This window comes from Hypanus sabinus, chromosome 12, assembly GCF_030144855.1.
Source record: "Hypanus sabinus isolate sHypSab1 chromosome 12, sHypSab1.hap1, whole genome shotgun sequence".
In the NCBI taxonomy this organism is placed as follows: domain Eukaryota; kingdom Metazoa; phylum Chordata; class Chondrichthyes; order Myliobatiformes; family Dasyatidae; genus Hypanus; species Hypanus sabinus.
In genome coordinates, this window is record NC_082717.1 from 33,988,607 (window position 1) to 34,239,819 (window position 251,213).

Below are 251,213 nucleotides of genomic sequence, written 5' to 3' on the forward strand. Positions count from 1 at the left end.
TGTGCAGTTTTGGTCACCGAATTACAAGAAGGATATTAATAAGGTTGAAAGAGTGCAGAGAAGGTTTACAAGGATGTTGCCGGGACTTGAGAAACTGAGTTACAGAGAAAGGTTGAATAGGTTAGGACTTTATTCCCTGGAGCGTAGAAGAATGAGGGGAGATTTGATAGAGGTATATAAAATTATGATGGGTATAGATAGAGTGAATGCAAGCAGGCTTTTTCCACTGAGGCTAGGGGAGAAAAAAAAACAGAGGACATGGGTTAAGGGTGAAGGGGGAAAAGTTTAAAGGGAACATTGGGTGGGGCTACTTCACACAGAGAGTGGTGGGAGTGTGGAATGAGCTGCCAGATGAAGTGGTAAATGTGGACTTACTTTTAACATTTAAGAAAAACTTGGACAGGTACCTGGATGAGAGGTGTATGGAGGGATATGGTCCAGGTGTAGGTCAGTGGGACTGGGCAGAAAAATGGTTTGGCACAGCCAAGAAGGGCCAAAAGGCCTGTTTCTGTGCTGTAATGTTCTATGGTTCTAACACACACCAGTCCTCATTGAGGGGTGAATGCTGGAAAGGGTGTACATCTTTAGGTTCCTGGGCAAAATCGTCTCAGAAGTTCTATCCTAGGCTCAACACTGATGCAATTGTGAAGAAGGCATGCCAGCAACTCTACTTCATTAGGAGTTTCGGGAGATTTAGTAGGTCACCACAAACTCCAGCAAATTTCTACAGAAGTACAGTGGTGGCAATTCTGCCTGGTTGCATCACAAGCTGGTATGGAGGCTCCAATGCCTAGAATCACAAGAGGCTTCAGAGGGTTGTAGACTTAGCCAGTTACATTACACGCACAATCCTCCTGCTGCTGAGAACATCTTCAAGAAACAATGCCTCAAGAAGGCAGCATCCATCATTAACGACCCTCGCAATGTCCACTTTGAGTTACCATCATCAGGGAGGAGGTGCAGAAGCTGAAGAACAGCTTCTTCCCCTCTACATTTTATGAGCATTCCATGAGATCATTAACATTGTATTAAGTGACCTTTGCACTATTTATTCTTGCAGCTTCTAAGAATTATGTACTGGTGCTGCAAAACAAGATTCATGAAGTACTTTACATATGTCAACAATAATAACCTGATTCTGATTCACTTTTCCTCAGTGTTCATGTTCACCCTACAATTCATGCTTTTATTTTAACTGTAAAATTCTTCTGTTTGGGCTCTCTGGTCAATTTCAACATTTTATTGTGATATGCACTATACATGGATCTGAAGAGTTCAGGGATTGTAAATGCTTTTCCCTGTCACTGATTGTACAGATTCTAGGAATGTCAGGAGGATGTTTAAATGACACCCTTTTGATCCCTTAAATGAAGTAACAACTCTCTGCTCAATATACAAGGGTCTATTTTTCAGACCTAATATCTCATGCCAGTCCTTCAATATATTGTTCTGACATATGGCCTAACTATATAAATCTCTTAGGTTTCTGGCAATCTTCTAATTCTTACTGCATTGTGTCGTGCAATCCAAGACTTAGGAATTTAGGTCCCACCTTGACATTTTTATTATGCGAAAATAGTTCTCAAGATATCTCATGTGCCCCTATAAGTGCAGCTATAATTTTGTGGTGCTAAGAGTTAATGTGTCGCCTATTAGAATTTACAATATTATACCCCGGATTGGACTTGACGGATATCGCAGATGAGTATGAATGTCTGGCCTGGGATAAATCCCATACCATTTCCAATATTTGTGCATTTGCAAGGTCCCGTTTCTATACATTTTTTAATGTTTGTATTTACTGATGAACTTCGATGGATCTAGGGTTGCGCGGATTTGCCGCCTAGTGAAGCAAGTGTCCTGCGTACCTTGCATTCGGAAAATATTGCGGTAAACGGACGTACTGTCGCGAGGGATTGCAGAATAAATGAAGATGCCTTACTGAAACAGATATTGAGCATCGAGAGTACCTCAAACCCAACTTTTTTTTACCTGAGTACTTGCCCCCATCTCTATCGAAGTTGTTTTAATTCATCTAAATAGAAGTCTTTAATTATTTTATTTTTTCATATTTCATAACTTTTGTTGCCGTTGCCACTTTCAGGTGTATGTTACAAACAACATTTTGACTTTGCTTGTTTTCTTTTAAAATGTGCCAAATTTGGATGTCCGCGGAGCTAATTCCAATGTTCGCTGGAATTGGGATATTGGCTGTTCTGCAGTTTCTTCCCCCGACTTTTTTGGCTTTCTCGAGTTATCGCCGTCTGAACTACCAGGGAGTGAGTAGAGGGACTTAACTGACACGGTAAGTGTTATGTAACTAGACCTAATGGAGTTAGTTGGCAGGAGCGAGCAAAGGTGGAGAGAGAGAGAGTTAAACACAGTTCGGAGGGGCGGAGCCGCGCCGCGATCGACCTATCAGAAGGCGGGGAGCGATTCACGACCTGTCATCTGGCCCAAGAAGGACAAGCCGGGGAGGGGGGGGTGGGGGGAGAAAAAAAAACGCCACAGCCTCCGAAGCAAAAGCCTCCCGCCGGGTGGACGTTCAAAAAGCAAGGTTTTCCTCTTTGGCTGCTCTCTTTATAATTAGTCTTCGCCTCGGAGTGGCTGTACAATCCTCAGCAGTGTCCTGAGACTGTACGGTCGGCTCCATATCCCGTCTCCCCAGCACCCTCAACCACTTGACTCAACTATAGACGCAGTATTACTTTCACACTCGCGCGCCAAGAGGCTGACAAGGAAAGAAGAAGAAAAAAAAGCAAAAGTCCCACAAATAAAAACAACGACCAACTTCGGCTCTGCGTGTGTGAAGGAGGGGGAGAGAAAGTGAAAGAAAGTCGCTGAGGAAACAGAAGTATGAATTCTGCCTTCTTTAGGGCATTGCGAGTTTGAACTTCGATTATCACCAGCACTTCGTCCTCTGCTTCTCTATAAACGCGAATCGCCAAAACCATGACAGCCGAGAAGGAAAAGAAAAGGTAAGATATTAGGTCGCTAATGATCAATAATGATTAATTCATTTCTGACAAGTTCCAGAGCATGATTTGCTGGCGAGTGTCTGCGGAACTGGACATAAAATCACAGTGGAGAGAATACAACGATACTGCGACCAGAATTTTTGCGATTGTGCTGGGTCGAATAGTTTTGTCGAGGTGAACAGGTCGCGGGCAGCTGACTGCCTCTCACTTGTCAGCTGCTACCTGTCTCTCAATATTGCCAGCTCGTCCCTCAACCCCTTTGCCAAGGGCAAAAGATAGTCCGCTCCAACCAAGATCCACACGCAGTTGCAAAAGTGACCGAATTATTTGAATAGTTTGTTTCTCTCTCTCTATCTCCCCCCACCCCCTTCGCATGTTTGATTTGCGTGCGCTGTTTGCGTTATCTTTTATTCGGTGTGTTTTCCACACGGTGGCAACAGGCGCTCGGGGCCTCAACTGCGGGATTGACCTCTGCCAAGCCGAGGACAACTTCCACTGGGCACCAGTTGAAAGAGGGCATGAAGTCTAAGCCTATGTTGCAATCAGAGACTCTCGTGTGGCTATTATCTATTCCATTTTGGAGATATTTGCGGACTCCCTTTGCAGATCTATAATGTACCCACTTACTATTTGCAAGAAGAAAAAGTGTTTTCCTTCAAAGCAAGTTAACTTCACTCAATTTCACTCGCCCCATCACTGAACTGTTCCCACAACCCATGGACTCGCTTTTAAAGACTTATCTCACGTTATCAATATGTATTGTTTGTTTATTATTATTATTTTCTTTGTATTTGCAGTTTGTTGCCTTTTGCACATTGGTTGTTTGTCGGTCAAGTTGGGTGCGGTCTTTCATTGATCCTATTGGATTTTCTGAGTATGCCCGCAATAAAACGAATCCGTGACATCGATGTAATTCAATAATATATTTACTTTGAACTTTGAACCCTGAACTTCGAAGACGGGTTGTCACTTGCTGCGATCGCATCCTTTGCTCTGCCCGGTATTGGATTTGACAGCCAGTCACATGGACACGGGCGTTAGTCGGCTCTACTTTTAGAGTCAACTTTGATGAAAGTTGGATATTAATTAGGAAGAAAAAATACAGACATCGCCCGTAAAAATAGATGTCATTGCTTACCTGTTTTTACGGTGTGAGGATGGAAACATGGTGATGGTATTCCATTTCGGGTAGTGATTCCCCTCCCCTTAGCCGTAATGCATTGGTGGATGCTGCTGGAAGTTCTGTTGCTTTGCTGAGAGCTATTTCATCCAGCAATTAGGAAAGACTGACATTGAGAAAATGGCAAACTGCTCTTGAGAGTATTGAACTTTTCAACGGTAACATTGCCTCCAGCTTATGATTTGCAGTGACCACCGACCCCCCCCCCCCCCACCACCCCGTCTCCGCGATAGGATATCTGCGCTGCTTTAGAGTTTGACTGAGCCCGTTTGTTCTCAGTTAATTTTTGAGCAGAAAAGATTTCTTTAACTTTAAACCAGAAGAGACATTCTGATTTTGAGACAGAGTGGTCAGTCTAATACATCTAAAAGCTGATTACAAGTTTACCTTTGAGAAATACAGTCATAGATTAGAGTTGGGTCCAGGAACAAGATTGGGAGGATATATTTGGTTCTCATTAAAAGTCACAACTATATCATAACTAACTAGTGTTTATGACAGTATAAACTAGACATTCTTAATTCAAAAACAGCACCATATATGTTACATATAAGGACTTTATGGAACGTTATTCGCAGAAAACAACTAATTTTAAACTTTGAATGTGTGAAGAAAACTGCCTTCAAGTTACCGCTGTTTCTTCTTACTTTCCAGCTAGTTCAAAATAAATCTTTGTTAATTAATATGTGGGGAAATTACCAGCTGAGATTTCTAAACGTTTTGATAGTAAGAAACAGCTTGGTCTTTTATGCAATTGTGTCCTTGCATACATGCCAATCCCCAACGCTTTCAGAGCCCCGACAGCAGTTGATTAATATTGTATTCGTATTATGCGAAATGGACCGAACTCAGCAATTGCTCCTGAATGCTGCTCTTCAGCGCAAGTTGAAACAAGTTGCAACGCGTATAGCGTCATGAATGATGAGGCAATTGTATTATAACAGCGGAATACTTGACCATCCACTATTGGCGTTAAAATGAGATTCGGCGATGCTATTCTCAAACAATTTAACCCCGATTAAGATTTACTTTCTCTTTGGACAGTTCCTAAACTTCAAACGGTTGCACTTTGGAATTGAATTTTTACAGATAAAGAAATAAACGGCTCTTTGAGAATTAAGGGATCTCTGATAATTGACATGAAAAGCTAACTGATCTTCGTCTTAAAGATCAGTGCATTAGAAGTGAATATCTGTACTTGCATTCTTGTTTAACTGCAGCCAATTTGTTTCCTTTGTTAAACGCGCAGCTCTTTGGTACCAAAATAGATTATTATGCCCCATAATATTGAAGAAGTAGGATAAAATTGACCACGACATAAATGACAGTAGACTCCATTGCGGTTTTATTAACTGCCTGCAGTTCCGTATGAAGAATTTGGGGGTGGGGGGGGGGGGGAGGACACATCTACGTAATTTTAATACGCCGGTGCACAATTGTTTAAAAATAGTTTGCAACATTTTCATACAAGAGCTGCCCCGTGCGAATAACTTCGGAAGTTTGGTCCAGAATCGCGCTCCTCTTTTTGCGCTAATGCACTAGTTGGTTACACAAAGTATACTGCAGATGCTGTGTTACAGTTTGAAGGACGCGATTTCTAATAGGTTCGCGTTCTGAACATCCTTACTTCAAATAATGGCCCCAAAGAGCAGACAGATCAGCCTACGATGAGGAAAAACACTGCCGCGATGCAGAGGTAAATGCCTAGAAATAAAACAAAGTCCAGGAAAACTTTGGAAAGATAGCGTTTTTTGCCTAAATTGTTGCTTTTTCGTTTCTTTTTACACGTGTTAATGGGATATGGCATTATTGTGTCTAAACTAACCGAAGGTTCAGGTTAAATATTTTCGATGAAACGTGTTTAGAAATTAGTTCTTTTTAGTTTTGTTTGGGATGTGAGTGACATCTGCTAAATCAGCATATAGTACACATTTCGAGTACAGTAGATCTATGCATCGATGTGTCACTAGACAGGGATAAGCTCGTTCCGTTGCCTGAAGAAATTCCCTAAAGGATGGGGAGGATGTGTTGTGGGGAGCAACATAAATACTGCAAACAGTATTTCATACAAACTTTCTGAGTGATACTACAGTTCATGTAACATAAATTGGAAGTGTGGAACATTTCTTCGTTTAACAATTCACAATCGTGACACCCGAACAAGTTAAAATGCACCCGTTTCATTGCTAATATAAATTCGTTACACACAGCTACTCGCTAATTCACAATTAAATCGTTGAACCTGCTCTTCGGACGAGAAACACGAGCGAGCAAGTCCAGGTGAACGAAATTCGTGCAGATGTGCTGCAGGTGCGGTGGTAACCTGTGTGATTTGTTACAGCACGGTTTTCTATCGGGACATGAAATGGCTGAACTTAAATTTATAATACCCTAATTTTATATCATTTTTACTTGTAGTGTTTGTATTTAATCAAGTAAATTCTCTAAAATCACAAACAGAAAAGAATTCGGGAGTTCGATCAAATATAGGTGTGCGAGAGATCCGAGAGCGGGGGTTTGTGGAGCATTTTAAAACAAATAGTGAAGATGACAAGACTTTTCTCAACTTTTGCTGTATGAGCGTACTGCTTTTCCATTATGAGGGCACCGAGCTGTAGCTAATTTAAAGCCCCGGCTTAATCGACCCGTGTGATTAATTATCTTGACCCCTTAGCTCCTTGCGTTAATAGTTTTAATTTTTCTTTTAGAGTATGTAGTGATATTTTTCATTGTTTCCATGTCTAAATATGAATGAAGGGTAAAGGACTAGGACAAAACTATTTTGTTTTGGTAGTTCCTGTTGCACATTTCTGTCTTTGCTGGAGCACTTGTGACATCAGTGATCCAGTCCATATTTTTTTAGTAAGGACTTAATAATTTGTCCTGTATTAGTATGGTCCAGCCTGTCTGATAGATATCTGAGACCATGTCTACTGTCCTTTGTCTCCTGGTCAATTTTATCTTGTGCTTACTTGGCACATACAGAATAGTTGAAAAAGTTCATTTGTAAAGAGTAATGTGCTTGTGCTTCCCTGTTAGGAGACATGGATTTAAGAATGTGTTATTATGGATCTTTGCTTTTTATTATTATGAGGCAGCTGAAATTGCAAATTTGTTCACAGTTGTAAGCCCGTGAATGTGGGACATATAATGTGATGATGGGAGTGCTGGCAGTTGTTATATATTGTGCATCTTTGAAGAACAATGTTATGAAACTCTCTTAAGTTACATTATTGTGTTGCCTGCTCAATTTGGACCTGTTCAGGATGTAGAATTTTGCTAAAAATAGTACAATTTATGATTGAGTTGTCTCTACTCCAAGACAACAACACTCATAGATTTTCCTACACTGTGGCTTATGGGTAACTATGACCAAAATTTGGACTTCTACCTTGCAAATATTTGCCAGTAAATCAATAATGCCATATTCCTCTTTACCACTTGAAGTTACTTTACAGTTTCTGTGATAATGACCATAAGTGATTGTATTTCTGTGATAGATTTTACTAATAAGCACACTTGCGTGTTCCATTAATGAAATTAATAATTGAAACATATTAACAATAAAGATTAAAAATATCTGGAAATACTAGGCTTAATAGAGGCTACTGGTCATGATAGTGTGATATTTATTTCACGAATTAAACCATTTAATAGTTCAATTTATGTTTTAAAAATTACTTTAAGGTTAGGGGGAGAATTTGCTTTTTTTTTAAGTGCCTGGAACACACTGCTGGGGGGGGGTGTGGTAGAAGCGGATATGATAACAACATTTAAGAGCCATTTAAAACTGATTGTGAATAGAGAAATATTGATCATGAGCAGGCAGATGGGATTAATTAGATTAGCATCATGGTTGATGAAGACACGTTGGGGTGAAAGGCTTCTTCCTGTGCTATACTCTTCTACCTCAATGTAATGATTTGATTTGTATGAACAGTATGCAAGACAAGCTTCTCACATGTGACAATTCCAATATTCTGAAACATCCCACAGAAAAAGAAGGGAGTTGGAAATGAGAGGCAAATAGTTGTAGTTTCCAAGTTTAGAGTATAATAACAAAACTTAATTTGAAACTGAAAGCATAATAACAATGCAAATATTAGCTTTATCTATTATAGTATTATTGATGCAGCAATCAAAAAGTTTCTTTACTTAATACCTCAAATTAACAATGGGCTGAAATATAAATTAGAGTACGAGAGAGTGAATAAACAACAAAATTCTCTGCAAATTAAGCACTTAAAATCTGTTGCATTAAAATCCTGAAGGAACAGAACACTACATTAGCAGTTGTACATTTTTAGCACCTGAGATTGTAAATAAAAATGTTTAGTTAATATCCCTAACTGACTCATGAGAGTCTCCTGCCTGATTGCATTCAACTTATGGTGAAGCATGCAAGGAGAGACTAGAGCAGATTGAGCCTCTCTGAGAGCACTTGGAGGCTGAAAGCAAAAAAAAATAACAAACTGCAGCCTTTCTTTAATGTCAAACATCACCTTCCCCACAGCCACCAAACCCACCAAGCCATCTCCCACCTGTTGCAGAATCTGCTCAGCACTCATTGGTCACCTCAGAACCCACAGCATCATTGTGGAAGCAAGCTTTGCTTGACATTGAGGAACTGTCAAAGAACAGAAAGTGCAATTTGAAGTGACTTTTAGATATTTGAACTTGACTGTAGATCTGAGGTTGCTGTAACGTTTGTGCATAAATATCAGTCAGCACCATTTCCCTTGGCTGTTTTAAATGTAAAATTGTGATTTGTTTTAAGTAAAAGGAAAATAGAAAATAACTTATGAATTGAAGCTTATTTGCATTTTTATAGTGGCTTGCATCTGACGTGGGAAACCTTGTGCATTATGACTGTAAAAACTATTCTGATGTTTTGATAGACATGTTTTGATAATTGAATTTTTACGTAGGATCTTTTGATACGAGTAGTGAGTGTCCTGACTGTAACCTCTGGTAATTAAATATGTGAAGTCAGCATTTTACTTTGATTTGCAGAATGTTTAGGGTGTTTCCTTCCAAGGATCTAGACAACAATATTCAGGAGCCTACCATGTTTAATTATTCAAGCTTCTGGGTAGAAAAGATTGGTATCTGATTCCTGCAGCTTTTTGCATTGAATTTCATTGTGTAGAGCTAGATAGAAGCAAAGAATTGGGCAGGTCTTGTTCAATTTCCCCAAACGTCATTATTTTTTCCCCTGTTGATTACTGTCACTTTGAGTCTTGGTGTGTTATAAACATTAGGTTTGGTATGTTATTTTTCAAAAGGAAATTATTTTTAACCATTGATTGAATGGGACACTTCCTGCACTTAAAGGAACCACTTTGCAGTTTTAAAACTAATCTATGTTTCATCATTTAGCTAATATATTTTTGAAGTAAGCATTTTTTGTTCCTTGAGCTTGGTTAAATGCTTAACACCATTAAGCAAAGCAAGCCCTGCCCAAACACAACACTTGCCGAATTATTTGTAGAAATGCTGTATGAATCAGATATTCAAATTAATTCACAATAATGTAATGTAGACCTTGCAACATAGTTTGATTGACCCTGAGAAGGGACGCTGGACCTGTGACAAATATTTTACAGCTCATGCTGCCCATTTATTTAAACAGTTTCTGCATTGTGAAACTATATATTGCAGAACAACAATGTTAGTATTCACTCCACTTAACAATAGTTTGAGCCTTTAAAAAGCTGAACTGCCAGAGGTCGGAGCTAGTGATATTGGTCATATAGAAAGTGAATCTGACCTGTGAAGCATTTAAAGAGTTTAGGGTGAACCTTGGAATCCAGGATGTTCCCACATTGCACTGAAGGAAAGCTGTCCATGAAGCCCTCCTGATGGCATGCTTCTAGGCAATGAGAACAAATGCTTCGGAATGTCAATACTAGAAGTTGGTCGCCAAGAACCTGGGTACGTTGTTGTAAATTCATCCCTTTTAACTGTATTACTAGGATAGGCCTTTGGATTACATCTTGCAACAAGATCTCCCTGTTCTACAGCTTTGTATATTTTCCCTTTCAAATCCCTAAGATTTGACACCTAGCCAGACCGCTAGGTGTCAAAACAAGAGAATGACAATGGGCTGTCTCTGATCTCAAATTTGCAGCCAGGTGATCTGCATGTAGTGAGACACAGGACAACTGTGACTATGAAGCATTAGGGTCAACCTGGTTTATTAGCACTGACATATGTCATGAAATTTGTACACTGAATTTCAGTTAATTGGGATACATCAGGACCACTACATTTTGGCTCAATTAGCCAAGGTTCATGGAAATAGTTTTTAAAAATAGGTATTAAAGCTACATTATAATTGAGTAACAAATTATGTATTTAAATTAAATACATAACAAATTAGAATATTAACAGTACTACTATGGTACTAAAAAACTGTAGTTCCAAAAAGTTATCAACTCAGGAATTCATGCAGTGTTTGCTGCAATGTTCTCGTGATCGCCTGTAAATCAGCACAGACACCTAGTACAGATAATGGGCTGCTTTCATATGATACTTTCGACGACTGCATCCTCCAAATCTTGCATCCTGCCAATTTCTTGCCAACTATCTGTGACAAAAAAACACTGATTTTTGAACGCAATCATGCAACGGATGGTATTTAAAAACTGTTCGCTCTTATCAAGGTGTAGTGTTTAACGGCCACAAGAGTGCATGTGCCTGATGCTGGTTAGAAACTTCCTGTCCCAATCGAGTAGCATAGTGTCCCGAATAAACAAAGGGAACTCACCTAATTTCACAATTAACTTTTGTTTTTAAACAGATGTCCCAAATAAGTGGCTGCTCCAATTAATTGATGGCCCAATTAGCCGGAGTCCGCTGTAGTTCTGTTGGAGCAGTGCAGTGCAAAATATAAAAAATAAGTAAATAAGACAAAAATAACTAGTGAACAAGGCAAATAACAAGGTAGCATTAGTGGACATAGACTGTTCAGGAACCTGGTGGTGGAGGAGAAGAAGCCTTGAGTGCGGATCTTCAGACTCCTGAACCTCCTCCCCAATGGCATTAGTAACAAGAGGGTATGGATGGTGAGGGTCTTTAATGATGGATGCTTCCTTCTTGAGGCACTGCCTCTTGAAGAGGTCCTCGGTGGCAGCTGAGTTGTGCTGGTGATTGAACTGGCTGAATCTACAACCCTCTGCGGCCTCCTGCGATCCTGTACATTGGTGGTTCTATACCATGCTATGATGCAACCTGTCAGAATGTTCTCCATCGTATTTCTTTAGAGATTTGCTAGATCTCTTCAAACAGCTCGTTACTCCAGAGGAACAGCTGACATTATTGTGTTGGGCTAAGGGTAGACCCTTTGAGATGTTAATCCCCAGGAACATAAAGCTACTCGCCCTTTCCACCGCTGACCACTCACTGACGACTGGTGTGCATTTCCTGACTGTTATGTTTTGTAATCCCAAAACATAGAATTAATTCCAAGAAGATGTTGCGAGGCAAGAAGAATGGGTGTTAGTTTTGTTTTTACTTTCAGCGAGGTGCGCGTGTATCACATACTGTTGTGACGTATGCAGTACATGTATTTTTACATGTAACCCATAATGAATTAATTAAACAAATGAAGTATGCTTACTCAAAGCTTTAGTCTTCGCCTCTTGCAAAGAAAGTGAGCTGCATTTTTAAAAAAAAATTTGAACGTCTCACTGTGCTTCAGCATGTAGGTAGTCACCGCAGGTTCATTTAAAACTTTCTCAGTACTTCTGAAATGTTAAATACACAACACTGACTTTCCCTTCCTGATGTTCACAATTAGTTTCTGAGTCTTGCTGATGCTGAATGGGATGTCAGTGTGACACCACTCAACCAGCTGACCAGTGTCACTCCTGAATGCCTCCTCTTCAGCATCTGAGATGCTGCCAACAATGATGGCGTCAGTGGTATTTTTTGTAGGTGGTGTTTGAGCTGTGGTTTGCCGTATACTTGAGTGGTGAGAAACAAGCAATCATTTCGGGGAAATGGCTCATGTATAATTTGTAGAGGGTTAGATAAGGTCACGAAATGTGGCCATGTTGTGTGTTCTGTTGCTTTGGGTTTGGTTCAGGACTGCGAGATGGATGGCAAATATAAATACACGACTGTTGCATTGGGGAACCTGCCAGATATACTGAATTTAGTCTTGAGTTTGGAGAAACACAACAACATCCTGACACAAGGCTTTGCATAAAACTTAACCTAACTATTGCAACATGAAAATCATTCCCAATTGGATTTGTGAACTTGTCCTTTACACTACTAGCAGGAGGCAACAAGTGTCTGAAAATTCCAGCAGCTGCTCACTATGGTACCAGACCCTTGCTGTAGAATCCCAGATTGCTGATTTGAAGCAGTAGGGCCAGAAAAGGTAAAAGAAGTCCTCAGTGTATCCATGCTGTGCAGAGCCATAGGTAACACGTTTTCACCTGAATATCCAGATAGCTACCCTTTGATTTACTGTAGTCATCCTTGCATTTAAACTCAAATGCATTGGGTCTTGCATGTTTGGGAGCCTTATTATTGACTTGTTCTTTTCCTTACATGATGTACTTTTTACAATATCATGCCTTAAGGCAGTGTAATTTGCAGACTGTTCAAAATAAAGAGATTATTGCATTCACTGAAAACAGTCAATCAATAGTTTTCTGAAGTTTCTTCCTGTAAATAACAGTTTCAGATTTAAACAAACTCTCTTCTACCAACAAAGATAGTAAAATAATCATATGTAACATTTGCTTGAAAATGTGTACATTCAGTTTTGGAATCTTTGTTTAGTATTCTCTACTTGCAAGACAAAGGCTTTGTGGTTTTTGGAATCTGAAGTGCAGAAAATTTTTGGTCTAATTTTTAAGTACTATACTATATTGCTGAGAAAAATCACAAGGGGCACTGATGTTTCTGGATGCAGGTGTGTGGGGTTTTAAATGCATTATTATTTGTATACCTTATGTATTTTCACCAAAAACAAAAATTGGGTTTTGTAAGTGTGAAACATAAGGCTGGACTAAATTCATGAACAGGAATTTTCCCCATGTGTGAATTTTGCTGGAATACTTTCACATTTTCCAGCAGTGTGTTTTAATAGCATTAGGACATGTAAATAACATCTTGTAAAGTAGCAAGGCTTGTTTGCATCCATGTTTGCCTCTTGCAATAAAGGCCAATGTTCTAATTACTTGCTGTACTTGCTTGCTAATCTCCTGTCATTATGTATGAGGAGTTCCAGATCTTTGCATGCATGTTCTACCATCTCGCTCAATTTAACTTGTATTCTTCTACTTCTGTTTTTCCTACATTCTTTACATCCCATCTGCAACTTAACCTCTCATTACGTTATCTATGTCGCATTGTAGACTTCTATTGTCGTAGCTTGATTTCCCTTGTATCTTTCTCATCAGTTAACTAATTCATCTAGTTCTTTCATGTTAATAACTTTAAATAGTTGAAAACACAAGTGAATGAATTTTGTGGCACTGCTGGATGCAACTTGCCATCTGGAAATGGACCATTGACCCTGAATGTTTTCGATTTTTAGTGCGTCCTCTCTATCCTGTAATGGCCAGTGCTATGAACTCTTCTTTTGAACTCCTTTTCACGTGGCACCTCATCAAAAACTTTCTGGAAATTGCAATTGGTTACAATTTTATTTACATCCTACATTCTGATCATCTATTCTCACTGGTTGCTGTTAACCCTTTTGTTCTCAGTTTAATTTTTCCCTATGACATAAAAAGCCTCTCAAATCCATTTTGAGAGATGGATTGGCTCTCAAAACAATCGATCCCTACCATTCTACTGATTTCCTTTTGCAACTTCTTACATGTGCCCATTAATTGCCCCCAATTCACCACTATCCAGCCTCATTAGAAGTCATTGCAGGGCTAATTAACCATCACCTTCAGAAACTGAATCACAGTCACTGGGAGAATGTGTAAATTCACACAGTGCTGGATGTTAGGATGGAACTTTGGGTCAGCAGAGATGTGAAACAGCACCGATTGAAGTGTGCTATCTTGAACCTTGTATACATTGCGACTACTGCAGCAAAGGTACAAGTGCCTCAGGACTCGCACCACCAGGTTCAAGAACAGTTACTACCCCTCAGCAATCAGGGGATAACAACACTCATTTATGGACTCTTTTATCTTGTTATCTCATGCTCATTATTTATTGCTGTTCATTTATTATCTGCATTTGCACAGATTGTTTACAGTTCCTAATGTTTACATGTTACAGATCCTATTTACAGTTACTGTTCTATAGATTTGCTAAGTATGTCCACAGAAAAATGAGTCTCAGGTTGTATGTGGTGACATATATGTACTCTGGTAATAAATTTTATTTTGAACTTTGACCATTGAATGTAAGAACTTACCTAATGAGAGAGTTGTGCAAGGCAGACCAGACCAAAACTTCTGAAGTTTACTGTTCTTGATTCCTTTTGGCAAAAAATATAGTTTTGAAGAAGAACCTGAATTTGATTTGTAAGAGTTATTTTAATGGCTTAATTTCAGTCTTTTCTTTTACTCGCTATGCAACGTCTATGTCTAATTTTATTTGGTTAACATGACAATCATGATTGTTACTATGATCATTTGACTGGCAGGACTAAAGGTATAAGAGTACAGTTTTTCCTGTTGAGGAAGTGACACATTGTTTAAAAATATTTTATTGTGGTGCATTTTAAAAATAATCTTCCTTACGCAGGCAGATCACAATAAGTTATGATAATATCAAGTCATCATGTGTTGTGACAATGAGATCTTTTGTAGTTTAGCTAGTTTCCTGTTTTTAAAATTTGATGAGTAAATATGCTGTGCCTTTACACGTTTACCTACGTAAAAGGCCCGTGTGAATGAGTTGGACTCAGTATTATCAAGGGTCTCCTTGTCCTTGGCTCAGAAGGAAGTGGATCAGCCATCTCCTTTGAATTCTTTTGTAATTTAAAAAAAGTTCTCAGTGATGTTAGGAATTTTACTGTTCTCACTATTTCTGTGTTAGGTCAGTGCACATTTTAGGGAAATTCACAAATTTTGCTACTAATTTATTTCTCCAGACCAGTTACTCATATGAGAGAGGGTGTGAATGTAAGTAATCTTTGACCGTCTGGATTGTCCTGCACCTCAAGACAGAATAGAAAGAAAATCCTCATTTTTTTAGGAGTTGTTTGGAATAGGAGGCAACTTCAATCAGCAGAGATTTTTTTTAAAATGAAGAATACAATGTTCTCAAAATAGTTTCAATATAATATTTGTAGTTGTATTTTACTTCCAAATGGTAATACGTAATGGTAACATCTCCAAGCAGACTGTCAAACATAGCAGCTTAGAGGTCCATTCTGGTCAAGGTTCTTATAGGAAGTTATTTTGTTTCACTTTCTGGATAGCTAATTCCAGAGAAAGATTTCACTTTATTGGTGATGATGGAATAGTTCTCCAGAATTTTCTAAGGAGGTTTGATACAACTTTTCTATTTGTCAGCTGATCCAATATATTCAAGCATTTCATCATGACCAAGATTGTATTAATTTTAAAAGAATAATTACATTTTGATTGCAAGCTTTGCAAAATGAGTATGTTGTACAAAAGTAATTTTAATCTTGGTTTCTGTCTGACACACTATTTAAAAATCTGACATTGGACTCTTGTGAAATAAATGACAAAGATCAATCTTACCAACAATATCTCCAAAAGCATTGTTTTGATTTTTCATTCCAGTTCTGACAGCTTGGAAGCTATTTACCCACAGTGAGCCATTCTCTAAAATACAGGATTCTATGCCCAATTATGACGCAAAGCTTAAATCAATAATGTTGCTTTGGAATTTCAGATCAATGATAAGAGTCTCAAGCAGGAAATGATAGCAATTTTCTTTTTGATACAACAAATCATATTAATGAGAACATGTTACAAACATGAATATTTGGAGCAGGCCATTTGAAGCTTGTTCTGTATTTTTCACAACATTGTAATTAATCTGATTGTGAACTTAATGCCTGCTTTGCTGTCTGCTTGCTTCAATCACACCCACCCCTTGTTTATAATGTATCTATCAGCCTGTGCATTTGAAATATTCAAGGACTTGGATTCCACTGCCCATTGAGGAAGAAAATTCCAAAGCATTGTAATTTTGAGTCTTTGAAAATAATGGATTACTTATTTAAGAGTAATTCCCTAGTTTTAGGTTCAATTAACAGAGAAGCATTCTCTCCACATCCACTATATGAAGATGCCTCAGTCTTGAATATTCCAATGAGGTCACCTCTTGATCATTTAAAATCTCCATGGATGCCAGCCAGATTCTCCAACCTGTTAACCTAGTATAACTCATCATTGGAGGCATTAGTTGAGTAAGCCTTGCCTTAAGTACTTCCATTGCATTTGCAGTCTTACTTAAACAAGGAAAACACCTGTATACACAGTGCTCCAGAAGTGATTTTGCCATTGCCCAATAGAACTAAAGCATATGTTACCTTTTTTATTCAATTACACAAATACTAAATAATTCCACTCTGCAAGCTTTAATTAAAAGCTCATCTTGAGGAGTTGTAGAAAATTACAACACAGAAACAGGCCCTTTGGTCCATCTAGTCTATGCTGAACCATTTACCCTGCTTACTCCCATTGATCTGCACTGAAGTTTGTAAAACAAGTAATACCTGTATCTCTATTTCAGAGCACTGTAATCCTTCATGTTTTAGACAATAGGTTTTCATATATCTCCTGCTCAAGTGAACAATTTTGTTTTCCCACATCGTAGTCCATGTGTTATTCATTTAACCTATCCATTTCCCTTTTATTCTCTCCACAATTTGCTTTTTTACACTTTTTTTTGACAGTTGTATCTTCAGTGCATTAACTCAAGTCATTTGCATTAAAACTTAAGGCCTTGGTACTGTTTCATTGCATGTGGCTTGTAGATTTCCGAATATTTGGGCTGTGTTTCATGTGGAAAAATTGTTTTCAAAAAAGGAACAAAGCATTTAAAATTCCGTTGAAAATGCCTTGTATTTACATAGGAATTTTTTTTTCTTCGTCTGTTTCAAATATGTAAGAAAACATCGGTTCCATTTAAACAAAAATGGATTCTTTAAGAATGCAGCTGCTATTATTGCCAAAATTAGGAAATATGTTAAAGAACATCATGTGCGTGTTTCTGTTATTTAATCTTGTTCGAGGTTAGAAGTTCAGTTGAGAAACATAACGGAACAGATGCTGCTCTGTGACAATGTACCCACGGTCACTTAAGTAGTTAATCAGTTGTAGTAATGAGCACATTAGAACTTAAGAGCAGAGAAGCTGCATGCCTGTTGATCAAGCACAGAAAGTTCTGGATAAATGACTACTTAGAGTGTATGGAGTAAATCCCCTTCCCGCAGTGGGAATGACTGCCACTGATTTGGCCCTTGTGGTTGAACTTTTGCCCGTCAGCTGAATTTCACACAGACTATTCACCAGGCCTGCCCAGAAAACTGTCTCCTCTAACTTCCTGTGGACTTGCATAATATTTCCTTACTTCTTGAATAACTATGATATTAGGCTGGATCTCTGCCCGTAACAAGTTTGTGAATTACAAAAGCTGTTGTGAAAGGGTAGGCATCAGTAAACAATGAAACATATCACATTACTATTTGATGCATCAAGTTAGAAGAACTTTTCTGAAATTCTGGGCTGTCCCAGTGGTACCTATTCAACAAACTTGAACTTAAATTTATCTTTTTGGAGCTTTAAATTTGACAAGGACCATATTGTTCATGATTGAAACAATGTTTCAAAGCTGGAAAGTAGAGTACCAGTGGTTGTGACACTTTTATCTTTTGCAAAAATAATTTGCTGCTTACAAATGTGAACTTGTGTTAAACTTACAGTGATGTACTTTTCAAATTTTTTGTCTTCTAGTTTGTTTACACGATTCAAGTAAAAATATAGTTGGAGGAGCCACAATTCCACACTTGAAACTCCAAGTCAAATTCCAATGTATATCTTTCATCAGCTCTTGTGAAGCTAGGTGGTAAAGATGGTATAAGAACGTGTGAGTAGTTCAGGATGCTGAAAGCTTAACAGGGAAAGAGATCAAAATATTTTGATAACAGTTTTGTTGACTGGGTAGAAGGTTTTGGTCACAGTACTGGCACTGAGTTCTTTTGGCAAATCTGGAGTTCACTTTGACAGACTGTGGCAACTTTGAAGGAATATGGACCTCCAGTGCACAAGGCTACAGTTTATACTTTAGAACTTGAGAGGACCAAGATGAATGGGAAGAGCACTGGATAGCTTCAGCTAGCTACAGCCCTACGTGAGAGCAGGTCAACGGAGGTGAGCTGGTAGGAAATGATACCCAACTCAACACACCCTCTGTCTGAGGGCAAACGTTTAAACCTGCTATCAAATAGTGACTGATAGTCTCTTGCTCTCATTGTCTGCACTACACTATCTCTGTAACACTGTGTTCTTTATTCTAGTATTGCCTTTCTTTTGTACTACTTCCAGGTACTGATGTGAAGAAATGATTTGAATGACCTTAAGTCATTGGAGCAGGTTTAGGCCATTTGGCCCATCTGCATCATGGCTGATTTATTATCCCTTTCAACCCCATTCTCCTGTGTTTCCCAGCCTTTGACACCCTTGCTGATCATGAACCTAAAATATACCCAGTAACTTGACCTCCACAGTTATCTATGGCAATGAATTCCACAGATTCACCACCCACTGGATAAAGAAATACTTCCTCATCTCTGTTCTGAAGGGCCTCCCTCTAGTCTGAAGCAGAGCCCACTGGTTCTAGACACCCCAACTCTCGGAAATACCCTCTCCACGTCCACTCTATCTAGGCCTTTCAATATTTGATAGGCTTCAATGAGTTCCCCACTTATTTTTCTAAACTCAAGCAAATGCAGGCCCACAGCCATCAAAAGATCCTCATACACTAATCCTTTTGTTCCCCGGATCATTCTCATGTGGATGGCTTGCAAAGCAGTTTTTTGCTGTTCTTTGCTGCTATTGACAATAATAAAGCAATTATCAAATAATCATTTACTATAAAAGTGATTTTACTTATTTGCCTGAGACAATCTTACAGTACCTTCCAGACTCATAACCTCTATCATCTCCATCAAAGCCAATTGGTACATAGGAATACCACAATATGTAAGTTCCACTCCGATTCACACACTATCCTGAGACACATCATATTTTTGTTCCTTTATTATGGAGTCTGTTTCATCCCTAACAACTATTTTATGTGGAATAGTTTCACTAAAACTTGGCATTACAAGAAAGTGCCTCCCACCACCACAAAGACAGGTGGTAATGGGCAATGAATGCTTCCATGTTTGTCATACCTACATTTCATAAATGATTTTTCATAGATGTGTATATGGTTACTACACTATCAATTCCTCTTGCCATCAGTTGTGGTGAAAGCATTTTACAGAGTTGTTTCTAGGTTGCCACACTTGGATAAGGCAAGTGTCAAATGCCAGGTAGTGTTTGGAATTGTTTCTCCAGTGATCTCTTTGGCAATCAGCCGATGTTCAGAATTCTGGCCACGGCTCTCTTGCCTTGGGAAAGTGCATTATTGGCTACTTGCACGTAGCAATGAGTTTGCCCAGCCCCAAATTCTCAAGTGAAGTTATCATTCTCTGCATTGATTTGTGGCTGGTGCATAACCACCGTATGGTATGCATGCAGGATTCCTGGGCAGCTGCCACGAGGACATTGCCCTGCAGCGTTCTATCTTCCCTGATCTAATCACATCTTCAACCAGACTTGCTGGCTCAATGAAGATGCAGCACCTCACACCATTGAATAATGTGGTGCAATGTAAAGCATTTTAATATATGTGGCCCATTGTGTCTGTGTTGGTCATCAAATACCTATCTAATCTCATTTTCCATTACTTGACCTGTGGCAGCCTATGCCATCGGCATTTCAAGTGCTCTCCTAAACACTCCTCACCTAAATGTATCTGTCTCCACCACCCCCTCAGGCTAGTCTGTTCCAGATTTCAATCGGTCTCTGGCTTTTCAAAAAAAATCTTAAAGGATCCTGTAAATTTAAATTCTTCTTCTTTAGTTCTAGACAGCCTTGGGGAAAGTTTTTCACTATTTACCCCACCCTATGCCTCTCTTAATTTTGTACACCCCAGTCAAGTCCTTTCTTTTAAGTCTTTTGACTCCCGGAATGCCAAATTCAGCCTCTCCCCAAAGCTAAAGCACTATATCTCAGTCAGTTCCCTTATGAAATTCCTTTGTACCTTCTCTAGTGCAATCATGTCCTTCATATAGTGTGGTGACAGGAGTTGCATACATGCCTCCAACATGATTTATATGGTAGTACACTACCCTTCCTGCTCTTGTGTTCTGTGCACTATTTAAAAAGGGAGTAACATGCATGTAGTCTTAACCAGTAATGTGTTTGTAGCAAGACTCCGCTGTTCTTTCATTCTCTGCATCTCAGCTTTATTGGTTCTTCCAGAGTGTATTGCCTCACATTTCAAAGATTAAATGTCATCTGCTTGTCTTACCAACTTAGCAACATCATTCTGTAAAAACAGTGGTCTAATCAAAAATAATGCCTCTGGTTCTCCTGTATTTTGTGAAATACCAATCCTACCTCCTACTTTCACTTCCACCTTGTTGTAATGAGCAAACTGCAAAGTTGCTAGCAATGATCCCTTTCGTCCAGCATTGAACTCAGACCTCTGATCACAAAGGCTACAATCAATCATTGTACTCTGCCTCCTAACCTTAAGCAGTTTATCAAATTGCCCTGCATCCTATGGATCAGGCCACATGTGGATGTTCGCAAGGGCCTTATTGAACATAGATAAAGTAACTATATAAATCTCACTGCCCACATTTGATTACCTCCATCGATTGTTTGATCAGTCGGACAGTATCTTCTTTTTAAAACAATGACAGCTGTTATTAATTAATCTGTGCCTCTTTGAACAAGCTACCAGAAAGAAAAAAGATGCTTTTGGGATTTGAAGGCATCCTTGGGTAGCACCCAAGATTTCCAGAATATCCATGGTGTGTGACAGTCTGTGCATCATTATATAATAGCTGCTTGGAGCTACAAGAGGAACACAGTGCTCATCCAGGAGGTGCTGGTGAAATGTGATCCAACTAATATTCTAGCAGCAGTGCAAATTGCTGCTCAGAATGACACCCTAATAAGTAAATAACTCCATTTTATCAGTCGTCTCAGACCAAATGTAAAAGGAGGTACCTTTTCTGTTACTGACCATCTTTTCCCCTACTGACCATCTTTTCCCCAACTGAATGTTGCCCAATACAAACCTCCAAGTACCCTCACAAGCCCCACAATGCTTGGTTAAAATGTTTCACTGGCACTAAAATGCAAAACCTTTGCCTATTTTTGACTCCCTGCACTAAAGCTTTGTCACTCTCCAGCGACTCCAGCTGCACTAATGGGGTATCGTGATAAATCAGTTCACGTCTGCCATCCTCTTGTTCACTGATATTATTTGGTCAGGAAACCTAAAGATGTGGTAATGCAGTGGCTGTGTTTAAAAAGTCATGAACAGATATTTTCCACTTACTTCAAGCTTCCTCTGTGTTACTGGACAACTGTCCATCCTCACTAAGCCGGCAACTCTAGAAATGAAAATCCAGCCCATGCATCAACACTGGAGTAGTTCACAGGTTTTTACAGAAGAAGATAGTGCTGCTACCATTGGAGCCTGCGATCTACATTTCAGTGGTGTTTTCTCGGGCTGATTGAGTGATCTGGCGCTTTGCTGTCTCTGCGGGTGTTCCGTGAGGTTTGAGCAAAGTATGTAGCCTCAAGACCCAAGAAATCTGGAGGCAGGGCATGAGCCTATAATTAATTCAATGATCAAAGTGCTGAGGAAGATTGTAATAATCGAGGCAAGTGGGTGAACTAGCCTCTTGTTCACTGCTGCCAGAGGAAGGTGTCTATGAGTGACACTCTCCCTCCTCCTTGCTCACGGCTCCTGAAGGAAGGTCCCTGCATCCGAATGGTCTCTCTCTCACCCTCGATGCTGTCGGAATTCGGGATCTTGGGCAAGGTTTAATCAACACGGCTTGTGGATTGGCCTTGGTAGTTAATATTATCTGTTTCTGGTCTCTCACTCCTCTTTTTGTGGCTATCTTGGGCGATTTTGAGTTGGGGTGGCCTACAGATAATGAACATTGACCTGAACTAAATATGCCTGGACTCTGGTCAAAAATGGTGTACATAGAGTAAAAAAAATCAGTGTAAGGATTCAAACAGAGATGAGGAACTATGATTTCACCCAGCTGGTGGTTGGAATCAGGAATCCTGCTTGGAAAAGGAGTAAAGCCCACAACAGACAAAATGTACTGGGTTGTGTCCTTAAAGAGCTGTAACCTGCAGGGCTTGAGGCATAGTAGTGGAAACTGGGATTAGGTTGAGCTGATTTTTCTTCCAACTGACAAATAAGGGTCAAATGGCTACACCCTGTAAAATTAAAGTGATTATATTTTAGTGAAATCTATTATGTATCACAAATTAAATGGAATGTTTTACTCATGATACCTTAGAAATATTAATTAGTGCAATACAGTTTACCAGATATAATGAATAGACTGTTTTGTCTCTAACCCGAGATAAGTACTTTCCTTCTCATTTACATTCTATGTAGTAGATATTATTTAAATAGTGAGCTAATTCTATTAGGTGCTGTTAATCTAGAATAAATTGGCTTGGTATTGTTTCATTTAATTATTTAAAAATTGTATTAATACTTTGCGATGATAAATGAAATTCAAAAAATGAACATTGCATATGATCTTTTATTAAAACTGATCAAATGTGCTACTAACTTGATGTTGCAGTGTTTGCCGAGCTTGGCAATGACCTCGCAGAGGTTTCATGACCAATCAAAGTGACATCCTCAGTGCGCAGCTGTTTCTGCTTCTCTCTGGGAGTGCTCATATTTACATAGGCCAATCATTTGCTTGTGTTGGTCTTGAGTGGCTACCCTTTCCATTGACCTTTGAATTACATTGGCTCATGTATTTTTGGCAATTAGGGATTCGCAGATTGCATCTATTTCAATACATTTCCTGACAGTTATCAGAAGAGAACCACGATTCTAAAAATTCTTGTGCCTGCTTCATGTTTGCCTGCTCCAGAACCTCCGTGGTGTCCTTCTCTGTTTCGTGTACCAAGATCAGTAACAGTGGATCATGTCTCCGTACCGCCAGCTTTGTGTTCCCATAAATGAGCTGTTGCTACTGTGACGATCTTCAAGAAAATTAGCCAATTCAGCAAAAGAGGGCCTCTCTATTGTCTCTAACGAGGAAAATCATTGCCATGAGACTCCTCATTCATATCTTCTTGGTAGCCAAAGAGCTACTCCTTGAATCACACTATGGGTTATCTCCATCTGGAAGTATTGATATGATCTTCAATGTGCACTTACCTCAGGAGAAATGCAGGGAGCAGCACCTCCCACCCATGTGGCTTTTTGACAAAGTCAGAGTGTTTTCCAAAGTCAGTGAGCAGGGTCCTCCTCAAGTTTAGGTGCATTTGGGACTTTGGGAAGATGGTGCCAGCGAACAATGCGACCAAACGGGATGTCCTTCAGAAACTTCACAAAACTACTTTTTCACTTCTTTCAAATGTGATCTGCTACTGTTACAGCCTGTGATCTACATTTTGATGGTGTTTTTTTCAGCCAATTAAGCGAACTGGTGCTTCCCTCTCTCTGGGGGTGTTTGGTGAAGATTTGAGCAAAATTTGTGGCCTGGAAGCAGAGAAGCCTGGAGACGATCCCACAATTGACTCCATTTGGAAGACTGAAAATCAGCAAGTACAAGAATGGAAATGGGTGTTCAGTGCGTTCTGCCTGGGTTTGATCTCGATCTCTCTCCCTCTGCCTCTGCCACTCTCTCACCTTGGCCGGAGGAAGGTCATGTCATGTAACCAGTCTTTCTCTCGCTCTCGCTCACTGCTCCTGGAGGGAGGTGCCTGTTGGACTCCCTCTCGCTTGATGCTGCCAGAGTATGGTGCCCGACTCTTGCATCTTGGGCAAGGTTTAATTGACCTGGTTTGTGTATTAGACTCTGCAGTTCATGTGATGATGTGTTTCTGATCACTTCTTTTACGTCGGCTATACCAAGCAGTATTGTTCAGGGTGTGCTATCTCTGTGGTAAACAACGCAGCGCTATATGGAACTGAACTGTGTTGAACTGAATGTTCCTGGACTGTTTTGATGATTTTGTGGTTTGATGTTTTATATTCTGTTTTTCCCTCTTTTTTGCCGTTTGTATGATTTATTCTTTGCATATTGGGTGTTTGATTTTTTATCTTTGAACAGGTTACTTGTTTCCTGGCTGTCTGTGGGAAGATGAATCTCAGGATTGTATACTGCAAACATTCTTTGATCATAAATGCACTTTGAATCTTGAATTTTTGACTTCATGGTTGTACAGAAACTATGATTCTAACAAAGGTTTTCAATAGGTTACATCTTCTGGGAGGTAGTAACCTAAGTTTAGGTGGATGTTTCCCAAGCTGGAAAATTCTGGTTCTGATGAGACAGTGATTAGGCCAGGGCCTTTTTTTGCTTATAGCAGAGAAAGTTGGCAAGGTATTCAAAGAGTCGATGAAATTACAAGGGTATTTTTAGAGTAAACAAAAAGGCTTCATCTCTCTGAGAAGATAAGTTGGTAGTTTAAGGCAAAAAACTTGTTTTCAGTTCTCTCAAGATCATCTATGATCCTTACTCCCTATGGCTAACACTGTTAGGAGAACAAAGGAAGGCCATTGAGCTTTCAGTGTCTGCCGAAACAAAATTTTTAAAGAACTCCTCAAATGCGTCCTTGATTTCTTATTACATCTTCATACAGGCCAGCCTTGTCATCACACCAGACTAACCAAAGTTGAAAAGGCCATTATCAACTGGAAAAACAAGGCCTGGAAGCAGATGGTAGCTTCAATTCATCCTGAGAGATTTCCTTAATGGTAGAAGACCTTTCCAAGCATTGCTGTTGTTCCCACGGCTATCTTTACTATTCCTTGTCTCAGTTCCCTCGCCTGTGTCGCAGCTATTCCCAGGATGAGGCTTTCTTTTCCAGGACATCAGAGATGTTCTCCTTCACAGAATGGGGTTTCCCTTACTTCGTTAATGCTGCCTCACCCACCTCTCCTCCATTTCATGGACATTGGATGCTGAAAGCTGTTCATAGAGCTTCAATGGATTGGTTTCTGGTTATTGTTTCCAAATTTTATCCAGAAGAATGTGGATGACCATCATATAACTTTTAAATTATATTGGGAATTGATACAATTAATTCTTAATTTTAATTAAACTCAATTCACTTAAATTAAACTGTGTTTATTGAATTTCTTCCATTCGAATATGGGTTTTATATTGGTTTTGAGTTTGTGCAGGGAGAGAAACTACATGCATATACTTTCATTTCATAGTCATTGCACAATAATTATTGTATTCAGCCCTGTCCACCTTACAGTCTTGGGTGAAAAAAGGTAGAATTATGTACAAGGCTCCCCTGTCCCAGATAGCTTTCCCTGCTTCTGTTGCTGGGATGATATCTTTGTCTGTTTTATACTTGCCATTGATGGAAAGGATTGATACCCTTTTATAGAGGTATGAGCAAAAATTTTACACCATTTTTTCAGCCACCCCAAATCGTCACTATCTTGTTGATTCCTGTTTTTAAATTAAAATCCAGTTGAATAATGTGGTCTGGAGGACACTTGTATCAAGAAGCTTGTCAGCAATGTTCTGGCCCAATGGTTGTCTCTTGCCCTCGGTTAGAATCTGGGCTATGCTGCTTATCAGCTAACATTTTTTTTTAAAAAAGGAATATGGATGTGAATTGCATAAATTGATGACCTGTAAACACACATCAGAGGCTGAGCTGTTTCTGGGAGTCTAAATGCTTCTTGTTTACCAAATTCAGAGCAGTAATCTTAACTTGGAATCATGCATGTCAACCCGAAACAACTACAAGCAGGCCTCTTCAAAATCAGATAAGTTCTTTTTAATGCACTTGTTTATAAACCAATGGGACAATTATTCCTCTCTTATCTGACATTGATTGGAATCACTGTAGAACATCTGAGTTGGACACCTCCCTTACATGGGAGGCCCTGTGTAACTAAAACCTGGAGTGATGCTCTGCCTGATGTAACTGTGACTGAGGTAGCAGATGGGAGTTAATGTCAATAGTCAAAACATTCTTCCTAGAGTCTATGGAGAAAAAAAAAAGGATTTTTTTAACTGGTCTAATTCAATGCTTTGCTTTCCTGTCTCCTGTAAATTGACCTTTATGTCCAACTGAGGCTTTGGTGTGCTGATAAACTGTATAGCAGACACAGTGCTTGTGTTATTTTTTCTTTCCATGGAAATTGAGGATCTAATCATCACGGATGGTAGATTACAGGAACCATGATGGATTTTAAATACAACCATCTCAAGTTTTGCCTGTACAAAACAGTTTTGCTGTATTCACATCTACTAAGAGAGTCTCATTTTGCCCTAATAAAGCATCTGGGAAATAAGATAACTATAGATAAGGCAGCTTACAATAATTATAGAATGTCAGCATTTCAGCAGAAAGCACTCCGGCATGCAAAAGGTCTCTGTATGCGCCGTTGTGGAATCTACTTTTTAGTGCAATACTGAGAGAGTGTCATGTTTTCAGAGACTGTTATCATTTCAATGAAACATTTAGCCAAGGCATCAACTGCTCACACAGGAGATTACTGGAGACATTTGAAGATGAACAGGAGTTATTCCATTATTTAGCTGATCTGTACAAATAAAACTAGTTGAATTTGGTACATGATCTAGCTGTGCACAAATTTGTACCCTCGCGCTTCTTGGTTAAATAATTAAAACAATACTTCAGAATTAATATAAATCACTTCAAGATATCCTAACTTCATAATAAGGCAAGGCCAATGGGAAACAATCAGTAAAACTACACTAAAGAAAATGGATATAAACTTGGAAACTGAGAATATGGGGGAAGAGTGGGATGAAGGTATTAATTGGAGACGTGTTTCAGAGAATGAGCTCTGCATTATATAGCGCCTTTTGTGCTGTAAGAGTCTGATAACTATTAAAGCTCTTTCCTTAAAAATTATTAATGTATCTAAAGGTGAATCTTTTTTGTTGAATACTGCACAAAATTATTACTTATTCAATTTAGTGAAATGCATTTAAAAAAAGTCACCAAAACAGCAGAAGCTTTCTGAACCATGTGTTTAATTTTTAGCTAATACAAGCAGATTCAATTTGTACATGCTTCATGAATTTTGAAAGGCAAAGAGTGTGATGGAAAAGCTTGTACAGGGATTTTCTCAGAATTGTGAGGCAGCCAGACACTCTGTAGTCAGTGCCCTGATGGGTAGGAAGTGAAGCACACTTCATTGTCTCTGTGCTCGCAGATGGACTGCCTGTTTTGTTGGGTAAAAAATCCAGTGGGTTTCATAATGGATGAATGATCAACTGACAGAATATTGTCTAACTGGGATAAAAGTGACTCTTGATAACTTTGGCTTTCATGATACTGAGCTCGAGTAATTGTGGCATATTCTGGAAAGGCAATGTTAGTCATGTAGACTCATGTCATCACAGAGATTTGATGAAGCTGTGCCTGTGACTGCAATCGTTTTCTTTCCAAGTATTTACCCAGATCTTTCTTTTAATAGTCACTATTTTTCATTTTCTCCTTCTTGACTTTAAAGACCTTCCAGAATTTGTGACTTATGTTGCTCTAGATGGGATAATTATACTTATCTCCACAAAACTTGTTATAACTGCCTCCTTCCTTAAGTCTCATCCAGCATGCTTGGTTTTGTATTCAGTCCTGACAGTATGCAAAACAGTTACTCTAAGCCTTTTGCTGTCAATGATTCTGCTTTAATTTTGGGTGAAACAATGTGACGTTTAAGAGATACATTAGAACATTTAAGAGTCTCCGATGGACAGATGGGTAATTGAAAAATGGAGAGCTATGTGGGAGGGAAGGGTTAGATTGATCTTGGAGTAGTTGAAGGGCTGGAGCTGTCTCTTCTATCTTGGATATTCTTTGCATTCCATTGAAGACCCATACAGTGACTTTGGCTGTTGTCATCAGGAGCATCTTAAATAGGGCAAGGGCAGCAAAACAAAGCATTTCTTGGAGATGGACTGACTTTAGACAAATAGGAATGGGAACATCCAGATGCAGTACCATAAAGCCTGGATGACGCAGATGCATGTGGAGAACAGAAAAAGGTAGTCATTTGCTCCAAAGGGAACTGGACTAGGCATAAACATAGAGCTTCAATGTGATATATTCTGTGGCACCTGGATTATTGTTATTTCCAGTTTGGTAACATTAGAGATGCTGTTGTGTCATAAATTGCCCATGAAATAGCCTGAATATTTGAACAAAGAACAATACAGCACAGTACAGGCCATTTAGCCCACTTTGTTCTCTAAGTATGCCTAAATAACCCATCATTAACTTAAAATCAATAAATCGGATTACAGCAGGGCAGTCAGGACCAGATTGAAAGTTGTTAATGGTTAAATGAAATTCATTATCAGTGAGATTATAAAGTCACACCTGAAATAGATAATTTAACCTTGAGATCTTATTTTCATCGTGCGTGATATGCTGATAAAACTCCGCGATTAGGTTTTGGATGTAGTTATTGTTTGAGATGTTAGTGTAATAGTAAAAAATACAATATTTTAAAAAAAGATTTACCTGCTTGCTTAGTAAGCCACAATGCCAAGATGAAGATTAATTGCATGTCAAGAAATGCAGTGTGGTTTAATCTGGCAACAGTTATTACACATTATATACGCATTCCACAAAGTATGCATCTTTGTGATTTCCTGTAAATCTCTATAAAAAGATGCAAGAGGACATTGGGATATTTGAAGAAAACCACATAATTGAATTTCTCAATGGATAATCTGAATTTCATTAGATTGCCTCCACATTTCTTTGAAAGAAAGATAAATTGTACATAGTAATGAAATGTATTTTTTAAAGGGAAAATGATTTTGGTATTCTGCCCAGCTGGAATTCTCAATGACAAATCTCAGGGGACTAACAAAATGTCCAAGACTTAACCATCTGTTTAGCTTTTTGAGCTGACCATTTACCCTGTGGCAAATTATCCCTGAGAAAACTGCTAGCAAACTCCATACAGCAAAGGTCAACCTCAAAGAGCCCTGCAACGCATTCCCTAAGGATTGTCTCCCTGCCAAGTTTTCGTATTTATTTATAAACAATGCACTTAAAAAAAACTTGCTGTAAACTTGTGCTGTTTTGGTGAGGGGTGGAGGATCATGGAAATATTGACTAATTAATGTAATTGTTGCAACAAACTGTTTCAAGCTGTGGATTGCTGAGAACTTCCTTCCTGCAATTCTTGATTTGATACATTCAGGTTTTGTAACTCAAAAGATGCTCAGAATGCACAAGTTTTTGATTGGAGCCAACCCACAATTAACTTTATTAAGCAAAGGTTGATTAATATATTATAAAGAATGTCAGTTTTGGATTTAGGTGTTTCTTTTTAAGTTCTACAGTCGATCAATTCTCAGTGTCATCAGCACCAGAAATTCATTCTAGTGTTAAAAACAGAAAATCTTTTGTATTATATTGCTTTGCACTTTATAGTAATAAAAGGATATAGCTAAGAGATCTTTCAGTGTAAGTAAGATGTCCATCTTCAAAAATGTATATAAGATTCAATTATGGAATTAATGAGATTTTTAGATTTAATTTGGATTTAGTTTGGATAAGAAAGCTCACCAATGCCTGTACTTCTGCAAGAGGCTGAAGAATTTTGGTGTGTCCACATTGACCCTTAAAGATTTTTACTCATGCACCATAGGAAGCATTCTATCATGAGGTATCATGGCCTGGCCTGACAATTACTCTGCACGTGACTGCAAGGAACTGCAGAGTTGTGGACACAACACAGCATATCATGGATCGTGATATCCATGATAAGCATTGATCATGTGGATAGTAACGGGCTTTTTCCCAGGGCTGAAGTGGATAATATGAGAGGGCACAGTTTTAAGGTGCTTGGAAGTAGGTATAGAGGAGATGTCAGGGGTAAGTTTTTGTTATGCAGAGAGTAGCGAGTGAGTGGAATGGACTGCTGGTGACGGTGGTGGAGGCGGATACGATGGGGTCTTTAAGGAGACTGCTGGAAAGGTACATGGAGCTTAGAGAAATAGAGGGCTATGGGTAACCTTAGGTGATTTCTAAAGTAACTACATGTTTGGCACAGCATTGTGGGCTGAAGAGCCTGTGTTGTGCTGTAGGTTTTGTATTCTAAACCAGCCTGCTGTGAATGAACTGTGTCTATAATTCTCACTGTCTCAGTAAAGCAGGCAGTGTAATCAGAGACCCCAACCACCCTATACCTTTCTTTCTATCTCTTCCAGAAGATACCAAAGCTTAAAGACACATACTACTTTCTACCCCACTGTCATAAGACAATTTAGTGGTTCTCTAGTACAACGAGATGGAGACAGCCTTGCAATCTGCCTCGTCATGATCTTGCACCTTATTGTTCACCTGTACAGCACAGTATCTCTTGCTGTTGCACTTTATTCTGTGCTGCTACTGTTTTTAGCTTGTTCAATCTCAATGCTCTGTGCAATGATTTAACCTATATGAACAGGCTTTTCACTGTATCTTAGTACATGTAACAATAATAAACAAACACCAATAATTCTGGACTGCAAACTCAAATTATCTGTAAAGAGACAAACAAGGAAGCTTTATAGAGACCTTAGTAATAACTCTGGTAATGTATTTTGTCATTGGTATGATCAGTCTGGAATGGACAAGGTATTTTCTGGTTTTTTTCATTATTAACATTTGTTAGTTTAATTGTAAACTTCGTGGTCAGATTATTTGTGTGTTATTTTCAAAGCCTATTTGCTAGTATCAATCTAATGATCAAAAGCATTTGTATTGTTTTAGTATGCTACTCCAATATAGAAAAAAATCATTGACCTAAAAATTAGTTCTGTTCTTCTCTTCACAAATACTGCTTGATCTGCAATTTTCTTTTAGTTACCTAAATACTGACTTCTTTAAACAGATTTAAAACAGTTTACTTGCAATGGAAATTTTAGGGAATTGATTTGAAGTGGGTTTTTGATTAGGAATGAAGTAAATGTGGGTTTAGTGCAACAGAGCCTTGTTAAATAAGAGAGAAATATATCCACTTAGCAATATTGCACTGGCAGCTTATTTGTTGGTGCTTAATGATTGATGTAATGAAAGACAACTCCTCAAATGGCAAATGTAAATTTAACTGGTCAAGATGGTAGATCTTAGAGCTGTGATATAGAATGTTTATTTTTCTAGTTTAATAACACATGATTTGACATGAAGGTCTCCAAGACATGTACTGTTCTCATATTGTACAGTCAGTTTATGTATACTAGGCACCAAGACCTTGCTTTTTCCATAGCTTTAGAAACATTTCCTATTCTCACATCAGCTATCCTATTCAGAGGTTCCTCTTAAACTTTTATTGTTCCATATTTCTAAGCAAGCGTTACAACAAATTGGTTAGAGAGCAGTTAAAAAATCATGCAATTTTGGTCACTCTCAGTACAGGAAGAGAGTAGCAACAATAAAGAGAGTGCAGATGAGATCCACAAGGATGTTGCTCGGAACGGAGGGCTACAGTTATTTGTAAGATGAGATTGGATGGTCAGAATCTTTTTTCCTGCAGCAGGAGGGCTTCGAACTAAAGGGAATAGGTTCAAGGTGAATAAGGGACATTTCTCACGACAAGGGAGTGAATATCTGGGCAGAGCAGCTAGAAGAGGTGATGGATTTAAAACATTTATAAGGCATTTGGACAGGTACTCAGGAGAAGCACAGAGGGATACAGCCAAATGGCATTAGTATAGACTGACATCATACTTAGTATGGATGAATTAGGCTGAAAGGGCCGGTTCTACGGTTCTGTGTTTCCGTGAAAGGGCACACTGCATGTTTCTGCTGCCTGCCGAATCATTGGGTGTGTTCTTACCCATGATAGATCATCTCATGCCAGCTTTCTTGCTGAAACTGACTGTGATCACATTGGTGCGTCATTGTTTACTGAACATGAATGACTTTGAATGGTGGGGCCAGAACAAGCCCTGCAACAAATGTCAAGAATAATTTGATTCAGACATGTCTTAGCTTTGACAACTGACAAAACTATAACAAAAAATATTCTTTATTTTTACACTTCATAAATGTACACTTATGAAGTTATGTAATTTTAACACTGAAAAATATTAAATTAACTTACAAAGTATTCAATTAACCAAGAAACTAGGCCACACACACAAAGCTGGAGGAACTCCGGCTGCCAGGCCGTGTCAATGGAAAAAAGTACGGTCAACGTTTTGGCCTGAAATTTTGACTGTACTTTTTTCTATGGTTGCTGCCTGGGCTGCTGGGTTCCTCCAGCATTTTGTGTGTGTTGCTCGGGTTTCCAGCATCAGCAGATTTTCTTTTGTTTGTGTCAAGAAACTAAGCTGATTGTCATGATTTTAAGGTGTTGAAAGGAATGTATAGGGGATGTCACAGGCAGGTTTTTACACAGGGAGTGGTAGGTGTGTGGAACAAGCTGCCAGAGCTGGTGATAGAGGCAGATACATTAGGGGCACATAAGAGACTCTTAGTAGGCAAATGGATGAAAGATGGAGGGCCATGTGGGAAGGAAGGGTTATATCGATCTTTGAATCAGTTAAAAGGTCAGCACAACATCTTGGGCTGAAAGGCCTGTACTGTGCTGTAGTGACTATGATATAAATTACTTACAACTTAAGATAGGTAAGTTTAGATAATTTAATAGGTAATATATATTTATAGTAGATAATTTATTCTAGTATTGATTAAATAATAAAAGGGAGATTTATAACACTGAATAGTCTATAGATTAAAGATTTAGGAAATTCATCTTATCTGATCAACAATATAGTATACTGTAAATTTTATATATTTATGCTCATTCTTTGAGGGTGAAGTGAACAAAGCCAATTAAACGATTATTAAAGCAAAAAGTGGAAATGGAATATTTAAAACAAAGAATGAAATAGAAATAATAGAAATAATAAAAAATGAAATGAAATAATAGAAAGGGGCTACAGTAATGGACAACTGCATAAAAAGGTGCTGTCTGACATTAGCAACAGTAAAAATGCAATAGGAATTGTGCAAGGATAAAAATATTAGTGACAAAGAATAGGGCTTTCATTTTCTTCAAATACAATGTACAACAATGGTTCCAAAATTAAACTTAATTATTGATTCTGACTATACTGTATCAGTATTAATCAGTTTACAATTAATTCATCAATTTCCTATTGCATTCTGGTGCACTGTATTATTTCCTGCAGATAATTACATGTAGATTACAGTAGTGTGTATATTATATAGCTAGGTTGCCCAAGACTTTTGCACAGTACAATGTTTGTCAACATGGAGCGGAGAGAGAGTTTGTAAATCCGGCAGGAGCAAAGGATGTTGGGAATGCCAAGAGTGGAGTGCCATGGGGGGGGGGGGGGTGGGGGTGGGACAGGTGGCAGAGAAAGAGTGCCAGGGCATGAATGGTGTGGCTGCAGGCACACCCAGCCCTGAGACACCTGAGCTCATGTGATACCAAACGGCCAGTTTATTGTTCAGTACAGAATGCCTCTCTGGTGCTTCCCACTCACTCCCCTCTCCCCAACCACGATTATACTCTTCTGCCCTCCCCCTACTCTCAGACCACTCGGTCCGCAGTAGAGACACATATCAGGATTAGGTTTATCATCACCCTCATCTGTCAGGAAATTTGTTTTTGTTTTGTGGCAGCTGTACAGTGTAATACATAAAATTACTACAGTACTGTGCAGAAGTCTTAAGCACCCCAGCTATATATACTGTATATACGCGTAAGACTTTTGCACAGTTCTGTCTGTAATGGGATTTAGAGAACAAAATTAGATATCCCACATTTTCTGGAAAAGGAAGTATTTGGCCATGTGATGCACACTTAACCTGCAACCATTGACTGCAATATGAGCAGCTTGGCAGCTTTTTGCTGACCAGTACCCAGCCTGCACCTAGCTCACTCGTGAGGGTACTGTGAAAGATTCTGTGAAGTTACTGTGAAGTTTCATATTAGCTTACTGTTTTGTTTATGTGTGACTCAGTTTACTTTGCTCTGACAGTAGTACTCAAAACATTTTATGCTATTTCATTCTACTATCTTACTAACATTGAAGTAATTGAATAAGACCTGGAAAACAACAGTGGAAGCACACTAGTGGAAGAAGTGTCTTAGTATGGAAGAAGTGGCATCACATGTCTGAATGGCCAGGAGGTCTCCAAGTTGGGACAGAGAGCTGTGATATTCAATGTGAATAGCTAAGTAGAGTTCAATCACCTCGTGCTAAGAATGAATATTGTAATCCTGCCTCCAGAAGCAGGATTTATCATTTTCCACTTTACTTCAAAAAGTTTGCTTTGATTTGATTTGTCCTTTGCTCATTCTGCCCATGATGACTACAAGATGAAGTTGACTAGCAGCAGACGGTTTGTGTGGCAAGCAGCTTGTGCAGAACTCTCCAAGATTGCGGCAACAAATCCATCAGCACTATCATGCTGCACACCCTATGCACTGCTGCAACATGTAGCAGCAATGGAAATCCACAAAGCCAAAACAACTCATCAGCAAAGAACTAGTAACATTTCCATTCAATCACAGTAACTGGCAGCCATCCTGTAGGTGAATACGTGTTCAGCCGCGTGAGAAAATGGCTTTGAAATGTCAAATCTGTACTGCATGTCAGCTGATAAACTGATCCACCTGGATGGAACACTTCTGTCTGGAGTGCTGTGACTAATACTGCCTCTGCAAAATCCTTTACATCTCCCTGTAGGATTAGCAGACCAATGTCCTCTTCCTGGCCAACATCCCCAGCCTCATGTTCCGTGGACTCACATGGGCAGGCAACCTCATTCATGTCCCCAGCTTGTCAAAATGGTTAACTCAATTCTGAACACCCAGTGTGCCAAGAGATTACAAAGTGAGTAGAAAAAACACTTATTGCATGTTCTCAACCAAAACCCATTGATTTTTCAGAGTTCCTAGGCCACAAGTACAGAATGGAGAAGTAGTACTTAAAGTGTCATTGAGAACTTAAGATCCCATGTAGGTGTGCATGGAAGTCCACGTAAATGATAGAGATCTAATTACCAACTTGTCAAACATATCTCACATCATTAAGGCAGACTGTGTGGGTTTCTACACTTAGAGAAATTACTGTATCAGTTATCATAGAAATGGCATGGAATCAAGTTGTCCTTAACTCTCTGCCAGAGAGAGGACAGCAGAAGTTAGTACAGAATCATTGAATTCTATTTTGATCACCAAACGAGCCCTTTGTCCGAATCTCCCCGTACTGACCACGGAGTCTTCCTGAGCTACTCCTGTGTTCCTGCATTTGGCACATTTCCCTCTTAAAACTTTCCTATTCGTGAAGCTGTCTAAATGGTCATTTGAACGTCTTGAGCACTTCCATTTACCCACCAACCTCTGTGAAAATCCTGCCCCTTTAAATCTTGCCCCTCTTGCCTTAAACTTGTGTCTTCAGTTTAGAATCCCTTACACTGGGAAAAGTCTGTGACCACTCACTTTGTCCAGGGAGGCCACTAATGATTTTACAAACCTCTTCACTCCAGGGAAAAGAGACCCAGTCTCCAGAGCACAAGCCCATCAGTTCCAGCAACAGCCTTGTAAATGTTTTCTATACCATCTCTAGCTTAAAACATTCTTTGGTGTGACAACCAGAACTGCACAGAGATACCTCACCAACATCTTGCACAGTGGTAATGTGATATCCCAACTGTTGTGTTCAGTGTTGCATCCAATAAAGGCAAGTTTTGCTTGTGTGTTCTTCACCCTGTCTATCTGTGCCACTACTTTCAGAAAACCATGCACTTGTACCCCTAGGTTTCTGTTCAACAGCACTCGCCAGGGTTCAATAATTTATGATGCATGCCCTGTTTCAACTTTCCAAAAAGCATCATTTTGCACTTAACTGCCATAAGTTCCATGTTGACATTTTAGGCAATGACCACAGTATATAAAGATGCAAAGGAAATGTCATTAGAAATGTTAAGTTGATAATGTTGGAGTGGTAGTTGTTCTCCATCATGACTTAATTTAATTTCTGTACATTTCACTCCTGGTCTGCTGATTATAGGTGGAAAAAAAAACATATTATTTAATCTAACGTGCCTTTTAGTGGTGACCTGGTAAAAAGCTTGTGCAGACCTAATGCAAACAAGCATTACTTTTTCCTGTGAAGGACAATAATCCTTCATCAGTCACAAGGTAAAGGACTAAATCAGGGTGCAACTTCAGTATAAACAAACACCTCCTTCCTGCAGGTCTTCAGCAGACAACAATTACCTCAGTCCAGATACTGTTTCCATTGGGAAAATATTCTTTTGTTTTAAATCCCTTGAAGAAAATGCAAACATTAACTTCAAAGCAAATCAGTACCTGACTCAGTGGAATATTTTCCATTTTATGGCAGAATTATACTTTATACTGGGCAAGTGTACTCTGGTAGGAAATATAATTTATTAATGAAGTCTTAAATGGCATCTGCATTAAAACTCAGGAGAGTTCTCATAGGGTACTGGCCAATAATAACCCCCAACTAATACCACAGTAGCTAATAATGTAGTTTTATATTGCGCTGCATTTTGTAGGGCATTATTTTGTGTAAATTGTCTTCTGTATTTTCTGGACTTTTGCAATTAATATTATTCAGAAGTATCATGATCTAGAACAATTGCTGAGATTGTAAAAGGTGAGATATGAATATGTTTCTTTCCATTTGAGTCAGCAGTTTTCAATTTTATTGCTGTTCCGAAGCAGGCAATGTAACAAGAATTCTTGCATCTCTTTTTTTAAAAAAAAAAGTAGATGCAGTATATATATTAATTTGGTGCACAAAGTGCCTGTTCGCTTTACCTACATTTTCTGTGTATTCACAAGAGATGCAGAGGTAATTTCGCCCAGTAGATCCACTGGCGTCTGTACTCTATCTGACTACACTTTTCAACTAATGGTATTAACATATTATTCTATTCTATTCTCCCCACGAATTTGCTGTTTCCTTGGAAAATTATCTATTTCCATCTCCTTGTTCTCTACTGGTAACAGGTCCCACATTCTAAAGCATCTCTCCCAAGTCCCATTTTAGATTCATTAGTAATCATTGTGTATTATGGTGCATGTGATACATATTTATGACAGCACCATGATATCCAATGAGAATATTATGGTAGCAAACAGTCTTCTGGAGTACTTCAGTGAGATTGAGCAGGATCGGGAATGGGGGTGGAAAAGGGGGAGGAAATGTCAACGCTTCAGGTTGAAACCCGGCATCAGGTCTGACAGTGGAGAAGGGAGTTTGTTGCTCTAGATTCCAGCATCTGCAATCTGTCATGTCTCCAGAATCTTATCTAATTTTTCATCTTTCTGGAGAAGCAAGTCCCTGCCTGTTGAGTCTTTCCAAAGAACTGCTACCTCATGGATCTGCTGTCAACTTTAGCCTATTCAGTAAAGTTTTAGGTTATCTGGGCCATTCATAATAGGTGCAGCCATAGTGATATTCATATTAGTATTGTTATCTTTAATAGTTAATAAAGGTTCATAAATACAGTGCTCTTTGGAGTTATAAATCTATCACAAGTGTTGCTTGTGTACTTTTATAGAGGGTATAGAATTTTATAATTATCAAATGATTTGGTATGTTTATGAGGATTCACTAAAGGATATGAGCTTAATTTTTTTGTCACATGGATATGGAAGCAAACATTGAAAAGCATTGTTCATGTCATTGTTTCCATTGCGATATGCTAGGAGCAGCCCACAAGTGTCACCAAGCTTTGGGGGCCAACATATACCATGCCCACAACTTACTAGCCATAATCGATAGGACCTTTAGAATGTGGGATGAAACCAATGGATCCAGAAGAGACCCATGTTGTCACAGGATCTGAGCCCTGATCTTCTGATTAGTGGCACTGATGAGCGTTACGCTACCTGCTACACTACGATGCCTCCTCTTCTCAGTAACAAGGTGCAACTTAGACTGGACTTTGCAACCACCTAGTGTTTATAATTTGATAATGACACTAAAGCCAATAAATTGCCTGTAACATATTGAGAGATACTGGTTTACTTTAGACTTGCACGTGTTAACTGTGCAAATAGATAGACAAAAGCTATTAGCTTTTCTGTATCCTGTGGTGTTTTAGCACAGCTTTATGCCTTAGCTCAAAGTCCAAAACAGATCGTTGTAGCATTTCTGATTATCAGAATAGTTAATCAAATGGTTAATGCACAGTTTTAGAAATAGCTAGAATATGAAATGAGCAATGAAAAGTGTTAAGCAATTTAATATTTAACTAATTAAATTGAAAGTAATTCATGGAATGTCTATTAATTAACAGATTTATAGTATGCGAAGAACAAGCTGATTTAGAATGGCCTAAATTAAGGAGATTGTGGAGTAAAAGCCTATTTAACAATTGCTTGACTGATTTCATAGAAATATTGGTGGACAAAGTATTTGGGAGTGAACATTTATAGTATGTGGATTTACACTATCGACTAAGCATATTGGACACCCGCAGTCCATTCTAATCACAATTTGTCTAACTTTGTGTTTCTCTGACATCTGTTATGTACACTTGAGAACATGATTCAGAGTATGGTGGTTGTACAACTTTGTTTCCTAGGACGGTAATCCAGAGGCCTAAAGAAACAAATTTCATGCTGCTACTGGATTGCAATTCCAATCAATAATCTGGAATTTATGGTAGAGAAAATGATGGCCACAAAGCAGGTGGATTGTCATTTCAGAAGTCCCCTGATTCACCATTGTTCTTCAAGGAAAGAAATCTACCACCTTTACCAATCTGTGCCCACTAGCAGTTCAAAGGCAATTAAGGATGAACAAGAATGCTGACTTTGCCAGTGACGTCCAGTTACTGAAATATGATCTTAAAATAAAGACCGCTATAGAACCAAACACTGCTGAAAGTATTCTGTAGAATAATGTGATTAGAGAGCATCACTGAAGGCACCTACTTTATGAAATCTGAATATCAGTAACTCTGATAAAGAAAGAAGAGATACGGCAGAATTTTTCACATCAGAGTATCATCTTGACCTCAAGTTAACATTGAATCCATTGAAAGAGGAATACTCCTATTGGGGCAGGACAATGTGGATTCTGGTTAACGGCTCATGTAGTATCCCATAAAAGAAAAGGTGCTACAAGATGTGCAGCAAGACTGGATAGTAACATTGTACACTTTTTAATTTGACAATATGAGGATCCCAGATGGTGAGAACCTCCAAAAGTACTAAGGATGTGCAGTACAATCCAAACCATAATAATTTGCATCTGTTAAGCATTTCTTTAAATATAGAATAGGTATTGGAAAACAGAAGAGATGACCAAGACTTTGGTCAAAGATACAGATTTTAATGAGTCACTTAAATAAGTTGTGAGGCAGACGAGGGTCAACTCTGATTACTTTGTATGTTTGAGAGTCTTCCCAAATTATCTATATCTGTTCAATGAACACTGATGTCACAAAAGTAGGTGTCTAATCCAGTTTGGTAGCACACACTTGTATTTGCATGAATTTGAGAAACAGGACCTTGGAGAAGAGCGAATATAGTTTAATGCTTGACATTTTCTTGTCTCAGTGAAATCCAGTTGATGATTACCTTAAAGTCAGTGCTGCATTGGATTTAAACAGCTTTGCAAACTCTGAGCTTTCTTAAACTTCCTCCGCATCTAGAACTATGTGTTAGTTGCCATCTGGAGGAAGGTCAGAGCTAACAGTTATCTGCCTGAGACAAGTGATTGTTACAACTTTAGGTGGCTATAATTAGATAGCTCAGGTTAAGTAGTATTTGAAAAGCAGGGCTATTTTAAAAAATTTTACTGGTGGCATTTAAAAGAAAATGAGAGGATTAGTTTACATAAATCCTTATTTTTATTTTTGTCCATTATATTATTACTCTAGTTATGTTCTTTTCTGTTTTATTCTGGGAATTCTTTGAAATCCATTTCACTTATTTGTAGCAGATTTTTAATAACTACTGTATGGTGGTTATTTTAGACAATAGACAATAGGTGCAAAAGTAGACCATTCGGCCCCTCGAGTCTGCACCGCCATTCTGAGATCATGGCTGATCATTCACTATCAATACCCAGTCCCTGCCTTGTCCCCATATCCCTTGATTCCCCTATCCATAGGGTATCTATCTAGCTCCTTCTTGAAAGCTTCTTTAATTTTATCAAAAAAAAATTGTCAGCTAAAAGAATAACCTTGCAAGCTCACTTATTTCAAATGCTTTTAATTAGTTTGATGGTAAAAGAGATGGCTTGTGCAGAGATGGCATAGATTGATGGATGGTAAGAGAATGTGGGGTTAAAGAGAATTGTTTAAATTGAATGAATGTTCAGTCTTTTAAAATGATGTGAAGGAAGGCACAATCAAATGCAGATGTATTTTAGAACTTCTATTAGTTTTGAGAGTACTTAAAGATGTCATTCCAATCACCAAACTAACACAAAACAGGGTACATTAGGGTACATGATTTAATTATATTTCTCCAAGGCAGTGGGTAAACTACTGTTATTGTAAGATGTATAGGTTTGAACACTTCACATTGGGAAGGGCATTACCATGGCTGATAGGTTTATTGATTGACTCGTGTTATCTTGTGGAAAGTGCGAAGTGGGCACATGAGGGACAAGCTGAAATTTAACATTTACATTCAATATACCAGCAGAAGGATAGGTGTTGCTGCATCAGTGGAGGGTCTTGAAAAGATTTGAAAATTAAGATGAACACTGAGTTGCAGAGTGAGCCCAGTAGTGCAGGGTCTGAAAATAATTGTGCAAATATGTGAAATACATCAATATGTGTTCATCAAGATAACAGAAGGCTTGCTAGAATCATGTCAGGTCTTAGAAAGATGAACTATTGTGGGATTCTAGTTTTTGTATGAGAATGGGAAAAGTTGGGAGAAGGTTTAGCAAAGTGTACACTTAAAAAAACAACAGGACCCCTAAGAATTGTATAATATTTAAATGAAAGTTCAGATTCTGTTTGCAAGGCTATTTCTTCTATTTCCGCTAGAAAATCTATAGCAAAATTTTGTGGTCCTTGTCACTGTCAACAGACAATGATAGCTTAGTATGAGTAGATAGCCATCTCTTAAGCAAAAAGCGCAGATTCTGAAATAAAAGCAAATGCAAGGAGCAGTGATAACATTTCATATCAATGAGCTGAAGTGGTAACTGATTTTTCACTCCAAATATTCTCCTTGACCTGCTGAGCATTTTCACCGTGTTCAGTTTTTAAAATAAGACTTTGGTTCTATTCAGGTTAAGATTTCCTGTGATGCTGAAAACAGAGTGGGATGATTTCCTATGTTGGCTATTTCTAGTAAAAAATGTGTGTCCTTAGAGATTATGATTCCACTAGAAGTCACATGAAGAGGAAATCTTCCCATTCTGTTTACAGTTTGTTAACATGTAGTCACAGCAGGAAGCCTTTCCTTGTGCTGAGGGCAAGAATGGTGCTTCTTTGTAGGAAAACAAAATCAGAGGGTCTCAGTTGGAGCATTCGAACAAGGATCCCATGCTCACGGCTGGGTAGTTACATATTTTGTGCTGCAGTCGAGGTGGTATAGGATTCATAAAGGGTAGAGAAAATAGATTCAAAATGAGTGTGTGCAAATACAAGTCGTACTTAAATACCCCATTTATGTCAGTTTGGTTTTGTTCTTTTATTACATTGTCTGGTTTATAGACCTTTCAATTAGGCCACATTCAAACAAACTAGATACAAGTGATACGTCGGAGATTTTGCATTAACAATTTATATTAACGATGCACAGTTGACTTGTTTGGGTTTATTCTTGATCAGATTCCCTGTGTGCAGCTCGCCAGCAAAATGTTTTAAAGTTTTGTCATAATTGCATGTGCTGTCGGCTCTAAACTACCTAGCCAAGACTGCGCTCTCCTTCAGATATTTATGTGATTATGAAGATGGTGCTTATTTAATAATGTGATTCTCCAGAAGTTCATTGTTTTCCAAGTTCATTATATTTAGCATTTTTATGTGCTTACTTTATGAGCAGCATTTTCTGGTATGAGTTACAAATAATCCAGTGCTTGGAAACTTTATTTGCATCATCTGGAGATTAATTCACTTCCTGTTTGCCATGGATTCGCAGTAACAAAGTGTTTCTGGAGGGTGTTTAATAAGATTAAAAAGATGCATGTTATTTTATCTTGACGTAAGAAACACAAACAATATCTGCCGTGATGATTGCAAAAATCTACACCAATCCTCTGCATGTAACTTCATTAAAATATTTAATAATTGTCTGACCTAATAGGTGAATTGAGGCAAATCTCTGAGCTGTAAGGAAAGAGAGGCCAGTCTTTCCTTAGGATGTGGTAAATCATTTTTACTTTGTGCAAAAATTCCTAAAACAAACTGTGCACAACTCTATCGTTCCCTTTCTATTGACTAAATTTAGTATAAAATTTAGTCTTAATGCTACTGCAGTTGCTTTAAGTATTTACAGATGGTAAACAGGCATATTTTTTCTTGATTTGTCATCTGTAAAGTTCCCTACATGATTATGAATGAAAGAGCATTTGCCTTGTGGATGAACCTATCATGAGCCCCTCTCATATATCTGCTCATTTTCTCATGATGCTCTGTTGGTACAGCTCAGTTATTTTCTCCTTTTCAATTATACTCCGGGCATTTTTTTTCTTTGCTGGAAAAGTTAGCATGTACTATTGTCCCAAATGTTGTAAAGATTTCTCCATGTCATTTTCTTTCCAGATTTTTTTCTAATAGCAGCATCATGCTTGACTACTTTGATGGGAAGCTGGTAGAGTAACTTGTTACCTTCACAAAAAATGATGAATAATATGTGAACAGGATGGTCAATATATTTATTTATTTAATATCGCCAATGTTGGAACCCTAAAATATAAATGAAAAGTAAGATTGTCTTCTAGGTGAACAGAACGTACATTTTTGTTAAACTGGAAGGAGTGAATAGGAAGCTGCAGTTTCCTTCAACGTTTTATGATGTGGGTTGATTTTTACTGCCAATTACTCAAAAAAGGAAATTAGTTGTATCTGACTGTTGGTTCAGCTCTTGTGCACCCAGCTGTTGAGTCACCTGACCCTGCTGTCTCCTGAAAAATAACATTGACTGCTTTAGTAACTGACTGAAGTATGATTAGATTTAGCAGAGGTAAGAAAACAACAATAACATGAAATAAAAGCTCTTGAGAAAGTGAGTGAATGACTTTTAAATGTTGATGCAGGTTGGCTTAGTGATGTAGCTCAGGATAGAGCTAACAGAGCTGCAGTAACCCAATCCTGACCTTGGGTGATATCTGTCAGGGGCTTGCATGTTCTCCCTGGGATTGCATGATTTACTCCCGTCCTTCAGTCTGCTCTGGCATCTCAGAGATGCACAGGTCAATAGGTTAATTGGTCACTGTAATTTTGCCCTTGTGTAGATGAGTGGAAGGCTCTGGGAGGGGAGTTGACTGGAGTAAAGGGGTAGAAATTAAGAGAAAATTAAGTGGTGAAGGGCATTTCTCTGCAAGTCAACATGTATCATAAACACAAGAGATGCTATGTGCCGGAATAGTGAAGCAGTTGGTGTGATGCTATTACAGCTCAGGGCGTTGGAGTTCAGAATTCAATTCCAGCATCCCTCTGTAAGGAGCTTCTGTGAATCCTCCCTGTTGAGTGCATGGCTTTCCCCCAGTTTCCCCCATAGACCAAAGACTTACTGGGTAGGTTAATTGTAAATTGTCGTGTGATTAGGTTAGGGTTATTTCGGGGTTGTCGTGGGTTGCTGGGTGGTGGGGCTCGAAGGGCCAGTAGGGCCTGCTCCATGCAGATGCTGAAAATCGTAAGTCTCTCTCTCTCTCTCTCTCTCTCTCTCGTGCACACGCACACGCACACACACACACACACAGTGCTGGAGGCACCCAGCAAGTCAGCTGGCGTTTATGGGGTGGGGGGGAATAAACAGTTGACGTTTTGTGCTGAGACCCTTCATCACGACTGGAAAGGAAGAGGCCAGAATAAGAAAGGTTGGTGGTGGGGGGCGGGGGGAGAGAGGTGAGGTGCGGTGGTATGTAGGCTGGCAGATAATAGGTAGCTGGAGTGAGGGCAATGTAGAAGAGATAAGAGGCTGAAGAAGAAGAAATCTGGTAGGAGAGGGCAGTGGACCACGGAAGAAAGGGAAGGGGAAGGGCACCAGAGGAAAGAGAGGAGTAGGGGTGAGAAATTACCAGAAGTAACAGAAATCAGTGCTCACACCATCAATTGGAGGCTACCTGGACAGAATATGAGGCATTGCTCCTCCAGCTTGAGCATGGTCTCATCACTGCAGAATTCACGCTCAGTTTTCCACTTTAGATCTGTTTAGTATCTTAAAGTCCATTAGTCTGCCAGGGAACATTTTGTAAAATATGCTTTTGGCACAATCTATTCTTGAAATGTATGTTCCCTATCTTTAAACAAAAGATCATTCAGCAGTTGGGTCAGTTGACTTCAATGGATTTGAATGTCAGGTGTGAAGTGCAGGAGGCAGCCTTAAGGCCATTTTAGTGCTAGCTACAAAAGATTAATTTCTACTTGTTTAACCAAACAATAACTGTTCCCCTGACATGGTGATTTTAAACAAAATATTGTTGAACAGCCAGGGACAACTGAGGGAAATAAAAATATCCAAGCATCTACACCAAATTTTTGATCGTCATTGCATGATTACTTCTTGAAGTGCATATGAATTTGTTTTCTGTTTCTCATGAATGACTCCCTTTTGTCATTGTGCCTTGGTAACATGGGTCACTACAGGACAATTTTCCATTGCTCTCACATTTACATACATGCACATTTTTACTGTGTGTGTATATTCTTCCCTGCTTTCCCAAAAGCAGGGGTGTGTGAAGAGATTTTACTTAACTATAAGAACATTTTATGTTGGAAATAAATGATAGCTCCCTGTTTTCTTTTATGACAGTATTAAAAATGGAGATCATTCTGAAAATCTAAAGATGCCCAGCACATAAAATAAAGCGTTTTGTTGACCAGTCAATTAGAGCCTGCTGAGATGTTAGGGATGAATTAGATTTAATTGGTTCCATTAATCTGTCTGAACACTGTGTGACATTCAACAACAATTATCAATGCAGGCCTTTTCAAGCATGCTGCAGTGGTTACTCAGCCACATGAAAGTAATGTAGTAGGAGAAATGCCTAATCCACTCAGAGTTTGGGTGATGTGGCAAGTGTCTTGGGCAGATTGCAATGCCATGCTCTTACCACAATCCACAGCTTAAGTTGGCGTTTCCTGCACTGAGTTGAATCACTTGTGGTTAAATGTTTGTGGTTGTCTCTCAGTTATTTCATGTCAAGTATTATCCCATACTTGCATCAATAATTTAAAACGTATCTAAACACTCAAGCTTTAGTTTTGTAAATGTAAGTGAACAACCTTGAGATAGAAACATAACAAACTCCAGATGCTAGACATTTGTGACAAATGCACAAATTTTTTTTGAGGAAATATATCATAGGTCAGACAGAAAAGGAATTAGGATGGATTCATTTATGCAGCTTATAGGGCAAAGGGGAGGGGACACGCACACACACCCCCTCCCCACCCACCCACTCATTGTTGAGCAACTGATATAAGCTGTAAAATGATGAACAAAATGAAAATAATTGAAGTCTTTGGGCATTTTTTCAGGAAATGTTCAATTACCTGATGCATTGGGGATTGAGGTATGGACAACAAGCATTAGACGTTAAGTAATTATATTCATGTGTTTCTATAGGCAATTGGCAACCTGATTGTAAAGTACAATTAGCCTTCTGTTAGAAGGCTTCTGACTTAGCCTTCTGTCCTTCTGTGTGGAATGAGCTTACTGTAGAAGTAGTAGAGGCCAGTTCAATTGTGTCATTTAAGGTAAAATTGGATAGGTATATGGACAGGAAAGGAGTGGAGGGTTATGGGCTGAGTGCGGGTAGGTGGGACTAGGTGAGATTAAGAGTTCGGCACGGACTAGGAGGGCCGAGATGGCCTGTTAACGTGCTGTGATTGTTATATGGTTATATGGTTAGGAGTTCTATAGACTGATATTTTTAACTTGCCTTCAATTTCTGAGTTGAGTATGATAGTGTTCTAGTTATGACCATGCATGTTGAGACAGTAAAGCATAATAGTGCAACGACCAGTTAGTAAGTCTTGAAATTTCTGCTTTTCAGTGTCATTTAATTCAGTAAAACGGTGCAACATGATGCTGATGACAGTATTAACACCTACATTATCAGACACTCATGTTATAAGTAAAATTGATATTTACCTGCCAGCAAGAGTTCAGGCATTGTGATTTTGTGAACTGACCTGTATTTTTCAGAAGCCAGCTGTCTGCCTCCGAGCGCATACCCGCATACCTTCCTCAAACCAGAATGCCAATTCCAAACATTAGGTCATTATCTCCCGCACTTTCACTGACTTCAATTTGTTGAGAGATCTTCCTTCTACCTAGGTGTTCCTATCCTGGCCTAACAAGCTGCCATTACCAGCCTAGGATTTGTAAGTGGGACTATGCGAACAATTTCAGCCTGCCCTTGCTCCACCAAACTTATTTTTTGCTACTTGACTCCTGTCACTTCAGCAATCCCTTCCCACCTGCATCTATGACATCTTTGTTATCTTCTGCCATTTTAGCAAATTCCAGGTCATTGGTCCAACTTTACCCATCATTCCATGAATGCACAGTCCCCCTACACCTCTGTTCATTACCAGGAAGATCTGAGGGTCCTGGCTAGACTAACTTTCACTTTAAACATTGTTCCAAAGATGTAACTATGAGAATCCACAGAAGGCCGGGCTACATGTCTGTTGAGGGATGTGTGGAATAGTCTCTGTTTCAGTCGAAATATGGATCAATCCTGCAGTTCTCTTTTATTATCTATATTGTCTTATCCTGAACTTGTACAAGAATTATATTTCATTATCATTGTGGAAATTTGCCCACTGTTCTCATTTTTAAAGTGTTTCTGACTCTTCCCTTTCTGGATCTTTACATCTCCATTTCAGGCTTTCGATTATAAGCCTATCACCTACCTCAGCTATGCTTCTATTGTTGAAGGAGCAACACTTCATATTCCATCTGGGTTGCCTCTAACCTGAGGGCATGAACATTGATTTCTCTTACTTTTGATAATTTCTTCCCTCCTCCCCATTCTCTCCTTTTGCATTCCCATTCTGGCCCCCCTCTCAACATTTCTCTTCTCGCCTGCCCAGTTACCTCCCCCTGTTCCCATCTTCCTTCACTTTATTCCATGGTCCATTGTCCTCTCCTATCAGATTCATCATTCTTCAGCCCTTTATCTCTTCTACCTTTCCCCATCCCTACCCACATTCCCTTCCCCTCAGCTGGCCTCATCTGCCAGCTTTACCTTACACTGTCTTATTCTGGCTTCTGCCCCATTTCTTTCTAGTTCTGATGAAGGTTCTTGGCCCGAAGCTGTTTATTTCTCTCCATAGATGCTGCCTGACCTGCAGAGTTCCTCCAGCATTTTGTGTGTGTTGCCACATTTCCATTCTGCTTTGATTGAGGAGTGACCCTAAGCTTCCTGTGCTTATCACTTTAATTCTCTGTTCATTTCCCATTCTGACCTAACTGAGCTCCTGCATTGTTATGTTGAGGCTTAACATAAGTCTGAGAAATAGTATTGTTAAGTCTGGGTACAGTACAACTATCCAGACTCAACCTTGTATTCTACAGCTTCAGGTAAGTCATTGGCTCCTTTTGTATCAGGGCTGACTCTTTCTGCCGTAAACGAAAGAGATTGTGCAGATGCTGGAAATCCAGAGCAACCAACACAAAATGCTGGAGGAACTCAACAGGTTTGGCAGCACCTTTGGGGAGGGATAAACAATCAATACTTAAGATCAACAACCTGACAAACCGGCTCAGTTTTCTCTCTGATGCAATCACTTTAGTTGCCGGGGATTGTCCTGAACCATGCAATGTACCATTTTTAAATATTTACCTGTATCTGCAGATGCTGGAGTCTAATATGAAAACAGAAAATGGTGGAGACACTCATCAGGCCAGGTCACATCAATGTACTGAGAAATACATTGTAATTTTTTGGAAGTTAAAATTGAAAGATAGCACAACGAGAAGTTTATTCTCTCGATTACTAGCTATATTACAACATCAATATACGTGTGACCTTTCCCCAATCCAGTGCTCCTCCTCACATACAATATTGCTTTTTGGAAAATTGACGTGAAGACTGTTTCTATTTTCTATAAAAGCAATTTATATTTGCAGAAATAAACATATGAAATGATGGATTGAGCAACAGAAAGCAATGTGTATCAATTTTGTGTAAGCTAATGGTAGCCAAATTTAAAATAGCAACAAAGCATAAAATATTTTTGTTTGAACCATGATAGAACTCCTGTTTGTTTGAGCCATAATAATTCAATTTGGGTGTTAATCATTACCCATTTCTCCTGTGCTAAATGGATATTATGAGATTTTTAAAAAATTACCAAGGTGAGAGGTCCTAAAGAAATCACTAATCTTGTTTTCTCCCACTAAAAGAAATGAGTTGTCCATGTTATTCTCAGTTGGCTGCAGCTACTGCTACCCAAATCCATGATCACCGCTCAGCCAGCAGTGACTCAGTGCTGTTGAAGTAACTTCCCCATGTCAGCCTCAAAGTTTTAACATGGAGATGGGGGAACATTCAGTGTAGTAAAGAAGACAGAAAATTGAGTACTGTGCTGGGTGGGGGAGGAGGGTAGTAAATTGGATTGGTGTTGCTATAGGTAATAAACCTGGTGGTGCTCTGTGACTTGGTTTATTTAACAATCGAATCACGGACACTGCAGAATACAGCATCCAGAGCAGAGGATGCTCCAATGTTTACCAGTATCAAGCTTGATCAAAGGAAATTGCTTGTAAATCAATGTCTTGCATTCTTAGGCTGCTGACAGCAACATGCCAGAAGTCCTATATCCTGGGCCGGTCTTTCAAGTTGTCCCCAAGTGTAGCCCATCTTTTGAGATCATTCCTCTCCCAGGGATGAGGTCTTTGGAGCTTCTCTGAGCATCTGTCCAGCTCTGGATTTCTATGGAATGGGGTTGCTAGCCTCCGACCCAACCCCCCTCCTCTCACAACCAGGCTTGTGACTGACCATGGCAGAGTTAAATCAATGTCACTGGACACCTCGTATAAAAGGTTTCCCAGTAGCGGGATAATCTTTAAGTTTGTGCGTGTTGCAGAATTTCTGGTATGTTCATCTTGTTTTACTGTGAACAGAAAACATTTGTAGTATGCTTTTTTTTTGATTTAGCTTCTATGGATATGTTAGGTAAGAATATTGATAATCAAATCAATTGCATAAACTGATAGGGCAATGGCACCTCCATTGTGGTGAAACCTAATATGAATTGTCTGTTTCAGTTTCCAGTTGGGTGACACTTATGCTGCAAATGGATGCAAGCTCTCCAGAAATGCTGAAAGTGAATTGGGGAACTGCAAAATTTAGTGTTTACCATTTCTACTCTAATTTATAGACCTGCATGAGTATAAATTTATGATTTAGTGCACATTTGTCAACATATGAAATTCAGTGTATTTGGATAATTGGGTCATCTGTTAATCAGGACAGCCACTTATTTGGGACAACTCTTAAAAAAATAATTGAGAAATTAGCTGGTATTCCCTTTGTTTATTTTGGAGACTATGCCACGTAACTGTAGTAGGAGATTGGTGCCAAATAGTTTCTAACTAGCGTCAGTTGCGTGTGCTTGGTTGACGGTTAGATACATCACTGCTTTGAGTGAACAGTTTCAAAATTGCATCAGTTGCGTATATTTGTGTGCAAAAAGCAGTGATTTTTTGTCACTGCTAATTGGCGAGATATAAGCTGAGAGACTATTTGGAATTGATTGGCTTACTGCAGTTTCAAACATTCAGTCTTGGCGATGCCAGAAACAACCATGAATGAAAATGAAATGATTTCACTACTTCAGTAGGTTAGAATCTATGACGTATTTGAAGGTTTTGACAATCATCTTGAATGTTACAATCTAAATGAAGATTTGAAGGATGCAATTGTCAATAGCTGTGTATGAAGGTGTCTACGCTGATTTTGTTTGCTTACAGACAAAAGGCAAAGCATATGAATTCCTCCGTTGATAAATGTTTGAAACTAATACACAATTTTGTACTACTTTGGTATATTTGCATTCTAATTTGTTCTGTATTTCATTTAAATATATGATTTTTTACTCAGTTTTGTCTCTTTAATACCTTTTAAACTTTTTCTGTTAAACTTCAGCTAATTAGAGCAGCTGCTTAATTGAGCCAAAATATACCGGTCCCAATTAGCTGGAACCCACTGGTCTTTCTTGTCACTGTCAGAAATTGAGAGTAGAAGTGTGTTATGGTTTTGTTACAAATAATGAAGAAAGTAAATAGTTTTTCTATTTTAAAATCAAAGGTATTCTATTAAATGGTTAGTTCCTGTCACTTAGTGTTGAGTTATAACTTAATTTTCCCACTTCACAATATGTAACCAACTTATTTTTGAAAAGCAGGAAATTTCACACAAGTTACTGCTGTCAATTACATCCATGGTGACAAAATGCAAGCAGCTAATTAAAACTGATTGAAATTCAAGCCTTGGTTGGAATTAACAGAGATGTTTAAAACTTGTACAGGACCTGCTCAGATTAGTCAGTGTTATCGTGTTATAAGCAGTAGCATTTGTAATTGACTGCTGCCACAGTAATGAATTTCCAGTGCCAATTACCAATGTGACAGTGAAAGTGGCAGGAACTGAACTGCAAACCTGACACCCTGTAGTGAATTATATGACTGGAGCTCTCTTCAACTCCACATGAGAAATAATAGCTATGTCTATGAATTGAAGCTCCATGTCATGTCATCCTATATCAGGTTGTATTTTGAACTTTTTCTGTTTAAAAAAAAATAATCTATGTTTTCATCTTCATTAATTGTGAGTCTTGACCAATTTGGCAAACTTCTAAATAAAAGGCTGGGAATGCAGAACAAGCTCATCAAGTATGTTAAAAATAGGAACCTGAGCTTAGCAGGAACTGGAGGAGTTAAACCGAACAGAAGTAATGGATGAGGAAAAAATTGATTGGGGTAAATGTGTACAATATAGAATGAAGGCTGGAATAAGCAGTACACTAATATACTGACTTTATCTTGCTACACTCAGTAAAAACGAACATGACACTGAGAACTTGTTGTCCTATTCCAGCTCTGATATCATCCACTGCACAATCATTATCACTTATTTGAATCAGACAAGGTTCCCATGACTATGTTCAGACAGAATTATTACAGCACAGAAGGCCATTTGATCCATTAGGACTTCTTTATTGTAGCAGTACATCCAGTTCCTCACCTGGATTTTCTTGTAAAATTCTTGTTTAGATGTTGTACATTCTGCAACTTCTGTTTTGTTTAACTCCACATGCCAGTGTTTGTAGTTGCAGTTTCTCATTTTGAGCCACCACACTTTGTTAAATAATGACATATTTTTGCCTTGAGAGAAAATGCATTGCACCTCCTACAGTATCAAAAATATTGAAGATCAGCAGGGGTTTCCTGCTGGGAAGGTTTTGGGTACTGAAGTTCATTCATCTGTTAACCTCTGAGCTTTTGTCATACATGGCAATTGCTTTATGCTCTAACTGATGAATTGGACTCTCTTCATTTGAATCCAGAGTACAACTGCCATCTTTGTAGCAGAAAAATACCCTTTATATTCTGGCAAACACGAGGAAATCTGCAGATGCTGGATATTCAAGCAACACACACAAAATGCTGGTGGAACGCAGCAGGTCAGGCAGCATCGATAGGGAGAAGCGCTGTCGAAGTTTTGGGCCCGAAACGTCGACAGCACTTCTCCCTATCGATGCTGCCTGACCTGCTGTGTTCCACCAGCATTTTGTGTGTGTTGTTTTATATTCTGGCATAGTGATTATGTAATTGTACTGCATCATTCAATAAAACATAGGTCATATAATTTGCCTATAATTTTAATATTCTAACTTTTATTTTTGGGGGGGTGGTAGTGCATAAGATGTAGGCAGTTAGTGGAAGGAAAGAAACTCCTTTCTGATACCTGGATCAGAACTAACTGCCTGTGCCACACTGAACTGATACAGTACTATGACCTACAGACTTACTTTCAAGAACTCTTTACAATTCATATTCTCAGTTTTATTTTGTATTTGCATAGTTTGTCTTTTACACATTTGTTGTTTGCTGATCTTTGTTTATGTATACTTTTTCATAATTTCTACTGTTTCTTTGTATTGACTGTGAATGCCCATGAGAAAATACATCTCACATATGACCTTGATAATAAATTCATATTGAGCTTTGAAATGATCTGACCTATGGCACATTACAGTTATCACTGCCCTTCCCAATAATAAACATCAAACCACACAACAAACATGTTCCACACACAAAACGCTGGTGGAATGCAGCAGGCCCGGCAGCATCTATAGGGAGAAGCACAGTCGACGTTTCGGGCCAAGACCCTTCGTCATCGTCTATCCTATGGTCCCTTCAAAAAGCCTTGCAATGTTTAAATTTCCAGCTTAAAATGTGCATTTACAGATAACTGGACAGTATGACATAAATGTTATTTCATATTGGTGCTTTTAACCTTCTACCTCCCCACTAAAAACACAGGCCCAAGATTAAAATTGTAATTTGGCTTCTAAAGCAAATACTAATGACGACATGCCATGGTGCTAATCCTTTGCATTACCTATTTAGTTTTTTGTGTGTTTATATTCTTGGAAGAGTGTGTTTTCGTGGTTAACTTTTAAACAGTTGCAATATTGTTGGGTGTGCCTGAATGTGGTTCACAGATTATCAAGAATATGACTCCTGTAATGCGAAGATTAGCAATTACAGAACTGTGCTTTCGTAGGCGATGTCATGAATAAGTTCGTCATTATTGTTGCAACAGAAAGAAGACATTCCAATGAGTAAACTTTGGCTCTTTTGATATGATTTTAATAATTTTCAAACATATTTGACTCCAATGAAAATATAGAATTAGTGAGAGTGTGAAGCTATAAATTTTATTTTAATTTGTGGAAATGAATATCAATTCCCTAATGTACTGTCAAATAATTGTTTGCATTACAAATAATGCCAAAAATGCAAGGATCTCTCAGGATTACCTCATACCATTACAGTGCAAAATATTGTTAGAAATCTGAAATTATTTTAAAAAAATGTCAGGCAGCAGCTGTGAAAGTGAGTGAGAGAAACTGTTTTGACCATAGAACATAACACAGTACAAGCCCTTTGGCTCACAATGTTCTGCCATCCTTTTAATCTACTCTCATCAATTGAACCTTTCCTACTCCATAGCCCTTAATTCTTCTGTTATCCATGTGCCTAAAAGGCTTGTAAATGTCCTTGATGCATCTGCCTTTACCACCACCCCTGACAATTGTTAATCAAACTGAGCACTTCCTGTGTTTTTTAAAAAAAAACTTAGACATCCTCCCCTCGCCCCCAATACTTTCTTTCAATTAGCTTGAAAATATCACCCTCTTATTAGCCATTTCCACTCTGGGAAAGGCTCTGAACATCTACTTGATCTATGCTGCTTATCATCTTGTGCACCTCTGTCAAGTCACCTCTTATCAATCTTCATTCTGAAGAGAAATGCCATAGCTCACTCATTCTTTCCTTATGATGCTCTCTAATCCAGACAGCATTCTGGTAAATCTCTTCTGCCCCTCTTTAAAGCATCCACGTCCTTTCTACAGGAACTGGCTAGCGTTTGGGTTGGTGGTATTGATCGGAAGGGTCATTGACCTGAAGTGTAACTGCTACTTTTCTGTCTATATTTTGTACCTGAGCTACTGAGTGTTGTACTATTTTCTTACTTTAAATTCCTATAATCCATGTTGATGCAGAGGAAGCAACATCACGAAAGGAATATAGAGTGGCACCTTGCCTCTTCCTCTGAGAGTACGTGCACCCTGTAATTTAGGAATAGCAACGCCAATGTTCCTTGATGCAGCATGACAGTCTTCAGTGAGTATTATCTCCTCTTGTCTACTTGTAACTCCACAACAGCTACACATTACAAACAAGTTCCACAGATAGGATCTCTAAGGGCATTCTACTTTGGAAGGAGTTGTTTCAGGACATCAACATATTGTTATTTAATTTTTCTCTCTGCATTGATCTGGAACAGCAACAGGGAGAGGTCTGTTTGAGGTCCACCACATCGACAATCTTAATGACTTCCTCTCTTCCTCCTATTAATACTTCCCAAGTCCTGGTATTGCTAAGTACAAAACAAGCCCAGAGCAATAAATGAGGAATGAGAGCATTGTGTTTATTATCCAGTTTTACCTTCACTAGTCAACGGGATTACTAGTTAAATTCTGAAGCCCCTGTTGCAACTAAACAGGAAAGGGTGAGCCCATTGATCACTATAGATTTCTCTGATTCCTGCATTGTTAGACGAAGGATCAAGAGAACCAGATGGAAATTATCAATACACACGTGTACAATGAAGACTGCTTGCCAACCAGTTAACTGTTCTGACTGAAAGTCAGTTTTATTGGTGTCTAAAAACATTTCTCTGTGGTATTGGTACCAGTAGGGGAAATGATCAGGAGTGGGGGCTACTGAATGTGAGGTGGTTCTCAAGGACTGTTGACACAGCAGCTGGTTCAACTGGGGCCTTGTTTATCCCAATCATTTTCTTACCTTATCTTTCTTTTATCACCTTTCATTTTCTGTTCAGCAGGTGAACTTTCAAACTGCAAAAAAAATCCAAGAAAAAAAAGTGCTGGAAATTAGGTTGAAGGGAGGAGAAACATATTGTTACCAATCACCCATATCTTACTGGCAATAAATTTCTATGCTCCATGGCAATACAATTGAAATAATTTCTTATCTCTGTCCCAAATGACTCTTATTCCCTCCCAACACACCACCCTTTGTTCTAAGACTACAATCCTGAATTTCAGGCTATCTAGAAGAAAGGAAAACCTGTCACAGTATGTGGTAGAATGTCATTGAGGGCTGCATGATTTCCTAATATTTGTGTACATCTATCTTATCAGTTTTGTTATGCAGGTTTTAAAGTAATTTTCTTTTGATTTTGAGTGGCAAAATACAAACCAACATGGTGGATCATAAATACTTTCTAAATACTTATATATTCATGACTTTGAATATTGCTAGGTATCTTTGTTAGATATTGTTCTATGTGGTACCAACAGAATTTTTGTTGGTTTCAGTAATTCCACCATATATATATCATTAAAAAAGGATTTTTTTCTCTCATCCTGTAAGTTAAATAAAACCTTTTGAATATTAAAAGGAAATTAGCAGGTTTAATGTAAAGGCACTGAATTACACCAACTACATTTTCATGATTAGTCACATCTTTTGCCAGTTCTTTATTTTTGAGTATAAATGAACAGGAAAAAAAAGCATATGCTGCCTGACTTGCTGAGTTTCTCCAGTATTGTGTGTGCGCTGCTTTGATTTTCAGCATCTGCAGACTTCCTTAAGTTTATGAAAAGCCACCTTAAGCTGAAAGGAAATGATCTACAATGTTCTGAGGACTGGTAATAGGCTTAAGGATTTCACTCACAAGGTCATTAAAACTCTTACTGGGATAATCACTGAAAGATTACACAAAAGATTACACAATTATATTAATGACAGAAGAGGTTTACAAAGTATTTTCCATCTCTGCCTGGTAAATAAACCCTGGGTGGAATTATCTATCAGATAGTCTGTGCTATAGGGAAGAAAGTATTTTTAAAACAGACAGAACACTCAGCAAGGCTAATCCAATTCCTAATTATGATTCAAGTTTGTCTCATTAATTGACATTTTCTCAAGAAAACAAACATCATAATTTTTAATTTGATATGCTGGTAGTGGCTTGGATTCCCTTCTCTCTTTGGCAAAGTTACTTTCAAAATTTCAAGGGGTAATTTTCGAGATTGGGAATGTATTCAGAAGGTTGAAGATTTTGATTCATTCTGACACAGGAAATAAGGAACGATTACTGTTTCTGGCTTTCAGGAATACATGAAAACAGTTGTAGGCAAGGGATAGCACAGGTAATTTCAAGAATGGAGAAACAAGGCTTGATTTTGTAACAAGTGATCACATTGACCGCTGAACTTGACGAACCTACTCATGATAATTGTGCCATTGAGTTCTTCTTTCCCAAAACGATTTCAGTCATTTGCCTTATCCGTAGATCTAGTATTGCCTTACAAAATTGATGATACACTAAGGTGGTTGAACAGCCAATCAGCAGAGTTTATCACAGTTTGCAAAGTAGAAAATAAAATTAATTTCACTTTAAATGTTTTATGGAAAGCATAGATTACGGTATACAGAGGACTTGGTTTAGAAATACCATAAACTGCTTTTCTTTATTATTTTTAAGACCATGGCATTTACAAATGATCTGAAAATTAACTCCCTGCCTCTCCACTTTGTCTTGGTCCACCTGGATGACAGCAATACCTATGCCAGGCTGTTGTTTATTGATTACAGCTCAGCATTCAATACCTTTGCACCCTTGGTACTAACCAACAAGATTCAAAAGATGGGCCTTTGTACCCCCCCTGCAATTGTATCCTTGACTTCCTCACCAGAGACCACGGATTGGAAGCAACATCTCTTCAATGACTTCTGCTGCTCTGCCCAGCTTGACCATGTGTACTAGCCTTCGCAGTATTGAAGACATCTTCAAAAGGGCGGCATCCATCATTAAGGACCCCATCACCTAGGACATACCCTCTTCTCATTACTGCCATCGGCAACGAGCTATAGGAGCCTAAAGAAACACTGAATGCTTTAGGGGCAGCTTCTCCCCCTCTCCCCACACAGGTTCCAGATTTCTGAACAGACAATGAACCAACCCATGAAAACTGCCTCACTAATTTTGCTCTCTTCTTGTACTTATTTAATTTACGGATATACAATTTATTGTAATTTATAGCTTTTTTAAGTATTGCACTGTACTGCTGCTGCAAAACAACAGATTTCATGACATGTATCAGTGATATTAAACCTGGTTCTGATAATAAATTATCTGAAAGCATATGTAAGCCATGTGAACAATATTAATTTTTAGGGTGGGAGAGGTGATTTCAAATTACGTTTTCAATGTGCTGTTAAAATGTCAGTAATGGCCCACCCACCAAATGGACTAATTTCTATGTCTTCTGAAGAAATAATTTTTTAAAAAGTTCTTGTCGATTTAATGATCAGTTATCTAATATGAACTTCATGGAAGAATACATCGATCACAACTGGATTTCTGCTTTTAACAGCATCATGTGCAAATGCAAGGTGGCAGTTTTGCAGATGAAAGGCAGTGAATACTGACTTTATTTGCTGTTGTTCCGAGCCAATAACTGAAGGCAAGATTTGACTGAACAAGGAGTTCTGTCATTGTCCTTTTAAGTTCTTTGACCTGAGTCTAAATGTGGTTAAGAATGATGTAATAATGTTCATTTTATCTGGGTATTCACATTAAATGTTTAGTTAGCTTCATTCTTCTGAAGACCCATGGCATAAATGTTATTCAACACTAATTAGCACCTAATTGAGAAACTTGCTTGGCAATAAAGATGGCAGGTGTGGAGAATGCTCCAATTAAGTGTAGTAAGTGTTGTTTTTCTGAAGTTAAAACATGTTTTACGTAGTATATGTGTGTCTCTTGTGAGTTCTTGGAACTCTTGAAAAGGGTAAACCTACTAATTCTTTAACAGTAATTTTATATGTGATATTAGCTTATCACTGAACCACACCTATTATCAGTAGAAACCAAAAGCTCTTTCCCCACATACATGTCATGTGATGTGACAAGAAAATATATTAATATAAACTTAGATTTTGTGAACTTTTCTTCTGTGTGCAAGTTACAGATGTAGATTTTTGTCTTTGCTTCCCAAGGGACAATTAAACCAGGTAGCTCTTCAGTTTTGCATAGCCCAACTATTTTTTTTTGAATTAACACCAGGCAAGGTGTATAAGTGATCCACCTACATGGAAGGGCTATGTTCTGAACAGCACAGATAAAAATGGTCAATATGTCATTCATTTTCCAATCTTGCCAGATTTAATGAAAAAAATGTCACGTAGCTACATTAATCTGATTATTGTAAATTTTCCAGCCTCCTTTTCGAGTTGTGTGCATCTCAAGTACAAATTGGACCATGTGCTCAAATGCATAAAGGAAATTCTTAACAAGTGAATGAGTACTTGAGTGAGGGGTGCACTGACTGGTGACGACAATTCAACCACTGTGAACGTTAATTTGAGAAGTCCAGCAAACTTAAATCTCCAACTTAAGATGTGATTTATGCTACAATGAATGACATTGTGTAAAATTTCTTGAATTAGAATCTTGATTTTAAACTCTACGTTTTAACTTTCAGAAGTAACTCGGAGAGGAGGAAGGAAAAATCGAGAGATGCAGCAAGATACAGAAGGAGTAAAGAGACTGAGGTGTTCTATGAACTGGCTCACCAGCTGCCGCTGCCCCATAATGTCAGCACACACCTGGACAAAGCTTCTATCATGCGCCTGACCATCAGTTTCCTACGAACCCGCAAACTTTTGGACTCGGGTAAGAGTATCATAAAATGCCTGGCAGTAACACAATGTACAAATAATTACATGCACTCGTGATACACAGCAAGTTCTCTCCTATAGAAATTAAAACTCTAAGTCACTTAATTTTGCATCAATTTACAGGAGACTTGGAACTGTCAAAGTTCCCATGGAAAAATGTGGTCATTATAAGCCAGCTGTGGATAATGTGCCACTTTGTAGAACTGTACTGAGAATTTCATGCTATTACATGTCACTGAGGATTCCACTGCAGCCCTCCACATAGGAAAAACTACTGAAGTGAACGTAGAAGTTTGTGAGAATTCTCTGAGACATGCTCTGGAAAGTTGCCAGAATCTGATGCTACTCCACCTGGGAAACAAAGATCCTAAAAAGGCCCAGATGTGGAAGTGCAGATTATTTTTGTGGGGATAGCACATCAATCATATATGAACGTAGATGCAAAGGTCAGGTACAGAAAAATAAAGAGGAAGCTTTCTAATTTTATTGGTGATTGGTATGCTGGAAGCTTGCTCACTTTGGAGGCTCATAGAAATATACCTGCAGCAGGTTTCTGCCCTTTGAGTTCCCTAGACAGAATTCCACAAGTGCTTGACCAGCTCCTTTCCTGATTACATGTGGCTTGAATTCAGAGTCCCTCTTTGTTATTGCTTTTGTTGAAAATTGTAAAATTACCCCCTAAAAGCAAAAACAAAGATTAAAAGTTTGCCCTCAGTACAAAGTGCACCAACAGCTTATACTAAAGAAATACAGTCCAGGTCTAAAGTTCCAAAATATTGCTGGTGTTATTACAACTTTCTCCTTCAATCTCAGTTTTCCATCTTCAGGCTGCTTCTGTATGCCTTTTATTAAAAAAATATTGCCACAAATATGAAATACATTTGATAATGGAATAAGAACATGATTGATTTTGTTTTTATTTTACATTTTTGCTTTCAATGATAGGACAGTGGATCATTGGAGAATATTTGGCCCCATGGTGCAAGGGAAAGGAGAGTTAAGCCTCATTAGAGGTAGTTAAGCAGACAATCTTTGATCCAACTGGCAAAAGCCCGTGAGCCCTTCAGGCTGTTTTTAAGAGTTCATATTGACTGTTAGCTTGGAGTACTGAAATGTGTAACCACAATCCTCTTAAATAATAATTTATTGATTGCAGCTACACCCAGGTCTGCAGGTGCAAATAGAGCACGGGTTAGTGTGATTACCAGTCTGCAGGTGATTTTTCCACTAATATTTCATTCCTCCCTGGAGGCCTCTATTTGCACCTGCAGACCTGGGTGTAGCTGCAATCAATAAATAGATAGTGGATCATGGGAGAAAGGGAAGGAGGAAGGGAACCAGAGAGAGCTGATGGGCAGGTGAGGAGAAGAGAAAGGGTGAGAGAGGAGCCAGTCTGGGGAATGGTAAAAGAAAGAAAGGGGAGGGGGAGAAATTACCTGAAGTTAGAGTAATCAGTTGTTAATGCCATCAGGTTGGAGGCTAACCAGATGTCATGTGAGGTGTTGCTCCTCCAACCTGAGTGTGGCCTCATCATAGGAGTAGAGGAGGGCATGGACCAACATGTCGGAATAGGAGTGGAAAGTTGCATTGAATTGGGTGGCATCGGGAAATCTTTCCTTTGTTTCAGACAATAGCGTTCAGTGTAGCAGTCATTCAATCTATGTTGGTTCTCACCAGTGTAGAGGAGACCACACTTGGAGCACCGGGTACAGTAGAGGACGCCATGTATTTTTTCTTCCTGTGGTAGTTTTTTTTTAACCAGTGATTGGGCTAAATGACTTAGAGCCATATTTCTAATAGTTAAGAAAATGTCTAATGTTTTATATGCTGACTGAGGTATTCCATGCTTATTTGATCTGAGAAATATCAATGATGTAGTTGAATAAATTGAGGTGACTCATTTCCTAATATCCAAAGTGAAAGGCTTCTCTATCCCGACTGTTCCGTTTGATGCATGTAAAGGCTCCTTCCTTTGTGACCCCACCAGCACACCTGTTTCTTGTCTACCTGTTGTTATTGATCACGTCATCAGAAAATATGTCTGTTTTCACATATAGACTGAAACCCAACTCTTCCACTTTACCATCTTTTTGACCCATATCAAAAGGTATTAGGCCATAAGACATAGGAGCAGAATGCGGTAGTGACAGAATTAAAAGAAAGGGTACAGTGTTTCGGGATGTATATTGTGTACAACTCGCAGACATTAAATGTACCTTTGAACCAAAGCCAGAAAATGCTGGCAACATTTAGCCAAGTCCGATAGAAACAGTGGAAAGAGAAGCTGACTTAATGGTTCGGGGCAAGGACCCTTTGTCAGAACTGGGAAAAAAGAGTGAAAGAAGTTTAATTTGCAAAGAAAGATGTTGAGGACAAAGGAATGTGTCCATCAGGGCAAGGTCAGGATTGCCATGGAGATATCTTGTTGATAAAATGATAAAGCACAAACAGTGAAATATGTTGAAGTGCTAGTAAAGGGGTGAAAATTGAGCTGAAATACACCTGCTCAGAGAAAATAAATTACTTGATCTCATTAACTCTCATGGTCATATTTGGGGACATATATCTACTTTGATAATAAATTTTCTTTGAATTCTGAATTTACTTTGAAATTAGTCACTGAATCCAGATGGAAATGAGGCTGTTCCTCAAGCTTTAGCTGCCAGAAAATAACACATTTCACGACCTACATCGGTGATAGTAAACCTGATTCTGGTTCTGTGCTGTATCTCAATACAATTGCGCAGGTGGGCAGAGATAAATATTTGAGCGGAAGTTGGATGGAGAATTTAAATAGCAGCAACCTGAAGTTCAGGTTTGCCCATGTAGACTAAATGCAGGTGTTCCACAAGGAGATTGCGTGACCTGCATTTGTTTTCCCCAGTGCAGATGAGATCATAATATGAGCATTGAATTCAGTGCACAAGACTGGTAGTGAATTTGCTTTTTCACTTGGATGGTGAGATCTTTGAGGATAGTTCCTTTTTAAAAAAAGAAGTATTTCCAATCTCATCTGCGGGAAAAAACCAATCAGAAGACACACAGAAGGGCAGGCATCAACCGAGTGTAATGGTGATGCAATAACTTATCACTCCCTCCTTAATTCCCCCACCCACCACTCCCTCATCCCACCGGAGAAGAGGGGGATACTTTTTCTTCAAAATACACTGACTGGGCCAATCAAATTTTCAAAATCCTGCACATTTCACTGCAGCTAAGAATCTAGGTGTTGAATAAATCTTTCTTGGGGGGAAAAAACCAGCAGTTTTCATGGTTGATTATAAATGAACATTGGCCATTAGTGTGGAATCTTAAAATGGACTCCATTGGTTAAACATTAGGGTAGCTGTGATAAGAATCAATTACTATTTAAAATAATAGATCCTTTTGAAATCTTCAGCCACTAATTTCCCTGAATCAAAAACATTTGCTTGTTTTTAAAATAAGTGCCATTATTAGAGAAGATTTACTGCAGAAGAGTAGTTATTTAACCCCAAAATTATAGCTAATTAGTTTTAAATCATTAATAGCAACTTAATTGAAAGGAACTTAGAAATTAAAGTTTCAAGACTTCAGGCATTCATTCATTTCAACTTGGGAGAAAATTTTAAATGCATTAGTTAAATAGTATAGCTAATATCTCTATGATGTATGTGGGGATAAATGATTGCCAAATTATTGTTCCTCACAGCCTGACAGCAGTGTACTCAGTAAGACTGTCTCCAGTATTATGAACACAAGAGATTCTGCAGATGCTGGAAATCTAGAGCAACGCACATAAAATGCTGGAGGAACTCAGCAAGTCAGGCAGTATCTATGAAGGGAAATAATGGTCAACCTTTTGGGCTGAGACCTTCAGTCCTGATGAAGGGTTTCAATTCGCAAAGTCGACTGTTTATTCCCATCCATAAGTGCTGCCTGACCTGCTGAGTTCCTCCAGCATTTTATGTGAGCTGCTCCAACATTTATGAAGGTCAATTTTGAATGTTGAACTTCAGAAAGAATGTGGTCTGTTACTTAAGACATATAAAGTACAGGTCTGCAAGTCTCAAACATGTAGTCTTTCTTTGAACACAAACATGCATAAATGGTGGCAGACTCTTCATGTGGTGGAGGAAGGGGGCCTCTGATCACTGCTTAGTACAGTTCTTGTCTTTGGACATTGTGAAGTTGCAATTCATAACACAGGACTTAAGACTGCAATAGTATAAAGCAAGACTGCTTATTTACTACTGACACCAAACATTAATAGATTGGGATTATCCTATCAGTTTAAAGAAATAAGTATTAGTTTGTAGAATTTATATCTATTTTTATAAGGTTTGATTCAACACCTAAGAATAATTGTTTCAGAAATCAGAAAATGTCCTAGTTGCTCGAAACATATCTGTGCTAGTTGGTTTGGCCCGATGTAGAAATGACTTGAGAATGTGGGGAGGGAAGAAATTCAATGGAAGGAACTGTGGCTCCTGAATTAGTGACTGGATTGAGATTAATATCACAGGAAATCAACTGGAACAATGGTTTTCAAATACGGCCATGTCCCGCACAAAAGGTACATGGTGTAATTGGAAAATGAAGAATTGGTTTAACATGCCTACATCATAGAGTTCTTACAAGAAATGTTTGTTTCTATTTCGATTTCCGTTCTCTCCTAAATTTTATTCTTATCCTATCTGGACTAAAAATAGTGTTTCCTTTTCATTCTGATGAGCTCCATTTTGTCTTTGATAAGTGAAGGTAAAGGAGAACAATGACAGTTCGAATTCACTTAAATTAATAATGATCCAAAGATTAGAATTGTTAGTCATAAGCAACCATTTCCTGAAGCTTCAAAATCACAACAGCTATAAATCAGTGACAGTATTTATCAAATTCCTAAACGTATAAAACCCATCAACAAGGACACCGTTTCTATTCACTCTGAAGGCAGTGATACAGTAAAGATGTAACCCAATCCAATTCTATTATTGACCAAATACAGACATCAAGTATGTCAAATCTAAAAGAAGAAAGTAAAACAAAAATGCAAAGAATTTTTCTTGCTCATCCTATTTTTGTCAACATTTGTTATCATGGCAATGTCATTGACTGAAGCAGGTAAAACTAAAAATCACTGCCAACAATCGTATTACATTAACTGCAGAGTAATGCTTGAGCATGTTGATGAAATGGAAACAAAAATAATTTTATAATTCTAATTAAATGCCTTCAACTAATTGGATACTCTTTGAATTATAAGAAAACTCTGAGATTTCCGTTGGTCAGGGTCGACCATAGATGTTGCCTGCTAGATATGCAAGCCAGGGCAATACAATATGGAGATCAGCTGTTGTCCATGTAGCAATCTCCCCTTCTCCATGCATCTGACAAACCAAAAGGAACAGCAGAAGCCCATGCTGTTTGGCACCAGCAGAGCTGCTGGAGATGCCGGTCAGCATTGAACTGACTTAGGGACTCCAGCTCCGTATTTTCCTTCAGGGTTTACTCTCAAAGTCTTCCTCGTGAGTGGGTGTAGCCGCAAGGCAGCGAAAGTTTGAGATCAGAGTTTTCCTTATCCTAGATGAGCTGCAAGCTGCTGCTGATGAGCACATCTGCCTGAAGCAACTGGTTTTAAAGCACCAATAATCAACCTTTGCCCTTTCTCCTGTCAGTAGAAATAGTTTCACAAGACTTGGTAGCTACACCACATGTGAAGGCCAGGAGCTGGACTTGGTTGTCAGAGGCTGTTAGAGGTGCACGCCATTGGGAGCATTTAATAGGTAGTGGGAGCTTATCCTCAGTACTTCTCCTGGCTATAACCACCTTAAAGAACCAGAACAAAGTAGGCCCAAACCACTGAATTTTGTTTTGTTTATTCCACTCCCACAAGACTGTTACTTAGGGGAAACATCTGCCTTTTGGCCTTTTGGAATAATTGCTATAAATTTGGGGAATATCTCTACATGCAAACCCTTTAAATTCTTTTAATGCAATTGTCCCTAAACATGAAAACTGTGGCAGTAAATCATAGGTATTTGCAAGGATAAGTTCCATACCTGATGGGGTTGGGGAGAGGGAATGTTAGCAAACCTTAATGGGTTTAATAAATTAAAAAATATATATAAAAAAGATAATTATTTAAAACAAGCTCTTTTCTGAAATGGTTCTCCTAATGTGCCTGGAAAGATATTTCACTGAATGCGATGGATTTCATTAACGCCTTAATCACTCAGCCTATTTTAAACTCTAACTTGGTGTATCAGAGTTAAAAATAAAGGCATACTGATCTGTTCTGTAAAAGTAAAGACTTTGTGCTAATCTGTGTCATATAGAAACATCACACAAAATCATATGCAGCTGACATCAAGAAGAATGACACTTATATTTAAAACTTTTGATAGTCAAAATTTCAAAAAAAATTTTCATGTGATATAGAGTGCAGAATAAAATTTCATACATATTTCATGTTTCTTCTGTTTATCCTTTATTTCCTGTCTGTCACCTTATTGACAAGCAATCAGTCTATATATATATAAGCTATCTCATGTATTTATATTTATTCTGTTCTATATCTTTCTTTGTGCTGCATCAGATCTGGAGTAACAAATATTTCATTCTTATTTACACCTATGTGCAGAGAATGACATTAAGCAATGAATGTTGAATCTTTATGTGCATTCACTTGATTTTCTTATCCAGTACAATTCTTAATGTTAAAGTGATAATGACAATACAATAACAGCAATATAATACAATACAATGACACTTTAATAATGTTAAAGTGATAATGACAATAACTAAATTAAACCAACTTTTAAATACATAAAATATTTCTAGTTTTTGTACTTTTCAATTTCCCTTCACTTTTTCTTCCTCTTTGTTTATTTAAATTAGGGTTGGCCAGTAAATATTCACCTTGCCAGTCATGTCCAAGTTTCATAAGTTAATATATAAAACACCCATAGCAATAGCTTAATCAACGTGAAGAAGCAGAATACACTCTTAATTTGTCAGATAATGAAGATAATACAGTTGCCTAATATCATAAAAGAACAAGACCTGAATAACATTCTAGCTGGACAGAGATGTAATCTTACCACACGCTGGTTAAACATTGACCTTCTCCAAATAATCTCTAACTATAAAATCTGCAGAATCAATATTCTTCATTCTTACGTTTTCAAGAATGACGTAACGTAAAGATTTTTTCTCTCATCTGTACGAAGGATGGAAATGATTCATGTCATTTCAATTCAATTCATGTAGAGAGAGCAAAAATGCAATTCCATGTTATGTTCTTTAAGTCTAAAATATTAAAAAAATTGAAAGGAAAAACGGAGCCAGGAATAGTGTCTTGGTTTCATTTTATTTTAAGCAAGGTGTGCACGTATGATGCAGTGGAGTGATGACATATGCCATTCACATACTTCATATAGATAACCATAATAAATTATTTGAACAAAGAATGCTTAATCAAATAATATACTTACAATATTACTCAAATATTACTGAAATATTAAATACACAACACTCCTCCCTGCTTGGCTATTAACTCTAACTCAGTATCTCAAATTATGTATATATGTTCTGGGGCCCCCTCTGTGGTGGTTGTAGGAGTTGACTTTGGAACTTGGAGGAAGGATCTTATTGAAACTGTTTGAATGTTTAAAGGCCTTAGATGGAGTAGATGTGTAAAAAACTTGTTAAGTTCTTGGTTAGGCACAGCATCAAAGATTATGGGGAGAAGGCCGGGGAGTGGGGTCGAGGAGGGGGAAAGAAAATCAGCCATGATCAAATGGCGGAGCAGACTCATCAGGCCAAATGCCCTAATTCTACTCTTATGTCCTATGATCTTATATCAACAAAGCTTATTTCAGCTGGTTTAGTTGGAGCAGTCAAACTTTGAAGCAAACAGTATGCCTTTAAATCCAATACACTCAGCAAAATTGGAACTTGCTTCTCATCTACCTTTCTGGTTGCTTTAAAATACTGCTCAATCCTCTAAATATACAATATCCTGTTATCTGTTGTGTAATCTAATGTGTCAATCTTTCAGATGTAGCCAGCCATTTCTGTTCTTTTTTTATGATTATTATCACCCAGTACTTGCTGTTTATGAATTGATGGATTCTCCCGTTTTCTGGCTTTTATTTTTAAAACTTGAACGTCTCTGTATGTTCCCAAAGAAGCACATGCTGTGTTGATTTTTTTCTCTGACCATCTCCCGAAGCACTTTTTTAGAAACTCGAACGTATTGCGGCGCTTCAACAGGTCGGTAGTCGTTTCAGGTTCATTTCAAAAAATACCTTGTTGCCACTGTTACGATTTGTAACTCCAAAACAGAAAAACTAATTCAAAGCAAACACAGAGCTGGGAATTACATCTCTGTTTTCTTTTCACTTTAAGCAAGGTGTGCACCTTGATGATATGGTATCGTGATGTGGCATCATGATGACGTAAGCCATTCACATACTTTGGATGTATAACCATAATGAATTATTTAAACAAAGAAAGAATACTAAACCAAACAATGTACTTATACTACTCAAATATTTGTGGTAGTAGAGAACTTTACAGGAAAGATGTGGAGGCTTTGGAGAGGGTAGGGAAGTGGTTTTTCAGGATACTGCCTGGATTAGAGGCTATGAACTACAAGGAGAGGTTCAGCAGACATTCACAAAATGCTTGAAGAACTCAGCAGGCCAGAGACCATCTGTGGAAAAGAGTAAATTTGACATCTTGGCCCGATACGTCGACTGTACTCTTTTCAATGGATGCTGCCTGGCCTGCTGAGTTCCTCCACCATTTTGTGTGTGTTGCTTGGATTTCCAGCGTCTGCAGAGTTTCTCTTGTTTGTGGTTGGACAAACATTGGTTATTTTTGTTGGACCACTGGAGGCTTCTATTTCTGATAGAAGATTACAAAATTTTGAGAGGTATCGATAGAGTGGGCAATCAAAAATTACATTGCCAGGGTGGAAATGGTGTGAACTAGACATGCATCTAAGATGACTGGGAAAGTTTTTAGGTGATGTGAGGTAAGTTTTTTTTTAAAGAATGGTAGGTGCCTAGAATATCTTCCAGAATTGTGGTGGAAGTGGATACAATTGTGGTGTTTAAGTTGCTGTTAAATAGGCACATGAATGTGCAGGGAATAGAGCGATATGGATCATATACAGGAAGAAGAGATTTGGTCAAATTTGACACAGACATTGTGGGCTGAAAGACCCATTCATGTGCTGTACTGTTCTATGATGGGACATTGTAGAAGTTTGATTGGTAATAGGCCTAAAATTAATATAAAGAAATATTTTAAATAAGCAAGTGGGTAGAGTCCGGAATGCACTGACTGATTCAACTCGAAAACTTGAAATGGAATTGGTTAATTATCTCAAAAAGGAAAAATTGGCAGACTTTTATGAAGATGATAGGGAATTGGGGTGAGCTGGTTTCGCAGGGAGCTGGTATGGACGAGATGAGCAGAATAGTCTGTAACTGCTTTGATCATTTGTGATTTGAAAACATTTTACTGCAAAATTTCAACATGTTTGGAAGAGCACGGGCCCCATAAAAGGAAGTATTAACAATAAGTAATTATTGTACGAGATTGTGTCTTGGACCTTGTCACTTTAAGGAAACTGCTGGGGGTGGGGGGGGGGGGAGGTAGGGGACATCTATGGAAAAGTGCTCCAAACCAAAGTACCATGCACATCCTGTGCAGACAATTAGTCTGTTTGTTTATAGCTCTATTTTTAAAAATGGTTATTATTCATAAATAAATGAAAGTTTCAATGCTACCTTGAAGTCACATTTATTTCCTCTGGCAGGCAAATGATAATTGTCTGCTCAATGAAACACTACCTCATTTACTTGATAGAAAGGGGTATTAAATTGCTAAAAGTGACCTTAAATTATTTTATAAAAGGAAAGCATATATCAAAGTATTTGTAGAGTGCGAAGCGCTAAAACTGAAATAATTTTGGAAGTGATCCAGTGCAAATATGGCGTTGAATATAAAATACAAACTCTTTAAGTTTTCAGTGCATTCAAGGGATTGTTAGTTCAATAAATAATGTCTGACAAATACAGTTTTGAAATGAAGTTGGAAGTATTATGCTCTTTGTATTCCCAGCCAGTAATAATTCCCTAAGGGCTATCAGCTCCAGCCTGGGTTAATGCAACAAAGTTATTCCAGGATGCACAAGGAAATAGCCTGTTTGAGGTCTGAGGATATTCACTTTGTAGAGTGGAACTGAGAAGATTCAGCTTGTGGAATAAGAGATTTGAGATAAACAACTTGTGCATAAAATAGAGGAGTATTGTCCTTTGTAAATTTTATACGCACTTTAAGTGAATTATTGAAAAGTCACTTGAAACATTTTTGTCTCTTTTAATGTTAGCCTACTTCAGTAGCCGCTCAGATTTTAATTTTCTTCTCAGAGCACTGTCTAATTATCCCGAGTTCACATTCTAGTGACATGGGATTGCATAGAGGGAGAGGGAGTTTTAAAGAAGCAAGCGAGGCACACTTTTAGTGTGCCATAATCCCTGAGAAGACATGGGATTCCATAGAGGGTGAAAGAGTTTAAAGGAAATGAGCAGGGGCAATTGGTACATTTTGGCTACCACAGTTCCTGAGGATACATTGGATTGTGCAGGGGAAGATAGAGTATAAAAGAAGCAAGCGGGGCAGTCACCACATTTTGCTCAACAGTTTTCAAGGAGAAACTGCAGGGGTTCTAGCAAAGGTATTAAGCACTTGGCAAGATCCAATAAAAATAAGTTAGGTTTATGCAGAGTGGCCACAATGAGTGGACCAATGTTAGAATAGGGCTTGATGGGAAAAGTTTGTCAAATGTATTCAGGGAAGTTTCCTTAATCAGTTCATGTAAGTCTCAACTAGAGAGAGTGTGATACTAGATTGCCTATGAGGGAATGAGACAGGGCAGGTGATAGAAGTATGTGTAGGCGAGCTCTTTGCATCCAGTAATTATAATTTCATTAGTAATTATGGAAAAGGATGGGTCTGGTCCTTGGGTTGAGATTCTAAGTTGGAGAAAGGCCAATTTTGATGGTATCAGGAAGGATCTAGCAAGTGCGGATTGGGGCAGGTTGTTTTCTGGCAAAGGTGTACTTGGTAAGTGGGAGGTCTTCAAGAGTGAAATTGTGAGAGCAACACAGTTAGTATGTTCCTCTCAGAATAACAGGTTTAAAAAACCTTAGTTTTTAAAATATACTGAGGCCCTAGTTAAGAAAAAGAAGGAAGTACATAGCAGGTATAGGCAGGTAGGAACGAAGGTACTTGAAGAGTATAAGAAATGAAAGAGAACACTGAGGAAGGAAATCAGGAGGACTCAAAGAAGGCATGAGGTTGCTCTAGCAGTAAGAGTAAAGGAGAATCCAACGCGCTTCTACAGATATATATAGTAAAAGGTTAGCAAGGAATAAAATTGGTCCTCTAGAAGATCAGAGTGGTATACTATGTGTGGGGCCAAAAGAAATGGGGGGAGATCTTAAATGGATTTTTAACATCTGAATGTACTCAGGAGATGGACACAGGGTCTGCAGAAGTATGGCAAAACAACAGTGAGGTCATGGGCCTTATACAGATTGCAGGGGAGGAGGTGTTTGCTGTCTTGAGACAAATTAGGGTGGATAAATTCCTAGGGCCTGACGAGCTGTTCCCTGGGACCCTGTGGGAGGTTAGTGCAGAAATTGCAGGGAACCTGGGAAATATATTTAGAACATCCTTAGCCACTGTTAAGGTGCCTGAGGATTGGAGGATAGTTAATATTATCCCATTGTTTAAGAAAGGCCCTAAGAATAAACCTGGAAATTATAGGCTGGCGAGCCTGACCTCAGTCGTGGGAAAGTCAATAGGAAATACTCCAAGGAACCAGGTACACAAGTATTTAGATGGACAAGGACTGATTAGGCATAGTCAGCATGGCTTTCTGCATGGTAGGTCATGTCTAACCAATCATATATAAACTTTTGAGGAAATTGCCAGGAAAGCTGATGAAGGCAAGGCAGTGGATGTTCTCTACATGGGCCTTAGCAAGGTTTTTGATAAGGTCTTGCATGGCATGTTGGTGAAGAAGGTTCAGTTGCTTGGCATTCAAGATGACGTAGTAAATTAGAATAGACTTTGGCTTTTTGGGAAAATCCAGAGAGTGGTAGTAGATGGTTGAGTAGAGAACTGTGACTAGTGGTGTTCTGCAGGAATCAGTGCCGGGTCCATTACTTCTGGTCTTTCACATTAGCGATCTGCATCAGCAAATTTGTGGATGACACCAAAATTGGTGGTGTATTAGACAGTGAGGAAGACTGTCAAAACTTGCAATGGGATCTGGACCAGCTGGAAAAATAGGCTGAAAAATGGCAAATGGAATTTAATGTAGACAAGTGTGAGGTGCTTCTGTTCAGGAGGACCAGCCAGGGTAGGACTTGCACAGTGAGCAGCAGAGCAACAAGGAGTGTGGTGGAACAGAGGGACCTGAGAATACAGACCCATAATTACTTGAAAGTGGCATCATAGGTAGATAGGGTCGTAAAGAAGGCTTTTGGCACATTGGCCTTTATAAATCAATGTATTGAGTGCAGGAATTGGGATGTTACAGTGAAATTGTATAAGGTGCTGCTGAGGCCTAATTTGGAGTATTGTGTGCAGTTCTGGTCACCAACCTACAGGGGAGATGTCAATAAGTTAGTAAAAGTGCAGCGAAAATTTACAAGGCTGTTGCTGGGACAGGTTAGGACTGTTTTCCCGAGAACACAGAAGACTGAGGGAAGATTGGACAAAAGATGTACAAAATTTTGAGTGGTATAAATAGGGTAAATGCAAATAGGCTTTTTCCACAGGGGCTGGGTGAGACTACAACTGGAGTTATGGGTGAAGGGTGAAAGGTGAAATGTTTAAAGGCAACATGAGTGGGAAACTTCTTCACTCAGTGGGTGATGGGAGTGTGGAATGAGCTGCCAGCACAAGTTGTCATGCGAGTTCAATTTCAACATTAAAGAAACATTTAGATAGGTACATAAATGGGAGAGGTATGGTAGACTATGTTCTGTGCAGGTCAATGGGACAAGGCAGATTAATGATTTGGCATGGGTGGAAATGCATATTTCTGTGCTGTCATGTTAGTCGGAATTAAAAATAATTCATATTTTAAAACACACAATGCTTAATTTTTGGTGTTTTTATGAAAAGGAAGAATAAGGAAATCAAATTGTCTTTGACTATTATGATTATGACTAGATTGGGGAGCATTACCAGGAAGGGTTAAACTAGACCGAAGAACCCTACTGGATACAGTCTGGAGTAAGATTAAGAAATTAACTTTTTATTCTTGTAAATAACTTTAAAATGATAAATATTGTTTTAATTTCTTTCCAAGGTATCGAGTCTTATTAATGTGAAAAATGTTGTCTTGCAGGAGTTGCTCACTAGTAAGTTTTAAAACTAGATCTTCAAGGATTTGAATAGAATATCTTTTTGTAAACCAAATTGCTGTTATTGACATCTTAGCTAGATTTTAAAATCCAACTGTTTAAATAGAAATTTTGATTCCTGTCGATCATATGAAGGCTGAATCAAATGATTGAGTTGCAATTATTTTTTTAATCCAAACTATAACTGATTAAGCTTGCAAAGTGTGTTTGCTAAATTCATTCAGTTTGATTTCTTTCCTGAATGGTCTCGCCAGCTTGTACCCCTAGAAACTTGAGTGCATTCAAAACCCAGCTGCCTTTATCCAAATTTGGTCACTTACTAACCTTGTGCAGCGGTATATTTCTATACCTCCCTTTTGAAATTGGTTCTTGGGACCTAGTTTAACACCCACTGCTAATGCTGCCCAACTCTTTCTGTGATACATTGACAACTGCATTGGTGCTGCTTCATGCACCCATGCTGATCTCGCCAATTTCATCAAACTGTTTGCTGATGACACCGCTGTCTGAGGCCGAATCAAAGGTAGTGCTGCATCAGCATATAGGAGAGAGATTGAAAATCTGGCTGAGTGGTGCCATAACAACAACCTGTTACTCAGTCAGCAACATCAAAAAGCTGATTATGAACCTCAAGAAGAGAAGTCCATGATCCAGTCCTCATCAGAGGATCAGAGGTGGAGGTGGTCATCAATTTTAAGTTCCTCAGTGTTAGCATTTCAGAGGATCTGTCCTGGGCCCAGCTCAAAAGGCAATTACAAAGAAAGCACAGCGGTACTTCTACTTCCTTAGCAGTTTGTGAAGATTCAGCATAACACCTAAAACTTTGATATACAGTTGGCCCTCCTTATCTGCGGGGGATTGGTTCCAAGACCCCCCCCCCCCCCCCCACGGATACCGGAAAATGCGGATGCTTGTCCCTTTTTTAACCTGGTTCGGTGCGGTGGTCTTTAGGACCCAGCGGAACCCTGGACTTCATTTAACATGCTCAGTGCGGTGGACATTAGGACCTGGTAGTGCAGTTCTGAATCCATGGTGTTTCTGTTCACGAAAACAATCACGATCACGTTGAAAGTAAGGTGGAAGTAATAATGTGATCGGAAAAAGGTGAAATGCCGTCGGTCATTTTAATGGAGCATGTGAAAGGCCCTGCCCTGATGAAAGCTACAATTATTACTAAGCAATGCAGTGGTTTAATTATTGGAATACAAGTGTTTCTTAAGTGTATTATATGCCTAGAAGGGTAAAATATGTACTATATACTAAGAAAAACATTTGACTAACTGATGCTAAATAATACTGGATGTACCTATTCCGACTTCAAATCCAACTAAAAGGCGGACTCAGGAATGGAACTTGTTCATAACCCAGGAACTTCATGTACTTTTAAGTGATTTCTAGATTACTTACAATACCTAATACAACGTAAATGCTATGTAAATAGTTGTTATACTGTATTGTTTAGGAAATAATGACAAGACAAAATAGTTTGTACATGCTCAAATAATGAGTGCTGGAGAGATCCGGGTTTTCCCGATCCACAGTAGTTTGAATCCATGCATGTGGAATCCATGGATAAGGAAGGCCGACTGTACTCCTATAGATATGTGGTGGAGAGTACATTGGCACCTGCATCTCAGCCTGGTATGGGAACACCAATGCCTTTGAATGGAAAATCTTACAAAAAGTAGTGGATATATGACCCAGTCCATCACAGGTAAAGCCCTCAACTCCATTAGCACATCTACACTACGTGTTATTGCAGGAAAGCAGCATCCATCATCAAGGAGACCCACCATCCAGGCTATACTCTCCTCTCACTGATGCCATCAAGAAGAATGTACAGGAGCCTCAGGACTCACACTACCAGGTTTATTACCCCTCGACCATCAGGGTCTTAATGCAATAATGAGTGAAGGCAATAACTTCACTCAACCTCACTTCCCCATCTGTTCCCCATTGTTCCCACTTTCAAGGACTCATCATTTTATGTTTTTCATACTTGTTGCTTATTAATTTATTATAATTATTTCATTCTTTCTGTATTTGCACAGCGTGATGTCTTTTGCACTCTGGTGGAATGCCCAAGTTGGTGCTTTCTTTCATTGATTCTGTCATAATTCTTATTCTATGGATTTATTGAAAAGGCCCATAAGAAAATTAATCTCAGGGTTGTATATGATGACATATATGTAATTTGACAATAAATTTACTTTGAACTTTGAACCATGTCTCCAGCTTTCACCTGCTCTTAAATTCTCTCCCCTTTCTTCATCTCTCTGCCTCCATCTCCAGAGACAAACTGTCTACCAACATGTTTTTTATAAGCCTACCGATTCCCATGGCTATCTTGACTATACTACTTCTTACCCTGTCTCATGTAAAAGCATTATTCCCTTTTCTCAGTTCCTTTGTCTCCAATACATCTGTTCCCAGAATGGGGCTGTTCTTTCCAGGACATCAGAGATGTCCTCCTCCTTCAAAGAATGGTGTTTCCCTTCCTCCACCATTGATGCTGCCCTCCTGCATCTTCTCCATTTCCCAGACAGCTGTGTTCTCCCCAAAATATCAACTGCTTATTCACTTCTATAGATGCTGCCTAACCTGCTGAGTCCCTCCAGCATTTTGTGTGTGGCCTTGATGAATGCAAGTTGTGTTGTTGGTCCAGTACAAATACTTGAAGTATTGGTGCTTAATTTTTTGAGTACTCTGATGGTATTAAAGATCAGAAACTTCATACCTCTCAAATTAAACCTTGACAAATTTGTTCTGGTTTCATCACATGAAATTATATTTATTCCATTGTTAATGTGGGAGAAACTCTCAAAGATTCCACTTTGCTTGATTAGTTCATCTACTTGATGGTTTTACTTCATTCTGATGTGGTATAAAGTATCTTTCAGGGTAAAACTAATTTAAGTGAAGGAAGCAGGCCTTCTGTATAACATCTGATTCCATGTGACCATCTTTCTCAAGTAGGGGTGAATAAAAATATCTGCAGCTGTTACCCTATGAGCAAGGCCAGCATTGTTGTCTGAAGATAAAATAAATCCAGACGTACTTTAACACTTGAGTGACTGAGTTGGGTAACTGCATTAGATACAATAACATTAAACAAACCAGTTATAATTCGCTTGTACAAGTCTAGTGTATGTCTATGCCAGTGTATAATAGTTATTTGGAAAGGAGAAATATTGGTTTTTACAGTCACCTTGGATCCTGTGACTGAGTGTTTAAAAAGAGAGGCTGAAAATCAACCATTTGACACAGAGGTACTGAAATCAAGTTGGTGATGGGGAAACTATATTAAGTGACAATTACATTTATATAAAGAGAAATTTTGTGTCTTTGACTTCAGATGGCTACTGAAGAAAGAAATGTTCTTATTATAAAATTGACAGTAGTTTGAAGGCTAAGGATGAAATGGGAAGTCAATATTTTTACTGTTTCTGTATCAATGTTTGCACCGTGAGATCCCCATTTTTGTTTTTGTTTGCAGGAAGATATCTGCCCCATCAATATTTATGTAATTATTGCTATTTTTAATATTCCTGTGCAAAAGTAGCATTGGGTGGGAAAGTATACTCTTTTTAAAAACAATGCAGATTTGTAGTTTTTCATTCTTATGATGGTTCTTTCCAACTTTCAAAGGCATTCTTTAAACTGCATTGTGCTGATTCTTTACATCTCACTTTTAGAATTCAAAACAAATACACTCATTCAAAATCAAAAGGTCAGGGAGATTTGGACTGCTGAGAAGCAGGATATCTACAGGTTTTTGTTTGGGAGTCGACCAGTGACCCAATGATTATCAACAGATTATCTTCTATCAGTAGCGCTTGAGGGAATTTAGATTAAACAATGCAATTCTGGGTTAAATTTTATTGATCTTTCAAAAAATTCCTTTCATTGTTTTCATTAGCCATGTTTATTATTTTCACATGTACGGGAAACCTTGTACTACTATCCACAGGGATCAAATCATTAAAACAGCATGTTAAAGTAATGCTAAGCCATGACAGAATGCAGAATAAACTGTTGCAGTACAGAGAAAGTGCAATGCAAATTGACAACTAAGTGGAAGGCTGTAATGTGGTTGATTGTGATCTCAAGAATTCACATTATTGTACCGGAGGACAGTTTATTTGTGTTAGAGATAGAAGTTGTCCTTGTGCTTGGTGGAATGTGCTTTCAGGCTTTTATCTGTTCTGCTGGATAGGAGGGGGAGAAGAAAGAATGTCCAGGGTAGGTGGGGACTCTTATAATGTTAGTTAAGGTTGCTATAGACTGGGATGGTAATGGGGATCTGTTGAATGTTTCCAATGGCATGCACCTCGAACAGCCTCTGACAGACAAGTCCAGCTCATGGCCTTCCCGTGTGGCTTAGCTACAAAACCCAGCAGAATTGCTTCTACTGACAGGAGAAGGAGCAAAGGTGAGTTACTGGTGCCTTAAAAACAGGCAGATGGGCTCATCAGCCATGGCTGGCAGCTCATCTAGGAGAAGGAAAATGCTGATCTCAAACCTCCACTGCCTTGCAGCTATATCCACTCATAGGGAAAGCGTCAGGAGGGTAAAATCCAGCGCCAGAGTCCCTAAGTCAGTCCTTCATTGAGCTTAATGCTGAAATGGCAACTCCTATGATGCTGCGAGCACCAAACTGTATCAGTCTCCGTTATTCCTTTGGGTTCATCAGATTTGTAGAGGGGGAGCTTGCTACATGGGCAACAGCTTGCTCTTCAAATCATACTGCCCAGGCATGTGTAACTGGACAGCTAGAATGCAATATCCATGCCCAGCTTTTACTGATGGAGTCCTCTATTTTGCTGAGGCAGTGAGAAAAGTTAATTGGATATATTATTTTATCCTGATGGTTTGAAGATGATATCCTGAGAATATCCAATTCATGGGAACAGTGGAAAAATAAAGCTATCCACAGAAAGCAATCTAATGCATGCCCTATTCATTTATGAAAGATTTCCTTCAATGCAATGGATAGCAGTATAGCCTATAGAACATTTGGCTCACCTATCAGGGAAGCTTTACCCAACTTGGTATCAAGCAAAAGAAAAGGTTTCCTGAAGCTGGCATTCTTTGTAAATATTTTTAAACTGTTTTGAATATGATCAATACATCAGTTTACCGAATGCAGTTTGGTCTTGATGCCATTTCTCTAGTCTTTTGGGTACTACAAACTACAAGTTGTGGAAAAATGCTTCTCTTTCCAATGTTGTAAGCATAAGGTGCAGAACGTACTCTCCCATATGTTATATACTGACTTCTTTCTTGCAGGAACACCGGAAAATGAAACTGAAATTGAAAAGCAAATGGATTCCTTGTACCTTAAAGCCCTGGAGGGATTTATCATGATGGTCACACAGGATGGAGACATAATTTTCCTATCAGAAAATATAAGCAAGTACATGGGACTAACACAGGTGATTTCAAACCTATTTAGAATAAAAATGAGAGCTTAAGTCTTGCACAATTGTTGTGAATATTTATGTGTTCTTAAAAGGAGTTGGATGAATTTTCAATACTCCTGTGTTTTCAAACTATATGTACACATTAGAACGCTCTTGCATTTATAGTCAAGTCATTGATGGCATAAACCTGTGGTTCATGGACACCTTGCTTAAAGGTATTGGTCCACGGCATAAAAATGGTTGGGAGCCACTGAAACTGAAATGGTCAGTAAAAGGCAGATTTTCGTTCCACTCACAATAAAACTGCAAGAAAATGAGATTTGTTAAAGCAGTTTATTAAAGCAGTGGAACTATGGCATCATAGGATCCCCATAACTGTTCTGAAATTACAAAGAATAACTAGGAATTAATTTTACTGGTCAACCATTCTCCTCCATACCACCAGGTTTCATCCAATGATCTTTGGAGACTTTTAATAGTAAATATTTTGGTGCCCGTGTTACCTCAGTCAGGTTGCAGTTTTGTTATTTTATTACCTTTATGCCAATGTCCACAGAATTTCCACAAGAAAACAATAAAACATTAATTTTATCTATCTACCAAATCAGGAGGATCAGAGTCGGCACATCAAAATGTTAGGACATGATGATACACATTGGATAATGACAAGTTATCATAAATTCACTAGTAGACCATTATTCTGGATTGCACTTGTTAGAGGCAGTGAAGATGCATTAAAAATCCTTCCAAGTGAAAGAGGAGATTTTTTGTTGCAATTATGAATGACAACTGTATCTCAAATTATTTTGTTTTATACCCATAACTCTGTTAGAAGTGCAGTAGAAACCCACTTCCATGCTGATCTAACAGAGAGAACCAGAGGTACACCAGGAAGTTACTCAAACTACAGGAATGAGGATAATTTAGAACATGTACAGTTGGACACAAAATGTCCTAAGAGAAATGAATGCGTTTTTTAATATTCCCAGTCAAAAGCTGGACAGAACATAACTGTGTACTCATGCAGCAATTTCTTTTAGATTAATGGCAGTCATGAACTGGTCAGTGGAAACACTCCGCAAAGTTAATGAATACAAAAGATCATTCTATATAAACACTGTACAGAACAAACTTTTACAACTTGTACAGAAAGTGAGAGAGAGAAACAAATTCTTCAGTTTGACCATAATTCATATGAAGTGAAAGACTTGTTTTGCCTGGGTAATTTACTAGTTTACAGGTGTCATTTAATTTAAAGTTTGTTCTGCTTAACTTATTTTAATATTTGTTTGCAATAGGTGGAGTTGACAGGACACAGCATTTTTGATTTCACCCATCCATGTGATCATGAGGAGATAAGAGAAAACCTGGCCGTAAAAAATGGTAAAAACATTGGTTTTGCAACATGCTTATTTCTTTCTCTTAACTGACCACAGTTTTCCTCCGCCTCGGAAGCAATGAATTGCACAATTGAGTGAACAATTGCATCTCATGCTACTGCTACTGTTGCGTGCGGCACTTGTACATCTCAACAAGACTCCAAGACTAATCCTGACATTTAGCCTCTCCTTTAGGGAATGCACCATATTTCATTAAAAGCCACAGAAGGAAACAAACAGGAATTTACACCGAGTCCAGGTGTCTTCCCACTGTCTACTGTGCTTTCAGTGATTTGATTCCATGTTTTAGTTCTGTAGTACTTTTTAAAAATTTCTAGACATATCTTGAATATCAAAACTACATACCACAAAGGAAGTGTTTATGATTCTCATAGGAGTCTGTGCTCATTTTATTTTACACTTTTATCAGGCCCCTGTACTTCACGAAAGGTAGCTAAGTGCCAAGACAACAGAATTTGATGGAGGCGATCACAAAATTTTGTTCTTGAAATAGACCTGGAAAATATTCCTAGTACATGGAGGGAGCTTTAGGGTAGCTAATAGTTGTAATGAATTTCTGTAAATAAGGATAATTTCAAGCAATCACTGCTCTATTTCCTGAATTTTCAATTCAGTTTGGGTTTATTGCATCAGAGCTGACTATCTGTATTCCTTCAGAATGCAAACCAAGAACATGAACGACTTCTCCAGGATTTTCTAGTTTTCAAATTGGGTTTCCCTTAATGGGCCATTCATTGACAAAAACTTAAAAAGGAGAATAATGTATTCTTGTGTGAGCAACAGACTACTCCATCTGTAATGTTGCTGAATATTATGCTTTTCTCTCTCATATATATTTGGTGCGTAAGACAGTATTGTATTTGTCAATATGGGATGGAGAGTGTGTTTTATATCCGGTGGGATCAAAGGATGTTGGGAATGGTGAGGGTGGATTTCCACAGGAGGGGTGTGGACAAGTGGCAGAGAAATAGTGCCATGGGTGGGGTGTAGAGTGGGTGCAGACACACCCAGCCCTGAGACGCCAGGCAAGGTAATTACATTCCAAACAATTGGGTTATTGATTACTGTTTTTTCCATTCCCTCTCCTGTCCTTGCAGCTTTTCCCAACCGTGATTCCTCTGTCCCTGCCCCCCTTCCTACTTCCAGTCCACAACAGAGACCCATTTCATAATCAGGTTCATCATCACTCAGACTAATCGTGAAATAATCCCTATGCGACTCCCTTGTCCATTCATCCCCCCATCCCTTCCCACCGATCTCCCTCCTGGCACTTATCCTTGCAAGTAGAACAGGTGCTACACCTGCCCTTACACTTCCTCCCTCACCACCATTCAGGGCTCCAGACAGTCCTTCCAGGTGAGGCGACACTTCACCTGTGAGTCGGCTGGTGTGGTATACTGCATCCGGTGCTCCCAGTGTGGCCTTTTATATATCGATGAGACCCAACGCAGACTGGAAGACGGTTTCGCTGAACACCTACGCTCGGTCTGCCAAAGAAAGCAGGATCTCCCAGTGGCCACACATTTTAATTCCACATCCCATTCCCATTCTGATACGTCTATCCATGGCCTCCTCTACTGTCAAGATGAAGGTTGGAGGAACAACACCTTATATGCCGTCTGGGTAGCCTCCAACCTGATGGCATGAACATTGACTTCTCTAACTTCAGTTAATACCCCTCCTGCCCTTCTTACCCCATCCCTGATATATTTAGTTTTTTCCCCCACCCCTATTTTTTCTTTCTCTCTCTGCCCATCGCTCTGCCTGGTCTCCATCTCCCTCTGGTGCTCCCCTCCCCCTTTCCTTCTCCCTAGGCCTCCCGTCCCATGATCCTTTCCCTTCTCTAGCTCTGTATCCCTTTTGCCAATCACCTTTCTGGCTCTCAGCTTCACCTCACCCCCTCCGGTCTTCTCCTATCATTTTGCATTTTCTCCTACCCCTCCAACTTTCAAATCTCTTACTATCTTTCCTTTCAGTTAGTCCTGACGAAGGGTCTCGGCCCGAAACGTCGACAGTGCTTCTCCCTATAGATGCTACCTGGCCTGCTGTGTTCCACCAGCATTTTGTGTGTGCTGCTTAATCCTGAAATTAGTTTTTTGTGTGGCAGCAGTACAGTGCAATACATAAAATTACTCCAGTACTGTGAAGAAATCTTAGGCATTCTGGCTATATATGGAACTAAGACTTTTGTACAACACTATAGGTGGAATTAAAGAAAAGCTGCCCAAACACAGAATATGAGGAAAAGAAAGTATAGATCACGCAGAGAGAGAAACACACAGCATAATTCATTTGAGACAACATTAAGAAAAACATGACCAGATATACTTTGACCTTATGACAAATTCTTGCTTATCTGTTTCTTTGTTCAGTATACAAGTGAGATAGTCTTAAATTTCAATGCTCTGACACAGGGCTTCACCCAGAAACATTACTCCTTTCACAAACGAGAAAATCTGCAGATGCGGGAAATCCAAGAAACACACACAAAATGCTGGAGGAACTCAGCTGGCCAGGCAGCATCTATTGAAAAGAGTACAGTCAACATTTTGGGCTGAAACCCTTTGGCAGGACTGGAGAAAAAAAAAGCTGAGGAGTAGATTTAAAAGGTGGGGAGAGGGGAGAGAGAAACACAGGGTAATAGGTGAAACCTGGAGAGGGAGGGATGAAGTAGAGAGCTGGTAAGTTAATGGTGAAAGAGATACAGGGCTGGAGAAGGGGGAGTCTGATAGAAGACAGAAGGCTGTGGAAGGAAGTAAAAGGGGGAGGAAAAAGGGGATGGGGAATGGTGAAGGAGAGGGTGGAGAGGCATTACCAGAAGTTCGAGAAATCAATGTTCAAACCATCAGATTGGAGGCTACTAGGATGGAATATAAGGTGTTGTTTCTTCATCCTGAGTGTGGCCTCATTGTGACAGTAGAGGAGACATGTTGGAATGGGAAGTGGAATTAAAATGGGTGGCCACTGGGAGATCCCACTTTTTCTGGCAGACGGAGTATAGGTGCTTGGTGAAATAGTCTCCCAATCTACGTTGGTTCTCACCGATATACAGGAGGCCACTATGGGAGCACCGAACACAGTATATGACCCTAAAAGACTCACAAGAGAAGTGTCGCCTGACCTGGAAGGACTGTTTGGGGCTCTGAATGGTAGAGGGAGGAGGTGTAGGGGAGGTATAGCACTTGTTCTGCTGGAAAAGGCAAGTGCCAGGTGGGAGATAAGTGGGGAGGGATGAATGGACAAGGGAGTCGTGTAGGGAACGATCCCTGTGGAAAACAGAAAGTGGGTGGGGTGGGGGGCAGGGAAAGATGTGCTTAGTGGTGGGGTCCAGTTGGAAATGGTGGAAGTTTCAGAGAATTATGTGCTGGATGTGGAGGCTGGTGGGTTGGTAGGCGAGGACAAGAGGAACCCTTTCCCTGATAGGGTGATTTTTTTTTAGCAACACACACAAAATGCTGGTGGAACACAGCAGGCCAGGCAGTCTCTATAGGAAGAAGGACAGTTGATGTTTCGGACTGAAACCCTTCGTCAGGACTAACTGAAAGAAAAGATAGTAAGGGATTTGAAAGTAGGAGGGGGAGGGGGAAATCCAAAAAGTTGAAGGGCCAAAGAAATTATAGATGGGGAGCAGTGAGAGAGGGTCTTTTTGTCTCTTCACACAGAACTGCCTGACCTGTTGACTATTTTCGGCATTTAAGCTTTTCTTTTCTCAGTGAATTCCATTTCACTCTGCTATGACGTGACAGTACAGCAGCCTTACAATGTTAGTTCTTTACTTTACAGCTCTCGATGGGCCATGTGGTAATGTTCTGTGTCAGAATAGTTCTTTGATTCTGTGAAATGCTGTTGCTCTGATTCTGTGAGTAGCCTCCCAGGTTTTGTTTTGAAAATTCTTGCTTCTTCATCCACTAATCTCGTCCACAGCTGGTGTCCCTGGATCATAATAATAAACATTTAAATGGTTAATCTGATTGATCATTTTCAGTAGAGTTTAGAAACAATTACTTTCTCAAGTGTTGAGGATGGTTTGTATTAGCTACTTCATTGTTTAAGAATCACAGCTATCTGACAGGATACCTGAAATCACAGATGAGGTTTAAAATAAGAAAAAGCCACAACTTGTATATTCTAATTAAACTTTACTTAAACTCTGTTTAAAACCTGTAATCATTTATTTCCAACATTGGAGGTAAGAAGTAAACAAAGACAGTTTTGAAGGGAAGTTTTCAAAAAATATTAGAAATAAATATATTGATGGCTTTTTTTTATTTGTTAACTCATAGCTCCAGGCTTTGCAAGGAAACATAGAGATATGAACACAGAGCGTGACTTTTTCATGCGAATGAAATGCACAGTGACAAACCGCGGACGAACTGTCAACCTCAAGTCTGCCACCTGGAAGGTGAGAAAACAGAAGTAGAAATGTAGTGAATTGGATTTGGTGGTTTTCTTGGTGTTTTGCAGTCAAAAGTTCAATGTTTGAGAAATAGTTTCTGTAGTCATTGAGATTGACAAAACACCATTTTAGAAAAACAAACAGAGTGAAGGTAATGAATATGGGATTTGAGTGGAACTTTTGATGAATCAAAAGTTCCATTATAAAGATGAGTAGAAAAATATCTATTGGCCAAAGGTAAAAATAGGTGATTTAATCCCTGCACAAAACAGATAGACCTAACTTTGGGATTTCTGTACTCATTTAAAGGAGTGATAAAATATGGATACCTGCTGGGGTGCTCTGAGGATGATAGGAGGGTGCTATGAATTCAGGTCACTAGATTCTTATCAATATCTCTCAACTTCCATATGTTGGCGAATGGATTGTGAGAGAAGATGAATGGCTGAGGAGGAGAGGTTTGAGCAGAAACTCCATAATTTGTCATTTCTTACCAAATTAAGTAGCTGGTTATAGTTAGCAAGGATTAATTAAAGGATCTTTGGATAGTTTCTCAAGATTGAGGATGACCTTTTCCCACACCTGGTGTGTACATTCTGATGTGACTAACTTGAGACCTATTGACTCAGCCTCATGTAAGGGAGGAAGTGCTTGATGGTCTGAGCAGATACGTAGTTTGGGTGGTCCAGCTGAGCCGAGGAGTTCTTGTCTATTTTTCAGAATGCTTTCAGAAACTGAATGCACTCAGTACAGGTAAATCTCCTGGAAGGAATTGCTCTCCATGCTCTTTAATTACTTTTTTGCTTTGATGCTTTTCATTGTGTTGTTAAATAAAATGTGCTCAAAATTCAGAGTGATTGCTTTTGGCTATTTTTCATTTGAAATGGTGTGGCCTCTTCACTAGGACTGTCAACTATCCAATGCCAAGATTGTGACTGGGTTCCTCAATGGGCTATTTACAGGGCCATTGATACTCCTTGTCAAAACTGTTAAACGATAAAACACCAGAATGATCTGAACGCCAGAGAAACCATACTCCTAATGTCATTCTATTATACAGGTAGTAAGTTTTAAGTGTTCTGTTTTACTTCATTCAGGTGCTGCACTGCACAGGCCACATCAAAATATACACCGCCTGCCAATCCCACACACTTTGTGGATATAAAGAGCCACCTCTGAATTGTCTGATCATGATGTGTGAGCCAATTCAACATCCGTCCAACATTGAGGTTCCACTGGACTGCAAAACATTCCTGAGTCGCCACAGCATGGATATGAAATTTACCTACTGCGATGAGAGGTACAGTAACACTTCAAATGTCAAAAGTCAAATTTGAAATGCCCTCAATTCTTCATATTATTCAGAACTTTTAGTGTTAAGTTCACAGATACGTACTAATAAATCATTCATGATAAACTGAAAAAGTGATCTTTCTTCCTCGCCAATGGTGAGCATAGCAATGGATCCAATGTCCACTTCAGGCTAACGCGCAGGACCTTCAGCTCTATACAGGTCTGCTGTTGCAAAAGCACGGACAAACCATATTTAGATCAACTGTGCCCCCTCCCACCAGATTTTCAATGTTTGTCCCAAGGTCTAACATGAGACCTATTGACTCAGCCTCACGTAAGGGAGGAAGTACATTTGGTGGTTTTCTTGTTGTTTTGCAGTCAAAAGTTCACTGCTCAAGAAGGTTGTTTTATTATCATTGAGGTTGTTTTTATTTTCTAAAATGGTGTTTTGTCAAAGTGAAAGTAATGAATTTGCGCTTTGAGTGGAACTTTTGAATAATGAAAAGTTCCATTATAAAGACAAGTAGAAAGCCAAGAGGAAAAATAAGTGATTTAATCCATGTACAAAACAGATAGAGTTGGGATGCACCTAACTTTGAGCTCTTGGAATACACTTAAAAGACAGATACCTGCTGGAGATCTCAGATGATGGGAGGGTTCTATGTATTTCGGGCCACTAGATTGTTATCGATATCTCTGAACCCAAATGCCTTGAGCTCTCACTGTTTGGCACCTATGAAATCAAAATAAATTTAATTTATATGACTTTAATTTGTGCTGTCACAGACCTATTTTTCAGCTCCAAATCTACACTTAATCATTAGTATCACATAATGGTTTGTGTGGCAAATGAATAACATGTCAAATGGAAACATTCAGTCTCGGGGCACATTATTGATCACAGTCTAGCAACTGCAGCAGGGTAACAAGGCCTCCCAACCATCTATTTACACTAATCCTACATAAATCCCATTTTTTAAAAAAACCACTTACATTAACTTCCCGGATAATAACCTTAATTCTATCACTACCTGTAGGCTAGGGGCAATTTACTATAGCTAATTACCAACTAACCTTCGGAGAGGAAAGGAAACCGGAGCACCCCACACTTGTATGGCTTACCGGAGGATTGTGCAGACATCACCCAGGGGCAGGACTGAACCTGGGTCTTTGAGACTGTGAAGCACCACTATGCTGCTTGTTAGGCAGCACTGCAAGGCACCCAACCACAGTGAACCTGGTTGGGAGATTTGAAGGCTTTTTAAATGTAGCAGTTCTGAAGTATTTAGAAGGAACTGAATGAAATGCAGGCAAATGGAACTTGTTCTGAAAGATACCTTGATCAGATGGATGAGTCAGGCTGAAGAGCCTGTTTCCAGGCTGTATAAATAACTCTTGAACTCTACTCTGCAATGCCTGTTTTAAAGGAAACAAAGCAATCTTTATATTAGAGACCTGCATATTATGAAAAGTTAATAAGTGGGCTAAATCAGTGAGCCATGCAGAGAAATAACTTGAATTAACTAAACATGCTATATTTATGCTTAATCAAATTTAAGCAGGACGGTACAAAACTTTGCCTCACCATTTACAAATCTATAGCTTCCATTTTCCTTGACTACTTCTTATATCTGATTACCCATGAAAACTAGGATTAAAAATAGTCATTGTCTATGTATTGATGGTTTTAAATAATTTCCCTTGAAAATGAAGTTTCTGCAGAATTAATTGGTTTTAGCTGATCTAAAAACCCTGTACAAGAATATAATGTTGTAAAGGTAAATTTGCATGAACAGCTATGGTCACAAATATTATCAATCAATTACATAATTTTTTTCCCATTAGATTAATGGTGAGGTGGATCCTTTCTCAAAACAATGGGAAATTTAGACAAGAACAGATACATGTTTGTTTCTTGAGAAACTTGTGGAATAGGTCCTTCCTGCCATTCGAGTCACGCCACCCAACAATTCCCCCCCAACTCCGATTTAATCCTAGCCTAATTCTGGGACAATTTACAATGATCAATTAACCTACCAACCGGTACGTCATTGGAATGTGGGAAGAAACCGGAACACAGGTGAAGCCCATGCGGTCATGGGGAGAACGTACAAACTCCTTACAGGCAACGGTGGGAATTGAACCAAAACTTTTTAACAGTGTGATGCATCCAACTGGCCTTGTTCACCCTGAAAACTACTTAACGTACAGAATCTTATAGCTTCCTAAATATAATAGATCTAAATCTTATATATTATATTGACCTTACAGTTAAAAAATTCTAAACCATATAGGTTCCTAAACAGACATTGAACCTATGAACACTACCTCACTTTATTATATCATTTCTATTTTGCACTATTTTTAATCTATTTGCTGTACATATATATTCACTGTAATTGATTTATTTTTCCCTTCTATAGCATCATGTATTGAACTGCTGCTGTTAAATTAACAAATTTCACAATACATGCCGATGATAATCAACCTGATTCCGATGCTGATAATTCAAGTTTTAGTTATAAAATCACTGAAGAAATGAACTGAGTTTCTTTTTGTCTTCTAACATTTTTTTATTTGATCTTCCTTCTTTCCCTTTCATTATGTGCTTTGAATTTGAATTTACGTGTTTTCTTTGCCCTTACATTGTTAGCTTGTCAATCTCTCAAACCAATATTTTTAAGGAGAGGCAGTTACTTATCATTTTCACTGAGATTCCAGTCAACTCTTCAACATCAGAACTGAAAAACTGGCAAAACAAGCTTATTAGGCTGCAGCAATGTTGAATGTTTCTAATAAGACATAATTAGGGTCACCATGGGGATAAGCTGCAAACAAGATCACCTGGTCAGCGAGTGAATCGGAACAGTTCGAGAGTGGGTGAATTAACAAGAGAACATAGACATGGGAATTGCAAAATATAGAGCAGGAGGATATTCCTGACAGAGAGAGCAAAAAACAGTTGATCCAGCATCACAGATTTCTGACTGATACAGTCAGGAGAATCAAATTAATTGTAAAGTTGTACAGTTCGATATTGAGTCCTGTTAGTTCGCAGATGAAGTGTACAGATAGTCAAACTTGCAATGGGCTTCACGGTAACAGTATAGAAGTCCACAAACTGATGGGCCACAGTGGAAGTGAGATGAGGAATTAAAAAGACAGGCCACATTGCTCCTGTAAACTGAACAAATGTGCTCGGCCAAGCAATCACCCAATCTGTGCTAGGTTTCTCCAATATAGAAGATCACCTCCTTCATTTTACTGTTACTGTTAACTCACATTTTTAATAACATGCCACACAAATTATTTTAAAACCTAAATGGGCAATTCGAACAAATGACAGATATCAATAGATGTCTCATTGCAGTAAATTAGAGTTCAATGGCCCCTTGTTAGAAAAACTTCATCAGACAAATTCCAGATCCACGTCAATGATCCAAATCACATTAACTATATCAGCTTAGGGCCAGATTACTCCCAGTAAACAGTACAATCTGAAGTGTAAAATATTCAGCCCAATATTAAGCATTCATTGTTTAGGTAAGAGGCTTGTGACCTGGATCAAAACATCTTATGATCTTAGATCACACTGTTTCAGTGTCCGTATGAAAGCACCATAACATAACAGTTTGATCCACAGAATTGTTCTGGTAGCCTTCAAATTGAAAGACATAAGAAATAAAGCTTCACTGTTTCCAAATGGCATATCACTGCTTTTATCTTGATTATTTTACCTTGTTTTATTTTGTTTCATCCTAATTTTATTTCCAAAAGAAGATTCTTCTGAGAATAATGATTATTACACTGAGCTGCTTTAACCTTTTCCTCTCCTCCAGTCGTTGTTTTGTAACAACCTGCTTTTTCCTCTGTCAGGTCAGAGATTCACGGAAAGCTTGCAAATGAAGTTAGACGTCTGAACTGAATTTGGGACTCTCACTTAATGTCTTACTGAAGAGGAGAATGTTTATTTTTTTTTATCACTGTAACCATTGTTATTGCTGCCTCAGTCATTCTGTTGCTGAAAGCCTCCCTCGTGCCTTTGTTTCCTCTAGTTCACTATCACAACACAACTGCATACCTTTTTCTACTCACTAATGGCCTAAACTGTCCCTAAATTGCACCCATCACTTCATTCATCACCTCAGTGCTTCCTGACTTAATCATCACCAGCTCCTCAGCAACAACTATTGTTAGGTCTGAATTGCAAAATGAAAAGAACACTTCAGTAATCAGTAATGGTTCAACTTTCGCTGTTGATCCTTGCCCACAATTATTGGCAGTATATAGTTTTCATTAAGAAAGTTGATATCAGTGTTCAAAGGAAAATTATGGAACAATTTTGTGGGAACACACTCCAGGTTTTGGTCAGTCAAAAGTGGAAGCTTTAAACTACATTTGCTGTTGTTCGAACATTGGGCACATCTCATCTCTTGGAAACTTGTGGGGTTATAATTTAAACTTCATGGTGTTAATTTTTCTGCCAAGTACACAGTTACAAATTAAGTCTCTTTCATTTCAAGAGCATGGGTTAAGTACCTATTAAATCTTTGGTCCCATTTTACAATATTTTTCAATCTCTCCTTCATCTTTAAGATTCATTTCAATGGTTGACGTTTTCTGTTGTTTTTACTTCTGGTAAGATGGCATCACACTCAGACACAGCGGCCTCTATGGGGTCAACCAAAGGTGTTATTATCTTTTTTAAGCGTTTTTTACGATAGCAAGACCCTACTGGAATTTAAGAACTTATTAGTACTGAGGGTGTGCCCTGTCAACGAGTTGCTCGTAGTGGGGAAACTAACGGAGCTGGATTTAATTCGGACTGTGCAGCTACCTTCAATGAGGTGTTGGTGCATGGAGGTATGCAGTCTAACAGCGAGTGATCGTCTCAGTCGCTTCTCTTGTGATTGCAAGACCCTGTTGGACATTGGTCGTGTGGATTGGTGCAAATCCAATTCATTGGTTTATTGGTGTGGCCTCAGTCATTGCAAGGGCTAAGCCTCAGCTGCAGAGTCACCCTTGGAGGGGCCCAGAGGGAGGACGCTCCACCGGAGTGCTGGAGGTGGTGTGGCGTCCATGATGGATTCCCTTTGGCAGTGTATGACTGTTGGCACTGTATTTTGCAACTTGGCCCCAGAGTAATGCTGTTTCATTTGGCTGTATTCATGGATATTCATGTATGGTCGAATGACAATTAAACTTGAACTTAAACATACATCATTTTATTTTCACATTTGGAAATTTGGGGTATCGGTGAAAAGATAATTGTCCGCTTTCTCTTCACCAGAATTGCAGCACTGATGGGATACTGTCCTGATGAACTGCTTGGCCGCTCGGTTTACGAGTTCTACCATGCACTGGATTCAGATCACATGATTAAAAGTCACCAGAACTGTAAGTAGCTCATCAAAATATCTTGCCTTTTAATGTGGTAGCACCATTTGCCAGTTACTTTGGAGAAAAAGGTTAACTTTTGATTTTAAAAATGCTTAGGTTGTGTTACGTGTAATCATGCCAGGTGTTCACAGATGAAGTGATTTGTGATTCTTTAAAAAATGTATATATAGTGTACAAAGCATTCTGGTAATCCATTAGGATGCTTAAGTACTTGAAAAATACACTTGCTTCCTTGAATACTGCAACTTTCATTTCTCCATGCAATATATGAAGTGTTGCTTGTAAAAATGCTCTGACATTTCCAGCATACAAGGATCTCCATCTACTCTATAAAAATAGTACCAACCTATAAGGATGGACCCTTTACTACTTGGCTTAGGCTGAGTGACCACAAGACAGCGTTTTTTTTTTCCACTGAACCTATGCTTTAACTAAAAATCCCAGTAAATCACTGGACGGTGGGAGCTATGGTGATGAGTGGCCATCTCATCCGGTAGGGTTAACACTAATAGATAACTTCACAACGATATAAGGGTATGGCAGATAAGGGATTAGTTTGGCTGGTTTAGATATGGAGGTTCTTGTGGGATTAAATTGTGTGGGAGCCAGTCCAGGTTGGGTGTCTCGGGCAGAAACGTCAATGGTTTACTTTTTTCCATAGATGCTGCCTGGCCTGCTGAGTTCCTCCAGCATTTTGTATGTGTTGCTTTGGATTTCCAGCACCTGCAGATTTTCTTGTGTTTGCAAACCGTGCAAGATTTTGGTTTCAAATTTTCAGACTGACCAGCTGAGAGGAATTTTATAATCAACCTTCTCAGGTTTTTTTTATTATATTTTTGCAAAGAGTGGCAGTTAAGGAAATCTTACATTTGCATAGGATGCCAGCTAATGTTGGAAAGTTAATACCCATATAGCAATGGGTACCCCCTTCTGGAGGGGCAAAGCAGGAGAATATAGTGTTCAACATGAGCTGCTTCATCAAGAACAAGCAAGTTTGCCATCTGCAGAGGTAGCAATCATCTTTTGACCCTTTCACTCAACTAACACAGAACTGACACACCATGGTGACTTCTACACAGGTTTTGAAAGAACCCTTGTCTGCAGCCCAGAAGGAGGCAGATTCATCCTCTAGGAAATTTTACTCCAAGAATGGGAAAAGTTTCAACCCTCTGCAGTGTGACTGGCAAGGAGGAAGTAGGGTAAACTAGATTGTGCTATAGTCCACCTGACAAAATGCTTGTTACAATCAGAGAAGCAAGCAATATGCCTGTTCTAAGCTGATGGCTATTCCACCATCTGAACAAGGGATGGTAAATATTCAATGGTCACTTTATGCTATCAAAGGTACCGATGATCGCTGAACTGTCATTCAGTACCTTCATCCGTCTGGCTTCAAAATATCAGCCTCAACAGAAATGTTAAGAACAAATCTCAAGCTGACCAGGAACCTAGAAAGAGTGTGCTTGTCTGAAAAGCTGTCAACTCTCAGCCAATAAGAACATAAGAAATAGGTTCAGGAGTAGGCCATCTGGCCCATCCAGCCTGCCCTGCCATTCAATAAGATCATGGCTGATCTGTCTGTAATCTCAGCTCCATCTACATGCTTTTCCCCCATAACCCTTAATTCCCTTACTATGCAAAAACCTATCTAAACTGTTTCTTAAATATATTTAATAAGGAAGCCTCTACTGCTTCCCTGGGCAGAGAATTCCACAGATTCATCACTCTCTGGGAAAAATAGTTTCTCCTCATCTCCGTCCAAAATCTTCTCCCCTGAATCTTGAGGCAATGTCCCCTAGTTCTAGTCTCACCTACCAATGGAAACAACTTTCCTACTTCTATCTTATCTATCCCTTTCAAAATTTTGTATATTTCTATAAGATCCCCTCTCATTCTTCTGAACTCCAGAGAGTGTAGTCCCAGGCGACTCGATCTCTCCTCATAGGTTAACCCCTTCATCCCTGGAATCAACCTGGTGAACCTCCTCTGCACTGCATTCAAAGCCAGTATATCCTTCCTCAAGTATGGGGACCAGAACTGCACACAGTACTCCAGGTGCTGCCTCACCAGTACCCTGTATAGTTGCAGCATGACCTCCCTGCTCTTGAATTCAATCCCTCTGGCAATGAGGGCCAACATTCCATTTGCCTTAATAACCTATTGTAGCTGCAAGCCAAATTTTTGGGATTCATGCACAAGCACTCCCAAGTCCCTCTGCACAACAGCATGCTTACAATAAGACTTGCAGTGTCCAGTGTATGAGCTGTCCTGAAGTCCACCAAAACTGAAACCTGTACAGAAACACAAGATACACTGCAAATGCTGGAAATCCAGAGTAAATTAGGTAGAGGGCCTCTTTGTTATTCTTCCAAACACTACCATAACTTGTTTGTTGAAAATTACATGAAGATCAAAGAGCTAATTAATTCCAAGTTAAGATGTTCCTGCATTGAAAGCTGCACCATTCCTCAAAGGAAAATCAGCAGTTCTACGGATGGCTGAAGGCAGAGGTCCAGCAGAAGGTGTGTGACTTAAAGAACAGATGACAGATGTGAACAATAGAGAAGCCTCGGTGATTTGCTGTAGGCCATGACATGCATGTGTTTTTCAACACTGTCAAGGTAGTCTTCAGTGGGTAGAGCTGTTTGTTTTCCTTCAGCCAAAATGTTCAAGGCCCCACCTATTCGAGTGTCACAAGGTCTCCAGCCCACACAGGTATCAATCTCAAGGAACTGCAGAAGAAGTTGTAATAGTAAGAATTCATCCATGGAACAGAAGCTGCACAACAAGTTAGAACCTGACAACACTCCTCAAGATGGATTCCGTAGAGATAAACCATGAAGAGATTTATTGATAAATAATAGGAAATGCACAAAATATGTAATGCTAGTCCATGTAATTAATAATGTTTTGTCACAACTATCCCTTGTGTTATTGAACCAGCACTCAAAAATACCGAATTTAGCAATCCTACAATTTTCACATCCGGTTCTCCTTTATTGGAATCCTAACTTTAACCATCCTGACAACACTGGGCAGTTCAGTAAAATAAAATGGCTTACTAGAGGAAAGAACAAGAAATAACCTGAACAAAGCAACCATCACAAATCAAACTGCTGTGTAATGCTATCGACAAAGGTCAAAGAGGAGGAATAGAACTAGCTCTGCTGGCTCTTTAGATGAATAGTCTAATCTGTGATAGGTGTAATGGAGATGGGTTATTTGAGTGTGGTACTGCAGGAAGTTAAGCTATAAAGAAGAAACATGAAAAAGCATTATATGAAATTATTATCAAACAGTTTGGAATCTTGTTTAATGTCTTTGTGATGAATATAAATCATTTTTGAAATCTTAATAAGGACAATAATTGAATTAAAGATCCATATTCTTCAACCTATTCTCAAATGGCCATAATCTCAAACTCACTTAATTTCATAATAGCCTTTATAGTATTGAAAATGAAATCAGATAGCAAAGCTTTATCTTTAGTTGTAAACAGGCTAAATTTTTTATGTTTCGCTTTTGACCACAGCAACAATTTCTGTTCTCTGAAGTTCATGTTTGTATTGCATGCAACCTGAATAATTTAATATAAGGTGTCCATCAGTAGTTTTTTTTTGTAGGTCAGTAGAAGGTGAATAGGGTGATCAGCAGTGTAGTTTAGCTTCTACATTGCAGCATTTGTGTTATCATTGGCCTATCAGATTGGCAGCTGTTCTTCTGGTGACATTGTGTGCTGTTGAAAACAAGATTACAGCACTAACAAGGCCTTCTGGTAAACAAGTAACTGGAGCATAGCACACATTGAGATTTTATTGATTGTGACCAATGTCATTATCCTTTCAAAACACAAATGATAACCACCAGATTCAGACAGGCTCCCAAAGCCAATACTGAATCAAGGTGTAGTTTAAACTTCTAAATGACAGGCTCAAAATACATAAGTACTTCATGGATGTACATTAAAGAAACATTGCGGAAAGTAGCATTCTAATACATCGAGTGCCAATTTTCCAATGTTTTCAATATTTCAAATTGTAATAAACAGAATATTAAAGGTGCTTAAAATTTAAACAGTGAATCAAGTAACTCAGAACAAAATAATACATTTCATTGTATTGTACAATGATACTGCACAATGTCAATGTTACACGATCAAATGGTGTTCGATACATAATGAAATGGTTTGTTTATAAAATACTTCTGGATGATCACTGAAGTTTAAATACATGAAGAGAGGTCTTCCTTTTTTATTTTTGTTTTTAAAGTATGCACAAAAGGTCAGTCAGTTACTGGCCAGTACCGGATGCTTGCTAAACGAGGTGGATATGTGTGGGTTGAGACCCAGGGGACAGTCATCTACAACAGCCGTAACTCTCAGCCACAGTGCATTGTCTGCATCAACTATGTTCTGAGGTATGTCTGCTTTATTGCACAATTGATCTCACAGCCAGGAAATTCAGGACAGAAATCCTGTGATTCAGTGATCTTATTTTGGAGTCTGAGTCTTCTATTGTTTTCTGTACATGGATAATTGGTAAAGACTCAGCACAGCCTTAGGCACATGACAAACTTGTTTGGAAACTTCGGTAGTCCTAGTGGTAAAGTATAAAACATTTAAAATACAGAAGGGCTCCTGCTAAAAGCTGTATATGATTAAATTGTTTCTCTTCACTGATTACAGCTAAATTTAATCATCACTTAAGTTTTAGGCAGGGTTGCAGTTAACAGATGTTGAACATTCAGTAGTGTTGTTATTTGCAGGTAATTTGATGTTGCAAGAAACTTAACTTTTAAAATTGGTATTAAGGATTCTGTTGGGCAGATTTGGTTTTCAATTAAGTCTAATTTGTGTGCAAGTTAAATCAGGTTATTTAGTCTATTGTTGTTTAGATGAAAAAGTATCAAGGTGATGAATATGATTCTCACTTGGATGTTTCAAGTGAATAACTTCAACAAGCCTAATTAAAAAGTAGCTTTTAATTTGTTTGAACTTAAAGTGTAAAAGGCTATGATTCAACAAACTAATTCTCAGTCATTTCTAAAACAAAAAGGTAAATTGTTTGTAACAGAGTACAAGTTAAAGCAGTACATGGCATCATTTACTCTTGCCGTGTGGTTCTTTACTAGATCCAGAATAATCAGTGACTGGCAAGAATAACAAAGATTAAAATGCAATGATCAGCAGTTAATATTTGGTAAAGGGAAAGTCCATTAAGTGCAATTAAAATGATCACTATATGCAGAAATCATAGGTAGTTAGACCACATTTCATTTACATGTTTACTATTTAGAGCCTGACCACAGCCATAATGCTACATCAACTGATAACTTTTAGCCAATAAATTATAATATTTGAATAAAATAAACTCAAAGCACTTAGATTGCCCATTTTTCCAGAAGTTACGTCTCATAACTGTGGAATAATTGTGAACAAAAGTGTCAATTAAAGTAATAGTCATAGAGTATTGCAGTGGAGATATGGGCCTTCGGTTCAACAACTCTGCTGACCACAGTGCCCAGCATGTTAGTTCCAATTGCCTGCTTTTGGCCTATTTGCCTCTCAGCCCTGCCCCACCATGTACCTAAGCAAGTATCTCTTAAATGTACTCGCCATAAATACTTCTGGTATCTTGTTCTATCTATTCATCACCCTCTGTGTGGAGAAAGGTGCCCCCGCAGACCCCTCTCATCCTCAATCTATGCCCCCTCCCCCCCCAGTTTTAGACTTCCCTATCCTGGGTCTGTAAGGTCATTCCTGATTCTTCTATGCTCCAAGGAAGAATGACCTAGCCTGAACAACTGCTCCCTATAACTCAGGCCTTGTAGTCCTGGCAACATCTGTGTACATTTTCTCTGCCCTCTTTCAGTTTAATCATGTACTCCCTATTATAGGGTGACCAAAACTGTGCACAAGACTCTGTGTGACCTTACCAATGACTTATACAATTGCATCATAATGTCCTTGCTCCTAACCTCAGTACCCTGACTGATGAAAGCTGTTTTCACCACTCTGACTACCTGTGATGCCATTTTCAACGATGCAGTTGGTTTGGCTGTGCCTATATGCTCCCTTGTGCTCTACAGCATGGTGGGGTGGAGATATGTCTCCGTCAAAGGAGGTAAAAGAAACTTCTTCTCTCCATTAGCCTGCAGATCACCTTTGGGCAAAGTGTAGCACCAGCGTAGACCCTCCCCCACCCCGATCAGGAGCGTATGAAGCCATGGGAGCAGTTGGTGTATGGTTGTATGGGCAGCTGGCACACATCACAAGCCTTGGTTATGCGACCACTGATGCCAGGCAGACGATCTCTGAAGAGATTGATAACAATTGGGGTCACCTGTCTTATAAAGACATTGCTATGCCTGCCTTCTAGGCAAACTAGTTCTGTTGAAAAATTTGCCAAGAGCAATCATGGCCATTGAGCACAATCACCTATGTAATGGGGCATCACATAATGATGTGGATGAACACAGCACCATTCATCGCATGTCCAATGCTGGTTTGACTTTCCAAAATGCACCATCTTGCACTTCCCTATATTTAAATCCATTTGCTGATCCTTAGCTTAATTCGCTAACTGGTGAAGGTTGCCTGTCATCTATGATAAACCTTTTTCATCTTCACCACCTCCATCTAGTTTTGTGTCATCTGCAAATGTACTAATCAAGCCTTGTGTATTTATGCCCAAGTCACTTAGCTAACTAATGAACAACAAAGATCCAAACACACCCTTAGTCATTGGCCATGATTCTGAGAAGCAACCTTTCATCAAAGTGACTATAAAGTTATCACAGCAGATGATTTGTAAAGTACTAATTGGAGAAAATATCATAAATAATATGTGGGCAGAAGTGGCTTAATGCAATGTCTTTAGGCTTAACTCATTTGGTATTGATCTGATGGGTTTTCCGAATTGAACACAATGTTGGATAAGTGCAGTATTGTCTGTTGGAAAAATATGAAATTAAAGCACAGCTTTCTTAAGTGCTGAGGGCAAGTCATAAAGATCTGAAGGCAACTTGAATAAGAACAAGGAAAACTCTTATAAGGTCAAAATATAATCCATAACCAAAGACAGAGCACGATTTCACCAAAATTGTTAGAATGAGCGTCAACATTATACTAACTACACAAACATCTATTTATCATAAAGAATAGCTATCTTGAGGATGTGACAAGATATGAAATGGAATGCAAGTTGCTTTCTTTCATTCTACAGCACAACCAAAGTTAAAATCAATTGTTGTGTATTCACAGTGAAATTGAGGAGAACAATGTTGTATTCTCAATGGACCAGACAGAGTCTCTCTTCAAACCATGCCAGACTGTGAGAAATATGAATGGGAGACACATCAATGGTGTTCCAGTGCCAGATGATGGTCAACTGCTGTTTAGTAAATTGAAGGAAGAACCTGATGAACTAGCTCAACTTGCTCCAACACCTGGAGATTCCATCATCTTACTTGACTTCGGTAACAAAGCTATGTTACAGATTGTTACAATTTAAAACAATAACGCTGTGATTTTTTAAAAGCATGATTAGGGGTCATCAAAGAGGTACGAAGTTAATCAAGAAAATTTGGGATGTAGTAGTGGAGTAGCTACAAGAAAATGAGGCAGTTCCCAGTGGAGAAATGAAAATCTGTGTCCTGCAGTTTTTGACAAGCTTGAACTTTTTGGTAGACTTGAACATACTCTTGGAATATTGCACTGGCAGAGAAATTAACAGAATCCTGGATTGTGTATTGAGCAAAAGACAGCAGTTGATATTCCAGACCATTATTCTTGTATGCAGTAGAAGTAACCATACTTGCTGCTAAGATATTCATACCCTTTCAAACTGACAAGATAGTTTACATTTTACGTTTAACATTGCATAACTGAATTAAAATATGAACCAATAATTTCAATACATATCCACTTCTTTATTTTCCTCACTAGGAAACCAACAGTATGAGGAGGCCCCTCTTTACAATAAAGCTATTATGCCACCAAGCAAGCAGTGGCCTACTGAAGTCACAAAATCAAATTTGAAATGTCCTTCTGAACTAAACAAGCAATCGTCTCTGGATCTACGCGCCTTTACAGTGCCCCAGGTCCCATCTGGCAGTTCCAGTCCACATACCTGCAGCAGCACCTCAAGTTCTTCAGTAAGTAATAAGATAAAATTACAAACTACAATTTCTGAACAGCAGCTGTAATCTATATATTAAGAGATCATGTCAAGCACTTAATTCCCTTCCACTTCCCTTTATAACAAAAGTAAAGAATGCTACACACCAGAGTAGTAGGACCAAGTAATGTGGGAATGTTTGCTTCCACCTCTACCTAACCTGCATCACCCTGTTTCACACACACCATTGATGTGTCTGCATATGGTTTGTGTTAAACAGTTTTGATCTCCACCTTCTATAAAATTAAGTGATCCCAAACTCATTTGATTCACTAAATCCAATTTGCTTATCACCATTCCTAATCTTGTCTGGTTTATATCCCTAAATGATTGAATTTATGTCCTAGCCTTCATTTCTAATTAACTCCATAATCTTTACCTACTGTTCAGCTCCAAATCCACCCCCACCATCCTGTGCACCTTCTTTTCCCTCCTTTGTTTAAAAGATTTTTTCAAAATACATAATTGCTATATCTTTTAAATATAAGGCTCAGAATATATCTTTAAATAAACTCCCCAATATTTAAAATTCCTCACTTTTTAAAAAATGCTCTGCTTCTCTAAATTAAAGATAGGTATTACATATTACAGGAGCAGTAAGAGTTCATTTCATTATTGAAAAATTGTCTGACATCATTGCAAATAATAATTTTTTCTTTAATATAATATCTGAAGTTAAATTGTTGCTACTCCAAAAATTACATCAAATACTTAAAATATCCAGCTCTTGACATTTTGCCCAGCTATAGCCAGATGATGAGCTACAACAGCTTTTCTTCCCACTCACCACTGTCTGTGGTATTTCTTCTTATCTGTTGCTTATGATCTAGCAGCTATTGATTGGCCAAATGTTGAATTACCCACAACTGACATGCTGGGAAATCATCATTAATTGGAATTGCCATATTGTGCAGTTATAACAGCAGGTTAGAACATGACTATAATGCAGCAATTTGCCTCCCAATTCAATGAAACATTTCCATGCAATGCAAATTTTTTTAATGCATCATCGAGGTAATGTTATAAGCCTGGCTCATTGTTGAAGACACCTGTCCATCAGTAATCAAATGAAGATTTAGACACACTTTGACTATGATTTACCGTGTACTCTCAGATCAAACTGTCTGATACCCAGTGTATAGTCCTAAATTTGTATTCAAAAACACTGCAAGGGATCATGCACAATAGAGGTTTATTTAACAATTTAAATACTGTAAATAGCTATTGCAGATTAGACCATGTATTATCTTTGCAGAATATTTTTTGGTGTTCATTGCTGCATCAATTAAGACCTTTTGATATTAAAGCTTTTTTATAGCATAGTTATTTTCTGACTGTATTTTAATTTACTGATGGCTTTAAATTCAGCTAGCATTTTGTAATGAATTCATAGCAGATTTTTGGTTAGTTAGAATTACATTATTCAGACAGCTTTTTTCTACCATATCATGTACATCTGAACTGTTTCAAAAATAAACAATACTTTCATTCACTGCATGCAGGTTAGATTCAGACCTGTGATAACATTGTAGGCAAAGCTTAATACCATTTAATAATGTACTATGGTAATAGGATGAATCATATTTCTGTCACAGGATAACATGTCTGAAAATGTTTCTTTACTTTGCAATTATAGCCAAGCAGCCCTGGAGATTACTACAGTTCCTTGGACAATGATCTTAAGATAGAACTGATTGAGAAGCTTTTTGCTATGGACACTGAAGCAAAAAAACACTGCAACACTCAGGTCAGTTCAATAAATTCATACAAAATAAACATTAAGACAATATCTATTCAATCAGAGATTCCTAATAAATGGAAGGATGTATCTTATTCAAATAGATAAATAGAAACAAAAGTATTATCAGAATTTATTGAATATGATGATCAACCATGCAGCACAGGAAGTCAGGCAATTAAAGTCATACCTAACTTCCTGCAAAATAATGTAATGCACAAGTTGAATATAAAGCAACACACAAAAAATTGCTGGAGGAACTCAGCAGGTCAGGCAGCATCTATGGAAATGAATAAACAGTCGACATTTTGGGCTGAGACCCTTATTCAGGACTTGAGATGAGTATAAAGCCTACACAAAGAAAAATCATAGCCTACCCATAGTAAATGATCATTATGCTCTGAGCATGCAGCAGTTCTGTGGAAGTCCCCAGGGCAATGAAACACTCAAGCATTAAGCTGCAGATTGCAGAACAGACTTTGCACAAGTGAACTGAACAATGGTGTTCTTTCTCCTGGCCCCAGGGAGGACTGCAGAAGGGAACACTGTGCCTGCAGTTGAAATTAAGGTAAATGGGGAATCAGCATAAGTTGGTATCTTCTGATGGCTTGATTTGAGCTGATTGAATCAGGGCCCCTAAACATCAGCAGCCAATAAGATATGGTGGGTCTTGCCTACAGTGAAGCCTCATCTTTCCACAGAGATAAACCAGTTAAATTTGGACTCCTTTACATTGCGTCAAAATGGTATCACCTTGCCTGGTAAAGCTTGCTTGGGCTGCCTGGCTCACACTTTCAAAGCCTGTGTTACTCCACCTACAGCCCTGCAAGTTGTCCAATCACCTCACTTGATAAATGCATTAATAGCAATTTTTGACAGCCCTCAGTTTTGAGGTATATGGATTAAAATAGTGTTCATTAAAATGGCACCAGTTTTAAAATCAAGACATATTTGAATAAATTGGCAGATAATGTCAGGCAAACCTTGTTTTCAGTCCTATTTGCTGAACTGTTGTAACCTTGTCATTTAATAAGTGGACTATACTGTATGTCCATTCAGTAGTTTTTCCAACACCAACTGCAAAGTCCACATGAGACAGGAAAAGGGTAAATTACAGGAAAAAAATCTCAGGCCTTAATAGGAAAGCACTACTGCAAGATTTTTTTTAAAAAGGTGGCTTGTTCTTAATCAATTAAATCCTCAAAGTGATATGCAAATTTAAGCTGCATGGCTACTTTTATACGAAATAAGTTATTTGAGATTTAAAAAAAAGAAAAGAAAGTGTACCATTATCACTCCACTAATTACATTTAGAAACTAACTATTTACTTAAGTGCCACAGTTCTGTTAGAGAAACTTTGCAAGTTCTAAGTAATTTGGTGCTGTTTGTATGAACATATTAATAGTTAAATAACCTGGCTAGGTTTATACCTGTGTGGAATGGCACCTGTACACAAACAGACATACTGTGCACGTGTTTGTGTGTTCTTCATCATTATTACATAATTTCTGATTCCAGACGGAATTGAGTGATCTGGACCTTGAAACACTGGCTCCATACATTCCGATGGATGGGGAAGACTTCCAGCTAAGCCCGATATGTCGTGATGAGCAAGCTGCTTCAGAAAACCCATCAAGGACTCAAGATTATTCAGTCAATGTGAACAGTATGCTCCAGTCATTTGCTCCAAATTTTGTGACCTTGCACAGACAGCTGCCTCCAGAAAAGTACTGTACCCAGATGTCAACATTAAAGAAGAATGATCTCAACCAAATTCATCCACTGGGTTACAACACCAGAAATGGTATTCCTCTGCCACATTACCATTCACCTCTAAGTACTCCAGTATCCTCAGTGGGTTGCAAAACAAGTAGTCAGTGGCCACCGGATCCACCTTTCAACTGTATGGCGAGGAAGTGTAAACTGATGGATCAGAGGACTGGATCATTGCCCGGTATCCCGCCTGGTGTCCCACCTTGCCGGTTGGTGCACACGTCACTCTATAAAGAAAGGTAAAAGGAAAAAAAAATTATGAAAACCTGTTTCAGCATTTACCTGATCTAGCTAAGATCAAATAGATTCAATCAAGGGAAAGCAGGAAAAACTGTAACGGAATATCGAGTGATCTGTAGAGGAGACAATTCTGCCACAACCTAAGTAGATCCCCATGGAATAAAAGCCACTGTTTCTTGGATGGTGAGGGAGATGGAGAATAGGATAAGGCAAAAAGAAAGGTGCATGCTTGGTGATTTTATCAAGTGAGGACCATGTGAAACAATATATTAAGAGGAGAGTGAAGAGGAAGAGACTTCCAAACAGTGTACATGACAATCAAATGGCAGTTAATAACCTAAAATTCTTTGATATCCATGTGACCCGTTCCCCTTAGGAGCCTTCTTGAGTTAGTCACATTTACTTGTATTTGGCCCAAATTCTTCGAAACCTTTCCTATTCCTTATCCTGTCCTGATGTTTTTCAAAAGTTGTAAGTACCCTTCTCTACTACTACATGCTGCTTATTCCATGTGGGGTAAAATCCTGCCTCTCAGGTCTTTCAATCATTTCCCTCTCACCCTGCCCCTTAGTTATAGACTCCCCCTACATCAGAAACATACTGTGACCATCCACCTTATCTAACCCTTTTATGATTTTATAAACCTCTTTTAGGTGACACTCCCTCCCCAATCTTTTACAATTGCAGGACAAACAGCCATCTCTCCTTATAATTCAAGCCCTCCAGTCCTGACAAAACTTCTCTGCACCCTCTCTAGTTTAATCACATTCTTCCTTTAGTATGTTGACCAGAATTACACACAGTATTCCAGGTGTGATGTCACCAATGTCTTTTATGGCTGTAATGGGCTGACCCAATTCTTGTAGTCATTCCCCTGTTTCATTATGGTAAATGATGACATATAGCAACACAGAAGATGGCAAATATTTGGAGGTAAAAGGCAAGGCTAGAATAATCAGAATTTTCTATTAGTATTTACAAAGAACATGTTGACAGAATATCAGGTAAATAATTGTTTTGATAATGATATGTACTGGAAAAATTTACTGAGTGAATGAGTCCTGATCTGGACAGCTTAATTTCCCAAGTTGCTGAGTGAGACAGGGAATGTAGGTAGTATAAGGATATGTCATAATGATACAAACTTTCCTAAAGGGGAAAGTGCCATGGGATTAGAAGCTGGTAAATATGATACCATGATCAAAATAAGATATTAGGACATGCCTCATAACCACAGGACCAGTATGATTGACATCATTCATCAGTATGATTTGGAATCAATATTCAGGTAAAACAAACTTAAAAGACAATTTCTGACTTTTGAGTTCAATAACAATTGCCAGCATTGATTTATAAATTGGGGATGGCATTTAACTAGAGGAAAAGAATATTAACAAAGACAAAAGTCTTGCTCTCAGAACTGGAATTTGATTGTAAATAAAATGGGACATCGGAAATCTGATTGTTTGAGGACCAACTAATCAAGAGGGATGGATGACGGGGGTATAGGTACTTTTGGACTAGACACGCCCAGGCATCATCCCTGATGAAGATGGCAGAGTAGGTCATTGAGTGGTTAAAAAAAAAAATCGATGCTGTACCTGTCTGGAAGCCGGAGAACACTTTATTTATCTAAGCTGGGAAAGCACTATATTCATTTTTTAAAACTGCATGAAGGGAACAGTAGACTTGTTTACATGGATTTTAAGAAAGCAGTGACAAAGTAACAAATAAAGATGGTTAACAAATAGTGGTTCCAGTAATAGGGAGATCAATATGAACTTAGATAAAAACATAGTAAATGGCTGATCTTTCAGATGGTAGTGTTCCTCAAGAATTGCAACAAGGTTCATTGCACATTTATCTATGTCATGGATATTGGAACAGAGACAAATCCAAAAATATTTTCCCATGATACCAAACCTCAATACATGATATCAAACAAATACATCAAGACACAGCCAGGGAAGACAAGTGACAGGGAATTTAAAAGAGTTTGAGGTGACTTATTTTGACAGAAAGCATGGCAAGCTTGATGGCACTGTTCTCAAAATATTGCAGAAAAAGATATGGGTGTTTGTCTTTGAAAGTGGCATAATACATTAAGTAGTTGGAAAAGCTAAAGGAGCTTAGCTTTGTAAATATGAGTACTAAAGAAGAGGTTTTGCTTAACCTTTAGCTCTGATTAAACAACAATGCTACCTTAGTCTGGTCGCATTTTAGTAAGAAAATGAAGGATGCGGGGAGAACTTACCAGAACGATTCCAAGAAGAAGAGGTATATGTTATTAGATCGGGCTGGAGAAGCTGGATTTGTTCTGATGGAGCCAAGCAGGAGAAAAAAAAACAGTACTCTAAAACAGTGCACAGTTTTAGATAGCTAAGTTGATAGCTGATGGCACAAGAGCAAAGAAAACAAATGTAGACCTTTAGCAAGACACAAGAACAATTCAATGAGGTATGTTTATGTTAATACCTGGAACTCACTTCTATTCAGCGTGTGGGAATAGAAAGATACAAAGTGAACTCAAGGGGATAGACATTAGTAAAGAAAGTGAGTAAGATAATGGCAGATTGTATGTAGTATGTGTCTGATGTGAGATTACTCAGGAACAATGGACATTTGAAAGGATTGGGTATCCTTGTAGACAGGTCACTGAAATTTAACAGGTATAGCAGGCAATAGGACGATAAATGTTATGTTGGGCTCATTAAGAGATTTTGGTCCAAGAGCAAAACACTCCTAATACAATTATCAAGCCTGTGTGAAACTGCATCTTGATATAGTGTACAATTTTGGTCTCTGTTCCTAAACAGAGATACAGCTGCTGAAAAGGGAGTATGACAAAAATAGTTCCTAGGAATGGGCAGAAAATAAATAAACCAATGTCTCTTTCTTTAGAGTTTTTAAGAATAACTTAAATTCTTACAAGATGTGACAAAATAGAGGAATTGTATTTCCTCTGGTTGAGGAGTCCAGAAGAAGTCACCGTCTCAGAATGAAGGGTGGGCCATTTAGAATGGAAATGAAGAGACAATTCAATTTGACATTAATCTACATTCTCTACCCTGGAGGCCCTGTCTTTGAGTTTATTTGAAACCGAGATTGATGGGTTTCAGGATATAAAGCAAATCAAGGGATATACAGGAAATTTAAGTTGAGGAGAATATTAGCAATGATCTTTATGAATGGTAGAGTAGGCTTTGCCTATTCCATCTCCTTGTATTCTTTAGTCATCAATGATTTCTGAAGGAAATTACATAAGTACTTGAGGGGGATTTTTTTTAAAAGTCTGACATAGTTATGCAGGTGGAGTAAGGGATGATACTGGCTTGATTGCGCACAGAGAACTGGTATGAGATCAGTGTGTGAATCCTGCCATTTTAAGGAGTCGTTTAATAATCTTTAATAGAGATAAAACATTAAAACAGAAAGATCTGCAAATAAATATAGACCATGAGACCACACTTGGAGCATTGTGTGCAGTTTTGGGCTCCTTATTTTAGAAAGGATATACTGACATTGGAGAGGGTTCAGAGAAGATTCACAAAAATGATTCCAGGTATGAAAGGGTTACCGTGTGAGAAACTTCTGGCAGCTCTTGGGCTATATTCCCTGGAGTTCAGGAGAATGAGGCGGGATTTCATAGAAACATTACAAATTTTAAAAGGCCTGAACAGATTAGACATGGCAAAGTTATATCCAATGGTAGGGGATTCTAGGACAAGAAGGCATGACTTCAGAATTGAAGGACATCCATTTGGAACAGATATGTGGAGAAATTACCTTAGTCAGAGGGTGGTAAACCTGTGGAATTTGTTGCCACCTGTAGCTGTGGAGGCCAAGTCATTGGGTGTATTTAAGACAGAGATAGATAGGTTCTTGATTAGTCAGGGCATCAAAGGGTATGGGTGAAGGAAGGGGATGACTGGAATAATTGGATCAGCCCATGATCAAGTGGCAGAGCAGACTCAGTGGGCCAAATAGCCTACGGCTGGTCCTATATCTTATGGTTTTAAATAATATATTTCATAATCTCAGCTCACTAAAATGTTTCATGATTAAGGTTCAAAAATATTTTCTTTGTTAATTCTGTGGAGTCGGTAAATAAACTGTTAGGTTGCACACTGCAGAGAATTTTGTGAAATTTCACTTTTCCAATAATTCCCCTCCCAGAATATACATTTTATTACAGACAAGCCAATGAAAAAGTGAACTAATTATTTGCACATGGCTAAGCATAATTATAGAAATGGCTGATAAAATGGCGAATTTGGAAAAGAAGACAAATTGGTTTACCCCTACTGGGATGCATGCAATACCAATACCACTCACAGCTCACACATTTTCAGGATGTGGAACAGCTCCTGGAATGGCAGTGGACTTGCTTCAGGATCACATATGATATGTGGCATCAAAACAAACCATTTTCACCCCCTCCCCACCCTGCTACCATTCACTGCCTTCCCATCTTTTGCCTACCCCCCTCAGTTCATCCACACCAAGCAATAACTCACCAGATACTGAAAGATTTCTCAGCAGTTTAAATAATAGTGACAGATACAGAAATAAACTATTCAAACAGATTTGAATTAATTATTTTTTTAAAAACTTGAGTTCTCAATTATTTTTAAGTAACTGTCATGGAATTACTTTTTTCTATTTAAATGACAGGGTTTCTATTCATACATCAAACCCCTCCCCACCCTAATACAAAGTTGAAGATACAAATGCAAAGCGTTCCAAGGCACCTGCCATAGCCCAACACCGAACCACCATTGGTCTTAATAACACGTTTGATGGTGAAATAGATATTCACTCATACCACTTATCTCTGAGTTCCATGTTTAATAGTACACATTCAGTGGGTTGAAACATGAGCAACAATCAACCGATAGCAAGTGCCTCACTCCTCCATCAGCTTGATTCCACCAATTAACAGAATTCTGTTCTTCTCAACAGCTAGAAACTGATATTTCAAAATTTTAAAGTCTGACCAACATGACCATTTAATATTTTAATATTGATCCACAAGCTCTAGACATATTCAAATACCTTTGGCTTAATTGAACTCCAAATTCCTTTACCTGAATACCATAAAGACTCTCTCTACCCCCTCCCAAATTTGATTTTCAACTGTACTCCTAAGGCAAACTGAAGCTGCACGAGTTAAATACAAAATGCACCGTTCAAAATGATGCCAATTGTGTCTCAATCATCAGGCCTCCTTTCAACTATTTTATCCTGGTGAATGGTTATTCTTAAAAGTGTAAAAGTGTAAAAAAGCTGTGATGGTATGATTGAAGTTGTATTCTAAATTAACACAATACAAACTGAACTTATTAAAATCATCCCATGTAGGTAGCTCTGTCCTGTTGCACAGTATGATGCATTCTGGTCTGGGTGTATTCATTATTTTTTGGATGAAGAGGAATAACCCCTAACAGGCATGGAACTAAAAGTAGAGGAGAATCTATCATTAAGTCTTATTTCTCAAAGTTAATTTTGCATTGGGTAGGGATTGTAAGAGAATGATCTGGGAGCTAACTATCCTTTGACCAAAAATGTAAATTTTCAGAGATTTAGAAGGTAAGCTAAGCTAGTTGCTGGTTGAACTATACCAGATGGCAAAGTTGGATGTTGGACATATTGGTCACTGCTTCAAAAAACTCTAATGGACAATTTCTTTCTCTGGTCTGTGCATTAATTCCATTTCCAGAAAACTTGTCAGTTCTCCCTATCGGAAGCATACGAAGAAATTTGGGAAGGTTTAGTATAACACAGGCCATAAACAAAGTGTATTTTGGCCACTTTGACAATATGAAATCATAATCTAAACAGGATTATGATTAGTCTTCAGCATACATCCATGAAGTGTAATTCAGGTGCAGTATAAAACAAGCTCCCATATCTCTGTAAACCCATTTTCATTACAGAAATTTAAAGTCTTATGCTTTTAGTTAAGAAGGGTTTTAATAACAAAATATTAATTTTTTCACACCACACTACTGCTTTGTATTAGATCCCTGGATAACTTTGGACAACATGGGAAAGACACCATCAGTGAACTGAATTTCAGAAACAACTTGAAACGGAAACTACAGCTGGATTTTGGAGAGCAGATATTTCAACAATCAACAGTAGGTTTATTTTTTTTTAAATCTGCTATTGGTATCTTGGTATCTTTTTTAAGTGGTTGAAGGTGGAATCTAATAAGCAGATGTTATCTATCTGTATTATTCTTTGATAAGGCATGTTGATATAATTTGTTTCAACCCCTAGCAAAACTCTCAAGTTTTCATTTAGTTATTGTATAATTAGCCCATTAATTTTACATAAAGGAAAAATATGCTGAAACACTGTTTTAAACCAAAGAAAAAAATTAACAATTTATACTTTTTTAATACTGTACCTTGACAACTGAAATTGTTTGGTTTGGATCTGTAATGAATTTTTAAGAAGTATAATGCGAAAACTGAGGGATTTGTCCAACTCTAATTTGTAATTTTTTTTCAATAATCCTTGAGATTGCAAATATAACTCTAGTATCATTTATCTTTTTAAAAAATCAGAAATATCAGCTTTTGCTGATATCAGCTACAAAGCCAACAACTTTTACAACTCGCTGAACCTTTTGAAAGACAGGAAAAGAGCTCTTGAACTTGAGTTTATTTGTTGTATGCACAGATGCAGTAGCATCACAGGCACATGCAGAATTCACAAGAAAAAAATGAAACATAATTTGAACATAAAAAGCCAAGACCATTTTAACACAATAGTTTTTGTTCAATACATTGTCCAGGTAACTCACCAGGCCTCGCTGTAGTTACCAAACATGCAGCTATGCTTACATTTAAATTTCATCACTGGCCATATAGAACTTCAATAATTTTTCAACTGACTTGCCTGTGTAGCTTTAATCAGCCTAGCTAACAGGCTGTGGGAAAATTTCAGCACTGGAATTCCCTTGAATATGGAGTTATCCATCGCAGAGTGGAAAATCTTCTACTGCTTCAGAATATAACATTAACAGCAAGTTCAAACAGAATCTGATGGTCTGCTAAAACCTCCATCTACCAATGTGTTAATTAAGAATGAAGCAATTTTAAATTTGCTAAAAATTAAAAACCAAAATTGTAAGGCTGAAAAAGTATTCATCCCCTTTGTAATGACTACACTAAGTTTCCTCAGATGCAATATACCACTTTACCAACACACCCAATTTATTGATGTAGAAAATTAGAAGATTGCCTTTTTTGAATGAACTCAGAAATATAAATATCTCAGTCAGGTCCAATAGTATGGGTTGAAGTTCAACAGCCCAAACCAAAATGAAGACAAAAGAGCATTCAAGACAAGTCAGGGAAATGATAACAGAGAAACACAAATCTGGAGAAGGGTACAAACCCATCTCAAAGGCACTAAACATACTTACCTCCAAGCTCAGTGTAGTCCATTATGGTATAAATGGAAAAAAAATATGAAACCACAGCCACTGCCTTGTCCAGCCTACCCCTTTAAACTTAAGTCACTAGAGAAGAATGGCACTTGTCAAAAAGGCTATTATGACGCCAGCAGTTACTCTGAGTGAGCTGCAGAAGTCATCTGCAGCAACTGGAGATGAAGCTTGTGGCAACGCAATCTCTACAGCCTTGCACAAAAAAGATATTTATGGAAGCATGGCAAGAAAGAAACCCTAGCTGAAAAAAAATCCTTGCTCAAAAAGACTTTGCAAAGTGTCACGAAGAAGATACTCTTAAAAAGGTGTGGAAGAAGATCTAGTGGTTGGATGAGACTAAAGTGGAATCTTTTGGCCTCAGCACTATGCAGTATTTGTGGGGTAAATCTAATACTGCACATCTGCCAGGTAACACCATCCCTACTATAATGTATGGTGGGAGCAACCCTCCCGCATTCCCTTTAGCAGCAGGGAATGGAAGACTGGTCAGGATTGATGAGAAGGTAACTGCTGCTAAATACAGAGAGATCCTGGATAAAAACCTGCTAGACTCTGCCAGAAAACTTAAACCAAGGAGGAAATTCATCTTCTAACAGCGCAAAACTAGAGTAACCATAGAATGGCTTTGAATTTAGAAAATTGATGTTGTTGAGTGGCCCTGTCAGAGTCCTGACCTTAATCTAATTGAACATCTCTGATAAGACGACAAGATTGCTGTCCATCTCCATTCCCCAACTAACTGAGCACAGATCGTGCAATTTTGGAAGTAGGAATAGGCAAATCTTGCTCCATCATGTTGTGCAAAGCTAATAGATACTTATCCACCAAGACTCCTAGCTGTAATAGCTATGAGATGTGGTTCAACTAAAAGTACTGAGCAAAGGGGGGTGAATACTTCTGAACTGTTGACATTTCAGTTTTTGTATTTTTAGTTTTTCATGCTTAATAATTTTCCCAGTTGCTTTTTCTGGGGGGGGGGGGGGACTCAACTGTGAAAAAAAGATGCATGTGATTCACAAATAAAAATTCGCAGTTAAATTGATCAAAATTCCTGGTTGTAATACTTTATGTGAACAAAGAGTTCGGGGATGAATTCTTTTACAAGGTACTATAGTGCAATGCTGTAAATTCTCTAAAAAGTATTTGAACACTTGTAATTGTTTTATACAAACAACATCTTAATATCTACCATTGATAGCATGGACTGGCATCTTGTTTCTGTTTAAGGAATTTCCATATGAAGACCCACCAAGAAGTAATACTTCTACACAAATGTTGTGGAAAAGAATGAAAAGCATTAAATCTGAACATAATCCTCCTCTAATGGAGAGAAAATCATTGAGTTCAGGTTCACTTACAGGTAAGAATGTGCATTCTGTACTTGCCACAATCTATTCATATATTCAGTTTGATTTCAGGGGTGTGTACAATGACTTTTGAACTTTTAAATGGCAAACCTTTACTCTATGTGCTGATTCCATTCAGATTACACTGGAAACCCAATCTCAGGATATGTTCTGGGTTGCAGTTTTCTCTGTACATTTAAATAAAAGTGACGATTCTGCAGAGGAGACTGCAGCAGATACAGAGACTGCAAGATTCTTGAGGGCACAGGGTTTCCCCATGTTGTCATCTGTTCCTATTGGATATCAGTTCTCAGGATCGCAGCAATAGTGCTATCATCTTGCTAGTCAAGTTTCAAATGGCACTGAAGAATTCTCAGACTACGAACTGGGAAAAGGGGTGGGAGATGGGGGCGGGGGGGGGGAGTGGAAAATCACCATTTCTAGATATTATTTCAAGGATTTTACAGATCCCTAAATAAAAAAATCAACTATTTCCATATAATAGAACAAAATCCAAAATATTGGGAATTATTAAGTTGAAAATCCATTATCTGATCAACTAAACATGCAACTTTGCATTGTAAGGCCAGAGGTTTACCGGCCTCATTTCAAATGCAACCTCATTTTGCACCTTAACTGAACCTCACACGACAGAGTGTATATACCTGAAAATTTTCACCATTGCATCTTTGTGTTTGATAAGGTTCAAAAACAAGTAGCCTGTAAAAGGGAAGCTGAATACTGATTTTTGGCTGAAATCCTGGTGGTGTTTTCAGTACTGCAGCACTGTGGATGGAATTCTGCATAATGAATTTCACACCTATTGTAATGTTCATTCATCTAGTTAAAGATTTAAAGTGACCTTTTTGAGAAATGATTATGCAAGTATGGTTTTCTTTTTTTTTATTCTGTCTGCAGGAATGGCAACCCGCCTTTTGGGTTCCTCATTTCTGGCCTACTCTTTGCCAGAGCTGACAAGGTATGACTGTGAAGTAAATGCACCTGTGATGGGAAGCTCAACACTTTTGCATGGACGTGAACTGCTCCGAGCTCTTGACCAAGCAACCTAAGAGTCGAGCCATTATTGCTAGCCTGGATTGTGAGAATAGCTTCAAGTTTATAAATGTTACTTTTTTTTTTGCGAGTAGTCCATTATTGATGTAGTTTTAAAAAAAATCACTCGCTTGTTCAATGAGTCCACAATTTTATGTAATAAATCTTCTCAGATTAATATGTACTATTATTCTTGCCATTACAACATCTTGTTTCTTTAATGTACTGTCTCTGTTTTCAGTAAACAGTTCTCAGCAACAATCTGGTAGCATTATATGTTATTTCCTAATTTTCAACTTACCCTTTCAATTAAAAAAGCAGCTATTTTCTTGTGTTGGAAAAAATGCACTTAATTTTTTTTGAAAGACAATTAAAATGTTCCACTATTTTTCCTACAAAAGATCAGTGAATTAAAATACTAACTGCTAAAAAGCTATTTTGGTAGTAGATACAGTGTATTGTACGTGGACATTTTGCTCAGTTGCACACTGTAGCTTCAATAAGCTTCATCTTCTTGGTGACTCATTTACTAAATATTAAGCTTATAAAGATTTATAGATCTTTGGTGTTAATCTTGTACTGGTACTTTGAGTAGCAGAAAATTTCTACTTGTATTCACATAACCAATTTTTTTTTAAGTGTTGGTTTTGCATTCAATTGGTGTTCTGGTCAGTGAAAACTGGGGATGTCTTGAAAAGAAGGCAAGAAGCCAACAATTTAATATTAATGTTTATTAAAAATCTGGAATATTTTAGATATGTAATGCACTGTAAGAGAATACATCAAAACAATGTAAAAGATTTAAAGTATATTTAGTTGTATTTTTCTTTGGTCAGATATAACAGTTCTTTTATCCTGCTGAAATGCTGTGAAGCTTAATGGGACCCTATCAATTTAAGGTCAACCCTTTATGCTCTATAAGTGAGGCTGTTGCAAGAAACAAAATATATCAAAATAAATTGTACTAAAAAGATTCCTTAGGTGACTCAGAATCGAAGGGTGGAATGGTCAAATTGCACTGTCATAGTGAAATAAATGAGACCCAAACTGTTTGTTTATTCCTTGAGCTCAAGTTTTCCCTTTACAAAGGCACTTTTACAGAGTGTAACATTTTATCCTGACACTTCATTCCAATAGTAAATGTGCCCAGCAGAATACAAAATATGGAGAAGGTTTGACCTCAATCAGATAAATTTGTTTCTTTTGTTGGGAACCTTCAAGTATCATGTTTTCAATGTTTTCTTCCAAAATAATGCATATACCAGCCTAATTCCTTAAGAATCAAAGGGCCATGGTATAATGAATTTGAAGCATCCATTTGATATTTTGGCTCAAAATTAGCATGCCAGTGTTTTAGTTCTAATATTAACAGCTATAGATTTTTATTACAAGTATTTAATATCTGTATGGCTTGCCTCTTAACATCTTTTCTGTATGGGAAATTTTAATCTAATGAGGTAACGTATTTTTTGACATCAATATCTTATTAAAGCATAAAACATTTCATGTCACATATCTGCATCCTTTTTTTAAGTTTATTTTAGCACTTTCTCTGTATCTATTAATCAAAACTGTGGTGGAGAGGATTGATAAAAAAAATTGGATTTCTTTAGCTTTGCAACTTGATCTAAAAGCACAGCGTACTGAACTTACGGTATCAACTTTCAGAATAATTAGCATTGCCGCAGAGTTTCTTTCCAGTGTACAGAAATTAAATTAATAAAGTTAATAACTGTAGACAGTAGATCATATCAAAAATGCTGTGGCTACCTCAAGAGACTACAAGTACATTTGTTTCAATTTACAGTTGCTTTTTCAAAAAGGGTAGCCTTTGTGAAGGTGGACGGAGCAGAATGATTACTGTTACAAGTTGTGTAACAGCATCTATTTCCTTCTTTAATGTTAAAAATACCTTTAAATGCACCAATACATAACCAGACTGAGTCCCATTTCCACATTCTTTTTGTTGACTGGGCCATTAATGCCTTATTCTTGACTGTTAGAAACTTGCTTGAATTGAGGCACAGGACAACAACCTAGCTCAAGGGTAGAGAACAAAATTAAATAAATACACCATGTAATAATTATATTGGCAGGACATGTATGGTTTTTAAATGCAGGGCTGACCATGACTAGTACCAGCAAGTATCTAGGGCTAATTATAATAAATACCTGCATTGCTTTGGACTCATTACTAACTACTTTGCCTTATAACACCACTGTTTTTACATTGCTGGAAGCAATTTCTATGGACTCTCGGTGAGTGATGAAATCACATAAATGTTGACTCCCACCATCAAATGTAACATCAATCTAGAAAAGAGCAGGCACAAAGTTGTAGTACAGATGGTTTACTACCTTCTTCAGGACTTAATTGTTACTATCCCATGATATAAATGGAATTCAATCATGTAGTTCATGATTGAAGCATTACAGAAAATCTATTGCTAATTGTGAAAGGAATGTCTCAAGCATGCTGAGAAATTAGGTCACACTGAGGCATGCCAGTCCCAATGTGCTGATTTTTGTCAGTAGTCACACAACACACTGGATAACTGACTTGTTAAACTGGCTCACAGTTACGCAACTAACACAGTACATTGAATTCTGGTCAATTGGACTATTTGGTTAAATCAGATTAGCTGCTTATTTGGGACAACACTTAAACAAAAAAACTAATCAAGAAAATAGCTGGGATTCCCTTCATTTATTTGGGATGCTCTCCCACTCAGGCAGGAGATTGTTGCCAGACAGTTTCTAACCAGATGCGTGCGCTTGTTCTAAAAGCAGTAAATTTAGTTACTGATAATTTGTGAGAAATAAACAGTAAAACAATTCAGAACTGTCTTGTTCACTCCAGTTTCAAGCATTCAGAAGTGGCTGGGAGTGAAAATCAAATGATTTAACTACTTCAACAAGTTAGGACCTACAATGAATTTGAAAGTAGCAGCAATTATTTTAAATGTTACAAAGAAAATGAAGATTTAGAGCATTGTATGAAGGCAATCTATTATCTATACAAAGCATCTGTGCAGATTTTATTTATTTACAGTCAATCAAATGAATGTGTACACTAGATAAATTCCTCTGATAAGTATTAGGAGTTAATACAGTTTTATAGTTCTGTAATAGTATTGATACTGTTCTAATTTCCATATTTCACTTAAATACATAATATATTTCTCAGTAACATTAGATTGTCTTTTTTATCCTTTGAACTATTTGCATGAAACTTCAGCTAATTTGGGCAACTGCTTAATTGGGCCAAGATGTACTGGTGCCAATGTGTCCCAAATTATCAGAATTCACTGTATTTTTTTATACCATAGTTAGCTTAGGGTCATCAGCTCAAAACAACCACCAACAGCACCTGGAGCAGAAGTAGTCCGGTACATCAGTGGTCCCCAACCACCGGGCCACGAGGAAACAATATGATTAGGTGGTATGAAGTGATACGAGTCAGCTACAGCAGCTGACTCATATTGCTTCATACCGCCAAATCATATCGTTTCCTCATGGCCCAGTAGCACAATCCTTGTGGCCCGGTGGTTGGGGACCACTACAGTACATGATGATACAGTACATAGCCATAATGAATTATGTTCATCTTTCACATTTTCAATGCTCATATCTTTCTGGCACTCTTCTACTTCCTCATCCAGTTTAGAATGTTAGAAAGTCCAATCTGACAAGGTGGGAAAAGACAAATTACCTGAACTCAACTTTCATGATTGTAACAAACTGGACACCAAAAAATCTGTTGTTTAAGTACCCGAATGTGCTGTCACCATGCCCAACAGGAAAAGTAGTATCAATGGTTTCATCTAATCTTGACATAGTGAAGTCTTTTGCCTATATCAAATAAGGTGGCAATCAAATAACCATATAACAATTACAGCACGGAAACAGGCCATTTTGGCCCTTCTAGTCCGTGCCGAACACTTTCTCACCTAGTCCCACCAACCTGCACTCAGCCCATAACCCTCCATTCCTTTCCTGTCCATATACCTATACAATTTTACTTTAAATGGCAATACCAAACCTTCCTCTACCACTTCTACTGGAAGCTCATTCCACACAGCTACCACTCTGAGTAAAGAAGTTCCCCTTCGTGTTACCCCTAAGCTTTTGCCCCTTAACTCTCAACTCATGTCCTCTTGTTTGAATCTCCCCTACTCTCAATGAAAAAAGCCTATCCACATCAACTCTATCTATCCCCCTCATAATTTTAAATACCTCTATCAAGTCCCCCCTCAACCTTCTACGCTCCAAAGAATAAAGACCTAACTTGTTCAACCTTTCCCTGTAACTTTTGCACTTAATACAATACTGTGCAAAATTATGAGGCACCCATGTCCATGCCAAAGACTTTTGCACAGTACAATACCGCACGTGTCAACATGGAGCACAGAGCAAGTTTGTAAATCTGGTGGGAGTAAATGATGCTGGAAATGGCCAGATTTGAGTGCCACAGGAGGGATGTGGGATATGTGGCAGAGAAGGAGTGGCACAAGTACACAGACACCCAGCAAGGTCATTTAATTCAAAACAAATGGTTGATCAATCATTATAGAATGTCATTCTGGTGCTTTCCACTCCTTTCCCTCTTCCCAACCATGATTCCTGTCTCACTGCCCCCAACTCTCTGAACTTACTTTGCAGGACCACATCACCCTTCCTACTCATGTCATTGGTAGCAATGGAGATCATGAACTCTGGCTACTCACACAACCACTGAAGAATGCTGTGGCAACATACACACAAATTGGATTTCCAGCATTTGCAGATTTCCTTGTGTTTGTAAGAATGCTGTGAACTTGATCCGAGAAGTCACTAACCCTGGCACCTAGGATGTAACATACCATACAGGAATCTAGCTCTCATCCACAGAACCTCCAGTCTTTTCCTCAACCGATGTATCTCCCATCACTGCAGCTTGCCTGTTCTCTCCCCTCCCCTTCTTAGCCACAGTGTTGGACACCCAGATGCTGTGGCCTTCCTGTGTTGGGTCATACACCTCCCCCCAACAGTATCCAAAGTGGTCTAACTGTTGTTGATAGCAATGAACACAGAGGTACTCTGCACTAGCTGCCTATCCCCTTTTCTCCTCCTGATGGTCACATAGTTAGCTGTGTCCTGCATCTTGGGTGTGACTGTTTCCCTGTATGTTCTGTCTTATTAACCCCTCAGCCTCCTGAATGATTCAGATTTCATCCAGTTTCAGCTCCAATTTCTTAGCACGATCTGAAAGAAGCTGAAGCCCGATGCACCTCTTACATGTGTAGTTGTCAGGCATCCTGGAGGTCTTCCTGCCTTCCCATATTCTGCAAGAGCAGCATTCCATTATCCTGCCTCTCATCCCCACTGCTTAACTGTGCAAGAAAGAAGAAAAAAACAATTAACTGAAAAAAAATTAACTTACAGCCTTCCTATCTCCTTGTGAACCCTGTATAAGCCAAAGCCTAAACTTCCCACTTTTAAGTCTGGCTCCTCACACAAAGGCCGCACCTAAACCCAACTTCTTTTTATTGGCCCTTACCAAGTACCTAATTATGCACAATCCAGTGTCTCCCAGCAACTGTGGCAAACAGAATGCCCCAACTGCTCCCACTGGTTTCTTTCTACCTCCCTCTCCTGCTACGCAATCCAACATCCCCTCAGGGACTACGGCATGCAGAATGTCCCGACTGCTCCCACTTGCTTCTTTTGAACTTTCTCTCTACTGCGCAATACATCTCCTTTAGAGAGCTATGGATACAGCCCATGATCCCTTTCTATATAAATTATGGGTCCTGTCAATTTATGTAAAATTTCCTCTTACATTGACCTTACAAGCAGAGAGGTGAATTAGTAAGACAGATCAGGGGTGATTAGTAAACTGAGGAGGGGGGGAGGAAGAATGGGCAGATTGAGCCAGTTAAGGAAGAAAAATGAAGTTGGGAGGCAGAGATGAAGGCAGACAAAGTCAAAGGCAGGAGCCAGGTAGGGGGAAGAGAGGGTGAAATTGGAGACTGCTAGGAGGATGATAAGCACAAATACACAGCTAACAGTGCTGGAATCTGATAAGTAAGGAAGGTGCTATTGGGATCCTTTGGGGGAAAGAAGTGAAGGACAGATAAAAAGAAATGTTGATAATTCCCTCCCCATCAACAGATGCTGCTCAATCCATTGATGTTTTCTAGCAGATTGTTTATTGCTCCTTATACTATGTGTTATATACCAGTAGTTATCAGACCATCAATGTGATCAGTTTTTGTTTGGGCCAACAATAAACTATCTAGTTCAAAAAACCATAGATTTCAAAGGAATAAAGAGGCAGGTTTAGAGAACAGAAACATGGGAGGCCCTACAGGGGTGCAAAAATGTTTTGGATGATATATAACAAGCATCACAGTGAAGAGAGGACATGAAATAGCACTGGCAGACAAGATAAAAGAAAATACAAGCATTGTGGCTACTGTGCTATTCATGTTTTTGTATTGAAAATCATTTTTGTATTTACTTCCCTACAACAAAAAATACACACACACACACACACAAACACAGCATCATTAATGCCTGTCACACAATTTATATTGTACATTCTGCTCAGGACACCTCAAAGGAAAGTCTATATTCATGACCTATACCTACACCATTCTTTGACATTGAAATTGTTCTTCCATGCAACCATTGGCAATTCAAATAGTGTTGAGTGTCATTTGAGTAAACAGCTTTCATCAAACCAGGAAGTGATGTAACAATTCACCTCAAGCTTTTCATCCTGATGTACCTTAATGTTTAATTTCCTTATCTGGACAAATTAAAGCAAACTCTTTCATAGATGCATCACCAATCAAATATGCTTGTATATCTGTCTTCGTGTAATTGTTTTAACATTTTTCTAGATTCTGTACACGACACTTTAATATATGTTTTCAATTTACCTGCCTTTGTACTTGGTTGAAATTCTGTTAGCATTTGAAACTTTTTAAGCGGCACTACAAGATCTCCCATAAATTTTATTGATGAATCTAAAATCATGCATCAAAGGTGATGCATGTTTCATCATGATGCAAATCTAATGCTTCAAAGGTGGCTTTGTGGACTATTTTAATCTCCAGATTACCCTATTATCTGCTGAGAAAAAAAGAATACAGGATGCCTTCCTGTGGAAAGTCTGATTTAAAAAAAAAATTATAACAATTCTTTGCTTGCTAAGCAGGATGTGGTCACCATTTGTCACCACCAGTTCTCCCTGCCCAATATTCACTTCCAAGGAAACTGAATATCAGGTATTACAGTGGGCAAGTTGTAGTGCCATCACTTTTTTTTTTGTTTACACAAAGAGTGGAATGTATGTGGAAAGAGCTGCCAGAACAAGAGGTTGAGGCAGGTACAGTAACAACTTTAAAGGAACAACTGGACAGCTGCATGGATTGGACATGCACTCTCACACTCTCTCTATGTCCAAATCATTGAATGTTTATTCCCCTCCATAGATGCTGCTCAACTTGCTAAGTTCCTCCAGTATTTCGGATGTTGCTCTGGATTTCCAGCATCTGCAGAATCTCGTGTTTTAGATGGGCCATGTTGGTCAGCATAAGCAAGTTGAGCCAAAGCGCCTTTTCTGAGCTGTACAACCCTATTATTCTAGATATTAAAATAAGGAAGTTTACTGGCTTGGGACTGATGTCTGGGACAGAAGTGCATCGTGTGAACTGCAATCTTTGAATTGGATGGGAGAGCTGAAAATATCATTGACATTAATGATAAATTTTGTCCTCCGGTCCCTAAAAGCAGAATGCACAGCACAGAATGAAGGAGAAAGCTACAGATAGACAATCTCAAATTGAAAGGATTTGGAGTATTGAGAACTGAACTGTCAGGGGGATGGTCAAACTCTGACCGGTATCTGCAACCACTGATGTGGTGGACAGTTGCTAGTAATAGCAAAGTGGTTTCTTACTCATGCTGGATCCAATACAATGAGAATTGTTGAGTTGAGAGATACTGCTGGGAACCCCAAGGCTACTTCCCATTTACACAGCACCATTTCACCACTGGTGGGAGAGGTTTTACGTAGATACTGTGGCAGAAGAGAGCACAAGTGCATCCTGCTGTTTGTTCAAGTAGTCTGTGGGACAGCTCCTCCTGTTTACAGAGATGTTTAACAATTTCTCAGATCCAAACTGCTGATACACCATATTGTCCAGAAGATAGGAAGTGAGAACTTGGGGCTTTGGCTACTATGGCATTTTATTTTGTTATTGACCATGAGAATGCACAAACTTGCTATTTGTCAATAAGTCCATAAGAGCTAAATTGGGTCATTTGGCCCATCAAGTCTGCCCCGCCATTCCATCACGGTTGATTTATTATCCCCCTCAACCCCATAATCCTATAACCTTTGATGCCCTTACTAATCAAGAACCTGTCAACCACTGCTTTAAATATTCCAATGACTTGGCCTTCACAGCTATCTGTGGCAATGAATTCCATAGATTCACCACCCTCTGGCTCAAGAAATTCCTCATCTCTGTTCTAAAAGGGACAACCCTTTAGTCTGAGGTAGTGCCCTCTGGTCCTCAATTCTCCCACCATAGGAAACATCCTCTTCACATCCACTTTATCTATGTCTTTTAATATTTGATAAAATTAATGAGATTCCCATCCCCCCCACCAATCTTCTAAACTCCAGATAGTACATGACTAGAGCCACCAAATTCTCCACACATGTTAACCCTTTTATACCTGGAATCATTCTCGTGAACCTCCTCTAGACCCTCTCTAATGCCAGCACATCTTTTCCTAAATAAGGGGCCCAAAACCACTCACAATATTCCAAGTGCGATCTGACCAAAGCCTTATAAAGCTTTAGCATTACATCCTTGCTCTTATATTCTAACCCTCTCGAAGTGAATGCCAATATTGCATTTGAACTTCCTAACCACTGACTCCTTAGGTTAACTATAGTTAGCCTGAGTACTAAGGTAGCCTAACGTACTCCCAAGTACCTTTGAAGATCTGACTTTCTGAATTTTCTCCCCATTTAGAAAATAGTCTTCACTTTTATTCCTCTGGGAAAAGTGCATGACCATACACTCCATACATTATATTCATTCTACCACTTCATTGTCCATTCTCCAAATCTAAGTCCTTCTGCAGACTTTCTGTATCCACAACACCACCTGCCTCTCCACCTAATCTCCATATTGTCTGCAAACTTTGCCAACAAGCCATTAATTCTGTCAAGCAACACACACAAAATGCTGGTGGAATGCAGCAGGCCAGGCAGCATCTATAGGGAGAAGTGCTTTCGACGTTTTGGGCCGAGACCCTTCGTCAGGACTAATTGAAAGGAAAGATAGCAAGAGATTTGAAAGTAGTGGGGGAGGAGAAATGCAAAATGATAGGAGAAGACCGGAGGGGGTGGGGTGAAGCTGAGAGCCAGAAAGGTGATTGGCAAAAGGGAAGAGCTAGAGAAGGGAAAGGATCATGGGACGGGAGGCCTAGGGAGAAAAAGGGGGAGGGGAGCACCAGAGAGAGATGGAGACCAGGCAGAGTGATGGGCAGAGAGAGAAAGAAAAAGTAGGGGTGGGGTATATAAGGTGTTGTTCCTCCAACCTGAGTGTGGCTTCAACTTGACAGTAGAGGAGGCCACGGATAGACGAATCAGAATGGGAATGGGACATGGAATTAAAATGTGTGGCTACTGGGAGATCCTGCTTTCTCCAGCAGACAGAGCGTAGGTGTTCAGCGAAACAGTCTGCGTCGGGTTACCAATATATAAAAGGCCACACCGGGAGCACCGGACACAGTATGCCACACCAGCTGACTCACAGGTGAAGTGTTACCTCACCTGGAAGGACTGTGGGGCCCTGAATGGTGGTGGGGGAGGAAGTGTAAGGGCAGGTGTAGCACTTGTTCCATTTACAAGGATAAGTGCCGGGAGGGAGATCGGTGGGAAGAGATGGGGGGGATGAATTTACAAGGGAGTCGCGTAGGGAGCGATTCCCGCAGAAAGCAGGAAGTGGGGGGGGGAGGGAAAAATGTGCTTGGTAGTGGGAACCCGTTGGAGCTGGCGGAAGTTAGGGAGAATTATACGTTAATTCTGTCATCCTAGTCATTGACATACAACATGAAAAGCAGTCCCAAAACCGACCCCCGCAAAGCACACTGGTCACCGGTAGCCAACCAGAAAAGGCCCCCTTTATTCCCAAACTTTGCCTCCTGCAAATAATTCCCAATCAAGCCTACAAATGCAAAAATTAATGAAAGCCACAACAGAAATTAATTTTAAAATGATCAGAAAAACACCGTTGCATCATAAATAACTTCTGTAAACAGTGTAGAAATGCTGAGTCTCCAAGCTTACGTATTTGATTATCTATTAAGTCCAAACTAACTGGGTACTTGCTGGTCACATAGATAACCACAGACTTTGGTCAAAATGAGCTTTATCTTTTTTTCAGGCACTGAGTAGATTAGAAAGGTGAATTAGTTTGAATGTAATCTAGACTATTCCTTCCACTGTTTACCTCATCACCATCACAAACAATCCATTAAGCTGATAAAAATGTATTTAGAAATGTACCTCTGGCAGGGTTTGCCAGACATACCAGATGAACTCAATGCCTTCTATGTCCACTTTGAAAGGGGGAATATAACTACAGCTGCAAAAATCCCTGCAGAGGCGTGTCAGGCTGTCTTTATCCCTGCTGCACCCAGTGATCTCTGTCTCAGAGGCCAGTGTCAGGCTGTCTTTATCCCTGCTGCACCCAGTGATCTCTGTCTCAGAGGCCAGTGTCAGGCTGTCTTTATCCCTACTGCACCCAGTGATCTCTGTCTCAGAGGCCAGTGTCAGGCTGTCTTTATCCCTACTGCACCCAGTGATCTCTGTCTCAGAGGCCAGTGTCAGGCTGTCTTTATCCCTGCTGCACCCAGTGATCTCTGTCTCAGAGGCCAGTGTCAGGCTGTCTTTATCCCTACTGCACCCAGTGATCTCTGTCTCAGAGGCCAGTGTTAGGCTGTCTTTAAAGAGGGAGAACCCTTGCAAGGCAAAAGGCTCCGGAGTACCTGGTAAGGCTCTGAAAACTTGTGCCAATCAACTCCCAGGAGTATTCAAGACCATTTTCAACCTTTTACTGCTACAGGAAGTTCCCACTGCTTCAAAAACGCAACAATTATATCAGTGCATAAGAAGAATAATGTGAGCTGCCTTAATGACTATTGCACAGTAGCACTCACACCTACAGTGATGAAATGCTTTGAGATGTTGGTCATGACTGGACTGAACTCCTACCTCAGCAAAGACCTGGACCCACTGCAATTTTCCTATCGCCACAATAGGTCAACAGCAGATGTAACCTCAATGGCTCTTCACATGGCTTTAGAACATCTGGACAATACAAACACCTATGTCAGGATGCTGTTCATTGACTATAGCTCAGCATTTAACACCATCATTCCCACAATCCTGAATGAGAAGTTGCAGAACCTGGGCCTCAGTACCTCCCTCTGCAATTGGATCCTTGTCTTCCTAACTGGAACACCACAATCTGTGCAGATTGATGATAATATCTCCTCCTCGTTGACAATCAACACTGGTGCACCTCAGTGTGCTTAGCCCACTGCTCTACTCTCACTATACCCATGGCTAGACATAGCTCAAATACCATCTATAAATTTGCTGATGATACAACAACCATTACTGGTAGAATCTCAGATGGAGACAAGAAGGCGTGCAGGAGTGAGATCTGCCAACTAGTGGAGTGGTGTTGCAGCAACAGCCTTGCACTTAACATCAGTAAAACGAAAGAGCTGATTGTGGTTTTCAGGAAGGGCAAAATGAAGGAACACCTACCAATCTTCATAGAGGGATCAGAAGTGGAGAAAGAGAGCAGTTTCAAGTTCCTGGGTGTCAAAATCTTTGAGGACCTAACCTGGTCCCAACTTATCAATGCAGCCATAAAGAAGGCAAGACAGCAACTATACTTCATTAGGAGTTTGAAGTGATTTGGTATGTCAACAAATACATTCAAAAACTTCTAGAGATGTACTTTGGAAAGCATTCTGACAGGCTGTATCACTGTCTGGTATTGGGGTGGGGGGGTGGGGGCTACCGCACAGGACAAAAATAAGCTACAGAGGGTTGTACATTTAGTTGGCTCCATCTTGGGTACTAGCATAAAAAGTACACAGGACATCTTCAAGGAGAGGTGTCCCAGAAAGGCAGTGTCCATTATTAAGGACCTCCAGCACCCAGGGCATGCCCTTTTCTCACTGTTACCATCAGGTAGGAGATACAGAAGGCACACACTCAGCAATTCAGGAACAGCTTCTCCCCCTCTGCCATCTGATTCCTAAATGGACATTGAACCCGTGAACACTACCTTACCTTTTTAGTATGTATTATTTGTTTATGCACAGTTTTTAAACTATTCAACATACATACACAGTAATTGATTTTTTTTGTTCTCCTATATTATGTATTGCATTGAACTGCTGCTGCTAAGTTAACAAATTTCATGACACTTGCCGGTGTTAATAAGCCTGATTCTGAGGTTAAATCCACCATGAATTCAAACAAACAGAATATAAAACACTTACACCAGTTAATATAGCACTGCTTTAAAAATTAGCTTCTCAATAACACCATAATAATTGTATTGTTTAAGAAAAACAGATTTTACTTTGCTTTTAAGATCAGCAAATTTAATGACTAAATAGGTGGAAGAACTGAATCTCTCCTGACAGGCAGCTATTTTACAAACCTTCAAATGCATCAGCTTTTATAACTACCCTCCCTACTGATGAGGGTATGTATGCTGCATGCCTTCCTTACTACTTGTTTTGCAACTTTCAGTGAGCTATGGACTTGTATTTCAAATTGTGGCTGTGCATCAATGTTCCTCAGAGTCCCGCCATTTGCCATGTACCTTCCCCTTGGTATTTGGCCTCTCAAAGAGCAGCTTCTCACCTTCACCTTGATAAAACCCAGTCTGCCACTTCTCCACTCAAACTTCCAGCTGATCTATAGCCTGTTGAATCCTTCGGCAGCCTTCCTCAGTATCCACAACTCCGCCAATTCAGAATCTGAATCAGGTTTAATATCACTGGCATATGTCATGAAATTAGTTGTCTTTGCAGCAGTAGTACAATGCAATACATATTAATAGAAAGTAACTGAAGCACAGCTAAATTAAGTAGTGCAAAAATAGAAAATAAAAAAGTAGCGAGATAGTATTCATGGGCTTAATGTCTATTCAGGAATTGAAAAGCAGAGGTGAAGAAACTGTTCCTAAATCACTGAGTGTGTAATTTCAGGCATTTGGACCTCCTTCCAAACAGTAGCAACGGTACAAGGCATGAGCTGACTATGGGTATCCATAATGATGGACCTTTTTGAGGCATCACGTGTTGAAGATGTCCTGCATACGATGGAGGCGAGTGCCCATGGTGCTGCTGAATAAGCTCACAACTCTCTGTATCTTATTTTGATCCTGTGCTGTAGCAACACCCCCCCCCCCACACACACACACACACCAGATGACGATACAGCCAGTTAAAATGCTCTCCATGGTCTATCTGTAGAAAATTGAGGTGACAAATTTTGGTGACATCCCAAATCTCCTCAAACTCCTAATGAAATATAGCTGCTGTTGTGCCTTCTTTGTAGCTGCATCGATATGTTGGGGGCCAGGATAGATCCTCAGAGATATTGACGCCCAGTAACTTGAAATTGCTCATTCTTTCAACTTCTAATCCCCGTTATGAAGACTGGTGTATGCTTGTTCACCTTCCCCTTTCTAAAGTCCACAATTTTTGCATTGTCTGTAAGCCTGTTAGTTGACCAGGATTCTGAAAGAGGTAGCTGAAGAGATTGTGAAGGCATCAGTAATGATCTTTCAAGAATTATTAGATTCTGGAATGCTTTCAGAGGAATGGAATATTACAATTGTCACCCCACTCTTTAAGAGAGGGAGACAAAAGATAGGAAATTATAGGCCTATTAGCCTGATTTCAGTGGTTGGTATCATGCTGCAGTCTGTTATTAAGGATGATGTTTCGGGGTACTTGGAGGGAGAAGACTAAATAGGCAAAATTCAACATGGTTTCCTGGAGGAGAAACCTGTAAGATGGCGCAGGTGAGACACAGTGATGAATTACTGGCAGTAAATAAAACTAACTTCTCAATGGGAAGTGATCACCACAATCTATCGCCTGTAATTTCACTTTCAGAGCTGAGCTTTATTTGCAGTGTGATCTGAAGTCTCAAAGGTGCAGGATGGCTGCAGTGTGGTGTGTACGGGCCGAATCAAGGCAGCAGGGTCCAAGCCCAAGAGAAAGGAACTAGTTGATGTTTGACTGATTTAAACAGCAGGCCAGACTGTAAAGATTGGGTATGGACTGAATAGAGGCAGCAGGGCTCAGGCCTAAGAACATATTGAAGCAACAGAGTCTGGTACTGAGAGTGAGGAACGCGCAAAGGTTTGGTGAATTTAAGTGCCATGCCAGACTGAAAACATCAGGGTGTCAGGGCCAGTGGCAAAGGCAGGCCTGGCTTCAGCCCGCTGCTTTGCAAGGTCCATTCATCTCTGTGCTGAACTGAGGCCATGTCCTGCAACTAATGGGCTCCTGAATCAGCTGCAGAGATGAAGTGGCTTCATGGCAATAAATTCACTTTTGGCAAATTTAGTTCTCAATGTTATTTGCTTACTTTCTATTGTATGCACGATTTGGTTTTTTTTGCACAATTGGTGTCAGAGCCTTTTTTTAAAAATGGGTTCTATTGGATTTCTTTGTTTTGTGGCTGCCTGCAAGGAGACGAATATATAGTATATACAAGTATATACAGTATATATGCTTTGATAATAAATGTAGAGCAGAAGTCTACAAGACAGAAGCAGAATTTGGCCATATGACCCATCAAATCTGCTCTGCCATTTGATCATGGCTGATCCTTTTCCCTTCAACCCCATTCTTCCCATAACCTTTCAGGCCCTGACTTATAAAGAGTCTATCAAGTTCCGCCTTAAATACACCCAATGATCCGGCCTCCACAGCTGTATGTGGCAATGGATTCCACAGATTCGCCACCTTCTGGCTAAAAATACTCCTTCTAATCTCCATTCTAAATGGAAGCCCCCCTATTCCAAGGTTGTGCCCTCTGGTCATAGACACAGCCTTAATTGTTTTAAATTCCAGCGAGTACGAGCTTTTTATTCCCCAAATCATTTTTGTAAGCCTCTTTTTAAACCCTTTCCAATGTCAGCACATTCTTCTCCCTCTCAAGTTGAAGGGTGAATTCTATCATATTATGATCATTACCTCATAAAGGTTCCTTTACCTCAAGCTTCCTAATCAAATTACACAACACCCAACCCAGAATAGTTGATCCCCAGGTGGGCTCAACCACAAGCTGCTCCAAAAAGCCATCTTATAGGCTTTCCACAAATTCACTCTCTTGGGATCCAAAAATCAGTACCATCCAGATCTTTGCAATCTATCTGCATATGGAAACCCCCATAACTATCTGAACATTGCCCTTTTGACATGCATTTTCTTTTTCTCCATTGTAATTTGTAGCCCACATCCTGGTAGTGTTTGGAGGCCTGTGTATAAATCTCATCAGGGTCTTTTTAACTTTGGAGTTCCTTAACTCTTCCCACAACAATTCTACACTTTCTCATCCTATGCCACCTCTTTGTAAAGATTTGATTTCACTTTTCAAAAATCAGAGCTACCCCACCCCTCTGCCTAACTGCCTTTCCTTTTGATATAATGTGTGTCCTTGTACTTCAAACTGTGTTGGAATTGTTTGAGGAAATAACTGGCAGGATACACAATGGGGAGTCCGTGGATGTTGTTTATTTGGATATTCAGAAGGCATCTGACAAGGTGTCACAAATGAAGCCACTAAGCAAGAGTCCATGCTATTTTAGGAAAGATACTAGCATGGATGGAGTATTGGCTGCTAGGGAATAAGAGTGGGAATAAAGAGAGCCCTTACTGGATGGCTATCAGTGACGAATGATATTCCACAGGGGTTGGTATAAAGACCTTTTTTTCACATTATATGTCAGCAATTTGGATGACAGAAGTGATAGCTTTGTGGCCAAGTTTGTAGATGATACAAAGACAATTGGAGGGGCAGGTATTATTGAGGAAGCAAGGAGCTTACAGAAGGATTTAGATTAGGAGAATGGGTAAAGAAGCGGCAGTTGGAATACAGTGTAGGGAGGTGCATGGTCATGCACTTTAGAGGAAGGAATAAAGGTGTGGACTATTTTCTAAACAGGGATCAAATTCTGAAATCAGAGGTGCATAGGGACTTGCAAACCCCAAGCAGTTAACTTGCAGGTTGAGTCAGCGGTAAGGAAGGCAAATGCACTCTTAGCACTAATTTGAGGAGACTAGAATACAAAAGCAAAGATGTAATGCTGGGGCTTTAGTCACTTTGAGTATTGTGAGCAGCGTCAGGCTCCCTATCTAAGAAAAAATGTGGTGGCATTGGAGAGGGTCCAGGAGGTTCATGAGAATGATTCTGAGAATGTATGAGCAGCATTTGATGATCCTGGGCCTGTACTCACTGCAGTTTGGAGGATAAGAGGGAGGGAGTGGGGTAGTCTCAGTGAAATCTATTGAATACTGAAAAGCCTAGATAGAGTGAATGTAGAGACGATGTTTCCTGTAGTAGGGAGTGTAGGCCTAGGAAGCACAGCCTCAGAATACAGGGATGTCCCTTTCCAACAGAGGCGAGGAGGAATTTCTTTACACAAAGTGTGGTGAATCTGTGGAAATCATTGTTACTGACAATTGTGGAGGTCAGTCATTGGTACATTTGAAATGGAGGTTGATAGGTTCTTGATTAATGAGTCAAAGGTTAAAGGGAGAAGACAGGAAGAAATGATTGAGTGGGATAATAAATCAGCAATGATGGAATGGCAGAGCAGACTCGATGGATCAAATGACCTAATTTTGCTCCTATGTCTTATGGACTGAAAAAGAAGGAATCTGAGGTGGCAAACCAAAGACAGCTGATGAGTAGGTCATTAAGACAGGGAAGAGGAAGATCAAATTTCCTCACCTGTGACTAAAAGGGACATACAGATCCCTATCCAAACCCCAGAAATCTTCTCTCCTGCTTCCTGGTATATATTCCATGTGACCCTGCGTTCTTATCCACCTTATTTTATTGCCAGTATCAGCTGCAATACATCCAATATCTCACTCTTTTCTCTTCCTAAACCGTTTGTTTTCTTCCCTATCATTCGCCTTCACCCTAAACTGCACTCCTTTCATCTAACTCAAAGCCACAAATTCTCTTTTGCTGAGGGGATTCACCAGGATGTCTGGATTGGAAGAATTTAGTTATGGGAAGAGATTGACAAGCTTGGGCTTGTTTTTTCTGGAATGGAGGATGCTGAGGAGTAATCTGATAAAGGATATACAATTATGAGATGTACTGATAAGAATGTCAATAAGAGTTCATAAGAAGTGAGTAAAGAGTTTTAAATTGAGTCTAAAAGGGCAAGTACAGTATTTTACGGGGAGAGTTGTTGACATTTGAAATATTTTGCCAGAAGAGGAGGTGGAACCATATATCATTATTAAGAAGCATTTATAGGCAAACTGTGGAAGGATGCTGTCCAAATTTGGGCAAATGAGATTATTGCAGATAGACAAAAAGTTTAGCATCGAGATGGTAGGCCAAAGGACAGATTGCTAATGGTACATGACTCTTCTTTTCTATATTTTAGATTAGTGGCCTGCCCCCGGCAGACCATAGCATGAAAAGCATTTATCAACAGTTGCAAACTCCATTTGGAATACTGGGTTCAAGAGAAATGTACAAGTCAAAGGAAAGCTATCCTTAGGGAACTTTTCAGCCCAATTATGATTATTTTCCTGTGCAAATCTGATATAAATGAGTTGAAGTTCAAAGATTTACTCATGTGCTAAAGAGCAGATGGAACAGTTAAGCAGCTCCACTCCATACACCAAAAGCAGAACTTCCCGGCGGCCAAATATTTTAATTCTGATTCCCATTCCATTCTGACATGTCAGTCCACAGCCTCCTCTTGTTCCAAGATGAGGCCACCCTCAGGGTGGAGGAGCAACACTTTCTATTATGTCTGGGTAGCCTCCAACCTGATGGCTTGAATATCAATTTCTCCTTCCGGTAAAAAAAAGTTCTTCCTCCTCCTCTCGTCTATTCCCACCATGGCTTCTTAACTCTTTCTCTTGCCTATCACTTCCCCCTGGGTCCCTTCCTCCTTCCCTTTTCCTTGTGGACCACTCTGGTCTCCTATCAGATCCCTTCCTTTCCAGCCCACCTGTCTTCACCCATCATGTTCTAGCTATCATTCTTACCCTCTCCCCTACGTTTTATTCTGCCATCTTCCCCCTTCCTTTCCATTCCTGAAACGTCCAAAACATTGATTGGGTATTCAATTTCCTAGAGTGAGTGAGAGTGTGTGTGTGTGTGCGTGTGTGTGCGCGTGCGCGCGCACGCACGCACATATACAAATGAATCTATTTTCTCCCATTATATCTGTACCCCGCTTTCATATTAAATGTAAAAAAATTAAATCAAAATTCATTTTTAATGTAAAATTAATGCAAAGCAACAGTATAAATTATTTGGCACTGTGCAAAAACTCACTTCACACTGGTGGTGAAGGGAATGATTACTTAAGATTATGAATCTCTTGTTAATCGAGCACAGTGCCATCCTAAATGATATCAAGTTTCTCAAGCATTGTTGGACCTGGTAGAATCCAGGTAAGAATTCTCCTACCTGGTACCTTGCAGGCAATGAAAAAGATTTGAAAGCATCATTAACTGTAAGATCCCCAAACTCTTGGGAGTCACAGCAATTAATGAACAAATTTTTGATAATGAACAGTGATTACACATTCTACTGCCAAACTACTACATCTGTAAAGATGAAGAGCATTTCATTGCAGTGCTATTATCTTAAGAAACTAACATATTCCTGAAAAACACTTCCAAAATACACTTTCGGACAAAGTTGTTAAAAACTGTATATTTTGGGGTCACATGCAGCCTAACAAGAACCTTTATCGTGGGCTCTTAAACGAAAGACCTGTAAGGTGAATGATACATTAAATTTAATTCTCCAAGGTTCCTTAGGTTCAGGGAAGGTTCCAATAGATGAGAAAAGAATAATCTGTTGAAAAAGGCAGGGGTGCAGAAAATATGAATCTGCAGGTCAGTAACTTGAGAAAATGTTCGAAGGTATTGTTACAGACTTTATAGAAGAATGCTTCAAGAAAATTTGATAAAGGCAACATAGTTTTGTGAAAAGGAAATCAAGCTTGACTAATCTTTTGGAGTTCTTTGAAGAAGCAAGTTAATGGTAACCAGTGGATCCACTAATTGTAGATTTCAAGATGACATTTAATAAAGGTGCCACAAAGTTTACCACAGAAAGTAAAAGTTCAACATGAAGGTTGTAACAAGGATATAGACAGGTGAAGTGTACAGGGGTCTGGAAAATGGAACATAATGTGGGAAAATGTAAAAATGTCAATTCCAATGGGATAAATTAAAAAGTAGCACACTAATAAATTCTGAGAGATTGCAGAATTCAGTCACAAAGGGTTTGAAGGGTTATGTTTTGCAGAGGAATAATGTGTAGCACAGCAAGTAATTAGGCAAGCAAAAAATGCCAACCTTTATTGTGAAGGGAAATGTCCACTCAGAGATCACAGACAGGCAGTGACTTTTTCCCCATGGCAAAAATGACTAATACAAGGGGGCATAATTTTGAGGTGATTGGAGGAAAGTATAGGGCAGATGCCAGAGGTATATATATATATATATATAAATTTTAAAAGCACCAAGAGTGATGGGTGTGTGGAACCTACTCCAGATACATTACGGACACTTAAGAGACTCTTAGATGGGCATATGGATAATAGGAAAATGGAAGGTTAAGTGGGAGGGAGAGATTAGATTGACCTTGGAGTAGGTTAAAAGGAAGGCATAACATTGTGGGTCATAGCGCCTGTATAGCGCAGTGATGTTCTACGAATTGAAAATGAAGGCAAGGAGCCTATGTTTTAAGTGCAGTATATACAACAATAATGAGACCATCTCGAATCCTTTATATAGATTATGTTTTCATTTAAGGAAAATGTACTTAACTCTTGTGGAGAATCCCAAATTAGGGGTCACGAGCTGAAAATAAGGGTGTGCCCATTTAAAAGAGATGAGATTATTTTTCTTTGTCTCACAGGGGTCTCGGTTTTTTTGAACCCTTTTTCAAAAGGTACTGGAAGCAGAGTCCTTGAATAGCATTTTGTTGATGAAAAAGGTGGAGGTGAGATTAGAAACAAAATGGATTCACGTTATCTTATTGAACAGTGAGGAAGGGTTGAGCAACCAGGGACCTAATCCTGCTCCTAAATCATATGACTCAACTATTGCTCCTTACAGAAAATATGGAAAAGAAATAAAGTGATATAATATAAAATGGGTCTTTATTTTCCATTAAGTTTCCTTGATGGAATATAACTCCTAAAGATCGATTTCTGGGACAGATTATCTGAAAGTAACACCCACAAAACACTGGAGAAACTCAGCAGGCCAGGTAGCAGCTAGGAAACGAATACAGTCAATGTTTTGAGCTGAAAACCTTCGGCAGGACTGCAAAATAAAGCTGAGTGCATTTAAAAGGAGGGGATGAAGTAACGAGCTGGGAAGTAAATTAGTAAAAGCGACAGAAGGCCAAGGAGAGGAGCACCAGAGGGAGGTGATGGGTGGGCAAGGAGATAAGGTGAGCGTGGGAAAAAGGGATGGGAAATGGAGAGGGGGGTAGGGGGCATTACTGGAGGTTCAAGAAATTGATATTCATGCAATAAGGTTGGAGGCTACCCAAGTGTAATATAAGGTGTTGTTCCTCCAACCTAAGTGTGGCCTCATCGGGGCAGTGGAGGAAGCCATAGGCAGACATCTTGGAATGGGATTGGGAAGTGGTATTAAAATGGGTGGTCACTGGAAGATCCTGCAGTTTCAGGTAGATGGAGCATAGGTGCTTAACAAAACAGTCTCCCAATCTACGTCAAGTCTCACTGATATATAGGAGGCCACATCAGGAGCACCAGATTCAGTAGATGACCCTAAGAGGCCCACAGGTGAAGTATCACCTCACCTGGAAATGCTGTTGGGGCCCTGAATCATTGTGAGGGAGGAGGTGTAGGGGCAGGTATAGCACTTGTTCCGCTTGCAAGGATAAGTGGCAGGACGGAGATCAGTGGTGAGGGAAGAATGGACGAGAGAGTCACCTAGGGAGCAATCCCTGCGGAAAGCAGAACATTGGGGGAAGGGAGGGAAAGATGTGCTACTGGCGCACCTCTACCTTCATGAGATCAATGATATTGTGCGAGAGGTTGCTGCTGCAGCACCTCTCTGCTAGGTGTCTTCACTTGCTCCTGTATGACACTACCTGTGAAAATTCATCCAACAATCATTAATAAATTTGTATATTACCCCTTGATGATCAGGCTTTTGGACCACTTCACTTATCCCATCGCTGAACTGTTCCCACAACCTATACTCACTTTATCTCTTCGTCGATACACTTCATCTCATCATCTCACCATTTATTGCTTATTTACTTATTATTTATTGTTATTTCTTTTTTTCTTTCTGTATATAGCACAGGGGCTAAGTATGCTTCAAGCCATGCCAACTCATTACAGCTACCACTGGGCAGAAGTTACATTAGTCTGAAGTCCACATAAGCAGGTTCAAATACAGCTAGTTCCTTTCAATCATTTGGTTCTTGAACCATCCTGCACAACCTTAATTATTTCTTCGCGATAGCAACATTATGACCACTCCAATGGAACTTGTTTTGTTCAAATTGTGCTCTTCCATTGAGTTGCAAACATTCAAAATTAACTCCCATATCTTCTCATATTCTCCAGCCCTGTTTTAGTCCTATCTCAACAGCTTCATCAAGCTCAAAACCACTCTCCTCCCCTTCCCCCAGCAAAATACAACTTTTCTGACTCTGACATACACAGCTGCTTCCTTCTCATAGTTGGTAATGCAGCCTAGGTGCAGACAATTTGGTTTGCTTTTACTTCTCTCAATTTCTTGAGCATGTTCTTTTTGTTAATTTGATTTACTTTAATTTCCTTGCTATCATGAGACCCTCAGTTCTTCAGTTTCCATTATGTTCTTTACCACCTACCCCATGCACTGATGCGGAAGGTAAGAACTAACAGGGACATCTGACTTAGGAGCGCCAGCCTTTGGAATTCTCTTTGTTAGCTCCTCTGCCACTCCACCTTTCTCTTTAAAATCTCCAAATTTGACCAGTTTTGCTCCCACCACAATATCATTAACACATTCAGCCAGAATTGGGCCATCTTTTGCTCCCATAGAAAAAACTAACAAGGACAAAATAGAACTCAGTCCTACTCAGTAGTCACTAGTTTACAAAAAGAAAATAATTAGGAAAATTCAAGAAGGAAAGAAAATCCTAAGTAAGTTTTTACGAAGTGTGGACACCATAGAAGAAGTATCTTGTCTGCAATCAGGTTGATGCCAAATTTCCCCTGCAGTTTTACCTTTTAACTTTCACTTTCAAGAGCTTGTGATTTCAGCCTGATACTGATTACTGGTGGGTTGGGGGGGGGGGGGGGTAAGCACGTCACTGAAATCTTGCCTTGTTCATTCCAAATTATAATTATTTATTAACATTTGTGTGAGAATTTTACATTGTGCTAGTTATGCAAGCATACACAATTAGAATTTCCAGATGGCTGAAGTGTTAAAGGAATATTTTGTACAAAAGTGTGTAGCAGGATAGTCACAGAAAAGTACAACACAGAACAGGCTGTTTGGCCCACCTAGCCCATGCTGAAACCATTTAAACTGCCAACTCCCATTGACCTGCACCGGGATCACAGCCATCCATGAACCTACCCAAACTTCTCTTCAGCATTGAAATGGAGCTTGCATGCACCACTTGCGCTGGCAGCTCGTTCCACACTCTCATGCCCTTCAGAGGGCAGCAGTTCAGATTTCCAGCATCTGCAGGTGTTTTCTTTTTTGTGATTGGGCTACTACAAACCCCATTTCCAGAAAAGTTGGGAAATTTTCCAAAATGCAATAAAAACGAAAATCTGTGATATGTTAATTCCTGTGAAACTTTATTTAACTGACAGAAGTACAAAGAAAAGATTTTCAATAGTTTTACTGACCAACTTAATTGTATTTTGTAAATATACACAAATTTAGAATTTAATGGCTGTAACACACTCAACAAAAGTTGGGACAGAGGCATGTTTACCATTGTGTTACATCACCTTTCCTTTTAATAACACTTTTTAATTGTTTTGGAACTGAGGATACTAACTGTAGTAGATTTGCAATTGGAAATTTTGTCCATTCTTGCTTGATATAAGACTTCAGCTGCTCAACAGTCCGTGGTCTCCGTTGTCTGATTCTCCTCTTCATGATGCGCCATACATTTTCAATAGGAGATAGATCTGGACTGGCAGCAGGCCAGTCAAGCACACGCACTCTGTGTGTACGAAGCCACGCTGTTGTAGCCCGTGCAGAATGTGGTCTGGCATTGTCCTGCTGAAATAAGCATGGACGTCCCGGGAAGAGACGTCACCTTGATGGCAACATATGTCTCTCTAAAATCCTAATATACGCCTCAGAGTCAATGGTACCTTCACATACTTGCAACTCACCCATGCTGTGGGCACTGATGTACCCCCATACCATCACAGATGATGGCTTTTGCACCTTTCGCTGATAACAATCAGGATAGTCATTTTCATCTTTGGCACGGAGAACCTGACACCTGTTTTTTCCGAAAACTAGCTGAAATGTGGACTCACCTGACCACAGCACACGTTTCCACAGTCTTTCGGTCCATCTGAGATGAGCTCGGGCCCAGAGAACTCGCCGGCATTTCTGCATAGAGTTGATGTATGGCTTCCTCCTTGCGTAATACGGTTTCAAGTTGCATTTCCGGATGCAGCGATGGACTGTGTTAAGTAACAATGGTTTTCCTAAGTACTCCTGAGCCCAGGTGGCTATAATTGTCACAGTAGCGTGACGGTTTCTTAGGCAGTGCCACCTGAGGGCTCGAAGATCACGTGCATTCAACAGTGGTTTTTGACCTTGCCCTTTACGCACTGAGATGTCTCTGAATTCTCTGAATCATTTCATAATATTATGTACTGTAGATGTTGAAAGACCTAAATTCTCTGCAATCTTGCATTGGGAAATGTTCCTTTTGAACAGACTAACAATTCTCTCACGAATTTTGGCACAAAGGGGTGAGCCACTACCCATCCTTGCTTGCAAAGACTGAGCCTTTGATGGACTCTACTTTTATACCAGTCATGATACCTCACCTGCTACCAGTTAGCCTGCTTAATGTGGAGTCTTCCAAACCGGTGTTACTTGAATATTCTGTGCACTTTTCAAACTTATTTTAACTCTGTTCCAACTTCTGTTGAGTGTGTTGCAGCCATCAAATTCTAAATTTGTGTATATTTACAAAATACAATTAAGTTGGTCAGTAAAACGGTTGAAAATCTTTTCTTTGTACTTTTTTCAGTTAAATAAATGTTCACGTGAATTAACATATCACAGATTTTTGTTTTTATTGCATTTTGGAAAATATCCCAACTTCTCTGGAAATGGGGTTTGTACATTGCAAAGTCTATTCCAGGAATGCCTACCCTGAAGAAGTTTAAATCTTCCTTTGGACATGAGCTCAGTGAAACCCTCTCTCTCTGCTTGCCCTCTGTGGTCTCTGCTGCTGTCTGATTCTTCGACTACGTGTTCACCCAGACCTGCTACCACAGCCATATATCCTTCCCGGAAACATGTCTTCACCGCCAGCTTGTACCACATGGCTTCCAGACACATCTGTTTCACCAATCAACTTCCCATCTCTTTACCTCGCTCCTCCGCCCTCCAGGCTTCACCCATCACCTTGAGGTTCTTTCTCCCCTCCCCCCTACGTTCTTACTCTGACTCCTCAGCTTTATTTCCTCAATCCTGATGTTGGGTCTCAACCAGAAACATTGATTATACTCTTTTCCATAGATGCTGCCTGGCCTGCTTTCCAGCATGTTGTCTGTGTCCCTTCATCTGTTATTATTAGCTTTTATTCTGATAAGTGCATACTACTTTTGTACTCTCAAAATTTCACTTTCGAAAGCCTCCCACTTAACAAATACACTTTTGTCAGGAAACAGTATGTCCTAATCCATACTTGCTAGATCCTTTCCGATACCATCAAAATTGGTCTTTCTGCAATTTTGAATCTCAACCCATGGACCAGACTTATCCTTTTGCACATTTACTTTGAAAGTAATAGCAATGTGATCACTAGATGCAAAATATTCCCCTGCAGAAACTTTTGACACCTGTCCTGTCTCATTCCCCAATAGCAGTTCAAGTATCACACACTGTCTCACTGGGACTTCTATGTACTGATTCAACAAACTTTCCTGAACACCCTTGACAAATCTATCCCATCTAGTGCTTTTACAGCATGGGAGTCCCAGTCAATATGTGGAAAGTTAAAAATCAATAGTCAGCAATCTCTCCGCAAATTTGTTCCTCTAAATTGCTTGGACTGTTGGGTGGCCGGTGACATAGCCACATTAATATGGTCCTTCCTTTCTTATTTTTCAGTTCCACACATAACACCTCACTAGATGAATTCTCCAGTCTGTCCTGACTGACCACTGGCATGACATTTTCCCTGACTAGAAATGCAACCTCTCCTCCTTTAATCCCTCTCGCGTTGTTAGGCCTAAAACAATGAAATCCTGGATCATTGAGCTGACAGTTCTGCCCCTCCTGCAACCAAGTCTCACCAATGGCTGCAATATCATAATTCTAGGTGTTGATCCATGCTCTGAGCTCATCTGCCTTTCCCACAATACTCCCTGCATTGAAATATATGCAGCTCAGGAGATTATTCACACCATCCTCAACCTATTGGTTCCGGATTCGTCTGAGGTCTTAACATCTTTCTGCACAACATCACAACCAACTGTTCCAGCACTCGGGTTCCCATCCCCCCGTAACTCTAGTTTAAACCCTACCATGCAGCATTAATGACCTTCCCACTAGATATAAGCCCCCCCCCCTCCAGTTCAGGTGCCGACCTTCCCTTCTGTACAGTTCCCAGCTTCCCTGGATGAAAGACCAATGATCCAAAAATCTTATGCCCTCCCTCCTATACCAACTACTTAGCCACATATTAAACTGTATAATCTTCCTAGTTCTTGCCTCACTAGCATGTAGCACGGGTAACAAACCTGAGATCACAACCCTGGAGGTCCTGTCCTTAAACTCCTTGAACTCTCTTTGCAAAACATTTTCATTCTTCCTACCTATGTCATTGGTGTCTACGTAGACCATGACCTCTGGTTATCCACTCTCCCTCTTAAGAATGCTGAGAACTTGATCTGAGATGTCCTGGATCCTGGCACTTGGGAGGCAATATACTATCTGGGAATCTCATTTGTGTTCTCAGAACCTCCTTTCTGTTCCCCTAGCTAGTGAATTCCCAATCACCAGATCTCGCCTCTTCTCCCCACTTCCCTTCTGAGTCATAGAGTCAAACTCAGTGCCAGGGTCAAAGAATATAATGAAAATTGTCATGAACCAAAGGTCTAATGGTAGCGAGGAACTTAATGTACATCAATGTTAACAAAAGAATGTACTAGAGAAATTAAGGGAACTAAAAGTAGACTAAATTGTCTCTATCTTAGAACTCTAAAAGAAGAAGTGATTGCAGAGAAAGTGGAAGCACTTGTAATGAACTTTCAAAATTTTATAAATTCGGATTTGGCTCCAGTAAAATGTATGGTCACAAATCAGCACATTAACGAGGAGACAAAGAGAATGACAAATCAATTGACCCAACTGATTACGGCCAATAAAATGAGGAATCCACTTTCAACAAATTTGTATCAACATACTTCTAAAATCATAGTGTAAGCACTTTAATACATTTCAAACTGTTTCAATAATGCCATTAAATCACATCAATGAAGGATTTCATATTAATAACTACATGTTTTCTCATGTACATCCTTCCAATACAGCTCATTACTTCAGTCCAGGGATCTGACTGATACTGTTTACAGGATCTGCTGCAAAGAATGATCAACTTGGACTCTGTGAAGAGCTGGACAGGAAACTCTGGGGCGTGGGAGCAGGTTAGACAATCAAACACTTTATGGTAGAGATCTGACATTGTAGTATTGCAGAAATTGTAGATTAGAGTATTAATGTTGAACTGACTGCAATGTTTATTCTCATGATTGTACTTGGGAAAATATCCATAAAAAAAATACTGAAGATTGTGGAAAATTCCCAAGGTAAGACGTACTTATTTTCCTTCATGATAAAACTTCTTATCACTGTATTTAAAAACAAACATGCATAAAAAGGGAAATAGCGATCATCCAGGAAATTATCGGCCAATAAGCCTCAAATCAGTGATAGGAAAGCTATCAGAGGGTATTCTTAGGGACATGATTTACTCACATTTTGAGCAACACAGGCTGATTAAATAGAGTCGGTATGGTTTTGTGTGGAGCAGTCCATGTCTTACATCTTGACTGAGTTAATTTTTTGAGGAGGTGAGCAATATGATTGATGAGAGAGTGCGGTGGATGTTATCTACATGGACTTTAATAAAGCATTTGCCATTTATGGATTGTTTGTATTTATTGCAAGAGACAATACAGTGCATAATTTGGGAAGTTTTGAGGTGCTGGTGTATTGCTGATAGTTTCATCCTTCATAATTGATGAACGGCTTTCTTCCATTGCAGAGACTGCAAATAAGATTGATTGGGATGAAAAGGTATGAAGAGCTTCCCAGCTCTTTAATTCATCCTTCCCCCTCCAGGGTCACATACTGTATCAGCTTGTGTTTCTCTCTCCCCTCCCCCCACCTTTTAAATCTATTCATCTTTTCTTCTCCAGCCCTGCCAACGGGTTTCAGCCCAAAACATTGCCTGGACTCTTTTTCCACGGAAGCTGCCTGGCCTGCTGAGTTCCACGAGCATTTTGTGTGTGTTGCTCAGATTTCCAGCATTTGCAGATCTTCTCTCGTTTGTGCAGAGATGCTTAACAAGCTGGGCCTATGCTCATCGGGGTTTAGAAGATTGACAAGTGATCTTGCTGAAATCATATTCCAACAGAATGTTTCCCCTAGTGGGGTTTTCTGGAATATAGGGGCATATTAGAGACTTGCACAGAGATTAGGAAGAGTTTCTTTTCTTGGAGGGGCAAGGATGAATGTTTATCAATAACTGTGTGCATACATCTACTGATGCTTCTGGACACATCATCAGTGATGTTCCTGGAATCATCGGGTGTTTCAAGTCTTTCAACATCATACACTCTTCTCCAGGTGACCCAGCTGGGACTGATCAGACCCCAGCTTGTGTCCAAATGGCCAGCTACATATAATATATATTATACTATACAATAAGTATGATGAAGGGAGATTATTCTTCCTTTGAAAAAGACTGTTGAAAGGAGGTTTGATCAAGGTACAAAGATCCTGACGAGGTCAGATAGATTAAAATAGAGGGCAGCTATTCAAGTTAACATATGATTCTGGACACATTTATGGTCTTTGGACAAAAATACAATGACAAAGCCTAACACCTCAGGGAACGGAAATCACTGCTTGCAAGTATAGTGTAAACAGAATCAAATATTGACCAGAGAAGAATTTAAATAGGCCCTCAAGCAGTCTTTGGGAAATAAGCAGGAGTCATAAGATGAATGGAACTACCAGGAGCAAAATAAACTCTAACAATGCCTAATAATGCTACATGTAAAATAATGAGATATTTAGTCATTATATTCCAAAGCCCATTTCTGAACATCATTCTTAACAAGGAGTGCATATTGAACCCATCTGAATTACTTAAGGGAGAAAATATTTCTTTGAACATTTTGCAATTCTATGCTCTCATTGTGCACATACAGGAGTATAACATGCAGGTGGAATCCAAGGAAAATATTTTTACTTTAATGAATGAAAATGCAGAGATGCATTATGATTTGGAAATAATAACTGGTTAAAAAGATAGTGGAAACAGTAATGATTTTGAAAATGGAATTACACAAGTACTTGAAGGAAAATAATTTGCAGTTCAAAAGAACTAAGTAAAAAAAAAATGCCAGCAACTGGATAGCTATACTAAAATTGGCACAGGCTCAATGGGCATAAGGATTATGTGATCGTGCAGGTTAAGACTTTACTCTTTCAAGTAACTTACTCACGCACTTCAATTAGATTAATCTTGACTCAAACTAGAGAGAGCATGCCAAATCTTCCCTAATTACTCTTATAAAGTTCAAATTTGTCAAATTTTTGGACAACTAAGTGCTTTTGTAATGGGAAGAGTGTACATTTCTGAATCCCAACACTCCAATCTGCATCAATAGCAAACACTATATATTAATTTAAGCCGCAAAGAACAAAATTGTATAAAGAACGTTATCTTAGTACAATCCAAACTAATACAAATGTCTCAAAAATTTCCCCATAATTGTCTAAGATGTTTAAACAACCAAATTAGAAAGGCACGAATATTGATAAATCAGTACAATCCAACTCCTGCTCTTTTAGAATGCATTCTGTAGCATTGAGTCTATTCAAAACTTATAACCAGTTGCCTGTTCATCCATTTAAAAACAAATCTGAAAATCATTAAACTCGACCCAATAATCTATTTGTTCCACATTCTTTAGTCAGTTTACTGATGTAAATAGAAATAACTTGTACCTTGAGCAGCACAATGGCAAACAATTCTTCTGCAATAAATGTTCCAAACATTTCAATTTCTAAAGGGTACATATATTTTGTGGTAATATTACTTTGTGTCATGTGTCTGAGTTACATGTACTGTGTTGTATACCTTGGTCCACAGGAATGTTGTTTCATTTGATGGTATACATGTGTATGGTTGAATGACAATAAACGAACTTGAATATTTTAATAGTAATGAATGAGAATTGAATCTGTCGGAATTACATCTCTCAAATATAATACTACTCTCAAGTGGACAGAAGATTCTATGGCAGCATTTTGATGAGTAATAGGACAGCCCATGAAATCTAGTGTAGTATACTGTATATACACACACACACGTGTATATGACTATAGTACATGTACACTGCATTATGAGTTTTGATATCTGGTTGAGCCACTGTGGTTATTTGCAGTCGATCACGATCATTTTCAATAAAGAACCTTTGGTTAGAGATTGTATCCTTGCTGTTTGTTTTATTAAATAGCAATATTAAGAACCTACAGACAGCACAGTGAGAACATGGGGAGATGCTACTGCTAGAGGTAGCAGCAAGGCATTATTCAAATGGGACGAAGAGCGATGATGCCAGGTGATAGAGATGGTGAATAAGTTCATTAACTGGAAAATGAAAGTGATGACAGTAATTTGCCTGTGTGTGAAATTTTTGCAATAATTTAAAGCAAGCTTTAATGTTTGAGTTTACTCTCTCTCTCAAAAGACACCATATGGCAGGTATTTTATTTTACCACTGAACAGAATCAGAATCAGGTTTATTATCATTGAAATGGCTGACTTCAGCCCAAAAGTAGTCAAACTAGTGTAGACTTGAGTCTTTGAGCTATACGGCTGCCACAAAACAACAAATTTCATGTCATGTAAGACAGAGGTATAAGGGATCTAGGGGTGCTACTATACTAGACCATAGGATCAGAATTCAGCCATTCACCCATGGTGTTTCATTTCTGTTATTCCACCATGACTGATTTATTATCCCTCTCAACCCTATTCTCCTGCCCTCTTCCCATAAATTTAGATAGCCTGACTAATCAAGAAACTATCAACCTACATTTTAAGTATACTCAATGACTAGGCCTCTGCAGCTGCCCGTGGCATGAATTTAACATATTCAGCACCCTCAGGCTAAGGAATCCTTGCTCATCTCTGTTCTTAATGGATGTCCCTCTATTCTGAGGCTGTGCCCACTATAGGAAACGTTCTCTCCAAACCCACTCAATGTAGGCCTTTCAAATTCAATAGGCTTTAGTGAGATTCTCACTCATTCTTCTAAGCTCCAGTGAGTAAAGGTTTGGAGCAAGCAAATGCTCATGTTAACCCTTTCATTCCTGGAACAATTTTTGTGAAACTCTTCAGGACCTTCTCCAATGCCAGCACATCTTTTCTTAGATAAGGGGCTCAAAACTGCTCACAATGCAGTCTAATACAGTCTGACCAATGCCTTATAAATGTCTCAGCATTACAAATTTGCTCTTATATCCTAGTCCTCTCAAAATGATTGCTAACATTGCTTCTGCCTTCTTTACCATAAACTAAACCAGAAAGTTAACCTTTAGGGAATCCTGCAAAATGACTCCCAAGTCCCTTTGCAACTCTGACTTTTGAATTTTCTACTCTTTTAGAAAATAGTCTATGCCTTTATTCCTTCTACCAGAGTGCATGACCTTACACTCCACTGCACTTTTATTCCATCTCCCACTTCTTTGCCCTTTCTCATCTCTCTAAGTCCTTCTGTAGAGACTCACTGCTTCCTCAGTCATTCCTGCCTCTCCAGCTATCTTTGTATAATTGACAAACTTAGCCACAAAGCTGTCAATTCTATCATCCAAATCATTGACATATAATGTAAAAAGCAGAGACAATAGAGACCCTTGCAGAACACCACTAGTCACTGGCATCCAACCAGAAAAGGCCCCCATTATTCCTACTCTTTGCCTCCTGCCAGTCAGACAATCTTCTATCCATGTTAGTATCTCTCCTGTAATATCTAAGTTCTTATCTTGTTAAGGAGCCTCATGTGCATCACTTTATCACATAGAACACATGCATGAAACACAAGTTGGCATGAAGGTAAAGCAAACAGTTAGAATGAATGTTGGAATATTAGTCAAAGAACCAATTGATTTACCTTTTTCCTGTTTCTTAACTAACTTTGGCCACAATACTACTGAGTAGGTGAGTAGGGCTTTGGGGAAACTCAGACATGGCATATTGGGACCGGATAGTGTGAACCCCAAGGTCCTGAAGGAGTTGCTGAGCAGCTGTGTGGGGTTCTCCAACTCATTTTGAATCTGACTCTCAATCTAGAAGTGGTCCTGACTGGAAAACATCATGTGTGGTCCCAGTACCCAAGAAGGGCCAACTGAAAGTCTTGAATGACTGCTGTCAAATGGCCCTGACCTCACACATCATGAAGACCCTAGAGAGGCTGGTACTAGCTCACTTCTGACCCCTGGTCTGATCAGCCCTCAAATCCCTTGCAGTCTGCCTACCAGGAGCACAATAGAGTCAACAATGCTGTCATCTGAGTCTACTCCCATTTGGATAGGCAGGGCGGCACCATGAGAATCATGCTTTTTGATTTCTCAAGTGCCTTCAATACCATAGAGTCCTCATTGGTGGGGGAAAAACTCTCTTCAATGCAGATTGGCACTTCCATTGTGTCCTGGATAATGGATTACCTGACTGGCAGACCACAGTTTGTGTGGCTTCAGAGCTATGTGTCAGACATGGCTATAAAAATCACTGGGGCCCCAGAGGGGACTGTAATGGCTCCCTTCCTGTTTACCCTGTATACCTTGAACTTCAGATCCAACCCCAAGTTATGTCATCTGCAGAAATTCTCTAATGACTCAGGAATAGTTGGGTGTATAAAGGGAGTAATGGAGGATGAATACAGGGCCCTGGTGGAGGGGTGGAAGGATTTATCAACTGGTGCAGGTTGAATCATCTGCAGCTCCACATCAGTAAGGCAAAGGAGATGGTGATGGACTTCAGGAAGACTGAGCTAGCACTGCTCCCTGTTACTATTTATGATGAGGGCATGGATGCGGTGAGGACCTACAAGTACCTGGGTGCAGTTGGAAGACAAACTTGAGTGGAGCACCAACACAGAAGCTATATACAAGGGCCAGAGTCATCTCTATTTCCTGAGGAGACTGGGGTCCTTTGGAGTGTGCAGACCTTTCCTTCACATGTTCTACCAGTCTGTTATCACCAGTACATTCATCTCTGTGATGCTGTGCTGGGGCAATAGTATCAACACGGGTGATGCCAACAGGCTCAATAAACTGATTAGAAAGACTGGCTCTGTTATAGGAGTCAAACTGCTCACTGGAGGCTGTGGTAGAACAAAGGACCCTACGGAAAGAACTGGAAATTCCAGACCATGTTTGTCACCCTCTGCATGCCACCTTGGCTGAACAGAGGAGCACTTTTAGAAATAGACTGAGACAACTGTGCTGCTCCAAAGAACCCATTAGGCTCTATAATGAGTCAACCAATAACAGAAAAAGTGAAGACCCCCCGCTGTTAGACTGTTTGAGGTAACTTAATTTTCATTCTTTCTTTCTTCTCTTCTAATATTTGTATATCTGTGCACTGGTAATGTTACTGTGACACTAATTTCATTTGGGATCATCTATCTGTCTTATTTTCGAGCTGTTTGCTTTTAATAAATAAAGATTAATTAGAGGCATCATTCTCTATAGTTGCTTTACTAATCTGTAATGAAAACCCTACAAACACTACTTCCTGATCTCTATTTGTTCCTCAATGAACACCTAAAAGTAGATGATTTGGTCCTTTGTGCAGCACCTTCCTTTGCATAAATTGCGTTCACTTTCCTGCATTTCAATAGTGACCACACATATACTGTAAAAAGTTCTGAAAGTTCTCAAGTTAACAAAATATGTTACATAAATGCAAGGCCTTGCCACTAGTAGTTATTTGTGGAATAAAGGACATTGCACTTTTTACTTCATGGCTTGAATTGTCTTTCTGCTACTTTGTTTTAGAAGGGCTCATATTAGTGTCCTATAGTTAACAATGCTTTAACAGTTGGATTATGCAGAATCATTGCCCAATTCATGTTTTGTACTGTTTACTTGGCTCCAGGAGATAAAAGGCAGTTGAATTCTTATGGTAAATATGAAGATTTGTTATCATGGTTTGCACAGTTGCCCTTTCTAGCATAGATATGAGGAGTGAGGTTTCGCTCGGAGATGAATTTCACAGAGTTTTGCAGCCAGGAAGTATTATTTTATAACCACTAATAATAAACTTGTCTCAGCCATCCTTCCAAGACCTTTCAGAACACCGTTTGCTGGTCATGGTGGTTAGACATTACATTGCATACGAGTGATATGTTAAAATTCAAATCCAGCTTCACACAGATACTACTTTTTTTTTAATATACTCAAATCAGCACTGAAACATACTGACTTTCTACAGGTTGTAGTGAACTTTACTTTTGTTTTCTAAATCATGTAACTTGTTACGTCACTTATCCACCCGATACCCGAGAATTAAGCGAGCAGAAATTGAGGTAGCTAAACTGAGATGGGCTGGAGGTATTTTAAGGCCTTCTGCTTCGCTTCCTTGAAATCAGGCTGTACATATACTTATCTAGAAACTGGATCATGCAGTCCTATGTTCTTTGCTCATTATACAAATAGATTTCTACTTTGTACAAAGGGATCCAGATGAACTTTAAAAATTTTCATTGATGGCCTTTGCCTTTATCAAACCATTTGTACAGAGGATCTTCATTTTGCCAGTACACCTTGTTTCATCATTATTTACAATGGGGCTCTATTGGGAACTCATACTATGTTGCTTCACTTTAATTAAAGAGACTTCTCTGGCTCCCTCCTCTTGCATCCACCACAGACTCAATAACCTCCCCACAGCTCTCAGCTTGCACCTACCTCCCAAGCACTCTTCCCCCCCATTTCCAAATGCTGTTACCACACCCAACACTGACAGTATCCTGCCTCCTGCTCCCAAATAACAATTGCCAGCCTCTCTTCCCAACTACTTATCTTTTCCCTAATTCATCTACTTATTAGACACAAACAAATCTTATTCTTTTGATCCTGAATCCTCATAAGTGATGGAACACAGAAAGAGAAGTCCTTCCACAAACAAGTTCAATCCACCCCCAATTTGCCAACTGTGTGCTCACAATGGGGGAGAAAACACTCACTGCTCACAGTGCGCTCATCAATTACCAGTACAGACCAATTTCAATGTGATTTTTGTTTCAAGCCATGGACAACAATCCCTGAGAAGATCAGTATAATTGGCCATTCCTTCACCTCTTGCTTGCACCACACAAGTGGCGATGTGACAGACAATGAAACCATCATGCCTCGGGTATCATGGGTAAGACATCAACTCATAGTGAACCCATGTTTTTGAAATGCCTACATGTATAAAATCAAGCCTGTCATTGGAAGTCTTGGGAAAACAGAATCCTTCTCTGATTCTCACACACTGTTAAATTAAGGGTACCTTATTGTCTTCAGTGACATCAATCCACTCTGGGCCCAACATACTATGCAATCACAAAGAAGGCATGTCAGCAGATCTACTTTGTTAGGAGCTTGAAGAGATTTGGTATGCCACAAAGGCCCTTGCAAATTTTTACAGTGGAGAGCATTCTGACTGGTAGCATCATAGCCTGGCATAGAGGCTCCAATGCATAGGATCACAAGAGGCTGCAAAGGTTTGGAGACTCAGCCAGCTTCAGCATGAACACAAACCTCCCCACTATCAAGAACATTTTCAGGAGGTTGCCCCTCAAGATGACAGTATCTATCATTAAGGGACCTCACCATCCCAGACATGTTCTTCTCATCAGGAAGGAGGTACAGAAGCCTGAAAACTCACAATCAGCAATTCAGGAACAGCTTCATTCCTCTATCATCAGATCTATGAACAGCAGCTCATTGTTCCATTTTTACCATAAAATAACTATAAATTACAAAATAAATAAATTATTTCTTTGCACTGTAATGCAGTGGCAAAAACAAATTTCATACAGCAGTGATAATAAACCCACCTGATTACATTTAAACATGCACGAGTTGCTGTATTGCACTAATGCATCTTGTCTTAACCAATCAATTCCTGCTTTAACAATTCTGTGAATTAACTCTAAATTAACACAGCTTAACCACATTCAATACCGAAGTATCTAGTTCTCACCCAAACCCCCTTCCTTCCACAAATGTCCTCTCCATCCTCAACTCCCTTCTGAAACTAAGCCCGATTGCTCACTCCCTTTCAGTCACTTTGGAAGGCATAGATAGGGTAACACAAATTCTTTATCCCCAGGGTAGAAATGTCAAATACTCAAGGGCATAGCATTAAGGTGAGATTGGGAAACTTTAGTAGAGAAGCACAGGGTCTAAACAGCAGTCTACTTTTAAATCAGAGTGATAGGTGCCTGCAATGCACTGTCATGAGTGGCAGGGAATAACAATACTATAGTGGTGTTTAAGTGTCTTTTAGACATGCACATGGGATTGTGGGGAGTAAAGGATGTGACTCACATGCAGGCAAGATTAGTTTAATTAAGCATTATGTTCATGAAGGCTGAAGGGCCTGTGCTGTGCTGAATTCACCCAAGTAGCAGTTCAAACTGACGAAAGGTAAATTCAAGGTCACATCAAAGATTACAGAGGAAATTAAACAGGAAATGATCAGACCAGCAATAACTGACGTGTGCTTGAAGGGCTTCTGTTTCCCCTATCTTAATGATCTAATGTTTAAACCTTTTGGATAACTCAAGGATCATTTACATTAACTAACTAACATGAGATAGCTCCTCAAAGGTGTCCACCATTACAAGTTAAATACATTTACAAATGAAGAGATGTTATCAGACATGGGGAATATAAATCAGGTATTAAAGTTCAAACTTATTTTTCCTTTTATGCCCAGTCATCTGCAGCAAGACAATTTGCTGGTTTATTTCATAAGCAATAATGAAAAATGGAAGCTTCAGCCTCAAAGCGAGTGGCTAATGAATAGTAGACCAAAACTGCTTTGAGATTTATATTAAGAGTACATGAAAGAGACAATAAAAGCTCCACTACTCAAAAATATCAACACTTTCACAAGCAACACACAGAAAATGCTGGAGGAACTTTCTCCTTGGAGCAACGGAGGATGAGAAGTGACCTGACAGAGATGTATAAGATGACGAGAGTGTGGATATCCAGAGACTTTTTCCCAGCACTGAAATGGCTAACACGAGAGGGCACAGTTTTAAGGCTTGGAAGTAGGTACAGAGAGATGCCAGGGGTAAGTTTTTTTTTATTCAGAGAGTGGAATGGGCTGCCGGGGACGGTGGTGGAGGCAGATATGATGGGGTCTTTTAAGAGGCTCCTGGATGGGTACATAGAGCTTAGAAAAATAGAGGGCTATGGGTAACCATAGATAATTTCTAAAGTAAGGTCATGCTTGGCACAGCATTATGGGCTGAAGGGCCTGTACTGTGCTGTAGGTTTTCTATGTTTTTAACTCAGCAGGTCAGTCAGCATCTATAGAAGAAGAAGAATAGTCCTTAACCTGGCAGTGGAGCTATCAGGGCGCCGTTATGACAGTGTTTCCGTAGCAAGCTATTCTTGTTGTTACGAGGCCAAGTTGCTAGCTCAACGCTCAACCCGACTTAGATTCGAACTCGGGGACCTTCACTCTGGAGTCCGCCACTGATATTATTTCACCATCGAGTGGGATAGTCAATATCTATGGAAATGAATAAACAGTCAACATTTCAGGCCAAGACCATTCTTCCTGACTGGAAAGGAGGGGGAAAGATGTCAGAATAAAAAGGTGGGGGAGGGGAAAGAGGACAGCTAGAAGGTGATGGGTGAACCCAGGTGGGTATGAAAGATAAAGGGCTAGAGAGGAAGGAATCTGATAGGAGAGGAGAGTGGACCACACGAGAAAAGGAGGGTGGAAGAGTGATAGGCGGCTGAGAAGAGGCAAGGGGCCAGAGTGGGGAATAGAAGAAGAGGGGAGGGGAAGGGAGGGATATTTTTTTAAATGAAAGGGGAATTGAAATTCATGCTATCAGGTTAGAGGCTAGTTTGTTGGAATACAAGGTGTTGCTCCTCCACCATGAGGGTTTTTCATCGTGGCACAAGGACACTTTCTTTCTCCGTCCTCACAAACTTCTGCTTTGGTATTAGCATTGAACATCCTTGGTGACAGTGTATCCTTAACTTCCCAGAATAGAGAATTTATAAAATATTCATAACGCTAAGTAAAGAAATAAATCTTCCTCACCTCATTCTTAAACACCCTATTCTTAATCCAGGGACTACATCCACTACTTCTCAGCTATACCAGAATCTTGCATGTCCAGCAAATATCCTTTCCAGCCTCCTAATCTCTACAGAGCAATGGCTCATTCTACACAATATTAGATCGTAACAAATGTTTTTCTAAGGTTTCCTTCATTATAAGAGGTGGTGGTTACGTAGGTGGTGAGTGAACAAATATCAGAAAGGAATTCCATCATTCATTCAACCATAAAATTCTTAAAGGGCAAAGATTGACTGTATAGTCAAAAGTCTACCTTTTATAAGTCATAATCAAATCATTAACAAGGAATACTACTCAATATTCACATTTGAAATCCACAGTGGTTTTGTATGAGTTTCTGAGCTAAAACTTGCCACATTTCTAGTCGGTTTGGATAGGTGCATGCTTGTTCCCCATCTGGGGTTCCAGACATGGGAGCACAGACTCAAAATGAAAGGACAAGCCGTAGGAACGGGAAAGAAAAAAAACTTCTTCCCTGGTGGTAGTGGGGTTAACAGGATGAACTGTCTATTCATGCAGCCACGTGAGACCAAGTGGCCGATCTGGTTTCTATTTATCTTGTTCTCAAGTTCAAGTTTAATTATCATTCAACCAGACATGAATACAGTCAAACGAAACAACGTTCCTCTGGGGCCAAGGTTCAAAATACAGTACCAACAGTATTACACAGCAAAAGGCACATATAAGAAAGCAAGTAAACATAAAGTAACACAAAAAATATACGTCTAGCCCAAGTCCAAGTGACATGTTCTGTAAGTTGATGCTGCATGGGTGAAAAGCAGTTTCTTGGCAAAGGACAAACATACACACGCAAGCAATTCAGTTTGTCATTCCACCAATCGAACACTGGAGTGTAGCACTGATGGGACAGACCAGCACCATACCCCCATGTGTGGATGCCATGCTACACCACCTCCAACATCTCCTCTCCTGGACTGCAGCAACAGGCCAGCTACAAATGAGCCTTTCGCACAAATAAACAAGGGAATCGGACTTGCAGTATTTTACATTATCAATGTCCAACAGGATCTTGAGATGTCCAAGACAATCACTCGCTGTCAGACCGCACACCACATTCTCACACCGAGTCTGATGCCTTAGATGCCTTCCTGGAGCAGGCAGTAATATAGTAAACACCAAGTCCAGCTCCTCTTTCAATGAGCAGCTCGCTGATGGGGGCAGAACCCATCGCCATCTTAACCAAAGTTAATAAACTAATGAAGAGTTCAATGTCCTTATTTGTATTTTTATATAGAAAAAAAAAGAGCTTCACCATGGAATTTTACATTTAAATGCATTGTGGAAAGCTGCATCTTACTTGATGCACCAAACAGGAAAATAGGTATTATACACCCTTGATCTCTTCAATAATGCTGCAAAATAGCACTCAATTGACAAATATGGAGATACAGAAAGTCTTGGTTAACATCAGGACACATAACTTTATTTGTACTTTTGTAATTTTGGTACAGACAAACGAGGATTAAAAAAAATGAATTGTCTAGGGCAATTTTTATCATTTATCACTGTGACCCAGTGATGACCCATTTTCTCTGGTTAACATGCTTCCTGAAACAGTCATATGCATAACCAGAAATTGCACCTGCCAACACATACAAATCCATATTTCGCTTTAGTGGCCTCTCTCTCTGTCTTGTTTCCCTCTACTTCATCATAGACTGCAAACCTCAACTTCCGTCTAAGGCCTCAAGAATTACTAAAATGGACCATTTCTCGTGGGAAATCTTGCTGTCTTCTGTGTATAAGCACAGGCTGCATTTCTAGCTATGATTAAGCATTAAAATTTGTGAGCACCTACTAATTATTTCAAAGTTATAATGTAATTGGGTTTCAACTTAAAGATTTTGTTTTTAAGTTTCAAACATTTGCCAAACAGAAAATATATTTTTATGCTCATCAAGCTGAGACAGCAATGTTGAGTAGATCATTCCTGATTAGGCACAAACTGAAGATATGTGAAAATATGTACACAGAAACCTGTAGTAAAGGACGTCACTTAATGCTTATGAACATTACATTTAATGGTAACAGAGTGAGAATCTCCTTTCCATTTCTTGCACAAATAATTTAAAACAGTATTCTAATTGTTGCTATCTGATCAGGTAAGATCTATCATTATTTCTGCCACAAGCAAGACTAGGATTATCCCAGGTTTTTAATACTCTGCGATATGTGTAATCAATGTGAACTGTGGATAGCTTTAAGATATTTGGACTTGTGTCTGCACCTTAATGCTCAGAGAAATTAATTTCAAAAACCAAAACTATTACTTGCAGCACTAACAAAAGTAGTAGTTATACTTCAGTGGTCTTTCCTTCAATGTTGTCCTGGAATTTAACAAGTAATCAAAATTAAACAAGCATTTTGTGTCTTAGTAGGAAAAAAATAGAAAGACCACCTGGAAATATCTATTGTATCAGATATAGAATAAACAAAATCAAAACATGATAATGTAGATATTAATGTAAATAAATCAGAGACCACTTCAATAGCTTGCCATTAATATTGTAAAAAGTGATTCAGAAATCTTCTAACCAGACTCCAAATTCTGAGACAAATGTATTCCTTCAAGAGCTCTCTTTCCATGTGCAAAATTGTTCTATCCTTTAGCACCTGTCTGATATTAATATTACACAAAAATGCAGAATAAAAGTTGCGTAAGAACTTCGTAAAGAATACACAGAATAAAGATGAGGCAAATTTTCAAGGAATATTTTCATTCCCAGTTCACCTGCAAATCATTAAGATAATAGAAAACAATTTAAATTTATTTTTATTGCAAGAAAAAATGCAAGTCACAGCCTCAGTGCTGGTGGCCAATCTATACTACACCAGTACCATGGAAATTGATATTAAAAGTGCAAGGAAAAACAACAGTAATGGGGCTTCAAGCTTGATTTGCTACTTAATAAGATAATGGGCTGATCTCCTGCATATACTTGCCTGTTCAATCCCCACCTAACCCAAATTTTCTAGATTGCAAAAATCTATTGACCTCAGCTTTGAATATACTTGATAACTGAGCATCTGCAACTGACCTAAAATAAAGAATTTACAGATTCCTCCTGAGCTTGTTCTTCAATGCCTACTTCTTATTCAAGACTATGCCCCCTTCTCCTTAACTCACCAGCCAAGGGAACAACTGGTCTACTCTCTTGTTAAACCATTTCTGAATCTTATATGTTTCAACAAATGATCTCCTCATCTTCTAATCTCCAGAGAACAATGACCTATTCTGCAGAATCATTAAATTATAATGAATTTTTTTCTGAGTTTGTCTCAATGGTTTGGGCAAAGATGGAGAGGGAATAAACAAATGTCAGAAATATCTTTTTTTCATCATGCTTTTATACAATAAATATTCTAATGGGCAAGGACTGACTGCATTGTCAATAACTGCTGCTTATCAGACTGCCTCTAACCCATTCTAACCCATTCTCTAACTCGTACCCGTTCGATGCCACAATGGTTTATTTGGTTTCCCTCAATCCACAATGAAATACCAACCATAATAATGCCACATTTGGGGTTTACACCAAGAGGTGGTTAGTTCTTCGATCACCACACTGCAGCAATTAACCATGATTTGTGACAGGGCACTTCCCAACCTGGATACAATAGTGGTAACATTTCCAACTTTCTTTAAAGTAAAGTAACAGTGGGCAAGTTTTAGAGCAGCTGATAGCATGCCACATTTTTCAGCACAAAACATATTTGTGGTTTTCTTGTCTCATTTTTAGAATAGGGTTGTTTAGTTAAAGGACAGTTTCTCTGCAAGCCTAATTTTGGGAATCTTACAGGGAACCGATCAAAATAGAGAGTTCAATTGTCCACTCTATCTATTCCTCTTAATATCTTGTACACCTCTATCATGTCTCCTCTCATCCTTCTTCTCTCCAAAGAGTAAAGCCCTAGCTCCCTTAATCTCTGATCATAATCCATGCTCTCTAAACCTGGCAGCATCCTGGTAAATCTCCTCTGTACCCTTTCCAATGCTTCCACATCCTTCCGATAGTGAGGCGACCAGAACTGGACACAGTACTCCCAATGTGACCTAACCAGAGTTTTATAGAGCTGTAACATTACCCCACGACTCTTAAAATCTATCCCTCGGCTTATGAAATCTAACACCCCATAAGCTTTTTTAACTACCCTATCTACCTATGAGGCAACTTTCAGGGATCTGTGGACATGTACCCCCAGATCCCTCTGCTCCTCCACACTTCCAAGTATCCTGCCATTTACTTTGTACTCTGCCTTGGAGTTTGTCCTTCCAAAGTGCACCGCCTCATAATTCTCTGGGTTGATCTCCATTTGCCACTTCTCAGCCGACTTCTGCATCCTATCAATGTCTCTCTGCAATCTTAGACAATCCTCAACACTATCCACAACACCACCAACCTTTGTGTCGTCTGCAAACTTGCTAACCCACCCTTCAACCCCCACATCCAGTTCGTTAATAAAAATCACGAAAAGTAGAGGTCCCAGAACCGATCCTTGTGGGACAACACTAGTCACAACCCTCCAATCCGAATGTACTCCCTCCACCAGGACCCTCTGCTTTCTGCAGGCAAGCAAATTCTGAATCCACCCGGCCAAACCTCCCTGGATCCTATGCCTTCTGACTTTCTGAATAAGCCTAAACAAGCGGTACCTTGTCAAATGCCTTACTAAAATCCATGTAGATCACATCCACTGCATTACCCTCATCTATATGCCTGGTCATCTCCTCAAAGAACACTATCAGGCTTGTTAGACACGATCTGCCCTTCACAAAGCCATGCTGACTGTCCCTGATCAGACCATGATTCTCTAAATGCCCACAGATTCTGTCTCTAAGAATCTTTTCCAACAGCTTTCCCACCATAGATGCAAGGCTCACTGGTCTATAATTACCTGGACTATCTCTACTACCTTTTTTGAACAAGGGGACAACATTCACCTCCCTCCAGTCCTCCAATACCATTCCTGTGGACAACGAGGGCATAAAGATCCTAGCCAGAGGCTGAGTAATCTCTTCCCTCACCTCGTGGAGCAGCCTGGGGAATATTCCGTCAGGCCCCGGGGACTAATCCATCCTAATGTATTTTAACAACTCCAACACCTCCTCTCCCTTAATATCAACATGCTCCAGTACATCAACCTCACTCATATTGTCCTCACCGTCATCAAGTTCCCTCTCATTGGTCAAAACCGAAGAGAAGTATTCATTGAGAACCTCGTTCACTTCCACAGCCTCCAGGCACATCTTCCCACCTTTATCTCTAATCGGTCCTATCTTCACTCCTGTCAACCTTTTGTTCTTCACATAATTGAAGAATGCCTTGGGGTTTTCCTTTACCCTACTCGGTAAGGCCTTCTCATGCTCCTTTCTTGCTTTCCTCAGCCACTTCTTAAGCTCCTTTCTTGCTACCCTATATTCCTCAATAGACCCATCTGAACCTTGCTTCCTAAACCTCATGTATGCTGCCTTATTCCACCTGACTAGATTCTCCACCTCACTTGTCACCTATGGTTCCTTCACCCTACCATTCTTTTTCTTCCTCATTGGGACAAATTTATCCCTAACATCCTGCAAGAGATCCCTAAACATCGACCATATGTTCATAGCACATTTCTCTGCAAAAACATCATCTCAATTCACACCCGCAAGTTCTAGTCTTATAGCCTCATAATTTGCCCTTCCCCAATGAAAAATTTTCCCGTCCTCTCTGATTCTATCCTTTTCCATGATAATACTAAAGGTCAGGGAGCAGTGATCACTGTCCCCCAGATGCTCACCCACTGACAGATCTGTGACCTGACTCAGTTCGTTACCTAACACTAGATCTAGTAAGGCATTCCGCCTAGTCGGCCTGTCAACATACTGTGACAGGAATCCATCCTGGACATACTTAACAAACTCCGCCCCGTCTAAACCCTTGGAATTAATCAGATGTCAATCAACATTAGGGGAGTTAAAGTCACCCATGATAACAACCCTGTTATTTTTGCACCTTTCCAAAATCTGTCTCCCAATCTGCTCCTCGGTATCTCTGCTGTTACCAGGGGGCCTATAGAATACCCCCAGTAGAGTAACTGCTCCCTTCCTGTTCCTGACTTCCACCCATACTGACTCAAAAGAGGATCCTGCTACATTACCCACCCTTTCTGCAGCTGTAATAGTATCCCTGACCAGTAATGCCACTCCTCCTCCCCTCCCCCCCCATCCCTTTTAAAGCACTGAAACCCAGGAATATTGAGAATCCATTCCTGCCCTGGTGCCAGCCAAGTCTCTGTAATGGCCACTACATCATAATTTCATGTATGTATCCAAGCTCTCAGTTCATCACCTTTGTCTCTGATGCTTCTTGCACTGAAGTACATGCACTTTAGCCCTTCTACCTTTACACCCTTTATTCTGTTTCTCTTTCCTCAAAGCCTCTTTATATGTTAGATCTGCCTTTACTCCATGCACTATACTTGAAGCTCTCACATGACCTTTATCCTCCTCCACCTCACTATCTGCTCTAACACTCTGGTTCCCCTCCCCCCTGCAAATCTAGTTTAAACGCCCTGGAGCAGCACTAGCAAACCTTCCCTCAACGATGTTAGTCCCCCTCCAGTTCAGGTGTAACCTGTCCTGTTGGAACAGGTCCCACCTTCCCTGGAACAAGGCCCAATTGTCCAGAAACATGAAGCCCTCCCTCTTGCACCAACTCCTTAGCCACGTATTTAGCTGCATTATCTTCCTATTTCTAGCCTCACTAGCATGTGGCACAGGTAACAATCCTGAGACTGCAACCCTGGAGGTCCTGTCCTTCAACTTCGCACCTAACTCCCTAAATTCTCTTTGCAGGACCTCCTCTTTCTTCCTATCCACGTAATTGGTCCCTACATGGACCACAACATCTGGCTGCTCACCCTCCCTCTTGAGAATACTGAGAACTCGATCCGAGATATTGCAGACCCTGGCACCAGGGAGGCAACAGACCATCCGGGATTCTTGATCTCTTCCACAGAACCTCTCATCTGTCCCCCTAATATCAGTATTCTTCCCATGAGAGTGAAATGCAACTTTTGCTCAAAGGCTTTCCCTCAAATTCCTTTATCAACATCAGCATCACCATCAATTAGCATTCACCTCACTCAACAATTCTCTTCCACCCTCCCCCAGTTTCATACCAGGGAGTCCACTGGGCACAACTGAGAATAGGACACGACTAGCTCAAAAATCATTTACTAAAGGCAAATAAGACCACCCATGAAAAGATAACCAGAAAGTATTTCAGGTCCCATTTCTCTTTACAGAGAAAATGCTGGACCTGCTGAAAATTTCTTAACTTTTTGTTTTTTATTTTAGATCATATGCTACAACCAGCTATCTGCAGCATAGCATTAAATCATTTAACAAGTTATTTCTCAGACCACTGAAAATTATCTCAAAATATGTGCATTAAATTGAACCATATTATACACCTTGAATCAGCTGGCTGCTCTTAAAAAGCTAGATTCATGGTTGAGAATACATTGGAAACAGAGTGCTATTTCTGACTAACTCTCTGGCTAGAGGTCTGTGACTAGAGGTGTGCCACAGGGATCAGTGCTGGACCATTGCTGCTGGTCATCTCCATCAAACATCCGGATAACAACGTAAACAGGATCAGCAAATTTGCGGATGACACCAAGATTGAGAGCCTAGCAGACAGCAAACCTTGCAGTGGGGTTTGGACCAGCTAGAAAAATGGCAGATGGAATTTAATGCAGACAAGTGTGAAATGTTGCAGTTTTGGAGGATTAATCAGGGTTGGACTTACACAGTGAACAACAGGGCTCTGGGGTCAATGGTAGAACAAATTGATCTGGGAGTACAGATCCATAATTCCTTGACAGTGGCATCACAGTTAGATAGACAAGACAAAATCTCCGGATGCTGGTAATCCAAGCAGCTGAAGGGTCTCAGCCTGAAATGTCCACTGAACTCTTTTGCATAGATGCTGCCTGGCCTGCTGAGTTCCTCCAGCATTTTGTGTGTGTTGCTCACAGTTAGATAGTATCACAAAGAGAGCTTTGGTGCATTGGGCTTAATAAATCAGAGCATTCAGCACAGGATTTAGGATGTTATGTTGAAATTATATGAAATATTGGTGAGACCAAATTTGGGGTATTTTGTGCAGTTCTGGTTCCTACAAGAAAGATATCAATAAGATTGAAAGAGCACAGAGAAAATTTACAAGGACATTGAGTTTCAGAGAACACCAAGAATTTCTAAGGCTCCTGTATTCTTTCCATACACAATCTATTGTTTCATGCACAGGTTATCTGCTGATTTCTGTCTTCAGATGTCTGTAAAACTGTTTCTTTTGCCTTGAGAATTGTGATGGCAGAGTTTGTTATCAAAATGTCAGTTAAAACCAATATCTGTACTTGGTTGGAAGCCCAAGAAGAGCTTATTCATGCAATAAGTTTTAATATTCTTTAGGGCAATGAGTTTACTTTGTATTTTTTTTTCCCTGTGCAGATTATCACTGTTTGCAGACAAGTCCGTGCAAAACAATTTCCCTATTTTAATGGATGATCTGCCACCTAGTGGAATAATATCTGTTATATCCTGACACTTGAGAGTTTTCACAAGCCAATTGGGTACCAGGTAAAATTAAAATCTCCTGCTTTCATTCAGATAAATATGGATTTGAACAATTTAAAATTCAAGGTACTAATTGTAACATCATATATTTATCTCTGATGGTGACTTTTCCCCTCCCTCTTTCCCACAATTCCCATAAAACAATAAGACCATAAGACATAGGAGCAGAATTAGGCTATTTGGCCCATCAAGTTTGCTCTATCATTTAATCATGGCTGATCCTTTTCTCCCTCTCCTCAGCCCCACTCTCCAGCTTTCTCTCTGTAACCTTTGATGCCATGTCCAATCGATGCCATGTCTAATCAAGAACATATCAATCTGTGCCTTAAATACACCCAATATCTTGGCCTCTAAAGCTTCCTGTGGCAACAAATACACCACTCTCTGGCTAAAGAAATATCTCCTCATCTGTTTTGAATGGGTCCTCCTCTATCCTGAGGCTGTGATCTCTTGTCCTAGACTCCCACCATGGGAAACATCCTTTCTACATCTATCCTGTCCAGGCCTTTCAACATTCGAAAGGTTTCAATGAGATCCCCCCTCATTCTTCTAAAGTCCAGCGAGTACCAACCCAAAGCCAAATGTTCCTATTCATTTTCCAGAATCATCCTTGTCACTTCCTCTAAACCCTCTCTTTCCATATCTTTCCTTAGATGAGGAGCCCAAACCTGTTCACGATACACAAAGTGAGGCCTCATTTTGATTTCAGAAACAATTCAGTATACTGAAAGCCCCCATTTAAAATTACAACTAATAAATTTTCCACAGTTAACGGAATTACCTATGAGTTTATACTTAAAAGAAGATGATAACATGTAAAGAATAATACTTGCAGCTCACTTCAATGAGCTGAAGAGTATGCTATTTTATAATAAACACTCAGATTAGAAAACTACAAACAAGGACTCAGTTGTCCAAGTTTCAAGATTTGGGAAATGCAGGGTGCTCCAGAAAAGCACCAAGATGCCATGGCACCAGGAAATTCCAGTAAAGAAAAATTCTCAGTCTCTTGTGCACCTGATTGAACTGGATTATGAACATCAGTGTAAAAACAAACCGTTCCCTACTGTCCTCATCCCACTCATTTAATTAGATCTTCTTTGGTCTACTCGTTTTTCTTCATCTGTTATACTCATTTTTTCCCTAAACATCTACTTAGCAACCAAAGGCTTTGAAGTCAGGTCTGGAAATACTTGTTATGAGCAAGTTGGTAAGTAGGTAGGTTGTCAAATATGCAGGTACCCTAGCAGGTGAGAGGCTGGGGTAGGGTGGAGAATAGTGGAGAGCCCCTTGAGTGTTACTGGAGATAGATGCCAATGGAGTTTAAATGAATACAACTACCAAAGCATTTCAGTTGCTATATTTCTCTTCCAGCTCTGTTGCTGGGGACTCTGTCGTTCGTGTTCTATGTAATATTTGTTTACTGTTTTATTGTTTGCACAATTTCTTCTTTTTCTGCACACTGAATATTTGATGATCTTTATTGTGTGGGTTTTTTTTTAAATGGATTCTATTGTGCTTCTTTGTTTTGTGGTTGCCTGCAAGGAGATGAATCTCAAAGTTGTATATGGTAAATTTATTTTGATTAGAAATGCACTTTGAACTTTGAATATATTTACATGAAGGATTAACATAATCACATTATCTGTAAAGAAATGTGTACAAGAATAACAAGCCAATGTTTTCAATTATTCTTCACATTTAATAAATAAGAATGCTCAGTATTTAATTTTTCAAATTTGCATTAAGTAGTAAGAGAGAAGCGCTTGAAGGAGAATGGTGACTCAAGGTGGCAAAACAAAGCATCTCAGTGCCTTTAATGTAGATTCCTTGCACCTATCTATTTTATGAGCAGGCATAATTTTAATCAATCTAATGTCTAATGACATTAGAGGCGGTGGAGGCGGTGAATGGTCAGAATTTTCTTTGTTATAAGGGTGCTTAGGGATCTAGGATTTTCAAATGAAAATGACCCATTACTGAACTGAAAAGATAGCTAAATAACTAACTGGGGAAAAAAGGAAATTGAATATAACACAATGCTAATTAGAATAAATGTCTCAGAAGCAATGCTGGTACACTTGTCAAAAAAAAAATCATACCCTCAAATAATAATAAATAAGACATTGTAGTGCTGTTTATAAGAGCATCCTCCAAACAAATTTGCTGTCTTGCACTGGGTGCACAACTTCAGGATTATGTAATTGACAACATCACATTCGATATCACCTTGTGCAGACAACACACTCGTTTATGTGAAAAAATGTTCAACAAACACTCCCCTATGTTTTAAAAACACTGGAGCAATTTGGATTTCTTTCAGGATACAAAGCTATTTGTCAAAATCAGCACCAATGCTGACTAATACAGATAAAAGTAAGGTGTCTCTCCCTCCCCAGATTAAGGTTACAAAACGGGTATAAAGTTAATACTTCCCTATCGTCTGGGGCAAAAACAAATTACTCATTAGTTTTGAAAAATATACAAGATATTAATAGATGGAGATACCTGCCAGCATCAGTCCCAGCCCGTATATCGGTCATTAAAATAAACATCTTACACCACATTAATTTTATCAGCTCAATAATCCCACTTCCGCCTCCAGCAGGATATTGGCTAAAACTGGACTCCTTACTACGATGTTTCGACGACTGCATCGGCACTTCTTCCTGCACGCATGCTGAGCTCGTCGACTTCATTAACTTCGCCTCCAACTTTCACCCCGCCCTCAAATTCACCTGGACTATTTCCGACACATCCCTCCCCTTTCTAGATCTTTCTGTTTCTATCCACCTATCCACCGATGTCTACTACAAACCTACAGACTCTCACAGCTACCCAGACTATTCCTCCTCCCACCCCTGTCTCCTGCAAAAATGCAATCCCTTTCTCTCAATTCCTCCGCCTCCGCTGCATCTGCTCAGGATGAGGCTTTTCATTCTAGGACAAAGGAGATGTCTTCCTTTTTTAAAGAAAGGGGCTTCCCTTTGTCCACTATCAACTCTGCCCTCCATCGCACCTCCCGTATTTCATGTACTTCTGCCCTCACCCCATCCCCCCGCCAGCCCACCAAGGATAGAGTCCCCCTGGTCCTCACCTATCACCCTACCAGTCTACAGATCCAACTTATATTCCTCCGTAACTTCCGCCACCTCCTACGGGATCCCACCACCAGACACATCTTCCCCCCCCCCCACTCTCGGCTTTCCGCTGGGATCGTTCCCTACGCGACTCCCTTGTCCATTCATCCCCCCCCATCCCTCCCCACCGACCTCCTTCCCGGCACTTATCCCTGCAAACGGAAGAAGTGCTACACCTGCCCCCACACTTCTTCCCTCACCACCATCCCAGGCCCCAGACAGTCCTTTCAGGTGAGGCACCACTTCACCTGCGAGTCATCTGGGGTGATATACTGTATCCAGTGCTCCCGATGTGGCCATTTATACACTGGGGAGACCCGCCGCAGACTGGGAGACCGTTCCGCCGAACACTGGCGCTCAGTCCTCCAGCAGTGGCGGGATCTCCCTTTGGCCACACACTTCAATTCCACAGACCACTCCCACTCCAACATGTCTGTCCATGGCCTCCTCTACTGTCAAGATGAGGCCACACACAGGTTGATGGAGCAATACCTTATCTTCTGCCCAGGTAGCCTCCTACCTGCCAGCATGAACATCCAACTCACAGACCTCCGTTGATACCCCAGGCCCCCCCCCACCCTTACCCCCATCCCTATCTATTATTTTAGTCTGGTTCTCTTTCTCTCTCTTTTTCACCCCTCACTATAATCTCCCCCCCAGCCCTACCTTTCTTTCTCTTTTATTTCCCATAATTCTCCACCTTCCCCCCCAGCCTATTTCCCTCCAGCCTATCACTTCCCAGCTCTCTACTTTATCCCTCCCCCCACTTCTTATCCCCTCTCCACCATCCCATGTTACTTCACTCCTGATGAAGGGTTTCAGCCCGAAACGACGTCACTACCTCCTCCCATAGATGCTGTCTGGCCTGCTGAGTTCTGCCAGCATTTTGTGTTTTTATTTTTTTTCCTTACTACAATGCTATGTTTGGAACAGTAAACAATCCAATATAAAGTGGTCAGCTCTACAATTCAAAAGTCGGATGGGGGAATTGGCATGTCCAAATTTTAAATTGTACCACTGGGCATTTGTATTAAAAAGTCTTAGCAATTGGATGGAGGAGGATAAAGTTTCGTCATGGAAAAATATAGAACAAGAGTTAATAGCACCAATAAGGTTGAAGGACTTTCTCATATCTACCAAAAAAATGTGATGTGTATTACGATCCAATTTTAGCCCATATGCTACAAGTGTTTAGAGCAGCAGAAAAATTCCTAAAAAATTTAAAAGTGTATGTTGCAAATCTTCTCCATTAAGGAAGAATAATCATCTTCTATATAATCATCTTCTATCTGGGGGGGGGGGGGGGGGGAACCATTCACTAACAGAACTTGGGAGGATAAAGGTATTATTACTCTCCAAGATATTGATGGGGCAAGTACTATCCTTAGCTTTCAAGAACTGGTATATCGATATAATATTGATAAACACTCTCTTTTCTTCTATTTTAGAGTAAGATCAGTTTCTAAAGCCTAAGGGGTTCCCTGGGGTTCAGATTTAAAGGACCATCCCATTTTAAGTTGGATACAGAGTGCTGCAGGACAGATAGTGTCATATATTTATGATAAATTAAACTGCCAGAAATATATGCCCACATCAGGAATGAAAGCTTGGGATAGGGACATATCTGAATTGGGACAAGACTTAGACTGGGATGCGATTTGGGATAATGGTGCTGGTGCTTCGAAAAACCCAAATCATCAGTATATACACTTGAAATTTTGTCATAGAGCATATCTAACACTGAGAATTAGACATCAAATGGGACTGGTTCCTGACCCTTATTGCTCATTTTGCCCCCATGGAACCGTGGGCTCTTTTATTCATGTTGTATGGGAATGTCCAGGGGTTTTCGGTTTGTGGGGGAAGGTTATCAGTATTCTTACAGAACTAATGGGGGTACAATTACCAATGGACCCCGTTGTACATCTTCTAAATGATGACTCCCACCTTTCCCTTACAGAAAAAACATGCAAAGTCTGGTTGGCATGGCCTGACTGCAGCTAACAAGATTGTAGTCCAGCGTTGGAAACCTCTCCATGATATTTCAAGTTCTCACTGGCTTCGGAGCTTTGTGGACATTTCTTACCTGGAACTATCATCAGCAAGAATAAATAATGCAAACCAAACACAATCTTAATGTGGACGAATTTGATATCTAACTTAAAAGATCTTCTGTTAAAATAGGAATGCTCTGTCTGTGTATGCGCTACTACTCGGCTGGTGGAGGGGAGAGGGTGGGGGGAGAGAGTGGTGGAAAGGGAGGTGGGGAGGAGGAAGAGGATGAGGGGTGGGGGGGGGGAATGGTGATGAAGGTTCGGGGGTGGCTGGGTTAGACAGTCAAAATGTAACCGGTAACTGGTTGTATTGAATGTAATTTGTTGGTGTTAAAAAAGATGATTTAATTGGCTGAAAAATTATTTGGCATTTCCTGGAAGACAGCTTAGATATGCAAATCTTCCTTATTAGAAAATAATTTGGACTACTCCTCCCCTTTTAGCATTGGCATCTCACATCTCAACCTTATGTTTCAAAGGGGAATACCACCCAATGTCTAAAAGCAACTGTTTGTTTCTGTGATACGCCTCGTTCATTAGGGAAAATGGAGTGTCATATTGTGAACAGGACAAGTCAGAATCTGTGCAATAAAGTTTGACTGGTGAGTCACAAGGAAGAGGAAAGCACCTTCAGAGCACCAAAGTGTTTTTAGGCTAGCAATACCTCCAACCCAATTTCTAGGCCTCTGTACATCAGTGGGAGGCAAATTCAATGGAGAAGATTCTTAGGAACAGGATTTACGAGCACTTGGAGGAGGATGGTTTGATCAGAGATGGTCAGCGTGGCTTTGTTAGAGGCAGGTTCTGCCTCACACGTCTGATAGCTCTCTAATTGATGACTGTAGAGCAGTGGATTTTAATGAAGTGTTTCACAAGGTTCCCTGTGGTAGCTTCGTCCAGAAAGTCATGAGGCATGGAATCTTGACTGCATGGATTTAGAATTGCCTTGCCTACGGAATGCAGAGGGTGGGAGCAGATGGCATGCATTCTGTCTGGAGGCTGCTGAGTAATGATGGACAAGGTCTTTTTTGGGACCCCCTGCTCTTTGTGGATTTTTATAAGTGAAAACTTGAAGACAACACGGAAGGTAGGTTAGTATGTTTGCAGATGACGCAAATGTTGGTTGTGTCATGGACAGCATAGAGGGCTGTTACAGGATACAATGGGCTCAGGACAGGATGTGGAGTTGGATATAGAAGTAGAGGGAGTTTAATCTGAAAAAATGCGAAAATATACACTTTGGAAAATCAAACTTGAAAGTGGAGTACAAGGTTTGTGCAGGATTCTTATCAGGGTGGATACACAGAAGGATCTTGGGGTCCAAGTCAATAGATCCCTCAAAGTTGCCATGCAAGTTGATAGGGTGATTAAGACAGCACATAGTGTACTGGCCTTCATTAGCGGGGTCGAGTTCAAGGATGCAGCTCTTTAAAACTCTGGTTAGACCTCACTTAGGGCATTGTGTTTAGTTCTGATCACCTCATGAAAGCTTTAGAAAGAATGCAAAGGATGCTGCCCGTATCATGGAGCATGTTGTATGAGGAAAGATTGACTGAGTGAGAACTTTTCTCGTTGGAGCAAAGACAGATGAGAGGCGAATTAATAGGGCTGGGAAAGATCATGGGAGATAGGGTGAACTTTTCCCCCAAACAGGAAATGGCCACTATCATTGAACATGAGTTTAAGGTGAGTGAAGGAAAGATTAAAGAAGATGTCAGAGGAAGTTTTTTTTTAAAATACATAGAGCGATGGGTGATAGGGTAATGAAATAGATGACAGACAACACATATTGTTCATAATACAAACTATTCTACAAACATCATCACTGATTTGTTGTGTTCACTTTAAGAGATGGTGCCTGACATACTGATGTCAGTAACTGTATTTTGTTTGGGGGTAGTTAAAGTAAAGAGCTACGGCTTTTGTTAAGTACATGAAATGACTCTCACGTTTCACTGACAAAACCCTACATTAGACACAATGTGTGACACTTTGTCTTGGCTAAATTTGATAGACCTCTGTTTGGCATAGGTCTCCCGTGCACAAAGGACTGTTGGTAGATCTTAAGAACAGCTGGCTTGTGGACACAAAAGACTTTGTGTCCGTTACTCTATACCCCCAGTAGTTCCCGGAGACTCGGAATGGCACATCCACCACCACATGCGAATTCACTCGCCTGCTTAACTAATTCCCAAACCTCACCAAGCCCACATTTTCCACAATTAGCTCACTGGTTCACACCTGTGTGCTTACACGGGGCACAGAAAAGCTGGCCAGCGTGAAGGCCGAGCTCACTAACAGCTGGCACACATGGAAATGCTTGGGCTACACCCCTCCACATGGTCCCCAAGCTCGATGGCGGTTTGCCACCCATGTAGCAAATACCGCCACCTTAACGAAGCCACCACCCCGATCCCACACATTCAAGACTTTTCGGCACGTAGAACCAGAAAGGTAATTTTTTCTAAGAATGGGTTAGTCAGGAGCCTGAGTGCACTGAGGACATTCCCAAAACTGCTGTTATAACCTTGCTTGGCCTACTTGAGTTTCTGCACATGCCGTTTGGGCTGGAAAATGCAGCACAGACTTTCCAAATACTAATGGACTTGGTGTTAAAAGACTCAGATTTTCTTTTTGTTTACCTGGATGACATACTTGAAAAGTGTGTGGAGACGTGATACGAGCACATCGAAAATGACACGGTAGTGTAGTAGTTAGCACAATGCTTTATAGATCCAGCAAACCGAGCTCTGCTCCCGACACTGCCTGTAAGGAACATTCTCCCCATTACTGCATGGCCTCTTCCACATTCAAAAGATGTACTGATCGGCAATTTAATTGGTCATTGTGAACTGTCTCATGATTAGGCTAGGATTAAACTGGGGGATTGCTGGGGGCACGGCTCGAAGGGGCAGAAGGGCCCTTTCCACTAGAAAGATGAGAAGATATATAGATAGAAGGACAAGTCAATAGATAAATAGATAAGATACGTTTATATCTAAGTATATAGCTAGATAAGTAGATATGATGATACATAGATAAGATGATAGGAAGACAGACAGATAGTAGACACACAGAGACATCAAGCACATATTACATCTCCACACACATTTCAAGTGCTTAAGCCAACACGTGCTAATGGCATTTTGGGTTGTCGACAATTGACTTTCTCAGAAACTGCATCTCTGCAGTAGGTGCAACACCCCTGCCGTCGAAAGCTGCTGCTATTATATTTTCACTGCCCCACACTACCAAAGCTCTGCAAGAGATTTTTTTTTAAATAAGTTGTGGTGTACTTCTAACACCATTTCATTCTATGATCATCTGAACTTGTACTCCCCTTGAATATTGCCCTTAAAGGCTGTGACCCTAATGGTCAGTAGACATGACCAGATCATTTGATGACACCAAATGTGCTCTTTCAAATGTGGCCCCATTGGCACACATGCTCCCCAATGCACATATAGCCATCAGTACTGATGCCTCAGACTATGCTGTGGGTGCTGTGCTCGTGGCAACCAATCACCTTCTTCGGCAGGCAGCTCCACAACCGTCCCTTCCCCCACCCCCGAGAGGAAGGACAGCACATTTGAACGCAGGATTCTCAGTCTCTATCTGGCTGACTATCATTTCGGTTTTCTACTGGGGAGTCACTCCATTTTACAGAGTTTGGTGATCACAAAATCTTCATGCATGTGATGGCGAAAGTGCCAGATTCTTGTTCTATGTGGCAGCAAACCACCTGGTTTACATTTCAGAATTCACGATTGACTTCTGGTCAAGCTAGCGCCTGCATGCAATGCTCCTTCAGTCAACATCTTCTGGATAAATCGTGAAACCATAATTTTTCCTTCTTTTATGCATATCTTTTACATTATTTTTCATCTTGAATGTGATTCTGCAAGTGTTGGAGCCTGTGATTTGCATTTCAGAAATGGCTTGGCTGTTTCAATGCCTGCAGTCTCCAAGAGGATTCCGGGAAAGAGGCAAGAAGGCTGCAGGATGAGACATGAGCCGATGATTGACTCCATTTAAAGCATTTAAAAACCGACTAAAGCAACGAGGGAGATTGAAACATCGAGACGAATGTGGAGGGTGAGCACTGGCTGCCATGGTATGATGCAATTTAATGCCAGAGCTCTAGGCCTTTGTGGCCAAGAAATCTGATGTGAATTGAGGATCGTGGTTGGAAAAAAATATCAGGCGGGGTGCTGAACTGAGAGAGCCAAGTATTGATGCATGTCCGAGCCATGTCCATAGCCGTCATCAATGTCAGAGGGAAAACCTCTGGTCAGCTGGTAGTACGATCCGTCATGGTAAAGAGATGCATGAAATAGCAGGAGATGGGGGAGAGGACCAGGCAGGTCCACATTGGACACAAAGTACACTGCAGATGCTGTAGTCAAATCAAGACGTACAAAAAAAGCTGGATGAACTCAGCAGGTCAGGCAGCATCCGTTGAAAGAAGCGGTCAATGTTTCGGGTCGAAACCCTTTGTCAGGTCTAAAGAAGGAGGGGGCAGGGGCCCTATAAAGAAGGTGGGGAGGGGGTGGAAAATCAATTAGAAGAAAGATAAAGGGGTGGGGAAGGGGAAGCAGTGAGGGGATAGGCAGGAGAGGTGAAGAAGGAATCTAAGGGGAAAGCACTATGGGTAGTAGAAGAAGGCAGAGTCATGAGAGGTGATAGGCAGCTAGAAGAGGAGACAGAGTGAAGGTGGGATGGGGGAAGGGAGAGGGAGGGAATTACCGGAAGTTGGAGAATTCAATGTTCATGCCAAGGGGCTGGAGACTACCCAGACAGTAGATGAGATGTTGTTCCAACTGAAGTTTGGCCTCATCATGGCAGTAGAGGAGGCCATGTATGGACATATCCGAATGGGAATGTGAAGCAAAGTTAAAGTGGTTGGCAACCGGGAGATCCTGTCTGTTGTGGCTGAGGTGCTCGACGCAGCGGTCCCCCAATCTGCGTGGGGTCTCGCCGATGTAGAGGAGGCCGCACTGGGAGCACCGGATGCAATAGATTACCCCAACAGACTCGCAAGTGAAGTGTTGCCTCACCTGGAAGGACTGTTTGGGGCCTTGAATGGTGGTAAGAGATGTGTAGGGACAGGTGTAGCACTTACGCTTGCAGGGATAAGTGCCAGGTGGGAGATATGTGGGGAGGGACGTGTGGACCAGGCAGTCGCAGAGGGAATGATCCCTGTGGAAAGCAGAAAGGGGTAGAGAGGGAAAGATGTCCTTAGTGGTGGGGTCCTGTTGAAGGTGGCGGAAGTTGCTGAGGATAATCAGCTGGATCCGGAGGCTGGTGGGTTGATAGGTGAGGTCAAGGGGGACACAGTCCCTGTTGTGGTGACGGGAGGATGGGGTGAGGGCTGAAGTGCGGGAAATGGAGGAGATGCGGGTGAGGGCATCATTGATGACGGCAGAAGGGAAACCACAATTCTTAAAGAAAGAGGACATTTGGGATTTCTCCAAGCCTCATCCTTGGAGCAGATGCGGTAGAGTCGGAGGAACTGGGAAGCGGGAATAGAATTTTTGCATTTGGCAGGTTGGGAAGAGGTATAATCAAGGTCCACATTGATGTGGTCAGAGTGTCGCACAGGGGCCTCGAACGATGCTAATGGCGCCCAAACAAAATGGTTTATTTCTGTCTTCCTTCCTGTCTCTGTCACAATACACAACATAGGCTACACTCCTGTCTTGCACATCCATCCTGAGGCCATGCCACACAAACTTTAGAGCAACCAGCTTATGTGAAGCCTTCCCGCCTGGATGCGCGAGGCTGTGAATGTAGTTTACAAACAGTACTCCTCCAGTTTGCAGGAAGTTGATGTCAGCCAACTGCAGGTCCACGATTGCTTTCCTGTAAGCCTGGACCTATGCTGGGTTGGCTGCCAGCACAGCCAATCCGGATGTGTGTGGCAGCAATGGCGGTCCGTGAGAGGCAATCAGCCACAGCATTATTTTTCCCTTCAATGTGCTGTAAGTTCAAAGGTTAAAGGCTCATTTATTATTAAAGTATACAACTCTGAAATTCTTCTTCTCCAAATAGCCATGAAGCCAAGAAAGAAAACAATGGCAACACATTCATCAACCCCATCAACCCCACCCCCACCGATCCCTCCTCCCCACACAAAAAAAATGAACAAAAACAGAACAGACACATCAACCACCAGATCCCCCTCTCCCCACACACACACACAAATAGAACGAATAGCTGAAAAACACATTATATATATATAGATATATATATATATAAACTATCTCTGGAAAAACATGTCTCTAGTCCAAGACCATATCCAAAACATCGAAAAGCGGGGTAACATTCTTCAAGAACAGTGGCAGGGCTCTCCCTCTCTGTAGCAGAGTGATCTCACCAGCAGTAAAAAGGTAGTCTCCCCTCTCCGGCAGCAGAGCGACTTCTCACCTGCGCGAGCCCTTTCACAGTTCCTTAAAGGCTATTATGAAGGTCTCCCTGACAGACATGATCATTTCCCACGGGTCCTGTTGGGGCTCAGAACAGCTCCAAAAGAGGACCTGCAGTTCTCTACAGTTGAGTTGGTGTACAGGCAGTCATTATGGGTGCTGGTTTATGTTATTCCTGATGTCACAACTTCCTGGCTAGAGTCTCAGCAGCGTTCCACCCTCCTCAGTAAACCTAATTCTTCCACACCTATTCCTACCTCCCATTATGGCATACAGCACTCTTGGGTTCCAGTTGACTTACATTCAGTAAGATATAGGAGCAAAATGAGGCCATTTGGCCCATCAAATCTGCTCCACCATTTTGTCATGTTTGATCCAAGTTTCCTCAGCCCCAGTCTTCTGTCTTCTCCCCATATCCCTTCATGCCCTGACCAACCAAGAATCTATCAACCTCTGCCTTAAATAACCATAAAGACGTGGCCTCCACATTCACTACCCTCTGGCTAAGGACGTTCCTTCTGTTCTAAATGGACATCCTTCTATTCTGAGGCTGTGCCTTTTGGTCCTACAGAGGATATTTTCAATATCTTTTGTTTGTCTTCTACTATATTCCTCACAGAAATTTCTAGCTCTACCATATTTGCTTAATGTTCTTCCTCCCTGTACATCAGATACATTTATTCTAATAACTGTTTGTTTGTCCAGTCCGTTCACAGTCAGCCATATTCCTATTTACAACTTGTTTATTTGTAATACCTCTGTTCTGAAATGCGTATTTGTGTGTGTCTGTCATTTTCTACATTTATTAATGCAAATAGCAATCATTGTTCTTCATGTATTTTGTTAAGAATCGCAGCCTGTCTGAAGGAATGTCAAAAGTCAAACAAAGAGCTGCAAGAAAGGGATGAAACTAGATAAGAACTGATATTGTGCCTTCTGGTTTGCTATGCATTTTGCTACAGACAGCTTGTAGAAATCCCGTAGACAAGTCAAATGCTCTGACCACTGCAGAAGGTCAGCAGAAATGTCGCTGCCCTAAAAAGCACTATTTACAGAAGTTGCAATAAGGATAACCTGAATGAAATATATTGCCTTTAAGAACTTTTGTTACTAGACTTTGTAAAAAAAAATTAAGAAAACCAAAAGATCCAGAGTAAATGTGTTACTCTGAAAGGGGAGAAAAAGCAACGTGAATCGAACAGTGAAGCCCAACCTTACTATATTGTGATATAGCCTTTCCTTCTGAGCCCATGATCATCTCATTGTCATCCCTCTTTCCACCTTCCATCCAGCATCTCCTTTATCAATCTTTGCCCCCTTTCCCTTCTATCAGCTTCACACACAGCTTTCTACCCTTGCCTTGTTCACCTCTGCTTTCTCCACAGACGGTTCCCATTCTCAACTCCTTTACTCAGCAGAATGCAGCATTAGTGCTCCTGCTCTGCTCTCTTCAGCAGCAGTCTCCCCCCATCTCACTCTCCTCCCCTGCACCCCCCTCCCCTCCAGATTGCTCCATTTGGTATTTTATCTTTTTCCTCTCACATTCTGCCTGCTTTCAAATAGCATTCACCTCCCACAGACTTCCAACCCCACAACGACTCACCTTTCCTACAATGCAATACCTGCCTGCATCAATTGCTTCAGATTCCTTTCATTCCACTCCCCTTCTCTTCTCTATGGCCATCTGCCTTCTCAAGATGTGGAGTTCCAGCCCAATGCATCAACAATTCAGTTGCTTACGCCAATGTATTAAATTCCTCCAGCAGGACATGTTGCTGAGTCTATTGTAGTTCTCAACTGCTGCCACTAGAGGCTCTCAGTCGTCCATACATTTTCTGAAGTGAACAAAAGATTTTCTGGGCACTATTTCCGGGAACTTACTGCATTCATTCAGTTTGTACAATAAGGACGTCACAAGCAGGGCCTGCATTTATTGCCTTTCCTAACTCTCTCCCCACCAGTGATGGTGATATATCTTCTCATTCTCCTGTTATTATATTTGATGAAGGCATTTACCTTGGTGAAGTTAAGGCGGCAATTGGAAACTACCCTCAAGCTTGCTTTGATCAGTGTTTGCTGGAAACAGTCATTAGCCAAGCTCCTGCTTGCTTGACTATTGTTTGTCATTTATCACCCCGTGCATAAAAGTCCTGAGAGTGATCTTGCAGCAAGCGTAGCTGACTAGTTCTGAGGAGCTGCAAATAGGACTGAACATGCCAAATATTCCATTCCTGGCCCTATATTGCAAGAAAGGCCAGTGAAGAAGCAACTGCAGTTGGTTGGGTGCAGGGCACTGCAGGAGTTACTCAAGTCAAAATTGTAATCGGGACTTCCAAAAACCACAACACATCCGTTCGCAAAGCAAAATACTGCTGGTATTGCAAACACAAATGATCTTGTAGATTCTGTAATGTTGAGCAACACACTCAAAATGCTGTAGGACCTCACCAGATCAGGCAGCATCTATGGAAGAGAATAAACAGTTGATGTTTTGGGTGGAGGCCCCTCATCAAGTCTTGAAAGGAAGCCAAATTACGACGGGAATAGGAAGGTGAGATGTGAGACCAAGAGAGGGCAGGATAGGTGGGTGGCATGAAGTTAGGAAGCTAGGATATGATATGTGGAGGAGGTAAGGGGCTAAAGAAAGAAAGTTGACAGAAAGGGAAGGAGGGGAATTAGAGAAATATAAGGGCAGTTGAGGAGAAAAGGGGTGAGAAAGTAACCAGAATGGGGAATTGAGAAAAGAGAGGGAGAGGCAGTGGAGAGAAGTTACAGAAATTGAGGTTGGAAGCTTTCCAGATAGAATAAGGTGTTGTTTACAGCTTCTTTCCCCGCCCCCCCCACCAACCAGCTTGTACTCCTTCCCCCTTCCTTTCCAGCCATGGTGAAGGACCCAAAACATCGACTATTTATTCCTCTCCATAGATGCTGCCCTACTTGCTGAGTTCCTCCAGAATTATGCACGTTGCTGCAGCTGGCATTGGATACCTAAAACACAAACATTACAGGTATTCAACCATTGGGGAAGCATTTACAGGGAGAGGAATTAATATTTCATCAAAATGGTACTGATTAAAAAGTTATTTATATGAAAGATTAATTCCACCCTCCATGGATACTGTTCAACTTTTAGGGCATTTCAATAGTTTGTATTTTATTTCATCTTTTTTTCAATATACAATCAACCAATGAAGAGAGGCCACAAGACCATAAGATATGGGAGCAGAAGTAGGTCATTTGGCCCATCGAGTCTGCTCCACCATTCAATCATGGGCTGCTCCAATTCTTCCAGTCATCCCCACTCCCCTGCCTTCTCCCCATACCCTTTGATGCCCTGGCTAATCAAGAACCTATCTACCTCTGCCTTAAATCCACCCAATGATTTGGCCTCCACAGCTGCTCGTGGCAACATATTCCACAGATTTACCACCCTCTGACTAAAGTAATTTCTCTGCATCTCAGTTTAAAAAGTACATCCTTCAATCCTGACATCATGCCCTCTTGTCCTAGACTCCCTTAACATGGGAAATAATTTTGCTATATTTATTCTGTTCAAGCCTTTTAACATAGAAACATAGAAAATAGGTGCAGGAGTAGGCCATTCAGCCCTTCGAGCCTGCATTGCCATTCAGTATAATCATGGCTGATCATCCAACTCAGAACCCTGTACCTGCTTTCTCTCCATACCCCCATCCCTTTAGCCACAAGGGCCATATCTAACTTCCTCTTAAGTACAGCCAATGAACTGGCCTCAACTTTTTCCTGTGACAGAGAATTCCACAGATTCATCACTCTCTGTGTGAAGAAGTTTTCCTCATCTCGGTCCTAAAAGCCTTCCCCTTTATCCTTAAACTGTGACCCCTCGTTCTGGACTTCCCCAACATCGGAAACAATCTTCCTGCATCTAGTCTGTCCAATCCCTTTAGAATTTTATACATTTCAATAAGATCTTTCTTCATATGAAAGTCCTGCCATCCCAAGAATCAATCTGGTGAACCTTCTCTGTACTCCCTCTATGGGAGGAATGTCTTTCCTCAGATTAGGGGACCAAAACTGCACACAATATTCTCACCAAGGCCTTGTACAACTGCAGTAGAACCTCCCTGCTCCTGTACTCAAATCCTTTTGCTATGAATTCCAACATAACATTTGCCTTTTTCACTGCCTGCTGTATCTGCATGCCCTCCTTCAATGACTGGTGTACAATGACACCCATTCAGAATGTTTCTATGAGATCCCCTCTTATTCTCCTGAACTCCAGGGAATACAGCCCAAGAGCTGCCAGATGTTCCTCATATGCTAACCCTTTCACTCCTGGAATCATTCTTGTGAATCTTCTCGGAACCTTCTCCAATGTCAGTGTATCCTTTCTAAAATAAGAAGCCCAAAACTGCACAAAATACTCTAACTGTGATCTCACGAGTGCCTTATAGAGCCTCAACATCACATCCCTGCTTTTATATTCTATACCTCTAGAAGTGAATGCCAACATTGCATTCCCCTTCTTCACCACTGACTCAACCTGGAGGTTAACCTTTAGGGTATCCTGTACAAAGACTCTGAAGTCACTTTGCATCTCTGCATTTTGAATTCTCTGCCCATCTAAATAATAGTCTGCCCATTTATTTCTCCCACCTAAGTGGATGACCATACACTTTCCAACATAGTATTTCATTTGTCAATTCTTTGCCCATTCCCTAAACTATTTAAGGCTCTCTGCAGGCTCTCTGTTTCTTCAACACTAACCACTCCTCCACCGATCTTTGTATCATCGGCAAATTTAGCCACAAATCCATTAATCCCATAGTCAAAACCATTGACATACACTGTAAAAAGCAATGGTTCCAACACTGACCCTTGTGGAATTCCACTGGTAACCAGCAGCTATCCAGAATAGGATCCATTTATTCCCACTCTCTGTTTTCTGCTGATCAGCCAATGTTCCACCCATGCTAGTAACTCCCCTGTAATTCCATGGGCTCTTATCTTGCTAAGCAGCCTCAAGTATGGCACCTTGTCAAAAGCCTTCTGAAAATCCAAGTGCACCACATCTACTACATCTCCTTTGTCGACCCTGCTTGTAATTTTCTCAAAAAATTGCAATAGGTTAGCCAGGCCAGATTTTCCTTTCAGGAAACCATGCTGGCTTTGGCCCATCTTGTCATGTGCCTCCAGGTATTCCGTGATCTCAACCCTAACAATAGATTCCAAGAACTTCCCAACCACTGATGTCAGGCTAACAGGTCTATAGTTTCCTTTCTCTACCTCCCACCCTTCTTAATTTGCAGAGTAACATTTGCAATTTTCCAGTCATCCAGTACAATGCCAGAATCTATTGATTCTTGAAAGATTATTATCAATGCCTCCGCAATCTCTCCAGCTACTTCCTTCAGACCCCGAGGGTACATTCCAGCAGGTCCGGGAGATTTATCCGCCCTCAGACCATTAAGCTTCCTGAGCACCTTCTCAGTTGTAATTTTCACTGCACATACTTCACTTCCCTGACACTCTTGAATGTCCAGTATACTGCAGATGTCTTCCACTGTGAAGACTGATGCAAAATATGCATTCAGTTCCTCTGCCATCTCTGCATCTCTCATTACAGTATCTCCAGTTTCATTTTCTATTGGTCCTATATCTACCCTCAACTCTCTTTTACCCTTTATATATTTAAAAAAGAGCTTTTAGTATCTTATAAATATAGAAAACCTACAGCTTAATACAGGCCCTTTGGCCCACAAAGCAGTGCCGAACATGTTCTTACCTTAGATATTGCCTAGGGTTACCCATAACCCTCTATTTTTCTAAGCTCCATGTACCTATCCACGAGTCTCTTAAAGGACCCTGTCATATCCACCTCCACCAACATCGCCGGCAGCCCATTCCACACACCACTCTCTGCCTATAAAACTTACCCCTGACATCTCCTCTGTACCTACTTCCAAGCACTTTAAAACTGTGCCCTCTCGTACTAGCCATTTCAGCCCTGACTACCCACACAATCAATGCCTCTCATCATCTTATACACCTCTATCAAGTCACCTCACCTCTCATCCTCCATCTCTCCAAGCAGAAAAAGCTGAGTTCACTCAACCCATTCGCATAAAGCATGCTCCCCAATCCAGGTAACATCCTTGTAAGTCTCCTCTACATCCATTTTACGGTTTCCATATCTTTTCTGTAGTCCTAACATTGCTGCAACATTGCCTCTCAGCTCTTAAACTCAATCCCACGGTTGATGAAGGCCAATGCCCCATACGCCTTCTTAACCACAGTCAAACTGTGCAGCAGCTTTGAGTGTCCTATGGCCTTGGACCCCAAGATCCCTCTGATCCTCCACACTTCCATCATATTTGACCTACCAAAATGAACCACCTCACACTTACCTGGGTTGAACTCCATCTGTCACTTCTCAGCTCTGGTTTGCATCCTATCAGTGTCTTACTGTAACCTCTGACAGCCCTCCATACTATCCACAACACCCCCAACCTTTGTGTCATCAGCAATTTACTAATCCATTTAATACTTCTTTGATATTAGTCACCAGATTCCTTTCATAATTCATATTTTCCTACCTAATGACCTTCTTAGTTTCCTTCTGCAAGTTTTTAAAAAGTTTCCCAAACCTCTATCTTCCCACTAGCTTTGGAATTCTTGTACGTCCTCTCTTTTGCTTTTACTTTGGCTCTGACTTCACTTGTTAGGCACAAAGAATTCTTTGATTCCCAGTTTAAAAAGGGATCCTTGGGGCAATGCTGTGGTAGTAATGATCTGGATTTCTTTTGAATCCATCCCATTTCTCATGGTGGAAATGTCACTTAACAGACAGAAGGGTATCTTTACTGTAAAGGCAGTGCCCATAAGGATTTTGCATTGCTAGTCCTACCAATAGGGTAACAGTAGACATGGAGAAGATCAATTTGGTTTAATGTCATGTTGCTTCTCTCATTATCTTGAACAGTTATGTTTTTCAGAATGTTCAGTCAATGATAGTGGTGGCACCTTTGATAGCCATTAAAGACCAAAATGCCTACATTGTGCTCTGGCTACTCTGTCTTTCCTCTAAGTAGTGCTGGATTTGGAAAAATACAGAGGGGGTGATCTGCACACACTTACGCTGTTGATAAGAGGGGATATGAAGGACCACACAGATGCATGTAGCCACCTCTGGGACAAACACCAACAAGGGGAAAGCCTTGCCTTTGGACCAGGACATGCCCAGAGATTGTGAGAGTCCGATATTTTGGCAGTTATGACTCTGCGCTATGGTTATTTCAGGAAGCTACTGGTCATTTTGTGCAACAAGTATTCCAAATATTTTATGTGCACAACAGAAGGAATAAAAAAAAAGTGTATTCAATGGACATCCATGGAATAGATTTTAAGACCACAAAGCATAATATAGCAAAAAAAATGAACCTGTAAAGCAAATCAGGAGTCAAGGGTGCTTTTTGTGCAGAATGCATTGAGTGCTCTTATACTCAATTGAAGTTATCCTTTAGATATTTTCCACAAAAACAAATGTATTGATTTCCAGGCATATTGACAATACTGTTTTTTTTTCATTTACAGATGCAGCACAGTAACTGGCCCCTCTGGCCCAATGAGCAGAAGCCACTCTATTACACCCATGTGGCTAATTAACCTTCTAGCCCACATGTCTTAGGACTGGGGGAGGAAACGAGAGCACCTAAAGGAACCCACACAGTCACAGAGGAATATACAAACTCCTTACAGACAATAGTGGAATTGAACTCTGCTGCCTGCACTGACATTGCATTACACTACAAGCCATCCAATCACTTGTTTCAATCCACATGTGCTGTCTTTACGACAGTTATTTAGTTTATAATATTTTCGCTTAGTAATTCATTCAATAGTATTTTCTAGTTAGAATTAGAAGTGTTTAAAGTGTATTCATTGCATGTAAAATATATCGGCATGCGATGACGTCACATCCGGTTTCGCCGCGTCTTGTGGGAAAACACCGGTTTGAAATTAGCGCGAGGGTGGGGGCTTTCCACGAGGCTCACCTGAGCACAAGCAGTTTTGCAGGCATGAGAAATCACAGTGAGAGCAACGCTGTAAGTTAATAGATAATCGATATATTGAACTAAGATGTTAATGCTGATCCTGTTAGAGGTAACGACGGTAGATAATGTTTATGCTTTCGTTAGTTAAAGAGTCGCGGATAGTTTGCATGGAAGTGTATTTAAAGTAGTCAATGGAGCAGGTAAACTCTCCCTGTATACTGCACCTTAGTGTAATGTAGTTATAGTCACCTTTGCAAGTATTTACACTTGAAATGTGATATTAAGGAAGGAACAAATACTGTATCAATCTTGTATTGTTTTATCAACAGTTTTCACCATATGTTAATGTGAAGAGTGAACAGTAAATGGTTAATCTTACTGCGATCTGGTTCTTATTAACTGTGGTTTATCCGGACGTTAAATTCGGCGTTTCGTTACACCCGAAGGAGAACGTTACAGTGAAAAAGCGGCATTATCAGGTGTTTCAAGTGCTGCAATGTCAGCTCAATCCAGCATCAAGTCGACGCCGCCCAGCGACAAGGGCGGTAAACCGACATCAAGTAAGCCCACCCGGGCGTTATCAGGTGTTCCAAGTGCTGCAATGTCAGCTCGATCCGGGATCAAGTCGATGGCGCCCAGCGACAAGGGCAGTAGAACGACATCAAGTAAGTCCACACAGGCAAGAGCCAAGGCAGAAGCCGCCAAGGTGCGACTGCATTACGCCAAACAAGAAGCAGTTTTGAAAATGAAACTGGCCACCAAAGAAGCCGAAAAGGCCGCCAGAGAAGCCGAAACCCAGTTGGAAATGGCAAAAATATCGACAGAGTTGCAAGTGCTGCAGCTGGAAGGAGAAGGAGAAGCTGCCATGGTGGAAGCAGAGTACATAGAAGAAGCTGAAGGGTCGCGTGATCTGACCGAAACAAGTTCTGCTTTAGAAAGGACCAGACTGGAACGCACGAGCGACTATGTACAATATCAAGCAGACAGGCAGGCTCGTCTCCCCTCTCCATACCTATTCGATAACTTCCCCAGCTACGAGGAACCTCAGAGAGTCACGATTGCATCACATCCATACGAGGAAGGAAATTTACCCTCGCGGCCCCGCGATGAAGTCAAGAATGAAAGAGCTGACAACCGATATACTTTGACACCAAAGTTACAAAGTTCGATGCGAAGAGACGCGGAGGTTGAATCCAGGATGGCAAATTCCATGAGAAACGTGCGTTCTCAGTCATATGGGCGCCAACGTACTTCTCCAGCCCGCATGCCGCTTGCGGCCGATCCCACGCTGCAGTATTTAGCACGACGGGATCTCGTCACTTCGGGACTGTACCAGTTTGACGATAAACCCGAAAATTACCGTGCTTGGCTCTCCACATTCACCAACGTGATTGACGGGGTCCAGCTCAGTGCAACCCAAAGGTTGGACCTTATGGCGAAATGGCTGGGGAAAGAATCACGCGACCAGGTGAGACGCATGCGTTCAGTGTACATCAACAAACCTGAGCTAGCCTTAAGCGAAGCGTGGGAGAGACTTTGGGAGAGATATGGGTCCCCCGACATTATTGAAAGGGCGCTATATCGACGTCTGGAAAACTTTCCTAAGGTGTCAGCCAAAGATCACTTTAAGTTAAGAGAATTCGGAGATTTACTCATGGAGATCCAAGGCGCCAAAGAAGATGGCTATTCAGCTGGTCTAGTATTCCTAGATACTCCATCCGGGATTAGACCAATTGTGGACAAACTTCCATTTGGGCTGCAGGACAAGTGGCTGACTGTTGCCTCAGAGTACAAGGAAGACCACGATGGTCGATTTCCTCCCTTTGAGCTCCTCACTAGGTTTGTGTGCAAGGAGGCGAAGAGGCGAAACGACCCTAGCCTTGTAGGTCCAGGAAGCAGTTCGATTTACACCAAGCCAGGCAGATCCGTTTCGAATGTTTTCAACATTGATAAACCCGTGTCAGTGCTCAAGACCGAAGCCCTTACGACTAACAACGACCCTGGCAAGTATTGTCCATTGCATAACAAACCTCACCCCCTGAAAGCATGCAGAATGTTTAGGGAAAAACCCCTTGAAGAGAGGACGGCTCTTCTCAAGGAGAAAAGAATATGTTTTAGATGCTGTTCCTCAACCTCTCACCTCGCCAGAGAGTGTACGATCGCCGTGAAGTGTCCGGAATGTGGCAGCCCAGATCACGTCGAGGCCATGCATCCCGACCTGTCACCACAAACCGAGAGCGCTCCTTCACCCCCACAACAGGACGGCGGGGAGGGAGAGGCTCACTCTAGGTCAATAGCTGTCAGCACGAACTGTACCGAAGTTTGCGGTCAAGCTCAGTCAAGTCGTTCTTGTTCCAAGATCTGCCTCACTAAGGTGTACCCTAAAGGAGCCAAAGACAAGGCCATCAAAGCCTATGTGATTCTGGATGATCAGAGCAATCGTTCACTAGTCAGTCCAGAGTTCTTTAAATTGTTCAACATTGAGAGTGAGCGGTTCCCATACTACCTCAAAACTTGCTCAGGCAACATGGAAACCCAAGGAAGGAAGGCAGAAGGCATCCAGATCGAGTCCCTGGATGGTAAAGTCGTCATCTGTCTCCCTCCGCTCTTAGAGTGCAATGAAATCATGAATAACCGCGCTGGGATCCCGACACCAAGTGCGGTGCTACACCAGCCGCATCTCCACCACATCGCCAAACACATCCCAGAACTGGATCCGAAAGCGGAAATACTCCTGCTATTAGGAAGAGATGTTATCCAGGTACACAAGGTTAGGCAGCAGATCAATGGACCACTCAACGCCCCCTTCGCGCAACGTCTGGATCTGGGCTGGGTGGTGATAGGAGAGGTGTGTCTCGGTGACGTACACAAACCGATGGTTAACACACTCAAGACCAATGTGCTAGAGAGTGGCCGCCATTCAATCTTTCAACCCTGCCCGAGTGTCCCGTGCATCAAGGAAGCACAACAAGGCGTTAACAAGCGCGAGGCAAGCGACGAGTCGCTGGGCCAGTCAGTCTTCGCTCTAACGAAGTATGACAACAAACTTGCACAATCAGCTCAAGATACCATTTCTTTAAAAATCAAAGACACCAAGGTCTTCAGAGATGAAGCAAATAATGGGGTTGCCCCATTGCCAATCAGAGAACCACGCCAGCGCTCACCAGATAACAAAGAGCAGGCAGTCAAACGGTTCACGTCCTTACGGAAAACCCGGAAAAGGAAACCTGAGATGCAGCAACGCACCCGATTGGCCCACGAGGTACTGTGCACCCTAATGGCAGAGGTCACAGCCATTATAAACGCACAATCATTCCTACCTGTGTCTTCTGACCCAGAAAACCCCTTTATACTTTCGCCATCAACGCTCCTTACGCAGAAGGCAGGAGCACCTCCTCCACCAGGAGACTTCTCAGACAAGGATTTGTACACAAAGCAATGGAGACAAGTCCAGGCTCTGGCAAATCAGTTCTGGTCCCGCTGGAGACAGAAATATCTACCCTCGTTGCAACAGAGACGAAAGTGGACAGAACCCCGTAGGAATCCTCAAGTTGGAGACTTAGTCCTGCTCAGGGACAAGCAAGCCACCCGCAACAGCTGGCCAACGGCCAGAATCACTGCTACATTCCCTAGCGAGGATGGACATGTCAGGAAGATCGAATTGAAGACTACCGACCAAGGCGATGTGAAAATTTACCAAAGGCCAGTTACAGAAGTTATTCTACTTCTACCCAATGACTGATTAAGAGACTAAGTTTTGTACTCTGCTCATTGTGACCTTACGAAGGTCAAGCGGGGAGTGTGCTGTCTTTACGACAGTTATTTAGTTTATAATATTTTCGCTTAGTAATTCATTCAATAGTATTTTCTAGTTAGAATTAGAAGTGTTTAAAGTGTATTCATTGCATGTAAAATATATCGGCATGCGATGACGTCACATCCGGTTTCGCCGCGTCTTGTGGGAAAACACCGGTTTGAAATTAGCGCGAGGGTGGGGGCTTTCCACGAGGCTCACCTGAGCACAAGCAGTTTTGCAGGCATGAGAAATCACAGTGAGAGCAACGCTGTAAGTTAATAGATAATCGATATATTGAACTAAGATGTTAATGCTGATCCTGTTAGAGGTAACGACGGTAGATAATGTTTATGCTTTCGTTAGTTAAAGAGTCGCGGATAGTTTGCATGGAAGTGTATTTAAAGTAGTCAATGGAGCAGGTAAACTCTCCCTGTATACTGCACCTTAGTGTAATGTAGTTATAGTCACCTTTGCAAGTATTTACACTTGAAATGTGATATTAAGGAAGGAACAAATACTGTATCAATCTTGTATTGTTTTATCAACAGTTTTCACCATATGTTAATGTGAAGAGTGAACAGTAAATGGTTAATCTTACTGCGATCTGGTTCTTATTAACTGTGGTTTATCCGGACGTTAAATTCGGCGTTTCGTTACACCCGAAGGAGAACGTTACACCACACTAAGAAAATATAAAAAGGCTTCAAGTCCCCACTTGAGAAACAAACAAAACAAAGCATGTTTGATTCAAATTAGATTGGGCAAAGGGAGAGGTACAGGCAACAGTGAAGAAAAATCACCGCAGCTGTGCATTTTGAAATGCTTCTATCAAAATCTCCGATTATTTTACCAAGTTCTCTCCAGTGTATTCTTTTAGAGTGTCCCCAAAACTGAAATAACAAAATCAATTTTTAAACTTTGATGCTCTAAATTGGCATGCAAAAATTCAAAGGAAGAAACTTTCAGCACTTGTATTCATTTAGAAAATTAGTCATGTATTTTGGATTTCACCAACACAATTTTTTGTGAAGATAAGCATATAGGGAATTATGTTAAATCACTGGCATGTAGTTACATATGCGCCCATAAACATGGGCTTTAAAGTCAGAACATTTCATAAAAGAATTTTAGAACTAGATCAGTATTTTAATTGAGAAATGTAGCAGAGATCTGTCTTTACCCAATAATTTTATTGTAACAGCTTCTCTTTCACAGGTATTTTCTCTACTTATTTTCTGATTTCCACCATCTTCCACCATCAGCATTTTTAAAAAATTTTTGTATTCATGACTTGCTTTCTCCTTCCCAAGAGCAATTCTACAATCTGGTTGTTATTTTGGTTTCATCACGCCAAAGTAAAAATTACTGCTCAACATTAATATCAAGTTCCAAATACAATTAACAGCACACTGATGATGCCTCCTCATATGATGACAAAACCTTTGCAAGTAAACTACCAAGATTGGAGAACAACTCAACCACCTGAGTTACACATTTTCTGAATTACTTCCAGTTCCAAATACATTGAACTAAATGGAAAAGTCCTTAAATCAGACAGGAAAGGCTGAGCGAAAAGTGGTAATATTGCTAAACACACCATGATAAGAATTATTAGTTCTGTACCTGTAAAGTTTATTCTCCTTTTTCTATAGGTTTCACCAGAATTTCTTTTGTCTCAGGTATCTTGAAATGGCAGAACATTCACCTTGGTCCATGCCATCATTTCTTCATCCAAGTAGAATTATTTGCATCAGAGTCTACAGTATAACATTATTTCTTCTATATGCTGACTTTCTAAAGAGGTTGTCAGGACTTCCATAACTCTTTGATCTCTGGAAAAGAGAAGTGGAAACAGATGTTAAGAGATGTATCTTATGAACAAAAGTTCCCAGCCCATTTAAAATTGTCATTAGGCAGGAATATTTACAAACATGTACCATCTCTTGGTTGCAGATTTCAATATTTAGATCAAACAATAAACATTGCCTATCTATCGAGTGTATAAATGGGAGCTAAATAGGGCTTAACATCACTTGCAAATTTTTATACAATACCCAGAGTTTCAAGAGCACACAAACAAAATTGAACACTTTGTATCAAGCAGTGCAATTCCATGTTGCTGTTTTGTTACAATTGTTCTTTAACCACTCACCAAGTTAAATGTAACATCTACAGTTTATGAATGACAATCCTGGCAGGGGCTGTGTGCTGTGAATCCACCTTACCACTGAGATATTAATTCCTCTCTAGTTCAGGTGAAAAACATTCCTTCTGTATAGCCCCCACCTTCTCTGGAAGAGATACCAATGATCCAAAAATCTTATTGTCCCTCCCCTACTCCAACTCCTTAGCCACATATTAAACTGTAGTTCTGACATCACTAGCACATGGCACAGGTAGCAATCCTGAAATCATAACCCTGGAGGTCCTGCCCTATAACTTAGCCCAAACTCCCTATGCAGAACTTCGTCACTTGTCCTGCTCATATCATTGCCTACGTGAACCATGACTTCTGGCTGTTCACCCTCCTACTTAAGAATGCTGAGGCCTCGATCCGAGGTATCCTGGACTCTGGCACCCAGGAGGCAACATACCATCCGGATGTGATGGCTGAATTTTTTTTTAAAACAAGGGATATTACAAACATGGAGATTCTGCAGATGCTGGAAATTCAAAGCAACACACACAAAATGCTGTAGGAGCTCAACAGGTCGGACAGAATCAGTGGAAGAGAGTAAAGAGTCAACGTTTCAGGCCAACACACTTCTTCAGGAATTCAGGGGAATTTACTCTTTGCAATTAAGGAGTAACACAAAATATAAAAGTGTTGTGGCAAACGCTTCATAACTGAACTCTCAGATGTGGGCTTAGTCTGAAACAAGCACATTGAACAGGCTTTTCCTAATTCTGGATTTGCTCGTTATTACTAATGGGCCCGTGCTCTCCTTTAAAACTAAGCACATTTAACTGAACGTTAGAAACTTTTCTGAAGTGATATTATTCTGTTAGTTTTAAAGTGGCTAAAAGTTTTGAATCCATGTAAATAGAATATAACACAAGAGTTTTCACTCTTTAAATGACTAATACTCATCCAGGTTGATTTGTGAAAAGCAAATTTGGAAAATACTGTTATAGTTACATCAGATGGGAGTAATCATGTACCAGCGGGCTCAAGATCAGCTTCTGTACCACTGTTATAAGACTAATGAACAATCCACTAGGATGCTAAGATGTACCCTTGAACCCAGAGTCGAAGCTCGCTACGGTCTTGCACCTTGATGTCTACCTGTACTGCATATTTCTGTAATTGTAACACCTTATTCTGCATTTTGTCTTTGTTTTTCCTTGTATTACCTCAATACATTCTAGTAATAAGATGATCATTATGGATAGAATGCAAAACAAAGATTTTCACAGTACCTTGGTGTATGTCACAATAATAAACGAATTTATTTGGGGCAGTACTTGAATACCAAAACACAAACAAAATAAAATTACAACTGGGTGGTTTTCCTTTAAAGTAACAGATCAGACCCCAAACCCCTTGATTTTTTTCTTAATAGTCTAGCATTAAATTTCATCACTGATCAATTTTCCATGGAGTGGAACAACAGCTTTGCATGATGGTATACCATAATGTCCAGAATATTACTTAAATTTAGCAATTGACATCAAAAACCCCTATCCTTCTCCACATAGGTAATTCCAAGATAAAAATTATGTCCTCCAGTAAATGTACTTCAGATCAGCTACAAATCAAATAAAGCTGCCTGTCATAAGGCAATCATATCTCTGGGTTCTTGTATCTATCACAGTCTAAGCCCCCTTTCAACTTTCAGTTATTCACAACACAGCCTACTATCCCACAGTCCAGCTCCCTCAAGAATCCAAGTTGAGAATCCAATGCCATTTTAAAGCTTTCCCTTGAAATGAAATGATAGGGTTGGATACTTTGTGTATACTTTACAGGAAACCTCAAGAAAGTGCTGACAGACACTTTGTTTATGAAAAAATGTGTTAACATTGCAGAGGGTCCAAAGGAGGTGCAGAAGAGTGATTCTAGGAATGAAAGAGTTAATGTATGAAAAGTGTTTGATGGCACTGAATCTGTACTCACTGGAGTTTAGAAGAATGGAGAGGAGAGGGATATCTTATTGAAATCCATAGAATATTGAAAGGTCTAGATACACTAGATGTAGGGAGCCTGTTTCCTATAGTGGGCTAGTCTAGAATCAGAGTGCACAGCCTCAGAACAGAGAGCCTATTATCAGAATAGTGAGGGTCATTGGGCCCTTGGGACCTAGCCACCTTAACTCTTTAACACGACCTCCACCTTTACCTTGAAATGCCCTAGCACAGGGGTCAGCAACCTTTACCACTGAAAGAGCCACTTGGACCAGTTTCCCACAGAAAAGAAAACACTGGGAGCCGCAAAACCCGTTTGACATTTAAAATGAAATAACACTGCATATAACGTTTTGTTTTGCCTTTATGCTATGTATAAACAAACTATAATGTGTTGCATTTATGAAATTGATGAACTCCTGCAGAGAAAATGAAATTACATTTCTGCATGCAACAAAAACATTTTGAACTCCGAAAAAAAGACGTTGGGTTGAAGGTTACTTTTAAGTAAAATACTCAACGTCTATTTGAGTCCTTCTTGTATTTATGAAAAACGCCAAACTTAAATTTGCCGCCAGCAGCAAACCAAAAATAACGTCAGCCAGCTGTCAACCTGAAAAATAAAAGGACTATTTCACTGAACAATGAAAACATATGAATATACGTAAAATAATAGGCAATTAAAATATTTATCATACTTGGTCAGGTTGACTCTCACCTGACAATGCAGTCGTATTCAGTAGGGATGGATCGATGCTTAGGGGAATGACCGGGAAGGATAATGTGTTTTTTTCCTCTCTGAACTCACAGAAGCGTTTCCCAAACGATGTTTGCATTGCGATGATTGCAGAATGTAAATACTCCGAATTTATCATGTCGTGACCTTGTTTGAACTCTCTCAAATTGGGGAAGTGAGACAATGTGCCTTTCTGTAAATCTCTGGCAAGCAACGTCAACTTGCGCTCGAATGCCAAAACATCCTCCAACATGTGCAGGGCGGTACGTCCTTACCCCGTTGAAGAGCTGTGTTCAGGTGCGCTGTCATGTCTACCATGAAGTGTAGCTTTTCCAGCCACTCTGGCTGTTCCAGCTCAGGAAAGTTGAGCCCTTTGCTGCCCAGGAAAGTTTTCACTTCTTCCAGACACGCGACAAACTGTTTCAGCACCTCCCCTCTGGACAGCCAGCGATAAAAACACGTTGTAGCGGTGTGCTACACGCAGTCAGTAAACTGCAGTCAAAGATAGCTTTATTCGAACTAGACAGCCTTGCTTTTAAGCCTCCCTCAACCCGCCCCCCATGGGCGCGGATGCTGCAAAAGACACGTACTCACAAACCCCCGTAGGCTATCTCCCTTAGCCTGAACGCTGGCTAATTGTGAGCCGGTTCGGATGTGTCAGGAAATGGGTCGCCACAACGTCTTATTTAGATTGTACAAGATCACCATAATCTTCAAATTTAGAATTACATTTCAAAAACTAACAAACTAACATAAAATACATTTTAATTAAATACTGACCATGTAGCGGTGTGCTACACGCAGTGCTAAAATTACGACACGGAGTTGGTAACTGCAGTCGAAGGATAAAACTTTATTCGAAATCTTCAGCCTCACTTTTAAGCCTCCCTCAACCTGCCCCCCATGGCGCAGAGGCTCCAAAGCTCTGTACTCGCAAACCCCCGTAGGCTATCTAATTGTGAGTCGGTTCGGATGTGCCAGGAAAAGGGTCGCCACAACCAATTATTTCCCAAAGCAACAGGGAGCCGCAGCACAGACGTAAAAGAGCCACATGTGGCTCCGGAGCCGCGGGTTGCCGACCCCCGCCCTAGCACATTAATTCTACCAGCACTGCTCTCCCTTTCATCCACACCCTTCTCCTTGATAAACACTGATGTAAAGTACTCATTAATGACCTTACCCACATCCTCCGCATCCAAGCAAATGTCCTCCCTCCCCTTTTATGTTTGACCTCTCCCTAGTCATCCTCTTGCTTTTGATGTTTATACAGAATGCTTCAGGTTTCTCTTTCCTCCTACTTCCCAAGGACTGTTCATGGCCCTTCCTGGCTTTCTCAAATCCCTTCTTCAGTTCTTTTCTGGCTTCATTATAATCCTCAAGGACATTGTTTGATTCCAGCTTCCTAATCTTTACATGCTTTTCCTTCTTCCTCTTGACTAAACTCATCAGCTCTCTCAGCATCGAAGGTTCACTTTTCTTTCCAATCTTGTCCTCCCTTCTTCCTGGAACAGCTCTGTCCTGTACACTGTGTAGTGGTCTCTAAACAACCCCTGCATGTCAGGCGTGGACTTGCCTGAAACAGTTGCTCCCATTGTTGAATCCAGGTCTAGTACAGCCCCTCTGCTTTTTGGACTATCTACATATTGATTTAGGAAACCCTCCTGTTTGGGATATTCCTGACCCTTTCCAGTTTCCCTCTCAACCAAGTCTCAGTAATGGCCGCATCACAGTTTCATGTGATGATCTATGCTCTATATTTATCACTATCACCTATAATGCTCCCTGCATTAAAATACACACACTTCAAACTATTCATACCATTTCATATATTACTTTGCTCCTGCCAGTTTTTACTGACTCTGACATCTACCTTCCCTTCCTGCACTCCACTCTGGTTTAAAGTAGTTTAAAAACTACTTTAAACCCTCCCGAGTAGCACTAGTGAATTGCTTGACCAGGTTATTGGCTTCCCTCCAGTTTAAGTGTGACATCCCTCATATACAGGTCACCCCTGTCCCAGAAAAGATTCCAATTATCCAAGAATATCAAACCTTGCCCCCTGAACCATCAGCCACTCATTCATCTGTTCTATCACGCTATGCATGAAGTTTACACAGGACCAGAAAGTCAATTTTAAGTAGGCACAGCATATCCAACTGAAATTTATTTAAATCCTGTGTAGATTGTTAGTGGGATTTTAAATTGGCAGGAGATCACAATGTTTTAGGGCAAACAGACTGGTGATGACAACTGCCACAAATCATTTGCTAAAAGCATTTATTTTTGTTTTAAAATGCAATTGGCATTTAAAAAGTAACAGAAAACTCCATTCATTTAAGTTCAGAGGACTGCAGTTTGTGTCACTTACAATTATAAACTCCAGAGATTTTATAGACAGGCAGGATTAGCCACAAAGAAATGGAAAATTAACTGTGCTAATGAGGATACAGGAAGAGGTAAATTAAGCAAATACTTTTCTTTTCAAAGTCTTGTACTTTTCCAACTGACAATTCCAAGGATTGTTTTGTTTATTATGAATTCCAGGGAGTGTTCACATTGATTATGAATAAAGACAGTGTTGTACAGAGACATGGCTCACTCTGGACACTCCAGATCTGTTGGTAAGACAAGGGCTTCTCAATCCAAAGGATGGACCTGACTGCTGATTTGGAGAAGGTGCAAGATGGGAGCCTATGTTTCATGATAAACTGTTTGTGGTGTTTGGGCACGCTGGTCTTGTCGCACTCTTGCTTCCCCCAACCTGGAACATCTAATAATTAGTGCCGACCATTCTACTTACAAAGAGAGTTGTCTTCCACAAATCTGACTGCAGTTTACATACCACCAGAAACCAACTTTAATCAGGCTTCTGTGATATTGAACGCTGCCATCACCAGACAAGAAACAGCCTACCATGACGTCTCTCAACTTGTTGTTAGGGATTTCAGCTAGGCTTGTTTGAAGAAATCTCTGCCCAATTATCATCAAAATATCAACTGCAGCACCAAGGGCCCCCATACATTTGACCACCGTTACACAACGATCAGGAAGGCCGATGTTCCATGCCTAGACTTCATCTTGAGAATTCTAATCACTTGGCTGCCCTCCTACCTACCTACCTACAGGCAGATGCTAAAGGACAAGGCTCAGGAGATTAGGGCAACAAAGAAGTCATCACAGGAGGCAGAGGAATGGTACAGGATTGCTTCAAGACAGTTAACTGAGCAGTGTTCAAGGACTCAGAGGATCTGAACGAATACACAGTTGTCACAGATTTTATAAAACCAGTCGCAGACAACTGTGTCTGTATAAAATCTTTCGGCGTCTTCCCCAACCAGAAGCCCTTGATGAACCATGAGATCCACAATCTCCCGAGGGCCAGATCAGTGGCATTCAGTCTAGCAACCAAGTACAAGAGGTCCCCAAGGGATTTCACAAGGAATTCTGCAGTGAACCCTCTCTGGCATAAGTACTTACGGTACTCAAAGTGCTCAAAGAATTCAGGAAAGCCATCTCATATGTGAAGTGGCTATTCCAGAACAAACTTGAATCACTATGTTAGGGCTTGAACGCTATCATATCCTACAAAATGAAATTGAGCAACATACAGGAGGTGACAAAAAGACTGCTCCCAGGTGAACCCAATGCACTTTATGCCTGCTTTGATTGTCAAAACATAGAGGTACCTCCACAAATTTTCACAGCACCTCATGAGCCTGTGATTTCAGTCTTTGCGGCCGACATGAGAGTATCTGTCAGTAGAGTGAACCTATGGAAAGCATTCGGCCCAGATGGGACACCTATACTGATCAACTGGCTGGAGAGTTCACCAAAATTTTTAACCTCTCACTTGGGCAGTCTGAGGGCTCACCTGCTTCAAGCAGCCTTCAATTATACTGGTGCCCAAGAAGAACATGGCGATCTACTTCAATCATCCAGTAGCATTTACATTCATTGTGAGAAAGTGCTTTGAGAGATTGGTAATGAAGCATCCCTACTTCTGCTACAGTTTACTGATCGTCACAATAGGTCATCAGCAGATGCCAATTTGTTGGGTCTTCACTCAACTCTGGAACATCTGGATAGTGAAGATACATGTCAGGATTCTCTTCATTGACTACAGTTCTGCATTCAACACCATCATCCCCTCAAAACTAATCAAGCTCCAAGACCTAGGCCTCAATACCATCTTGTGCAACAGGATCCTCAATTTCCACATTTGCAGACCCCAGTCAATTTGGATCGACAACATTGCCTCCACAATCTCCATCAACACAGGTGCACCACAAGACTGTGTGCTTAGCATCATTTTCTACTCATTTTATACTGATGACTGCAAGGTCACGCACAGCTTCAGTGCCACATTTTAATTTGCTGACAACACCACTGTCGCTGGCAGAATCAAATGTGGTGACGAATCAGCATATAGGAGGGAGATTGAAAATCTGGCCAAGTGTTGCCATAACAACAACCTCTCACTCAATGTCAGCAAGACCAAGAAAATGATTATTGACCAGGAGACAGTAACCGGAGGCCTATAAGCCAGTCCACATTGGGGGATCAGAGATGGAGTGGGCCAACATCTGTCCTGGGTTCAGCCATTATATAGAAAGCACGGCAATGCATCTACTTAGAAGTTTGTGAAGGTTTGGCATGTCATCTAAAACTTTGACAAACTTCTACAGATGTGTGTTGGAGAGTTTATTGACTGGTTGCCTCACAGCCTGGTATGGAAACACTAATGCCATTGTATGGAAAAACCTACAAAGAATACTGGATATAGCCCAGTTCATCACACGTAAAGCCCTCCCCTCCACTGAGCACTTCTACACATAGCGATGTTGCAGGAAAGCAGCATACATCATCAAGGGCCCCCACCATCCAGGCCACGTTCTCTACTCACTACTATCAATAGGAAGAAGTTACGGGGGTTTCAAGGCTTGCAAAACCAGGTTTGGTAACAAATATTACCGCTCAAAAAATCAGGCTCTTGAACTTGAGGCAATAACTTCACTCGCCCCGTCATACGACAACAACAGCGCAGCACCACGACATGGAAAAAGACTTTCAGAGAAGTGTAAAAGTGGAGCATAGAACATTACAGCACAGAAACAGGCCTTTTGGCCCTTCTTGGCTGTGCTGAAGCATTTTTCTGCCCAGTCCCACTGACCTGCACCTGGCCCATATCCCTCCATACACCTCTCATCCATGTAGCTGTCCAAGTTTTTCTTAAATGTTAAAAGTGAGCCAGTATTTACAACTTCATCTGGCAGCTCATTCCACACTCCCACCACTCTCTGTATGAAGCCCTTCCTAATGTTCCCTTTAAACTTTTACCCCTTCACACTTAACCCATGTCCTATGGTCTTCTTCTCCCCTAGCCTCAGTGGAAAAAGCCCGCTTGCATTCATTCTATCTATACCCATCATAATTTTATATACCTCTATCAAATCTCCCCTCATTCTTCTACGCTCCAGGGAATAAAGTCTTAATCTATTCAACCTTTCTCTGTAACTGTTTCTCAAGTCCTGGAAACATCCTTGTAAACATTTCTCTGCACTCTTTCAACCTTATTAATATCCTTCTTGTAATCCAGTGACCAAAACTGCACACAATACTCCAAATTCGGCCTCACCAATGTCTTATACAACCTCACCATAACATTCCAACTCCTACACTCAATACTTTGATTTATAAAGGCCAATGTACCAAAAGCTCTCTTTACTACCCTATCTTCCTGTGACGCCACTTTTAGGGAATTTTTTAATCTGTGTTCCTAGATCCCTCTGTTCCACTGCACTCCTCAGTGCCCTACCATTCACCTTGTATGTTCCACCTTGGTTTTTCCTTCCAAAGTGCAATACCTCACACTTGTCTGTATTAAACTCCATCTGCCATTTTTCAGCCCGTTTTTCCAGCTGGTCCAGATCCCTCTGCAAGCTTTGAAAACCTTCCTCACTGTCCACTACACCTCAAATCTTTGTATCATCAACAAATTTGCAGATCCAATTCACCACATTATCATCCAGATCATTAATATAGATGACAAATAACAATGGACCCAGCACTGATCCCTGTGGTACACCACTAGTCACAGGCCTCCACTACCACTCTCCAACTTCTCCCATTGAGCCAATGTCTAATTCAATTTACTACCTCACCATGTACATCTAGCGATTGAATCTTCCTAACTAACCTCCCATGCAGGACCTTGTCAAAGGCCTTACTGAAGTCCATGTAGACAATATCCACTGCCTTCCCTTCATCCACTTACCTTGTAACCTCCGCGAAAAACTCTAATAGATTTGTTAAACATGATCTACCATGCACAAAACCATGTTGACTCTCCCTATTAAGTCCCTGTCTATCCAAATACTTGTAGATCCTATCTCTTAGTACTCCTTCCAATAATTTACCTACTACCAACATCAAATTTACCTGCCTGTAATTTCCCAGATTACTTTTAGAGCCTTAGAATGGAGATTTTTGGTGGCTGATCAATAACTAAGTGGCAGAAGAAATTGAAATTCTTTATAAAATAGGATACAATGGTGGAATCAAGATCAAAAGAGGACAACAATGTTGTGAATAGTTGCCTTTCACTCTTCACTATAAAAGGGAGGAAATGAAATCCAAAACCAATCCAAGTTTGAGGGAAGAACATAGGATGCTTTGGTTTTTATAGTTTTTAAAGTGAAAGGAACTGTGGCTCATCCATAACTGGAGAATTTGGCAACAGAGGAAGTTGCAACTTTGGGAATGATCGATATGGTGATGTAGAGCTGGTTATGACCATGACATTTGACACATGGCCACAGTATTAAATCTTATTATTCAATACTGTATTCACCCTTTTTAATTTTGTTCCCCCTTTTACATTGTAATTCATCCTGTTGACTGCAAATTTATCCATCATCAGCCTCTCCTTGCTGGCAGTCTCACTACTCACGGTCTTTGTAAACCAACCACCTCATCTTTAGCACTATCACTCCAGTTTTCATCCCCCGCCAAATTAATTTAAACCCACCCAAATAACTCTAGCTAACCTGCCAGCAAGGATATTGATGCCCCTCAGGTTCAGGTGTAACTCATCCCTTTTGTAAAGGTCATACCTTCCCTGGAAGAGATCCCAAAGATTCATAAATCTGAACCCCTGCACCAGTTCCTCAGCCATGCATTCATTTGCTAAATCATCTAATTCTTACCCTTACTAGCACATGGCATGGACAGCAATCCAGAGGTTACTACCCTGGAGGTCCTGTTTTTCACCTTTCTACCTAGGTTCCTAAAATTTCTCTTCAGGGCCTCCTCACTTTTCCTACCTATGTCATTGGTGGCATTATGTACCAAGACTTCTGGTTGCTCATCCTCCCCCTTTAAAATATCATGGACCTGATCCAGAACATCCCTAACCCTGGTACATGGGAGGCAATTCATCATCCGGGTACCCGCAGAATCTTGTCACTGTTCCTCTGACTATGGAATCTCCTATCATCACTGCAGTCCTCATCAACTTTCTTCTCTTGGGAGCCAAAGCACCAGACTCAGTTCCAGAGACTGGGTCGCTGTAGGTCATCCCTCTCGTGAGTATCCAAAGTGGTATACTTATCATTGAGGGGAGTGGCAGCAGGGATTCTCTGCAGTCTCTGCCCATTTCCCTTCCTTCTCCTGACACTATTGAATGCATTAGTGACTCTTACCAATAAGTGTTCTTATGAAAGCTTATTTATCTAAAATATTGATTTTGTTTCTCTCTCCCCACAGAATTTCTAGCAACTCTTGGTTTTGTTGGAGCTGTTACAGTACAGTGGAAACGTAACAGGGAGGTAATCTAAACAAAGAATTTTGGTAAAGATGTTTCTCAATTTGGGATGCAATAGAAAATTCAAAGAGAAGACGAGGAGCCGGGAGATGAGGCAGAAATTTTGATTATTGCAGTATAGGTTTTTTTTTTATGAGAGAAGTTTGATAGCTGCTTTGAGCAAGGTTCTGTAAGAGATGGGATCACTAATAGCATTAGGTAATGTGGGCACCAGCATGTGAAATGTGGATGTCAGCAGCTTATTTGAAATATAACCACCATTGAATTCGGGGATGAGGCAGATAACATTAAGTACCTCATGAACATGTATCAGGAACACAGAGAGACCTTGCTTAAGGAACGGAGGATTACATCTCTCAAACCTAACCCCTGCCTGCCCTGCTGTCTGCTACCTGCCCCATCTGTGGGAAAGTCTGCGGATCTCACGTCAACCTCATCAGCCGCTACAGATTCCATTAAATTGGAGTGAAAGTCAGTTAACCGAGATTCCTTGGAACTGCTGAAGGAGAAAACTAGAGAAGAAAACAGCAGTACATGTCTCTCACAAGATGGGTTTGAACACTGAGGGATCTGCCTAGATGGCCACAGGGTCAGTAACAAAGATACCTATGAGGTCCCCACACTTGTTACTAGCGGTAAAGGCAGTAGAATTAGCCGAGAGGTATCTTAGGAAAGCTTTATAGAACAGAAAAGATATGAGCATATATTGTTGATTTTCTTTGCATAACCTTTCCAGAGGTCCAGTCAGTGTTGGGAGCAGGGCACTTCGAAGAGGTTACTTGTAGGTTGGTGAAGCTAGTATAAAAGGAGAGCTGTGCAGACATTTGGACATTACAGAGGACCAACTAATGTCAGGAGCAGAGCCGTGCGAATGAAATAAAAGCACAGAAGAGGCCCTTGGTGTGAGTAGGCCAGTGGTGAGAGTAGGAACGTCAGGCTTTGACTCAAGAGGCTTCGATGAGAAGAGGCTGCGGCCAAAGAAACAGGTTAGGAGATTTGGTCCTTGTTGCCCATTGTACAGTGCAGGCAGGGTGGAAGATATGGCAGTGGAATGCTCTTCCTGTAGGATGTGGGAATTCATGAACCTTGATAGTCTCCCTGAAGACTACATCTGCAGGAAGTGCAGCTAACTCCAGCTCATGAACGACCGCATTAAGGAGCTGGAGCTGGATGAACTTAGGAGCATCCAGGAGGCAGAGCATTTGATAAGATACGACTTTGGAGCAGGTGGTTACACCCAGAGTGCAGAATTTAGGGAGTAGATGGGTTAACACCAAGAGAGGCAAAGGGAGTAGGAAGGTAGTGCAGGGTCACCCCTGTGGCCATTCCTCACAGCAACAGATATACCCCTTTGGATACTGCTGAGGGGGATGACCTATCTGGGCAACCAGACTAACAACACTGTGATTGGCTCTGAGCCTCAGGGTAGGGTGAAGTCAGGTGGAGCGATAGTCATAGGGAACTCAATAGTTAGAGGGACAGATAGGAGATTCTGCGGCCGCAAAAGAGCTATCAGGATAGTGTGTTGCCTCCCAGGTGCTAGGGTCCAGGATGGCTCTGAGCGGTTGCAGAAAATTTCCTTTCTGCTGTCTCTCTTTTCCTGAAGAGTGGACTCACATTTGCAATTTTCCAGTTTTCCGGAACCACTGCAGAATTTACTGATTCTTGAAAGATCATTACTAATGCCTCCACAATCTCTTCAGCCACATCCTTCAAAACCCAAGAGTGTACACAATCTGGTCCAGCTGACTTATCCACCTTCAGACCTTTCAGTTTTCCCAAGAACCTTCTCACCAGTGATGGCAACGTCACACACTTCCTGACCCGACACCTGGAACTTCCACCATACTGCTGGTGTCTTTCACAGTGAAGACCGGTGGAAAGTACTTATTCAGTTCATCCACCATTTTGAGCTGATATGTTGTTGGCCTGCACTCCTGGGGGGGGGGGGATATATATATAAATACAAGAGCAAGTTTTCTTCCCCCCCCCCACTTGTTGCTCAATCTAGCATCAACAGGGATCATTGTTTAACCTTTATCAGAACTCCTTTGCTAACCTGACTTTCGCACCTCATCCTATAAAAGGTCTCAGGCAACAGTCACGTGCTGATTTTCACATATCCTCATGAGCCAAAAAAAATAGCCACCAAGTTTACAGTATTTCTCCAACATACCACCCTCCCTTCTTAAAATAAAAAAGAGCTCAAAGCAGGCTAAAACAGACAAGGATTTGTAAAGTGAGTGATGATGCTATGATTTGCAAAGCTGTTTGGTGATTAGGGATATTTTGAGAAGGTACTAAAAGTCGACTTGGGAAGAAATAATTTTAGAAAGAAGTTGGGTGTGTGTAAAAACAACAGCATGTCAGTGAACCAGCCAATTATATCAGCTAGCATGGACATTGAAAGTGGTTGTTGTTTAGTGGGAATGAATTGAGAAAGCAAATGTTGGGTTTCACAGACTAGAGCTCAGAGAGGGGAAGAAGAAAGAAACTAAATAAGATTTCAGAGTTAGGGGAGAGTAGTACTGGTGCAAGAAGCCTGACCTAGTGGGCAAATTTGCGATTAGGTACGATCAATGTACTTGTAATTTCTGACAGGAATTCGGTACTATTCTAGATTTCACTGTCACAAGTCAGTATATTGGCCTTCAGTTTCAGAACGAATACGGAAGATGGACTGGTTAGTTCTGACTATATTTTGGTTTCACATTCAAGTAGCTACGTGACAGATGACTACAAACATAATTTTTGCAATTAAGTGGTTCCTGTGGTTTCTTTTTTTTAACTAAAATGAGAAATCTTGAACATTCAGCTCTAATTTGATTTTTAAAGTCATAACTTTTTACAAATTCCATCCAGACACCAAATGGAAAACTGCAAACATTGCTCTGATAAAATTTTAGAATCTCCATTGTCAGCTTCACACATTGTATTCCATGTCTAGTGAAATGTAAAAACTTGAGTGGTGAATTGGTGCAGCAACTGGATTGGTTACCAAATTAAACATCTAGCTTAAGGTCTTCTCCAGATTTCTCCTGAATTAAACATGGCAACATCAATGTGATCACTCCAAAACATGATTCAACATCTTTGGAGTAGTGAAGAAAAACACAAAATTCATGCTATAAATTTGACAAAACCATTTTAAAAATGTGAATGCCATAGTTGTAACTCCAACAGAAGCAGCAATTAATAGACCTGCATTGTCTGTTTCTAGCTCAATCTCCAAACACTCCCCATTGCTTTCAAATTGAAATAGGTCACAACCACATGTGTTGTCCAGATGACTTATGAGTAGAAAATCTGGATTGTTGTGATCAGTCTACAATGTTACAATCTGGTACAGTTAACTCAAAATTGCCAACTGGACCCAATACTACCAACTGAATATGAATTTTTTAAAATTCAGCTTTATGCTTTGATATTAAACTTAACAATAAGCAGTAATCCTGTGTATTTTTTTATGAAATGCATTAGTTCTTTTTCTTATTGCAAGATTTCCTATGAGACGTTTCACAACTTAGAGACCAATTATTAACAACTGAGAGCTACGTCCCTTTCATATAGTCCTCAGTTATTTATAAGAACCAGAAGAGTTAGTGCTGGAGCAGTCTTTATATTAAAATCACCATGTTTCTCACTACAGCATATAATGGAATAAACCAGCCAAGATCATACAAGGCTCCCTCACCAGTGATGGAGGCAACTTTTGAGAAATTAGTCACTTCCTGAGCTGAAGTATAGGGAGAAACAATCAAAAGCTGGAAAAGGGAACCCTACAGTTGATGCTGCTAAAAAAAAACACAACTCATAAATAAATAGCCAGAAAAGCTTAATATGGATGACATTGAGAAAATGAAAGCACAACACCAGCATTAGCAAGACGACATAGGGGACTCCAAATGCTGGATTTTCAAATCAAACCATCTACTGAAGAAATATAGGCAGTTGTGCAGCAGTAGAATGGAGAGTCAACTTTAGGCCAAGACCCTTCCTTCATCCAGACTTGAAGACAGTCAATATAAGAAGGTAAAAGGGAACTGCCAAGCTATAGATGGATCCAGGTGGACAGTGGAAGGAATGTGCGGATGAAGGGCAGGTGGGGAGGGGGAACTAACTGGGATACAAGGGCAGGGAGATAGGTTGTATGGAAGATATGGGTAGATCAGAAGGAAAGATAAAGGAACAGAGAAGGAGAAGGTCACCTGAAATTGAGGAATTCAATGTCTATGCCCTCAGGCTATATTATATCCAAATGGAATATATCAGATGCTATTCCTTTAGTTTACCATTGGCTTTATCCTGGCAGTATAGGAGCCTGGGACAGATAAGCTGGTGGGGAATGGATAACAATCATGACGTCCAGGTGGCTAAGACAAAGTACATGTCAGTGCTCAGCAACATGGTCACCTAGTCTGCACTTGATTCTATCGGTACATCAGGAGCACTGGACACAATAGATGGTGCTTAGATGCAATAGAGATGTGAATCTCTGCCTCACCTAGTAGGACCGTACAAGTCTCTCATTGATGGTGAGGGAGGCGTAGGTACAGCTGTTACACTCCTGATGCTGCAGGGAAGAGTACAAAGGGAGGTCGAGCTTGAGCAGACCAGGAAGACAGCAGTCCCTGCAGAAAGTAGAAAGTGGTGGGAGGGAGAAGATATGGCGGGTGGTAGGATTATACTGTAACTGTGCGCCTTCTCTTGCATCTCCCTCAAGAATTTCCCACATTTCTGCTCCCACCCCACCCCATCAGCCTATCATTCTTTGACATTTTCATCAGCTGTAATCTGATCCCATCACCAAATTGTCCCCTCCCCACCCATCCCTCCCTTCCTCTCCTCAGCCACTTTCCCCTGCAACAGTAGAAGGTGTAACACCTGTGCCTATCTGTCCCTCCACGGGCCGAAACTGCACCTGTAGAGATTCACATGCACCTGTACCAACCTGTCTGTTGCATTCAGTAATCATGATGTGGTCTCATGAAAGGTCATATGCAGTAAAGGTGACCATCTGTGCTCCATGCACTATGGCCATCTGCGCTCCCACTTGCGAGACAATCTCCCCAATCCATTCCCCACACTGGCCTGTTGGCCCTCAGCCTCCTCATCTGGCAGTGAAAAGCCAATTGTAAACTAGGAGGAACAATGCCTCATAATCTGATTGAGTATTCCACAGCACGGCAGGAAGAAAGTAGAATTCTTCACTTTCAGGTAACCTGCTCTCCACTCTCCCCATTCAATTCTCTTCCTATCTAATCCCCACAGATCCTACTACACAAATCACCAATAAAGCTCACCACCAACTCCTCCCCAGCTTTCTGCCGCCCAGTTACTTTCTGCTGCCCTACATCTGCCCATCACACACTCAAACTTTCCATATGTCCACCGTTCGAGTCTGTCCACCCTTCTTATCACAGCCCATCATTTACAGCCCTTTTTAGCCTGAACCGATCACTTCTCGACCCCTGTCACTTTTTCCAGACGTCTCCCCCACTCGATTCCATCTGCCAGTCAACCCTCCTCACCTGGTTCTACCAACTGCTCGCCAGCACTTTCTCTACCACTCTCCCTCATTTCTTCATACTGGTCATTTCCACCATATCTTTCAGTCCTGATGAAAGATCTCAGCCCAAAAAGTTGACTCTACTCTTTTCCATAGATGCTGCCAGGCCTGCTGAGTTCCTCCAGCATTTTGTGTGTGTTGCTTTGGAGTTCCTACAGCACTCTGGCAATTGTGATCCATCTTAAAGCTACATTGAGTACTCCCCACGTTCACAAGAGTATGGCAATAAATTCATATACTGAGAGACTACTTATAGACGAGGAAATCTGCAGATGCTGGAAATTCAAGCAATACACACAAAATGCTGGTGGAACGCAGCAGGCCAGGCAACATCTATAGGAAGAAGCACTGTTGACATCTCGGGCCGAGACCCTTCGTCCTGCGTTCCACCAGCATTTTGTTTGTGTTGCTTAGATTACTTAAATGATTTTCTGAATGTTTCTGAAATGATTTTCAAGTAAGTATCTACTTTGTAGGCTTGATCATTTACTCCCCAATATTTCATGACTGCATGCACTGAGGAAGGAAGCCAATGCAAATTTTTGACAAATTAACACAAGAACCATGGAGGTGGCTTAAAGCAGTTAATATGTTCCTTTTAGGAATGGATTTAACAGTCATTGGAATCTGGTTTTAGCAGGTACGGGCTTTTGGGGCATCGGCTGCAGTCAAGATTGTAAACCTGTAAAGACATTTGAGCCACGAGGGGGCAGTACAGCAGCCTTTTTTCCTTTCAGCGTTTTATCACAGGATTCTAGTGACTGAAGTACAAGGACTGAAATTCATTCTTTTTCCTTAATCAAAGATGCAACAGGCACAGGCAGCTTGCTTTAATGAAGTCCTCACTCAATATATGCTTTTGCAGCATCAGTTCTGAACCATCAAATGGTGACAATTTGGGTGAAAGTGAAATTCGATGCTCAAATGAGTGATGATTGCACAGTGTTTCTTTCGGCAAGCTCTGTACGTGCTTAAATTCATGTATCAGGGTGGTTTGGCATTAGTCCAGCACATACAGAATTGAAATTTTTTTTTCAGTAATTTTACACCTCTTTGGATTGCCATTTGTGCTCAATGTATTTAACGTGTTTGAACTTAAAATTGAGAACACTGACCCAGTCAACAAAAACTATCAGGTTTTCCTCAATAACTTGGAAATCTGATGAGGTTGTCAAAACATTAGCTTATTTCCATTGTAACATTCCATAATAACTTACATGTGTGAAATCTTTTTCTCAAAAATGTATCACTGTAAACAAGAACTTTTTGGCTCTCACGAAAAATATAGTATGAAATTAAAACACATTGACTCGGAATGTCCCTAATTTGTGTTACCTTATTTGATAAAAATAAAACCAGGCCATTGATGAAAGCACCATAACTGGGCTCAGTAACATCTCAATATGAATGGAAAATGTCACTAGCTGACCACTTCTGATGGCTAAACACATTTCTTGCTATGAGATTATATATTAAGGGTTAGGATTGCATGATTTCCCTTTAGGATTTTCAGAACTCCACTGATATCTTCTAATAACTGTGGTTAAAAGGAATTCAAGCTGTCATCTTGTTTCCAATCTTTAGAACAGCAAAGATCAAGGATATGGACCACCATGGGGAAGGCAGTCGAGTCATTTTTATGGGAAGAAATTTAACCTGGATAAACTAAAATCAAAAATTGCCAAGCAAAACTGTAACTGAACAACAGGAAGCTTACTTTCCCCATGTGGCCATCACCAGCAAAGTGAGCATTAATTGCTCATCCTCAACTGAACAGCACGGAGTACAAGGCCATTTCAGAGGACATTCAATAATCAACGACACAGCAGCAAATCTGACATCACTCACAGACCAGACCATGTTGGTAGACAGCAGTCAAGTTTGCAAGGGAAAATGATCAGGCAACCATCAAGCCAAAGCTCCACAGGTGAACAACGAGCAAATATCAACTTTAAAATGTGAACATAATAGATGAGAGATTAATAACAAAGGCAAAAAAAACATTCTAATTATTATAAACTATAGGATGAGAAAAAGGTATTTGTGGCAAACATAAAAAGGGTGAACAAAGATCCATCGCATGCTAGTTAATAACCAGTGGGTAGCAAGAGGCAAGATGGAACCGATTCCAGACTAAAGAAAAGATCTAACTGTTAAGGCAGAGTATTAGCCACTGTGAATAAATTACCTTAAACTCATCCTTCCCAAATAATTTGCTGGACTCTCAGGTGAAGCAGCACGTAGATTGACACTGAAGAGAGTTACAGTAATAAAAGCTAACTGCATTTAAAGTGAATACATTATTTGTGTTTAAGTAGGCTCTTACCTCGCCAAGGGAAAGCAGGCTGGGAAAAAACAGTATTGACCATAATGTTCTGAATATCAAGAGACGTAGGTGTTATGCTCGGAGATTAGAAATTACAAGTGTTACACTAATGTTCAAAAAGCAGAGACAGACCCAGTACCTCCAGGCTAGTCAGTTTAACTGAGATCACAGGGTTTTCAGAAGTGATAATCAGGAAGAAACTCAGCAGCCACCTGGATGAAAGAGTATTATTAAGGAAAACTTGAACGGATCCATTAAAGGCAAATCACATTTTGTCAACTTGACGGAAGTTTTAGTTATTACAGCAAAATGACCATTGGGGAAATACAATTGATGTTGGGTATACCAGCTTCTACAAAGGGCATCTGAGAGGGTGCTCACAATAGACACTGAAGGCCAAGGAATTTCTTCGAGAAAATTGACTAAACGGTAGCAGCAATGTATGGCAGGAAGTGGTCGGTGGTACCCCTGGCCAACCCAAAAGATCATTGGAAGGGCTAGTTATTAATTACTTGGACTCGGGTGCACAGGGCACACAAATTTCCAAATTGTGCACACAATCATAATATGTATTAAAAAATATAGTTAACTGCAAGAGGAAAAATGTAGTTGCAAGGGGATTGAGGCAGGCTAGTGGAATATGCAGATGAAGCTTAATGCAGAAATATTTATGACATTTTCATAGGAAGAATGTGGCTAACAAATTAGAAGGCACAATTCAAAATTGCCAAAAGGGGGGGAAAGAACCTAAAGGACCATAATATTTCCTTAAAAGAGCAAGAAGTTAGTGTGGAAAGCAGTCCTGAGGGTGGGGTGGTGGGAGGGGTCAGTGCTATTGGAAGCAGCTTCAGTCAAGGTATTCAAGAGTATCGGAAAATTTTTTAAAAGTACAAAGCCGTGAAGGCCATGAAATTAACTAAATAACTTTTGACTAGAGTGTGCACAAGCTTGGTGGACTGATTAACCTCTTTTTATGCTGTAATCTGCCATTCTGCAATACTCTGAAGCTGCACCTCAGCTTGAGTCACCACTATCAGTTCAGCATGGGAGTAAACTCTATAAAATGCAAAACTAGAACAGTTGTGTGAAATGGGCTATCTTAACTTGATTCACACAGTCTCATCCTGAAACAGTGTCTTCAAAATTCACTTCTAACATAGTCAAAAATATCTTTTCAACTTCAAGAATATTGCTTTTGTTGTTGAAGTGTATATAAGCAAAATACATTTGTTAGAAAGATGAAGTTTTTAAAGAATCCTGGAAGTAATTAGATGTCAGGCATCATCTGTGAAGAGTTACATTCCATCAGAACAAAAATAAGCCTACCAAATGCACCAGCAGTGGGACATTCTGAAGGGTTGTAAAATGAATAATTTATAAAGCTGCAGTTCCTTGAGTTAGCAGAGAGATTTACTGGAGTACTGCAGGAGTTCAGAGTGAGAGCAACACAGCGAAAAACTCACCGACAACCCAGAAGCTCAAAGTCACACAAATGCATTGAACAGAGGTGAAATGAAAAGTGATTACTGAATCTGCATTTGGTCACCCCAATGTAAATGAGATTGCATTGGGACAGTGAATATGGTACAGTATCAATGATATACAATTTAACGTGAGCAAACAACATAGGAGAATGGATGAGGTTGCACTGTGCGAACTGAAACCAATATGATAAATCAGTGCTCATATGTTTAATTTATTAGTAAAGAAGTAGTTTACCCATGAAAAAAGACTGATATAACAGTCAAATGAAAAGCCAATGATTTATCTGTCATTAATCTTTCAGGTAAATGCCTGATACTTCAAATAATGGAACAAATTTTGCATTTTCCTCACATCAGAATTGTCGCTCTATTACTATGATTATTTGGTAGTAGTGCAGGCATCCTGACAGCAATGTCAAATTATCTTGCACCCTTCTACATTCATGCAAAACAAAGTTTCCAGTTTATACAGTACTCTGTAATCTGAGGTGGCATAGATTATTTATAGGCATATGCATTTTATATGGTGTACAAATGAATAGAAATAATCTGTGATGCAGCAGGTTAATCCCTTTAAGGACACATTATATGCACTGTATACATTGTCTCAGAGGTAAAGACTCAAACTCCTTTAAGGTAACCTGCTAATCATACCTCATATTTGATGTAAGCAAGGGCAAATTGAAGCATCAAATTCAATTCTTGCAGGTTAATTGTGCAGCTATTCAAATTGAACCAGAGTTACTAATTCACTGAATAGCAATTAGCTTGATTTTATCAAGTTCATCTCTTATCATTATGTCTTCAATTTTGCGTGTATAGTAAAGGTAAGGAAGTAGTTTACCACTATCGAATGTCACCATGCCGGAGTTCAGTAAGTCATCACTGTTAAACACAGTAATATACATTATGCTGCATGTAAAAAGATCTTTATTTAAAAAGATTACAGATAAGGTGGCAATTCAGCCATCATCCCAGCTGTCTGAGTGATATGTAAGCCATGGAGAATGACATGGAGAGCAAGCAGTTTCTCATGTAGCAGGCTCCCTCTCTCCACACAGCTAAAGAATCCAATGGAAGCAACTTGCTCTCCATGTCATGCCAGAGACCAATACAGTTTAGCATCAGTAGCGTCGCAGGGGTTGCCAGACAGAGTTGAAGGCCAGGAGCTAGATGGTTATCAGAGGCTATTTCAGACACACTCGATTGGGAGCACTTAATAGATAGTGGGAGCCTATCCCTACAACCACCCCTGACTATAACAACCTTAAGGAACCTCTTGGAATTTACATGAATAGAAAACCATGAAAAATTAAATGCAGAGGCATGAAAGTCAAAACAGTGTTCAAACTTGCTTCAATTGGGGAAAAATATAAACTGCTCCCATTCATGCATGTCTTTTTAAAAAACAGAGGGGATGCCCAAATGACCACGCCATTCTACTTTCATTCAGTAACACAATGATAGAACACATCAAACAAGCTCTCTTACACCACATACTCACATAAAAACTGTTCATCGATGCTCATTTTGATTTTCTCTGGAGTCAATTAGCTTGAGGTCACATCATCACCTGTGCTCAAGCTTGTCCAAAGTTGATTTGCCCTCGTTATCAAGGCAGTTTTTGGCCAATTAATTGGTTAAGAAGCTCAAACTCAATACAATGCAGCAGAATTAATTGAAATCCCATCTTCTCCCAAATCCTATACCCATCACCATCAACAATCTGGCTACGGAGTGTGCCATTTACAAAATGCTCTGCATTGAGGAATTATGAAAAATAAATGATCTTTTGGACAGTGTGCATAGAAAGTTAGGTTTAGTGATGTGACTTCAAACTCCTGTTAAAACCACACATGGGAAAGCAAGCATGGGTCATCAGCTCACATTCTCAACACATGGTCCAGATTACTTCAGCTATTGAGCGTCATTATAGTGAGATTAATGAGCTGACCTCCTAATTACAAGCAGAGCAAGTCATCTTGTCGACATAAGATGGTTTTGTGCTGGCAATAACTTGCATCTTAAATTGAAGTTAGCTCGTCAGCTTAAAATTACATTGCACAGTTAAAATACATTTTAAGAAACCACTGAATCAAAGAGCTGCCATTGATTTTTCATGTCCATTTATTTGTGTCCTGGTAGAGAAAACTATGAGAATGCAAGAGTATCATATTTTCAGCATCACAAGCATGACCCCAAAGCAACCATACTGCAGGTCAAGAGTCATCAAAGCCTCATCTTAAGTCTGATCAGTGCAACCTAATGCACGAAGAACAGCACTTATTCAAGGCAGGGAAACAGAAAACTAATGAAGGTTTTTTCCCTCAGCAGCAAGATACTGGAGGAACAGCATCGGTGGAAAGATATGGACAGCCAATATTTCAGGCCAAAACAGCAACTGCCTGTCCCAATGAGGGGAGTCTTCCCAAATCCGTGACTATTCATTTCCCTCCACAGATGCTTGATCTACTGAGCTCCTCCAGCATTTTGTTGCTCCAGATTCCAGTATCTGCATTCTATTGTCTCCCCATTCTCTTCTTTCTGTGGACTTCATGAAACTAGCCATGAAGACTAGTGGCATAAGGTAATTGTAGAATACTGTGCCAACACACTATGGTGAGTGCAAAGGAATCTACAACCAGCTTCTGGGGTTTACATCAAATGGTATCTTGGCTCTGTAATCAACCATGAAATATACTGTATAGCATTCTTCAGGGATGCTGTGCCATATGCTCAAACAAAGACTGTTTACAAGTCTCTCCTGCCCCCACCACCTTCCCCAATACTAGCATGTCAAGAGTTGTAAAATCCCAGCAGCAGTACAGAACCTAGGACAGGTCTAGCAGCAACTGTAAAGTCAGCACTTTCCTGCAGAAATATAAAGCTGCCTTTGCCTGCAAACTCATATCAAGGCATTGGTGCTTTGAAACAGTTGACGTAAGCTCTCGGATCCGGGATGAAAAGATTGGTGGATCAAATTATTAGGGCTTGAAAATTGACTCTTCGGATTAACAAACTGAGAATTATGGGAATTCTCACACAAGTCAAGGCCAACATAGATCATTCATGTTGATATTGAATGACAGGTCAGCACCGAGATGTCCAGTGGCCTACTCTTGCTCTTATTTGTGTTCTAATTTACCACTTACAAATTATTTTTGGAAATTTAAAAAGAAAATTGGTTGCAAAGCACTGTCCAGGGTCATTTTGGTAGTGATATAGACTAATACATTGAGGAGAAATGAGTGAATCCTCACAAAATTCAAAGCAATACATAAAATACTTTGAATGCTTGAGGAATTCAGCAGGCTAGGCTGCACCAATGGAAAACAGCAAACAGTCGACACTTCAGGCCAAGACCCTTCAACAGTCCCTGTTTACTCTTTCCCATGAATTCTCAAAATATCATTTGAATATCAGTTATGTGATTATGGCAATAAAGCACAAAAGATGAGTAATAAGATAGTGTTCATGAACCATTTGAAAACCTGATGGCTGACTCTATTAGAGAGTGGGCCTTCTGCCTTCTGGACCACCTGCCATGGGCAGTAACACAATCACCCAGGTGATGAGTGTCTTTAATGATGAGGCTCCGCCTCTTACAGGTGTCCTTGATGGTGGTAAGGTGTGACCATGATGTAACTCACCAATTCTACAACCCTCTGCAGTCTTTTGGGATCCTGCGCATTGGAGGCTTCCTACCAGGCTGCAATGCAACTTAATACCCCATATGTAGAAATTTGCAAATCAAATCATTTCAAACTCCTCATGAAGTAAAGCGGCTGGCTTGCCTTCAGGATTCCAACAATGTGTCGGGCCCAGGAGTTTGAAGCTGCTCACTCTTTCTACCTCTGACTCCTCAATGAGGACTGATGTGTCCCCCTGACTTCCCCTTCCTGATCAACAATCTATTCTTGCAGAAGCTGAGTGTAAGGTTTTGTTGCAACACCATGAAAGCAGCTGATATACTGTATCTCACTCCTGTAATGTCACATTGCCAGCTGAGGTTCCCAACAGTAGAGTCAACTGCAAATTTATATATGCCATTTGAGCTGTGCCTAGCCACACAATCATGAGTGAGGAGTGAAAGTAGAGCAGTGGGCTAAGCACGCATCCTTGAGGTGCACCAGTGTTGCTTATCAGTGAGGAGATGCCTACGCCCAAAAAAACAGATTAATCAAGACTTCATATGATGCCTGTCAGATACTTCATAGTACTGGAGCACATCAGAAGATATAGGGTATGTACAATTCTTACCATATGTAAAAATGAATTCTGAATTACCCAAAATAAACTCTGATACATAATTGGAGTGTTGTGGTTTACCAATACAAACCAGTTGTGATTCTTATATTAGGAGCCAAATAGCAGTACACTCAACTCACTGGTTGGGTTTTATTGGTAACCCACAAAGCTCTTGTGGCACCTGTGCACAACTGAACTATATTCAAAGTTTAAACTCCTCATCGATGTTGTACAAGTGAACAGGTGTACATGCCAGAAGGAATAAAGTACCACTTATCTACAGCAGATGGGAAGACGTGGAAGCAGAAATCTGTCAGAAAATTGGAATAGTGAGGAGGAGGAGGAGGAGGGGGGCACAGACAGAAAACAAATAAGAAAATAGGGCTGATTACAGAAACTGAAGATTAGAATAACTAAAATGAGAGGGAAAATGTAATAGAATTATTCAAGATCATTGAAGCAGCAATGTTGACAGAGCAAGCAAAGGGAATGGAGCAGAAATGCAGCAAACATGCAAAAGACAATGTGCTTTTACTTTTCAATGGCAATTTCCAGATATGGCACTGCCAAATACATTCTAACTGTGCACACAAAGAGCCAGATGATAAATATAACATTGAGCCATAAATTGAAAATTGATTGGCCCCGATGCCACACAACATCCCAGTCAGCTAGATGTTCCTGCACTACTGTCCTTCCAGACCTACAGCTTTGACCACAAGTCCATCGGGCAGTGATCAGAATTACAGGAATTAGTGGATGAAGTGGGGTGGTTCCCTGAGCAAACTTTCCACACCATCAGGCAAAATGCCTCATTGTCAGATCTCACCAACAGTTACCGAGACCTTGCCCGGCTGGTGGTGAGTGGGGTCCTTCCAGTCAGATCCTTTTTGCACGGCTAGAACATCATGCCCACACACACTGCCCGAGAGATGACTGAAGCTGGTACAAGACTGGTGCTCATCTCTTTGCAGACTGTGGGTTTGTGAAAAGGATCTGAAGAAAGATGCAAGGGCCTCTGTCGTGCTGTGTGTCAGAGGACTCAGATTCATGTATTTATCACATGAACAGTGAAATGTGTCACCTGCGTTGACAACCAACACAACCTAAGGGTGTGCTGGGGAGGCCCGTCAGTGTTGCCACACATTCCATTGACCAGAGATGACTTCCTGATCTACGGGCAGTTCCACATACAGACAGACATCATGATCATCAACTTGGTAAAGGACACCCTTTCCCTGTTCGAAACTTGTTGGCCCACCAACAAATCAAGATGTCCATGGAGGAATGCTGCTGGTAGGCACATACCAGGTTACAGGGTATGTGCTGAGGGACACATTGAGGCATGATGCTGTCCCTGCAAGGTCTCAGTGGAGAAGGACTGCACTGTAGATTCATCCTTCTAAATCTTAGTAAGCATTGGCACAACATTTCTTTCTATATCAACAACCTCCATCCTAAGAAAAAAAATCAACCCAGGGAAGGAACTCCAAGCAGCCTCCAATAGAATGACACAATTATCAAGGCCAAAATTGTATGCAGTACTCCAGGTACCATCTTATCACTGTCCTCTAAAGTTCCACCAAGACTTCTATACTTTTATACTCCATATCCCTTGCAGTAAAGGGTATTCCAATTCCAATTGACTTCCTAAATCTGCACCAGTCCTCCATGTTTTGTGTACGAGGTCTCCCAGATCCCTTTGTACTTCAACAATACTCACACTCTATATGAGCAATGGAGTGACTTCTCAGATGACGACAAATAGAGCCAGGGATTAGCTCATAAGAAGGTTGAAATAAAGGGAAGTATATTCTACTTGTGAACAGTTACATCAAGATTGCTGTGATCTTTTGATCTCTGTTAAAGGCATTTTCTACAGAATAAGGAATTCTGATTTGTTGAAGTTACAAAAATTAGTCTCTAGTCAGGACGTCTACACAGCTGGCAATAATTAGTTTAAATGTTAAGGGCAGGAGAGATTCCAGTTCTCTAACTTCCAAGCTGGCTTCATATTATGAGCAAACACGTCTACGTTTACCCAAGTCCCTTCATTCAAGTCATTAATAAATATTTTCCTCCTGCGCTTTAATGAACCTAGAGAAAGATTGTTCATTTCAGAGAGGTGTGGAAAGAATGTAGGGGAGACATGGTATTTCTCATCCCACAATACCATTATGGCACTGATTTGTTTCAAAAGCTGTTGATAAAGAAAAATAAAATTTGTGCCCACGGGATTTCTGTAATAGAGCTCCATTCCAATATTCATTTGCAACATTAAAGTTCAAAATTTGGTTTTAGAAAGTGCAAAGTGTGGATCTGTTCAAACAACAGCAACCCACGTTTGCAGGAAACAAATGGAATCTTGGGGAAAAAAACATTCCCACAATGTCCATAGATGTTCAGGCTATTCACATCCAAAATAGTTCCAAGCAACATCTAAATATAATTGCAAACAACAGTTAAACACAAATGAAGCACTCTAGTAAAATCCAATGCCTTGTGACAAAAAAAATACTGATTTTCTATGCAATTTTGTCACTTGAGTACTATTGCTAACCAACTTTTAAATAAAATAGCAGGCTAAACCAACAGCAGACAACAACCATTAATTTGTATGCTGATTTCATAAAACAACAGATTTTACTCTCAAGGGAAAAGAGTCCGCTTTCTAAAATAATGAACTTGAGACATTTTATTATTATTGAGAAGATTCTTAAAATATGCACTTCTAGCTGCCAAAGATTGAAAGCTGGTCCTTGAAATAATTGCTATTTTGCCATTGAAAGAAACAAACAGCACAATTTGAACAACATGTCCACGTTTTTCATCATCTAACAATAACAATTCAAAGTGTTTCACCAGAAAATAAAGTGAAAAGTAAGCAGAATAAAAAGAAAAAAAAGGAACCAAACCAAATCAGTCATAACTTAAAGGGACGCTTTGGATTTGTCTCTGGGAAAAGTTGGGATGGGAATACAAAAACTTGTAGGAAATGAGTTCCAGATACAAAAGGAAACCTGGTACTGCAACAGTAGATAGTGCAAACTATAATTTAGAAAATATATGAAGGAAGATGAAAATAAGGAATTTGAAATAAAAAGTTTTTTCATTTATTAGGCTCAAAACAATGGATTTGCCAAAAAGTTATTTCTGGTAGTCCATGTGTTTAGACTGGAATTTATGGAATACCTGGGGACTTTGGAGTAAGATGGAGACTCTAAGAGTGATGAAGGCTATAATTTGAGCTAGATGATAAAGACAGAAGTGTAAACCAATATATCAGCACTGCATAAATACATAGTTTCCTGGGGGGAAAATCAACATATAAAGGGAGGTTAACCAAGACACTAAAACTTGCCAATCCAGATTTATTCAAAAGAGAACAGAGGTGCAATGGTGGGCAAATGCTTACAAGCACTGGTTGATGAAAATAAGTTTAGAAATTAAACTAATGGGAATTTAGGTCACAGATATACTGTTGAAGAATGTAAATCTGGCCTGAAAATTCATACGTAAATTTTTAAAAAACTTCATCCTGATGAACATAGAATTTTTTTTTTGGTTATGGATGGTAACTAATCTACAAAACAACAAATATCACATGGTCTGATAATAAATCTGATTGTGAAATAGTTTCTGCATTTACCTAACTTTACCAAGGAATAGTATACAAAATACACAACAGAGTCTGCAGATGCTGGAAATCTGGAGCAAAACACAAGATATTGGAGGAACTCAGCAGTTCAGACAGCATTTATAAAAATGAATAAACAGTCTCTGCTGAGGGCAGAGATCCTTCATCACGACTGGAAAGGAAGGCGGAGGTGCTAGGATAAAATAAAAATGGGTGGCGGGAAAGGAGGACAAGCTAGCAGGTGATAGGTGAAGCCAGGTGGGCGCAAAAAGTAAAGGGCTGGAGAAGAAGGGAATACAGGCTACCAATAAGGGCAGAATGAGGCAATAAAAACGTTTTGGATTTTCTTGTAAGTTAAGACAGATAAGGGCAGAATGAGGTAATTAAAGCGTTTTGGATTTTCTTGTAAGTTAAGACAGTATTTTCAAGGCTAAGTATTCTGAACGAGATAAAAATATAAGAATGGAAGAGCATTTGAATGAAATACAAAGAGTGGGTGCAATTTTATGATAAGAACATTATAATGGTTTTGAATAGAGTTTGTACAATAAAAACTAGCTTAATAAGCTCAACAAAGGTGTAGTGAAAATGGGGATAAGGGTTTGCAGGAATACTGATACAATGATCTCGAATAATTCTTGGCGCTGCGATACTGTGGCTCCCAACAGCTATCGGCATACGACAGTGGCCATACCTAGATACCACGCTTCGCCGGGCGGGCTGAACCACCAGGTAGCCGGCGGCCTCGTACCCTGGTGAGATAGGGACAACATACCTCTCCCAGCATGTGAAGTATGCTCCGGCAGATTGATGAGATCTGCAGTGTTATCCCACAGTTAGGAAGGCGTTCTGCAACGCTGCGTGGAGAGCGAAGAGCATATCAAAGCACAGAATACGTCATGGTCATCCACCGCAACTAAGGAAGGCCCCGGTTTGGAACCGGACTTCTGAGGTTGAGAGAGTGTAACTACCCCAGTGCATCGGCTTTTTCACTTTTAAAAACTCTCCCACACAAGATTTCTGTCATCGTTGGGCACGGTGGACAACCGCCAATCCTAGAGAGGGACGTTTGTGGTGCAGGTTGGAAGACAACAATTAATATCGAAGAGGAACAAAACGAACACAATAGAAGGTCTTCACTGAAAGAGAAATGTTTACAAGTATACTTGTCCCGTGGTATTTTAGAAGGCAAGTGAGCAAGTTGATTAATGGCTTTCTCACTATGTTCAAGTCTGTAGACGCAAGCGTTTGAGATGGAGTTGATAACTGGATTTCGAATTAGAATGTTGGGGATAGCATGCATTGTTATTAATTAGATCAAAGGTGCTCTTATAGATGCTGGTTCAAGTCCACAGCAATGGTAAGTTGCAATAGAACTTGAGGGGTATTTGGATAGGTAAACAAGATCTTCAAAGGGCAGATGATAATGTGGAACGACTTGAGATAAGCAACGTGATAGATTTCCTAGCATAAAAAAATTGGGGTAGATGGGCAAGTCTTTTCGAGGCTAAAATACGACATTTTAGTTCAGAGAATAATAACGTTTATAAAGGACGTTTATAAAATTACACGTCTCCTCAAATACATGCACTTCTAGCATATACTTCAGGCATCGAAATATCCTTGAAATAAACATGGAATTTTCGAAATCCTCCACACTGAGTATTCAAATAACTTTTCAGGACCTCAAGATATCCAAATACTCTTCATAACTGGCCAAGATTTTCTGAAATATACTCAATTACATAAAGTGTGCGTCTTAAAACCAACCCATTCTTAAATTCAAGCAATTGTATTAATGACGATTAAACATACATGTAGCCGGAATGAATTCAGGGCGAGCTTACCTATGAGATTTAGCACGAGGCGTTTCTGGAGGACCATCACAAAGGCAGGAGCCGCATTCTTCCCCGGCTGCTGCCCATTGCTGTGGAGAACAATTGGCCGCGTGCAGCCACTGTCTGTGCGCAGCACCGCCTGGTCGGGGGCAAGGCGAGCAGCAGGCGGCTCCGGCTCCGGCTCAGGCTCAGGCTCCGGTCCCTGTATCTGCGCTCGCACTCTCCTCTCGGCTCACGCTGAATCATCGCGTCTACGTGCGGTTTCGGAGTCGTGCCTTTTTGGTGGCTTGTAAATCATTCGCGAGTACGTGAGCGAATGCAGCTTCCTCGCTGCACGAACGCCTGAATAATTGTTTGCTTTGTATGTTCTCAACCGCAGGTCTAAATAGATCTTTTTGTGTGGGGATGTATTGGCCTGCGCGTGTGATCCGGAGCATGTTACAACAACCACTTTTTGGAAACAAGCCCTATTTTTAAGCATAAAGCTTTTCCTTTGCCTCCTTTAGGAGGTATATCGGTAAATTCTTCAGTGGCTGGCTACTGAAATAGTTGAAACTACCATCTTGTGAAGTACAGAATACTGGTGTTAATGTGAAGGAATGAATCCAAGACTGTGATTACAGTGTTGCAGGTCAGTCAGACACGTTAAAACTGGTTTTAATCTCATATGGGTAGGATTTGCATTAATTTTCACCACTGCATCAAGGTTTGTCCAAAAACATCTCATTGCTCTCAAAATGTACAGGTGTTAATGGTTCTGAGCTTCCATACTTGCTGTCTGACTTGTGGTCAAAATGCCGCACCACACTCTCTTCCCCTCTGCTCCGAGTGGGAAGTTGACCAGACGATCTTAAATGAACCCCATATGCTTGCTAAATGGGCTTGAAAGATGGACAGTGAGTGCATTCTACATCCATCCCATATTGGGATCAAAATTTTAAAAAGCTATTTTAATTTGTGCTTTTTCTCAACTAAAATCCAATCGGTGAAACTTTGACACTTTATCTTTAATCTTTTTTCTATATCAACAACTAGAGTACCCCCTAATTAGCTGCGTTAATACCACAGACCAGTTGTGGTAAAACTACAGGTTAGAGCTAGCTGTAATAATATCATATGAATTCTAAAATTTTAAATAGTAAAATCTTAAACTGTTTTAACTGAACATTTAGTAGAAACCAATACTTTATGGATTTATGGATTCCCTGCAATTACGGATGTTATTAAAAATGTTTCCTATAAATCACAATTTGGCTTCTTGTAATGGTATTAATTTCTACCACATGACTAAACAACATTTTCAGGGTCACACCTATCTTTTAAGAGTATTGCATTTTGTATTTTCAAAATTCTTTTTTATGACGATTTTCTCCTTTATTTGGGTATTTTAATGGATTTGGCCACCATAATCTGATCACCCTTTAATAATGCATAAATGATCTTGTAATTGGACAGTGCAATATAGTTCTCCCACAAATTACAAAATAGATTATGTTCATTTTTTGCTATTTCTTTACAAACTGATATTTCTTTGTATATAACAAGGCTAAAGTAAGTTTAAAAATTAGATTAAAATTTTGCATACCATTCAATTATTTAAGTGATTCAATTATTTTAATTAAATTGACTTTTATGCCTCAACACATCTTTCCTTTGAGTGTGAGATTGATAACTTTTTAAAACATTTGCAATCTGCGAGAAAGATAAATGCAGAATAAATCAAAAAATAGTTTACACACTTTCTCAATAGAAACAAGATGTGAGGATAAGATTTTCTTCCCAAAATTTCTTAGGGAATTTTGACCTATTGTTGTAGAGATAGAGAAGGAACTATGCTTCTGAACTGGTGTGCTACTAAACAGAGGTTGGAGATTGAATTTGCCACAACTTGTGTTATTTTGTGATAGCTGTTACAACAGAATAATCTCCATGTTTAATCATTGCATTTGAGATTCACAGTTTTTTTGGAACTCAGCTCTTTTGAACCACTTCTAAAATCCATAAACACTGAGTAATATAATTAGAATTTTTAAAGTTTCAGAGATCTTTGAGACAGCGGTGGCTAAAGGGATCAGGGGGAATGGAGAGAAAGCAGGTACAGGGTTCTGAGTTGGATGATCAGCCATGATCATACTGAATGGCGGTGCAGGCTCGAAGGGCCGAATGGCATACTCCTGCACCTATTTTCTATGTTTCTACGAGCATAAAAGTTTATGTTGAGGATATAGGATATTTAAGAATCAAATATTGTTTCCAGAACTGAAGTTACAAGCCACTACTAACCCATTGTGAGGTTTGCAGTCCCCTATTTCTCAATTTTGTCAGATTTTAAGCATCAATCATTGTGGCAAACTGCATCTTTATCTTCTATTTATGCCAAACTAATCCACTACTGGTTAGGAAAACATATTCTCATTAAAGGTCTTTCCAAGCAGATAAACTCCTGTAGCCCATGTAATAATGTCCAAGTCGAGGCCCACAGCCATGTTTGACTGAACAGGAAGCATTTTGAAAGGCCAATAAGCCTGGAAATGCCCTCCATGTCAATGTTTAGTTTGTCCCAATAGAGATAACTCCCTGTTCTGTAACACTGTTAATTGCTAAGCATGTATGTCCAGTTATCATTTGTTTGTATTCAATTTTAGTCCTGCTAATGAATAAAAATAAAATGTCTTGGGTGTATACAGATGGAATGAACACAGAACACCACATTATATGTCATTCCCTTTGACCCATGATGTTGAACCAACCTTCGAACCAACTCTAAGATCAGTCTGAAGCTTCCCTCCTATATATCCCTCCATTTTTCTGTCATCTAGGTGCCTATCTAAGAGTTTACTAAATGTCCCTATTGTATCTGACATTACCACCATCCCTGGCAGGTTGTTAGATGCACCCACCATTCTCTGTGTAAAACCCTTACCTTGGACATCCCCTCCATACTTTCCTCCAATCACCTTAAAATTATATCCCTTTGTATTTGTCATTTCTGCCCTGGGAGAAGATCTCTGGCTACTTTCTCATCTAAGGCAGCTTGCTAAAAATTGCAAGCAGTAAAATAGCAGTAAAATTACCGAATGGTATTTATTAAAAATAGTTTATTGTGCCAGACTTTTTTGAATGGGTGGTCATAAGGTTATGTCTGACTCACTTTCAGCCAAGCATACTGCATATATTGACCTTATCACATATTTCTTCTTTTTCACATTGCTTTGTTCAAGTAAGCATCAAATGAAATAAAAGCGAGTGAGTCAGCTAGGGAATTTTATATGCTCTAATGTAAATGACCAATCTTCCATCACAATTTAGACAAACATGCCAATAAAAGTACACAGATGATCTAAAATTTAATAATTCAAGTATTTTTCTCCTCTGTGTAGAATGTATATCTTTAAAATAAAATCCCTGAAAACCAGTGATTGTGGTGTGTATTCTATATTTCTTGAATGCTGTGCAGTTATACAAGTGATTCAGCCAAAATTCTTGGGTACAGGTAATTTATTGAAATGGGAAGCTACTAATTGACCTTGATGAGTAATGATTTGATAAAGTACTGGAAGGGACTGCTTTTTGTCAGTCTAGTAAAGAATTAACTCAAATGCTGTCTTTCTGGAATACTACTTTCTTACAAGATATGATAACATTTCTGATTGGTTGTTAAAGGGAAACCGGGACCTTTTCCAATTTGATAGGCTCAATTTGACCTGTTCAGATTTGGGAAGTTCTATTCTATGGAGTCGCAGCCAGATATGGTGCAAGAGATGAGATTGATAACTCTGAGAGGTGATATCAATCTAAATGACATCACATTTTTCTAGGATCACCTTGAAATTCAACTATTTTGGAAAGAAAATATGAGATTAAGCGTACTTGTGGAAAAACCTAGTATAATCAATTAGGTCTTTTCCCCCCTTCTGACACATTGTTAATTGGTTCAGAATATGTGGAATTCAATTGTGTAATGTATGAAGACATGATGGTACAAGATAAAGCACCCGATTTTCTTATCATGGTGCGAATAGACCCTGCTTCCGAGCATTGAGATCTTTATGATTAAGTTTCACATTTTGTAACCATAATATTTTTATTTCTGGAAAGCTGTAAATGCCAGAGACCACTGGCCAAATAAGAGGAGAGAGCAGAAGGGGAAACGTGGTGAAATGAATGTCCTGGATTTGTGATCCTGGCTAAAGTGAACATTATGAATCAGTAAACATAGTAAACATTGCTCTGATTTTGACTTGTAAGTTGATTTGTAACTGGGTATATCCCAGGAATGAAAGATTTAATGTATGATGAGCTTTTAGTGCTCTGGGCTTGTACTTGCAGGAGTGTGGAGGAATCTCATTGAAACCAATTGAATATTGGAAGGTCCAGACAGAGTGGACACGGAGAGAATGTTCCCTATAGTGCAAGAGTTGAGGACCAGAGAACACAGCTTCGGAATAAAAAGACATCTCTTTAGAATAGACATGAGGAGGAATTTCTTTAGACCTAGGAATCTGGATCAATTACCATAGACAGTTGTGGAGGACAAGTCATTGGGTATATTTAAAGTTGAGGTTATTAAGTTCTTGGTTAGTCAGGATGGCAATAGTAACAGGGAGAAGGCAGGAGAATGGGGTTGAGGGATAATAAATCAGCCATGATTGCATGGTGCAACAGACCTGAAGGTCCAAATGGTGTAATCCTGCTCTTATGAATGAAGGTATCAGTAAACTTGGTGGCTAATGTGCTTTTTATTTAAGAAGTGGCTGCAAGGACAAGTCGGGGATTACAGATCAGTGAATCTAAAATAATGTTGGGAAGTTACTGAAGGGAATACTGAGAAACAGGATCTACCTGTCAACAAATTTCATGACGTATGCTGGTGATATTTAACCTGATTCTGATTTTGAATTTGGAAAAGCATGGATTAATTAGGCATAGTCAGTATAGCTTTTTGTGTGGGATATTGTATTTTCCGTTGGCGCGTGGCCAAGTGGTTAAGGTGTTCGTCTAGTTATCGGAAGGTTGCTAGTTTGAGGCTTGGCTGAGGCTGCATGTGTGTCCTTGAGCAAGGCACTTAACCACACACTGCTCTGAGTCAACACTGGTGCCAAGCTATATGGGTCCTAATGCCCTTCCCTTGGACAACATTGTGGGAGATTTACAGCTTGGGCAACTGCTGGTCTTCCATTAAAAAAAAACTTGCCCAGGCTTACGCCCTGGAAACTTTCCAAGGTGCAAATCCATGGTCTATCGAGACTACCGGAGGCCTACACATTGTATTTTCCAAATGTGATTCTTTTTGAAAAGGTGAACAAGAAGAATGATAACAGCTGACTCTAGACACGGTCTAGATAGATCTTAACAGCTTTTGAAAAGATCCCACATGGTAAGATGCTCTAAAAGGTGAAATTACATGGGATCCAGACTGAGTTATCCAATTGTAATCACAATGGTACTCACTCCTGATCCCTGACACTCACGGACGTCTGGTACACTGCTAGTGACTTCCACAATGAAGACGGATGCAAAGACCCATTAAGTTCATCTGCCCTTTTTCCCCCCATTACTACCTCACCAATATCATTTTCCAGTGGTCCAATATCAACTCTCACCTCTCTTTTACTCTTTATATAATTGAAAAAAACTTTTTGGTATCCTGCTTTATATTATTGGCTAGTCTGCCTTAATATTTAATCTTCTCCCTTCTTACAGCTTTTTAAGTTACCTTTTGTTGGATTTTTAAAAGCTTCCCAGTCATCCAACTTCCTACTCACTTTTGCAACCTTATATGTCTAGTAGGGATTGGTGTTGAGTCCTCTGTTGTTTATTAGTAATTTGGACAGTTTTAAGCATTTGGATGAGAATATGGTTGACCTGGTTAGTAGGTTTGCAGATGACATCAAAATTTGTGGTATATTGTACAGAAATATTATCTAAGATTACAACAGGACGTCAGTCAACTGGAAAAGTGTGCCAAGGAATGGCAGATGGAATTTAACTCAGCCAAGTGTGAGGCGCTGCAGTTTGTCAAGTTAAACAAACCAGAAGAGGATTTGAACAGTAAATGGCAGGGTCGTGGAGAGACTTACAGAACAAAGAGACAAGAGTACAAGCTCCCTGTAAGTAGTGACACAGATAGGCATGATGGTGAAGATGCATATGGCATGCTTGTCTTCGTTGGTCAAGGTGTTGAGTACAAGAAGTGGGACACTCTGTTACAACTATTCTAGACATTGGCAAGACTAGAATTTGGAGTGTTGTGTGCAGTTTTGGTCACCCAGAAATAAGAAAGATGCTTTTAAGCAGAAGTGGATGCAGAAAAGATTCACAAGTTGTTAGCAGGGCTGGAGGGCTAGCATTATAAGAAGGAACTTAATAGCCTGGGACCTTTTTCCCTGGAATGTAAAAGTCTGTGGGATGACCTACTAGGAGACATTTCGAATAATGAGGGGCATCAAAAGGTGAATGGTTGCAGTATTTTTTCAGAATATAAAGCTTGGATTTAAGGTAAATGTAAAGGTGATCTGAGGGTATTTCTTGCAGAGGGCGATGGATATGTGGAATGAGCTGCCAGAGGAATCTGCAGAAGCAGGTACAATCATAATGTTTAAAAGACATTTGGACAGGTAAATGAATAGAAATAGTTGAGAGGGATTTTGGCCATATGCAGGCAAATGGAACTAGCTCAGGTAGGCAACTCAGACAGCATGGATGAGTTAGAACAAAGGACTTGTTTCTGTGCTGTATAACTTTATGAACCTTTGATATGGGCAATACTTTTGGGACTCAAGATGAAGACAAATTTCTTCACTTTGAAAGTAGTAACCTGGAGTATTCTCTAGCACAGAAGAATGAGAAGACAAAGTTGTTGCATTTGTAGGTTGTTGGATTTATGGACAAACAGAGCATAGAGTGGTATAGGGAGGTGAGTGTGAATGAGATGGTGGATCATAGATGATAGAGGATATCCTGCCTCTTGTTTTAGTTTCTATGCATAACTCCTTTCACTTTATAATCAGTAAGTGTGTAATCAGTAACTCTCCAGTGATGCCTGCTTTCCATGGGAAGCACAATGAAGATGTAAAATATTTGTCACTTCTTCAATAGCTGTGTGAACTGAAGATCTGCCTGAAGGTGAAGTGAAATAGATGTTTTGGATTGTGTGGGAAGAATGTAAGGATAGAGGTTTCAAACTTCTTTGTTAAGCTTCTCTTCTGCATCAGGAGACAGCATGAATGTGCAGATCTTCATTTTGTCACTGAGGAGGTATTGTGAAATATAAACAATGAAGGTAGGGTGGTCCTCAGGCAGTGATAGGTATTGGCAGACAGCATGGAAAATAAAATACCCACACTACTAGGTCCTTGAGAAACTTCACTTTCTCATTACAATAATGTAGTATAGTTGGAATCTACAGTGTGCCCATTCTCGCTTATTTGTCCAATGTGAGAGCAAACACTTAAAAAATACTCGTGCATAAACAATTTCCTTGTAATAAGAAGTCATGGATTTGGACGGATTGTACTTGTGCACAATTATCTATACTATTCATTAAAAGGTATATTTAGAAAATTAAAACAATCCTTAAGAGGGATTGATTGTGAAAGATGAATTCGCTATTGTCTGTGCACAACTACAAATCAATTGAATAAAAGCATGCACTTGAGAGATGGCTTTAACTTGTGTATTCACTTTGCAGTGACAGAGAAAGAGAGCAATGTGCATGCATAGTCAACAAACAACAGGTGCAGTCAACAGATCTGCGTAGTGCTAATAGGGTGCTAATGTGAGTGAAAATTGAAGCAAGTGTTAACGCCATAATGTACAGTACAGTAGAGCTGGGTGAAAACTGAAAAGTGTGGTCTCTGTCTCAGATAATAACACTGATCTGTTTAATGGAAACACAAAAAGTCTTTCAACAACCAAGCTGATAACCCTTGTGCCAGTTTTACAAAGGCCTTGAATAGAAGGAAGTCATAGCCATAAATAAGTACAGCACAGCAACAGGACCTTTGGTCCATCCAGTCCATACTGAACCATTTAAACTGCCTACTCTAATCAGCCTGCATTGGGACCATAGCCCTCTATGCCCCTACCATCCATGTACCTCTCCAAGCTTCTATTAAACCATGAAATTGAGCTTGCATGCACCACTTGTGCTGGCAGCTCATTCCATACTCTCATGACCTTCTGAGTGAAGAAGTTACCCCTCATGTTCCCCTTAAACTTTTCACTTTTGACCCTTAACCCGTAATCTCTGGTTACAGTCTTATCCATCCTCAGTGGAAAAAGCCTGCTTGCATTTACCCTATCTATACCCCTCATAATTATGTATTTCTCTCTCAAATCTCTTCTCAAACTTCTACATTCCAAGGAATGAAGTCCTAAACTGTTCAACCTTTCCTTATAACTCGTGTCCTCCGAACCTAGCAGCATCATTGCAAATTTTCACTGTACTCTTTCAACCTTATTTACATCTTTCCTGTAGGTAGGTGACCATAACTGCACACAATACTCCAAATTTGGCCTCATCTATGTCTTATACAGATTCAACATAACATCTCAGAACTTTGATTTATAGAGATGAATGTGATCATGTTGAGGTGCTAGGTAATACTTTCCATAATCTTATTGTAGGATTAAGACATTCCACACATCTCAGTGGTCTGTGTTTCTGTGGAAATGAAAGAAATTGAAAATGCTGCAAATATGAAACAAAAATAGAAAATATGGGAGCATGCAACATTCCAAGCAATATCTGTGGAATGGGAAACAATTCCCACACTTCAAATGTCTGTATCTAATTTCTAGGGCTTCAGCTATTGTTTCTCAACATCAATAACTCTCTTACCTGTTACACTGTAGTATGTTATGTAATGGTGGCTAGGCTTTTGATGATTGACATAATTCTATTGTCTTGAGATAGTGTTTGTACATCTGGCCTATGCATGCCAGAATGTCTCATAGTCATTATCAAACAGTGCTTAGCCCACTGCTGTACTCTGTATGTCTTACCTGTGTGGTTAGGCACAGCTCAAGCACTATCTGTAAATTCCCAGATGACCACTGCTGTTGGCAGAATTTCAGATGGTGACAAAGATGCATACAGGAACAAGAAAAATCAGCTGGTTGCATGGCATCACTACAACAATCCTGCACTCAATGTCAGCAAGACCAAGGAACTGGTTGTGGGCTTCAGGAATGGGAGGTTGGGAGAACACACATCAATCCACATAAAGGAGTCAGTGGTGGAAAACATGAGGAGCTTCAAGTTTCTGGGTGTCATCATCTCAGAAGGTCTATCCTGTTCCCAACACTGATACAGCTACAATAATGACCAATGGCTATGCTTGATTAGAGTTTGAGGAGATTTGGTATGTTACCATACACTAGCACATTTCTACAGATATATGGTGGAGGCTCCAATGTACAGGATTTCAGAATCGGGTTTATTATCACCAGCATGTGACGTGAAATCTGTTAACTTAGCAGCAGCAGTTCAATCCAATACATAATCTAGCAGAGAAAAAAAATTAACAAATAAAATTAAAAAATAATAAATAAACAAGTAATTCAATTACATATATTGCATAGATTTTTAAAAAATATATGCAAAAACAGAAATACTGTATATTTTGGGGAAAAAAAAGTGAGGTAGTGTCCAAAGATTCAATGTCCATTTAGGAATCAGATGGCAGAGGGGAAGAAGCTGTTCCTGAATCACTGAGTGAGTACCTTCAGGCTTCTGTACCTCCTACATGATGGTAACAGTGAGAAAGGGGCATCCCCTGGTTCTGGAGGTTCTTAATAATGGACTCTGCCTTTCTGAGACACCGCTCCCTGAAGATGTCCTGGGTACTTTGTAGGCTAGTAATGAAGATGGAGCTGACTAGATTTACAACCTTCTGCAGCTTCTTACAGTACTGTGCAGTAGCCCCTCCATACTAGACAGTGATATATCCTGTCAGACTGCTCTCCACAGTACAGTTATAAGAGTTTTTGAGTGTATTTGTTGACACGCCCGGTACACATCAGGGACGTTTGTGTAAACAAGGTCCAACATGCTCTCCCTCTCCCAACCCCCATCCTCATCACATTCTACAGTGGTTGTATTGAGAACATCCTGAGCAGCTGCATCACTACCTGGTTTGGAAATTGCACCATCTCGGATCGCAAGACCTGCAGTGGATAGGGAGATCAGCTGAGAAGATCATCGGGGTCTCTCTTCTGCCTTTAGAGACATTTACACTACACGCTGCATCCGCAAAGCGAACAGCATTACGAAGGACCCCACACACCCCTTATACAAACTCTTCTCCCTCCAGCCAACTGGGAAAAGGCACTAAAGCATTTGGGCTCTCATGACCAGACTATGTAACAGTTTCTTCCCCCAAGCCATCAGACTCCTCAATACCCAGAGCCTGGACTGATACCAACTTACTGCCCTCTACTGTGCCTATTGTCTTGTTTATTATTTATTGTAATGCCTGCATTGTTTTGTGCACTTTATACAGTCCTGGGTAGGTCTGTAGACTAGTGTATTTGTTTCTGTGTTGTTTTTACACAGTTCAGTTTAGTTTTTGTATTGTTTCATGTAGCATCATGGTCCTGAAAAATGCCTCGTTTTTACTGTGTACTGTACCAGAAGTTATGGTTGAAATGACCATAAAAATTGCCTTGACTTGACTTGACATGTCAAATCTCTTCAAGCTCCTAATAAACTATAGCCACTGTCTTGCCCTCTTTATAACTGCATCAATGTGTTGGGACCAGGTTAGATCCTCAGAGATCTTGACACCCAGGAACTTGAAGCTGCTCACTTTCTCCAATTCTGATCCCCCTATGAGGATTGGTATGTGTTCCTTCATCTTCCCCTTCCTGAAGTGCACAATCAGTCCTTTCATCTTACTGACATTTAAAGAAGTGGCAGAGGGCTGTTGACTCAGCCAGCTCCATTATAGACACAAGTCTCCCCACCATTGAGAACATCTTCAAATGCAGTGCTTTGAGAAGACAGCATCCATCATTAAGGACCCAAACTATCCGAGACATGCCCTCTTCTAATTACAACCATCAAGAAGGAAGTACAGGAGTCTAAAGACCCACATTCAATGTTTTAGGAACAGCTTCTTCTCCTCCACTATTAGGTTTCTGAACAATCCACGAACACTACTATTTCCTCTTTTGTGGTATTGATTTATTTATTGTAACTTGTAGTAACTTTTGCATCTTGCACAATACTGCTGGGAGGAGAAGGTGGAATGACTGGGGTGGGAAGGATCATTGACTTTTTACATTGTTGGATAGCTACTAGTTTTGTCACTGCACTGAACATCTTGGCTAGAGACTCTGATTGTCCTGGAGCACAGTACTACAGCACAAATGTTGTCTATCCGCATAGCCATTAACCATTCAACCATGCAATGTTCTCAGCTAATTTGGGAAGCTAATGGAATCATTGAGCCATGAGCAATATGACACAGGTACATAACGTATATGGAAAGTTAGGGATCTACCCCCGAGAACTTTAAGTGATCTTAGAGAGTTTCAGATAATATATAATGAGACGGTTATTGATATTTCAAGGAGTAATGATACACTAGCCTATTTATTTTTAAAGTCACCACAATATTTTTAGAGACAAATGGCCTTGTACATAATTTTAGTGTAACAGTGATAAGCTAAGTACTTTAAGGTGAGACTTGAATGGTTAATCAAATCATGATATCAAATATTGGAAGAAAGAAGCAAAATGTAAAAAAATTTGCTAACAGAGGCATAAAAATTAATCTTAAGCAAGCAGATGTCCAAGCCATTTCCTTGTTTGAACTATACATTTTAGAAGCATTTCATTGAAAGAACTAAACAGATACAAAAGAGAAATCACTTTCTAAGTTTGTGAGAATCCAGTTTAATTTGTTTTACCTCAAGTTGAGAATAATAATCATGATATGCTTGGCTTATGATAAAACAGTAAACAAAGACTTCTCATAGAACTACAAACCCCATTTCCAGAAAAGTTGGGATATTTTCCAAAATGCAATAAAAACAAAAATCTGTGATATGTTAATTCACGTGAACCTTTATTTAACTCACAAAAGTACAAAGAAAAGATTTTCAATAGTTTTACTGACCAACTTAATTGTATTTTGTAAATATACACAAATTTAGAATTTGATGGCTGCAACACAATCAACAAAAGTTGGGACAGAGGCATGTTTACCATTGTGTTACATCACCTTTCCTTTTAATAACACTTTTTACTCGTTTTGGAACTGAGGATACTAATTGTAGTAGACTTGCAATTGGAAGTTTTGTCCATTCTTGCTTGATATAAGACTTCAGCTGCTCAACAGTCCGTGGCCTCCGTTGTCTGATTCTCCTCTTCAGGATGTGCCATACATTTTCAATAGGAGATAGTCAAGCACATGCACTCTGTGTCTACAAAGCCACACTGTTGTAGCCCGTGCAGAATGTGGTCTGGCATTATCCTGCTGAAATAAGCATGGACATCCCGGGAAGAGACGTCACCTTGATGGCAACATATGTCTCTCTAAAATCCTAATATACGCCTCAGAGTCAATGGTACCTTCACATACATGCAACTCACCCATGCTGTGGGCACTGATGCACCCCCATACCATTACAGATGCTGGCTTTTGCACCTTTCGCTGATAACAATCAGGATGGTCGTTTTCATCTTTGGCACGGAGAACTCGACGCCCGTTTTTTCCAAAAACTAGCTGAAATGTGGACTCATCTGACCACAGCACACAGTTCCACAGTCTTTCGGTCCATCTGAGATGAGCTCGGGCCCAGAGAACTTGCCGGCATTTCTGCATAGAGTTGATGTATGGCTTCCTCCTTGCGTAATACAGTTTCAAGTTGCATTTCTGGAAGCAGCGACGGACTGTATTAGGTGACAATGGTTTTCCGAAGTAGTCCCGAGCCCAGGTGGCTATAATTGTCACAGTAGCATGATGGTTTCTTAGGCAGTGCTGCCTGAGGGCTCAAAGATCACGCACATTCAACAGTGGTTTCCAACCTTGCCCTTTACGCACCGAGATGTCTCTGAATTCTCTGAATCTTTTCACAATATTATGTACTGTAGATGTTGAAAGACCTAAATTCTCTGCAATCTTGCGTTGGGAAATGTTTCTTTTGAACAGACTAACAATTCTCTCACGAATTTTGGTACAAAGGGGTGAGCCACGACCCATCCTTGCTTGCAAAGACTGAGCCTTTGATGGATGTTACTTTTATACCCAGTCATGATACCTCACCTGCTACCAATGTGGAGTCTTCCAAACCCGGTGTTACTTAAATGTTCTGTGCACTTTTCAATCTTATTTTAACTCTGTCTCAACTTTTGTTGAGTGTGTTGCAGCCATCAAATTCTAAATTCATGTATATTTACAAAATACAATTAAGTTGGTCAGTAAAACTATTGAAAATCTTTTCTTTGTACTTTTGTCAGTTAAATAAGGGTTCACGTGAATTAACGTATCACAGATTTTTGTTTTTATTGCATTCTGGAAAATATCCCAACTTTTCTGGAAATGACGTTTGTACTTGATTTGTTACTCATTTGTATCCATTTAGATCCATTCAGTTCTTGCAATGAAAAGCTTGTAACAATGTACAGTTGAAGCAAAGGAAACATTAGAAGTTGGCTTGCTTGAGATTAATTCTTATGTCTGTTAGCAAATTTATACACTTTGTTTCTTCCAATATTTGATATCATGATTTGATACTGTTGTAAATTCAAGCAATAAATAGGATAGCTATTCATCATTAAGAGTAAACTTCTACAGGGACTTAGAGAGCTATTACAGCCTGCATAACTAGACTGTTAACAAAATCACTTATTTTTGTGTCTGTTGGGTAAAGTTATCTCCGGGGTCGCTCTCCAATTCGGAGCACACTAGGTGGAGCCACTTTGGCTTTCCTTAGAAACAAAGTGAACAACGGAATAAGGTATAATTAATCTCCTAATTATTTATAGTATTATTGTCTGCTGGCACTGAAAGAATGATTTTATGCCTGAAGCCCAGGTGCATCAGGAAATTTTATTCCAAAAGTGCATGATATTAAAATGTGTATATAATTGAGGGAAAAAGAAGGAACAAACTGGTGAAATGGAATCTGGAAAATGTTTTGCAGTGAAGCACTATGATTTGTTAAGATCATGGGTTCCAACTTAAAGGTATTTGTTGGCACCAGATTTGAATGGCAGAGGAAGCAACTTAACTGAGTAAAAATTATATTCATATTTTTAGAGAATAATATATAGCTATTGCTTTCAGAGGTTATTCTATGAGGAAAAGTCAGAACAGGTAGAGGAGCAGGGAAGACTGAAAGAATTTTCCTTCAGAGGTGACTAGAACTATTTTCATATGCCTTCTGAAAGGAATTATGGAAATGCCATTTAGATTTGTGTGAGCATTTGAAAAGTTACTACAATACTGATCCTCTTGTCTGTACTTTCACTTTTCTGTTCACAGCCACATCTTTGCTGCTGTTGCATCATGCATCTTTTTTCAATTTGGGCTACTTCTCTTCAATCATTGATATTGTGTGCAAGGAGCAGTTACTAATTATATAGAGTCATTGTCACAGAGTCATAGGGAGGTACAGCACAGAAACAGGCCCTTCAGCCCATCTAGGCCATGCAGAAACAATTTAAACTGCCTACTCCCATTGACCTGCACTGGAACCATAGCCCACTATGTCCCTACTATCCATGTACCTATTCAAACTTCTCTTAAATATTGAAATCAAGCGCATGCGCACCATTTGTGCTGGCAGCTCATTCCAGTCTCTTATAGCTCTCTGAAGAACTGTTTCCCTTAAACTTTTCACCTTTCACCCATGACCTCTGGTTGTAGTCCCACCCAACCTCATTGGAAAAAGCCTGCTTGCATTTATCTATACCCCTCATAATTTTGTACACCTCTATCAAATCTCCTCTCAATCTTCTATGTTCTCAAAGAATACAGTCCTAACCTATTCAATCTTTCCTTACAACTCAGTTTCTCCCGACCCATCAACATCCTTGTAAATTTTCTCTGTACTCTTTCAACTTTATTTATATCTTTCCTGTAGGCAGGTGGCCAAAACTACACACAATCTTCCAGATGAGGCCCCACCAATATCTTGTATAACTTCAACCTCGCATCCCATCTCCTGTACTCAATACATTGATTTATGATCAAGGTTCATAGTGTGTGAATGTGTGAAAAACTTCTTTTACAACACTAACTGTGACTCCACTTTCAATGGATTATGGACCTGTATTTCCAGATCCCTTTGTTCTATCACACTCTTCAATGCCCAACTGTTCATTGTGCAACTTATCCTGGTTGGTCCTATTGAAGTGCAGTCAAGAGTCTGACTCTTGTCTGCATTAAATTCCATCTGCCATTTCTTGGCCCATTTTTCCAGCTGATGGAGATCCCTCTGCAAGGCATGATAACCTTCCTCACTGTCCATTACACCTTCAATCTTGGTATCATCCACCAAGTTGCTGACCCAGTTAACCACATTATCATCCAGATCATTCATATAGATGACAAACAACATGATACCCTATGGCACACCACAAGTCACAGGCCTCCAGTCAGAGAGGCAACCCTCTGCTACCAATCTCCAACTTTTCCCACAAGGCCAATGCCTAATCCAATTTACTACCTCATCTGGAATCCAAGTGACTGAACCTTCTGGACCATCCTTCCATGTGGGGCCTTGTCAAACATTCTACTAAAGTCCATGTAGACAATATCCATTGCCTTTTATGAATAGATTGTACAGGCTGTTGAAGAATACACTTTCTAATTAGTCCAAACAACAACTGTGGTGTTGCAGTATTGCCCAGCTGTGTTCTGCAGACATTTTGATTGAGAAAAGAACATTTAATCACATTAGAATAGTTCTCAGGGGTTCATTATCAAAAGCTGCGAAGGATAGTCTTCGTACCCGTGTCATTCATCTGAGCCTTTAGCAATGTACACATCATGGATTGCCATGTTTGTAAGCCATGTTTTTTCAGTAACAAGCATTTAATTGTACTGAGATTGGGGGTCTGTTGATACTCTAGGATTGTGTAGGAATTTTCAGGAATTGAAGCTTTATCTCTTATTGTTTTGCAGTTAATGAGAAAGAAATGTGTGGAAGTTGGATCATTACTAGAGGGAGAACTAGACTCAAGTTAATAATTTCCCATATTGTCCTTATAAAAATGATCAACCTGAGATAACACAGGAGTTTCTGCATGCTGGAAATCAGAGCAACATATGCATGATGCTGGAGGAACTCTGCAGGTCAGGAGGCATCTAAGGAAATGAATAAACTGTTGATGTTTCGGAACGAGACCTTTAATCAGACCCTTCATCAAAACTTATAAAGCAAACACAAGGAAATCTGCGGATGCTGGAAATTCCAACAACAAAACACACAAAATGCTGGTGGAACACAGCAGGCCAGGCAGCATCCATAGGGAGAAGCACTGTAGACGTTTCAGGCCGAGACCCTTCATCAGGACTAACCAAACTTACTATCTTTCCTTTCGGTTAGTCCTGACAAAGGGTCTCAGCCCAAAACGTCGACAGCACTTCTCCCTATAGATGCTGACTGGCCTGCTGTGTTCCACCAGCATTTTGTGTGTGTTGTTATCAAAACTTATAGTTGGTCTTGTGAAATAAAGCAATGAGGTCAATGTATGGCAATAAAAACAATAATTATTGTTTTTGACCGGTATGTATATTCACAATGACTTGCAGCAGATTTCTATAGAGTTGGGGCCTTTCATGGATTTGTTCTCTTCATTTTAATTGTACAGTGTTACATAAAGTTCTACAAGATTCCCAATTTCATTATTTCATTTGGAACTGCAGTAACAATGCTTGTGGTTGTTAGTGAATTTATTTTCAGTATGTGTGAAATTTCTCAACACTTTAACAAAAAATTAAAGGAAAATGCAACTAAATATTGATGCTGATCGACAAAAATATTACAGCTTCAGATCTTTTGCAGTGGAAATCTAATTTTATAGAGTCTTCTTTTGAATTTAAAGGCAGCTGATACGTTCAGTGGCCTGTTTGGAAGAGATGAGCATTAAGTGAAATTTGACATGCCACTTGAATACACACATTACAGAAAGCGAGCAATGGCTAATTACATATATTTCTTTTACCTGCCAGTTTTATTTGTTGTGAAATGTGGCATACTCTACATTTGGCAACCACCAAAGACTCTTGCTAAAACCCCACTGGAAACACTGAAATTAAAATTGAAAATGCTGGAAATTGAAAAATCGAATGCATGGCAGTCCATCTTGGACAATGACTCCCATCCACTCCATAATGTACTGGTAGGTACAGGAGTACATTCAGCCAGAGACTCATTCCACTGAGATGTAACACTGAGCGACATAGGAAGTCATTCCTGCCTGTGGTCATCAAACTTTACAACTCCTCCCTCGGAGTGTCAGTCACCCTGAGCCAATAGGCTGGTCCTGGACTTATTTTCACTTGGCATCATTAACATTATTATTTAATTATTTATGGTTTTATATTGCTATATTTCTTCACTATTCTTGGTTGGTGCAGCTGTAACAAAACCCAATTTCCCTCGGGATCAATAAAGTATGTCTGCCTGTCTGGAAATGATCTGCAGATCAGTTTGCAGCTGTGGGAAGCCCTGGCTCTACCAAACGAGAAATGCCAGAGAATTTGCTGAGCTACCTTATCTCAGTTTGGACAACATGGTTATAGACAATAGGTGCAGGAGTAGGCCATTCAGCCCTTCGAGCCAGCACCGCCATTCAAAGTGATCATGGCTGATCATCCACAATCAGTACGCCATTCCTGCCCTCTCCCCATATTCCTTGATTCCGCTATCTTTAAGAGCTCTATCTAACTCTTTCTTGAAAGCATACAGAGAATTGGCCTCCACTGCCTTCTGAGGCAGAGCATTCCATAGATCCACAACTCTCTGAGTGAAAAAGTTTTTCCTGAACTCCATTCTAAATGGCCTACCCCTTGTTCTTAAACTGTGGCTTCTGGTTCTGGACTCCCCCAATGTCGGGAACATGTTTCCTGCCTCTAGTATATCCAAACCCTTAATAATTTAATATGTTTCAATCAGATCCCCTCTCATCCTTCTAAATTCCAGTGTTTACAAGCCCAGTCGCTTCAGTCTTTCAACATTTGACAGTCCCGCCATCCCAGGAATTAACCTCATGAACCTTCGCTGCACTCTCTCAATAGCAAGAAAGTCCTTCCTCAAATTTGGAGACCAAAACTGAACACAATGCTCCAGATGTGGTCTCACCAGGGTCCTGTACAGCTGTAGAAGGACCTCTTTACTCCTATACTCAATTCCTCTTGTTATGAACAGACAGACAGACAGACATACTTTTTTGATCCCGAGGGAAGTTGGGTTTCATTACAATCGCACCAACCAAGAATAGTGAAGAAATATAGCAATATAAAACCATAAATAATTAAATAATACTGTTAATCATGCCAAGTGGAAATAAATCCAAGACCAGCAAATTGGCTCAGGGTGTCTGACACTCCGAGGGAGGAGTTGTACAGTTTGATGGCCACAGGCAGGAATGACTTCCTATGATGCTCAGTGTTACATCTCGGTGGAATGAGTCTCTGGCTGAATGTACTCCTGTGCCTAACCAGTATATTATGGAGTGGATGGGAGTCATTGTCCAAGATGGCGTGCAACTTGGACAGCATCGTCTTTTCAGACACCACCGTCAGAGAGTCCAGTTCCACCCCCACAACATCACTGGCCTTACGAATGAGTTTGTTGATTCTGTTGGTGTCTGCTACCCTCAGCCTGCTGCCCCAGCACGCAACAGCAAACATGATAGCACAGACCACCACAGCCTCGTAGAACATCCTCAGCATCGTCCGGCAGATGTTAAAGGACCTCAGTCTCCTCAGAAAATAGAGATGGCTCTGACCCTTCTTGTAGACAGCCTCAGTGTTCTTTGACCAATCCAGTTTATTGTCCATTCGTATCCCCAGGTACTTGTAATCCTCCACTATGTCCACACTGACATAGATAAAGGCCAGCATCTTAGATGCTGCATCTATTCTAAACTTCTTGGTATCTGTGAACTATACTCCCATCAAGGAGTCACAACTTCATGCTGGAAGAAAGGAAAGGAGAGAACTAACATAAGAAGGAAACAACAAGAAAAAAAGGTAACATACAGTATGTTCAAGTAGAGCTTTTTCAAGGATCTCCCATTTACACAATTTCACTGGTAAAGTAATATTTCTATCTTGGAGATTCTATCAGGATTTCAGGAGACCCTTGGTAAAAGTTACTGGTATCTTAGGTTCATGTTGTCAAATGAAGTGATACAGAGGAACCTCCTCAGCTTATCATTGAACAGACAAGGCCAATCTGATTTCAATAAGTCGGTAATCCATCATGAGATCTGTTGTAGTGAAAATAGCTAAAGTATGTATTCCCAATCCTGCTGTTAAAACATAAAGGCAAGACATCATTAAGTGCTGTCAGAGTTGCAGGGTTTCATGCTCACCACTGTTTTTGAAGTACAAATTCTTACAAGTTTTATTTTACTACTTATAGTAATATAATACTTCTTATATTTTAAAACTGGTGACATTGCCTTCAAATTTATTATGGGTGCAGTATGTTATGGCCAGGTTTCAATGTGCTATCAATTTATAATGTTTATAGAATATTCAGAAATTTAATCTTGTATTATTTTTGGCAACATTTACAAGTGCTACTGCAGCCCTGAAAGGGAGGAGTATGTTGCTGAAAGTACAGTTTGGCAAAATAGTTTGATGCAATTGATTCCAGGGATTTTACTACCATATGCTCAAGATTACTGTGCATGCTGGTTCTACTTTTTGGACATATCCTTAATGCTTTACTTGATTATTCTGTCACATTGGGCCTAAATTCAGTTGTTACTGTGCTTGAAATGGAAAGTTAAGAGGATTGGTTAAACTGATAGGTGGAGCCAGGTTAGGTGGGGATAACATACACAATTTGCTGGAGGAACTCAGCAGAACAGGTGGCGTCTCTGGATAGGAAGAAAGGGATTGAATATTTTGAGCCAAGCCCCTTCATCAGAACTTGAAAGAAAGGGGGAAGATCCCAGAGTAAGAATGTGGGAGGTGCAGAAAGAACACAAGCTAGAAGGTGATAAGGTGTTCCATGAGGGGGAAGATGGGTGAATGGAGGGGGGAATTAAATGAATAGCTGGGAGACGTTAGGTAGGAAAGGCAAAGTGCTGAAGAAGAAAGGAGAATCCGATAGGAGAGGAGGGCGGACCATAGGAGAAAGGGAAGGAGGAGGGGCACCAGAAGGATATGATAGGCAGGTAAGAAGAGAGGTGAGAGGAGAGTTGAAGAGGGAAGCTGGAGAGGGGAGAAATACCAGAGGTTAGAGAAATCAATATTCATCCTGTCAGGTTGGAGACTACCCAAAAGGAATATGAGGTGTTCCTCCTCCAACACGAGAATGGTCTCATCTCAGCAGTAGAAGAGACATTGGACCAACATGGTGGAATGGGAATAGGTTGGCCGCTGGGAGATCCTGCTTGTTACAGATGGAGTGAAGGTGTTCGACAAAGCAGTCCCCAAATCTACATCAAGTCTCACCGATGTAGAGGAGGCTGCACCAGGTGAACCAGATGCAGAAAATGACCCCGACAGACTTTCAGGTGAAGTATTGCCTCACCTGGAAGGATAAGAGGGCAGATGAAATAGGTTTGGGGGGGTTCTAGATTTAAGACAAAGGCTGGTGATCATAGATGGGGACAAGTAATTGTGCAGTTGGAACTATGTGGGCAGGATGGTGAGGGGTAGAGGTTGGGGGGCAGTGGGGAGAGAGATAGAGACTGAAAGGTGATGTGCCACCAGGTAATGGAGGAAAGAATAAAGGATTAGAGAATTTAAAAAAAGGAGTAGAGAGGAAAGGTCTTTTAACTTTACACTAGCATAAACATGCTGTGGATATTGCAGTATGATTTTGATTTCTAGATCTTGTTTTGGTAAATCAAAACTCTAATCTTCCAATATCTTGTGCTAAGATCATTTGATAATTTCTTAAACTATAATGACAATTGCATAAACTATAATGATAATCTAGGGAGCAAAATTAATAAAGGCAATTCACAATGCAAGGAAAGCATGAAATATAAAGGAACACCTGTTGTGCCATATAGGCCAGCAATCCATTTTTTAAATACTTAAGATGTTCAATTTCTGCTTTACATTTTCAGTCTAGTAAAAAATCAGCTTAGCAAACTTAACATGGGAGATCAACAGAGAAGGGGAATGCAGCTGATTTCACAATAGCTAGCTCAGGATGATGTGTTAGGTATAACAGACCCACAGGTGGTCCACATATTTCATTCTTCACTGGTGAGGTGACTGCTGGAAGGACTGTGATCTGCAGAACACTATTTTGTACAGATTCTGATCATACTCCCATATTCAATTGCTTCAGGAAACAGTCTACAAATTCACTTAAAGAATAGCAAATCCATAGTCTCTTTGTATCCATGAACACGTGTGTTGAGCCCTTCTCAGTTAGTACAACTTCTGTGTCCAGTTGCAAGATCTGCTTCTCCACTATAGAAGCACAATCTTATCTGCCAAATGCAGTTAATATAGGGGAATGTGTTCATCGGAGTGGACAATAATATGGACTGTATATTGAATGGATGCTCCTCTATCCTGAGGCTGTGCCCTCTTGTCCTAGGCCTAGACTCTCCCATCATGGGAAACTCCTTTCTACATCTTCTCTGTCAACATTCAAAAGGTTTCAATGAGATCCCTCCACATCCTACATTCCAGTGAGTACAGACCCACAGCCATCAAATGTTTCTTGTATGATAACCCTTTCATCCCTAGAATCATCCCTGTGAACCTCCTCTGGCCCATCTCCAATTCCAGTACATCTGTTCTAAGATGAGGAGCCCAAAACTGTTCACAATACTCAAGGTGAGGTCTCATCAGTACCTTATAAAGCCTCAGCATCACATCCTTGCTCTTGTATTCTAGACTTCTTGAAATGAATGCTAACATTGCATTTGCCTTCCCCATCACTGACTCAACCTGCAAGTTAATCTTTAGGGTTTTCTGCACAAGGACTCCCAAGTCCTTTTGCATCTCAGCTTTTTGGATTTTCTCCCCATTTAGAAAATAGTCCACACATTGATTTCTACTACCAAAGTGCATGATCATGCATTTTCCAACATTATATTTCATTTGCCATTTCTTGCCCATTCTCCTAATCTAAGTCCTTCTGCATCCTACCTGTTTCCTCAACCTACCTGCCCCTCCAACAATCTTCATATCGTCTGCAAACTTGGCAAAAAGTCATCTATTCCATCATCTAAATCATTGATATACAGCATAAAAAGAAGTGGTCCCATCACCACTAGTCACTGACAGCCAACCAGACAAGGATCCTTTTATTCCCAGTCACTGCCTTCTTCCAATCAGCCAATGCTCTAACCATCTTAGTAACTTCCCTGTAATACCACAGGCTCTTAACTTGGTATGCAGACTCATGTTTGGCACCATTTCCTTGTCCTCCATTATTATTTCTCTGGCCTCATTTTCTAGCAGTCCTTTATCCACTCTCATCTCTTTTATTTGTTTTTGTACTTGAAAAAGCTTTTGCTATCCACTTTGATATTATTTGCTAGCTTTCTTTCATACTTCACCTTTTCCCTTCTAATGATTCTTTTAGTTACTCTCTGTAGGTTTTTAAAAACTTCCCAATCTATCTTACCACTAAATTTTGCTTTGTTGTATGCCTTCTCTTTTGTTTTTACTAAAGGAACTCAAGTTAACTATCTCCCAGCACTGTGCATAAGATTGAAACACAAAGTAGTTGGGGTCAGTAGTTGGGGTCCTTTAGCCCTTCTGAACAAAACCTTAGTAAAATACAAATGTTTGTAAAATAATTTCATTGCTCTTTGTTTCTCTCATTTGGTAGAGCTACCTAACTAAGCTTGTTTTCACGGCATATCTTAATCTTTATGATTTAAGTCCATCTGTTTCTCAGGTTCCACAAAAATATAGTGGTGGAGATGAAGAAAATGAGGCAGAATCCCTGCCACAAAAGTTTTGCACATTGGTTTAATTGGTTTCCTTTAGGAAGGAAGCATGGGCTTAGGTATTTGTAAATTTCATATTTACAAAGCAAACCCAATCATGGCTTCACCAATAACCTCGTGGATTTGCAACAATGGATTTCCTAATTTATAATATGAATTAAGATGCTTAGGTAAATTAGTGATAACAATTATTTTCAGACATCTTTCAACTTGTGTCATCTAATTTTTATCTGGACAGGAAGCAGTTAAATGGAGTTGAAGAAAAAGTTCAATTTTATCGGCGTGCAACTGTTTATACAGCCAAACAAAACAACAATCCCCTGTATAAGGTGTGCAACACAATACATATAACTCACACACAACGCATAAAGAAATATTACTACAAATAAATTCAGAAATAAGAAAATAAATTCCAGAAGACTGACACGTAGCAAAAGGTGCATTTACAATATATGTTAAAAAGTAAACAATAGAATGCTACTGGTGCTTCATACCTGATGAGACCTGGCTGCTGGGAGGAAATTTCGTAGTCTCACGGCCTGGGGGAAGAAGCTGTTTCTCATCCTAACAATCCTGTCCTAATGCCATGGTACCTTCTGCCTGTCTGTAGGGGGTGTGGTCGAAGAGATTGTGCGATGAATGGGAGGAATCTTTGACAATGCTAAGGGTCCTGGGTACACAGTGCTCCGGATAAATATCTTGGATGGGTGGAAGAGAGACCCTGATGATCCTCACAATACTTTAAAGGATCTTGCAGTCAGATAGATTCCTTGCAACTCCCAGACAGTGTTGCAGCTGAAAAATCAAACATCCAATGACTTGGAAAGTCCCTGGTCAAATATTACTGACTTAAATGCAGTCACGATGAAAACTGTCTTCTGCTTTCCCATCACTAATCATGTTGTGTGTGTGTTTTGGGGGGATGTGGGAAGAGTTGCATTAGTAAATCTTGGTTTAAAATTTATATGTTTTACTGGTGAAGTAGGGTATGAACTAATCTATGTGCTCAACTCTTTGGGCTACAAATTAAACAAACGAAGAGTTATGGTCCTGTATTAATATAAGAATAGAATAGCTTGTTCACCAGTGGATGCAGGGAACATAGATGCAAAAGTCCTCCAAAGAATTGCCCACTCAGAAAGCGGTGAAACAGCTTAACTTGTGTTCTCCTAAACAGCAAAATACAATGTTTTTAATGAGTGGAGAATTTCAAGCAACAGAAATCAGACAGACTAGCCAGCAAAGGAGTAGTAGTAATGAAATGGGGAAATCAGAGGGAAACGTGTGTATTTTTTGGGGGAAAACTGAAAAGTGAAACATATGAATTAAATTGCTGTTCTCTAAATAGACAACTAAAGATATTTGATTATTTCCTTTGAAGAAAATCTGACCGTTCCAAAGCTCAAAAATTGCATAAAAGTAGAGACACATAGAAAACCCACAGCACAATACAGGCCGCTCAGCCCACAATGCTGTGCCGAACATGTACTTACTTTAGAAATGACCAATGGTAACCCATAGCCCTCTATTTTTCTAAGTTCTATGTACCTCTCCAGGGGTCTCTTAAAAGACCATATTGTATCAGCCTCCACCACCGTCACCAGCAGCCCATTCCACGCACTCACCACTCTTTGCATAATAAAAAATAACCCTGACATCTCCTCTGTACCTACTTACAAGCAACTTAAAACTGCCCTCTCGTGTTAGTCATTTCAGCCCTGGGAAAAAGTCTCTGACTATCCACACGATCAATGCCTCTCATCATCTTATACACCTCTATCATATCACCTCTCACCCTCTGTCGCTCCAAAGAGAAATGGTCAAGATCACTCAACCTATTCTCATAAGGCATTCTCCCCAATCCAGTCAAAATCCTAAAATCCTTGTAAATCTCCTCGACACCCTTTCTATGGTTTCCACATCCTTCCTGTAGAGATGTGACCAGAACTGAGCACAGTGCTCCAAGTGGGGTCTGACCAGGGTCCTATATAGCTATAACATTACCTCTCACCTCTTGAACTCAATCCCACAGTTGATGAAGGCCAATGCACTGTATGCCTTCTTAACCACAGAGTCAACCTGCGCAACAGCTTTGAGTATCCTATGGACTCAGACCCTAAGATCCCTCTGATCCTCCACACTGCCCAGAGTCTTACTATTAATACTATATTCTGCCATTGTATTTGACCTACCAAAATGAACCACCTCACACTTATCTGGGTTGAACTCCATCTGTCAGTTCTCAGCCTAGTTTTGCATCCTATCGATGTCCTGCTGTAACCTCTGACAGCCCTCAACACTATCCACCACATCCCCAACCTATGTGTCATTAGCAAATTTACTAACCCATCCCTCCACTTCCTCATCCAAGTCATTAATAAAAATCACAAAGAGAAGGGGTCCTAGAACAGATTCCTGAGGCACACCACTGGTCACCAACCTCCATGCAGAATATGACCTGTCTACAACCATATCTTGCCTTCTGTGGGTAAGTCAATTCTGGATCCACAACTCAAGGTCCCCTTAGATTCCATGCCTCCTTACTTTCTCAATAAGCCTTGCATGGATTATCTTATCAAATGCCTTGCTGAAATGCATATACACTGCATCTATTGCTCTTCCTTCATTGATGTGTTTAGTCACATCCTCAAAAAATTCAATCAGGCTCGTAAGGCATGACCTGCTTTTGACAAAGCCACACTGACCACTTATATTATACCTCTCCAAATGTTCTTAAATCCTGCCTCTCAGGATCTTCTCCATCAACTTACCAACCACTGAAGTGAGACTCACTGGTCTATAATTTCCCGGGCTATCTCTACTCCCTCTCCTGAATAAGGGAACAACATCCTCCAGAACCTCACCCATCCCCATTGAGGTTGCAGAGATCATTGCCAGAGGCTCAGCAATCTCCTCCCTTGCCTCCCATAGTAGCCTGGGGTATATTTCGTCTGGTTCCGGTAACTTATCCAACTTGATGCTTTCCAAAAGCTCCAGCACATCCTCTTTCTTAATGTTTATATGCTTAAGCTTTTCAGTCTGCTGTAAGTCATCCCTACAATCACCAAGGTCCTTTTCTGTAGTGAATACTGAAGCAAAGTATTCAGTTATTACCTCTGCTATCTCCTCCGGTTTCATACACTTTTCCACTGTCACACTTGATTGGTCCTATTCTCTCACACCTTATCCTCTTGCTCTTTGCATACTTGTAGAATACCTTGGGGTTTTCCTTAATTCTGCTCTCCAAGACCTTCTCATGGCCTCTTCTGGCCCTCCTAATTTCATTCTTAAGCTCCTTCCTGCTAGCTTTATAATTTTCTAGATCACTGTCACTGTCTAGTTTTTTGAACCTTTCATAACCTTTTCTTCTTGGCTAGATTTTCAACAGCCTTTGTACGCCATGGTTCCTGTATCCTACCATCCTTTCCTGTCTCATTGGAACATACCTATGCAGAATGCCACACAAATATCCCCTGAACATTTGCCACATTTCTGCTGTACATGTGTACATCCTGTTAACATCTGTTCCCAATTTATGCTTCCACCTTCCTGCCTAATAGCTTCACATTTCCCCTTACTCCAATTAAATGCTTTCCTAACTTGTCTGTTCCTATCCCTCTCCAAAGCTATGGTAAAGGAGATAGAATTGTGATCACTATCCCCAAAGTGATTTCCCACTGAGAGATCTGACACCTGACCAGGTTCATTTCCCTATACCAGATCAAGTACAGCCTCTCCTCTTGTAGGCTTATCTACATATTGTGTCAGGAAACCTTCCTGAACACACCTTACAAACTTTACCCATCTAAGCACCTTGCTCTACAGAGATGCCAATCAATATTGGGGAAATTAAAATCTCCTAGCACGACAACCCTGTTACTTAATCTCATTTACTTCCTTATGGACCAGATCGCCTTTACATTTCATAGCTGTAGTAAAATAATTTTAAGTGTGAATTAATTCTTTCTTTAGGTGTAATTTAATAACTAACTGCATTATTAGGTCGGAGATTCTATAGGTTGTTACATATGCTTTATAAAATAGAACTTGTTTCCAAAACATTGAGGAGCAGGTACTTCCCATCCCCATACAAGCAATTTTGGCTGAAAACAACCTGCAAAGGGTACATAAATATTATTGATAACCCATGGGTGAAATTGACTCTTAAAATATGGAAAACTACTGTAACAGAATATAATCTAGAGGGAGATATTGCAATTCTTAAATGGTATGCAAATGACTTGGATTTTACACCAAATAAATTGGACGCTAGATTTAAGGACTGGGCAGCTAAAGGAATAACAGTTCCTTGCAACATAATGAAAAAAGGAACACTGTTCAGTTTTGAAATGCTTAAAGAGATACACTTGTTAGAAATACAAGATCTTTATCGGTATTTGCAATGTGACAATAGGTTAATAAGACGCTTACAGATGTAACCAAGGCAAGTACATGCTTGATAGAGCTATTTTGAAAAGCATATAATTCAGATAACGGTAGTAGAATCATTTCAAGCATGTATAAGGGGTTGTCAAATCTTAAAACACATTCAACTTCATACATTAAAACAAAATGGGAGAAGGAAGGAGGGATAATTATATCTGAGGAAGAATGGACAATAATATGGAGGTATCAATGGAAGTGTACCAGTTCACAGAAATGGAGGGAATTTGGATGGAAAAACTTGAAAAGATATTTTATTACACCCTCTCAGAAATCCCATTATGATAGTAACCTCCCTGTTTGCTGGAGAAATTGTGGAAATCAAAATGCAAATCATTATCATATTTTTTGGGACTGCCCTATTACCAAAGACTATTGGAGGGGGATACACAATACCCTACAAGACATCTTTAAATGTGAAATACCCTTAGAGAGTAAGACCATATATTCGGATATATACCTCAAGAATGGTTGAAAAGAGATAAATATTTAATGAATATACTGTTGGTGGCTGGTAAAAAGACTCTTACTAGGAAATGGTTATCACAGGAGAGCCCAACTTTAAATACATGGATGGAAATTACAATGGACATTTTCAAAATGGAGAAGAAAACAGCATCTGTTAATCATAAGCTGGAACAATTTGATTCATACTGGGAAAAATGGTTTAACTACATAGTGCCTCATTGGCCTGATTTTATTCTCATAAATCAATGAATCTGTTGTAAAAAAGATCACTCCCTACTCGAACATAGTTTTTTCCTTTTGCTTGTTTGTTCTTTCCACTCTTTCCTATAAGTGTATACCTCAGATAAAAACTTTGTGGAGATTTGTGACATATATGATTATATGATATATATTTACAATGTCTGAAATACATCTTATGGAAATGTTTGTTTGATGATGAACTTCAATAAAAATAAATTACAAAAAAAGAATTTGTTTCCAATATTTCATATTTTTGCCAGATTTTAATTAGGCATCATTATCTTATCTTAGAATTGTTGTAATACAATGTTAAGTAACATACATAAATTTTACATGGCAGCTGAAACAGAATAAAGAAATAGGTTTTCTTTGAAAGGTTTGGGGGCGTAGGGTTGTTAAAGTTGATGGTAATCTAATTTCTAAATAAATGTGTTAAACCTCTTCAGTAGTACTTTCCCACATTTCTAAATATGCAAGAAATGTGATTCTTCCTTATGCATTTCCTGGGGTGTATGCATGTTTGTGGACAGCCACATGTTCAGCTGTTGCTGAAAGCTATATACCACAAGGAGGCAGAACAGTAGTACCTTTTATCCAATATAAAACTGAACAATCTGTGTACAGTTACAGAATGATGCGCTGATTTTAAGAGACATTATGTTTCAGTAACAACTCTCTCTCCCACTATATATTTTTTTCAAATAAATAATGAAGACTCCATACCAGTCTATATTAGAATCAGGTTGATACTCAAACTTTAACATTTCATTACCTCAACAGCCATTTTCCACTTTTCTCTCACTTTCACATAGTCCATATGACTCTCCGTCTTTTCCTTCTGTATCTCCATCTCAGGGCATAGGTTTAAGTCATATATCTATTAAAATCCTAGAATTTCACAACCTTCTTGACATTCCTGCCCTGCTTCCTGTAAGAATTTGTAATTTGTCATTCTTCTAATTTCTCCATTGTGTTTTTTTCTATTACTTCTGAGACATCCTCATAACTATGGCTTCTAATCGGTCTTGGTTGACAAGGCTCTCAAACTTTTACCACAGCTTTGTTCTCAGTTGTGCTCCCATCCAAACTAAAGAAAGTGTTTTTGTAAAATTAATTTCAAATCTACCAACCTCCAGAGCCAGAATCAGAATCCAGTTAATTGTAACCGCCATGTGTCGAGAAATTTGTTAACTTAGCAGCAGTTCAATGCAATACGTAATACAGAAGAAGAGAAAAAAATAATAACAAATTAATTGCAGTATACATATATTGAATAGATTAAAAATTGTGCAAAAACAGAATATATATTAAAATAGGTGAGGTAGTGTTCATGGGTTCAATGTCCATTTATTAATCAGATGGCAGAGGGGAAGAAGCTGTTCCTGAATCGCTGACTGTGTGCCTTCAGGCTTCTGTACCTCCTACCTGATGGTAACATTGAGAAAAGGGCATGCTCTGGGTGCTGGGAGTGCTTAATAAAGGACACCGCTTTTCTGAGATGCTGCTCCTTGAAGATGTCCTGGGTACTTTTTATGCTAGTACCCAAGATGGAGTCAACTAAATTTACAACCCTCTGTAGCTTCTTTCAGTCCTGTGCAGTAGCCCTACCTCCCCATACCAGACAGTGATGCAGCCTGTCAGAATACTCTCCATGGTATATCTATAGAAGTTTTTGAATGTATATTTGTTGACATGCCAAATCTCTTTAAGCTCCTAATGAAGTATAGCACTGGCTTGCCTTCTTTATAACTGCATCAATATGTTGGGACCATGTTAGGTCCTCAGAGACCTTGATACCCAGGAGCTTGAAACTGCTCACTCTCTCCACTTCTGAACTCTCTGTGAGGATTGGTATGTGTTCCTTCATCTTGCCCTTCCTGAAGACCACAATCAGCTCTTTCGACTTATTGACGTTGAGTGTAAGGTTGTTGCCAATGGATCATCCTCAATAAATTCCACCATTTTCAATGAAATGCCACTCCTAGACTCATGTTCTCTTTCAGCATACCCGAAGTGAGCTGTCTCCACAACTTACTGGTTTCATTTCCATCTACTGCTCTCCCATGCAGCTGAAAAAAGAGCAATCCTCTTTCCAGTTTTACTCTTTCCATCTAAGCATTCAGGGTCTGGTGTTCTTCTGTCCGAGGCCCTCTGTTGGTCGGGTTAACCATGGATGACTATGTGATAAGCATGCCGGTATGCAAGCCAGGGCAGTACAATATGGAGAGCAAGCTGTTGCCCACGTAACAGGCTCCCCTCTCAACGCATCTGATTAATCCAACACAACAGCAGAGATGGATACAGTTTGGCACAGTGGTGTCGCAGAAGTTGTCAGTCTGTGTTGAACTCAACATAGGACTGCCTTAGGGACTCTAGCTATGGATTTTTTCTTGGGGTTTGTTCCCAAAGCCTTCCCCATGAGTGGGTATAGTCACAAGGCAGTGGAGGCTTGAGATTAGTTTTCCTTATAGATGAGCTGCCAACTACGACTGATAAGCCCCATCTTCCTGAAGTGACTTGTTTCAAGGCACCAATCACCCACCTTTTGCCTCTTCTCCTGTCAGTAGAAATGATTTCTCCGGGCTTAGCAGAGTAAGGCTAAAAACTGAACTTGATTGTTGGAGGCTATTTGAGACACTCATCAGTGGGAGCATCTAATAGGAGATTATTCCACTACAACACCCACGATAACATCCTTAAGGATCCCATTTTCTCCTATGCATGAGATGGTGGGGATAGCTTGCTTCCACTTTAGTTCAGTGGATTCCAAGGTGATTAATGAGCTCAGTGTGGGAATCACAGATGCTGAAAAAGATGTATGATGTGATGGGTCGGTCGTAAGATTGGAAGATGTGACATTCCTTTCACTGCTTTTGCTGGTGTTTTCTCTCCTCATTTCATTCCCTAGTGGCCTGCTCCTTACCTGAGAATATGACACCTGGTTATTGGCTTCTCAAGCATGGAAAAGATTTTCCCTGTATGTGTGTGTCACGCCTTGTAAAAAAAGTTGTACATTTCAATGAGATCGGCTATTGTTCCTCTGAACATTAGAGAGTACAAACCAATTCACTCAATTTCCCCTCACGAGGCAAACTGGCTGTTCCAGGAATCAGCCTCATGAATCTTCACTCCACTGTTTTTAAGTGTTTCTGACCAAAACTATACTTAGTACTGCAGGTGTAGTCTCAGTAGAACCCTATTAAATTGCAGTGAGACATAATCACTTCTGTACTTGTATTCTCTCATAATAAAGGTCAATATGCTTTCCAAATCATTTGATAGCCTTCACCAACTTTTATATTGATGGCAAGTTCCTTTTGAACCTAATTCCTCTCCATTTAAAAATTGCTCTGCTTTTCTGATTTAAGCACCCATGTGGATTTCTTCACACATTTCCACATCATATTTCATCTGCAATTATCTAACTCCCTCATACACCTTGGCTTGTCTTCTCAAAGCCTCTTTATATCCTCCTCCCTATACGTGTGACATTTGGTCCCCTCACTCAGATTATTGATTGAGATTGTGACCAGCTGGGCACCAAGTATCAATCTGAATGGTCCCACCATTCATAGCTCCATAAAACAGAAAGATACATGTATTCAATCTCTGGTTTCTCTCCAATAATATATTTTAAATCAATTTTCAGTGTTTTTCTCTCTAGTTCCATTCTCGTCAATGTCAGCAAAACAAAAGAGCTGGACATTGACTTCCAGAAGAGGGACAATGCACACTTTCTTGTCTACATCAAGGGGTTGAGAATGAAAGGGTTGAAAGCTTCAAGTTCCTCAGTGTAAACATCACCAATAGCCTGTCCTGGTCCACCTGTAGTATGTAATCCATGTTTGTAATTTACTGCAAAAAAAACCTGATTTTCATGATACTTTTAGCCTGTGTATATATGCCTATGTAACACGCTGTAAGGTTCCACTGCTGAGGTAATGGTTTCTCTGTAGCAGCAATGTTTGGGTTATGACTAGAGATAATGGGGCATGCTAGCCAATGAGTAGGATGTTGTTCTTTCTTGTGTGTCTGGGAGCCAGGAATTCACTGTCTTTTGCTGGGGAGAGATGAGGAGGGAAGACACTAATGGAGATAGTTGGTAGATCTTGGACGGAGTGGACTTGGAACGAGGGTCCGAAGGTCAGTGACAATCGGAGGAGGTTGATGATGGCCAAATGCCTTTATCAGTGAGCTCCAACGTTGCGCATTGGACTGTTTCATGAGAATGGGCCCTTTTTCTTTGATTATACTAACCATATAATCAAATTAAGAATTATAAAGCTCAATCATTTAATCACATATCGTGTACTGTTTGTTATCTCGGGGTACTGATTTGTAACAGGGACACATCATGCAGCATCCACCCAAACGAGATTTCTTAAGTTTGGCTGGGCCAGGGGCACTATCATCGCCTACATTAAGCCGCTAGTTGAAGGGAAAGTTACACCTAAACCGGCAATAATCTTGAACTTTACCTGTATTGTTGTTCAGTTAAACTGGAGTCCTAGAAGTAACTCCTGCCTGAGCAAGTACCTGGACTTGTTACAATTTGCTTACCACAGTTGACACAGTCTTACTGGTTCTCTGCTTTACTTTGGAGCCCCTGAACAACAGTCAAAGCTGTTTATCAATTACAGCTCAACGTTCAATACCGTCACTCCCTCAGTATTAACCACCAAGTTTCTGAACCTGGGCTTCAGCTCCTCCCTCTGCAATTTGATCTTTGACTTCCTCAGCAGGAGACCACAGTCAGCATGGACCAAAGATAACACTTACTCCTCGCTGACAATTAACACCGGCACACCTCAAGTATGTGTCCTTAGCCCACTGCTCCAGTCTTTCTCACTCACAAGTGAGTGGCTCAGGACAGTTGAAACGCCATCCATAAATGTGCAGGTGGCATTACTGTTGTTGGTAAAATCTCAGCTGGCGACAAGGAGGCACACAGGAGTAAGAAAAATTGGTTTGTTGAGTGGTGTCGCAACAAAACCTCACACTCATTGACAGCAAGACCAAGGAATTGACGTAGATTTCAGGAAAAGGAAGATGGGAGAATCCTGAGGTAATTTTAAAAGTAAATTCATGTTCGGCACAGCATTGTGGGCTGAAGGGCCTGTATTGTGCTGTAGGTTTTCTACATTTCTACATACCAACCTTCATTGAGGGGTCAGCAGTGGGAAGAGTGGCAGCTTTAAGTTCCTGAGTGGTAATGTTTTGGGGGTATCTATCCTGGACCCACAACAGAATACTCTTTACCATACATCTGTAGAAATTTGCAAGAGTCCTGGATGACATACCAAAACTCCCCAAATTCCTAATAAATCAGAGGTGCTGTTGTGCCTTCATCATCACACCATCCAAGAGAGATCGTCTGTGATATTGACCCCTAGGAACTTGAAGCTGCTCGCTGTTTCCACTGCTGAGGAAGGATCTTGTTCTCCTGACTTCCTCTTCCTGAAGTCAGAGCCATAGAAAAGTACAGCACAGAAATGTCCTTTGGCCCATCTAGTCCATGCCAAACCATTTAAACTGCTTACTTCCATTGATCTGCCCTGGGACCACAGCGCTCCATACCCCTGCCATCCATGTACCATCCAAACTTGTAAGCACTGAAATCGAAATCGCATACACCACGTGCTGGCATCTCCTTCCACTGTCTCTCCACCCTCTGACTGAAGAAATTTTCCTTTATATTCCTCTTAAAGATTTCACCTTTAACCCCTGACCTCTGGTTGTTGGGTCTACATAGTTCCCTGTTGTTGCTGATGTTGAGTGTAAAGTTGTCGTTGCAACACCACTCAACCAGCTGATCAATCTCACCCCTCACTCCAGTCTCCAAAGTTATCAGTGGGGAGTATTCTAACTGGTTTCAGCACAGCCTGGTATGGAGGCTCCAGTACATGGATTGCAAGAGGGTTACAGACTCAGACAACTCCATCATAGGCACAACCCTCACACCATTGTGATCATTCTCAAGAAGATGGTACCTAGCATCAAGAAAATGCCCTGTTCTCATTACTACCATTAGGGAGGGGCTAGTGGAGCCTGCAGACTCACACTCCATTATTGGCAAACAGATTCTTCCCCTCCATTTAGATATCTAAACAGTATATGAACCATGAACACTAACTCATTATTTTTGCACTAGTTATTTATTTTTTAATACAGGTTGAGTACCTCTTATCTGAAATTGCCAAATCCAAAAAATTCTGAACCCTGATATTTTTTTGAGCACTGACTTTTTTTTATCACAAATCACTGATTTGTGATTTGACATCACAAATGGAAAATTCCACAAGGTGCTGGGAAGGTTCCCAGATGATGCTCGGGTCTCTGGTCAGAGAAGTGACCTCACATATGTAATGAACAAAAGTTAATGGAAAAATAGAAAAATGCTGCATAAAGTGAAGAATGAACAACGATTGTGTATTGAAAGTGGATTCATTAGTGTCAGAGTGAACATATGCTGCTTAACAGTATGCCAATCATGAAACGAGCAAAGATAGATCACAACAAACTGAAAAATGAAGGTTTTTTTGTGAATATTCAGCATTAAGAAAAGGCATGCCATTTAATGTTCAAAGATTTTTTTAAAAAATTAAAGTTAATGCATCTACTGATCCTGAAGCAGCAGAAAAATTCATTAATGAATTTGTAAAGGTCATTGGTGATGAAATCCAACACCAGGACACTCTCCAATGCTGATTGTTTTTATACCTTATATAAAGCTTAAAAATAAAGTCAAATACAATACAATGTATTGTAACCTTTTAATCAAATCGCAGCATCGTAGGTGGAGACTGAAAGCCTGCCGTTGTTTGTTGTTGTTCAGGTATTCTCTCAATGCTCCTGTGCTGCTTTTGTTACCCTGCATACATTATATTTTTATTATGTTAATATTACACAATAAATTTTACTGCTAAGTATGTATGTGCGATGAACAAGTGTAAAGACAAAGACTGATAACCAGTAGCACATAAATTCAGAGTCAGGAATGATCGTGATCCCAAGCTATCTCATTATGCATTCCAAAATCTGAAATTCTAAACACTTCCAGCCCCAAGCATTTGGGATATGAGTTACTCAACCTATATATAGTAATTTAATGTCTTTGTTCTGTACTGCTGCTGGAGCAAAACAACTTTCATAATATAAAAGACAGAGAAAATAAATCTGGTTCTGAATCTGTCATTATTGTAAGGGCACAATTACCACAAACTATACTGATGAAGAAGGCTACCATCACAAGAACAGGGAAGCTGTGGATGGGCAATAAATATAGTTTTGTCAACTTTGTTTACATCCCAACAGCAAAACAATAAAAAAACACTTAGTTTTTGCTTATCGCATCTATTTCCTTCTTATCATCTCATTTAGTTCCACTTGTCTGGCACAAAACAGAAAATAGTTTCTCTTCTTCCTCAACTTTAGAAACAACTCTGAATAATTAGGCTCTGGTGTAGAGCAATTTCTACAATGGTCTAAATTCCTTGGGTGGCCTTCCAAGCCATGCCTCACTGATATGAGCTGTTGTTTACACATTTCATTTACTGACCTTCCTCCTAAATTGTATTTCTCCCCACCTTCTTCAACCACTGAGATAAATAGTGACCGTTCTTAAGACATCTACCGATACAGTGCCTTAGCACAGCCTTCAATTCTCTTCTTTCATTCCTATAGTCTACTCTTGGCACAGTGCTTCAGAGTCAAAAATTTTAAATGTTTAAGATCTCTACTCTTGTGGATTGATTCACTGGTGAATGTGTAAAGTGCTAATACTAAATATCTTCTTCAGAAAGCAGACTTTAGCTGTCAAGATTTGAATCAAGAAAAGGTGGTTGAATATTGAAGTTGTCAACTCAACATAAGTTTTATAACATTCACTAGAGTTGATTCTCAGGTACTGCAAATGCTAGTGAAGTGTGGAAATAGCAAGCATGGTTATAATATGATTCTTACTGTAACTGGGAGATAGCCTCTGGTATTAATTGACTTGCAGTTTATAATGGCAGAAAAGCACTGAAGGTTGAGAGGGAAAATAAATCAGCCACGATCGATGGTGGAGCTGACTCAATGGGCCAAATAGCTTAAAACCGCTCCTATGTCTTATGGTCTTATGTATTTGTTAGAATATGGAACTTGCAATGGCATGAAGTGAGTTGAACCAACAATGTAGACTTTTATGGGAAATTATAATTAGTTCTTAAGACAGAGAGAGAAATAGGATGATCTTGCAGTCAGAATTGCATGAATTTGAATGGAAGTGAATATGAATAAAGTACACTGAATAGTTTGGTTCTGTGCCATAAATTGAATGAATATGGGGAAGCAATAATAAAAAAAATCAGAGAATTTAAACTTTCTGTAGTTAGATGCATGAGATGCTGCTGCAAACAAGTATTTCATTGTACCTGTTCCTTACAGGACTTGTTCATATCATAATAAACTCAACAAAGGTGAAAATATATGGCTTTTAATAGATCAGTTTTGCAACTGCAAAATGAGTCACTGGTCTAACAGAATTCAATAATCTGCACTACTTAAAGTGGCAGCTGGGAAAGTGATGGGGACTTCAGGTAAAGATTCAGAGTTATTTGTAAGAATGGAAGAAAATTGTGTTAGTTCCTCAGAAATTAAACTGCAGGGTTTTCTATT

General features: G+C 39.9%; 1 protein-coding gene and 1 long non-coding RNA gene across 2 annotated transcripts; one reads left to right on the top strand and one right to left on the bottom strand.

The window, feature by feature from the left end:
• Positions 1-2,507: 2,507 nt before the first annotated feature.
• Positions 2,508-113,708, top strand: epas1b (endothelial PAS domain protein 1b). Its single transcript, XM_059985739.1, has 15 exons — positions 2,508-2,978; positions 58,875-59,065; positions 77,793-77,938; positions 79,225-79,309; positions 83,610-83,728; positions 84,820-85,022; positions 90,306-90,412; positions 94,684-94,831; positions 97,677-97,891; positions 98,361-98,569; positions 100,229-100,339; positions 101,850-102,343; positions 108,367-108,484; positions 111,031-111,163; positions 112,068-113,708. Exons 1-15 carry the CDS (start codon positions 2,953-2,955, stop codon positions 112,217-112,219), a joined length of 2,457 nt encoding a protein of 818 aa, XP_059841722.1. The 5' UTR covers positions 2,508-2,952; the 3' UTR covers positions 112,220-113,708.
• Positions 113,709-115,734: 2,026 nt separating this feature from the next.
• LOC132402472 (uncharacterized) lies at positions 115,735-214,883 on the bottom strand. Its single transcript, XR_009514914.1, has 3 exons — positions 214,292-214,883; positions 184,121-184,329; positions 115,735-117,574 (listed from the first exon to the last, which is right to left on the bottom strand). It is a non-coding gene; the product is annotated as an uncharacterized LOC132402472 (long non-coding RNA).
• Between the last annotated feature and the right edge of the window lie 36,330 nt (positions 214,884-251,213).

Coding starts and splice junctions, on each gene's coding strand:
- epas1b (XM_059985739.1), top strand. CDS start 2,953: ATGACAGCCGAGAAGGAAAAGAAAAG. Junction 59,066..77,792: donor CCGCAAACTTTTGGACTCGG/GTAAGAGTATCA, acceptor TCTTTCTTGCAG/GAACACCGGAAAATGAAACT. Junction 90,413..94,683: donor GATTAAAAGTCACCAGAACT/GTAAGTAGCTCA, acceptor TTGTTTTTAAAG/TATGCACAAAAGGTCAGTCA.